At 43.3% G+C, this 249,525-nt stretch overlaps 2 protein-coding genes, 2 long non-coding RNA genes and 1 pseudogene across 8 annotated transcripts; 1 reads left to right on the top strand and 4 right to left on the bottom strand.

The window, feature by feature from the left end:
- Positions 1–132: 132 nt before the first annotated feature.
- LOC124002374 lies at positions 133–1,417 on the bottom strand. Its single transcript, XR_006833005.1, has 4 exons — positions 1,216–1,417; positions 860–1,051; positions 650–752; positions 133–534 (listed from the first exon to the last, which is right to left on the bottom strand). It is a non-coding gene; the product is annotated as an uncharacterized LOC124002374 (long non-coding RNA).
- A 26,794-nt stretch (positions 1,418–28,211) lies between these two features.
- Positions 28,212–182,206, bottom strand: LOC124004355 (membrane-associated guanylate kinase, WW and PDZ domain-containing protein 3-like). Its single transcript, XM_046313195.1, has 21 exons — positions 181,380–182,206; positions 76,326–76,442; positions 63,411–63,530; positions 57,268–57,474; positions 54,569–54,737; positions 53,027–53,106; positions 44,955–45,012; positions 43,272–43,378; positions 41,337–41,528; positions 36,095–36,712; positions 34,070–34,101; positions 33,317–33,479; positions 32,966–33,060; positions 32,644–32,836; positions 32,323–32,508; positions 31,891–32,076; positions 31,648–31,744; positions 31,339–31,447; positions 30,934–31,071; positions 30,639–30,777; positions 28,212–30,028 (listed from the first exon to the last, which is right to left on the bottom strand). The coding sequence occupies exons 1-21, from the start codon at positions 181,684–181,686 to the stop codon at positions 29,001–29,003; spliced, it is 4,341 nt and encodes a 1,446-aa protein (XP_046169151.1). The 5' UTR covers positions 181,687–182,206; the 3' UTR covers positions 28,212–29,000.
- A 5,238-nt stretch (positions 182,207–187,444) lies between these two features.
- Positions 187,445–191,603, bottom strand: LOC124004180 (annotated as a pseudogene).
- A 5,152-nt stretch (positions 191,604–196,755) lies between these two features.
- On the bottom strand, positions 196,756–204,124 carry LOC124002954. Of its 4 annotated transcripts, none has more exons than XR_006833173.1 (5): positions 201,671–204,123; positions 200,806–200,995; positions 200,223–200,445; positions 199,925–200,067; positions 196,756–197,558 (listed from the first exon to the last, which is right to left on the bottom strand). It is a non-coding gene; the product is annotated as an uncharacterized LOC124002954 (long non-coding RNA). The 4 variants fall into 4 exon arrangements; XR_006833172.1 differs by lacking the exon at positions 200,806–200,995 and having other exon boundaries at positions 201,671–201,745; positions 203,471–204,119; XR_006833170.1 differs by having other exon boundaries at positions 200,223–200,995; positions 201,671–204,124.
- A 5,698-nt stretch (positions 204,125–209,822) lies between these two features.
- Positions 209,823–221,774, top strand: LOC124004277 (protein-arginine deiminase type-2-like). Of its 2 annotated transcripts, XM_046313061.1 has the most exons (17): positions 209,823–210,091; positions 211,505–211,673; positions 212,324–212,393; positions 212,567–212,628; positions 213,033–213,150; positions 213,501–213,653; positions 213,809–213,999; positions 214,107–214,210; positions 214,415–214,526; positions 214,766–214,873; positions 214,980–215,131; positions 215,588–215,735; positions 215,987–216,080; positions 220,393–220,472; positions 220,582–220,710; positions 220,940–221,183; positions 221,500–221,774. In XM_046313061.1, the coding sequence occupies exons 1-16, from the start codon at positions 209,997–209,999 to the stop codon at positions 221,171–221,173; spliced, it is 2,019 nt and encodes a 672-aa protein (XP_046169017.1). In that variant the 5' UTR covers positions 209,823–209,996; the 3' UTR covers positions 221,174–221,183; positions 221,500–221,774. The 2 variants fall into 2 exon arrangements, with proteins under 2 accessions (XP_046169017.1, XP_046169016.1); XM_046313060.1 differs by having other exon boundaries at positions 209,824–210,091; positions 220,940–221,774.
- Positions 221,775–249,525: the final 27,751 nt, after the last annotated feature.

The following is a 249,525-nucleotide window of genomic DNA, read 5'->3' as shown; positions in this document are numbered from 1 at the left end:
TATGACATATCTGTCTGGTGGATGATCTTTGCAAAGGAGAAATGCTCACTAACAGGGATGTAAACCAATTTGTGGGCAAAATTTAAGAGAAATACACTTGTATGTAACATTTCTGAGATCTTTTATTTCAGCTCATGAAACGTGAGACATGCGTTTATGTTGCGTTTATATTTTTGTAGTGTAATTTGGATTTTCTAAGTCCGCAAACAGTGCTTCAACCAATACAGGAGACCACTTTTGAGGTCTGGGATTATTATTATTATTAAATTGTTCAATTGTAAATTGTAGTTACAGTCAATGTTTTGGTAATTGAACGTTCACAATTTGTCTCTAAAATAATAATAGAACGCAAACCAGACTCTAAAAAGCACTAATCGTTCAGCAGTAATTGGTGTTCTTCATTCAAACAAGTTCAATGCCTAAGATGTCCATGGTGTGTCAATGGGAAATATGTAAGATTTACCTTCACATCTTGATCTTCCACTCCAACCTGTGGCATAACACTGCCTGTAACTTGATCCCTGAATTTGATAGCTAGAGGTGGAGAGAGCTTGTGTGAGAGGGGGAGAGGGGTGGTCTTGCATTGAATCCTTGTGCAAAATAATTCCCCCATACTGTGATGATACATCAGATATTGAAGCATACTCACCCTTTATCACAAATTGCTCTTGCTGATGCACCAAAAAGCGTCCCTTCCTTATCAAACTCATATGTCAAATGTGGCATCTCCTTGGGTGCACCGCAGTCCTTCTCTGAAATTAATAATCAGCGAGGTAATGGAAGCATTAAAACAGTCAACCAACAGTAAACACTCAACAATCGCACTTGACACAAGAGGGGCTAATATTTTGCCGCCTACTTTTGCAGATTAATTCCAGGGTGCTCCACTCTCCACTCGTGCAGGTGATGCTTTCAGATCCTTGCGCTTTCATGTAGCCGTTGGTACATTGAAACAATACTTCCGAGCCCTCCGGAAAATCGTTCTTTAGGAGCGCATCATTCGTTAGAACGACATTTTGATTTCTCTCCACTTGTGGTTTGGGACATTCAGCTGCGAGGATATGATACAGTAAAATAGGTCAACTCCACAAACAGGCAGAATTACGTTAGCCAGTTCAAGTTAGCAACGTATGTAGCTAGCTAAGCAAAACATGTTCAGGTAAAACTTATATCAACCTTATCTAGCCAGGTTACCATGGCTAGAAACACACTCACAATTTCCACTTGTTATAAAGATAAGGTATATCAAGCACTTGGTCCATGAATTTGAATAAAACATTTTAAAGTCGAATTTATGTGAAGACAAGTCAGTGTATCGACCGAACAATTCCTCTCTATTCTTGTTGAGTATCTATAGCTGACTAACCAGTCCCAGACCATCGACGACTTCAATAGTCTGTTGATGATCATTTCACTTTATAGCAACTGTGCTGGTCTTGACGTAACACCACGCGCAGCGTGCCCCTCCCGGGCCAGTGACGTACGGTGGTGAGTTAATCTTTGTTACTCATTTCTTTGGACACGCCACACCTCTAGATTTCAATGCCAAAGTCTAGCCCAGTTGCTGACTAATTCACTACGCAAACACCATATAAAATAATTTGTATCTGAATAATTCATTGGAGACCGAAAAAACGAAGTGAAACGCACTCTGAGACCATCAAGACCCATTCTCACCCCACCCCAGTCTCATAATAATAATAATACATTGAAAGTAATAACCTAATAATACATTATAGTAATACATAATTATAATAAATAACTAGTCATTAAATATAATATCCCGACGTGGAAATGTGGGTAATATTTGATTGATATGTTGATCAATGACATTTCAACCAACCTATTCACCCATTTTAAATTCCCAATGTGTTATCACTATATGCTTTCGACCATCTAAAAGCAAAACAAAATTCAAATAAAAAAAACGATCAGATTTTTGGTTTATTTGTCATCTAAATGTGGTATCACAACAAAGTTCAAATGGGAATAAAATGTCAGATATGTTGTATTTATTTTTACTGTGCTTCATCTAATAGCACATACTGTAGTGCAAGTGATCAGTGCTGTTTGAGATTCTGTGCCAATTATTATAACAATTGTGAAGATCTCCACAGACCTGCCACCTTGCATGCTATCCAACCTGGTCTCAGTGCAAAACATATTATATTTTGTTAAGTACATGCTAAGTAGGTATAAAAGTAGTAAGTAGTAGCAAATCTGCTAAATTGCTAAAGTTGTCCATGATGAGATACGAACACGCAACCTTACGGGTTGCTAGACGTTTGAGTGTTCAAATCTCACCACGGACACCTTTAGAATTTTAACTAATTAGCAACTTTGCAACTACTTAGTGAGTTAGCTAACCCTTCCCCTAACCCTAACCTTAACCCTAACCTAATGTCGAATATCATACTAAAGTAGTCGAACATAGCATATCATACTGTATTAAACAGTGGTGGCCATTGCTGTTTAACATGCGGGAGGATGATTTTTTATTAGCATGATTTTTTCTATTACATTATATTGGATGACTGTCTTTCATATTCCATTCACCCAGCTCAATGTAACATTGATATATTTAGGCTACTACATGATACTTTAATTTTGCCTATACCCATCATGAGGTTGCTACAACCTAGCCTATGTACGATATTTTACAACGTAGGTGCACAGCTTGAGAGAAATTTGAATAATCAAGGTGACAGACATTGACACATTCAATACCGCCTTGCATATTCTTGCCTGCATGTAGCTGATCTAGGGTGTAGTCATTCGTCCAACAGTTGCAAACTAGAGTTTCTATTGGACAAATTCAGGCATGTTTATCCCCGTTTCATTCCGTTTAAGAAACGGTTTTCAACAGAATCGGCGGAATGAATACACTCATGATCACAAACAAAAACAGTTCACATTCGTAACAGCCACATACAAACAGCATGATCCCTTTCATCATTAGATAATTTCTTCTCGCATCAATGCACTCTTCTCCTCTCACCTTTTCACTTTGCTTGTGGACTCCAGTGCAAAACACATCAGCTGTCTATGACCAGGCAACAAAAAAAAATCCAAGCCAAACCATTATATCACAACCGCTAAACGCCACACACAGCCTACATCGTTGTCACCATATTAGCTAAAGTCTAGTCTACATAGCTACTAGAACTAAAGCATTAGTAAACCCGCTACAATCATGCAGTACAGTGTACAGTTAGCAAGCAGTTTAGCAGTTACACTGGCGAGACTCGGTGGCAATAAATTAATAAAACCAAAAGTATCATGGCGCCGGGAGGGATTGCTGCTGTCTTATCAGCTCTTAACCAACCATGCTTATTTATTTTTTTGCGTTGTTCATAACTTGTTTTGTACATAATGTTACTGATACAGTCTTTTATGACCAAAAAGAGGGACATCAGAATTGCAATTACTCACCTCAAATTGGACGAAGACTTTTTCTTCAATGAGTTGGAGGGATATACTACAGACACCGACCAGGCCCAGATCCCCGTCATTCGCCGGAGAAGGACACTGAGATTTCACAGAAAAAGATCAGGATGCCTTGTGAGGATCAGGCGACGAGTGGCTAATCTACCTTTGCCTTCCGTCCTGCTAGCTAACTATTAAATCACTGGAAAATAAATATGATGAACTGAAAGCCCGAATGTCCTACCAATGAGACATTAAAAACTGTAATATCTTATGTTTCATCGAGTCGTGGCTGAACGACGACATTAAGAGCATATAGCTGGCAGGTTATACACTATCGGCAGGATAGAACAGCAGCCTTTGGTAAGACACGGGGCGGGGGCCTATGCATATAGGTAAACAACAGCTGGTGCACGATATCTAAGGAAGTCTCGAGGTTTTGCTCGCCTGAGGTAGAGTATCTCATAATAAGCTGTAGATCACACTATCTACCTAGAGAGTTTTCATCTGTATTTTTCGTAGCTGTCTACATACCACCACAGACTGATGCTGGCACTAAAACCGCACTCAAAAAGCTACCCCCCATAAGCAAACAGGAAAACACTCATCCAGAGGCAACACTCCCAGTGGCCAGGACTTTAATGCAGGGAAACTTAAATCAGTTTTACCTAATTTTTATCAGCATGTTAAATGTGCAACTGGAGAAAAAATTTTTAGGCCACCTTTACTCCACAGACAGAGACGCGCACAAAGCTCTCCCTCGCCCTCCATTTGGCAAATCTAACTATAATTCTATCCTCATGATTCCTGCTTACAAGCAAAACATTTAAGCAGGAAGCACCAGTGACTCGGTCCATAAAAAAGTGGTCAGATGAAGCAGATGCTAAACTACAGAACTGTTTTGCTAGTACAGACTGGAATATGTTCCAGGATTCTTCCAATGACATTCAGGTGTACCCCACATCAGTCACTGGCTTTATCAATAAGTGCATCGAGGACGTCGTCCCTACAGTGACTGTACGTACACACCCCAACCAGAAACCATGGATTACAGGTAACATTCGCACTGAGCTAAAGGGTAGAGCTGCCGCTTTCAAGGAGCGGGACTCTAACACGGAAGCTTATAAGAAATCCTACTATGCCCTCTGACGAACCATCAAACAGGCAAAGCGTCAATACAGGACTAAGATTGAATCATACTACACCGGCTCCGACGCTCGTCGGATGTGGCTGGGCTTGCAGACTATTATAGACTACAAAGGGAGGCACAGCCATGAGCTCCCCTGTGACATGAGCCTACCAGACGAGCTAAATAACCTCTATGCTCACTTCGAGGCAAGTAACACTGAAACATGCAATAGAGCATCAGCTGTTCCGGAAGGCTGTGTGATCACGCTCTCTGTATCCGATGTGAGTAAGACCTTTAAACAGGTCAACATTCACAAGGACGCAGGGCCAGACGGATTATCAGGATATGTACTCCGAGTATGCGCTGACCAACTGGCAAGTGTCTTCACTGATTTTCAAGCTCTCCCTGTCTGAGTCTGTAATGCCTGCGTGTTTCAAGCAGACCACCATAGTCCCCTGTGCCCAAAAATACCAAGGTAACCTGCCTAAATGACTACCGACACATAGCACTCACGTCTGTAGCCACGAAATGCTTTGAAAGGCTGGTCATGGCTCACATCAACACCATTATCCCAGAAACCCTAGACCCACTCCAATTTGCATACCGCACCAACAGATCCACAGATGATGCAATCTCTATTACACTCCACAAGGCCCTTTCACACCTGGACTAAAGGAACACCTATTTGAGAATGCTATTCATTGACTACAGCTCAGAGTTCAACACCATAGTGCCCTCAAAGCTCATTACTAAGCTAAGAACCCTGGGACTAAACACCTCCCTCTGCAACTGGATCCTGGACTCCCTTACGGGCCGCCCCCAGGTGGTAAGGGTAGGTAACAACACATCCGCCACGCTGATCCTCAACACGGGGGCCCCTTAGGGGTGCGTGCTCAGTCCCCTCCTGTACTCCCTGTTCACTCATGACTGCACGGCCAGGCACGACGCCAACACTACTGTTAAGTTTGCTGATGACACAACAGAGGTAGGCCTGATCACCGACAACGATGAGACAGCCTGTAGGGAGGAGATCAGAGACCTGACGTGTGGTGCAAGGACAACAACCTCTCCCTCAACGTGATCAAGACAAAGGAGATGATTGTGGACTACAGGAAAAGGAGGACCGAGCACGCCCCAAATCTCATCGATGGGGCTGTAGTGGAACAGGTTGAGAGCTTCAAGTTCCTTGGCGTCCACACTACAGAGGGTAGTGCGTACGGCCTAGTACATCACCTGGGCCAAGCTTCCTGCCATCCAGGACCTCTACACCAGGCGGTGTCAGAAGAAGGCCCTAAAGACTCCAGCCACCCTAGTCATAGACTGTTTTCTCTGTTACCGCATGGCAAATGGTACCGGAGCACCAGGTCTAGGCCTAAGAGTCTTCTAAACAGCTTCAACCCCGAAGCCATAAGACTCCTGAACAGCTAATCAAATGGCTACCCAGGCTATTTGAATCCCCCCCCCCCTATGCTGTTTCTACTCTCTGTTATTATCTATGCATAGTCACTTTAATGATTCTACCTACATGTACATATTACCTCAATTACCTCGACACCGGTGCCCTCGTACATTAATTAGCCCCGCTATTGTTATTTTTATCCATTACTTTTTTAAGGTATTTTCTTAAAACTGCTTTGTTGGTTAAGTAAGCATTTTACTGTAAGGTGTTGTATTCGGCGCATGTGACAAATACATTTGTTTTGAAAGCTTACCTTGACTTCCCGTGTTGGATAGCCATAGCCAGCTAGGTAACATAGCATCCCTCTCTGTTAAAACTGGGTGTTTGAGTAGGCTCTATTAGCTAGCTGCATTCGCTAGCTAAGTAAGTGAAAGTGAGAAAAAAACTAAACATCTCTCTCTCTCTCTCTCTCATTCTCTCTGCTTCTCCTTAATTTTTGAAGAGATTAATTTGTTCAAAACAGTTGAACTTTTGCCTTTCTTTTTGAGTCAACTACTCACCACATGTAATGCACTGCAGCGCTAGCTAATTGTAGCTTTACTTTCAGTACTAGATTACTTATCTGATCCTTTGATTGGGATGTCAGTTCATGCTGCAAGAGCTCTGATAGGTTGGAGGATGTCCTAATTACTTTGTAAATCTATGTAAGGGGCTGAGAACCACAAGCCTCCTAGGTTTTATATTGAAGTCAATGTACCCAGAGGAGGTCGGAAACTAGCTGTCCTCCAGCAACACTGTGGTGCTACCGTACATATTTCTGTTGAGGCTACTGTACAGTGTGTTTTAATCAATTATTTGGTGATGTGAAAATATTTAATATAATAATTTTTAATGTTTCACCATTTAGTATTTTTTCACTGAGGAGGATGGTCCTTCCCTTCCTCAGAAGGGGAATGTCGAATGTAATATATCATACTAAATGGGTCATAGCAAACTGGTGCGATCAAGATGTAGGATGCTATATGTCCTACAATTCGTATTATATTGTACAACCGCTATGTAATGTAACCTAACGTAAGTAACATATCATACTAAATGGAGTGGCACCAATTTTTGTCAAATATAATACGTTTTGCTCTGAGACCAGGGTGATTAGCATGTGAAGGTCGCAAGTCTGTGGAGACCTTCACAATTGCTTTAATAACCTACACAGAATCTCAAACAGCATTGCTCAATTGCACTTTGATATAATCTCAACTGCAATCCAGGTCATTTTGTTGTTCTATTAGATGATGCACAGGATATCACATTAAGTTTTTGTATAATTACAAAATATCTGACTTTCTATTCCCATTTGAACAGTCACAATACATTACATTTTTCTATAATGACAAAATATATGACATTGTATTCCCATTTGAACTTTGTTGTGCTTTTAAATGGTTGTTAGCGCAGCGATAACACATTTAGACGACAACTAAACCAAAAATCAGATATTGTTTTTCCATTAGAATTTGGTTGTGCATTTAGATGGCTAAAAACATATAGTGATAAAACATTGGGAATATTTAAATGGGTGAATAAAGGTAGAAATGTCATTGATCAATGTCTCAACCAAGTATTACCCACATTTCCACGTGGAAACAACGTGATGTACCCAGTGGGATATTGTAATTATTTATTAATGATTCATTATAATTATGTAAAACTATAATTTATTATTAGGTTATTACTTTCAAGGTATTATTATTATTAGGCTTTATACCAATGGGGTGAGGCGTGGGTCTTGATGGTCTCAGAGTGTTTCACTTTGTTTTTCAGTTTCCTATAAATTATTCAGATACACTAATTTTTTTATTGAACCTTTATTTAACTAGGCAAGTCAGTTAAGAAAAACTTCTTAATTATAATGACAGCCTAGGAACAGTGGGTTAACTGCCTTGTTCAGGAGCAGAATGAAATATTTTTAAGCTTGTAGATTCGATCTAGCAACCTTTCGGATACTAGTCCAATGCTCTAACCACTAGGCTACCTGCTGCCCCAATGGTGTTTGCGTAGTGAATTAGCCAGCAACTAGTCTAGACTTTGTCATTGAAATCAATAAATAGAGGTGTGGTCTGTCCAAAGGAATGAAATGAGTAACAAAAATGAATTCACCCCCATAGGTCATTGGCTTGGGGAAGGGCAGAGCATAGTTGTATATGGGGCAGAATCACTGTTAGAACCACTGTGCTGTTACATCAAGTGCAAACACAAACGTCCTAAGGGTTGCGTATTCGAATCTCATCACGTACTGGAAAACTTTAGCATTTTGAAACTTCTTACTACTTTTGATCTACTTTTCAACTAACCCTTTAACCTAACTCCTAACCTTAAACTTAACCCCTAACCTAACGTAGCATATCATACTAAAGCCGTCAAATATAGCATATCATACTAAAACAGTTGAATATAATATATTACACTAAATGGGTTAGCTAACATGCTAAGTAGCTGCATAGTAGCTAGAAGTTGTAATTAGCTTAAATGTTAAAGTTGTCTGTGATGAGATTCGAACAAGCAACGCATGGGTTGTTAGATGTTTTCCTTAACTACTGTAACCTACTGTTTTATATAACATAACAAACATAACATACAGTGGGGCAAAAAAAGTCTTTAGTCAGCCACCAATTGTGCAAGTTCTCCCACTTAAAAAGATGAGAGAGGCCTGTAATTTTCATCATAGGTACACGTCAACTATGACAGACAAAATGAGAAAAAAAATCCAAATACTTATTTTCAACCATAATTTGCAAATAAATTCATTAAAAATCCTACAATGTGATTTTCTGGATTTTTGTTTCTCATTTTGTCTGTCATAGTTGAAGTGTACCTATGATTAAAATTACAGGCCTCTCTCATCTTTTTAAGTGGGAGAACTTGCACAATTGGTGGCTGACTAAATACTTTTTTTGCCCCATTGTATTATACTAAACAGCGAAAATAATGTAACCGAACATAAAGTAACATATACTAAATGGTTTGGCACAGATTTTTGTAAAAATAATTATTTTTGCTCTGACCAGTCTTTTCTATCTTGAGCATGTTTTCTATGATTACATAAGACATTCATAGTTACAGTGACCCCAAAATGTTGCCATGGATGTGTTACCCATTTTAAGGTTGAATAAGTACTGGGACATTAGTTTCAAATCAAATCAAAGTTTATTTGTCACGTGCGCTGAATACAACAGTGAAATGCTTACTTACAGGCTCTAACCAATAGTGCAAAAAAGGTATTTGGTGAAAAATAGGTAGGTAAAGAAATAAAACAACAGTAAAAAGACAGGCTATAAAAGTAGCGAGGCAACATACAGGCACCTGTTAGTCAGTCTGATTGAGGTAGTATGTACATGTAGATATGGTTAAAGTGACCATGCATATATGATGAACATAGAGTAGCAGTGGCGTAAAAGAGGGGTTGGCGGGTGGTGGGTGGGACACAATGCAGATAGCCCGGTTAGCCAATGTGCGGGAGCACTGGTTTGTCGGCCCAATTGAGGTAGTATGTACATGAATGTATAGTTAAAGTGACTATGCATATATGATAAACAGAGAGTAGCAGCAGCGTAAAAAGAGGGGTTGAGGCGGGGGGTGGGGGGCACACAATGCAAATAGTCCGGGTAGCCATTTGATTACCGTTTCAGGAGTCTCGTAAGATAGTCTTAACTTTAGGCTATTTACTGTGTTACAAAAGTAATATTAAGTTGTGTCTGGTTGACAGTGCAACCAAATATAATGCTTGGATAGTTTCATCTGAGCCACTGGCTTAATCCTATTCTTTAACTTTCATTTTGGTTTAGTTGGAGATGTGAATCCAGCATATAATTTGTTAACTTAACAAATTAATAGGCTATTTACTGTATTGCAAAAGTGATATTGAAATATCTTCGGTTGTCAATGCAACCAAATATTACCATTTGAAGGAGATGGATCTTTTGTGCCACTGACTTAGTCTGTTTTTAATTCCAGTTTGTCTACAAATGAATAATTGATATGTTGGAGTTAAAGAACAGGACTAAATCAAATCAAACATTTAAAGTTTGATTTGATTTAGTCATTTAGTTGAGATGGAGATATGGATCCAACATATCAATTATTCATTTGTAGAAAAACTGGAATTAAAGCCAGACTAAGTCAGTGGCACTATCTAAGCAGAAGATACATCTCCTTCAAATGTTGATATTTGGTTGCACTGACAACCAAACACAATTCAAAATCCTGTTTGTCTACATTATATGTTGGATTTACGTCTCCAGCTCAACCAAAAAGTTAAAGAATAGGACTAAAACTAATCTAATCAAACTTTAAATGCACGTTAATTCTTGAAAGTCTGTTAAAGCCATTTTGGGGGGGGGGGGGGGGTTCTAAGCTGACATGTGGAATCGTTTTAAGGTCATGCCATGGACCATTTACCTATTTTATTTAGAATTTTAGCACCTCTTTAGGCGTAAAAACATAAATATTGAATTTGGCCTTTACTACAATAGCTTATAGAAAATCATTGTATAACACATTCATAAATAGCAACAACAAAAAAATGTATCATAAGGAATAAGGTTTTGATGTGTCTGTCCTATATTTTGAAGTTATAGGAAATATATATTTTTGTACACATATTAACCACTTATTTTTGTTGGCACAAAACTACCTCCATACTTCCATTCATTTGTATAGCTTACTTTTAGACGAGTCCAGTGACACTTGTGGGGGTAGTGCAAGACAGAGAACAACATCCTGTGATCTTGTGATAGTCTCCCCTTTCTACAGTGTGGTCATATTAGTTTGTAGCCCAAACGGTCCCGAAGCTACAGATGAAGGTTCACACATTGGCATTACTGACTTCAGACGAATCCTGTAGAGCTTGTAGGGGTTGTAGAGCAAAACAGAGAACACCATCGTGTTTGTGAGAGTCTCCCCTTTCTACAGAGTGGAATTCGTTCATAGGCCAAACTGTTTGGATGCTACAGATGGTTTTTTGAGAAGTCCTATTCTTTGTTTTATTTTTGGTTGAGATGGAGATGAGAATCCAACCTACAGTATTTGTCATGCAGGTGAATGAGGACCCAAAAGCGATTTGGCGAAAACAGAGTCTTTAATCCAGTAAAGCAACTTTACAATCAAAAGGCATAATACTACTCGTAATGACGAGAACAGACTGGAGACTTGATCAAGAACTGCAGGTTGCCTCGGGAAGGCACTTGAACGTAGCAGACTCAGACACCTGCTCACCACGCAGCATTTGAGGGAAACACGACACGACAGGGCAATACATAGACACAGCACGGTGAACAATAGACAAGGATCCGACCGGGCAGGAACGGAAAACAAGGGGAGAAATAGGGACTCTAATCAGGGAAAAAGATATGGAACAGGTGTGGGAAGACTAAATGATTGATTAGGGGAATAGGAACAGCTGGGAGCAGGAACGGAACGATAGAGAGAAGAGAGAGAGGAAGGGAGAGAGAAAAAGGGAACGAACCTAAAAAAGACCAGCAGGGGGAAAACGAACAGAAGGAAAAGCAAAATGACAAGACAATCTAAGACAAAACATGACAGTACCCCCCCACTCACCGAGCGCCTCCTGGCGCTCTCGAGGAGGAACACTGGCGGCAACGGAGGAAATCATAGATCACAAACGGTCCAGCACGTCCCGAGAAAGAACCCAACTCCTCTCCTCAGGACCGTAACGGAAAAACGAAAAAAAAGGGAAACTAGGGTACTACTCTAAAAAAAAAAAAAAAAATGAGACACGGGTAGAGAACTGAAAGCTTTAGAGCAAACAGGACCAAACAGGCCAGGAGAGTAACAACTAGGGACAGACTGAGACACAGCAAGGGCAGGAACAAGAACAGGAGAGATGCGATGGCAGGGAACAGACTGAGACCCAGCAAGACCAGGAGCAGAAGCAGAAAAAAAATTACCAGACTTCTTCTGCGCGCAGTCTGAACACGCAGCCACGAAACGGCGCGTGTCACGCTCCTGAGTAGGCCACCAAAACCGCTGGCGAATAGAAGCAAGCGTACCCCGAACGCCGGGATGGCCAGCTAACTTGGCAGAGTGAGCCCACTGAAGAACAGCCAGACGAGTAGAAACAGGAACGAAAAGAAGGTTACTAGGGCAAGCGCGCGGCGACGCAGTGTGCGTGAGTGCTTGCTTAACCTGTCTCTCAATTCCCCAGACAGTCAACCCGACAACACGCCCAACAGGAAGGATCCCCTCGGGATCGGTAGAAGCCACATCATAGTTACGTTCCGACGGTGACAGGCGATGAGAAAAATACGCACAAGGGTGGACCCCATCGTCAGTATCGGAGCGCTGGGACAGAATGGCTCCCACGCCCACCCCCGACGCGTCAACCTCAACAATAAACGGTTTAGTGACGTCAGGTGCAACAAGGATAGGAGCGGATGCAAAACGCTTCTTGAAGAGATCAGGACAACAATCATACGACCGGTGAGGAGGAAGGGAGTTGGTTCTGGACCGACTGAAGACCGTGCGCAGACCATGATATTCCTCCGGCACTCCTGTCAAATCACCAGGTTCCTCCTGAGAAGAGGGGACAGAACAAACAGGAGAAATAGCAGACATTAAACACTTCACATGACAAGAAACGTTCCAGGAAAGGATAGAATTACTAGACCAATCAAAAGAAGGATTTTGACACACTAGCCAGGGATGACCCAAAACAACAGGTGTAAAAGGTGAACAAAAAATCAAAAAAGAAATGGTCTCACTATGGTTACCAGATACAGTGAGGGTTAAAGGTAGTGTTTCATATAATATACTGGGGAGAGGACTACCATCCAAGGCAAACATGACCGTGGGCTCCCTAACTGTCTGAGAGGAATGTCATGTTCCCGCGCCCAGGCTTCGTCCATAAAACAGCCCTCTGCCCCAGAGTCTATTAATGCACTGCAGGAAGCTGCCGATCCGGTCCAGCGTAGATGGACCGGTAAGGTAGTACATGTACTTGACGGAGAGGACCGTCTAGTAGCGCTTATCAGTCGCCCTCCGCTTACTGATGAGCTCTGGCCTTTAACTGGACATGAAATGACAAAATGACCAGCGGAACCGCAATAGAGACAGAGGCGGTTGGTGATTCTCCGTTCCCTCTCCTTAGTCGAGATGCGAATACCCCCAGCTGCATGGGCTCAACACCTGAGTCAGTGGGGAAAGACGGTAGTGTCGGAGAGAGGGGAGACACAGTTAACGCGAGCTCTCTTCTATGAGCTCGGTGACGAAGATCTACCCGTCGTTCAATGCGAATAGCGAGTTCAATCAAAGAATCCACGCTGGATGGAACCTCCCGAGAGAGAATCTCATCCTTAACCTTAGCGTGGAGTCCCTCCAGAAAACGAGCGAGCAACGCCTGCTCGTTCCAGTTACTGGAGGCAGCAAGAGTGCGAAACTCTATAGAGTAATCCGTTATGGATCGATTACCTTGACATAGGGAAGACAGGGACCAGGAAGCTTCTTTCCCAAAAACTGAGCGATCAAAACCCTTATCATCTCCTCTTTAAAGTTCAGATAATTGTTAGTACACTCAGCGCTTGCCTCCCAGATAGCTGTGCCCCACTGCCGAGCCCGACCAGTAAGGAGTGATATGACGTAGGCAATCCGAGCTCTCTCTCTTGAGTATGTGTTGGGTTGGAGAGAGAACACTATATCACACTGGGTGAGAAAGGAGCGGCACTCAGTGGGCTGCCCAGAATAACCTGGTGGGTTATTAACCCTAGGTTCCGGAGGCTCGGAAGAACCGGAAGTAGCTGGTGACACGAGACGAAGACTCTGATACTGTCCTGAGAGGTCGGAGACCTGAGCGGCCAGGGTCTCAACGGCATGCCGAGCAGCAGACAATTCCTGCTCGTGTCTGTCGAGCATCGCTCCCTGGAACTCGAGAGTAGCGTAGAGAGAATCCATAGTCGCTGGGTCCATTCTTGGTCGGATCCTTCTGTTATGCAGGTGAATGAGGACCCAAAAGCGACTTGGCGAAAACAGAATCTTTAATCCAGTAAAGTAAAATACAATCAAAAAACACAATTTCCACTCGTAATGACGAGAACAGACTGGAGACTCGATCTTGAACAGCAGGTTGCCTCGGGAAGGCACTTGAACTTAGCAGACTCAGACACCTGCTCACCACGCAGCATCTGAGGGAAACACGACACGACAGGGCGATACACAAACACAGCACGGTGAACAATAGACAAGGATCCGACCGGGCAGGAACGGAAAACAAGGGGAGAAATAGGGACTCTAATCAGGGAAAAAGATATGGAACAGGTGTGGGAAGACTAAATGATTGATTAGGGGAATAAGAACAGCTGGGAGCAGGAACGGAACGATAGAGAGAAGAGAGAGAGGAAGGGAGAGAGAAAAAGGGGAACGAACCTAAAAAGACCAGCAGGGGGAAAACGAACAGAAGGAAAAGCAAAATGACAAGACAATCTAAGACAAAACATGACAGTATTGATATTAACTGAAGATTACATTTGAAATCAACCAAAGCATGAAATCCTAGGCCTATTGTCTATTTTTAGTTGAACCCTGTGTTGAATTGAAACAATAGCTGTTGATGACTTTGCAAATGCTATATAGGACTAAATAGTATAATTGATGATATATGACTTATGAAATACATTTCATTTTCTCTTTTAAACTGACCCAATTGAATGACTTTGATAGCAACAGTGAATCTATTTAGTCATTAAGAGATCTCTCAATAGTCATTCTAATGATACCATATTGGTAGTACTTAGTGACAAATATCAAAGATAAGCAGGGCTTGGTTAAAACCCTGAATGGGACACCACATTGATAGCTGTACATAGATCAACTCTCCAGTAGGCCGGGTGCTGCCCTCCAATATGCTGGGTGCTGCCCAGTCTATTGTTTCTTTTTTGTCTGATAGTGGACATAATATTGAAGATCTGAAGTTGTTTCAAAAGTACAAATTCAGCATATTTTATACAAGGTTTGTCTATGTTGAAAATTGGTTACCATGATGACACAATCCTGTTGATGAAATTTCACCCTCAAAACAACAGTTTACGTTCCTTTGCTAGAAACTGCATAGGATAGAGGTCAGGGTTTTGAGCAGATTTGGTTAAAATATAAAATATCCACAGCACCCTTCTTCCCGTGGCTATAGGAACAAGTATACAAACTTCCATTCTGAGTGACAACAATTCATTTAAAATAATCCATCAAATAACAGTGATGTTATATTTTTCATTTCATGCATTGGAATAGTTGAGCTTTTTCATCCCAACAGTTTGAGAAATATAAGTGGATCCTCCCCTAAACTGGTGGAGATGTCTCCAAAACATCACCATTGCCATGGTAAGTAAATAGTCTTTAGAAGAAGACTCCATGATGGGGAACTCTGTGTGTTTAAAAACAGAAACAGATTTATTACGTAAGAGCCACTTAAGGGTGTTGCCTGTATTACTCTAAAAGAAAAAAGAGGGGGAATTCTATAGCTGAATCATTTCGTTTTTTCTGTGTCCATGTTTAATTTCCTTTCCATCCACTTAGTCTCACTGTTCTGCCACTGTACATTCTCCACTCTGAATTCAGAAAACTGAAAGAGAAGTAGTTGGCTAACACAAAACTGCTGCATTAAGTTCATATTTATCCATCTCTAACTAGATGACAATGGCGAGAACTTATACAGGTCAGGCACGTTCTGCATATTGATATTGTGGTCGAAAGGAATGTAAAAATGTAAGTGACACCTTGTAGTTATGTAGGCAAAGTAGTTTGAATACATCAAAACTTGTGGGAGGCTTGTTGATGAGAAACCGGTCTACACGGGTTACTCTTATGAGACATACTAGCCTCCGAATACAAACACATACACTGAGGTCTTGTAAAATCTTTAAACAGGAATAGTATCCATACTATCTTAACCACCATCAACTATTTTGGCTATGAGTCACTCTCTGAGGTTGTGGCTTCCATTGTCATGGAAACATTCCATCATTTACAGTAACATGAGGATCGGCCCTCCCTACCTCAAAGACTCTTGGGTAAATTTAAGGGTGTTAACTCCAAATTCATTAAAACCTCAGTAGCTTGGTGACAACTGTCCTCTGTCCTACATTTAGATTCAACCTATCTCAAAAATAGTTGATAAACTACATGCTGTGTATCATATGAGGTATTTGTGATGGCTCGAAAACAGCTGAATCTGAGCGATGTGTATACAGTATGTTGATAGCTCTCACATGAGGGAAGCTCTGGAATGAAAAGAGTTCACTATTTTAAGTGAAGTTAGTCACTCCCTTAGAATTTAACATGATAAACCTTCCCCACATGATACATTTAAAGTTGAAATATGATGGAACTGCTACAAAATTTCTGCAGTTAACAATATGTTTTAGCATATGAAATATTTCTCCACATGCTAACATGTTATTGGACAGAACTTGTTCATCGTACCAGTCTCTCTACTGTCTCATAAAGTCTCTTCCCTTCCCAGATACTTTAACCTAGCTGACAGTCCCTTGTTCACCTTTTCATGACCCATATATCCCAATCTCTTTATAAGGCTTCCTCATTGTGTTGTCAGTTTTTAAATAATCACATTCTGTGCCCATATAGAGCGCTGACACACTGCTCCACCACTGTTATCTGGCCCTGGATGTGAGGACAGGGCATGTTGCTACTCATTGATACTGTGATGGTGAAATTATTAACTCCCATCCGCCCAAAACTGTTTGAGTAATCTAGGCCTAGTTGGATTACCCACACTCAGGCATGCTGAGGATTACTGTTAGTAACTGCAATGCCATTATAAGGAAGTTCAATTTTGGAACCATCAGTTATGTTTCAACTTTCTTGCTAACATTAATGCTTATTGACCTCCTATTTACATAAATGGACTGGAATAGGATATGACCGTGAGTAGCACAGCGTTTGAATGCAATTCAATAGTTCACTTGTTAAGATGCAGTGACATCTGGTGGAAGGAAATGAAAGTGATACATGTGAAACACTAGGTTACCTGTGTCAGTACTTTAAAATAAATGATCACTTATGACAAAGTTGTCAGTAATACATTAGTTCAACAGCTGTATATTGAATAGCTGTATAGTGGTCCTTCTGTAGCTCAGTTGGTAGAGCATGGCGCTTGTAACGCCAGGGTAGTGGGTTCGATTCCCGGGATCACCCATACGTAGAATGTATGCACACATGACTGTAAGGCGCTTTGGATAAAAGCGTCTGCTAAATGGCATATATTATTATTATTATAATATTCCCTTCAAGATTAATTCTAAGCTGTCTCTCAACAATTGTTTTTGAAATGTTTTTTAGGTCTTGTAATAAATCAATAAAAATTGTGGTTGTACTTTTTTTCTGGTAGCTTCCGTAATCAACCCACTTATCTATAGAAAATGACACATGTGTTTGGTACATAACAAAAAAGGCTTATGCTTTCAGGCATATTTTAGCATGTGTAACGAGTCAGCGAGTATGTCGTCAATGTATACTATCCTTCCACTGTGACATTAAGTTCCCTCTGCTAGAGAACTGATAACCAAACTACTTTGCATTGAAGTCACTCCCCGTTTCCACAATGTGCAGACTCAGCTCTCTCATCACAAGACTGAAGTTGAACTAATTAATTATTGAGATGATCTGCCTCTGAGTTCATCTGTTGTGAGACTGTGCTCTTGGGCAGAGCCTTATTTTTCTCATTCCCGGAGGCAGTGGATCTTAATTGTCTAAACATTGAGACAGTGCAGACAGAAATATATAAACTCAGCAAAAAAAGAAACGTCCCTTTGTCAGGACCCTGTCTTTCAAAGATAATTCGTAAAAATCCAAATAAATTCACAGATCTTCATTGTAAAGGGTTTAAACACTGTTTCCCATGCTTGTTCAATGAACCATAAACAATTAATGAACATGCACCTGTGGAACGGTGATTAAGACACTAACAGCTTACAGACGGTAGACAATTTAGGTCACAGTTATGATAACTTAGGACACTAAGAGGCCTTTCTTCTGACTCTGAAAAACACCAAAAGAAAGATGCCCAGAGTCCCTGTTCATCTGCATTAACATGCCTTATGCATGCTGCAAGGAGGCATGACGACTGCAGATGTGGCTAGGGCAATACATTGCAATGTCCGTACTGTGAGACGCCCAAGACAGGGCTACAGGGAGACAGGATGGACAGCTGATTATCCTCGCAGTGGCAGACCATGTGTAACATCACCTGCATAGGATCGGTACATCCCAACATCACTCCTGCAGGACAGGTACAGGATGGCAACAACAACTGCCCTAGTTACACCAGGAAGGCACAATCCCTCCATCAGCGCTTAGACTGTCCGCAATAGGCTGAGAGAGGCTGGACTGAAGGCTTGTAGGCCTCCTGTAAGGCAGGTCCTCACCAGACATCACTGGCAACAATGTTGCCTATGAGCACAAACCCACCGTCGCTGGACCACACAGGACTGGCAAAAAGTGATTTTCACTGACGAGACGCGGTTTTGTCTCACCAGGGGTGATGGTCGGATTCACGTTTATCGTCGAAGGAATGAGTGTTACACCGAGGCCTGTACTCTGGAGCGGGATCGATTTGGAGGTGGAGGGTCCGTCATGGTCTGGGGTGGTGTGTCACAACATCATCAGACTGAGCTTGTTGTCATTGCAGGCAATCGCAATGCTGTGCGTTACAGGGAAGACATCCTCCTCCCTCATGTGGTACCCAGCCGGGATCCGGGCTATTCTCCCCAAAAATGTCCGGGAACTTGCAGGTGCCTTGGTGGAAGAGTGGGGTAACATCTCACAGCAAGAACGTGATCTTCCTGTCTGGGTTGGTGCCCCCCCTTGGGTGGTGCCGTGACGGAGATCTTTGTGGGCTATACTCAGCCCTCTCTCAGGATGGTAAGCTAGTGGTTGAAGATATCCCTTTAGTGGTGTGGGGGCTGTGCTTTGGCAAAGTGGGTGGGGGAATATCCTGCCTTTTTGGCCCTGTCCGGGGGTATCGTCGGATGGGGCCACAGTGTCTCCCGACCCCTCCTATCTCAGCCTCCAGTATTTATACTGCAGTAGTTTATGTGTCGGGGGGCTAGGGTCAGTCTGTTATATCTGGAGTATTTCGCCTGTCTTATCCAGTGTCCTGTGTGAATTTAATTATGCTCTCTCTTTAATTATTTCTCTTTCTTTCTTTCTTTTTTCTTTCTTTCTCTCTCGGAGGACCTGAGCCCTAGGACCATGCCTCAGGGCTACCTGGCCTGATGACTCCTTGCTGTCCCCAGTCCACCTGGCTGTGCTGCTGCTCGAGGGAGATTATCAGTGGTCTTGTATGTCTTCCATTTCCTAATAATTGCTCCCACAGTTGATTTCTTAAAACCAAGCTGCTTACCTATTGCAGATTCAGTCTTCCCAGCCTGGTGCAGGTCTACAATTTTGTTTCTGGTGTCCTTTGACAGCTCTTTGGTCTTGGCCATAGTGGAGTTTGGAGTGTGACTGTTTGAGGTTGTGGACAGGTGTCTTTTATACTGATAACAAGTTCAAACAGGTGCCATTAATACAGGTAACGAGTGGAGGACATAGGAGCCTCTTAAAGAAGAAGTTACAGGTCTGTGAGAGCCAGAAATCTTGCTTGTTTGTAGGTGACCAAATACTTATTTTCCACCATAATTTGCAAATAAATTAATTAAAAATCATACAATGTGATTTTCTGGATTTTTTTTTCTCATTTTGTCTGTCATAGTTGAAGTGTACCAATGAAAATTACAGGCCTCTCTCATCTTTTTAAGTGGGAGAACTTGCACTATTGGTGGCTGACTAAATACTTTTTTGCCCCACTGTTAGGAAGTCAGTCAATTTTAATGAATTGATTAGGCCATTATCTAGGGATTCCACATGACTGGGCAGGAGTGCAGCCAATCAGAATGAGTTTTTCCCCACAAAAGGGCTTTATTAGAGACAGAAATACTCCTCAGTTTCATCAGCTTTCTGGGTGACTGGCCTCAGATGATCCTGCAGGTGAAGAAGCCTGATGTGGAGGTCGTGGGCTGGTGTGGTTACACGTTGTCTGCAGTTGTGAGGCCAGTTGGACGAACTGCCAAATTCTCTAAAATGACTTATGGTAGAGAAATTAACATTAAATTCTCTGGCAACAGCTCTGGTGGCCATTCCTGCAGTCAGCATGCCAATTGCACGCTTTGTGTTGTGTGACAAAACTGCACATTTTGGACTTTTATTGTCCCCAGCACAAGGTGTAATGATCATTCTGTTTAATCAGCTTTTTGATATGCCATATGTCAGGTTGGATTTTCTTGTCAAAGTTGAAATGTTCACTAACAGGGATGTAAACAAATTTGTGAACAATATTTGAGAAAAATAAGCTTTATGTGCATATGGAAATTTTATTTTATTTCAGCTCATGAAACATGGGACCAACACTTTACATTTTGCATTTATATTTCTGTTCAGTTTAAATCAGGCCAAAAAATATCCTGGACCCACTGTCAAAACATCATTCCGGCATCTCTGGCCAGTAGCCTATAGAGCATTTTCTATAATTGCGGGTTTGATTATATATAGTCCTGCGGTTGCGGATGGGTTATTAGCAATTGCGGTGAGTGCGGCTGAACAAACAGCTGACCGCAAATATGGGTAGTGCAGTTTTTAGGGAATAGTGTGGCTTTTGGGACATATCTATAAAGTAGGTCATCATGGAGGATAGTCCTCTCATCATACCCTTCACACAGACTATCAGTCATCCTTCATTCCAGCCATAATCAGACTGTTAATTAGACAGGTAGTATGGAGAGGGGGGGTGGAGAGAGAATAAAAGGAGGAGAGAGGAGAAGGAGAGCGAGGGAAAGAGTGGTTCAGTACCAGCCCAGCGACCCCTGGTGTGGGAGTTTTAGAGAGACCGGGGGGTGGATACAGTTTGTGGTACTTTTGGGAACCTGTTTGTGGTTGTTTTGAGTAGTATTGTGTATCTGTTTGAGGTGGTTTTGAGTACTTTTTGGTTGTTTTGAGTTGTTTGGGGTGATTAGTATGAACAGATACACCATCACCAGACACCATTTCCATAAACTTACAGTACACGTCATGATTGTAGAGCCAATAAGCAACGAGCTTTGGAATATTTACTATGGATGGACCAGTCCATATACAATACATGTTTTCAGTAAAACTTTATTTTTTTCAGTGCATGAACAGAACACCATGTCAAACTCATTTCCTTTTAATCTACTTTAAATAAAAAAATAATGGAGCTTTCTATATATCTCTATTTTCTTCCCGAAAGAGCACTCAGTGAGTTTTTATAAAGGTGCTGTACAATATACAAACATTTACAACTACTGTACCCACATAATGTAGAGACCACAAGGATTTGTTTTTTCTAATGAAGCAATGAAAGGCCACATTATGATACAGAGACTAGATATGAGACTGGTTATAAATTAATTTGCGGGGCCATACAACGGTGCAGAATACGTAAGTACTGTAATACGTTCATTATTTATTTCCAGTCTGTAACATGTAATTGCTTGCTACTAGCAGCTTCAAGAACCACTGGAGGTTGAGTGTGCTCATTCATGCGATCAACAATCTATTGCGCAGAAAATGCCACTGGATGGCTCTTAATGAATACAGTATGTCCACTCAGAGGCCTAGACCATTCTATCATCACACACTGGACCAAATTCAGAGCAATGTTGATATCGGGTCAAATCTGGCTTTAAATTGTAACTTCATCACCAGTCAACATTTGCTACTTTATTGCATTCCCTGAGCTCAGTTATAAACATGTCTGGATCCTAACTTAATTTCAACTTTTGACACATCTTATGTCCACTCCATTGTCCGTCAAGGTATGACCCCATACAAAAACAATACACACAATCAGTTTTCGATATATAACATTTCTGTCTGAATGTAGCCTTACTTAGCCTACTCTGGTGTTTAACACAATCACATACCAAAACTCATTGCAGAAAAACTACATTTTGAAATTATGATATTGGCCATCAACAGTAAAACTACTTCAAGGGACATGGTTCCATAGTCGCAGGAAGTAAATAAATCACAATGAAAAAAAAGAAGAAAAAAAAGAATGTGTACTCAGGCTTTACTACTCCTGTATGAGCGGAGAAAAATACTCCTCAGCTGAGCGGGGACAAAAAGAGCAAACAGTTTCCCGCTGCCATGCATGGTTCTGGTAATTTTATCAATAAGCAATCATTTTGGCATTTAATAACAGAGAAGTTGCTTATCAAAATCATTGTTAATAGTGCTGTAATGCATTGGCAATAATGTTAGGCATCACAAATGGTTATTTTCAAAGGAATCAAGCTCATCAAAAAAATATATATATTGTAATGCTACAAGTAGTTTATGTATAATATTACAACATTCACATATTTTTCCACAATATAACATTTAGAGCAATGGCAACTTCTGAAACATATGGCAGTCTGCATGTAGTACTGCACTGTATAAACAGTGCATTCGGAAAGTATTCAGACCCCTTTACCTTTTCCACATTTTGTTACGTTACAGCCGTATTCTGAAATACATAATTATTTTTTTCCCTCATCAATCTGCACATAATACCCCATAATGACAAAGCAAAAACAGGTTTATAGAAATTGTAGCAAATGTATAAAATCTAAAATACAGAAGAATTACATCTACATAAGTATTCATACCCTTTGCTCAGTACTTGGTTCAAGCACCTTTGGCAGCGATTACAGCCTCGAGTCTTCTTAGGTAGGACCCTACAAGCTTGGCACACCTGTATTTTGGGAGCTCCTCCCATTCTTCAGTGTAGATCCTCTCAAGCTCTGTCAGGTTGGATGAGGAGAGTCACTGCACAGCTATTTTCAGGTCCCTCAAGAGATGTTCGATCTGGTTCATGTCCTGGTTTATTCAGAGACTTGTCCCGAAGCCACTCCTGCATTGTCTTGGCTGTCTTCTTCGGGTCGTTGTCGTGTTGGAAGGTGAAACTTCGCCTCAGTCTGAGATCCTGAGCTCTCTGGAACTGGTTTTCATCAAGATTCTCTCTGTACTTTGCTCTGTTCATCTTTCCCTCGATCCTGATTAGTTTCCCAGATCTTACCACTGAACAACATCCCCACAGCATGATGCTGTCACCACCATGCTTCACCGTAAGGATGGTGCCAGGTTTACACCAGATGTGAAGCTTGGCATTCAGGCCAAAGATATCAATTTTAGTTTCATCAGGCGAGAGTATCTTGTTTCTCATGGTCTGAGAGTCTTTAGGTGCCTGAGGAGTGCCTTCCCTCTGGCCACTCTACCATAAAGGCCTGATTGGTAGAGTACTGCAAAGATGGTTGTCCTTCTGGAAGGTTCTCCCATCTCCGCAGAGGAACTCTGGAGCTCTGTCAGAGTGACAGTCGGATTCTTGGTCACCTCCCTGACCAAGGCCCTTCTCCCCAGATTGCTCAGTTTGGCCAGAGTGGCCAGCTCTAGGAAGAGTTTTGTTGGTTCCAAAATTCTTCCATTTAAAAATGATGGAGGACACTGTGTTCTTGGGGTCCTTCAATGCTGCAGAAATGTTTTGGTACTCTTCCCCAGATCTGTGCCTTGACACAATGCTATCTGGGAGCTCTTGAGGACAATTCCTTCGACCTCATGGCTTGGTTTTTGCTCTGACATGCACTGTCAACTGTGGGACCTTATATAGACAGGTGTGTGCCTTTCCAAATCCAGTCCAATCAATTGTATTCACCACAGCTCGACTCCAATCAAGTTGTAGAAACATCTCAAGGATGATCAATGGAAACAGGATGCACCTGAGCTCAATTTCGAGGCTCACAGCAAAGGGTCTGAATACCCATGTAAATAAGGTATTTCTGTTTATTTTTTATGAATATGCAAAAATAAAAACTGTTTTTGCTTTGCCATTATGGGGTATGGTGTGTAGATTGATGAGAAAAATACATAATTTAATACATTTTAGAATAAGGCTGTAATGTAACAAAATGTGGAAAAAGTCAAGAGGTTTAAATATCTTCCGAATGCACTGTATGCCATGAACGATGAAGACCCATGGCAGTTGCTACCACTAAAATGCATTAGAATGATGGCGCAAGATGATTCTGGGAACCTTTGAACTCTTATCAAAACACGGAATGGCTCAGTATGACTACATACAGTATACATACAATATATACAGTAATACATATATATATATATATATATATACACACTACCGTTCAAAAGTTTGGGGTCTCTTAGAAATGTCCTTGTTTTTGAAAGAAAAACTAATTTTTGACCATTAAAATAACATCAAATTGATCAGAAATACAGTGTAGACATTGTTAATGTTGTAAATGACTATTGCAGCTGAAAATGGCTGGTTTTCTTTATGGAATATCTACATAGGTGTACAGAGGCCCATTATCAGCAACCATCACTCCTGTGTTCCAATGGCATGTTGCGTTAGCTAATCCAAGTTTATCATTTTAAAAGGCTAATTGATCATTAGAAAAACATTTAGCAATTATGTTAGCACAGCTGATTGTTTTAATTAAAGAAGCAATAAAACTGGCCTTCTTTAGAGTAGTTGAGTATCTGGAGCATCAGCATTTGTGTGTTCGATTACAGGCTCAAAATGGCCAGAAACAAAGAACTTTCTTCTGAAACTCATCAGTCTATTCTTGTTCTGAGAAATGAAGGCTATTCTATGCGAGAAATTGCAAAGAAACTGAAGATCTCGTACAATGCTGGGTACTACTCAAATCAAATCAAAGTTTATTTGTCATGTACGCCGAATACAACAGGTAGACTTTACAGTGAAATTCTTACTTACAGGCTCTAACCAATAGTGCAAAAAAGGTATTAGGTGAACAATATGTAAGTAAAGAAATAAAAACAACAGTAAAAAAAGACAGTGAAAAACAGTAGGGAGGCTATAAACAGCAGCGAGGCTATATAAAGTAGTGAGGCTATAAAAGTAGCAAGGCTACATACAGACACCGGTTAGTCAGGCTGATTGAGGTAGTATGTACATGTAGATATGGTTAAAGTGACTATGCATATATGATGAACAGAGAGTAGCAGTAGCGTAAAGAGAGGTTGGCGGGTGGTGGGACACAATGCAGATAGCCCGGTTAGCCAATGGTTGGTTTGGCCAATTGAGGTAGTATGTACATATGTACATGAATGTATAGTGGCTGTGCATATATGATAAACAGAGAGTAGCAGCAGCGTAAAAGAGGGGTTGGGGCGGGGGCACACAATGCAAATAGTCCGGGTAGCCTTTTGATTACCTGTTCAGGAGTCTTATGACTTGGGGGTAAAACTGTTGAGAAGCCTTTTTGTCCTAGACTTGGTACTCCAGTACCGCTTGCCATGCGGTAGTGGAGAGAACAGTCTATGACTGGGGTCGCTGGGGACTTTGACAACTTTTAGGGCCTTCCTCTGACATCGCCTGGTGTAGAGGTCCTGGATGGCAGGCAGCTTAGCCCCAGTGATGTACTGAGCCGTACGCACTACCCTCTGTAGTGCCTTGCGGTCGGAGGCTGAGCAATTGCCGTACGAGGCAGTGATGCAACCAGTCAGGATGCTCTCGATGTTGCAGCTGTAGAACCTTTTGAGAATCTCAGGACCCATGCCAAATCTTTTTAGTTTCCTGAGGGGGAATAGGCTATGTCGTGCCAGCTTCACGGCTGTCTTGGTGTGTTTGTACCATTCTAGTTTGTTGGTGATGTGGACACCAAGGAACTTGAAGCTCTCAACCTGCTCCACTACAGACCAGTCGATGAGAATGGGGGCGTACTCGGTCCTCCTTTTCCTGTAGTCCATAATCATCTCCTGAGTCTTGGTTACGTTGAGGGAGAGGTTGTTATTCTGGCACCACCCGGCCAGGTCACTGACCTCCTCCCTAGAGGCTGTCTCGTCGTTGTCGGTGATCAGGCGGTTGTCGTTGTTGGTGTCCCTTCATAGAACAGCGCAAACTGGCCCTAACCAGAATAGAAAGGAGTGGGAGGCCCCAGTGCACAACTGAACAAGAAGACAAGTACATTAGAGTGTCTAGTTTGAGAAACCAATGCATCACAAGTCCTCAACTGGCAGCTTCATTAAATAGTACCCGCAAAACACCAGTTTCAATGTCAACAGTGAAGAGGTGACTCCGGGATGCTGGCCTTCTAGGCAGAGTTGCAAAGAAAAAGCCATATCTCAGACTGGGCAAATAAAATTAAAATAAAAGATTAAGAGGGGCAAAAGAACACAGACGCTGGACAGAGGAACTCTCGAGTTTCAGAAGCAAGTTCTTTGTCTCTGGCCATTATGAGCCTGTAATCGAACCCACAAATGCTGATGCTCCAGATACTCAACTAGTCTGAAGAAGGACAGTTTTATTGCTTCTTTAGTCAGAACAACAGTTTTCAGCTGTGCTAACATAATTGCAAAATGGTTTTCTAATGATCAATTAGCCTTTTAAAATGATGAACTTGGATTAGCTAACATAACAGGCCATTGGAACACTGGAGTGATGGTTGCTGATAATGGGTCTCTGTACGCCTATGTAGATATTCCTTAAAAAATCTGCCGTTTCCAGCTACAAAAGTAATTTACAACATTAACCATGTCTACACTGTATTTCTGATCAATTTGATGTTATTTTATTGGACAAAAACATTCTAAGTGACCTCAAATTTTTTAACGGTAGTGTATATATATATATATATATACACAGTACCAGTCAAAGGTTGACACACCTAGTAATTCAAGGGTTTGTCTTTATTTTGTACTGTTTTCTACATTGTAGAATATTAGTGAAGACATCAAAACTATTAAATTACACATATGATAAACAAATGAAAATATATTTTATATTCTTCAAAGTAGCCACCCTTTGCCTTGATGACAGCTTTGCACACTCTTTACATTCTCTCAACCAGCTTCACCTGGAATGCTTTTCCAACAGTCTTGAAGGAGTTCCCACATATTCTGAGCAATAGTTGGTTGCTTTTCCTTCCCTCTGCGGTCCAAATCATCCCAAACCATCTCAATTGGGTTGAGGTCAGGTGATTGTGGAGGCCAGGTCATCTGATGCAGCACTCCATCACTCTCCTTCTTGGTCAAATAGCCCTTACACAGGCCGGAGGTGTGTTTGGTCATTGTCCTCTTGAAAAACAAATCATAGTCCCACTAAGTGCATACCAGATGGGATGGTGCATTGCTTCAGAATGCTGACATAGCCGTGCTGGTTAAGTGTACCTTGAATTCTAAATAATTCACAGACAGTGTCACCAGCAAAGCACCCCCACACCATCACACCTCCTCCTCCTCCATGCTTCATGGTGTGAACAACACATGCGCAGATAATCTGTTCAACTACTCTCCGTCTCACAAAGACACGTGGTTGGAACCAAAAATCTCTAATTTGGACTCATCAGACCAAAATAAAGATTTCCACCGGTCTAATGTCCATTACTTGTGTTTCTTTGCCCAAGCAAGTCTTTTCTTCTTATTGGTGTCCTTTAGTAGTGGTTTCTTTTCAGTAATTCAACCATGAAGGCCTGATTCACGCAGTCTCCTCTGAACAGCTGATGTTGAGATGTGTCTCTTACTTGAACTCTGTGAAGCATTTATTTGGGCTGCAATCTGAGGTGCAGTCAACTCCAATGAACTTATCCTCTGCAGCAGAGGTAACTCTGGGTCTTCCTTTCCTGTGGCTGTCCTCACGAGAGCCAGTTTCATCATTGCGCTTAATTATTTTTGTGACTGCACTTTAAGAAACTTTCAAAGTTCTTGAAATGTTCCAGATTGACTGATCTTCATGTCTTCAAGCAATGATGGACTGTCGTTTCTCTTTGCTTATTTGAGCTGTTCTTGCCATAATATAGACTAGGTCTTTTCCCAAATAGTGCTATCTTCTGTATACCACCCCTACCTTGTCACAACAAAACTGATAGGCTCAAACGCATTAAGAAAGAAAGAAATTCCACAAATTATATTTTTTTAAGGCACACCTGTTAATTGAAATGCATTCCAGGTGACTATCTCATGAAGCTGGTTGAGAGAATGTCAAGAGTGTGCAAAGCTGTCATCAAGGCAAAGGGTGGCTACTTTGAAGAATCTCAAATATAAAATATATTTTCAATTAACACTTTTTTGGTTACTACATGATTCCATATGTGTTATTTCATAGTTTTGATATCTTAACTATTATTCTACAATGTATAAAATAGCAAAAGTAGAGAAATACCCTTGAATGAGTAAGTGTGTCCAAACTTTTGACTGGTACTGTATATCTATATTAATCTATAATTTCAATAAATTACACATAGGTTATCATACACATGGTAAACAATATCTCAAACCACAAGTTTCTGGTCTTTTGTAATGATACATTTTGTATTCACGAATCATGTCTATTGTCTTAGAACAGTCTAGAATCCTTCGTAAAGCTAATGCTTTCTGGATAGTCTGAAATCTCTACATGGTTATAAGGTCAGAACTTCGGCATCAGTATTTTCACATCAGGTGAAAGGATCATACTCAGTGGAGTGGTAAAGGCGTGCAATAAAATAAACGCACGGACTGCATGCAGTTGAGCAAATCCCTTGGGAAAAGAGTGCCATGTGAAAAGGCCAATCCCAAGGTGCTTGCTGTAGATACCCAACATGAAAATAAAACCTTTACTGACAGCTTAACTTTGTGTGTGTTAAATACCTTTCTGCTTGGTCGCATATGGGATAATAATTGCATTATAATGGGTGAAGTATGGTTAGTTTTCATTCCACAAGAATAGGCCCTAAACATTCAAAACATGCGTATGGCCCAGATCAGAGATGTCTGAAGCAGCACACGAGGCAGGAAGAGAGTCCTCTTCACGGACACAGATGGACATGACACATGGCCGATAAGGTTGCCTGCCATTCCTCGTCCATCCCTCTCATTGGAGAAAGAAACAGACCAACAATATACAGCATGTTGTGGTACAGCTCAAGTCTGTGTATTATGTGTCCACACAGTGTTGTCCATACTGTATCAGTAAGGGGGATTACGCAGCACCACAGCCTGGGAGAGGATTCTGTCTGAGCTGGGGACTTTCCAGGGGCCCGGGCTAATCTGACCCTTTTGGTTCAGAGTATCCTGCTGAATGGCATTTGGAGAGGCCTGTGTGTCTTTTATACTCTTTTCCTCTGTTGTAGAGGCCTCATAATATTTTCTAGTCTTTCCCTCTTTTAAGGAAGCCCCTATGTATTTTTTGCTTGTCTGCTCTTTGCGTTTTTCCTTTTCTCCATCTTGAGGTTTACTCTTCTCTAGAGTAACTTTCAGAATATCTCTCCATGCCCCTGTCTCCATAGGGGTTGGCATGTGATGTCCTGCCTCTGTCCCCACTTTCTTTTCAATACTGACCTGGCCATGGGCAGCCTTGGTCTTTCGCGTTATCCCTTCTCTCTCCTGTGTGCTTTTCCTGCCCTTTGAATCTCCCCTTTTGCTGTTTTTGTTTTCATCAAAGGGCTCCTTGCTGGAAAGCTCCTTTGATGTGCTCTGCTGTACCTGCAACTGGATCGAGGCTTCCTGTCTTTTTCGAGAAGACTTCTTGGGGCTGGGTGACCAACTTCCTTTCTGGCAGTGGGACTTCCTGTTTTTGCTTGGCTCTGCTTCCTGTTCCTTCCTTTCAGACTTTTTGGGACTCTGTGAGTGCTCTTTGGCTTTAGGGAATGTTTCACCTGTTTTCTTTGGGCTGCTGGGCTCCTTGGAGTCTTTAGACCTGGTATGACCTGGTTTGACCTTATAGAGGTTGATCTGCTCAGGGGTGATGGGAGAGAGCCTGTCAGCCTGCCTGTCTGCCCACTCTCCATTCCACTCCACTGAGCCAGTGCCCCTGCTGCACTGGGGGTGGAGCGTTCGGTGGGACAGGGGGTTCCAGTCAGGGGTCTCACTGGTGAAAGAGGAGGAACCTGAGGTGAAGGTGCAGGTGGAGAATGGAGAAGCGAGAGGGGATGTCTCTGAGACAAGCGCCTCTCTAGGAAAGCTTGTGGATGAAGTGACAGTTGGATCCAATTTACCTAGAAGTAAAATAAGTGATTACACAGATGTAAAATATTTATAGAGTGGCTCACAGATCCTTATGAAAATAATAAGTAACGTACAAGAGCAAAATTCAGATGAACTAGTTTAGACAGATGAAAGGAGGAATCAAGAAAGATATTATAGGAATTACCAAGGTAAAAGAGGACAGGCCAGTAAAAACAGTGAAGTGGTTAGTGGTGGTGCTCGTTTGAGTAATAGCACACAGTAGAGGGGACGCAATCACCTGCAACAGGGGGAGGAGAGGAAGTTCCAAGAGTAAGCAGTTGTATATAGACAGCAGAGGACTCCATTCATGAAACATCCCCAACACAGTTAGGCACTCAGTTTGGGTGACATTTCACATTAAGGGTACAGTACTTTAATTAACATAAATTAATGAAGTAGCCAACAGAGATAGCTAAATCATTAATTAATGTGTTTATAAGACATTGCTGCGTCAGTTCATGTTAATTAGCGCACCCTTGTTAAATGCTAGTAACATGTTATAACTCGCAACAACAAACAGGGATATTCAAACACCCTGCATCTCATACCACAAAAGAGGTAAATATTATCTTCTAGATCTAGACTTCTGTGTGTACTTACTGTTGTCTTGTACCAGACCCTGCCCTGGCCTTAACAGGAGCAGCACTTTGCTGCCTCCAGCCTGGATCAGCTCAATGGCGCGGGTATGGGTGATCCCCTGGGTCGGTTCTCCATTGATCTCCACTACCTGATCCCCCACCTGCTCATACAGGCACAATCTAGATGATCAACTCCTCACTGGCAACAAAATATGTAATTAGTCTTTTATAAGACATGACAGAATCTTGATATCATGAATAGTCTAGTAACAGTCATTTGTGTGGATGTTTCCTAAGGCACCGGGGGTCAGACTTACATGGATCCTGCTGTCCAGCAGGGCAGGCCCCTCCTCAGCCAGTCTCAGGATGTACAGGCCCATGTTGTACTCTGTCCCTCCCCTCAGACTGAAGCCAAAACCCCGGGACCCCCGGTCCAGCTCCACCGTGATACAGCCCTGCGTGGCGCATGCGTACACACACACATATGTACACACACACGCAAGCATGCAAAATCACACACTCACATGCACGTAAGCACATGCACTCACACACACGCACGTATATGAACACACACACAAGCACACACACAAGCACGTACACACACGTTATAACTTAAGTTATAACTTAATGCAGTTTTTTTTTTGTCATATATTATTTGATTGATGTAAAATCTCTAAAACACCAGATAAAAACAATGACGGTAATAATGGTATGAGCCTTGCCTGTCTGGGGCCTGTAACACACATTGTTCCCTGTTCGCTCAGAGGCAGAGTTTTGTAGTCGGCCCAGGTGACTCCCTCCCTCTTCTCCTCCTCCAGATCTAGGTTATAACTAGAACAGACAACAGCATTCAGTAACACTATGTTATATCTTCAATAATGTACAGCAGTGTCTCCGCTGGGGGCACAGAGAACAAAGCCATTTGAATCATTAAGATGTTGTGTCAGACATAAGTCTCTGGGTTGTTCTGCTAAATGCTGAAGCGGGGGTTTAATCCGTGTCTTGGTGTAGTAGTGAGATCAGGACCTTACCGCTCGTCATGCGTAGCTGACCTCTGACCCATAGCTCTGTGATGAGGGGCGGGGCTCTGCTTGGCTGAGCTGGCACCAGAGGGAGGGCCCTTGTATTCTGGAACAGACAAATACAAGTCACAACATTATGATAACACAAACACAAAACAACCATCCCACACAGAGATCATTGGTATATGACTGGGAATACTAGGGAAACCAACATAGTCCCATCCCTTGGATGACACTTCTGGTGAAGCTTACCGTCCTCAGGAACCACAGTAAGGGTGACAGCATTGCCAGCATCCTTGATGAGCTGAACGATGTCATTGTGAGACAGCCCCACGATGGACCGCCCGTTGACCGCCGAGATGCGGTCGCCTACATTCAACAGGCCACAGCGGTCAGTGGGGCTGCCTTCGATGATGCGTCCAATCTTATGAGGGATCACTGCAAACAGAGAGATATCTAATAATAACACACCCATCCCACCTGATGGATTCAGTCAGAAATATACAATAGGTATTTAAGGGACTATATTACTCAATAGTAAAGAAGTAATAATCTTTTCACAGGAAGAACCTTCAAACTCTGTTCCCGGATAATTTGGGTGATGATGCTATAGGGGAGAGTGGTGTGTGTGTGGTTGTGTCTGGGATAAGCAGTGCTAATGTTGGACATCGGGTCCATTCTCACCCCCTAGCGGGGGCTTGCTCTTGGAGGTGAGGATGACGAAGCCGAAGCCCTCGCTGTCCTTGCGGTGGAGGGTGATGTCGAAGGACTCGTGGTCCAGCACACTGGGCATCTGGATACGAGGGAGTCTGGGGGAGCCGTTCACCAACACTGGAGCCATGTGGAGCCCTACCTCCTCCTCAGTCATATCTGATTGAAAAATGCATGGAGAGTATAGACTGAAATGCCGTATCAAATACATAGATGGCGTGTGTGTATTGTATGCAAGTGTGTGTGTGTTAGAGATCAAGGTGTAGAGGTTCCAGGCAGTCAGTGAGTGCTCACCTCTGTAGATGACTTTCCGACGCACGGTCAGCATGACCTGACCATTGCGGGCAGCGTTAGTCATCAGGTCCAGAACCTGCTTGTGGGAACGGCCCTTGACCATGATTCCATCGATGCCTATGAGCTCATCACCAGCCCTCAGGCGTCCATCCTTCTCAGCTGCACCAAGGTGCACGATGGCACCAATATACACCTGTCAGAGAGTTACACTTTGAGTCAGAAACACTGTCCATAGAAGACACAGTAGGCAATAGGCTTTCCTAGGTGTTGAAAATTAACAAAGATAATCTAACAGGGAGGAAGTTCATACTTCGGTACTCACTGGCTGCTCTGGACCTTCTCCTCCCAGAACACGGAAGCCAAAGCCAGTCTCCTGGTCCCTCTTGATGAACACATCCAGGTCTTTGGTGTGAGGCTCTGTGGACAGGGGTTACTGTGGTTAGATAGGGTATCATAGAGGTGAGCACCACCCAATCATCTGGTCAGCAGGGTGAACTCACAGGCTTATCTTGCAGCTCACATTGATACTGTATTCACAAATGTAGGATGACCCTTAACAGATGGTCACAAATGGAACACTGGCATCCATTACAGAGCTATGGATGGAAAAACTGAGCATAGGAGTACTAGGCCTCCTCAGTCTGTATGTGTTGCTATAGTATGGTGCACTCACGCTTGCTCTCCAGCAGGGCCTTGGACTTGAGGTACATCTCTGTGGCGTCTCGTTTGGGGGAGTTGTTGTGCAGGGTTGAAGTGTTGGAGTGGAAAGGGAGGGCCTGGGGGGCAGAGTCTGTGACACAGTCCAGAGTCTCTGTGCTAGATGTCATTTCCTGCCTCTGATGGGGCCACAGGGCCACAGACAGCGCAATTAGAGCACATTAAAGACCACACAGTCTATGTACATCTCAATACCCAGACACATAGCACAGGATGTAATGGTGATTGAATACTAAAGGAACGAAAGGTCATTCCACCGCAGGCTCCCGCATTGCTTTCACATTACCACCTCAAGCTCAATAGTAAACCAAAGAATTTGAAATTTTGAATGTAATTTACCATTCACAGGCTAAAAAAGAGTTCCCTATGGCGCTGACAGGTCTATTCTGTTGAAAAGGCCAGCTTCATCTAAAGCTGTCATACTAATTAATATACAATATTATCTAAATAGGCTATGTGCTTCATTACCATTGAAATCCCCAGACAAAAAAAAATGAATGCTGAATAGAAGTAATTAAGACCATTTTCAAAGCAAACATAATCAATATTCAAATGTATAGTTATCATTTAATGTGATGCATTGGGGCTTGCTGGTTATTAACTGCTTTCCACTCAAGGACAAAATACTTGAATAAGAAAATGGGGGATAAGCGTCTGGGCACACAATAGTAAAACACAGAGTATTATAAAAGAGTTTTCTTTTACTCACAGGTTTCAGGCTCTTCACAGGAGATGTCTGACCTGTGAAAAACACAAGGAAGAGTCATGGGAAGGTTTCCAAAAAAAAGTACTAATGAGACATCAACCAGTAGATGGCACTGTCTACCTAACAGAGAACGAGAGCAGTGAAGGAATAACAGTTTCAATCGTCTAGACTCAGGAGGTTTAAAACAGTGTTGTAGCCTAATCCATCAAGAAGTATGACATCACTGTGTTATTAAAGATAAATAGGAGATATGTACATTTGAGAGAGGGGACCTACATGAGTGAGGACTCGCATAGTGAGCGAGACAGAGAGAGACAGAGAGTCATGCATAAAATCCAATGAACAATAATGTTAACTGTACAGTACACACACATGTTCCATCTCTCACGCTCAGATTGTTCCCACTTTTAATATAGCTCCAGTATTAAATTGATTCACGAGCATGCACCTCTCTGGAAGCCTAAAGGGGATGCCTGTTCAGTCTGAAAAGTGTGATAGGGTTTATGGACCCTGATGTAACCAGGAGATCTAGCTCAATTCTTTTGTTCCGATGTGAAGAATCTAACCCAAGGACTGTCATCAAGAACATATAAGATGATAAGATGAATTCAGTATCTTCACTCGCTCTTTCAATTCAATTCAATTCAAAGGGCTTTATTTGCATGGGAAACATATTTTTACATTGCCAAAGCAAGTGAAATAGATAATAAACAAAAGTCAAATAAATAATAAAAATTAACAGTAAACTTTACACACAAAAGTTCCAAAAGAATAAAGACATTTCAAATGTCTTATGTCTATATAGAGTGTTGTACTGATGTGCAAATAGTTAAAAGTACAAAAGGAAAAATAAGTAAACATAAATATAGGTTGCATTTACAATGGTGTTTGTTCTTCACTGGTTGCCCTTTTCTTGTGGCAACAAGTCACACATGTTGCTGCTGTGATTGCACACTGTGGTATTTGACCCAATTGATATGTGAGTTTATTAAAAGTATGTGTCTCTAATATGGTCATACATTGGCAGGAGTTTAGGATATGCAGCTCAGTTTCCACCTTGTTTTGTGGGCAAGCCTGTCTTCTCTTGAGAGCCAGGTCTGCCTTTGGAGGCCTTTCTCAATAGCAAGGCTATGCTAACTGAGTCTGTACGTAGTCAAAGATTTCCTTAATTTTTGGTCAGTCACTGTGGTCAGGTATTGCTAGTTAGCAATTGCGCTAAATCTAGTTAGCAACTTCCTTCAAACTGCATGCAGAGACATAAATATGTATCCACAAGTTCATCTGACTATGGGGAAGCAGAAAAAATACTTTATTGTCAAAATCCCGAAGTGTCCATTTAAAGGGCCAAGGATATAGAAGCATGCAGAAATTCTCCGTGCCTCCGATGATGATCAAAGCAAATCCGAGCTCATCGACTTGTGTACCATTTCCCCAGGGCGACTGGAGATGGATGTGTGAGACGTTTGAAGGGTGCTTTCCCCTCCCTCTCTCCCCAGGAGCAGAGCAGACAGAGACCCGTGCTTATGCAACTTCCCTTCCCAGGCCTGCAACAGACTGCAGTATGAATGCCTGACAGAGAGCCTTAGTAGAAGCTGTGAAGCAGCCTGAAGAGATACAGTATATATCCTGTACAAGGAGATGTGGTAGAGATCTGTGCATACAGAGGTGTTTATGGGAATATGTGAAAGGTATATTTGACAGGAGAGTTGGGTTGCATATGGTGACTCATTACTACGTGATAGTTTATGCCAAAAAGGCAACACTCCCTCATGTGTTCACCTATTGCAGACATAGTGACATCACCAAGATACCATACCATAGTGTGTGTACATGAGTGGTAGTTGATCTGATCTCTCACCTCCTAGTATCAGCACATTGACCTGACTCACCAAGGACACTGAAGGTCACATTGAGAAATCACTGTATCACACTAATGCTGCGGCAACAGTGATGTCGCAGCAGTAGGAACAGGCATAGTGTTGGTGTTATGTAACCACAAGGCAGTGTTAATAAGACACTGTGACTCACCTCCTCTGAGCACCAGCACGTTGACCTCGCTCCCCACCTGTAGGTCTTTGAGGATGTCCACCACCTGGGCGTGGCTCAGAGTCTGAACATTCTGACGGTTGATCTCCTTGATCACGTCCCCTTTAAGCAGGCCGCGGCACCACTGGGCGTCTAGGATCATCTTCACCTTCTGGCCAAGGGGACAGTCTGCGATGGCAAAGCCAAACCCTCCCGGGCCCTTCACCAGGGGCACGCTCACCAGCTCGGGCTGCAGCAGGCCTGTTCCCCCCTGCTCAGAGAGCCTCCCGTTGGGCAGCGCGGCCACCATGGGCCGTCCACTGGCGTCGGTGGTGACGTAGTGGAGCTCCTGGGAGGAGCCGTGCAGCACGTCGCCCTTCACCAGCAGGGGCTGGCCATTGATGAGGGGCACGGCAGTCACCACCTCGCCCCCCTGCAGGGGCGGAGGAGGTGGGGGAGGGGGGTTCTCTGTGTCCTCAGCCACGTCTGGGGGCAGCGGGTAGCCGCGGCACAGCACCATATCAACATACTGACTTACTGGGATGGACTGGAACATCTGCACCACCTCAGGGTGGGTCTTCCCCAGCACACATTTCCCGTTGATCTCCACGATCACATCGCCTGGCGGGGAAAACCACAGAGGGAGAGAAAGGAGAGGAGAGAAAGGAAGAAGAGAGAAGGGTTGGAGAGAGAAGAAACAAGCCAAAGCAAACAGTGAGAATATACAGACATATCCATGGGCAATGTAATGATTGTTATGGCAATATAATAGCTTGATAGCTGGATGAGTGTCCTGTTTGTAACGGACTGAATTGACCATTCGCTAAGTCCAGCCCAGAATTGTGGGCAACCAATCGCAGAGCTCCAATGGATAGCAACTGTCGCCGAGTCCGAAACCTCCCACAGGCTCACGTTTAAATTGCATGATAGCCAGTGAGGGCTATAGCAAAAACTGAGTTTTATTCAAACTATAAATGTTTAAATGGCTAAATAATTTAACAGTGCACCAGGAGTACTTGCTATTGTGATTCCTGAAATGCAGAACCTGTTGGAGTATTTTTCTAATCCAAAATTATACTTTTGTTACATTGTTTGTTAGCTCAGCAGTTTAGCTAGCTTTCAGTCTCCTTAAATAAAATAGTCCTTTAGCAAACCCTCTTATCCAGAGTGAGTTACAGGAGCAATTAGGGTTAAGTTCTTTGCTCAAGGGTATATCAACCAATTTTTCACCGAGTCGGCTCGGAGTCGAACCAGGGACCTTTCGGTTACTGGCCCAACTACTAGAATACCTGCCGCCCATTGACCACCAAACGTTGCCAACACTAGCTAGCTAGCCACATAATATAGCTTGTATTCTCAAAATGTATGTTAGCTAGCTAAGTTAGCAATGATGTGAATACTCCCATCTGCTGTCAACATCAGGATACAATTTGAGAGTACTACAGTCAACTCCATCAGTGATTATAGCTTTGACTGCAAGCTGAGAGTGAATTCAGAGCCATTTTGTGGTAGCTACACTAGCTACAAACATAATTTTACCAGGTTTCTGTGTAGCAATTGTAATGACAGTCCACCACAACATACCCAAGAGTTTCCTGATTAGCAAGTGGAAGTATGTGTTTAATTTCCTTGTGTATTAGAAACACAGTTTGAGATCATTGTGATAGTTGCCACCCCATCTTTTCTTCACGTTCATTCATCCTCCCATCTCTCCCAATCAGGGGTTTGGCTCAATTCAGAATTGAATTGAGAATGCCTCAAATTTCTATTAAGTTCTTGAATTTGAATTGAAGTAGTTAATAGGATACAGAAATCCAATTTTAATTTGAATTAAAGGAAATGTAATATATAAACATATGATATATTGAATTCAGTGAAACTCAAATGCCTCTTCTATTCTATATTAGGTGTAGTCTATACAAATATGAAATCAAATTGTATTAGTCACATACATATATCGCGGGTTAGAGAAATGCTTATGTCCCTATCTCCAACATTACAGTAATGCCTAACAATACCTAACAATACACGCAAATACCAAAAATCTAAAGAAAGGAATCAAGAAATATAGAAATATTAGAACGAGCAATGTCAGAGTCTGTGATATAAATATATATGTATATGATGGTGTGTATAGACATTATGGACAGTATATAACTAGAAAAGGTGTGTTCAGCATTAGTTATAGAGGATGAGCCTTGACAAGAATACAGTATATGCAAATGAAGTGGGTAAAACATTATGCAAACATTATTAAAGTGATTAGTGTTCAATGACAATGTACATAGGGCAGCAGTTTCTAAGATTCAGGTTTGACCGGGTTGTAGCCGGCTAGTAACAGTGACTAAAGCCTTCTTCAGCCTCCTGAGGTTGAAGAGGCGCTATTGCTATTGTGCCTTCTTCACCACACTCTCTGTGTGGATGGACCATTTCAGGTTGTCAGTGATGTGCACGCAGAGGAACTTGAAGCTTTTCAGCCTTTTCACTGCCGCCTGTTGATGTGGATCAAGCCATGCTCCCTCTGCTATATCCTGAAGGCCACGATCAGCTCCTTCATTATGTTGACGTTGAGGGAGAGGTTATTTTCCTGGCACCACTCCACCAGGGCCCTCACCTCCTCCCTTGTACATTAAGCATATTGTACTGTAAAGATCTTGTACATAAAACATCAAACATATTGTTATATCAAATATTGTTTACATTTTTTTATTACATTAATGATTAAGGGAAACCTGTATGCTATTATATCTCATTTATCACTTACATTTTGTTTAAAATGGGGGAAGTACTACATTTCCCAGAGTGCAGTTCGTTTAACCCTCAAGTTGACCCTGAGGCCTTCAAAACGAAGCCAAACAAATTAAATGATTGATGGGACTGGAGCAGAAGGTGGATTTCTGAGGAGGAATGAAGGTGGAAAAAGAGTAAGAAGAGGTTGAAGAGAATGATTAAAGCAGAGGTTGAAGTTAAGTTTGAGGAAGATGGCAATAAAAATGGAGATGGGCTGTCGAAGAAGATTGGTGTCAAGTGCAAACAAAGTGAGCCGAGCGCCAGACCGAGTTCTGGAGGTGAATTGGAAGTGAATGAGGGCTAGCTAAGTGAGGTGGAAGGCGTGCTGAAGAGCTCGGAACCTGAGCCTGGCATTGATGGACGTGATAAAGAAGAATATGGTCCAGTAGGAGTGACATTTTTGGAGAAAGTGGATTCTTGCCTTTTGGCAGATCCATTTGTGGTTTCAGGGTGGGTGGGAAAGGAGTTGGCTGCAGTTGAATCAGTCAAAGTAACCTGTAGTGGACTTCTGATATTTGTTTGCGCTCCATGTCACACCACTTGGATTGAGATCTGTTTCTTGTTTTGTGCTTAGGAATTTGGCACCATTGAAAGGAGTGATTGAAGTTGAAGATTCCTGGTGTTTGTGACGCCCCCGCCATTTGGTGCGACGCAGCAAGTCGTGAGCGTGGTGAAGCAGACTCACTGTCAGTCCTTCTGAATTTTTACCTTTTAGTCTGAGTTTTTACCTGACAAAGTAATATTTGGATATATCAGTTATCCTATTAGAGATTTTGTACTGAATCCACTTTGCTGTTTCAGTTGCAATGTTTATGGTCATGTTGCAGCAGTGTATAGGAGGGAGATTCCAAGATGTGGGAAGTGTGCAGGAGGGCATGGGGCAGAGGACTGTGTAGTTTCGATGGATACAATTATGTGTGTCAACTGTAGGTGTGCCCATGTTGCTGGGAATCGGAGGTGTCCGGTACAAGAGCGGCAGTTTGAGGTGGCCAGAGTAAGAATAGTGCAGAAGGTGTCGTATGCTGAGGCAGTGAAGAAAGTAGAGATGGATGGATGAAGGGTGAGGGGATCTGGAGAGGATCCCTGTGAGTAGTAGATCTGTGCTAGCATAGAGGGATAGGCCAATGACTGATATATGCTTCAGTAAGGTTGGATTCTTAGCATTCATAGCAATGGTTATCAACTGAGAACGTAAATCACAGTTGTGGTGGCAGCTGCAAAGTACTATTTGGGTACACAAGATTATCTTCAGAAGAGTTACAGGGTGTGTTGAGTGGTGATGTCCCGTCCTCTTAGGTCGCTGGCAGGAGCAGATAGGGTCAAAGTAGTGGAATGGGGTAGTGGGTTTTTAATTATTATTTAGTGGTATATATTTTGGTATCACAAATGTAACGTGATTGACTAAACACTACCGCACAATAGGTTGCGGCATGCACAAACAAAATGTACGAATGCCATGGTACCAAAGAAGAAGAAGAACTGATTGGTGGAAATAAAAATGGCTATTCTAAGCACTAAGGTTAAGATAGTATATTAACATTGTTTCCAGAGAAAATTGATATATTCTTTGGTATCTGGAAGTGTGACCTGTCAGATTCAATGAAATTCTCATATTTTATGACTGAGTGGAATTTCTTTGAATTGCACTGAATTAAATTCTACTTCCTGCCACTCAAACTAAAATTCTACATCATGTGGAGTGTGGTCAATTCAAATTTTAACTCATGAGTTGAATGGGAGTCAATTCCATAATTATGAATTGAGCGCAACCTTGCTCCCCATCCCTTTCATATTCTGTCCTCCTTACCTTCTTCCTCCCTGCCTATTCCCTCTCTCCTCTGCTCCCTCTCTCCATTGTTCTAACAGACTTCAAGTTGTGGTGCTTCTAGCCAGGCAAATCATTATTGCATGTAGGTGAGAGCTGTATCCTTTTACATCTCACCCTGACAGCTGGCTCAGAGAACAGCAACTGCCAGCCCCTCTCAGCTCACACAAGAAAAGCTGCTGAGGATGCAGAGCCCCAGACAGCATCAAAGCTAAAGGAAGATCAGAGTGTGCAACAAAGATACTGGTCTACACACAAAATGCACCATAACCTGTCTCTCTGACATAGCCGCGGAAAGTCGTTAGGGGTTGTGGGGGGAATGTTTGCACAGTGCACTACTTTTGGGAAAAAATGTCAATTAAAAAGATGTATTAATAATAAAAACAAATATATATTTCATGGGGTGCTACAGCACCCTCAGCAGCAATACTTCCAGCGGAAATGCTCTCTGCCTAAAATGATCACCTTGAACAGAATTTCTGCTCTCCCTTTCGCTGTATCTCTTGGGGAAGTGTTAGTGTAAGTACAGCCCCTCTATAGGGACCAACCAGGTTTTTATTAAGTAGCTGCCTTTTGAGCTGGTAAAAGTGTGTGGCTCCGCACAGGGCAGTGCAGCAGTGTACTTCTCACCGGAGGAAATCTTGTTGTCATGGGCAGCAGGGCTGTCGCTGAGGACGTTCTTCACCTGCAGGAACTCGTCATGGCGGTCGCCCCCTATGATGGTAAAGCCAAAGCCCTGGGAGCTTTTCCTCAGAGCAGTGTGGAACATCTCCCCCTGCAGCTGGGACGGGTCTGGGGTGAAGCCTGACGCACCCCCCTCACCTGCAACGTAAGTATGTCACAGTGGGAAAGTTAGAGGAAGTTGCATAACTAAATAAGGCGTTAAAACATCAACATAGTAACAAAGTAACAACCTTAAAACCAATGTAGTCGCAATAGTCACATTTGCTTTGACTAAAACACTGCCCTGTATGATAACTAAAACAGTAACAGACAAAATATTATAGCGTTAGTAGCTACATTATTTGTCTGATGTTCATTGTGGGATTCATTAACATGCTGTGGATTCAAACAGTGACATAACACCTCTGGAATTGTTCAGTAGGCATGAGGTCCTTTCTCATTTTCTCCCTATAGAGCCAGTGAGTCAGAAAAATAAGTTTGGAACAACATGAGGTCATTGGCAGCATACATACGACAGTGGACACACAGTCCAGTATATAACAGGCTGTCAGAGGTGCATTAAATGGGCCAGCTGAGCGTTTCCCTCGCTGGCTTTACTGTCCTATCAGCACTTTATAATAGAAGCATACCATCTTTTCTCTCTGCTTGACTGTCTCTACCTCTGTCCAGGCTAAGGTGGATTTGAGACACATTCCAGTCCTATATGATGTAGCAAATCAGCCCTGTGCTGACTTTATGGTAATGTATGGCCCATAGAGACGTTGAGTGGAATAAAATACAGTGTGGATGGACTCTAGCTGTTGTGTTCAATGGATCAAGAGAATCTAATTTACATATTCACAGTCAAATTGCTTCTCGGGAAGGGTGTTTAGAGTGTTTATCCGACTGGATAAAAAAATATATAATTACGTCCGCCCCGCTTCTAAAACCAAAGTTGCGCCCCTGGGTCAATCCAAGATGAGGTATAATGAAATGGTCTCCACTCAGCTCCCTTGGATGGTAGACACTGCAGATGAGCCTCTGTGTTGCATTAGATGCTCTGGGAATCTGTGGGCTTGGAGTATTGTAACGGGGGAACTCTAGCCTGAGGTGCAACTGCTGTTGTTTTGGGTACATCATAGCAACCGTCTGATAATAGTCTGGTGCAATCACAGGGTAGATTACTATCTCAGTCCCTCCCCACCTGGCTAGCAAGTAAGCTAGTTGAGAGATGGCCCTAAAGATGTGCTGTTCCAACAGCTGTCACGATTTCTAAGAGCCGCTCCCCTTCCCTCCCTCCTCTCAACCAACCCATATGTGTAAGCCTCGGCAGCAAAACATGACTGTCAATCTGTACTCCCCGCACTGTAATGTATTATACATCCACTGCAATGAAAGCATATTTAATTCATATGGTTTATTATAGCAGAAAAGTGGCTTGTCAGGGTGGAGCAGTGGTTAAGGGCGCTGTACTGCAGCGCCAGCTGTGCCACCAGAGACTCTGGGTTCGCGTCCAGGCTCTGTCGTAACCGGCCGCGATGGGGAGGTCCGTGGGGCGACGCACAATTTGCCTAGCGTCGTCCGCGTTAGGGAGGGTATGGCCGGCAGGGAAATCCTTGTCTCATTGCGCACCAGCGACTCCTGTGGCGGGTCAGGTGCAGTGCGCTAACCAAGGTTGCCAGGTGCACAGTGTTTCCTCAGACACATGGGTGCGGCTGGCTTCCGCTCTAACCACTAGGCTACCCTGCCGACCCATTAATGAGGTGTAGGAGGTCGAGGTCAACACACAATCATGGCATTGTTGAGTGTGTTTTCAATCTGTCTGTATTAACAACCTTCTGAAAGCTATCCAGAGCTGAAGAAAGATGGAGGTAAAGAAAAAGTTCAGTGAGCAGTGTCTACCTGGAGGTGGTGGTGCCCCCTGCTGGATAGAGACAGTAGTCTCCTGGCTCAGCTTCCTTTTAGCCTCCAGGACTGGGTTCTCAAACTGGGTTCTCTGGTTGATGTGACTGAAACAGAAACAATCCATTGAATGATTTACATTTTTGACACCAATTTTCTTACACAGACACATACAAGTTACCATGAACCATCTGTGTGTAATTCTGTGAACCATCTTTGTGTGATTAATTCTGAATGAATTATTCTGAATGGTTAAAGCATGTCTTATAGAAGGGACTACACGTTCATTCTCAATCGATTAACAATAGGGATTCTCTTTAGTGAGATAATAACTGTCCCTCTAACATAACAAAGCTACATTGTTTTACACGTAGTTAATTATGAACTGGAACACTGGCAGCAATAAGTCCCGATCCATTTGTCTTTGACTCTCCTTGTAAAAACAAACATTTTGAGTTCTTCTCTCTCCCCCACGGCCTCTACTAAGGAGGGACTTTTCTACAATACCAGTAATAAAAGAAAGAGTTTCCTTTTCAACAAAACAGACTCCTTTACCTCTCCTAACACCTCCTCCCCCTCCCTCCTTGATAACTCTCACAACCCTCCTCCTCTCCCTACTGCTGCTATAATGGCTTGGTTTCAGAGATGTCCTGCTGGAGCAGCCAGTACTCACACATCTTCTGTAAACACACACACAACACACACACACGCACGCACGCACGCACGCACGCACGCACGCACGCACGCACACACACACACACACGCACGCACGCACGCACACACACACACACACACACACACACACACACACACACACACACACACACACACACACACACACACACACACACACACACACACACACACACACACACACACACACACACACACACACACACACACACACACTGCTGTGTTTTCACCTGGGTAAATGTCATGTTACCAACAGAGCTTTAGTTTAGCACCCACTGAAAAACCAATACAAGCCTTGATCATGGAATAGTATTGTTCTCAAAATGTCTAGTAACACTTTGTATCCCTGCTGTCTATATACACTGAGTGCACAAAACATTAAGAACACCTTCCTAATATCGAGTTGCACCACCCCCTTTTGCTCTCCGAACAGCCTCAATTCGTCTGGGCATGGACTCTACGAGGTGTCGAAAGCGTTCCACAGGGATGCTGGCCCGTGTTGACTCCAATGCTTCCCATAGTTGTATCAAGTTGGCTGGATGTTCTTTGGACGGTGGACCTTTCTTGATACAAACAGGAAACTGTTGAGCATGAAAAACCCAGCAGCGTTGTAGTTTCTTGACACAAACCAGTATGCCTTGCATCTACTACCATACCCCATTCAAAGGCACTTAAATATTTTTTCTTGCCCATTCACCTTCTGAATGGCACACACGCAATCCATGTATCAGATGTCTCAAGGCTTAAAGTCTCCTTCCCTTCATCTACACTGATTAAAGTGGATTTAACAAGTGACATCAATAAGGGACCATAGCGTTCAGCTGGATTCACATGCTCAGTCTATGTCATGGAAAGAGCACGTGTTCTTAATTTTTTGTACACTTAGTGTATAGTGTACCTATGGTTAGTTTTTGATCTATGGTATTGCTGGGGAATACAGGTTTGTGGTATAGTATCTCTCAGATGTACAGGCAGGCTGAACAGACTTACTCTACATAATATGTTCCATACTGTGGGTCCTCTATCTCCTCCCAGCCATACGGGAGCTCTGTGGATACAGGAAGAGACGCATTGTGTTCAAGTACTATCACACAAAACATGCAAATGTATAGCACTGGATAACAGGATAACAGGGCATAGTGATGAGAAGAGCCCAGCAGACACCAGACACAATGATTTGGTTAACACTTTGCAGTTTTTGCAGACAGGCAGCCTGGCTCTTCACGCAAGAGAGAGTTTTGGAGCTGCTTTTCAGAGGCAGCACACTAACTAGCATTCTGCCTGCCTTTAAAAATCCATTAGAAACAGTGGACCAGAGCCCTGTGTATCCCCCATATCCCCCACTCTCTCCCTGCACTTAGCCCATGTCACAGCCACACACCCTGGGAATGGACCGGCAAACGAGTGGGCACTCCTGGTACTCCTGGCACCCCTGGCATTCAAGTTAATCAGTCAAGCTGATTAACTCATTGTTGAATAAAAACTCAACATATACACTGCCTTCAGAAAGTATTCATACCCCTTGACTTATTCCACATTTTGTTGCGTTACATCCTGAATTCAAAATGGATCAAATATTTTTTTTCTCACCCATCTACACACAATACCCCACAATGACAAAGTGAAAATATGTTTTTAGAAATGTTTGCACATTTATTGATAATGACATACAGAAATATCATATTTACATAAGTATTCACACTATTGAGTCAATACTTTGTAGAAGCACCACTGGCAGCGATTACAGCTGTGAGTTTTAATGCATAAATCTCTTAAGAGCTTTCCACACCTGGATTGTGCAACATTTGCCCATTATTCTTTTAAAAATTCTTCAAGCTCTGTCAAATTGGTTGTTCATCATTGCTAGACAACCATTTTTTCAGGTATTGGCATAGATTCTCAAATAGATTTAAGTCAAAACTTTAACTCGGCCACTGAGGAACATTCACTGTCTTCTTGGTAAGCAACCCAAGTGTAGATTTGGCCTCGTGTTTTAGGTTATTGTCCTGCTAAAAAGTTAATTAATCTTTCACTCTCTGGTGGAAAGCAGACTGAACCAGGTATTCTCTAAGATTTTGCCTGTACTTAGCTCCATTCCATTTCTTTTTTTGTCCTGAAAAACTCCCCACTCCTTAACGATTACAAGCATACCCATAACATGATGCATCCACCACTATGCTTGAAAATGTGGAGAGTGGTATTTAGTAATGTGTTGTATTGGATTTGCCCAACACATAACATTTTGTATTCAGGACAAAAAGTGAATTGAACTGAGTTAGGAAGGACGCCTGTATCTTTGTAGTGATTGGGTGTATTGATACACCATCCAAAGTGTAATTAATAACTTCACCATGCTCAAAGGGATATTCAATGTCTGCTTCTTTTTATTCATACCCATCTACCAATATGTGCCCTTCTTTGCGAGGCATTGAATGTACTCCTGTGCTTCTACACCTGCATTGCTTGCTGTTTGGGTTTTTAGGCTGGGTTTCTGTACAGCACTTTGAGATATCAGCTGATGTACAAAGGGCTATATAAATACATTTGATTTGATTGGAAAACCTCCCTGGTCATTGTGGTTGAATCTGTGTTTGAAGTTCACTGCCGGACTGAGGGACCTTACAGATAATTGTCTGTGTGGGGTACAGAGATGAGGTAGTCATTCAAAAATCATGTTAACCACTATTATTGCACACAGAATGAGTCCATGCAACTTATTATGTGACTTGTTAAGAAAATGTTTACTCCTAAACCTATTTAGGCTTGCCATAACAAAGGGGTGGAATATTTATTGACTCAATACATTTCAGCTTTTCATTTATGAATTAATTTGTTAACATTTCTAAAAACATAATTCCACTTTGACAGTATGGGTTATTGTGACACAAAATATAAATTTAATCAATGTATATCTACCACAACATAATGTGGAAAAAGTCAAGGGGTGTGAATACTTTCTGAAGGCACTGTACATGTAGGCAGCCCACATGATCCTGAGCTGGGGGCATTTATTAAGGAAAGTATCATCATGTCAGAAGATGTTATACAATCCTGTCTGTATGGGAACGTAAAACTCATAGGCTTCTATCTCCTGTTTCTGTAGTGAGGCAGCTTGATGTATAAGTACACCCCCTGGACAGGAAGCATGCCCTACCCCTAATCTATCTCCTTAATGCTGAGTGCCAGGTCTTTGGTATGACTCAGCCAGGTATCAAACTCCCACCCTTCCAATCTCGGGGGCTGATGAGCATAGCCATGTTTAAAGCTCCATGTGTGTTCTGCAAGAACTTGATGTATGTATGGTCCATTTATACCCTACAGAGACAGAAGTTTCAGAGCGTAGCGCGGTGTCGCAATGTTGTTTTTCGTCACAAAAGGGGTGGCTCCTTGTAGTGCGCTCCGACATTCAATGTGCTCCCGTGCCACGTGCTTTTGTAAAGCATTGTTCACATTACGCATAAGCACTCCGTTACGGTGTGCCAGATGTCATGAATTTCAATGGTGACATCCACAACGGAGTGAAAACGCAAGCGTTAAATGCTCCTTTGTGAGACGGACACCACATACTTTTGACTTTTTTCAAACTTTGAGGTCGACTTCAGTCCAGCCAGAGTCTGTTGAAGAACAGGAAGTTTCCAAAACAGTGAAGTAGATGAGAATATGTGGTTTTCGGTGAAGGTTTTATGTGATAGTTAGCTACTTTTACCCATTCATATAAGTGAGTAGTATACAGTATATTTTAATAGTAATGTTAAATCATACACAATGGCTTTTAGGTGGAGGTCGCTAGCTACGATGGTATCTTAAACCTAGCCTAGCTTTTAGGGCTCTAGCTAGCTGCTCTAAACTGCAAGCTAGCTTTACCCGCAATAAAGTTAGAGAATGAAGTTGAGGTTACTCAACAAAACATTTTATATATGCCTATATATACAATATATGTATCCTGTCTTGAATGAAAAGGTCATATTTTGCAATTTCCCCAAATATATGAGTTCTCTAGCGAGAGACAGGCTCTCCAGCTTGCGTTACAAACATTGGACTGGTCCATTCAGGACCAGTGAAAGACTGTGAAGATGACGTACAGCGTAATGAAATATGACGGCATATGAAGGCATAACGCGCCATATCATTCCTAAGAAGCTCGCTTGGTAATGAAGCTTGCTTGGTTCCTTGATCTGATCTATAGGCTCTACATCAAAATAGCCTATTTTGCATTCATAAGTAAATATAATTTCAGCAACTGTTCAAACAATAAACCAAACAACATTGTAGCTTTACTAGAATCCCCCCAAAGGTATTTTGTTTCGAAAAAAACCCCAATTTATTCCAGGCTATTGGTGAAAACAACAGCGAAAGATGTGCGACCAAAACATGATGAGGTTCTATTTTTAGCTGAATGGAGAACATAGTTAGTGTGGGGGTGCTGACTAATGGCGAATAAACTATAAACGATCAAAATAAAGAAAGTAGCACTCTCCATGTATAATCTGCCAGCAATTTAATGGGTATTTACCAATGACTGTGCCTTCCTCAGGGTAATGTCATAAATGTCATAAACACTTGAACCAGGTTATGTATGACATTAATGCAATTAGTGTAACCAATGACAGTGGTGAGGGGTGTGTCATAATGATTATGTTAATAAAAATGAATTAGTGAAACTGTTAACAAAATAGTATATGGCATATTAAATATATTATGCTATTGTTATCATATAAAACATAATGGAATATTGTACATCATAGGCTACCCATCACTAGTACCCTGGGGCGGCAGGGTAGCCTAGTGGTTAGAGCTTTGGACTAGTAACCTGACAAGGTACAAATCTGTCGTTCTGCCCGTGAACAGGCAGTTAACCCACTGTTCCTAGGCCGTCATTGAAAATAAGAATTTGTTCTTAACTGACTTGCCTGGTTAAATAAAGGTTTAAAAATATATATATGTACAGTGGGGCAAAAAAGTATTTAGTCAGCCACCAATTGTGCAAGTTCTCCCACTGAAAAAGATGAGAGAGGACTGTAACTTTCATCATAGGTACACTTCAACTATGACAGACAAAATGAGAAAAAAAATCCAGAAAATCACATTGTAGGATTTTTAATGAATTTATTTGCAAATTATGGTGGAAAATAAGTATTTGGTCACCTACAAACAAGCAAGATTTCTGGCTCTCACAGACCTTCTTTAAGAGGCTCCTCTGTCCTCCACTCGTTACCTGTATTAATGGCACCTGTTTGAACTTGTTATCAGTATAAAAGACACCTGTCCACAACCTCAAACAGTCACACTCCAAACTCCACTATGGCCAAGACCAAAGAGCTGTCAAAGGACACCAGAAACAAAATTGTGGACCTGCACCAGGGCTGGGAAGACTGAATCTGCAATAGGTAAGCAGCTTGGTTTGAAGAAATCAACTGTGGGAGCAATTATTAGGAAATGGAAGACATACAAGACCACTGATAATCTCCCTCGATCTGGGGCTCCACGCAAGATCTCACCCTGTGGGGTCAAGATGATCACAAGCAAAAATCCCAGAACCACACGGGGGGACCTAGTGAATGACCTGCAGAGAGCTGGGACCAAAGTAACAAAGCCTACCATCAGTAACACACTACGCCGCCAGGGACTCAAATCCTGCAGTGCCAGACGTGTCCCCCTGCTTAAGCCAGTACATGTCCAGGCCCGTCTGAAGTTTGCTAAAGAGCATTTGGATGATCCAGAAGAATATTGGGAGAATGTCATATGGTCAGATGAAACCAAAATATAACTTTTTGGTAAAAACTCAACTCGTCGTGTTTGGAGGACAAAGAATGCTGAGTTGCATCCAAAGAACACCATACCTACTGTGAAGCATGGGGTGGAAACATCATGCTTTGGGGCTGTTTTTCTGCAAAGGTACCAGGACGACCGATCCGTGTAAAGGACAGAATGAATGGGGCCATGTATCGTGAGATTTTGAGTGAAAACCTCCTTCCATCAGCAAGGGCATTGAAGATGAAACGTGGCTGGGTCTTTCAGCGTGACAATGATCCCAAACACACCGCCCGGGCAACAAAGGAGTGGCTTCGTAAGAAGCATTTCAAGGTCCTGGAGTGGCCTAGCCAGTCTCCAGATCTCAACCCCATAGAAAATCTTTGGAGGGAGTTGAAAGTCCATGTTGCCCAGCAACAGCCCCAAAACATCACTGCTCTAGAGGAGATCTGCATGGAGGAATGGGCCAAAATACCAGCAACAGTGTGTGAAAACCTTTTGAAGACTTACAGAAAACGTTTGACCTCTGTCATTGCCAACAAAGGGTATATAACAAAGTATTGAGATAAACTTTTGTTATTGACCAAATACTTATTTTCCACCATAATTTGCAAATAAATTCATTAAGAATCCTACAATGTGATTTTCTGGATTTTTTTTCTCATTTTGTCTGTCATAGTTGAAGTGTACTTATGATGAAAATGACAGGCCTACCTCATTTTTTTAAGTGGGAGAACTTGCACAATTGGTGGCTGACTAAATACTTTTTTGCCCCACTGTATATTAGCGTCAACATACATTATTGTTTTATTCAATTTCACAATTTGTTACATGTAATATTGGTTCAACCTTAATATATAATGAACATCCTGAACGGGGGGAACATATTAGGTGTACGCTAACAAGCTGTAAAAATAATTTGTACACTTATAAGACTTGTTCATAAAGGAAAATGTGTTCATAAGAAGGGCCTGAGATCAAAGTCAATATTCAGACCATTAGGGGTCAATGTTTTTAGATAGGATATCCAGTAAGCCTCTCTTTGTAGTAGTGGGATCTCAATGTTACCTCCTCTCCTTGGTAGAGCAACATGCTCAATGCCTGTGTATTTTAGAGGGGAGATGGGATGGTTCGCTTCAACAAAGTGAGCTGCTACTGGATAGTCAATGTTCTAATAAATCAAATCAAATTTGATTTGTCACATACACATGGTTAGCAGATGTTAATGTGAGTGTAGCGAAATGCTTGTGCTTCTAGTTCCGACAATGCAGTAATAACCAACGAGTAATCTAACCTAACAATTCCACAACTACTACCTTATACACACAAAGGGATAAAGAATATGTACATAAAGATATATGAATGAGTGATGGTACAGAACGGCATAGGCAAGATGCACTAGATGGTATTGACTACAGTATATACATATGAGATGAGTAATGTAGGATATGTAAACATGTAAAAGTGGCATAGTTTAAAGTGGCTAGTGATACATGTGTTACATAAAGATGGCAAGATGCAGTATACATATGAGATATAGAGTATTTAAACATTATATACATATGAGATGTATTACATAAAGATAATGTAGATGGTATTTTAAACATATGAGATGAGTAATTATATTAAAAGTGGCATTGTTTAAAGTGGCTAGTGATACATGTATTACATAAAGATGGCAAGATGCAGTAGGTGGTATAGAGTACAGTATATACATATGAGATGAGTATTGTAGGGTATGTAAACATTATATTAAGTGGCATTGTTTAAAGTGGCTAGTGATACATTTTTTACATCAATTTCCATTATTAAAGTGGCTGGAGTTGAGTCAGTATGTTGGCAGCAGCCACTCAATGTTAGTGGTTGTTGTTTAACAGTCTGATGGCCTTGAGATAGAAGCTGTTTTTCAATCTCTCGGTCCCTGCTTTGATGCACCTGTACTGACCTCGCCTTCTGGATGAAAGCAGGGTAAACAGGCAGTGGCTCGGGTGGTTGTTGTCCTTGATGATCTTTATGGCCTTCCTGTGACATCAGGTGGTGTAGGTGTCCTGGAGGGCAGGTAGTTTGCCCCCGGTGATGCGTTGTGCAGACCACACTACCCTCTGGAGATCCTTACGGTGGTGGGCGGAGCAGTTGCCGTACCAGGCGGTGATACAGCCCGACAGGATGCTCTCGATTGTGCATCTGTAAAAGTTTGTGAGTGCTTTTGGTGACAAGCCAAATTTCTTCAGCCTCCTGAGGTTGAAGAGGCGCTGCTGCGCCTTCTTCACAACGCTGTCTGTGTGGATGGACCAATTCAGTTTGTCCGTGATGTGTACGCCGAGGAACTTAAAACTTACTACCCTCTCGCCTACTGTCCAGGCAATGTGGATAGGGGGGTGCTCCCTCTGCTGTTTCCGGAAGTCCACGATCATCTCCTTTGTTTTGTTGACGTTGAGTGTGTATGACCTGATTGAGCTGCGGTGTTAATAGAATCCCCTCAAAAGTTATTTTGTTTCGAAGTGATAGCGTTATTCTAGGATATTTTGAAACATAAGAACAGATAGCCGTGTGCATTAAAATTATGTTTAGCCCATAGACATTAAAAGCGCTGATGTCATCCAAGTGTTTCCATAAAAACAAAAATTCATGACACATGAAGCCGAAAGAACTTGAATTTGAAGCACACCATATTGTTGAATGGGGCTGAATGGCAACAAAATATTGTTAAAGTGGCCGTAACTAGCAAAGGATCATAGTCGATTTTGTCGTTTTCCTCCTGCCTGAGGGAGTCAACCTTAATGTCTATGGCATGAGCCTCATTGTAGCCTGCCGGACTGTGATTTGTCTGTGTCAGCACGTGGTCCTATGTGACGACAAATGTAGTAGTCAGAATGGATCACTATTTCATTAAATATAATGATTTGTAGAAAACTTTAAAATAATTCATTGTGGGGATCGAACTTGATCATAATAAACCAAATTTAGAGCCCAAAACAGCCTTTGGGGCTGTTAGCGATCGTCATTTACATAGGCTTTATAGGTCAGACCAGGGCTTTTGGCACCGCTAAGTCGCTAATCAGTAACCGACCAGCAGAGCTTGTGACTTCATGCTCCAGACTGGACCTTGGGGGCCTGGTTTAGCCAACTTGCTTGCAAAGGAAGACAACAAGACAACAGGAGAGACTCTTCTTTAGCTTTCATCACAAATGAGAAGACAAGAAAACCTCTGTTGCCCCATTGTGAATGTTGCTTGGGAGTCTGGACTGGCAAGGTATCATGTTACCAAAAGATCTATGCACATGAAGCTTGTAGAGGCCCAGAAGCCTTACCTCCATCCTCACACTTCTCTGGGGGCTTGGCCTTCTTGGCCAGGCGGGGGTCCAGCCAGGTGGTGGTCTTGCTGTTGTGACTGTTAAGGACAGATAAGAGAAACATTCAAAAACCTGAGCCAGCTACTGACACTGGTATTTTCATGAGAGTAAAGGTAGACAGTCATGTACCCACCTACTCTATATTCTGTTATACTTTCTTTGAAAGCTACACAAGTCAATAACTGATTGACACATTTATACATCCTGCTATGCATTCAAATGAAGGAAAACTGAAAGAGTATTCATTATGATTTTGTGGCTGGAAGTAGATGCCGGCGACGTTCAGGCCCTACCTTACCAAGGCCCGATTGCTTCTGCCAAATTCAAGGCCCGGCCCGGCCCTGTCCGAAACCCGAAATCAGAAATAACTTCCATCTTTAGTAAATTCATTAGCTGTTCTTCTCAGCCTATCACTTGGCGCTCTGAGTATCCATAGCAACAGCTCTACTTGGGCTGCTCATTGAATGTTTTAAAACTTTTATTTAACTAGGTAAGTCAGTTAAGAACAAATTCTTATTTTCAATGACGGCCTAGGAACAGTGGGTTAACAGATTTGTACTTTGTCAGCTAGGGGATTTGAACTTGCAACCTTTCGGTTACTAGTCCAACGCTCTAACCACTAGGCCCTAATGACAAGACATGAGAGAGCTGTTAACTCTCCAAAACTCAAGGAACATTATTATTTTCTGTGAAATAATCTCTCCTGTCTTATATTTGACGAGGTTGAAGCACTTCTGACACCATGTTCTTAGATCTTAGTCAGATATGACTGTACTGCTCAGCAGAGCATGACCAAACGGCTCAGCTTCAAAATGTTAGTGTTCAATTTAGTGATACCCGAGCCCTACCTGTAGCGAGTTATTGATGAAAAAAAACTGCCTTACCCGGCCCTAACAAGTCGGGCTCGGGTCGGGTAACAGAGATCTACCTGGAAGCCAAATCTGTTTACAAAGAACTCAAGGGCTTCTGAGAGAGCTTTATTTACTAAATTGTTCCTAAATCACAGTATTGATTTGTCAGGAAGTTGTCTTGAAGAGAAACCATCAAATTCCTTAGCTTTGTCCTTAACCACCTTTGGAAGAATCATGTAGGCTAGGGCTGTAAGTCAATATAAGTAGATTTTAAAGAGTCCCACACCAGTCCAGGCATTGGCTTGTTTGCCTAACTAACCTAAATCCTCTGTCTGTTCGGCATGGCTTATGTAACACCTGTGCTATATGCTTCACTAATCTAATCAACAATGTAATGATACTTTGCATGATGCTGATCAGATATAGTCATCCATGCATAACCTGTAATGTACATAACATTCCACATTCAGTCTAGAGCAGAAATGCATGTTCTGCATTTGAAACATATTAAGCTCATATTAATGAGCTTTGAACTCAGGAGTTATCTATGCGAGTACAGTGTCGTAGCACTGTGTAACCAACCAGGACTAAAATGCTGTCTCTTTGTCCTGTTCCTGAGTAGATATACAGGAGCTGGTGCAGTACTCACTCTATGAAGTAGACCATGCCCGTCTCGGTGTAGGCCATCTCCCAGTTGAGAGGCAGGGGTTCCAGGCTGTCATCGCCGGGCAGAGAGCTCCACATACGGAAGTCCATGGCACTGCTGGACTGGGTGTAGCTGGGCACCGCCTTCCTCCACGATGCCCCTTCTTTGTGCTCTGTAGCCCGAGAGAGAGAGAGAGAGAGAGAGAGAGAGAGAGAGAGAGAGAGAGAAGGTTAGTCTGCATGGACACCTCCAGCCTCCCAGCATGCAGTGGAAGGGGGGAGGGTTTGATGTTGCTACAGGATTTGCATGCAAGAGATGGTGTGTTCTGTTCACCAATACTCTTTTTTTCATTTGCATGTGCATGTACGTGTGAGCGTATTTATGCATATGTGGTACCCTCCCCCTGGATTTAAATTATACAAGTAGCTGAGGTGGATTCATAGTAAACAAATAGGCAATTTGAAGCAATTTTGGCACAATAATACTGTCTCACTGCTATTTATGGTTATTTCTATGTTAAAAAATGTATTTATTAATTTAATGAGAACTGCAATAAAAGCACACCAATCAACTTTGCACCCAACTGGTCCTTGCAAACTTCGGGCCATAAAAAGCTGCTAATGGAGGGACTGTTTGTGTAATGCTAACCTCTGCACAAGCTTATTCTAGTTTATTCCCCAGAACTGATGCAGCCGATAAGCGTGTCAAATTTGTGTATGTGATTCTGTATTTCAGTAAATACTACACTACCGCATCCATGACTTGCTGATATTTACAACATATCCCCTATCTACTTGAAGAATGGGGAGGAACTGGCAAACTTCTCCAAATGAGTCTGCCTCCCCATGCTAATCTGACACACACACACACACACACACACACACACACACACACACACACACACACACACACACACACACACACACACACACACACACACACACACACACACACACACACACACACACACACACACACACACACACACACACACACACACAGGATGCTTTGACTTGCCTCATGTAAACATGCACAATGGGCAGCCTTGGGGCTGCTCCTTGTGGAGAGTTCATAGGGCTGAGAGCCTGACAGCTCACACCATACTGACTGCACTAGACCAGGTCTCTCCAACCCTGTTCCTGGAGAGCTACCCTCCTGTAGGTTTTCAATCCAACCCTAGTTGTAACTCACCTGATTCAGCTTCTCAACCAGTAAATTATTAGAATCAGGTGCACTAGATTAGGGTTGGAGTGAAACCCTATAGGACGGTAGCTCTTCAGGAACAGGGTTTGAGAGCCCTGCACTAGACACATACAGGAAGTCAGCCAGGGGTCAGGGTTTGTCTTTCACAGAGAGACCAGGGAAGTTTGGGCATTACGCTTAATTTTTCCATGAACCTTCTGATCCGTTCATAACTGTTTCCATCTATGGTTGGTTTAGAATGAAAAGTGCCTAACACCCCCACATTGCTGCAGTACAGCAGACAGGTGATTTATTTGACTTAGAAAGACTTGTTCCTGTCCATCTTGCATGCCTGATAATAAAACAGCAGCAGGCATACTGTATCCCATTTCTCTTAGAGTCAGGCTATCCTTGAGCACATACTTTAATTTCTTATTTAAAAAACGTTGTTATTGTTTTTATTTTTTAAACTGCATTATTGGTTAGGGCTTGTAAGTAAGCATTTCACTGTACCTGTTGTATTCAGCACATGTGACAAATAAAATTTGATTTGATTTTGACTGCTCCTTTGAGAGAGAGGTCCTGATTGATAACACACACAGAGTCTCTGGTCAATGGGTAAGAAGTCTGCTGCCTTCAAGGTAACCTGCACTCCAGTAGAAAGTGTTACTGATACTGAATGTGCTTGAGGCATAACCTTGAGATGGAGACTGCGGGAAGTGGCTGGCTATACAGACAGAGCATGACAGATAGCACAGACTGGGAGTAATGGGGAAGATGATCAGAGCTCCATAGGTCAATATATATAGAGCAGAAATGTATAGAGCAGAAATATATTATAGAGAAAAAAAATGATATTGTCCATAGCAGGGGCTAGAACAGGTTCAGGCAAAAGAACGAAAAACTGGAAAATAACAAAAGAATTCTCAGAACGGAAACAGATCTGTAGTGTTCCGGAACAGAATCGTTATTTTAAAATCTTGAGAATCGTTTAATACTGTTATTTTTTTTCCCAAAAATATTCAGAATATCTAGTATATATTTCTGCAATTCAGTGTAGTTCTGATGGTAATAATAGCCTAAACACATTCCAATTCATGTCAGGTAATAATGTTCAGCGCTTCATGCCAAGCCCCCTACATGTCCATCCCTCTTTCTCACTCTCTTCCCATCTCGCGCCTGCACTTGTATGACCAATCAAACATGTAAACAACTAGCTTACCCATTCCGTAGCAAGTTTATCTACTGTAAATGTAAAAACTATTATTTTTTTGTAGGTTCAGAACTCTATGCTGGTCGGAAACACAGGAATGGAACAAAGAAAATAGGGGTTCTGTTCGTAGCAGAACAATTGGAAAATCATTTGTGTTCCACCCCTGGTCCATAGTCATCATAATGTAGAGCTAAAAGTAGAACATGAGAGACAGATACTGGGAGAAATATGTGAGGTACAACAGAGAACTATCCTGAGGAAAGAGAAAAAGGGCAGGAGAGGGGTTTTGAGTATGAGATGTACTGACCTGGGAGGCCGTTGGCCAGAGGTGGCCTCTCATCATCGTCTTCTTCCTCAGGGACCACGCTGTCCTTCCTGTCCATCTTGCTGACTGACGTGGTGCGTTTTCGCTGGACCTCGTTGTCATAGTCCTCATCAAACAGCACCTGATCCACCAGGTCAGGCTGTACCAGGGTGGGCTCCGCTGGGGGCTTTGGGGTCCCATAGTAGTTACCTAGAGAGAGAGACAGAGAATGAGAGAGAGATATATGAGTGTCTGACACGTTCCCTATTCTTAACCATACCTGTAGCTGGCATGGTAAGATGGTAAGATATTGCCATTTATTGCCATTTATTGTGCATTTAGGCTATCTGAAAAATAACTGGTTAAGTAAGGGGACCACAATCTTGAAATCACGGTACTGTAGCTTTCATGAGGCTTACACAAGTGTATGTTGGCAATTCCACCACTTTCAAACACATTTTCATTATCTCCAGCACAATACCAGTGAAAATGTACATCTACATTTTACATCTACATTTGTGAAAATTGAGCTTTTCTACATTTTACATTTTTTTAACTGCCTAAAAATATTCTGTGAAGATAACAGAGCATCATTTGCTAATTTAGGTCACGGATGGATCAATCTCTGACTAGCTGCTGAACACTCTGGGTATCTAAATTTATGCAGAGAAAATATAATTATTCAACATTCATTAAGATAGTTGAACACCGCCATTCTTTTAGCTTTCATGAGGCTTACACAAGTGTATGAGATCCTTAAGAGCCTTTAAGAATACCACTGTTTGGATAGTTACCACTTTGATACATTATGTAAATAATACTATTATTATTAGTATTATTATTATATTAAAATATATCATGTGCAAAAATATTCAAAGAACATTTTCATTTGCAGCATACAAACTTAAAGGGCAATTCCACCACTTTTCAACCTAATTTGTATTATCTCTAGCACAATACATATTTCTACATATGAAGAAACACAGTACCAGTACCAGTCAAAACTTTAGACACACCTACTCATTCAAAGGTTTGTCTTTAATTTTGCTATTTTCTACATTGTAGAATAATAGTGAAGACATCAAAACTATGAAATAACACATATGGAATAATGTAGTAACCAACTAGTGTTAAACAAATCAAAATATATGTTATATTTGAAATTCTTCAAAGTAGCCATCCTTTGCCTTGATGACAGCTTAGCACACTCTTGGCATTTTCTCAACCAGCTTCATGAGATAGTCACCTGGAATCCATTTAAATTAACAGGTGTGCCTTGCTAAAAGTTCATTTGTGGAATTTCTTTCCTTCTTATTGTGTTTGAGCCAATCAGCTGTGTTGTGACAAGGTAGGGTTGATATACAGAAAATAGCCCTATTTGGTAAAATACCAAGTCTATGTTATGGCAAGAATAAGCAAAGAGAAATGACAGTCCATCATTATTTTAAGAAATGAAGGTCAGTAAATATAGAACATTTCAAGAACTTTGAAAGTTTGTTCAAGTGCAGTCACAAAAACCATCAAGCGCTATGATGAAACTGGCTCTCATGTGGACCGCCACAGGAAAGGAAGACCCAGAGTTACCTCTGCTGCAGAGGATAGGTCCATTAGAGTTACCAGCCTTCGACATTGCAGCCCAAATAAATGCTTCACAGAGTTCAAGTAACAGACACATCTCAACATCAACTGTTCAGAGGAGACTGTGTAAAATCAGGCCTTCATGGTGAATTGCTGTGAAGAAACCACTACTAAAGGACACCAATAAGAAGAAGAGACTTGTTTGGGCAAAGAAACATTAGCAATGGACATTAGATCTGTGTAAATTTGTCCTTTGGTCTAGAGTCCAAATTGGAGATTTTTGGTTCCAAACGCTGTGCCTTTGTGAGACGCAGAGTAGATGAACGGATGATCTCCACATGTGTGTTTCCCACTGTGATTTATTTAGAATTCATGGCACACTTAACCAGCATGGCTACCACAGCATTCTGCAGCGATATGCCATCCTATCTGGTTTGCGCTTAGTGGGACTATCATTTGCTTTTCAAGAGGACAATGACCCAACACACCTCCAGGCTGTGTGAGTGCTATTTGACCAAGAAGGAGAGAGATTGAGTGTTGAATCAGATGACCTGGCCTCCACAATCACCCGACCTCAACCCAATTGAGATGGTTTGGGATGAGTTTGGACCGCAGAGGGAAGGAAAAGCAGCCAACAAGTGCTCAGCATATGTGGGAACTCCTTCAAGACTGTTGGAAAAGCATTCCTCATTTAGCTGGTTGAGAGAATGCCAAGAGTGTGCAAAGCTGTCATAAAGGCATAAACTATGAAATAACACATATGGAATCATGGAGTAAAAGTGTTAAACAAATTAAAATATATTAGTAGCTACTTTGAAGTATCTCAAATCTAAAATATATTTTAATTTGTTTAACACTTTTACTCCATGATTCCATATGTGTTATTTCATAGTTGATGCTTTCACTATTATTCTAAAATGTAGAAAATAGTCAAAATAAAGAAAAACCCTTGAATGAGTAGGTGTGTCCAAACTTTTGACTGGTACTGTATGTGAAAAAGGCGCTTTTCCACGTTTTGTAGAAAAGTATATAAAGTAAAATATTTATGCCTCAAAAATGAAAAAAAATGTGTGATTTTCAAACACTTTGAGATTCACAGTGACATGGAGATCAAGAAAATACCCTTCTTCTGTCTTGAAACTCATTGCAGGTTTTGAAAATCACCGTTTTTCTTACTTTTAATCCTACCCTGTGATGTCACAGAGAAACACTTTATTCTTATCTTTTTAACCACAGATCATAGAAATACGCTGTTTTCACATATGTCGACATTGGTATGGTGCTGGAGATAATGAATGAGGTTGAAAAGTGGCGGAGTTGTCCTTTAATATGATGAACAGGAATAACATTTACTCTCACGGGTGGCCAGAAAATAACTATATGTACACTACGCCCCTGAAAATAAGCCACGCCTCCTGAAAATAACCTAATTACATAAAAAATTACCCAGCTGCTGGGTCAAACCAGCATGAAAGTGAATGGGCACATTTGAGTGGTAAGGGTAAAACTAGACCAAAGTCTGGGTAATCCCAAATTTGGGTAATCCCAACAACCCAACTGGCTGGGTCAAAATAACCCAGTGTGTGTTCTGTCCAATATTTACCCAGTGTTGGGTTACCAAATAACCACATTTTTAACCCAGCATTTTTTGGGTGTAGTGTTCACATTTCATCTAAATGTTGTAGCTATATAAAATTATTAAATAGACAATATATTTGGGAAATATCCCATCTTTGCTCTTTTCTTCATTAGAATCCTGATGATTTCAAGTTGTATTGGATTTGTTTTGATCTGTTAAGGCATTAAATACATGTTGTTTAGTGTATTTAGAAATGTTTTGTATGTTTAGTTTAGTCTGTGAGAAGCAAGTTCTTTTAATGTTATATGTGATTTGGTTCATGTAGATACAACATTTCAATGTTGTTTACACACAATGTTGCCAAAAACCTGATTTAATATCCATATTCATAATGAGTTTGCAGCATTTTTTTTAGCAATCAGTAGAATGTTCACCACAAGTTTCTCAGAATTGCTTACCAGAAGTTTGCAAGTCTCCGCAAATTTGCAGCAACAGTTTGCCACAAAACTAATTTGCATGTGAAAATATGATCTTGTTGTAAATTTGCATCAAATTGGGCCAAAGATTTGCCACAAATGTTTGTCAGAAACCTGTCTCCCCACTCCCCACTAGGGATTTTTTCAGCAACCAATTGCACTGATCATTGAATATAGCAATGAACTATCTATGAGAATTTTTTCTCCTGATGAAGAAAAACCTTGTGACACTGCCTATAAATATTTTGTGAAGATAATGGAGCTTAGTCTGCTCATTTAGCTCATGGGATGATCAATCTCTGACTAGCTGTTGAACACTGTGTATACAAATGAATGCACAAATGTAAATATTCAACATTCGTTAAGATCTTTTTTAGATCTTTTTTATGTGCACACTGATTTGAGAAGCCGACAATATTTTATGTGTATTTGGAGTGTGAAAGCGCCCAGTCAGGGGAGATTTCTGTTAGAATTTGTTATTTTAAACTACGGGGAGGCCTCATAAACTGACAAGCATAGGGGTGGCTTGTTTGACATCACTTAAACATGGGAAATGCCAAGAGGTTGATGAGTCACCTTACTGTATAATTTCATGTGTACACTCATACTGTATGTACTCACAGTTCTCATAGGAATCAGAATCATGAACACAGTGGGATTCCCTGGCCCAAGAACATTTGACAAGAATTTGAATTAGACAGACTCTCCCATTTCCTGGTAACAGTTATGTCAGCAGCCCCAAACCATGTGCTTTGTTAATTTCTGGGCAGCTGTCCCTGTGCTGTGCTGCCTGACCCGACCTGAACCACACAGAAGAGCAGCGCCAGAGTGAGGGCTGAGCCCAGACGGACTCCCTCTCAGAGCCTGGCACAGATGGCTGTGTCTGCTTGGCATGAAACCTGGGACCCTGTGGGCCACCCTGGCACGAACTGCATCCCAGCAGCACCGCCTGGGAGAAGGAAGAGGCCTCAGCTCACTGGGCGGGGCAGGTCTGGCATTGCACTGGGTGAGTCTGTGTGACAAAGCCCCTCCTTAACTATGGGGGATATACAGTGCCTTGCAAAAGTATTCATCCCCCTTGGCGTTTTCTATTTTGTGGCATTACAATCTGTAATTTAAATGGATTTTTATGGATTTCATGTAACGGACACAAGTGAAATTCAAAAAATGTATTGTTTAAAAAAATTCTAAAAATATAAAACGTAAAAGTGGTGTGCGCATATGTATTCACGCCCTTTGCTATGAAGCCCCTAAATAAGATCTGGTGCAACCAATCACCTTCAGAAGTCACATAATTATTTAAAGAAAGTCCACCTGTGTGCAATCTAAGTGTCACATGATCTGTCACATGATCTCAGTATATATACACCACTTCTGAAAGGCTCCAGAGTCTGCAACACCACTAGGCAAGGGGCACCACCAAGCAAGCAGCACCATGAAGATCAAGGAGCTCGCCAAACAGGTCGGGGACAAAGTTGTGGAGAAGTACAGATCAGGGTTGGGTTAAAAAAATATATCAGAAACTTTGAACATCCCACAGAGCACCATTAAATCCATTATTAAAACATGGAAAGAATATGGCACCACAACAAACCTGCCAAGAGAGGGTCGCCCACCAAAACTCACAGACCAGGCAAGGAGGGCATTAATCTGAGAGGCAGCAAAGATACCAAAGATAACCCAGAAGGAGCTGCAAACCTCCACAGTGGATTGCCCCCCCCCCATCTATTGTCAGAGCTCATACTGTTAGGTGACCTAAATTGGGACATGCTTAAGAAGTAAAACTGTAAAACTGATTCAACTCATTCAACTGTGAGTGACTATATACAATAGCAGGAAAACCCATAAACAGACATTCTTGTGTCAACACTGAAAATAAAATATATATGTATTTTACTATGTATGAACTGTCATCTGCTGCTATAACAACATTTGCTATGTTTACATACAGGAGTTCACACAACAGCCAAGTTCAGCGTGTCATCACCAAGGCACAAACTAAACAGGTTTTCCTTTATAAAGAGGGCACCTCTTTTGTCAGAGAGGATACCGCAAGGATGGGAGGCCATATAAAGACATCTGGTAGCTGCTAGTAGTTTTTGGAAGCATGCGACCTCATAGGTAGAGAGGGCCATAAATACATGAATAAACCATAGATAGCTTCTCCTCTGCCTCTGCACTAGTGGAGTCAGCTGGCCAGACACAGTTCAGCAGGTTAAAACATCTACAGAGGATCTACTGAGGTTGGAGATCAGGTGGGGCAGCCTATCAGCACATTGCCGCTCTATAGAGTAAAGGAGTTCTTAATGGAAAGAGCAGCTCAAGGGCTCTTGAGTATCCTCGCCTCCTTGTGATCGAAGGTTTCAGTTCAAACAAGCCTCTTAATAATGTTTGCCTGATAAATCTATTTAGTCTTGGCCAATGCAATTCACTCTTGGCAGCTGTAATTAATTCAACAACGGACTATTAAGTTTATTAATCAATTATTGAACGCTTCTTTAGTGAATCCTCACCATCGTAGGTTCCGCACTCCAGAAGAAGGCCGCTCCCCTCCAGGATACGGAAGTCTCCCACGCTGATGAAGTTGTAGTCCACACCCGGTACCTCCCTTTCTCTGGGCAGCCGTGTGGTGCCTGTTAATCACACAAACAAATACAAACATGAGCATATGAGAATGCAATAACAATTGAATATAGAATGAGCCCATGAACACTGATGCAAAGGGTAGGAAACATATGGAGGGAGGGCCTATTTCGTGCTCACTGGTATCACAGATAGATCAAAGAAAAGGACATGGGGATTGTGTGATATTAGCATTAGGGGGTTCACAGCATTCTCTCATTAACAGGATGTCTGTATCCGTCTTCTTATGCCAGCTTTAGTCCCTGAAAATGCCCCCCATAAGGCAATTACTGAGGGCACCGCTACATGCCAAGCCTCTATCTCACCTGCAGCATCATTTAGATGTCACACCAATATTGCTGCTACTGTAACTATTCCATTGTCAACTTGTTGAGGGAAACATGAAGTTGAACTGTGCTTTGCTTTGAGGGTGCTGAGTATCTACTTGGGAGCAGAGTCTTTGAGCACACTTTTAACTTTATACCCCCAACACAGTCAATATAGTAATTCCATATGAATTGAATCACTTTCTCCTCCACCCATTTTAATTTGAATGAAATATTCCATACATGTTTGCTAATGGTAGAAGTGATGATACAGTTACTATTTGGACCTGAATGTCAAAACATTCAGGAGATGGAGGTGTTCAAAGTTGACCCATTTTGCATACTCCACCCTACCATCAGATATCCATGTCTTCATCACTGAAAAAACTGTTGAGTTTTATATAATTTGAACGTTTACAAAGTTTACAAAACAGGGTTGTCAATCTATTAAATGATTAATAATATATAATATATATATATATACACTGCTCAAAAAAATGAAGAGAACACTAAAATAACACATCCTAGATCTGAATGAATTAAATATTCTTATTAAATACTTTTTTCTTTACATAGTTGAATGTGCTGACAACAAAATCACATATAAATGATCAAAGGAAATCAAATGTATCAACCCATGGAGGTCTGGATTTGGAGTCACACTCAAAATTAAAGTGGAAAACCACACTACAGGGTGATCCAACTTTGATGTAATGTCCTTAAAACAAGTCAAAATGAGGCTCAGTAGTGTGTGTGGCCTCCACGTGCCTGTATGACCTCCCTACAATGCCTGGGCATGCTCCTGATGAGGTGACGGATGGTCTCCTTAGGGATCTTCTCCCAGACCTGGACTAAAGCATCCGCCAACTCCTGGACAGTCTGTGGTGCAACGTGGCGTTGGTGGATGGAGCGAGACATGATGTCCCAGATGTGCTCAATTGGATTCAGGTCTGGGGAAGGGGTGGGCCAGTCCATAGCATCAATCTCTTCCTCTTACAAGAACTGCTGACACACTCCAGCCACATGGGGTCTAGCATTGTCTTGCATAAGGAGGAACCCAGGGCCAACCGCACCAGCATATGGTCTCACAAGGGGTCTGAGGATCTCATCTCGGTACCTAATGGCAGTCAGGCTACCTCTGGCGAGCACATGGAGGGCTGTGCGGCCCCCCAAAGAAATGCCACACCATGACTGACCCACCGCCAAACCGGTCATGCTGGAGGATGTTGCAGGCAGCAGAACGTTCTCCACGGCGTCTCCAGACTCTGTCACGTCTGTCACATGTGCTCAGTGTGAACCTGCCCTCGACCAGCACAAAAACATCCTGTGGCGGACTGCAATAGCATCGAATAGTCCCCGCGATATGCAACTGTTCAGAAAGGAAGTTAGGAACCAATATACGCAGTCAGTCAGGAAAGCTAAGGCCAGCTTCTTCAGGCAGAAATTTGCTTCCTGTAGCTCCAACTCCAAAAAGTTCTGGGACACTGTGAAGTCGATGGAGAACAAGAGCACCTCCTCCCAGCTTCCCACTGCACTGAGGCTAGGTATCACGGTCACCACCAATAAATCCATGATTATCGAAAACTTCAACAAGCATTTCTCAACGGCTGGCCATCCCTTCCGCCTGGCTACTCCAACCTCGGCCAACAGCTCCGCCCCCCCCACAGCTACTCGCCCAAGCCTCTCCAGGTTCTCCTTTACCCAAATCCAGATAGCAGATGTTCTGAAAGAGCTGCAAAACCTGGACCCGTACAAATCAGCTGGGCTTGACAATCTGGACCCTCTATTTCTGAAACTATCCGCCGCCATTGTCGCAACCCCTATTACCAGCCTGTTCAACCACACTTTCATATCGTCTGAGATCCCCAAGGATTGGAAAGCTGCCGCAGTCATCCCCCACTTCAAAGGGGGAGACACCCTGGACCCAAACTGTTACAGACCTATATCCATCCTGCCCTGCCTATCTAAGGTCTTCGAAAGTCAAGTCAACAAACAGGTCACTGACCATCTCGAATCCCACCGTACCTTCTCCGCTGTGCAATCTGGTTTCCGAGCCGGTCACGGGTGCACCTCAGCCACGCTCAAGGTACTAAACGATATCATAACCGCCATCGATAAAAGATAGTACTGTGCAGCCGTCTTCATCGACCTTGCCAAGGCTTTCGACTCTGTCAATCACCATATTCTTATCGGCAGACTCAATAGCCTCGGTTTTTCTGATGACTGCCGTGCCTGGTTCACCAACTACTTTGCAGACAGATTTCAGTGTGTCGAATCGGAGGGCATGCTGTCCGGTCCTCTGGCAGTCTCTATGGGGGTGCCACAGGGTTCAATTCTCGGGCCGACTCTTTTCTTTGTATATATCAATGATGTTGCTCTTGCTGCGGGTGATTCCCTGATCCACCTCTACGCAGACGACACCATTCTATATGCTTCCGGCCCGTCCTTGGACACTGTGCTATCTAACCTCCAAATGAGCTTCAATGCCATACAACACTCCTTCCGTGGCCTCCAACTGCTCTTAAACGCTAGTAAAACCAAATGCATGCTTTTCAACCGCTCGATGCCTGCACCCGCACGCCTGACTAGCATCACCACCCTGGATGGTTCCGACCTTGAATATGTGGACATCTATAAGTACCTAGGTGTCTGGCTAGACTGTAAACCCTCCTTCCAGACTCATATCAAACATCTCCAATCGAAAATCAAATCTAGAGTCGGCTTTCTATTCCGCAACAAAGCCTCCTTCACTCACGCCACCAAACTTACCCTAGTAAAACTGACTATCCTACCGATCCTCGACTTCGGCGATGTCATCTACAAAATAGCTTCCAACACTCTACTCAGCAAACTGGATGCAGTTTATCACAGTGCCATCCGTTTTGTCACTAAAGCACCTTATACCACCCACCACTGCGACCTGTATGCTCTAGTCGGCTGGCCCTCGCTACATATTCGTCGCCAGACCCACTGGCTCTAGGTCATCTACAAGTCCATGCTTGGTAAAGCTCCACCTTATCTCAGTTCACTGTTCACGATGGCAACACCCACACGTAGCACGCGCTCCAGTAGGTCGTTCCAGTTCTCTGCTGCCTGTGACTGGAACAAATCGCAAAAATCGCTGAAGTTGGGGACTTTTATCTCCCTCACCAACTTCAAACATCTGCTATCTGAGCAGCTAACCGATCGCTGCAGCTGTACATAGTCTATGGTAAATAGCCCACCCATTTTTACCTACCTCATCCCCATACTGTTTTTATTTATTTACTATTCTGCTCTTTTGCACACCAATATCTCTACCTGTACACGACCATCTGATCATTTATCACTCCAGTGTTAATCTGCAAAGTTGTAATTATTCGCCTACCTCCTCATGCCTTTTGCACACAATGTATATAGACTCTTTTTTTCTCTACTGTGTTATTGACTTGTTAATTGTTTACTCCATGTGTAACTACTGTGTTCACACTGCTGTGCTTTATCTTGGCCAGGTCACAGTTGCAAATGAGAACTTGTTAATAATAATAATAATAATAATATATGCCATTTAGCAGACGCTTTTATCCAAAGCGACTTACAGTCATGTGTGCATACATTCTACGTATGGGTGGTCCCGGGGATCGAACCCACTACCCTGGTGTTACAAGCGCCATGCTCTACCAACTGAGCTACAGAAGGACCAACTAGCCTACCTGGTTAAATAAAGGTGAAATAAAACAATAAAACATGTAAAAAATCTGTGAAGAGCACAGGGCGCCAGTGGCGAATTTGTCAATCTTGGTGTTCTCTGGCAAATGCCAAACGTCCTGCATGGTGTTGGGCTGTAGTAAGCACAACCCCCACCTGTGGACGTCGGGCCCTCATACCACCCTCATGGAGTCTGTTTCTGACCGTTTGAGCAGACATATGCACATTTGTGGCCAGCTGGGGGTAATTTTGCAGGGCTCTGGCAGTGCTCCTCCTGATCCTCCTTGTACAAAGGTGGAAGTAGCGGTCCTGCTGCTGGGTTGTTGCCCACCTACGGCCTCCTCCATGTCTCCTGATGTACTGGTCTGTCTCCTGTTAGCACCACCATGCTCTGGACACTACGTTGACAGACACAGCAAACCTTCTTGCCACAGCTCGCATTAATGTGCCATCCTGGATGAGCTGCACTACCTGAGCCACTTGTGTGGGTTGTAGACTCCGTCTACCACTAGAGTGAAAGCACCGCCAGCATTCAAAAGTGACCAAAACATCAGCCAGGAAGCATAGGAACTGAGAAGTGGTCTGTGGTCACCACCTGCAGAACCACTCCTTTATTGGGGGTGTCTTGCTAATTGTTGTCTATTCCATTTGCACAACAACATGTGAAATGTATTGTCAGTGTTACTTCCTAAGTGGACAGTTTGATTTCACAGAAGTGTAATTGACTTGGAGTTACATTGTGTTGTTTAAGTGTTCCCTTTATTTTTTTGAGCAGTGTATATACACAGTACCAGTCAAAAATTTGGACACCCCTACTCATTCACAGGTTTTTCTTTATTTTTACTATTTTCTACCCTGTACAATAATAGTGAACACATCACAACTATGAAATAACACATATGGAATCATCTAATAACCAAAAAAGTTTTAAACAAACCAAAATAGATTTTAGACTCTTCAAAGTAGCCATCCTTTGTCTTGATGACAGCTTTGCGCACTCTTGGCAATCTCCCAACCAGCCAAATGAGCAATGCTTTTCCAACAGTCTTGAAGGAGTTCCCACATATGCTGAGCACTTGTTGGCTGCTTTTCCTTCACTCTGCGGTCCAACTCATCCTAAACCATCTCAATTGGGTTGAGGTCAGGTGAGTGTGGAGGCCAGGTCATCTGATGCAGCACTCCATCACTCTCCTTCTTGGTCATTTTACATTACATTTAAGTCATTTAGCAGACGCTCTTATCCAGAGCGACTTACAAATTGGTGCATTCACCTTATGACATCCAGTGGGACAGTCACTTTACAATAGTGCATCTAAATCTTAAAGGGGGGGGGGTGAGAGGGATTACTTATCCTATCCTAGGTATTCCTTAAAGAGGTGGGTCAAATAGCTCTTACACAGCCTGGAGGTGTCCTTTTGTCCTGTTGAAAAACAAATGACAGACCCACTAAGCGCAAACACAATGGGATGGCGTATCGCTGCAGAATGTTGTGTTAGCCATGCTGGTTAAGTGTGCCTTGAATTCTAAATAAATCACTGACAGTGTCACCAGCAAAGCCCCCCCCCCACACCATCACATGTCCTCCACCATGCTTCATGGTGGGAAGCACACATGCGGAGGTCATCCATTCACCTACTCTGCGTCTCACAAAGGCATGAAGTTGGGACCAAAAATCTCAAATTTGGACTCATCAGACCAAAGGACACGTTTCCACCGGTTTAATGTCCATTGCTCGTGTTTCTTTGCCCAAATAAGACAATGGTGTACCAGCTATTGCAGTGGTCTGATGGGATAGGTTCATTCTATGAATTATATTTCTATGATTGAAATGACACCCACCCTGTATTCAAGAGTATGCTGTGTCTCAACTGATGACGGGCAGGGTATGCAGATTGGGTCATGGGTCAGGTTATAGGTTAGGTAAGGTTTAAATGATGAAGTCAATCTCAATGTGATTTGGATTTTAAAGGATTAGCGCCTAGACTGGTGCAAAAAATATTTTTGACCAATCACACATGAAGCAATTACACAACAGCGCCTCTTCAACCACAGGCGACTGAAGAAATTCAGCATGGGCCCTCAGATCCTCAAAAATGTCTACAGCTGCACTATCGAGAGCATCTTGACTGGCTGCATCACCGCCTGGTATGGCAACTGCACCGCCCTCAACTGCAAGGCTTGTACAGAGGGTGGTGCAGATGGTCCAACACATCACTGGGACATAGCTCCCTGCTCTCCAGTACATCTACACCAGGCGGTGTTTGAGGAAGGCCCGGAAGACCAGCAAGGACTCCAGTCACCTGAGCCACGGACTGTTCACTCTGTTACCATCTGGCAAGCGGTATCTGAGGAATGGGTCTCAGACCAACGGTAGAACACAATCAAATGTACGTTGTGGAGAACGTGGACAGAATCTTGAAATCCAGACATTAGAATGGAATTTCAGCAATGTTAACAAAATTAAAACTTATTAGAAAGTGCATTCATTTGGCCAAGATTATTATAAGACATGAACAAACTGCATCAGTGATCCATATTTTCCTTCAATTTCTGAAGAGGCAAAGGCATAGGAATGCCCCTGTCTGTGTGTGAGTGCTTGTCTGCCTTTTTGTGTACTCGTTAGTGACGTTGCTAATGTAATGACAACAGACTTCTAGTAGAGGGAAAGGTCCCCAAAAACCTTATCAATGAAATGCTAACTACAAAGTAGCTATGCCTACCTGGCAGAATGATATCATGATTATTTTCATCAGTACAGTGGCCATTTGTTTTGCAAACACTGCAATCACATGAGCGCTACAGAATCATCGCTAACCAAACAACAGTCTCTGGCTAGTGTGAAGTTGAATTAAGGGCCACTACACTTAGACCTCAAAAGTGGTCTCCTGATGTGGTTTAAGCATTGTTGAGCACTTAGAACATCCAAATGGTCTGTTTTTCTATTTAAAAAGTGTGATTTTCAGACCGAAAACCATGAACAACAAAACACAGAAAACCGAATTTGGGAAAGAAATAAACGGAATCAGGCAAAAAAGCATAACTGATTTTATATGGCCCTACAACATGCTCCGAGACAGCTTCTACAACCAGGACATCACTGCTGAACAGCTAACCCTATCTGTCTCCCTGCACCTTAGTGACTACTTGCACCTAAGATACTATTTGCACTCTCTACACATCCAACCCTTACACACAAGCACACACACCAGAACCACCCACAAACACACAAACACACAAACACAAATACACACATACACACAGCAGAGGAGCTATTGTAATGGCCAGAGTGGAATAAATGGAATGGTATCAAACATATAGAAACCATGTTTGACTCTGATCCATTTATTCAATTACAATGAGCAGGACTTCCTATAGCTCCTCCCACCAGCCTCCACTGAAACACACACACACACACACACACACACACACACACACACACACACACACACACACACACACACACACACACACACACACACACACACATATATATCTACAGTCAACAATGCTGTTCTATTATACCTACAGTATCAGATTTCTATTCTGTTAGTGATAGTGATTCACAAGCTCAACCTATTTGAAATATCGGCAACACCTGGCATCGTTTGCCGGCCAGATTCAAAAACTTGAAAACCGCATTAGAAGAAAGAAAAGCTTGAAAACCCATTTAGATTTTTTCCTAGAGGGACCATAATTCATGATGGTTTTTATTTTAGTTAGTTTTGCAGTCAAATAAAATAGTTTCTGTATAGTTTTAGTTTTCTAAAACTGTTTTGTTAATTATTTTATATCAGTTTATAAAATAGTTTTCATGATTAGTTTTCATTTTCATTTATTATAATAATCTTGATTCACATGGTCACGTTCATCTGAAGCAAGCACTTCTCCCTCAGCAGTGTAACTCTTGGCAATGTGTGTGTGTGTGTGTGCTCCTGTGTGTGTGTGTTTTGTACAGTATGTGTGTGTGAGCGATATAATGAGAATGCATGAACATGTGTCTACCTTGGTCCCAAATTGGCACTCCATCAAGTCGTTCATAATCTCTCCCTTTCATATACTGCGGTCCTACTTTTTTAAGACCTGGCTAGCATCGATGCCACAGACACAGACAAAGAAAGAGTCACGCCTCAGCAGGGACCTCAGAGGTGGTTTCACTCAGAAAAAGAGGACCAGAAATATAACATGGCATTTTTTTGCATTATTTCATCTTGGCACTTGAAAAATCCACTGGGATTCGTGTGTCAAATACAGAGGGGGAAAAGTATTGCAAAAATGAGGAGCCTCAGTGCTTTTGTGGCCATAGCATTTACTTTGAAGAAGAGAAAATGGGTTAAAGATACATTTTTTATAAGTGTGCAGGAATTTAAAACAGCTTATTCAAGAACTGTCCCACTGGGCACACACTGGTTGACTGAACGTTGTTTCCACGTCATTTCAATTAAATTACATTGAACCAACGTGGAATAGATGTTGAATTGGCGTCTGTATCCAGTAGGGTATTACGTGAAAACACAAATTCAGGAAAATCATGTAATTCAAGGCCATGGCATGTCTCTTATAAAGATCTCAGAATAAAACATACTTTTGCATGGCACTGAACTATATTCATGCCAAAAACTAAACTCAATGGTATTATGTCACCAAGAGCACAATCAGCAGAGCCAGTTGCCTTTCGACAGACTAACTGATGCCACACACGGGCGGTGCAGTACTGCACTCCCCTCTCACCAAGTCTACATAATCCAGCAGAAAAAGAGAGTGCAGTTGAAAGAGGGGCTCAGCAGGCTGTGTCTCCTCAGGGAAGGGAAGTCGTACTGGGACTGAGTGCGACCAAGGGCCCTTTTCCCTCTCGGAGACTGCCTCCCATCTTTGTCCCCTTATGAGCTCTTAAGAGCTTCCTGCTGCGCCTTTGTTATATTGGAGGATGTGGAGGCAGTCTGAGGCAGTCTGAGGTCCAATGAAGGAGACTCAGGGATTACCATGGCATGCAGTAAGGTCCTGTGAGCACTCTTTCTCTCTTTCTTTCTCCCACTCTCCCTCTATCTCTCGCTCCCCTCCTGATTGTCCCGTCTTTCATTGCCCTCACAGAGCCCATAATATTGCTGTGCCATGGTCACGCCAAGGGGAGTGGGTAATGTTTGGGTTTTATAACAGAGCATCATCTTTATTATCATCCCAAAGTGATAGAAAGCTAGCTCTCAAATGCACAAGGACAGAGTAGCCTTCCAGGACTATATACTACATAGATGCAAAGGACAGATAGATAGATGTTTCTGACCAACAGCACTTAGAGCTGTGGAACTAGGTCATTGGCACAGTGACATGGGAGCACACCACATTTACTACCATCCCATAAACCAACACAAAATGTATGATGGTTTGTGTGGTAGCAGTGTAGTCTTGATGCTGGAAGTATAGACATGAATGAAATGCATGTTTGATTGAGGCTTGTTGATCTCGGACTTCTATTAATCTCAGCATATTGAATTAAAAAAGATTCAGAGTAAAAGAGAGAAAGAGAGAGGGGTAGAGAGGGAGTGAAAGAAAGAGATATGGAAAGTAAGAATGTCAGAAACAGAGAGACAGAAAAGGGTTAAAACACAGAGAGTGATAGAGAGTCAGTCAGTCTTTCTGTCTCAGTCACTCACTCATTAAGACAGTAATTCACAGAGGGAATTATGGATTCACAGTCATGCGGTGAGGCCAGAGTAGCTGATGGATGGTGGATTGCAGCTCTTAACTGTAGGACTGGGAGAAATATAAAAAAGATACTGTAAACATGTTAAGGAAGACAAGTAGATCCCTGAAATAGACATTTAATTTTGCAATTAACGATTGTCGCCATCCGCTAATGTAGCCATGAGATGAGTTCTAAGGAGCTACTGTATGTCCATCCCCTGAGAGATCTGGCAGGTTAGCCTCTGGAGAAAACACACCAACAGAGACACAGTGAATTCTATTACAGCACAACATAAAACATTCAGCACTGATAGAATGATGCACTTACTAACTCAACCTTTAAAGTGAGAAAGAACAGTTTTCACTCTGCCAGGTAAAGTAAGAAAGACAAAGTAAGTATTCAAACTAGGAGCACAGACTGGAGAAACTGTCAGGCACAAACAGGTGTACAGTGCCTTGCAAAAGTATTAATTTCCCTTGGCGTTTTTTTCTATTTTGTTGCCTTACAACCTGTAATTTAAATGGATTTTTATTTGGATAACATGTAATGGACATACACAAAATAGTCCAAATTTGGTGAAGTGAAATGAAAAAAATGTACTTATTTAAAAAAAGAAAAGGACCAGGAACTTTGAACATCCCACAGAGCACCATTAAATTCATTATTAAGAATATGGCACCACAACAAACCTGCCAAGAGAGGGTCCTTCTGTAGCTCAGTTGGTAGAGCATGGCGCTTGTAACGCCAAGGTAGTGGGTTCGATCCCCGGGACCACCCATACGTAGAATGTATGCACACATGACTGTAAGTCGCTTTGGATAAAAGCGTCTGCTAAATGGCATATATATTATTATATATTATATATTATTATATTATATATTAGAGGGCCGCCCACCAAATATCACGGACCAGGCAAGGAGGGCATTAATCAGAGACGCAACAAAGAGACCAAAGATAACCCTGAAGGAGCTGAAAACCTCCACAGCGGAGATTGGAATATCTGTCCATAGGACCACTTTAAGCTGTACACTCCACAGAGCTGGGCTTTACAGAAGAATGGCCAGAAAAAAGCAAAAAAAAAATTATGGCATGTGAGACTCTCCAAGCATATGGAAGAAGGTACTCTGGTCAGATAAGACATAGCCTTTTGGCCATCAAAGAAACCGCTATGTCTGGCATAAGTCCAACACCTCGCATCACCCCATGAACACCATCCCCACAGTGAAGTATTGTGGTGGCAGCATCGTGCTGTGGGGATGTTTTTCATCGGCAAGGATTGGGACTGGTCAGAATTGAAGGAATGATGTATGATGCTAAATATAGGGAATTTCTTGAGGGAAACCTGGTTCAATCTTCCAGAGATTTGAGACTGGGACGGAGGTTCACCTTTCAGCAAGACAATGACCCTATGCATACTGCTAAAGCAACACTTGAGTGATTTAAGGGGAAACATTTAAATGTCTTGAAATGGCCTTGTCAAAGCTGAGACCTCAATCCAATTGAGAATAAATTAAATTAAAGATTGCTGTACACCAGCGGAACCCTTCCAACTTGAAGGAGCTGAAACTGTTTTGCCTTGAAGAATGGGGAAAAATCCCAGTGGCTAGATGTGCCAAGCTTATAGAGACATATCCCAAGAGCTGTTCAGCTGTAATTGCTACAAAAGGTGGCTCTACAAAGTATTGACTTTGGAGGGGGGTGAATAGTTATGCACGCTCAAGTTTTCTGTTTAAAAAAAAATCTTATTTCTTGTTTGTTTCACAATAAAACATATTTTGCATCTTCAAAGTGGTAGGCATGTTGTGTAAATCAAATGATACAAACCCAACAAAAATATATTTTAATTCCAGGTTGTAAGGCAACAAAATAAGAAAAATGCCAAGGGGGGTGAATACTTTTGCAAGCCACTGTACTTACATTGACTGTCCAAGAGAAGGCAGAAATCTTCAACTCACATACTGTATGACCGAAAGTGGTTGAGAGAAGGGATTGATTGATAGTGGGAAAAATATTCCTCCTTTGCAAAAATGTAAATATACATGAGAGGTAAGTGGCTTACTTCTCATAAAAAATGTCCCACTTCTGCCTACAATTCCCGACTCTACAAGAGAGAGTATCTTCCAGCCCTGTGGGGGAGAGCAGGGAGCCTATCGCTGTGTTTGTGACAGTGCCATGCAGAACTGTCTGTCATAGCCGGAGGAACAGTGGGACTGTGTGTGACTAAAACCTGAAGTATGCTCAAACATGTTGCTGTTCTTATTAGAGATGGTCCTTCTTTGGGAAAAATGAAATGGTAAATATTATGCTTGAAATGTTGTCACAATGTATGTTAATAATGACATAATTACTACATAATTTGGAGATAAGGTCTCTGTTCTCCATGAATGTTCATCCCGTCTTCTATCAGAACCGCATTCCTTTCCTACTCTTAGCACACATCTATTATAACCATTGAGGAGAGGATAGCACCTCTATATCTATTCTTAACTGAAGGCTCTAACGGTCATTCAGACTAAAGTTAATGCAAATTGAAAGTAATTCTCATTGAAAGTAATTCAGATTGAACGTAATTCAGATTGAAGGTAATTCAGATTGAAGGTCATTCAGATTGAAAGTAATTAGGATTGAACGTAATTTGCAGATTGATTGTTTCAATAACACACATCTTGCACCACTCAGAGTAAACGCTTTCGTATAAAAGACCACAATCAAAGTCGCAATTTGGAGCATCTTCTGGGTTTATGAGGATTTCTTAGTTTTTGCTGTCATGGTGAGCTTTAGGTGTGTGTGTGAGACCTGGCTCGGTGAAGTGTGTTGTGTGAGGTGTGGTGTGAGGGGTGGTGTTAGGGGTGGTGTTAGGCATCCGTGTGAGGGGTGGTGTTAGGCGTCCGTGTGAGGGGTGTTGTTAAGGGTGGTGTTAGGGGCCGTGTGAGGGTTGGTGTTAGGGGTGGTGTTAGGGGGTATTGTGAGGGGTGCCTCTTAAATGTCACCCTATCCCCTCTAGTGCATTACATTTGACCATGGTCTGCATAGGGTTCTGGTCAAAAGTAGTGCACTAGGAGATAGGGTACCATTTCACATGCAGCCTAGGAGCAGAGGTTGAGGAGACTTACAGGGGATGGTGCGCAGGTAGAGGTTGTCTCGGATGACCTGCTGCAGCTTGTGATCCAACGAGCCCTTCTGGAACTGCAGGCTTAGGTAGTGGCGCAGGTCTGTGTTCAGAACCTTCCCTGAGCAGACAGAGACACACAGTGTTATTACAGGGCCAGTGTACTAGAGTTACAGTGTCTAGAGGTTAGAGGTCAAACAATATGCCTTCCCTTTCCATCCGTCACTCCTGTGAAGACACCTCATCTACACAATAAAACTGACAACAAAAAGGTTTTATATAATATGCATACAATGATAGACACTCACCGCAACAATGACAACCAAGCATAGGCCAAAAGCTTATATTCCAAAGGAACTGTGAAGTCTCAATGCAAAAATTTGAGTAAGAGGTTCTAACGGAAAACTCTCAGGAGCATCTCCTAACCAACCCCCCAATGACTTTGTAAAAACAGAGGAAGTTCACAAAGTTTGAGAGGAGACAGGAACTTGAGAGTCATCCTGTGAAAGCAGGTGAAAGTTTGCTGAGAGTCGGAAAAGATGAAGAGGAGAAAGAAAAGAAAGAGTGGAGAGAGAAGGAAGAGACCAGATCTTCAGGGTCTTGGATGTGAGCCTAGTCCCCTGGCTGACAGTGGGGGGAAAAGTGGCTTTGAAATGGCTCGACTGGCGCTGAGCTTCAGTAATCATCATGTTCCCTCTCTCTCCTCTCTACTCTCTGCCGGGCGGACAAAACTCTGCTTAACACAACTCTGTACGCATGGCTATGAATACTAATACATCCTTTCAGAAAGGAACAGCCCCCTACAGTAGATATAGCTGGTGATACAATGGGGATGCAGCGTAGGGTGTAATATACTGAACAAAAATAAAACATGTATTTTTACATGCGCCGAATACAACAAGTAGATCTTACAGTGAAATGCTTACTTATACTGGCTTGCAAAAGTATTCACCTTGTCATGACGCTAGTCCTTTCAGTGATTTGGCTAGCAGAGATGTGAACAAACCCCCCCAACCCCCACCCAGGGGGGGGGCAGTTTTACGACCTTACAACCACGTCGTAAATACCACAGAGACTCTCCCTGACCATGCAATTGAGAGAGAGTTTCACAGTAAGACAAAGGGATTCCCCCGTCCAATTCTACTAAGTCCCAGAATTTGAGAATTGAACAATACTCCTATTTTTGAGAATGTGTAAACTGTCGGTGGAGAAGCCAACTACGACCCGGTCCGTTTTGTTTGTGACCTTATGAAAGATAATACAGCCACATTATCCTAACTCTGTTCATACAGGTCCCTCAGTTATGAGGTTTGCATCTAATTATTGTATAAAATGAACGAGTAAAGATGAAACTATTTGCGAAATGATGTAATGTGATGTTAACTTTTAAATAAGAAAATGGGCTTCCCTGTAAAGTTGAACTAAGTCAGTAGCCACACCCAAGCGAATAGGCATTGGTTGGAAATTACGAACCAACCCATTTTCTACATTTATATAAGAGCCCCCGTGACCCAATTCACGTTGAACTAAGCAAACCCCAGCGTGAGTTGCGGTGGCGAAAAGTTGAATATCCACTCTCCATAACAAAAAGTCAAACAAGTTCTGAATACCGTGAGGATTTGTCCTCACGTTTAAAAGGGCTAATTCTAATGTCAACCATACAGGCCAGGAAACGTGGAAGCTTGCTCTACACGTGAAATGGTATGAACTCTGAACTATTGATCACTCAAGAAGAAGTGAGTCCTAGATGATAGCCTTACAGACTGCAGCTGGAAAGGTAGCAAATCTAGTACGAGAACAAGTACGAGGCCATTCCAAGACATTTAAATGTTTCCCCTTAAACCACTCAAGTGTTGCTTCAGCAGTATGCTTAGGGTCATTGTTCTGCTGGAAGGTGAACCTCTGTCCCAGTCTCAAATCTCTGGAAGACTGAAACAGGTTTCCCTCAAGAATTTCCCTGTATTTAGCGCCATCATGCCTTCAATTCTGACCAGTTTCCCAGTCCTTGCCGATGAAAAACATTCCCACAGCATGATGCTGCCATGGGTGTTCTCGGGGCGATGAGAGTTGTTGGGTTTACGCCAGACATAACATTTTCCTTGATGTCCAAAAAGCTAATTTTAGTCTCACCTGACCAGTACCTTGTTCCATATGTTTGGAGAGTCTCCCATATGCCTTTTGGCGAAGCACCAATGTTTTTTCTTATTTTTTTCTTTAAGCAATGGCTTTTTTTCTGGCCACTCTTCATAAAGCCCAGCTCTGTGGAGTGTACAGCTTAAAGTTGTCCTATGGACAGATATTCCAATCTCCGCTGTGGAGGTTTTCAGCTCCTTCTGGGTTATCTTCAGTCTCTTTGTTGCCTCCTCTGATTAATGCCTTCCTTGCCTGGTCCGTGTGTTTTGGTGGGCGGCCTTCTCTTAGCAGGTTCGTTGTGGTGCCATATTCTTTCCATTTTTTAATCATGGATTTAATGGTGCTCTGTGGGATGTTCAATGTTTCTGATATTTTTTTATTATCCAACCCTGGTCTGTACTTCTCCACAACTTCTGCTTGGTCTTCATGGTGCCGCTTGTTTGGTGGTGCCCCTTGCTTAGTGGTGTTGCAGACTCTGTGGCCTTTCAGAACAGGTGTACTGTGATGAGAGTATATATACTGAGATCATGTGAGAGATCATGGGACACTTAGATTGCACACAGGTGGACTTTATTTAACTAATTATGCGACTTCTGGACGTAATTGGTTGCACCAGATCTTATTTAGGGGTTTCATAGCAAAGGGGGTGAACACATATGCACGCACCACCTTTCCCTTTATTTATTTTTTTAATTTTTGGAAATAAGTCATTTTTTTCATTTCACTTCACCAATTTAGACTATTTTGTACATGTCCATTACATGAAATCCAGATATAAATCCATTTAAATTACAGGTTGTAATGCAACAAAATACAAAAATGCCAAGGGGGATGAATATTTTTGCAAGGCACTGTACAAGCCCTTAAACAACAATGCAGTTAAGACAAACAAGTGTTATGAAAGTATTTACTAAATAAACCGAAGTAAAAAAAAGAAAATAATAATAATACAAAAAATTGAATTAACAAATAATTAAAGAGCAACAATAAAATAACAGTAACAAGGCTATATACAGGGGTTACCGGTATAGAGTCAATGTGTGGGGGCACAGGTTAGTCGAGGTAATTGAGGTAATATTTACATGTTATATTGTTTAAGTGTCTATGCATTGCTAATAAACAGAGAGCAGCAGCAGCGTAAAAATGGGACGGGAGTCAATACAAATAGCCCGGGTAGCCATTTGATTAGCTGTTCAGAAGATGTATGGCTTAGGGGTAGAAGCAGTTTTAGAAGCCTCTTGGCACTACGGTTGCAGTGCGGTAACAGGGAGAACAGTCTTTAACTAGGGTGGCTGGAGTCTTTGGCCATTTTTAGGGCCTTCCTCTGACTCTGCCTGGTATAGAAGTCCTGGATGGCAGGAAGCTTGGCCCCAGTGATGTACTGGGCCGTACGCACTACCCTCTGTAGTGCCTTGCGGTTGGAGGCCGTGTAGTTGCCATACCAGGCAGTGATGCAACCAGTCTGGATACTCTCGATGGTGCAGCTGTAGAACATTTTGAGGATCTGAGGACCATGCCATATCTTTTCAGTCTCCTGAGGGGGAATAGGCATTGCCGTACCCTATTCACGACTGTATTGGTGTGTTTGGGCCATGATAGTTTGTTGGTGATGTGGACACCAAGGAACTTCAAGCTCTCAACCTGATCCACTACAGCCCCGTCGATGAGAATGGGGGCGGGGTTGGTCCTCCTTTTCCTGTTGTCCACAATCATCTCCACGTTGAGGGAGACGTTGTTGTCCTGGCACTACACGGCCAGGTCTCTGACCTCCTCCCTATAGGCTGTCTCATCGTTGTTGGTGATCAGGCCTACCAGTGTTGTGTCATCGGCAAACTTGATGATGGTGTTGGAGTTGTGCCTGGCCAAATAGTCAAGAGTGAACAAGGACATAATGACTACCGACCCGATGCACTCACGTCTGTAGCCATGAAGTGCTTTGAAAGGCTGGTCATGGCTCACATCAACACCATTATCCCAGAAACCTTAGACCAACTTCAATTTGCATACAGGGACTATGCTGGTCTGCTTGAAACATTTTGTTATTATAGACTCGGTCAGGTAGAGGTTGAAAATGTCAGTGAAGACACTTGCCAGTTGGTCAGCGCATGCTCGGAGTACACATCCTGGTAATCCATCTGGCCCTGTGTCCTTGTGAATGTTGACCTGTTTATATGTTTATATTCTGAATGTGTTACAATGCTATTTTATTGAAAGGCTCCTGGTGCTGGCACGCAAGCACACATGCACTCACATGTACACACACACATGCACACACACACAACCATGTCACCAACCCCGTGGCTGTACAGTGCCGTCTTTGTGTCAGAAGGTGTTGTTGAGGTTGTCACATCAGAGATGAGTCTCATTCCTCCTCTTTACAGATAACATTGTATCAGCTTTCCTCTCTTCAGGTGGAGACTCAATGGCCTCCACTGTACCCAGTCAGCCCTGTATGCTGTATGCTGTATGTATTTCTAGAGACTGCAGTCAGCCAGAGAGAGAGAGAGAACTTCACCTCACATTCTTTGCTCTATCAGCTCTCTCTCAGTGTACTCTTCTTTACACCCCCCCCCCCCTTTAGACCCCCCCCCCCCCCCCCCGTGCCTCTCTGTACTGCCACAGTACCTATCCATTTCCTCCATCTATCTACAGTGACTCTTTCCATTACCGTACACGCTATTGGAAGCAACAATTGGAACCAGAATCCTTTCCAGGTATTTTAATCAGGGCATGATTCATAAAGATAGATTCCTTTGATTAAGAGCTTTTCAGTCAGTCTCTATTTTTGTACCTATTTATTACACTACCTTTTCATCCTCAAATTCGTTAGAGATGAATGAGTCACTCACAAGTGGAAGGTCACCCACAGGAATTATTCAATATCTCTTTGGAGTTTTCTTTAGCATCAGCAAACAAGTAATCCTCTGTAGAGCCTGTAGCATCTCAGGGCAGATACCAGCAGAGAGGCGGAGCAGACAGAGCCGAGTCAGACGCCCCTGGTGAGGTGCTTGACTCAGAGCCTCCACACTTACACTAACACTTTGCTACTGAGGGAAGAACATGCTCGCAAGCACACACACAGAACACACACACGGCAGCATCTGACTGGCATCATGCAGAGAAGAGCGGGGCTGAGGAATGTAGAGCTGGCACTGGGTAAAGGAGAGACAGATATCACAGTCACCTAATTGGTCTGTTTCCAAAAGACACAGCTATGCAGCTTATGGTGACTTGTTGTTTTGTTCCACAACTCTCGTATGTGCATGTGGAATTCTTCAGGGAGGTCATTTATTCTGATATCTGAATGCCACAAAATGAAGATTCCCCTAAACCAACAGGTTTAGTACCAGACCGCAACATACCAAGGTATCTTCTCTATTTGGCCGAAAGTCTTTTCCTAGATAAGTCCCAAATTTGTGTAATACAGAGGACATGCACATCCATTCCCTTCCTCCATATGGCTGAGTTGTTTGCTGGCCCCAAGGCGTTTACTAGCATAGCAGTGGGTGTATGCTCTATGAGTGCATGCTCTATGATTGTATGCTCTATGAGTGTATGCTCTATGGGTGTATGCTCTATGGGTGTATGCTCTATGAGTGTATGCTCTATGGGTGTATGCTCTATGGGTGTATGCTCTATGGGTGTATGCTCTATGAGTGTATGCTCTATGGGTGTATGCTCTATGAGTGTATGCTCTATGGGTGTATGCTCTATGAGTGTATGCTCTATGAGTGTATGCTCTATGAGTGTATGCTCTATGGGTGTATGCTCTATGGGTGTATGCTCTATGAGTGTATGCTCTATGAGTGTATGCTCTATGGGTGTATGCTCTATGGGTGTATGCTCTATGAGTGTATGCTCTATGAGTGTATGCTCTATGGGTGTATGCTCTATGAGTGTATGCTCTATGAGTGTATGCTCTATGAGTGTATGCTCTATGGGTGTATGCTCTAGCTCTATGCCACAACACAGTGAGGCCCAATCACAACACTACATCCTGTGACTAATGGCAGGATGTTGGTGTCCTGTTCATCATGGCTTCATATTCTCTCTCTCTGTAGGTGCAATGCGGGTCAAGCTGCAACTCAGACAGTAAACGGTGTCTGGATTGAGCCTGTGTAGGAGTAGGAAAGGCTATAGTCTCACTACAGCCCTGTAAATTAATTCTCTACACTTATATAACCAGCACTTTGTGTAGGCTTCAGCAGCTGCAACTGTCTAATTGAGTACAAGGCCCTAGAATAGAGCCTCAACCTATAGCAGTATTTGTAGAGCTTGCTGTAGCAGGCTCACATGGTCACAGCTGCACCCATATTAAAGTTAACCAACCATAAGCTACCTCCATACCTCCCCCTGCAGAGCCAAAGAGCAACAGAGAGGAGGGATGACCTTCCTCCTCTCAGGTTCATGATTAGCAGCAGTCAGCAGAACAGTGACTGTAATGAGGATCCCAGCATCTGTGAGGGGGCGAGAGGGAGGAGAGGGTTACCCTCAGGACACTGACTCATGGTGTCGCTCTTTCTCACTCTTTATCACATTTCCCCCCTCTAACTTCTGTTCTAGTTTGCTCTCCTTCTTCCTCTCAGTCATTCTGCATCTCTTCATTGTCCATCTCTCTGTCTCCCTGCTGTAGGCGGTCCCTTCTTGTTATATAATTTGTGGGTCCGTGGAGTCTGATACAGCTGGAGAGTAAAACACACACACCTATCCCATCTCAGTGAGGAGCCTCATTTAGCATCTAGCTCAGATCAACAGAGCAATCAGTATGACTACACTCACATGTGAATGGAGCACATTTATCCACCCAATCCACTACAGTGTAACATACTGGCCCATTTCTCTCTCACACACACACCCAGACAAACATGCACGTACGTACGCACATACTCATATTACCGCAGCACTCTGCTGGAGAGAGACAGATGTGAATTTCATAGTTCTATCCAAAAACAAGTGTGACTCAAGTAGACTGTGTCGTTCAATATGGTTCAGAAAAGGCCTTCGTCCTAATCCCAGGCCTGTTGTCAACTCATGTCTCCGTAAAAGTGAAGTCATGTTTCTGTGAAGCAAGAACACGGCCAGATGTACTCCATAATTGAAAAGGAAAAAAAAGAGAAAAGAAATGAGGGAAAGCAAACCGGCATAGAGAACACGGTGAGGAACATGGGAGAGAGAAGCACAGTGATGCACAAACCCTGCCACTTTCCCTGACTTCAGGTGACACATCGTCAGACAGAGTGGCAGAGTCGCTTCCCCTCCAAGCATACCCCTTTCCAACCACAACACATACCACAGCAGAGAGAACATAACGTAACACTCACATCAGGAAGTAATCAATCTAGCAGGCGGCCGCAGGAAGAGAATATGATTGAATCAGAATGCATTTACAGGGCTGTTTATTTGTTGCTATTACACTGAGTGTCTAAATCAAAACACGAAAAGGCCTTAATTTGCAATCACTTCAACTGCATCTCATTAGCTTTGGCACATATAGACTAAAACAGCAAAAGATAATAATGAGAATAATGTGGTTGAGTCAATCAATCAGTATCATCTCCTGCTGGCTGGCTGGCTGGGTTCAGCATTAGTCCTGTCATCCGCTAGTGAATGATGAGGGAAATGTGGGATTATATCACAGTCATCATCCTCAATGGCCTCAGATATGAGCCTGACTACAACGGGCTTATTAACCGCGTGCCATTGTGACGGGGGAACTAAAGGCCAATCGGAGAAGATGGATCCTGGTCTGAGGCATGACTGACTGACTGAAGAAACTCCAATTATCATCGTAGCCATTGCTGTTACGATCATATCTGCTCCAGTCACTGTTTTGTGGCAGGCAGCCCTTGAGTGATGCACAGGCTCCCTTTCGTCCATGAACTCTCCACTCACTCACTCACTCACTCACTCACTCACTCACTCACTCACTCACTCACTCACTCACTCACTCACTCACTCACTCACTCACTCACTCACTCACTCACTCACTCACTCACTCACTCACTCACATTGTGAGAACACATCCCTTCCAAGGCTACTGATCTATGTCAAGGTTTCGACTGAAGGAGCTAATTTCTAAATTAATTTATATGCGTGCTTCTCGACATTTAGATGAGACTGAAACAAGAGTAAAGGATCTGTGCAGCAAAATAAGTGTCTGCTTGACCACAGGCCACTGCTCCTCTGTCTGTTTGACCACAGGCCACTGCTCCTCTGTCTGTTTGACCACAGGCCACTGCTCCTCTGTCTGTTTGACCACAGGCCACTGCTCCTCTGTCTGTTTGACCACAGGCCACTGCTCCTCTGTCTGTTTGACCACAGGCCACTGCTACTCTGTCTGTTTGACCACAGGCCACTGCTACTCTGTCTGTTTGACCACAGGCCACTGCTACTCTGTCTGTTTGACCACAGGCCACTGCTACTCTGTCTGTTTGACCACAGGCCACTGCTACTCTGTCTGTTTGACCACAGGCCACTGCTACTCTGTCTGTTTGACCACAGGCCACTGCTCCTCTGTCTGTTTGACCACAGGCCACTGCTACTCTGTCTGTTTGACCACAGGCCACTGCTCCTCTGTCTGTTTGACCACAGGCCACTGCTCCTCTGTCTGTTTGACCACAGGCCACTGCTCCTCTGTCTGTTTGACCACAGGCCACTGCTCCTCTGTCTGTTTGACCACAGGCCACTGCTCCTCTGTCTGTTTGACCACAGGCCACTGCTCCTCTGTCTGTTTGACCACAGGCCACTGCTCCTCTGTCTGTTTGACCACAGGCCACTGCTCCTCTGTCTGTTTGACCACAGGCCACTGATCCTCTGTCTGTTTGACCACAGGCCACTGCTCCTCTGTCTGTTTGACCACAGGCCACTGCTCCTCTGTCTGTTTGACCACAGGCCACTGCTCCTCTGCCTGTTTGACCACAGGCCACTGCTACTCTGTCTGTTTGACCACAGGCCACTGCTACTCTGTCTGTTTGACCACAGGCCACTGCTACTCTGTCTGTTTGACCACAGGCCACTGCTACTCTGTCTGTTTGACCACAGGCCACTGCTACTCTGTCTGTTTGACCACAGGCCACTGCTCCTCTGTCTGTTTGACCACAGGCCACTGCTACTCTGTCTGTTTGACCACAGGCCACTGCTCCTCTGTCGTTTGTCAGCGTCTTGTTGCGGGAGAAGGGCATTGTTTGTGAGCCTCTTGAAGTGATAGGTTATCGTCCCCCAATGCTGTGCATTTCATTGTTGAATGAGCAAAAAGCATCTCGAGGGCTAGCGGCCATCTTCAGGAGAGTGAGGGATTGTTGTGAGAGCTCGACCCCACTGCCCCACCTCTCAGTCTCCTCACAACATAATGTTGTGTTGCTTGGTGCAGAGATCCTTTGTTTGGCTGTAGCGCTAACTTGAGATGAAGTTCAATCTGAATGAGACCATGAAGAGTCAGATGAGACCATTCCAAAATGTCTACTCTTTGGCTGTGGACACTCCTAATGTTCATCTCATCTTAATGCCTATCCAAATCCTATTATCCAAGATTGATCAAAAATCTGTTTTGAAACGATACTGGTAAATGGTAAACGATACTGGTAAATGAAACAAGTAAATGGTTTAGGACTATACAAGACTTGAATATATACCTTCACATTCATTAGGTGTTAAACCTGGCCTCTCCTGCTGTTACTGTAGGAGAGGAAGGAGAAAGGATGGTGTTGTGTGCCAGGTTAATAAGACAGCAGATAAATAGCACAGGGATGTTTGCAGCAGCCTAGCTCTCACCTGCCCATCCCCATCATAAGGCCTTATTGGGGGAACTAAGCTGGTTAGCTAAACCCATAGGGAAACATTTGGACTGGAAACAGAGAATGCACATCTCTAATTGGCTGGGTGCTGGGCCATCCACTACTGCTGCAGACACCTTAGACACCACGGCAGGAGCGGGATAACGAGCTCTGTAAACCACAGTCAGGCCTAGAAAAGCACTTGTAAAAAGAGTCAAAATATAACTGTATAGGAGCTGTACTTGATTCACTAACCATAGTACAGCAAATTAGTGCAGAAGGATGTGGTGGTTGCAGAGATATGATTGCAACATGGCTGCTCTGCTGGTTGTGTGGCTTGCGGGCAGGCAGAGGAAGGCCGTGGTACACAGCTGGAGATAGCCCTTTAAGAGAGAAATGCTCCACTAAGCCACTTCTCTCCAACACCACCTAGCTGAGAGATGTACCATAGACCTGCAGAGAGAGTCCCTAGGCAGAGCCCTAATCCTGTGGCGCTGTAAAGTGTAAGGTGGTTATCATGGCCACACTCAGAGGCACTCAACTGATACTCAACACATGACAGAAAAGGGATTTCATGTTTCCAATGAGGAGCTGAGGAAAATCAATCATGTGCTCCGACGGCCGGGGACGAGGGCCTGCCTGCCACCCAGCTCACTGCTGAGGGAGCTCTGCCAAGTGTGCTGACACTTACAAGCCTGGAAGTGGATGGGAAAGCACTGAAGGCTTGTCTCTACAGTATATGTCTGTTTCTTAGTGGAGCTCTTGGCCCTACTGGACCCTGTCAATTGTAATAGACAAAACACAGAGATAGAAAAGGTGCTGACTGTCTCCTGGGGTCATCTCTGTATGACTCATATGAAAACCTGGCTCAAAGGTTCAACTGGAAGGCCAGGTTTTTGCCATGACCTTTGTAAAGGTGGTGAGTAAAGAGAGGTGAGTAAAGAGAGGTGAGTATAGAGTGGTAAGTAAAGAGTGGCGAGTAACGAGTGGTGAGTAAAGAGAGGTGAGTAAAGAGAGGTGAGTAAAGAGTGGATGTGTTGTTTGATAAATGGGAGAGAATACTGAGAGGAAGAGAGATGTACCCAGAGACACCAGAGATGGAAACTTTCCTCCCGAGGACTACAAATGTTTCCACATGGGCCACTGCACACACAGATACGCACGCACACATGCACAAACATGCCTGTGTACACACACATGCATGCATACACTCCCAAATACACACACACCAGGCAAATTTCGGCAAATGAGGTTTCAGGGTTGGTTCCACCACAAGCTCCACTTTGACCACCAGAAGGATTACCACAGCTTATAGGGAAGCCTTGCGCTTAGAGTGTTGGGCCAGTAACCGAAAGGTTGCTAGTTTGAATCCCTGAGCCGATAAGGTAAAAAGTCTGCCAATGTGCCCCTGAGCAAGGCACTTAACTCTAATGTCTCAAGGGTCGCCGTTGATATTGGCAGACCCTGGCCGTGACCCCACTATATGAAGGTGTCTCAGGGATAGATGAGATATGCAAAAAAACACATTTCCAATTCACATGTGTAATAATACACACTTGTACATGTGTGAAATAGGACAAATATAAGTTCCCAACAAATTATTACAAACAAACATACACACAGTCTGCAGCTGTGATTTGCCATGTAGAAATAATATGTTTTCAAAACCTAATCTGCTGTAAACATTAAGAAGAATTCAATTTCTGTCTCCCATTTTCACGTGGCCAAATTCATAGGGCCTGCTAATTCTCTGAGTGGAAATCGATGATGGATGCATAGTCGATAGAGACATATTCAGGTGCGGGCCATTGAAGGGAGATGGAACAAGCTCTTTCTGCAGACACATTATGCAACAGACATCTCCTCTGGTATTCTTAGAGCAGTTGACTTGAAAATGCATTTCAGTAGGAATGTCTGCTGAGCAAGTGCATGATGTAACGTGATGAATCCCTGGAGACATGAGGGATGAGATGGAAAGTTGGACATTTATGAAAATGCACGCTTCTCTCTCAGGCTCTTCTGCATGGGCTGATGAAGAGGACATGCCTATCTCTCCTCACTCCCCTCACTACAAGGGCCTCCAACCTTCTACTACCATACACAGACAGGGGGATGAAACAAGGAGTGTTGGCAGCCATTATCCTAATACTCATGAGGGGGGATGACACTACGAGTGCTGCTGAGGAGTAATTGCTCCGCCATAGTAATTATCAGGCATAAACACAACTGGCTGCTTGGCCCTTCAGAAGAACCACCAGCTGTACTTATTTCAATTGATTTCCTTCTATGAAACTACTGAACAAGACTTTAGGTTTTCACTAATGTAATGAAAGGATATTATACAGCCTCTGCAGGATTTAATACAGCCTCTGCAGCCGTATGCTCTGCCATGGCACAGATGAGCTGGCTTCAGATCAGAGAGAGAGAGAAGAGGAGGAGGAGCAGGAGAAAGGAGGGTGAGAGAGTATGAGAGAGAGAGAAAGGGAGAGGGAGGGAGAGAAAGAACGAGAGAGAAGGGGGAAGAGCAGGGGAATGATGATGAGGAGGGACAGTGTTTATCTTGATCATCTCAAGGTTAAGTTAAGTATCCTATCTGTAAAGCTTCATTGGGCATGTCCTCCCTTTATGGGCCATAACACCCATAAACCCCCCACATCCCATAGCACCCCCACCTCACAGTGCTAATCAGACTGTAACAGGACAGCCTATCATATCCATAGATGAATACTAATAAGTACAGAACATAGCAGTCAGTCAGTGTGCAGAACCTAAAATACATGCAGCATACATCAGAGACCACAGCAATCTAATGGTCAATCAATATATAAGACAATATGTGACGAAAAGTATTTGATCAACTGACAGCTTTTTTCTATTACAGCTGCAAATCAGTTTGACATCACTATAGACAACACTGCCACTCACTCTTAGCTTGGTCTTCCCCTGGTGTGCAAAGGGATCATACATACAATACATCACACCCAATGAACATAATCAATTAAAACCTGTTATTAGCCTGCTAGGAACAGTTATTTAAGAATCAAGTATGAGTGAACTTTCCTCCAGACCATGCAGCTCCACAACATAATCCTTTGCAGCTCCACAACAATTCACACAGGATTAGCACCCGAGGGAGCCTGGCTGTGAAGAGTGAAGAGGGACGGGTGCAGAGAAAGGGAGTTGAGAGGGAATGCAGTGGAAGAGAGGTAGTGGTGGGTGGGGAAGTGGTCTGAGGGACCCTATGGGGGATGAGAGAGGGAAGTAAGGCCCTAAACAACACATAGCGGGCTATGGAATAGGAGAAGAGACAAGAAGAGATGTGTAATGTTTACAAAATGTACAGCTGTATGTGTAGATAACATATTCACATTGGTGATGTCACAAATCCCGCCGAAGGTGGTTCCTCTTCCTGTTCGGGCGGCGGTCGTCTTCGCCGGTCTACTAGCTGCCACCGATCCCCTTTTCTGTTTCAGTTAGTTTTGTCTGATTTGTTACACCTGTTTCTTGTTTGGGTTTTGATTTGGGCTATTTAAACCAGGTATGCCCGCCTGCTTATGTGCGGGCTTGTTTTTCTGTTCATGAGGTGTGTATTCTCATGGACTATTTTCTCAGGACTGTTTGGTCCTGCTCTTGGGCTGGTTTAAGTGATGTGCCTTAGTGTTTGGCGTTACCGTTACTTGTTGTTCTGGATTAAAAGATCACGATTTAACTACTTCTGCTCTCTGCACCTGACTCCTCCACCCACTACTGCTAGAAGCTGTGACAGGTGACTTGCAGGCATGAATAAATGATTCAAATATTTGGCAGATGTTATCGCGGGTGTAGTGAAATGCTTATGTTCCTAGCTCCAACAGTGCAGTAATACCTAAAAATACACACAAATCTCCAAAAGAAAAAGAAAGGAACTAAGAAATATAGAAATATTTGAACGAGCAATGAGTCCGGAATATAAATATATATGCAGTGCATTCAGACAGTATTCAGACCTCTTTATACACATTTGGTTACGTTACAGCCTTATTCGAAAATGCATTAAATCGTTTTTTCCCCTCTAGTCTCCCAGTCCCTTCCGCTGAAAAACATCCCCACTGCATGATGCTGCTGCCACCATGCTTCATTGTAGGGATGGTGCCAGGTTTCCTTCTCCCCAGATTGCTGTTTGTCCTGGCGGCCAGCTTTAGGAAGAGTCTTGGTGGTTCCAAACTTGTTCCATTTAAGAATGATGGAGGCCATTGTGTTATTGGGGACCTTCAATGATGCAGAAATGTTTTGGTACCCTTCAACAGATCGGTTCTTCAACACAATTCGGTCTTTCTGAGCTTTACGGACAATTCCTTTGACCTCATGGCTTGGCTTTTGTTCTGGCATGCACTGTCAACTGTGGGACCTTATATAGACAGATGTGTGCCTTTCCAAATCATGCCCAATTAATTTAATATACCACAGGTGGACTTCAATCGATTTGTAGAAACATCAAAAACATGATCAATGGAAATAGGATGCACCTGAGCTCAATTTCGAGTCTCATAGCAATGGGTATGAATACTTATGTAAATAAGGTATTTCAGTTTTGTAAAACCTGTTTGCACTGTGTCATTATGGGGTATTGTGTGTAGATTGATGAGGAAAACAATTAATTTAACATAACAAAATGTGGAAAAGGTAAAAGGGTCTGAATACTTTCCGAATGCACTGTATGTGTATGAGGGTGTGTATAGACATTATGGACAGTATATAAATAGAAAAGGTGTGTATAGAAGTAGTTATATAGGATGAACCATGACTAGAATACAGTATTTACATATAATGTGGGTAAAAATAATGTGTAAACATTATTAAAGTGACCACTGTTCAATGACTATGTACATAGGGCAGGAGTCTCTAAGGTACAGGGTTGTGTACCGGGTGGTAGACGGCTAGTAACAGTGACTAAAGTTCAGGGCAGGGTACTGGGCAGAGGCCGGCTAGTGGTGACTATTTAACAGTCTGATGGCCTGGAAATTTAATCAGTTTTTCAGTCTCTCGGTCCCAGCTTTGATGTATCTGTACTTGCTCCGCCTTCTAGATGGTAGAGGGGTGAACAGGTCATGGCTCGGGTGGCTGAGGTCCTTCCAGTTCCTTTGTTTTGTTGACGTTGAGGGAAAGGTTATTTTCTTGGCACCACTCCATCAGGGCCCTCACCACAACTTTGTAGGCTCTCTCGTCGTTGCTAGCAATCAGGTCTACCACTGTTGTGTCATCTGATGATAGAGTTGGAGACGTGCGTGGCCACACAGTCATCGGTGAACAGAGAGTACAGGAGGAGGCTGAGCATGCACCCTCTGGGGCCCCAGTGTTGAGGATCAGCGTAGCAGAGGTGTTGTTGCATACCTTTACCACTTGGGATTGGCCGGTCAGGAAGTCCAGTTGCACAGGGCGGGGTTGAGACCCAGGGCCTCAAGTTTATTAATGAGCTTGTAGGGTACTATGGTGTTGAATGCTAAGCTGTAGTCAATGAGCAGCATTCCTACATAGGTATTCCTCTTGTCCAGATGGGATAGGGCAGTGTGCAGTGTAATGGCGATTACGTCATCTGTGTATCTGTTGGGGTGGTATGCAAATTATAGTGGGCCTAGGGCAGTGGAGGCTGCTGAGGGGAGGGCAGCTTATAGTAATGGCTGGAACGGAGTGAATGGAATGGTATCAAACACATGGAAACCATTTGTTTGATGTATTTAATACCATTCCACCTATTCCGCTCCAGTTATTATCATGAGCCCGTCCTACCCAATTAGGGTGCCAACAACCTCTTATGTCAGGTAAGCTGGAAGTGATGATCCTTAACTAGCTTCTCAAAGCACTTAATGATGACAGAAGTGAGTACAACGGGGCAATAGTCATTTAGTTCAATTACTTTCACATTCTTGGGTACACAAACAATAGCAAGTGGGGACAACAGACTGGGAAAGGGAGAGATTGAATATGTCCGTAAAACACTCAAGCCAGCTGGTCTGCACATGCTCTGAGGATATACAAATTCTCTGATGCTCATGCTCTGATTCACGCATGAGTCATTCTGTATATCTGGACTACAGATATGAACATGGGTAGTGTTGCCTACAGTATGCGATTGCAGTAGAGTTTTTCTACATAGAGAATTAGAAAGTGTGATAACTGCTTACTCTATTTACAGTATGCAAGCATTCCTTAATTACAGTCAATTATATCTGTCGCTTGCGGCTCAGCTCTAGAAGGCATATAACTCAACTTCCTATTTAAAGCAGCCAAGCAGAGGTGTGATACTGCCAATGGGGGTGTGCTGGGTTGGCTGCGCCGGGTTCTGGAGCCTTTGATTAAAGCCCTTCATCCCTAGCCTAATGTCCTGCCTGCCTTCCCCTGAATTATTCACTGGCTTTGTGGAGTGGGCTGGGGTGTGTGTACTGCATGCTACAAGCCTGCTAAGTGTGTTAGCCAAAAAACATAATGCAATAAAGCTCAGCCATGCATAATGGATGGGATCCCAGGACCACCACCCGCCATGGGAATCCAGAATGAGAGATGAGGGATCAGGAGAGCTCAACGGCAATGTCACCAAAACATTGGTCTCCTATGTCGCCCTCGTTCTCCGTCCATCCATCTTTCCCTTCCCCCTAAAACACAGTTTAAAATGCTCCATCATTGGACAGTGATTCGTCAAAGTCAGCATAGTTTTTCTTCTTTGCCTTCCTCACAACCACTATCTGAAAGTGCACAAGGCCAAAGCACTTCTGTGGGGGTCAGAGGTGAAGGGTGTGTGTTTGTGTTTCTTCACCATATAGCATGAGGAGGCTACAATAATGAGCCCTACTCTCATCTCAGGGGGGGGCAGCATCCTCAGCTGTTCCTCACATAAAGGAAATGAGCCTTCTGACACACAGATAAAAAAATCTCCTCACAGCGTAACCTAACAGTGGCTCCCTCTCCCACAATCACTAATTCACACTCTCTGTATCTCAGACATCACTGGTATTAATGTACTCTAGCTGAGGAACGCTCAACACCATTCCCTTATATCGAGGTGGAGTTGAATATTGATAATTGGTTGTACAATTTTCTATTAACAACAGTGAGTCACCATCAGTCGTAAAAATGTGTACAAATTTAAATTCTGAAAACACTTATGTGTACCTATGTTTGTCCTGTACAACTGTGGCCCTTCTGCGGGGTGCTGAAATTCAAATTCAAATTTTGATAAAAACTTGTATTGAATACAACCACTGACTTTTTACTTAAGTCCGAGATCTGTATGTAAGGACGAGATGCTCATGTCTCTGCCCTAACAAAATAGGAGTCGTTGTCCCAAGGTCGGAAAGGCAGGCGACAAGCTTAGGTCCAAAATAAGCCCATAGAAAACCATTGGGTTATTTTTGACAGATTTTGGAGAGAGTGAAACCTCTCGCTTCGCCTCTTCCTCTCTGTTTGTGTTGCTCAAAGTTTCTATTAAAAGTATGAATTTCCGCACCACGCACGTGGAAGGACCGCAGTTGTACAGGGCAAACAAACAGTGCCTTGCAAAAGTATTCAGACCCCTTTATTATGCTACAAAGTGGGATTAGCATGTATTTAATTGTCACTTTTTATCAACAGTCTACTGAAAATACTCTGTCAAAGTGGAAGAAAAGTGGAAGAAAAAATCCTTTAAAAAATGAATACAAATTTGACAATGAAAACATTATCATGGCATAAGTATTCAGCCCCTTTGTTTAGGCAAACCTAAATCACATGATAAGTTACATGGACTCACTCTGTGGGAAAATATAGGAGTTTACAGGATCTTTAAATGACTAACCCTTTCTCTGTTTTTTTATAAATACAATATCTGTAAGGTTCCTCAGTCAGTTATTGAATTTCAAGCACAGATTCAACTACAAACACCGGGGAGCTTTTCAAAAGCCTCATAAAGAAGGGGAGTGATTGGTAACAATATCAAATCCGACATTGAATATATCCTTAAGCATGGTCAAGTCAATAATTATGCTGTGGATTATGCATTAAACCACCTAGACACATTAAAGATAGTCATCCTTCTGAACTGAGCTGCAGCATAGTAAGGAAACTGATAAGGGATGTTACCATGAGGCCATTGGTGATTTTAAAACAGTTACAGAGTTCAATGGCTGTGATGGGAGAAAACTGAGGATGGATGAAGAACATTGTTGTGACTCCACAATAATGACCTAAATGACAGAGTGAATAAAAATAATAAAAATATGACAAAACATGCATCTTGTATGTAACAAGGCACTAAAGTAATATTGCAAAAAGAAACACAGCCAAGGAATACACTATTTGGCCTAAATGCAAAGCCTTATTTTGGGGTCAAATCCAACACTACGCTTCACCGACTAACTGCCTCCTTATTTTCAAGCACGGTGGTGGCTGCATCATGGTATGGGTAAGCTTGACATCGGAAAATACTGGGGAGTTTTTCGGGATAAAAAAAAATGGGATGGAGCTAAGCACAGGCAAAATCTTAGAGGAAAACCTACCTCAGTCTGCTTTACACCAGACACTGGGAGAGGAATTAACCTTTCAGCAGGACAATAGCCTACAACAAAAGGCCAAATCTACACTGGAGTTGCTTACCAAGAAGACAGTGAATGTTCCTGAATTGCCTTGAAAATCTATGGAAAGACTTGACAGAGCTTGAATAACTCTGAAAATAATAATGGACCAATATTACACAACCCAGGTGTATAAAGGTCTTAGGGACTTACCCAAGGTGTTTCGAACATGTATGGACTCAGGGAGATGAATACTTATGCAATGACTATATATTAGTTATTTCATTTCTATATTTAACAATTTTTTTTCAATCTTCCACTTTGACATTACAGAGCATTTTGTATACTGACACATTTTTCAATTAAATCTATTTTAATCCCACTTTGTAATACTTTTGCAAGGCAATGTAGGTACAGGTAAGCGTTTTCAGGATTACCATTTTTATGAGTTTCAACTGATGGTGGTGACTCAATGTTGTTGCTAGCAAATCGCGTGACCAGTTATCAATACTCAACTCCACCTCGATATAAGAGAACGGAGATGAGCGTTCCTCAACTAGCATTATTGTAGGTTAGAGGACTACTAAACATAGACACATTTAAGGGAATTGGACAGAAACATGGGATTGGTAGGAGAACATTACATCTCCCAATCAATGTGGGGCTACTGGAACAGCTCCATCAGCATTTCATTTAGTCTGGCAGCTGCCAGAGAGATGGCAGTGTTGCTGTGAATGCAGGGCCTGGGGTGTCTATGTAGGAGCTGACCACCCAGACTGGGGAATATGTTTTATATGCTGTGCCAGGGAGAGCTGTTAGTGAAATGACCAACAAAATCAAGGCCACTGTTGAGGACCCTGAATACATCCCTAGTAAGTCACAAAGAATTGTGAAATGCTGGTATGTGTATGACAGTATCCAGACACGGACTGGAATAGAAGTATGCACAGGTACACTATGTAAATATTGAATAAACTAATGTAAAGCCTAGCAGAATGTTACTGAGCATGCATAAGCCCTTTTTATTCCTTCTCAGATCTTCTTTTACATTACCATTTATGAACAAACACATATAAAAACATGTTACAAATCATTCTAATTTAGAGATTATAGATAATAATAATATATGCCATTTAGCAGACACTTTTATCCAAAGCGACTTAGAGTCATGTGTGCATACATTCTACGTATGGGTGGTCCCGGGGATCGAACCCACTACCCTGGCGTTACAAGCGCCATGCTCTACCAACTGAGCTACAGAATACCATAGAACAACTCACAATGACAAAATCCTTAATAATAATAATAATACCTGGGAATTATTTAGTGCTTTTTAAGGACAAAACAAAACGTTAGACTAAACAAAAACAGGAATAAAGAGAGGCAAGGTGGTGAAGGGTTTTGTAGGTCAGAAGGAGAATCTTGTAATCAATGTCTTGGGAGACAGGGACCCAGTGGAGACCACAGAGGACAGGGGTGATGTGCTGCCAGGACAGTGTTGGCGAGGAGTTGGGTTTTTAACCATTTGGAGCTTATGGAGAGCGCTTGAGTTGATGCCGGAGAGTAGTGAGTTGCAGTAGTCAAGACAGGAGGAGATGAATGCATGTTTGAGGGTTTCAGCGGCAGGGCGGGAGAGGGAGGATCTGACTTTGGCAATGTTGCAGAGCTGGAAGAATGAGGATTTGACAGTCTGTCTTATGTGGTGGTTAAAGGAGAGGGTGTAGACCAGGATGATGCCACGTATGTGTGTATTACTGCAAACTACAACTACAGATGTGTTAGAGTCATCATGGCTAAAACTCTGTCGGGCTTGGAAGCTTCTTAACTTACTGAATTATGTTCCCCTGCAACCCAGACATCTTCCAGTCTGACAATGCCCTGCTAAGGAGAGTAGCTGTTGGCATAATATAGTACATTAGCCTTTCACTATACTGTAACTGGCTGGATGCAGAAACTACTTCCCTGGGAATATCCCATCCTCTACACTCAACTGCATTCAAATGTCTCATCTATTCATTTAAAGAGAGCTAACTAAAGAGGGTCCCAGGCTTTTAAATGGCTGCCTCACTAATAATTTCAGCATAATAACATCATTTATCTGGTCCCAGATAAAAACATAAGGCAATTATTCAACACAAAGGAAGTAAAGCTTTAAATAAATATCCCAAACCCCTCCTGTGTATTTGTCAGAAGTATAAATAAAAGGGAAAATTGGCAGCCGACGCATGTACCCCAGCAGGGTTTGAGACAAAACAACGCTGTCGAAACAAGAGGAAGCGAGTACACATTGAGCAACAGTTTATGATAAAAAGAAAAGTAAGAAATCAACTGTCAACATGCGTGTTGAGAAGAATACAAGCGGAGGATCAATGGTAGATGAACGGGCATCCGCGTTAAGCCTGCTGTGATGATACTGGCAGACAGATGGGGTGCTATGAACGTCTGCTGCTAACGCTTGTGGACACCACTGTGACGCCAGTCTGGAGCCGAGGGGCATCCCAGTCACACAGCAACATGGCGGAGTGTGTGAGCGTTTGTGTGTACATTATGTGTGTGTGGATATGTGTGTGTATGTGTGTCTGCATGGGGGAGTCATGGCCTGTCACATCCTGTCTGAACAAAGACCCAGCACCCTGAGGAAAACAGCCCCGGGGAAACAACCAGGTCATGGATTAGCAAACATTTATCCACCCTGCTGCCCATTCACCAAGCTGATTGGAATAAAACCTGGAACAGAGCATTTCATTGGTACTCTATAGTTATCTGTTTTTTCCACATTTAAAGAAGTTGACATTCAGACTGGCGTCATTTCAGAAGTGAATTCAAATGAAAGGGTATTGGGTAGAAGATTTTTTGAAATTATAAGATCATTTCACCATCCCCGTTTCTGGCTGGGGGACAGGTGAAGCGGTCAAACCAATTGGCCTGTGATAATTAAGGTACGATACACTCTTGACCCTCCAGCCTGGAGAAAAACAAAGGCCCAGTGAGGTTGTCATCCTGGCATTGTTTACTGTGCTCATTAAAAGGCTCTGTCTGGTCAACAAGACAATGATTGGTAGAACAGACAGGCAGGGTGAGTAAGCGAGAGAGATAGAGAGAGAGAGACATGAGAAAGGGAGAGATAATGCATATCAATACATGTGATACATCCCATGTACACTGTAAACGAGGTAACAATCCTTTGCATGAACAACTTACATTTTTACAAATATGAATGGTTAATTACGGAAAGTAAGATCTGCAAGATTTGTAATATATTTTTAATAGCTATACATAATACAAATCGAGGATGGAAATGCTTTTGGCGGTTGATCTGCCTCTGTTCTGTGGGTGGCAATGTGTGCTCTTATAGAAGGATGGGTCCCAGCATTTTGGGGATCCGGGGGGGCGGGGGTGGTCTGCCAGTCACTGGGAAAGTAAAAGTAACCATTTAGGCCATACCGTTTACACCTTCTGTAGAGACCCATCCACTTAGCAAAATATTGATATATAAAATTAATATTGATATCTGTGGTCGTAACATGATTTTGTGTCATACCACACAGACTCACTATACACATATGCTTTGTTTGTAAATCATGTCTGAGTGTTGGAGTGTGCCCCTGGCTATCCGTAAAAAATAAATAACTATAAATATTCTATATATATACAGTACATACACACTGCTCAAAAAAATAAAGGGAACACTTAAACAACACAATGTAACTCCAAGTCAATCACACTTCTGTGAAATCAAACTGTCCACTTAGGAAGCAACACTGATTGACAATAAATTGCACATGCTGTTGTGCAAATGAAATAGACAACAGGTGGAAATTATAGGCAATTAGCAAGACACCCCCAATAAAGGAGTGGTTCTGCAGGTGGTGACCACAGACCACTTCTCAGTTCCTATGCTTCCTGGCTGATGTTTTGGTCACTTTTGAATGCTGGCGGTGCTTTCACTCTAGTGGTAGCATGAGACGGAGTCTACAACACACACAAGTGGCTCAGGTAGTGCAGCTCATCCAAGATGGCACATCAATGCCAGCTGTGGCAAGAAGGTTTGCTGTGTCTGTCAGCGTAGTGTCCAGAGCATGGAGGCGCTAACAGGAGACAGACCAGTACATCAGGAGACGTGGAGGAAGCCGTAGGAGGGCAACAACCCAGCAGCAGGACCACTACCTCCGCCTTTGTGCAAGGAGGAGCAGGAGGAGCACGGCCAGAGCCCTGCAAAATGACCCCCAGCAGGCCACAAATGTGCATGTGTCTGCTCAAACGTTCAGAAACAGACTCCATGAGGGTGGTATGAGGGCCCGACGTCCACAGGTGGGGGTTGTGCTCACAGCCCAACACTGTGCAGGGCGTTTGGCATTTGCCAGAGAACACCAAGATTGGCAAATTCGCCACTGGTGCCCTGTGCTCTTCACAGATGAAAGCAGGTTCACACAGAGCACATGTGACAGATGTGACAGAGTCTGGAGACGCCGTGGAGAACGTTCTACTGCCTGCAACATCCTCCAGCATGACTGGTTTGGCGGTGGGTCAGTCATGGTGTGGGGTGGCATTTCTTTGGGGGGCCGCACAGCCCTCCATGTGCTCGCCAGAGGTAGCCTGACTGCCATTAGGTACTGAGATGAGATCCTCAAACCCCTTGTGAGACCATATGCTGGTGCGGTTGGCCCTGGGTTCCTCCTAAAGCAAGACAATGCTCGACCTCATGTGGCTGGAGTGTGTCAGCAGTTCCTGCAAGAGGAAGGCATTGATGCTATGGACTGGCCCGCTCGTTCCCTAGACCTGAATCCAATTGAGCACATCTGGGACATCATGTCTCGCTCCATCCACCAACGCCACGTTGCACCACAGACTGTCCAGGAGTTGGCGGATGCTTTAGTCCAGGTCTGGGAGGAGATACCTCATGAGACCATCCGCCACCTCCTCAGGAGCATGCCCAGGCATTGTAGGGAGGTCATACAGGCACGTGGAGGCCACACACACTACTGAGCCTCATTTTGACTTGTTTTTAAGGACATTACATCAAAGTTGGATCAGCCTGTAGTGTGGTTTTCCACTTTAATTTTGAGTGTGACTCCAAATTTGATTTCCATTGATAATTTTTGGGTAATTTTGTTGTCAGCACATTCAGCTATGTAAAGAAAAAAAGTATTTAATAAGAATATTTCATTCATTCAGATCTAGGATGTGTTATGTTAGTGTTCCCTTTATTTTTTTGAGCAGTGTATATACACACAGTACTGTTCAAAGGTTTTAGGCAGGTGTCACCTGAGTAGTTTGCCCCGGTGATGCGTTGTACAGACCGCACCCCCCTCTGGAGAGCCCTGCGGTTGTGGGCGGTGCAGTTGCCATACCAGGTGTTGATACAGCCCAACAGGATTCTCTCAATTGTGCACCTGTAAAAGTTAGTGAGGGTTTTCGGTGACAAGAAACATTTTTCTAGCCTCCTGAGGTTGGAGAGGCACTTTTGCGCCTATTTCACCACATTGTCTGTGTGTGTGTGGACCATTTCAGTTTGTCTGTGATATGTACAGTACACCGAGGAACTTAAAACTTTTCACCTTCTGCACTGCTGTCCCTTCGATGTTGATAGGGGGGGGGGTGCTCCCTTTGCTGTTTCCTGGAGTCCACGATCATCTCTTTTGTTTTGCTGACGTTGAGTGAGAGGTTATTTTCCTGACACCACATTCCGAGGGCCCTCACCTCCTCCCTGTAGGCTGTCACATCGTTGTTGGTAATCAAGCCTAACACTATAGTGTCGTCAGCAAACTTGATGATTGAGTTGGAGGCAGGCATGGCCACGCAGTCGTGGGTGAACAGGGAGAACACGGGCTGAGAACGCACCCTTGTGGGGATCAGTTTTGAGGATCAGCAGAGTGGAGATGTTGTTTCCCATCTTCACCACCTGGGGGCGACCTGTCAGGAAGTCCAGGACCCAGTTGCACAGGGCGGGGTCGAGACCCGTGGTCTCAAGCTTAATGATGAGTTTGAAGGGTACTATGATGTTGAATGCTGAGCTGTAGTCAACGAACAGCATTCTACATAGGTACTCTTCTTGTCCAGATGGGATAGGGCATCAGTAAGGGATCATAGCGTTCACCTGGATTCACCTGGTTAGTCTATGTCATGGAAATAGCATGTGTTCCTAACGTTTTGCACGCAGTGTATGTATGTATCTTCTCTGGATTAGTATTCCTTACAGTTCCAAGACAGCATCCATCATCCCTACTCTGAGACAAACAATGAGATCAAACCCACAACGCAAAATGAGCACCACCTTCCACAAGGATGCTAGCCCATGTTGTTAAACCCAATGTTTCCTCCAGTTGTGTCAAGTTGGCTGGATGTCCTTTGGGTGGTGGACCCAAATGAGCATCACCTCCACTGATTAATCCGTTTCATGTAGATTAGTATAATTTACTACAATAAATACTTCCCCCACCTATAGGAAATAAATCCTATGTTAGGAAGATATAGGATTGTAATTTCTCTGTGGTTACCTTCCCGTCTGGGGGTTTACACATCATTGCACCACTCCAAATGTTTGGACAGCAGTATCAGTGTGGGGCTAAGAGGGGAGCGGGAGAAGGTGTGACTTTTGACGCCCCCACAGGACCACCCACTCCAGACTCACGTGGCTCCGGCATAGCTCACAGGAGATGCCACTGAGAGGCAAGAGAGAGCAGCAGGGCATTCACACACAGGCACACACACAGACTCCTCTGGCATCTGCCAAAACGCCTGGCGTTTTAGGGAGTGAAGCTGTAGAGAGGGAATGCCAGCACTCATCAGCTGCTGTCAGACACGTATCAGGCTCCACCCCCTTCCCGCCCCTTCTGTCACCCACCGCCTTCCGCCAATAATACCCCTATGGTGTGTCTGCTAGAGGTCGACGATTATGATTTTTCAACGCAGATACCGATACCGATTATTGGATAAAAATCTATTTAGCCTCAAATAAATAATGAAACATGTTCAATTTGGTTTAGATAATGCAAAACCAAAGTGTTGGAGAAGTAGCAGTGCAATATATGCCATGTAAAAAAGCTAACGTTTGAGTTCCTTGCTCAGAACATGAGAACTATGAAAGTTGGTGGTTCCTTTTAACATGAGTCTTCAATATTCCAAGGTAAGAGGTTTTAGGTTGTAGTTAATATAGTATTTATTGGACTATTTCTCTCTATACCATTTGTATTTCATATACCTTTGACTATTGGATGTTCTTATAGGCACTATAGTATTGCCAGTGTAACAGTATAGCTTCCGTCCCTCTCCTTGCCCCTACCTGGGCTCAAACCAGGAACACATCAACAACAGCCACACCCCGAAGCAGCGTTACCCATCGCTCCACAAAAGCCGCGGCCCTTGCAGAGCAAGGGGATTAACTACTCCAAGTCTCAGAGCGAGTGACTTTTGAAACGCTATTAGCGCACACCCAGCTAACTAGCTAGCCATTTCACATCGGTTACACCAGCCATTAGGCTGATAGGCTTGAAGTCATAAACATCGCAATGCTTGAAGCATTGCGAAGAGCTGCTGGCAAAACACATGAAAGTGCTGTTTGAATGAATGCTTACGAGCCTGCTGCTGCCTACCATCGCTCAGTCAGACTACTCTGTCAAATCAAATACTTAAACATAATAACACACAGAAATACGAGCCTTTGGTCATTAATATGGTCGAATCCGGAAACTATCATTTCGAAAAACAAGAAGTTTATTATTTCAGTGAAATACGGAACCGTTCGGTATTTTATCTAACGGGTGGCATCGCTAAGTCTAAATATTCTTGTTACATTGCACAACCTTTAATGTTGTGTCATAATTACGTAAAATTCGGCCAAATAAGTTCGCAATGAGCCAGGCTGCCCAAAATGTTGCATGTACCCTGACTCTGCGTGCAATGAACGCAAGAGAAATGACAATTTCACCTGGTTAATATTGCCTGCTAACCTGGATTTCTTTTAGCTAAATATGCAGGTTTAAAAATATATACTTCTGTGTATTGATTTTAAGAAAGGCATTGGTGTTTATGGTTAGGTACAGTCGTCCAACGATTGTGCTTTTTTCGCAAATGTGCTTTTGTTAAATCATCCCCCAGCGTTGCATCAATTACATGCAACGCAACACGCTAGATAAACGAGTAATATCATCAACCATGTGTAGTTATAACTAGTGATTATGATTGATTGTTTTTTATAAGATAAGTTTAATGCTAGCTAGCAACTTACCTTGGCTTCTACTGCATTCGCAGGCTCCTCGTGGAATGCAATGAGAGGCAGGTGGTTAGAGCGTTGGACTAGTTAACTGTAAGGTTGCAAGATTGTATCCCCTGAACTGACAAGGTGAAAATCTGTCATTCTACCCCTGAAAAAGGCAGTTAACCCAACGTTCCTAGGCCATCATTGAAAATAAGAATGTTCTTAACTGACTTGCCTAGTTAAATAAAAAAATAAAAAATAAATAAATAAAATCGGCAAAATCGGTGCCCAAAAATACAGATTTATAACAATCGGAAAAACTTGAAATTGGCCCTAATTAATCAGCCATTCCGATTAATCAGTCAACCTCTAGTGTCTGCTACTGCACCTCTCATGGTAACGCATGCAGATGGGGACAGATGTGTTGTTTTACAGGGACTGGTGGAGCTTCACCAAGCAATATACTGCTGGAGCATCTGGACTTGATATGACACCCTAAGAAGCATCACAGTAATTATCACAACATCCACCATGTCTAAACACCATACAGCTAACCCAAACACAGAGGACTGTACTGCAGCACTGCACTGCACTTAACCACAGCTGTTTACTCCACCTCCCCCCTTCCTCCTCCTCCTACTCTCCCCTCCCTGTCACTTCCTCCCTTTCTCCTCCTTCCTCTCTCCTCCCCCCTGTCTCCCCCTCATGTTGATCCCAGCCAGAAAAACATGGAAAAATTTTGATATTTTTCCTCTCCGGCCAAACAGAACCCACCGTACCACCAACACCACCATCCCTCCATCTCTATAGCCCTTTACTTCCCTCCATTACACTAATAAGGCTAATCACCCCTCAGGCTTGTGCAGCCCTGGGCTGGGAGAACATGTCAGAAAGGGAAGATCAATGGACCACATCAAAGGCTGGAGCTGCTCACAAACCGCCCCTTGCAAGGCTCTGAAGATAAGGCTGCTCTCTTCATTTTTCATGAGCTTATCCGGAAGCGCTGTTCTGTTCCTTGCCTGTGGATGGAGTAGAGCCTGCCTGTTTTATTGAGCAGGGGGCTGCAGCCCAGTCGTACAGCATGTGAGTATACACGCACATGAACACAAGTAAAATTTGCTTGGTTGCTACACACCCACATGCAGACGCATTCAGTGCACACAGACACACACGCACATACACACAAACACTCAGGAAGTAAAATAAGCAAAGGCTGAATAATATTATGACAGGGGAAACTAAATAATGTAAGGTGAGGGTCTGTTTCTCAGAGTGCATGTGAATTCTGCCCTAGAACATTGGGTGCCAGTATACTCATTTATACTTGTCTAATCTTCGGAACACTGAATAGATGTTATACTTGGAGTCGGTATTCATGTCATAAAATAAGGAATTCCCCTTTACCACGCCCACAAATTGGGGAAAACAAACATTCTTTCCCATTTAACCCCATTGTAAAGGGGCCAACTTCGTAGTCAATTTTTTGTTATACAGAAACAACAAAACATGTCGAAAAGCTGCTGTGTTGTTCAAAAATCCAGACCTACGGTTCGCAATTGTCCCATGTAGGGAAATACAGCCTGCGAGAAGAACCCTGTGGCTTCAGGCTACTCGATGTGGAGAGTGAGAAATTGTGGGGACAGGTAAGACATTTAACTCATTTAGTATAGTCCGTTTGTAACTTCACTCACTACTTGTAGCTTTATAGTCAGTTTGTTTGTGTTGTTGGTCTTGGCTGGCTTAATATTTCTGGTTGGTAGCTAGCTAGCACTCACATGGCTAACGATACTGCCGTCATGAAAAGGGGGATGAGGGAAGCTCTACAATATTACGTTTTTTTAAGCAGTGAGAACGCTCGGGAGCACGCAATGTTGAAAATGAATCTTTTGACATGTTGTACTTTGAAAAAAAATTAGTTGTGTAATTGACTAAAACAACCATACAACAAAATAATTACATTTGAAAAAGTCAAATTTTTGCTGTGAGACAATTGGGTGACCAAGGTAACCAACAGGTTGCTTTCCCCACAGGCGTGCGGTGCCGCAACATTGTATTTAATACCGACTGGAACTATGATATATTCTGAGAAGTGACCCCTTTTCACATATGACACCTTTGGTCAAATTTGGCCAATGTGGAAGATCTACATCTTGTATTAGCTGAGAAAGGTCAAGCTGCGGACCTCAACAACGAAAAGAAACATCTCATTAGAAGGAGTCATGGAGCTACTGTAGGGTGTGTTTCACCACCAGACTGCAAAACATGTCTCTTCTGCCTTAAGTCTCAGTCTAAATATATCACCATGCTGTGAATGGAACATACCACCACCACTGGTAGGAGGGGGACACTTTAACTAATGGGATACCCAGAGGAATGAGTGGCGTTTGATATACACATCGCACCTTATTCGCAAGCAAGTGGTTTTCTGATGATAGAGGAAACAAATATTTACTTTAACCAGCAAATTACATTTTGTGACATTTTTCATATGTCTGAGGGAAATGCCATGAACTGCATGCCGTCATTGAAAATTAAGACTTTGTTCTTAACTGACTTGCCTAGTTAAATAAAGGTAAAAATAAAACTGCCCTAGTTCCATAACTATAAAATGTACACTCTCTCGCTCTGATGCTTTCATACAAAACAACCCTGTATCTCTCTGATCTCTATCATCTTGTTATGTGAATATAGAGCCTGTCAAGCAGAGCTTCCTTACCATATAGCCAAACTCCCTTGTGGATCCTCCAAACCCGTGTGTTGAAATGTAAATGAATCCGGACCATCGCTCTGGATAGAGGCCTGACTGATTTACTGAGCACACATCATACACAGGCCAAAAACACCCAGATTTTACTTTCACCAGCACACACACATTGTTCACTCTAAAAGCTGTCTCACCAAGCCATTCATGCATTGTGATTTTTGTAGTTGTCAAAAAACACATTTCCTGTTGTGAGGATGAAATCTAAGCTCATTTTATGTGATGTAAGTTGAATGTGAAGCCATTAATTCACGCACTGGATGCATGGCCTACTTACAGTGCCTTGCAAAAGTATTCATCCCCCTTGGCGTTTCTCCTATTTTGTTGCATTGCAACCTGTAATTTAAATGGATTTTTATTTGGATTTCATGTAATGGACAACACAAAATAGTCCATATTGGTGAAGTGAAATTTAAAATCCCCAAAAATAAAAAAAAATGTAAAACAGAAAAGTGGTATGTGCATACGTATTCAGCTCCTTTTCCTATGAAGCCCCTAAATAAGATCTGGTGCAACCAATTACCTCCAGAAGTCACATAATTAGTTAAATAAAGTCCACATGTGTGCAATCTAAGTGTCACATGATCTCAGTATATATATACACCTGTTCTGAAAGGCCCCAGAGTCTGCAACACCAATAAGCAAGGGGCACCACCAAGCAAGTGGCACCATGAAGACCAAGGAGCACCATGAAGACCAAGGAGCTCTCCAAATAGGTCAGTGACAAAGTTGTGGAGAAGCACAGATCAGGGTTGAGTTAAAAATATATAAAAAACTTTGAGCATCCCACAGAGCACCATTAAATCCACTACGCTGGGCCAATTGTGCGCCGCCTCATGGGTCTCCCGGTCGAGGCCGGATGCGACGCAGCCTGGGATTGAACCTAGGTCTGTAGTGACGCCTTAAACCACTGCGTCACTCGGGAGGCCCAGCACCAACCAAGTTACAAATGACTCCCGAGTGCACTTTGAAAACCTGCTAAAAATTCTGCAACATGCCATGATAAATGTTATCCCGTATAGCATCTCCTTCAATAAATAACAAATGAAATTGGTACTTAAATGCTCAGGTTATTTCTCTAAATCAAAAGATCTATTTCTAAGTGTTAATCGGAGCAGAGTCAGGTTGAGAGCCATGTTGGTGTGTATGTTATAGAATGTGACTGTTTACATACACCTGAAACCTGGAACTAGCCTTAGCAGAGAGAAGGGGTGTGAGTGAGCATGTTCACATGCACAAGTCTGTGTGTATGAGACTGAAATATGCACCTCGTTCCTCTCCATGATTGCAGCCCCTACCACTTCGCTCTCCTCTACTCTCTCATTTCCCTCTTCTCTACCTCTCTACTTGTCAATGCCGCGCTCTCTCTCTCTACCTCATTTTAGCTCTCTTTCACTACCTCATTTGATCTCTCTTTCTCTACCTCTCTACCTCTGTTTTTCTCTCTCTCACTTCCTCACTCTATGAACTGTGACACTACTCATCCAGAAGCTCTATCCCTCACTGCCAGCCCCATGTCGGCTGCCTCCCGCTTGCCATTTCTTAACTGTGGACTTCATTACCTGTTCATTACCTGTCATTTACCCAAATGACTACCATGCTGAGGGAATAACAGGTGTAAAATGACAGGCAATTATTGATCATTGGGAATGTGAATGTCAGCATCGCAGCGGCAAAATTAAAAATTAAAAAGCTTCCATAACTTAAACATGGTGTTCTTATGCATTTACTGTGCATAGCACTGGGGGGGAGGGGGAATACAAGGTGAAGGTCAGCAAACATCTGCTTTGGCGGCAATTTCCTTAGAATACTCCTCCTTCCAACACTCTGATAATGTTATCCAATGACCGTAGGCTGAGCATAAATAGACATGGATTGTACTGTTGTTGTGACAGATGAGCAGTGTTGGTCAGATCTCCCGTGTAGAGAGCCTCGGGTGATAGTGACAATGCCGTAGCTCTCACCCCTGTGCCCACTCTGTGGTAGTGGTCCAGTGGCGGGTTAGACCCGGCTGTCTTCGGGGTGACTAGTGCATTTCTCTGGTCTGATTCATCATTTCTGATGGATATGTTCCATTTCTAAATGCAAAGCTATTGCTCTTTGCCACGTCTATGTATTCCAAATTGCATCAACTAGAAATGTGTATGTATACATTGGTTGATGTGGGTTTGGTGTTTGTGTGAATGTGTGTGCGTGTACTGTACGATGAGTGTGTCAACCACACTGCTTAGATTGTCTTTCTCCACCCCTCTATCCATGCCCATGGCAGTCACAGGCCCCTTCTCTACCTGTCCCTGGGGACAGTACCTCCAACAGAACCATGTCCCTGCCATGCTTTCTGCTGTTACAGTCACAGAGCCATATGACAGCTCTGCCTGCCACCTCACCACCTCACCAACTCCTGGTGACTTTGGTCGACTCCATCTCTTTGTGTCGATGCCTCACCCCTCCAGGTTGTCTACCAGGACTAATCCTGGCCATCTGGAGACTTAAGTAGATGGATTCACAAGCCTTTGGCTCAGGCTATAGACACGAAATCACGTCAGTATTGTCACAGGAGCCACTGCGATTCCAGTTTTGCTAAGCTCCTCAGAGTACTTTTTTATTGAGATGTTAGCTGGAAACCTGGATCCCTTTCAGGCAACGTAAGGGTGCATTGAGAGAACAAGCTTTGTTTCAGATCTGAATCAGTTTGCTTCATTTGAGGAAAAGCGTGAACAGCGTAGGCTAGTGCTGCACAAACAAAGGATGTGCCAGTTGTCTGTTAACTTATGAAACATAAATGAATGACGACTGTAGTTGTTGCACCCCCCCGATGTTTCCACTCAAAGAGAATTCTGAGTAGTTAAAAACTTTAAGTAGGTCAGGTTTGTGAGGAGAATATGAGTCTGAGTTGAACTTGAAGCCATGTTGTGAGCAGCAGAGGCATATTGATTGTCAACTTCCTTCTATGTCACTTCACATTGAATGCCAGTGGTAAGCATGGAAAGGTCAGACAGTATGTGTGTGAATGATTTAACAAACTTGAGGGGCAGCAAGAGCCAGACAAGATGAGAGCTACCTTTCTTCAAGAACACAGGTTCAGAGTTCTCGAAGCAGAAAAGGCCCTTCAGGCTTAGTCTGTGCACTCCCAGAGAAACCCTGGGGACTTAGATGTTATTGGTTGAGGTGCAGGGAAGCCCCTACACAGCCTTAAAGTGTTATTTCCCGTATTAACCTGGTTAATTCCATCATGACAGATTGCCGCAATGAAAATGGTATCTAACATTTATAAGGGAGTAGCGAGCCCTATACCAACCTCTGCTGCCTATAAGCGGCTGTACTGTGCTTTGGTAGAACTGCATTCCGACTGGGCAAACATTGATTGAATCAAAGTTGTTTCCACGCCATTGCCATGAAATTACATTGAATCAATGTGGAGTAGATGTTGAATTGACGTCTGTGCCCAGTGGGTTGGCTGTGGTTGATGGAGGAGGTCTTTTAATAAGTACACCTGACTACATTTGACCTTTGACCATCAAGACCACAGTAGGGCATCCACAGTGACATCATGTACTGCCTTGAGCTGCTCCGTGCTGGATATCCAATCAGCGCTGTTCATCTGTTACAACCAGAGACATGGATTACTCTGGTTTCAACCACGGTCCATGTCTATTCATGGCATATTAATGATGTCTGATCAGTTACATCATAGGCTTCTTCTGAGAGACAGAGGGGTGAGTAAAGGGGAGAGGGGGAGGGTTGATGACTGGGTTCCTGAAGAGAAGACCCAGGCTTGTTCCCTCACGCTCACTGCTTTTCGTTCAAAGTGCAGCTCAAGGCCTCCACTCCCTGTCTGTCCGCAACACAGAGCAGAGCAGGATGTTAAAGCTCTTAAAACACTGACGTTTGCTACTCGCTCCACTGATGAGAAAGATTTCCTGCACTGTCCCTGGAAGGAGAGGGGGAGGAAAAAGGAGCGAGGAAGAAGTGGATAGAGCTCGCGTGAGGCCTTTGAGGGAGAGAGGCAGATAGTTGCGTGTGAGAGAGAGGGAGAGTGAGCGAGAGTGAGGGAGAGAGGCCCAGAGTGACAGAGTGAGCGAGCAAGAGACAGAAAGAGAGAGAGGCAAAGCGAGAACCGTGCTGATCCGACCCCAGCTCCACTGCAACAGATAGATCTCTATTTTAAAACGACGCTGCAGGACGTCTAGTTAGGAAGCAGGCAGCAGCAACATCTCAGTGGCCCTGCTGAATATTCATACTGACTGATTAATTCCGTAGGAGTTGTCTGTCTGACATGTTCCAACGGCTATCCAACCCTATCCTGTGAATAGGCTGAGCAGCTGTATGGATCTGTTGCTGGGCTTACTGCATAAGGGAGAGAAGTGATCATGCTAAACCAATTTCCACATTCATAACAACAAAAAGGGTATTTCCATATAATACATATTTTTTAAATGTAACCTTTACTTAACTATGCAAGTCATGTAAGGACAAAGTCTTATTTACAATCACGGCCTACCCCGGCCGAACCCGGACGACGCTGGACCAATTGTGTGCCGCTGTATGGCACTCCCAATCACAATACAGCTTGTATCCGAATTCCTTGCACTGAGATGCAGTGCCTTAGACCACAGCTCTACTTAAAAGCCAGACCAGTGATTATTGCAAAACAAGCAGGTTAAACTATTGTGATACAATAGTACAATTATTAGTGGGTCTTATGGTTGTGGAAGGCTTATATTTAGCCTAAGTATATTTTCACAATTTCTGAATTCATTAGATTACTGCTGACTGTTTGAAATAGAGTGCATTTTACCTTTAATTGAACAACAAAGCTTATTGAGAGAAAACATTAAATCATTGAGATACTGTACATTCATGGGTTGCCCTGCTGTCACTCTGTAGACGTAGTTCTCATTGTTATCAACGTTCTACAGATGCCGCAGCATATTGATGTCCAACTGATGGTTGATGCTCAGTCTTTCTGAACGGGAGCTAATAACTGTTTTGTCAAAATTACACTAGTGGCCTGGAAATACGATGACGTTTCTAAAGTAGACAAATCATTTGTAGAAAACAACATTGGCATAAATATGATGTCATCAAGTTTACTTTAGACAGATGACAATGTTGCCAAGAGCTAGCAAAGTTTGTCAGAAATAGCTAGCAATGCTAATGTTTGCTAGCTAAAATGTCAGTGCTCTTAGCTAGCTAACTAAAGTTATACTGCATCTAAAGTCAATCTGGTGACATCACAATGATGACAAAAGCTTGTCCTACTAATTATTTGCCTAATTTTGAAATGTCAGTGTTTCCAAGCCACAGTAACGCACTTTCCTCATCAGCACCTATTGAGACTGCATTGAGTAGAATGCTCTGCTGGGCATCAGTCCTAAAACGAATGTTCAAAACAACATTTTGATGAATTGTGCATCCATGAATATTATGAATCGCCCATAAGTTTAAAAAATAAATAATAATAAAAATAAATAAAATATTTTTAGGCCATATCGCCCAGGCCCAGCAGAGATCCAATAACTTTCTCTCTGTTGCTGCATTTGTTTGTCTGTGTTTGCATGTTCCCATGCTTCTTGGATTGATTCCAAATAAGCTTGTGTTTGAACACAGTGTGAGCATCTTGGAGCGGAGTCTGATGCAGTTACCCTATGAGCCAGGGGCCGTCATTCCATACCAGTGTCATGTGGCACATTAACATCCTGCTGGTCCTAGCAGCCTGCCAGGCAGACCCTCAAAGTGGAACCTTGGAATGCCAGCCAGTTGACTGATGTGCTGTTGTTTCAGCCATGCTATCTCTGGCACTCCTCACACACTGCTCTATTGTCACTCTGCTCGGCTCCTACAGATAGCAATCTCACCTCACAAACCAGAGAGAGATAGGGTATGCTAAGCAGTGGGACTTTATATAAGCCTCCCCGGGGTGGGGGGAAGGGGGGGCATTTTTCCATCCAAAAAAGTAAACTATTGTTATGCTTTGTCACATGGGATCGGCAGAGAAACAGAGTGATACTGAAGGAGTAGAAGAGGGAGAAGAGAGAGCAAGAGAGAGAGAAAGGAGAGATGTCACTAAGGACACAGAGTGAGTGACAAAACCTTATTGAATTTGTTTGTCTTGCTCAACGGTTGAGATGAATCTCATTTCTTGTGGCTGACAGCTAGAGACAAGCACATCAAAGAAGGGCCTCACACAGACAAATGTATTTTCCTTTAATAATGAATACAAGGAAGGTTGCCCTAAGGAAACCAAACAGTGATAACATGTCTCTCCCAGGGAACAGGGCAAACGGAGGCTCTACACAAAGATACCCCATTATCCTGGAAGCATGCACTAAAAATAGGCCTCCCACTGACAAACCAGTAGTGGAGTAGGATGAGGAAGTGGAATGGAGGACAGGGAAATCAACCAGGGATCTTCAAAGAAATTCATGGTGCACAATGCACATCACTACCAGGAAATTCTAATGTTGCATAGGCAAAATCGAATGGTGATAGGTTGATCCAACTGGTCATACACCTTATCATAATTCTTTGTCTGATGTAGACTGTAAGGATGTAACGATTCACCGATCCGCATCGGTCCCCAATTCAAATGTTTAAGATGCGAGTGCATCGCCGTGGACCCCAAACCGATCCAAATGCAGTAGCAGTGCGTGGGTAAAATCAATGGGGAAGTCAAGCCAGGAGTAATATATATATTTTTATGTTGAGATAATTGCGTTGTTTGCTCTATAACCCGTTAGAAATGCATGTATACGTCATCTTGATAGCCGATATAAGGCCGATAAGCCACTTGCCGCAAATTGGCAGAATACATTCAACCACACATTTGTGTATCATCACAGTTAAAACCGGAGAGCAACATCTGTCCTGTTAAAGTCCACAAAGAAAATATTGCATGTAAAAAACAGTTACATGATCTACACAGCATGATCAAATGCAAGTCAAAGTTAGTCAAATTCCCCATGGTTTGCTCAATTGTAATAATGTCATAACAAAAAAAATTCTGAAACAGCAAGATTAAAATAGTCTATTGGGCAACACAACTGTAACGCACTTCAACTTTGATATGTTGTAGGCTAACTATCGGGAGAAGACACTGGAATACTGTTGTTAACAAGTGGGTAACACCCAAGATGTGCATTAAAACAGCACACTCTAACTATTGATTCAGGACCACGGAAAGTTACCGGAGATCGTGACCTAACGCTATCAGCACCGCCAGCTGGACAGCGCCTCTCATGCGGAGGCAGCATTTCAATGAGCACAATCACACTAACTCTTCACAATAATATATGCAACAATAAACATGTTGATAATATATACCCACAGCCCAAAAGATATTACCATTTTGCGGCGAAGATGGAAGCAAATATGAAATAAACCAAACAAAAAAATTGAATAACATGGTACGCACATTGTAAACATTTCGGTGTTGATCATCTTACGACGAAGATGAGAACACAAACCACTGCATTTTTATTTTCGTCACTATGGAGAGTTGTATCCCGTTGAGTCATGCAACAGCACCTCTTCAACCTCAGAAGGCTGAAGAAATTCAACTTGGTCCCTAAAATAAAGTGGAGACAGTACAGGTACATCAGTACAGTTGCATCAAAGCGGGGACTGAGAGACTGAACATCTGCTTCTAGTTCCAGGTCATCAAATGGTTAAATAGTCACCACTATCCAGCCTCCGCCCAGTACCCTGCCCTGAAATTTAGTCACTGTTACTAGCTGGCAACTAACCGGGACTCAACCCTGCACCTTAGAGCCTGCTGCCCTATGTACTGTGGCGTACAGCATGTCACCCACTGGGGGAGACTCGTCAAGGCCTGGTGACAGATGGTGTATACATCACGAGGCGATGGCTCCATCTGCTGGATGTGCCAGATCTCGACAGGTTCTCCAGCCAGGACTAATTGGGGCTGATTGGGTGTTGGTGAGTAATCAAGGGCTGATTGCTCACCAGCTGTGCAAGGCCCATAAAGCTGCCAGAAGGGCAGCACACAAGGGAGAGTGGGGGAAGAAAGGATTCCCGTATAGTTGAGGACGGTTACAGAGGTAAGAGGAGCCAGTGCAGTTTTGAACCCCACATGATACAGCACGACCCGGAGCCGAGAAGACGGTATCCTGGAGAGGGTCTCATGGGGGAGACCTATCCTTTTCGATGTATTATTTAAATAAACACCTTTGAAACCGAGCTAATCCTACTCTGTCCGTGTCTGATCTGTATAAACGTCTTGACCAAACCCCCTGGTCTGCCACAAGTGGTGGAGAATGTGGGCACTAACGTGGTCAGATCAGGGTTGACGTTTACACAGCCTCAGCAAGGAGGTGTTGATAGCTCAGTTCATCCGGGCCCAAGAAGCACACCAGGAACGAATGCTGGAGGTACAAGAACTACAAAACGTCCGTCTCGTTGAGGAAATCAGGAAGCTGCAAGGTGGAGCGTCTCCTGAATCACATCCCAACCAGTTTTTAATCAAGCTAACGGAAGATGATTACATCGAAACATACCTCTGTACGTTTGAACAGACAGCGCTACGTGAAGGATGGCCAAGGCCGAAGTGGGCAAGTCTGCTGGCCCCGTTCCTCTCTGCGAATGCCCAAAAGGCATATTGGGATCTGAATGACGAACAGGCGGCTAACTACGACGGACTTAAATGGAAGATACTCAGACACTACGGGTACAGCCTGGCCCATCGGGCTCAACAGTTCCACGACTGGAGGTTCGTACCCACGCATCCCCCCGAGCCCAGATGAGTGACCTACTGAGCATCACCAGGGAGTGGCTCCTAACGGACGTATCCACCCTCTCCATCCTATACAAAGTGGTCCTGGATCGCTTCCTACGGGCACTACCCCACGACATGAAGAGGGCAGCAAGTCTATGCGTGCCCCAGACCTTGGAGGGCCTCCTAGAAGCAATGGAGAACACTGAACACTCAGGCCCTGCTGAGTGGGAGCCGTGCCGAGTCAGCGACCCGTGCGAGGAATCGGAAGGACAGCTCCACTGCTGTGGACCCTGAACCGACATTCGACAGGGCCAAAGGACAGCAAACCCCTGGAGAGATGGCTGGTGTAGGGCCAACCCGCCACCGATGATCCCAGGTAGATGGAGACCAAAGGAGGTGTTTTGAGTGTGGAGCCCAGGGAAATGTTGCCTGGAATTGCCCGACTCGAGGGGAGTTGATGCCATCTGCAAGCCCCGGCGGCGAGGTGGGTCACGCAGGGAACTACATCACCTCCTGTTGGCACACCACGGATCAACTGCACCCATGGTTCCTGTGAAGGTTGACGGACACGACACGGAAGCTCTATTCGACTCCAGAAGTATGGTTACCCTCGTAACCACGAGTCTACTGAACCAGGAGATCAAACGTGGTAGGGAAATGTCCGTTTCCTGTGTTCACGGTGACACAAATCGGTATCCAACTGTATATGCCAACATCGTGACGCCACAAGGGAGCTGCCAGATCATGGTGGGTGCAGTACCAGAGTTGCCGGTACCTCTCCTAGTGGGACGAGATTGTCCGCTGTTCGCGGCCCTGTGGGGGCAAGAGCTGAGGAAGAAGGTACGAGCCGGCCAAAGACGACAGCGAAGACGACCCATTGCTTGTGCGGCCTGGAAGCAAACGGTGAACCAAACTGTTTCTATGGGTCTGGAGTTGGAGGGGGTGCCGGAACCCAACCCCCATGGGGAACCATGGGAGGAAGAGCCCAGCTTCCCCCTCCTCGATTTTGAGGGGCCAGTCAAGACACCCGCGGGGGGCCAACTGAGGGGACAATTCGGGACGGCCCAGTGGGAGGATCCTAACTTGAATGCCGCCGCAGCCCAAGTGATAGCGGTGGATGGACAGCTACTGCTGGGGGTGAGTGACTGACGATACCCCCATTTCCAGATCAAGAATAACCTTTTGTATCAGGTGTCGCGCCAACAGGGGGAACTTTGAGAGGTGTTGCTGTTGCCCCGCCGGTACGTGGGAACCGTTCTTCAGCTGGCGCACACCCACCTGTTGGGGGCGCACCTGGGAATGGACAAGACCCGGGAACGGATCGCTGCCCGGCTCCACTGGCCCGGGATGAGGAGGGCCGTGGACGAATACTGTTGCAGCTGCCCGGAGTGTCAAATGACTGCCCCAAAGGCACACTTCCGAAACCCAAGGGTCCCCCTACCAATCATCGGGTGCCCTTTGAGAGAGTCGCCATGGACATAGTGGGACCCCTGATAAAAAAAAGCATGAAGACACAGGTACCTCCTGGTAATAGTAGACTATGCCACCCGGTGTCCCAAGGCAATTCCCCTACGGGCAGCAGTATCCAAGGGAATCACCCGGGAGCTGTTCCACCTTTTAGCTGGGTTGGCATCCCAAACGAGATCCTGACAGACCAAGGAACTGAGTTTATGTCCTGCCTAATGAAAGATTTGTGTGCCCTCCTGCAGATCAAGCAGATCCGGACCTCCGTATTTCACCCGCAGACGGATGGGCTCGTCGAGCGGTTCAATAAAATGCTCAAGCAAATGCTGTGGAAGGTCATTGAGCAGGGCGAGAAGAACTGGGACCAGCTACTACCCCACCTAATTTTCTCAATACGAGAAGTACCCCAGTCCTCCACAGGGTTTTCCCCTTTCAAACTCCTCTATGGGAGGAAGCCACGCGGCCTATCAGACCTCGCCAAGGAGGTGTGGGAATCCCAACCGACCCCATTACGCAGCGTGTTAGAGCACGTGGAGACGATGAGGGAGCGGATGACAGCCATATGGCCAGTCGTGAGGGAACATATGAAGAAGGCCCAAAGCGTCCCAGCCCAGATCTACAATCGGGGATACCAGCCCCGAGAATTCCAGGTGGGAGACAGGGTGTTGGTCTTAATACCCACAGCCAAAAATAAGTTCCTGGCAACATGGCACAGACCCTACGAGGTGATCGAGAAGCTGGGACCTGTCAATTACTGCATACGGCAACCGGGAAGACGGAAACCTTAACAGATTTACCACGTGAACCTATTGAAGAAGTGGCACGAGAGGACAGCCTTGGCCGTGTTATGGTCAGGACTCAGGACGCCAACGGTACCAGTGGTGGTCCCGAGTAATGAGGACCTGGACCCGGCCCAGAAGGAAGAGCTCAGGGAGCTTGTCGATCAGAACACGGTGGTGTTCTCTGAGAAGCCGGGCAGCACGACCGTTATTGAACACCACATCCGTACCCGGCCCAGGGCAATGGTATGAAAGAAGCCATATCGGATTCTGGAGGCCCGAAGGAAGGCCGTGAAACAGGAAGTGGAGGCTATGCTGAGGATGGGGGTCATTGAAGAGTCTCTCAGTTCATGGTGCAGCCCCATAATGTTGGTGCCCAAACCAGACTGTGCCTCTGCTTCTGTAAACATTTCCAGGGTGTGAACGACATATGCTTATTCGACCCCTAACCCATGCTGAGGGTGGACGAGCTCATCGACCGATTAGGAAAGGCCCGGTACATCAGCACCCTTGACCTGTCCAAAGGATATTGGCAGGTACTGTTGGCAGCCTCCTCCCGAGAGAAGACTGCGTTCTCGATCACCTGACGGTTTGTATCAGTACCGGGAGCTCCCATTCGTTCTCCATGGAGCCCCGCTCACCTTCCAGCGACTGATGAACAGAGTGCTTCAACTCCGCCAACAGTACGCAGCGGCATATTTGGATGATATCATCATCCACAGCCAAGGTTGGGAAGAGCACCCGCCTCCAGGAGGTGCTGGAAGCGCTCCGACAAGCCGGGTTGACCGCGAACCCCAAGAAATGCAAACTAGGTTTCGAGGAGGTGGAGTACCTGGGGTATTTGATCGGACGTGGGGAATGACAAACCCCAGGAGAGGAAGGTTCATGCGGTATGTGACTGGCCCGTTTGACGCACCAAGACACAGGTCAAGTCCTTCCTGGGACTGGCCGGATACTTTAGCTGGTTTATCCCCAACTTTGCGGCTATAGCTTACCCCCTCACCGATCTAACCAGGGCCCGCCTCCCGAAAACAGTGAGATGGACGGACAAGACAGAAGCGGCGTTCAGCCGTCTGAAGGAAACATTGTGCTCTAATCCAATTCTCGTAACGCCCGGTTTCCAGGTGCCGATGGTGGTCCAAATGGATGCATGTGATACGGGACTAGGGGCTGTTCTGTCCCAGATACACGATGGGGAGGAGTACCCCCTCATGTACATCAGCCAAAAGCTGATACCTAGAGAACAGAAGTACTCTATTGTTGAGAAAGAGTGTCTAGCGGTGAAGTGGGCGCTAGACACTCTCAAGTCTTACCTATTAGGTACCCACTTCACCCTGGTCACAGATCATGCTCCCCTGGTCTGGATGGCCAGGGGAAAAGACACAAATGATAGGGTCACCAGGTGGTTCTTGTCCCTTTAACGCTTCTCTTTTGCTGTTGTGCACAGGTCAGGGGCGAAGCATGGAAACGAGGATACCCTATTGAGAAGGGAGACATATGTCGCACTGATAACAGTCCCCTCCCGACAGAGCTAAGGGGGTGTGGCAAACAGCAGGTCAGCCACCAGGGAGAGACTCGTCGAGGCCTGGTGACAGACGGTGTATACATCACGAGGCGATGGCTCCATCTGCTGGACGTGCCAGATCTTGATGGATTCTCCAGCCAGGATTAATTGGGGCTGATTGGGAGTTGCTGAGTAATCAAGGGCTGATTGCTCACCAGCTGTGCAAGGCCCAGAAAGCTGCCAGAAGGGCAGCACACAAGGGAGAGTGGAGGAAGAAAGGATTCCCGTATAGTTAGGGACAGTTACAGAGGTAAGAGGAGTGAGTGCAGTTTTGATCCCGACAGGATACAGCAAGACCCGAAGCCCAAGAGACGGTATCCTGGAGAGGGTCTCATGGGGAGACCTATCCTTTTCTTTTTGATGTGTTAGTTAAATTAACACCCTTGAAACCGAGCTAATCCTACTGTCCGTGTCTGATCTGTGTAAACGTCTTGATCAAACCCCCTGGTCTGCCACAGTACATACATAGTCATTGAACACTGGTTTCTTTAATAATGTTTACATACTTTTTTACCCACTGTATACTGTATTCTAGTCAAGGCTCATCCTACATAACTACTGCTGTACACACCTTTTCTATTCAAATATTTTTTATTTGAGTGTATTGTTTTGTATTGTTACATATTACTGCATTGTCGGAGCTAGGAACATAAGCATTTCGCTACACCCGCGGTAACATCGTCAAAATATATGTACGTGTTCAATACAATTTTATTTGACCCCTGTATCATATCAGAGCCCATGTATCTAGATAAGTATCGAATAGTCTTGAAAGGAAAAGACGCACATACTTCTTTCTACTTGCACTCTACAATACATACCAATGTAGACGTTACAGTAACGTGATTGCAGTAGAAAGAGGCTGTCTACATTATCTATACAAAAGGTCTGCATAGATGGAGGCTGTCCGCTTCATCTGAGCAAAAAGCCTGTGTACCTCTGGCTATTGTGTCCATACAGACCTTAGAGGCGCTGTGGACATTGCAATATCATAGGTGGTGAGGTATGAAAGCTCCAGGCAGCATGAGAATGTTGCATCTGTGTCTGCAAGCAAGCAGCAGTGTACTTTCTAGTTTAGATTTTTTTCTAAAGGCCTTAAGCCAAACCTAACCGAACAACACCTGTTGCGCCACCCAAGCTACAGTACCTCTGAGGCCACATCAGAGGATCACCAAAGATCTGTGGTACATTTTCATTCTGCTACTCTCCTCCTGTGGTGGTAAAAATCACAGCTGCATGCATTGTTGTTAAGTTGCTAATTATGGTGGACTGTCTGTTCTGAAAGGCCTTTTTCCATTTGGGCTTTTCTCCAGGATCAGCTCATATTGCACTAATAATGATGACAACTGTGAAATATTCTTCAGCCAAAACTGAAACACTGCTTAATCTCTGCCAAACATGTCATTTGTCTGTTGCTTCATGGAACAACACACCCACTGAGTCACAATAACTCCATGCATGGGCCCAGATATTAACCACCCTTTATTGCAAACAATTCAAGCTGTGGTCTAAAGCAGAGGCCCTCAGGCTGCTGGTCTCATGGGAGGTGAACACACTCTGAGAGGTTTGTTTTTATGAAGCTTACGCAGGCTCTTACAGAGAAGCTCTTTGTCCCATGGTCAAATACTGTAAAAACCTAATACTACTATTACACCGGGTAGACTTCTCTCACAAGTAGAGGCTTACAGTTTTCAGAATAAGAAGTGTGTGTGTGTGTGTGTGTTCGTGGGCAGTTGTAAACAAAGACACTGTGTAAACATTGATATGGTGGGTTGCTTCCCCTAAATTCAGTAAATACCTATGAAAAAGTACATGGGGAAGTTGGCTCTGAGGAACACTTTGTCAAAAGGCTGGAAAAACACTTGAAAAAACTACAGATGACACGGTTTGCTAAATGCCAACCATTGGCTCAAACAGTGTTTATTTGGGTTTAATAATGTTTGAAGACAAGTGGCAGAAGCTCGAAAATATTTAGGGCTAACAACTGGCTGCCTCAATAAGCACAGTTAGTTTGCTGCTCCATGGCAGGGAAAGCAGATTGTCACGCCTTGGTCATTGTATTTTGTGTTTTTGTTATATGTTTGGGTAGGCCAGGGTGTGACATGGGTTTATATGTTGTATTCGTATTGGGGTTTGTATTATTTGGGATCACGGCTGATTAGGGGTGTGGTATAGGCTCGGCTGCCTGAGGCGATTCTCAATTAGAGTCAGGTGCTTACCATTGTCTCCAATTGGGAACCGTATTTAGGCAGCCTCAGTTTCGCTTTGTATTTTGTGGGTGTTTGTTCCTCTCTCTGTGTTGTAGTCACCAGATAGGCTGTAATTAGTTTCACGTTCCGTTCTGTTGTTTTTGTATTTAGTTCAGTTATTTCATGTACCGCGATACTTTCATTAAAGTCATGAGTAACCTACACGCTGCATTTCGGTCTGATTCTCTTCATTCAACAGACGAACGCCGTTACACAGATTGTTGATTTATGTAGAGTCCTCAACAACAAGCAGCAGCAGAAACCCTGCGGACCTTGGGTCTGCCAAGGAAAGCATGAATTTAATTCATTCCCATCTCAGAAGGTGTGCATATGCTGGGAGTACTGTAATGAAACCCTAATGCCATCAGCAAATTGGTCTGACATGCTGCCGGTGTGCTCATATGGCCCTTAGGGAGGGAGCCAGCCAGGCAACCAAGCAGCTTAATTGCAGAGTTAAAGTATGATGCATGCTCAGAGATATGGTCAAACAGAGAAGTCCCATGCTGGGTAATTAAGCGCTTATAGCTGGTGTGTGGCTCTGGAAACACTGAAGCAGACAGGACTTTGGCCTTCACACCTGACTAGGGTAAAGGGCCGACGAAGGGCTCCACTTCCTTTCCTTCCCAAAGGTCCATCAAATATTTCATTTCATCCTCTCTTGAAATTCTGTAGCTCAGTTGGTAGAGCATGGCGCTTGTAACGCCAGGGTAGTGGGTTCGATTCCCGGGACCACCCATACGTATAATGTATGCACACATGACTGTAAGTTGCTTTGGATAAAAGCGTCTGCTAAATGGCATTTATTATTATTATTATTAAATTCAATACGTGTCACGGTTTTCTTGTGTCGAAGGAGAGGCAGACCAAAACGCAGCGTGGTTATTATTCATGGTTCTTTAATAAAGAAACTATACATGAATATACTAACAAAACCAAGAAATGTGAAAAACCTTTTGTTTTTTTTATCATGATTTTAAAAAAATAATGTTTTATTCATTTTGTAATTTTCTTTGTTGGGGGGGTTACATGTACAGGTACAATATATAATATATACAGTACATTTTGTGGGCTGCCATGCAAAAAGAAAACAAAATAAGTAAAAAGTATTGAATCATTTTAATTTGAAATTATGTTGCCTACATCACCAACCCCAATAATGGTGCCATTCCTTAATTAAAGCAATTTTCAGATAGGAAATCATAGAGTGGATGTAATAAACTTATGTAAGTCTTTACAATGGCCTGCTGATGGCAATTGCCAGATTACTCTGCTGCCCATGCTGAATCCCAACCAAGAGAGACTGCTGACGCCAATACTCCAGTCACTTCTGTGTTCTCTCCAGGAAAGGCAATACAATAAGAATAGGGCAAAACAAGTTAAAGCTTCCTTTAAATGACTTGCATGATATTACATAACACTCCAAATGATGTTTTTGTATTTCATATTCAGCAAATTAATACTTGAAAATACTAGCATAAAAGAAGGGAACATTTGCATTTATGGATATTTATGCAATGCTTCATATGGAACACAGATTACTAACTTCTGTCTAACTGTTGGAGAAAAACAGAACACTGGGTGATTTGTCTTACCTTTCTCCCCTAGGCTGTTCTATGCCAATTGCCACTGGCAGCATTCAATTCTGCACTGGGTTCATTTGATCCATCTCATATTCATGAGTGTTGGCCAAGTGTTTCAATATTGTTGCTATGACTGCCTTCATCACAGCCTCCGTGCCTACCTCCACAGTGATTAACGTAGCACCACAACAGTTTACCCCCCAAAAAGATTCAATTTCAGAATCTGGCAATAACAGGGTAATTGGTGTGATGGAGAGAGACGAGATAACAGAATAAAAGAAAATAAGGAGAAGCGGGGAACTGGCAGAGAGCTGGGAGAGATATTTGCCCAAGGTCATGAAGTCTCTTTCTCTGTTCCTCTCGGTCTCTCTCCCTCTTTCTCAAACAGAAAAGTATTACCCCAGAGAGATGAAACACTGAGCCTCTATCATCGGCTTTGTTTCCCATTTGCATTTTGAGTAGCCTGGGTTTCCATGGGGATGTCGTTGGGGTTGTGAATGGGGATAGGAGGATGAGAAGTGGGTTAATAAAAGGAGTAGGGGGGTCTTTGATCTGACACCTGAGGCTGTCCGCCTTCATCTCTGATGAGGTTAGATGAGTCACATTTTCGACAGGCGGATTGAAGGTTAATGAAGCGTCTCAGTGTTGGTGTGCCTGGCATGCTGACAGTAGAGGTGTCACACAGCTTTAGGTCCACAATCATAATAATCATACTGATCCTGTGAGGTGGCACTTGTCTCTTAGCACCTTCCCTCTCCCTTCCCCTCACTGTAAAAAAATATAGTTGTTTCAACAAAACATTATTAAATAAATGGTTCCACAGCATTTTCAGTTAAGTGTTACCTGAAAAAGAAATAGGAGTATTTATGTTTTTAATGAAGTGGGGAAAAAATAATTCTGATTGGCTGGGCCTGGCTCTCCAGTGGGTGGGCCTATGCCCTCCAAGGCCCACCCATGGCTGCACCTGCCCAGTCACGTGAAATCCATAGTTTAGGGCCTAATGCGTTTATTTCAATTGACTGATTTCCTAATATGAACTGTAACTCAGTAAAATTGTTGCATGTTGCAATACAATGTTTCAATTTACATATTTGACACACATTGACATACATCATTATATTGTGCAAGTTCATTTATACAGTAATTCATATTCAACATGTCCTCAACTGGGATTTGAACTCACAATCTCTTGGTTCACAGCATTCCAATTTACCTGCTACTCCACCATGTAAATCAAAGTAAATCTCAGTTCTGTTAAAAAATGCACTCAAGAAAAACAGAGTAACATTAAAACAGAGTAATATGCCCCACCAACAATAGACAACTATACAGAAAGACCTAAAATTGCTTAAAGAAGTAAATCCAATCAATGATGAGAGAATAGTCAGATTCATTTTTAATTGAAACAGACATGGTGGTGTCGCAGGAAGATCGGAGTGCAATAGACCAAAATGTTGTGAGTTCAAATCTCAGGTGAGGACAATAATTACTGTACAAATGAACTTTAAGATGCACAATGTTATCAAGTGTGTGAAATATTTAAGTTCAAAACATTGTGTGTGTAACCAGTTGCACAGCCTTTTTTTGTTCATCTTTTATTGTTGAATTAACATACAGTATGAGATAAGTTCAGCAAACACATTTTAAATTGATTTCATTTTGCCAAAGTTATCAAGTTTGGGCCAATTCAGGTACTGACTCCACTGATACTCAGGTGTTGAGTTATTTTTGTATTTTTTTTGTGCTGTTCTCACATTTTTTTTGTACCAGAATGTATCCGCCATCGTTTCCTATGACCAACAAGAGCTGCTGGACATCAGAACAGCGATCACTAACCTCGATTTGGATGAAGGTTTGTACTTCAGCTAGTCTCAGACGCAGGACATACTGCTCACCCTGGACCGGGCCCTAATCCCAGAGACATGGAAAATAAAGACGGCGGCGTAAGAGAGGCCGACATGTGGACACCCTGACGAAACCCTGGCGAACATTACAATCACTGGAGCACAAACTGGACGAGCTCCGGTCGAGACCATCCTATCAAAGGGACCTGAAAAACTTATGTCCTATGTTTCATGGAGTCGTGGCTGAACAAGGAAGTTAACATATATACACTACCGTTCAGGTAGGTTTGGGGCCACTTAGACATTTCCTTGTTTCTGAAAGAAAAGCAATTATTTTCTATCAAAATAACATCAAATTTATCAGAAATATAGTGTAGACAGTGTTAATGTTGTAAATGACTATGGTAGCTTGACACAGCTGATTTTTAATGGAATATCTACATAGGCATACAGAGGACAATGGCACGTTGTGTGGAGTAAAGGTGATCTAGAGTTCTTTCGCCTCTAGTTGCACCCATGACATGCTGGTAGAAATGAGGTACAACGGATTCAGGAGCGCCGCCTCTGTATAACATTTTTATGTTTCATGTAAGTTAGGTATTCTAACTTAACTTAACTTAATATTAGAGATTGCGCACCAGCTATTGTTAACAAAGCGACACACACCTCCTCCCTTGAGCTTAACTGATGCTGCTGTTCTGTCTTGCCGATGTATAGAAAAATCACCTAGATGTACACTACCATTCAAAAGCTTGGGGACACTTAGAAATGTCCTTGCTTCTGAAAAGCATCCGCACAGCATGATGCTGCCACCACCATGCTTCACCGTAGGGATGGTGCCAGGTTTCCTCCAGACCGGATGCTTGACATTCAGGCCAAAGAGTTCAATCTTGGTTTCATCAGACCAGAGAATCTTGTTAGATGGTTGTCCTTCTGGAAGATTCTCCCATCTCCACAGAGGAACTTTGGAGCTCCTTCAGAGTGACCATCGGGTTCTAGGGCACATCCCTGACCAAGGCCCTTCTCCCCCGATTGCTCAGTTTGGCCAGGTGACCAGCTCTAGGAAGAGTCTTGAAGGTTCCAAACTTCTTCAATTTAAGAATGATGGAGGCCACTGTGTTTTAGGGACCTTCAATGCTGCAGAAATGTTTTGGTACCCTTCCCCCAGTGCCCCGACACAATCCTGTCGTGGAGCTTTACGGACATTTCCTTCGACATCATGGCTTAGTTTTTGCTCTGACATGCACTATCAACTGTGGGACCTTATATACACAGGTGTGCTTTGAAAGGCTGGTTATGGCTCAAATCAACACCATTATCCCAGACACCATGGACCCCCTCAAATTCACATACCGCCCCAACAGGTCCACAGGTGACGCAAGCTCTATTGCACTTCACACTGCGTTTTCCCAACTCCACTAGAGGAACACCTATGTGTGAATATTGTTCATTGACTACAGGTCAGCATTCAACACCATAGTGCCCTCCAAGCTCATCACTAGGCTAGTGCGTACAGCCCAGTACAACACTGGGGCCGAGCTCCCTGTCATCCAGGCCCTCTATACCTAAAAATTGACAAAGACTCCCACCACCCAAGTCATAGACCATTCTCTGCTACTGCACGGCAAGCATTACCGATGCACCAAGTCTGGAACCAACAGGACACTGAACAGCTTCAACCCCTAAGCCATAAGTCTTCTAAATAGTTAGTCCAGTACCTATTTGGTTAATTATTTAACTGTCTGCATTGATCCTTTTTGCACAAACTGTTTTGTCTCATCACATAAGCTGCTGCTACTGGTTATTATGTGTCACTTTATTCCTAGTTATATGTACATACAGTATCTAACTCATTTACCTCGTACCACTGCACATCGACTCGCCTGTGTATGTAACCAAGTTATCATTACACATTGTGTATTTATTACTACTTTTACAATTATGCGTTTTACTTTTCTAGTATTTCTCAATTTTCTGGGAATGGCCCATAAGTAAGCATTTCACTGTTAGTCTGGACCTGTTGTTGAAGCATGTGACAAATAAAATGGTATTTTATTTCATTTCATTTAAAGAAGCAGGAGTGAGAGGCATTAGATTAGGAGCCAAAGCCATCTCACTGAGGAAGTGGTGTTGACACATACCTTAATAGCCTCAGCACTGCTTTGTGAGACCTGTTGGCTGGGTAGATGATGAGAGATGATGAATGTTTTTTTTTATGACACTGCAATAACTTAAGGTGTCAGCGTTCTGCAAGGGAGCTTTAGTGAAATCGGATGGGAATTAAGCACTGTATCTTACGATGATTGGGGGAGACAGATCTCGAAGGTGGCAATTGAACAGTATGCTCTCTGGAAAACACATTCATTAATATTTGAAATGAGAACCAAGGACATGGGTTGGAGGGGATGATCCAACACATGAAGTGTAAACTACTATGTGACAGTGTCACGCCCTGACCTTAGAGAGCCATTTTATTTGGGTGTGATCTGGGTGGGCATTCTGTTTTCTAGTTCTTTGTTTTTGGCCGAGTGTGGTTCCCAATCAAAGGCAGCTGTCTATCGTTGTCTCTGATTGGGAATCATACTTAGGCAGCCTTTTTCCCACCTAATGTTGTGGGTAATTATTTATTTTCTGTGTGTGTTTGTGTGCGCCACGGTTGCGTCATGTTCGGTTTCTGTTTACCTGTATTTTTGTGAAGGTTTCACGTTTTTAAAGATGTGAATTACATGCACGCTGCGCCTTGGCTCATCTATGACAAGGAGTTTGAAGACAGTGAACGTGACAGACAGAAAATTAAGATGGTTGGTGATCTTAGATCTCAGACCCCTAATACAGCACTAATAAAACTAGTATTACCTATCACTGTCTGAAATCCTACAAAATGGGTTTGGCCTTCAGAAACATTATCATAAAATCTTTATCTAATGTAAGAGAAATACATTTTCTTTTCCACCACACAAAGAAATAATGAAATCCCTATTAAAAGTTCCAGCCAAAACATATTACAGTAAATAGACCTCTATGGGCTTTTAAGAATACTTTAAAAACACATCTGTGTAGCTCGAAGAGTAACCGTTGGATGGCCTTCTCTTGTCTCAACTCATTTCCAAGAATCTGCATTGTTTATCAGCCACACTCTGGTCTCTCACAGAACAAAGTTGTTCCCAATGGCAAAGCTTGCAGCTTGCATGAATGAAGGGCAATGACTTTAGTTATTTTGCAATACATTTCAATGTTGGGTTAAAATACAGTACAGTACAGACAATGAAAACTGACCAACTCACTCCCCAGTATGCATTACATTTCCCTAGACATTGTGTCCTCCAGGCCAATAGGATCCTTTGGATGACTTTACCCTGAACAGCTACAGATGTTGAATCTTAATATGACCCATTTTGTCACAGGAAGAGAATAATCCTGCAGCAGGAGGATTTGAATAAATATTTTAAATGTATAAATTGCCGCCAGGGGGCAGCTGGAAGCGGTGTTTGTAGGCTATACAATGCAATACCGTACCTAAGGGGCCATGGTTTGGGGAAGGCTCTACAAACCAACAGACTTTATACCATCAAGTACTGTATTCTCACGGCTAGATAGAGCATTGTGAACTGTCGAGTGCAGTGGTCTGAGCAGCATGCTTTCGCTCCTAGCATCACGAGTTCAAGCCCAGTGCTGGGCAATCATTTTGAAACTAATGTCGGTGTAGCATATTGAATGTTATTATTTTATTCATTTCCTATTCATGTTATCCAAAAGTGTCTGGTATGGTCAATTCTTAACCCTGGACTGTCCATATTTGAAATGTGTAACTACATCAAATCAATCGGGGGATTTAGTTATTTGTAATATAATAATAATAAATGCCATTTAGCAGACGCTTTTATCCAAAGCGACTTACAGTCATGTGTGCATACATTCTACGTATGGGTGGTCCCGGGAATCGAACCCACTACCCTGGCGTTACAAGCGCCATGCTCTACCAACTGAGCTACAGAAGGACCACATTTGTGCCAGAAGAGTGAGTGCCGGAATCAAATCCACGCCAACACGGTAGGCCTATATATGCATGCTGAAGGTAGCAGCCTTAACTGCCAGACCACCCCAGACCTTAGGATAGAAGTGTCTAGTGTATGTCATAGCCTAGTGGAGACTAATATGTACATTATCTTGTGTTATTAAGCTATATAAAATTATGATTGTGGATGTGCATGCCTGCATTTCAGATACATTTTTGCACATATGAATGTTGCAGTAATATGACCTAGGCCTAGCGTTTGAACGAGCGAGAGAGAACATAATTTTGATAGCAAGCCCTGATCCCAATGACTCGACTGCCCCCGCACGGAGAAATGCTCATTTTCAGCCACTCACGAGGCTCATTTGAAATTTCTGATGCAAAAGAGTGATCAACATCTATATCACAACAGGGACTAAGTGAGTCCCTCGGTCTCCCGGTATCCAGCCATCGTGCTTTGCCTGTGTGTAATGAGATTATGGCCAGCTCCTGGCAAATCTACTCTGGAACAGATGAGACCAATTAGTCTGTTGTCTGCCCCAAAGAGAGACTGAGGCTGCCACTCTAAAGTGATTACTTGAGTGCAGTCTACTACACACCCTATAACAAAAGTCTTCAAATAAAGAGAGTGCCTGTTTGTGTCAAATTGATGGGAAAGCTTCTTATCATGGCCAAGGTTAAATAATTAAAAAAATATATAAAGAAATCTGCAAGTAATATATCAGAGGACAACAATGTATTCTCTGACAAAGGGCCCAACCTCTGTGAATCTTTGACACCTCCAGTCTATTTCTCTCTCTTTCGATCCAGTGACAGTGATCTTGTCAGCGGACAAGCACACCCATGGCTGTCTCCCTGAGGCCAGTGCTACAGTAGGCAAGAGGTACAGCACAGGACCCGGTCCGTCAGTCTATGAGCTAATTAGCCTCTGCACTTTTGTCTTCTTCACTTTAACCTTTGCAGGCACCAGCAATCAATTCTGTAATTGTAAAAGTTTTAGGGCCCCGATCCCAGGTAAGTGCTTCTTTCGAAAGTCTATTAAAATGCCTGTGTTCCAAAGCCCCTTGGTCTAGCCCCTCTCTGAAAGGGGTTGTTAAAGATTTGGGGTGTTGAGACAGACACACAGAGATGGGCTTTGGGATATAATAAAAACTCAATGTGAACCATAAAACCAAATCATTTGGAGTCCATGAGTGTTCTCACTACACCCTCTAAACCCATTACAGAATCATGATCCATATCTCCAGTTGTACTAAACATTTGTATTGCTCTGGCAGGCCTCTGGAAGACACATGAAACATAAAGGGGCTGTTGCTCTTCAAATAACTAGACGTTCAGTGTACTGGGTATCATGGTGAGAATCAATAGTAGAGTGAACAAGTGTAGAGTTTGTAGGGGATTACTTATTCCCCTAATTGATCAATCAATCTATTCAATCCCCAGGAGAGCTGCGGTCCACGGCTTCACAGTCGTTCTGCAGCAAACTCCAGCAGGGGCGGGTAACAAGCAGAGCTTGTGTTCCAAATCCCCATGCCTCCAAGAAGATATGCTTCCCTGGTGTGTACAGTTGAAGTCGGAAGTTTGCATACACTTTGGTTGGAGTCATTAAAACTAGTTTTTCAACCACTCCACAAGTTTCTTGTTAACAAACTATAGTTTTGGCAAGTCGGTTAGGACATCTACTTTGTGCATGACACAAGCAATTTTTCCAACAATAGTTTAATGGCAGATGATTTCACTTATAATTCACTGTATCACAATTCCAGGGGGTTAGAAGTTTACATACACTAAGTTGACTGTGCCTTTAAACAGCTTGGAAAATTCCATAAAATTATGTCATGGCTTTAGAAGCTTCTGATAGGCTAATTGACATAATTTGAGTCAATTGGAGGTGTACCTGTGGATGTATTTCAAAGCCTACCTTCAAACTCAGTGCCTCTTTGCTTGACATCATGGGAAAATCAAAAGAAATCAGCCAAGACCTCAGAAAAGAAATTGTAGACCTCATTCTTTCTTGGGAGCAATTTCCAAACGCCTGAATGTACCACGTTCACCTGTACAAACTATAGTATGCAAGCAAAAACACCATGGGACCAAGCAACTGTCATACTGCTCAGGAAGGAGACACATCCTGTCTCCTAGAGATGAACGTACTTTGGTGGAAAAAGTGCAAATCAATCCCAGAACAGCAAAGGACCTTGTGAAGATGGTGGAGGAAACAGGTGCAAAATATCTATATCCACAGGAAAGCAAGTCCTATATCGACATAACCTGAAAGGCCACTCAGCATGGAAGAAGCCACTGCTCCAAAACCGCCATAAAAAAGCCAGACTATGGTTTGCAACTGCACATGGGGACAAAGATGGCACTTTTTGGAGAAATGTCCTCTGGTCTGATGAAACAAAAATAGAACTGTTTGGCCATAACGACCATCGTTATTTTTGGAGGAAAAATTGGGGGCTTGCAAGCAGAATAACACCATCCCAACCATGAAGCACGGGGTGGCAGCATCATGTTGTGGGGCTGCTTTGCTGCACCATGAGGAAGGAACATTCTGTGGATATATTGAAGCAACATCTCAAGACGTCAAAAAGTTCAAACTTGGTCGCAAATGGGTCTTCCAAATGGACAATAACCCCAAGCATACTTCCAAAGTTGTGGCAAAATGGCTTAACGACAACAAAGTCAAGGTATTGGATAGCCATCAAAGCCCTGAATACAACCAATTAGAAAATTTGTGGGCAGAACTGAAAAAGCGTGTGCGAGCAAAGAGGCCTAAAAACTTGACTTAGTTACACCTGCTGTCAGGAGGAATGGGCCAAAATTCACCCAACTTATTGTGGGAAGGTTGTGGAAGGCTACCAGAAACATTTGACCCAAGTTAAACAATTTAAAGGCAATGCTACCAAATACTAATTGAGTGTATGTAAACTTCTGATCCACTGGGAATGTGATGGAACAAATAAAACCTGAAATAAATCATTCTTTCTACAATTATTCTGACATTTCACATTCTTAGGGATAGGCGTCCCACTAGTGGGACACCAGCCGACAACATCCGGTGAAATTGGAGGCGCGCAATTCAAATAAATAATCGTAATAAACATTCCTGAACATACAAGGGTCTAATCATTTAAGAGCTTAAATTCTACAACATGAATGGTCGCTTTGTTAGATAAAATCTTTTTTTATATGCCAAAAAGTCAGTTTAGTTGGCACCATCGATTTCAGTAAACCGCTCGTTCATCATGCAGACAGAGTCCAAAAACCTACCTCTAAACTTCGTCCAAACAAGCCAAACCCAAGTTTCTATTTTATCCTCTGTTTTATATGGAAAGTAGTATGTTCAAATATGAAAGGAAAATTAAAAATAAGCACGCCCTCTCCCTCACGCGTCGAAAGACAAATTGTTCAGATAGTCTCCTAACCAAAACTCCAAATACTTTTTTGTTTTTCAAAAAACAAGCCTGAAACCTTGAATAAAGACTTAACATCTATTGGAAGCCATAGGAATTGCAATCTGGCAGACAGATTTATATAGAAACAATAGGTATTCATCCATAATAAGAGCCTGGGACTTCAAAAAAACACAAATCTGTTTGGATTGTCTTCAGATTTTGGCCTGCCATATCAATTCTGTTATAGTCTCTGACATTATTGTAACAGTTTTGGAAAATTAAAAGTGTTTTCTATCCAATGGTCCCAATTATATGCATATCCTGGCTTCTGGGCCTGAGTAAGAGGCAGTTTACTTTGGGCACGTCAGTCAGGTGGGAATTCAGGAAACTAGACCCTATCCCTACCACGAAATCCCTAGTTTGAAACTGTTTACTGGGCCAGCCCCCTAGCAATTCGAGTTCCAGCAAATTAGCTTTACCCCTCGCAATTTGAGTTACAGCTAGCAAGATGTACACACATCAGAGAAAGAACAATGATGTGGTGCACATATCTGCACATACTGTATGTGACGTAGTATGCAATTTCCGGGGACCACTATAGGCTCTTGAGCACTACTTTCAGAACTACTTGCTAAAAAGTATACCAAACGGAATCTCTTTAAAGGAATAAAACACTTTAAAGTCCACAAATGCACCTTTAGCTTCACAAAAAGGACATTACCAGATAATACCAACATTATTGGTTTCCTTACAGTATGTTTGGTAGCCAGATAGTGTTTGTTTTTACCACCACTGATCAATAATTCTTAATGGTCTCATTAATCCTCATTAGGGACAAGTTGACTTCATTTAGACTACCATCCATTTATAAAGAGGGATGACTTACTATTAGGATAAATTGGCTTCCAGGTCCCCCCATGGACTGAACCAGCACCATGTTGTCATCGATAGAGAAGTAAACAGATTGATTTTGCGTTCAAGCACTTCAGGAGAGAAAGCCCTCATGAGAGTGCAACACAAATCACGTTATTCTCCACACACTCAAAGACTGCTACCGAGCCAAGCTCACTATGCAAATGGACAACATCACTTACACTCTCTACAATGGCTGCTTTCAGCAGTAGCAGTGTGTGTGTGTGTGTGTGTGCAGACAGCATAGGCTACACAGAGATTCCAAAATACATAAGAGATGCATCTCTTTTTACTATCATAAAACCCATACAAACCAATTCGTTACAAAGTCGTGCAACAATCACAGCCATGCCCCAGATCTATTCAGGGAGGTATATGGGAACACAGATTTGAGTGGAGCAATGTAATGGCATGGGAAAAGGGACCAGAGAAAAGCAGACAACTTCAAAGTAGCAGTGTGAGCCGGTAGCTCAACGAGAACTGATCTTACGCGATGTGAAATCTACAGTAGGATCTCAACATTCAGAAGCAGCTCGATATAAGCTCTTTAACATAAGGTTACATATCATATTTCTCTATAAAAATTTTCTGAGATTTATATAGAGACTATTTCAGCTGACATTGGTTGGAAAAAAGGTGTTTGTGGTTTGAGCGTGTACGTTTGTGCCATTTGGCCTACATTTACTATGTTTGAGTGCTGATGCATCTGTCCATCATATGGTGTTACAACACCCATGACAATTCCCCTTAAACTGTGGCCTACGTGACAGAGCCATCATCTCTACTATTGCCCATGACCTAGCCCTTCCCTGGAGTCCATGTGAACGTCTGCACCAGAATGGCTGTCCCATTACCCCTGTCCTCCCACAGGTCTGGTTACAGGAGTGTACATGTCCTGGCCCATGACACACCTCCAATCTGGAAAGACAGGCTTATAACAGAAACTAGACACATTTAGAGCCTCCCTCCCACTAAAGCAACACAGACGGGCGAGCATAGCCAGTTCTCCTCAGCCCTTTGAATCTGTCCAGCTCTTCAGTAAATAATGGCCTATTTATCTAGCCATCGCTTTATCCTCTAGCTCTCTGGACCCTGCCATCAGCCGGCCCTCCCCCTCCCAATGCACACAAATGCACGAAATGTACACGTAAAACACAATGTTCTATTCAATTCCATCAGTGTGCTCACAACAGAAGAGGGAAGAAGGAGTTCTCTTTTTTACAGGCAACACTTGAATGATCAACCTTATGACTCAAGGGTTTGTGGTTAAGACACAGACATACCTTGGCACATTCCCCCAGGGCCTAAACAGGAGGAGGAAATAAATGTGTGTGGCACAGGGAAGAAAACAGACTGGAGAAAGAGAGTGAGAGAAAGGAGGAAAGGAGAGAAAGGGAGAAGGAAAAATGGAGATAGGGGGCAGTTGGCCCGGAATTGCTTCACTGCCTCTGCGGCCTGCCACCTCGCATCACGGAGCAGGGGCTGACAGACGAATGCAGGAGTGGCCCAATAATAGAAACCGTTTGGCCAGGAATAAACTCCTGGATTGGAAAGGAGCATATACACATCTAGGAAGAGCACTGTGGATGGGAGAAACAGGACAGTCCTTCACATTCCTAAGAGCCCATACACTATACAATGGCACAAGGTTTACATGATCTCTCCTCCTCCTTCCTCTCATCTCCCCTCGCTGTCGTGCCACAATGGGTCCATGGACGCTCACAGAGCAGCGCTAACACCATGTGACCTGTTCTCATATGCTCGCTATTCCCTTTCTTTACGCTATCCCTCTGCCGTCATTCACCTCTGAAATGTTGCCAGAAGATAGTAGTTTTGACCAAATTCTATGTGCCATTGTCTCAAAGTTAATATGCGGCTAGCTGGCCACTTGCACACACAACGTTCTGCCATGAGGAAGAGAATCTGAACAGAGAGTGTGGTGTGTGTTGGGTTTTTTCAGGCTGAGCTAATGTACACTACCGTTTAAAAGTTTGGGGTCACTTAGAAATATCCTTGTTTTTGAAAGAAAATACAATTTTTTCTTTGCAGAGTTGCAAAGAAAAATACATCTCAGACTTGCCAATAAAAATAAAAGATTAAGATTAAAAGAACACAGACACTGAACAGAAGAACTCTGCCTAGAAGGCCAGCATCCCGGAGTCACCTCTTCACTGTTGACGTTGAGACTAGTGTTTTGCGAATACTATTTAATGAAGCTGCCAGTTTAGGACTTGTGTGGCATCTGTTCCCAAACTAGACTAATGTACCTGTCCTCTTGCTCAGTTGTGCACCAGGGCCTCCCACTCTTCTTTCTATTCTGGTTAGAGCCAGTTTGCGCTGTTCTGTGAAGGGAGTAGTACACAGCATTGTACCAGATCTTTAGTTTGATTTGCAATTTCTTGCATGGAATAGCCTTCATTTCTCAGAACAAGAATAGACTGACGAGTTTCAGAAGAAAGTTATTTGTTTCTGGCCATTTTGAGCCTGTAATCAAACACACAAATGCTGATGCTCAAGTTCTCAACTAGTCTAAAGAAAGACAGTTTTAGTGCTTCTTTAAATCAGGACAACAGTTTTCAGCTGTGCTAACATAATTGCAGAAGAGTTTTCTCATGATCAATTCGCCTTTTAAAATGATTAACTTGGATTAGCTAACACAACTTGCCATTGGTTTCTGATAATGGGCATCTGTTCGCTTATGTAGATATTCCCTTAAATCTGTCATGTTTTGTCATTGGTTATCATGTCTTGTCTCTGTGCTTCCCTTCTATTCGTTTCCCTCTGCTGGTCTTATTAGGTTCTTTCCCTCTTTCTATCCCTCTCTCCCCCTCCCTCTCTCCCTCTCTCGCTCTCTCTCTCTATCGTTCCGTTCCTGCTCCCAGCTGTTCCTCATGCTCCTAACTACCTCATTTACTCTTTTCACACCTGTCCCCTATTTTGCCCTCTGATTAGAGTCCCTATTTCTCCCTCTGTTTTCCGCTTCTGTCCTTGTCGGATCCTCGTTTGATGTTCGCTGTTCTTGTCCTCGTTCCGTCCTGTCATGTTTTTTGCCTTCTTCAGATGCTGCGTGTGAGCAGGTGTCTTGATCAGCTACGGCCTGCGCCTTCCCGAAGCGACCTGCAGTCTGTGGTCGCATCTTCAGTTTGTTCCCCTCTACTGTCTAGAGGGTTTCTGCATTCCTGGTTTGACTTGGAATAAACTCTGTTTCTGTAAAGTCGTTTTTGGGTCCTCATTCACCTGCATAACAAAATCAGCCGTTTCCAGCTACAATAGTCATTTACAACATTAACAATGTCTACACTGGGCCTCCCGGGTGGCGCGGTGGTCTAAGGCACTGCATCGCAGTGGAGGCCCATGGGGCTGCACACAATTGGCCCTGCATCATCCGGGTTAGGGAGGGTTTGGCCAGCAGGGATATCCTTGTCTCATCGCACACTAGTGATTCCTGTGTCGGGCAGGGCACAGCGCACGCTGCCCACGTCACCAGGTGTACGGTGTTTCCTCTGACACATTGGTGCGGCTTCCGGGTTGGATGTGCATTGTGTCAAGAAGCAGTGCGGCTAGGTTGAGTTGTTTTTCGGAGGACGCATGGCTCTCGACCTTCGCATCTCCCGAGTCTGTACGGGAGTTGCATTGATGAGACAAGACTGTAACGACTACCAATTGGATTGATGAGACAAGACTGTAACGACTACCAATTGGATTGATGAGACAAGACTGTAACGACTACCAATTGGATTGATGAGACAAGACTGTAACGACTACCAATTGGATTGATGAGACAAGACTGTAACGACTACCAATTGGATTGATGAGACAAGACTGTAACGACTACCAATTGGATTGATGAGACAAGACTGTAACGACTACCAATTGGATTGATGAGACAAGACAATTGGATTGTAACGACTACCAATTGGATTGATGAGACAAGACTGTAACGACTACCAATTGGATTGATGAGACAAGACTGTAACGACTACCAATTGGATTGATGAGACAAGACTGTAACGACTACCAATTGGATTGATGAGACAAGACTGTAACGACTACCAATTGGATACCACCAAATTGGGGAGAAAAATAGGGTAAAATAAAAAAAATGATACACTATTTCTGATCAATTTGATGGCATTTTAAATGGACAAAACATTAGCTGTTCTTTCAAAAAGAAGGACATTTCTAAGTGACCCCAAACTTTTGAACGGTAGTGTACATTCAACTCAGGTAGAGTACAATAAGGCTACTGGGATGTCTCCATTGTCTCAATAAAACTAATAGTCAGAGTAAAATGAGTGATACGAGAAAAAAAATCTAATCCAGCTTTATCACTCCTCCAATGCCTTTTCAGTTCAGACAAAGACATCCATGACACACTGAAATTCAGTCCAGGAATATGACAAAAACATAAGCATTACAGAAAAGAATAGACCTCTCTACTCATAACAAGCACCGACAGTATGTTTTGGGGAACATTTTATGTTCATAATTGTCAGTAGAGTGCCACATTACAACTGGGAGAATATTATGGGAAAGCAGCTGTGGATGGATTTGGTATAGAAAGGGCATAAGAGTTCAGATGATGCTAGAATGTTTTCTATCAGTCTGGGTGGATGTGAATACCAATGGGTTTAATCATAAGCTTAGGAAACAGGATCATCAACTCAAGCGGTGCACTGTGCATGCCCATCGCCTGCTGCCTAGCAGGGAGGGGGTGTTTAAACTCAGGTGACAAACACACTGAGCAAAACATTTGTTCTGTTTCATACCTGTCTGGTGTTCAACCACGCTCTGGAATGCAATCATAACTATTAGGGCTGGGAATTGCCATGGACCTCACATTATCACGATACGCAAGGTGCCGATACGATATGCATTCCGAATCTATGCACAGCGATTCAATACTGTTATTTTATTGGAATTCGTTGCTCATCAGACGTCTGCTGCAGTGGGATAAGAGAGAGCCATGAGAAAATGATTTCTGATTAGTCATGGAAATCAAAGTGCTGAAAACAATTTATTTTCTTTTTTTTCCTTTTTTTTTGGTCTCCCTATCTAAAAAGAAGATGGAGAACAAGTTATGGGAAAATATGAGTTTTGGTGCAGGTACAGTCAACTAGCCCAAAAATAATATAGCGATATTGTCAAAACGATACATTGTCAAAAATAATAACTATGGATTTTCCCCCCATCGCTAATAACAATGCCTTGTAAAAAATGACAACACCCCTGTCCCGCTAATTCAAGAAAGTGTTCTCATGTGATCTCATTCTCATGTGATCTCATTCTCATGTGTTCTCATTCTCATGTGTTCTCATTCTCATGTGTTCTCATTCTCATGTGATCTCATTCTCATGTGATCTCATTCTCATGTGATCTCATTCTCATGTGATCTCATTCTCATGTGTTCTCATTCTCATGTGTTCTCATTCTCATGTGATCTCATTCTCATGTGATCTCATTCTCATGTGTTCTCATTCTCATGTGTTCTCATGTGATCTCATTCTCATGTGATCTCATTCTCATGTGTTCTCATTCTCATGTGATCTCATTCTCATGTGATCTCATTCTCATGTGTTCTCATTCTCATGTGTTCTCATTCTCATGTGTTCTCATTCTCATGTGTTCTCATTCTCATGTGTTCTCATTCTCATGTGATCTCATTCTCATGTGTTCTCATTCTCATGTGTTCTCATTCTCATGTGTTCTCATTCTCATGTGATCTCATTCTCATGTGATCTCATTCTCATGTGTTCTCATTCTCATGTGTTCTCATTCTCATGTGTTCTCATTCTCATGTGTTCTCATTCTCATGTGTTCTCATTCTCATGTGATCTCATTCTCATGTGATCTCATTCTCATGTGATCTCATTCTCATGTGATCTCATTCTCATGTGTCATTCTCATGTCTCATTCTCATGTGTTCTCATTCTCATGTGATCTCATTCTCATGTGATCTCATTCTCATGTGATCTCATTCTCATGTGTTCTCATTCTCATGTGATCTCATCTCATTCATGTGATCTCATTCTCATGAGATCTAAATGGTGATATGGTTCTCATTCAAGGTGATCTCATTACAGATATCTCAACTGATGTGAATGTACTGGAATCAGCTGTTCTACATGTGATCAAATAACTCATGTGAGCTCACTATGATCTCAAAAATAAAGTGGTGATCTATAAAGTGAACTGATCTTTAAGAGGGACATTTTTACTTGGATTAAATGTCATGGAATTGTGAAAAACTGAGTTTAAATTCCATTTGGCTGAATGTATGGAAACTGTCTACATCGACAAATAACCATGAGCTACACTATAAAAAATAAAGTGGTGATCTATAAAGTAACTGACCTAAGACGGGGAATTTTCACTTGGATTAAATGTCAGGAATTGTGAAAAACTGAGTTTAAATTTATTTGGCTAAGGTGTATGTAAACTAACACACACACACACACACACACACACACACACACACACACACACACACACACACACACACACACACACACACACACACACACACACACACACACACACACACACACATTTTAGAACACCTACTCATTCAAGGACAGGTCAAGGTCAGGCAGAGGTCAGTAATCCAGGGCAGAGTCTCAGAGGTACAGAGCCTCAGGCAGGGTCAGGGGCAGGCAGAGGTCAGTAATCCAGGGCAGTGGCAAAAGGTACAGAACTGCAGTCATGGTAGGCAGAATGATCAAAACCGGGAAAACTATAAAACAGGAGCTCAAGGAAACAGGAGTAAGAAAAACACACTGGTAAGCTTGACAATATGACCTGGAAACAGACAAGCAGAGAACACAGGTATAAATGCACAGGGGATAATGGGGAAGATAGACGACACCTGGAGGGGGGTGGAAACAATCACAAAGACAGGTGAAACAGATTAGGGTGTGACACCTTCATGTCTTAAAGTAATGATGGACTGTCATTTATCTTTGCTTATTTGAGCTGTTCTTATCATAATATGGACTTGGTCTTTTACCAAATAGGGCTATATTCTGTATACCCCCCTACCTTGTTACAAAGAAACTGATTGGCTCAAATGCATTAAGAAGGAAAGAAATTCCACAAATTAACTTTTAAGAAGGCACACCTGTTAATTGAAATGGATTCCAGGTGACTACGTCATGAGAGGTTGGGAGAATGCCAAGAGTGTGCAAAGCTGTTATCAAGGCAAAGGTTGGCTATTTGAAGAATCTCAAATATAAAATATATTATATATGTAGTAACCAAATATATATATATATGGTTACTACATGATTCCATATGTGTTGTTTCATAGTTTTGATGTCTTCACTATTATTCTACAATGTAAAAAATAGTAAAAATAAAGAAAAACCCTTGAATGAGTTTGTGTTTGAAAACTTTTGACCAGTAATGTAAATTATTATTATTAATACTTTTTTTAAACAAAAAGTATCGATATAATATCGTCCAAAATAATGTATCGATTTTTTTGCCCCGTCGCTAGTGGCTTTACTCTGATGTCTAGGAGTTAAGTAGCCATATCAGTTAGAAAAAGCCAAAGCTGCATTCCCATATTCCATCATCTATCTAACCTCTGCAGTGCCACACATCCCAGCAGCAGCCTGTGTAATCTACTAATTTCTCATGCAGGTCACACTGCAGCGCCCAGTCAGCCTGCCTGTCTATCTGGCTCAGCCCCCGCTCCACTCTCAGGTAGCTAGAGCATGCATGGCTAAGAGTAAGATAGCTTTTCGTCTCTCTGGAACAGTAAGTGCTGTCTGTGTGGGCAGGGGAGGAGGTGACATAGCCGACTCCACTGTGAAGTGTGAGTGAGATAAAACCCTGCTCTAATACTTTATCAATCAGACACAGAGTAAGCCCAGAGCTGTTAACACTGGAGAGGCAGGCATTACAGGCAGATAGATCCACATGGTGCTCAGAGAGACACAGAAATAGTCATGGTGCTCAGAGCAAAAGACTGACTGCCCAGTCAGTGAGATACTCGCTCTCCATAACTCCACTCCCTTACATACATTTGAAGTTGGAAGTTTACATACACCTTAGCCAAACACATTTAAACTCAGTTTTACAATTCCTGACATTTAATCCTAGTAAAAAAAATCCCTGTTTTAGGTCAGTTAGGATCACCACATTGTTTTAAGAAGTTTTAGATATGACAGTAATTCTGCCCATAGATTATGCATGTACAGTTGAACTATGAAGTTTACATACACTTAGGTTGGAGTCATTAAAACTCATTTTTCAACCACTCTGCAAATTTATTGTTAACAAACTATAGTTTTGACACAAGTCATTTTTCCAACAATAGTTTACAGACAGATTTTTTCACTTATAATTCACTGTATCACAATTCCAGTGAGTCAGAAGCTTACATATACTAGTTGACTGTGCCTTTAAACAGCTTGAAAAATTCAAAAAAAATGATGTCATGGCTTTCGAAGCTTCTGATAGGCTAATTGACATCATTTGAGTCAATTGGAGGTGTGCCTGTGGATGTATTTCAAGGCCTACCTTCAAACTCAGTGCCTCTTTGCTTGACATCATGGGAAAATCAAAAGAAATCAACCAAGTCCTCAGAAAAGAAATTGTAGACCTCCAAGTCTGGTTCATTCTTGGGAGCAATTTCTAAATGCCTGAAGGTAGCAAAATAGTACGCAAGTATAAACACCATGGGACCATGCAGCAGTCATACAGCTCAGGAAGGAGACACATTCTGTCTCCTAGAGATGAACGCACTTTGGTGCGTTCATCAGGAGGAATGGGCCAACATTCACCCAACTTATTGTGGGAAGCTTGTGGAAGGCTACCAGAAACATTTGACCCAAGTTAAACAATTTAAAGGCAATGCTACCAAATACTAATTGAGTATGTACACTTCTGACCCACACATGAAAGAAATAAAAGCTCAAATCACTCTACTATTCTGACATTTCACATTCATAAAATAAAGTGGTGATCCTAACTGACCTAAGATGGGACATTTTTACTAGGATTAAATGTCAGAAAAACTGAGTGTAAATGTATTTGGCTAAGGTGTATGTAAACATCTGACTTGAACTGTATGAACTACACATTGACACATCCAGCCCAAAGTGGGAGGTCGATAAAAATATGACTAGTTTTCAAAGTTCCAGAGCATGTCTTTGTGTTACCAGTTAGCAGTCTCATTTTGATCACTGGGACCTTGGTTACATCTTACATCTGATCTGTGGCAAATAGATTTCCAAGGAATGATTTCCAACTCAAAGTGAAATAATTAAGCTGACATTCCCTCCCCAATGCAATTAACAATGAATGCAGTACAATCTGTGACCAGTTTGATTCCATGGGTATGTTTCTTATTACTTGTCCATGATGCATAGCAGTTTCTAATGCAGCGAGGCAGCAGCATGTCACACTCAGGGATATGTTTAGGTCAGTGAGACATATCTGGTTCAATGATCTGGTGGTGTATGCTCGGCATGCTTGTGTACAAATTAGCCTGCTGTCAGATATGTGAGCTGCTCTGAATTGCATTAGCGTGTGTATTCATTAACTTGTCAATTCGAGTGTGTGTCGGAGAAAATTGTGTGTGCCTATATTTAGTTGTTTGTTAAATAATGTATTCTTATGATTTGCTTGTAATGTGTACTGTAGATCTTTATTTTCTATTTTATGTAACCCTTATTTTGCCATGTAAATTGAATGATAACACATTGTAATTTACAGCAGCGGCCTGGGGAATAGTTACGGGGGGGATGATCGACATCTAGCGGTTCCCTACACACCACTCAACAAGTGGGCATGGTAAAGTTAACAGCTTCAGAGGGAAGGGATGTACTTTTATGGGTGAACATTATACTTCAAGTAACAATTTTAGGGAGGATAATGTTCAACCACCTGGGTCCTTACTAATCTAATACGGAAGCTAAAGTAGTACAGGCAGTATGAGCACTGTTTGGAAATATTGCAAAAATGTTTGTTAATCTTGTTTTCTACAGAGACCGTCGGTACTGTAACGGGCCAAAATGCAGCAGAATCTGACTGTTAAGTCCAGGCTCAGACTCCATATGTGTTCCACTTTGCTTTTCAATTTCCACATGAGAACCATGGATATTGTAAACCAGTAATTATAAGCTCATTAGTGATTAGCATAATATATTGTTGCTTGGTAGGGTGTGCATGTCCAATTCATTTTCAGTTATTTTGAATATCATGTGAAAATGTGTTGACCGTGCACTGACAATGAACTTGTTACTTGTCCAATGCGGATTATTTTTGCCTATTTGCTTGATCATAAAATAAAAACTATTACATTGAATACAGGGTTAACTGAATGACAACAGAGACAGAATACAATCTGGAATTTTATTGAATAGTTTGGGGTAGGCCTTGTCTCCGAGCCAGATGCCAGATGCCAGATGCCGCCCCCCCCCCATGCTGATCATGGATCATTATAACCACTACAATGTAAATACCTGATATACTGATGGGTGAAATAGGAAGCGATGTGAATTATGTGTTTACTAGATTAATAAAAGTGAGTCATTCAGACCAGCCTTCTTGATTGAACTTTCGTAAACTACATTTACATTTTTTTAAATGACCTCATTTGTAACCATGTAGCAGGAGTGATGGACGACAGGTAACTGAGCGCTGTAAGAGATACAGGAAGTGGAAGGTACTACTCTACTACGTCTGGCTCAGTCTGCTGTAATGTCTGTGTCTAGAGTCATTGGCCCGCCCTCTAACTGTCCTGAGACCCTCTGTCCAGCCCCAGAGCCTCAGTAGTTACAGCTAAACACCTGTCACATCTGCTCTCTGACCTTTGTCATTGGCGGCAGGGGGGCTTTTGATAGGTCACGTCCTGTCAAGTTAACATCAGCGCAGGAGCACACGCAGGAAAGAACCAACCCTCGGTTCCCTGGCCGACAGTGAGGAAGAGGAATCACCAGTCTGGAGAGTTAAGCACAGGAGATTAGAGCTGGATTTAAGGACTGGGCCTGATTACTGTTGGGGGTTTAGGAAGTGTGTTGTGAAAATAAACACCCTGCTTGTTGTGCAGCTTAAAGGACATAAGGATATTTAAGGGTATAATCGTGTAAGCTCTCAATAGCCTGATACCACCCCAGAGTGGCTAGTAAGTTACTGCCGTAATGCCAGGAGGAGATTTGCAGGCCAGTGTACCGCTTTCATTGGAAGCGATTGCTCTGCCAATGCTTCACACGTGGGGAAAGCTAAATGGTTGTGTGTGTGGTGTTAAATATCCTAACTCTCCAGAGAAGAGCATCAGAATGTTTGCAGCAAAGAATCCAGAGCTCAAAGCCAAGTAAGAAGGGAAAAAGCAGCAGGAGAAATGGGCCAACCACATTATTGTCCAAGAACAGGGTGTGTGTAAACCACTGAAGAGCAGAGAAACATTACTAATTTTCCTGTGTGAGGACAGATATTGTTCTGTTTGTAGTCTGTTCTGCTGCTCTATGGCTGCAGCCATTGTTTGCAGGCGTAATTGGAAGTGTATAAACTGTAAGCGCTTTGATATGTTTGTAGGGAATGCATTCTCTCATAGCGTCCTTGGTAACATATCTAACCAGCCTCTCTTGTGCTGGTACCATGTGGCTGCCATACAGCTTCGACCTGTGCAACCTACAGTGGAATCTATACATGTGCATGATATGAGACAAGCTCAGTAGCAGAGGAGAATATCTTTTAATGCAGGGAATTGCAAGGGACTTCACAATACAATATTATCACAATACTTAGGTGCCAATACGATAATTATTGCGATTCTCACTATTCTGCGATTTCATGTTCCAAACATATTGCACACTAAACACTGAGTGTACAAAACATTATGAACTCCTGCTTTTTCCATGACATAGGTTTAAGCTTTGAACCTTTATTACTTGTTAAATCCACTTCAATCCGTATAGATGAACGGGAGGACACAGGTTAAAGAAGGATTTTTAAGCCTTGAGACAATTGAGACATCGATTGCCATTCAGAGTGAATGGGCAAGACAAACTATTTAAGTACCTCTGAACGGGGTATGATAGGTGTTAGGCGCACCGGTTTGTGTCTGCAACACTGTCTGGTTTTTCACCCTCAACACTTTCCGTGTGTACAAAGAATGGTCCACCACCCAAAGGACATCCAGCTAATTTGACACAACTGTTGGAAGCACTGGGGTCAACATGCGCCAGTGTCCCTATGGAACGCTTCGACACCTTGTAGAGGCCATGCCCCGACGAATTAAGACTGTTCTGAGGGCAAAACGGGGGGTCTGAATGGCAATATGTCCTTCACATGGTCTGAATGGCAATATGTCCGTCACATGGTCTGAATGGCAATATGTCCTTCACATGGTCTGAATGGCAATATGTCCTTCACATGGTCTGAATGGCAATATGTCCTTCACATGGTCTGAATGGCAATATGTCCTTCACATGGTCTGAATGGAAATATGTCCTTCACATGGTCTGAATGGCAATATGTCCTTCACATGGTCTGAATGGAAATATGTCCTTCACATGGTCTGAATGGAAATATGTCCTTCACATGGTCTGAATGGAAATATGTCCTTCACATGGTCTGAATGGCAATATGTCCTTCACATGGTCTGAATGGCAATATGTCCTTCACATGGTCTGAATGGAAATATGTCCTTCACATGGTCTGAATGGAAATATGTCCTTCACATGGTCTGAATGGAAATATGTCCTTCACATGGTCTGAATGGAAATATGTCCTTCACATGGTCTGAATGGAAATATGTCCTTCATATGGTCTGAATGGAAATATGTCCTTCACATGGTCTGAATGGAAATATGTCCTTCACATGGTCTGAATGGAAATATGTCCTTCACATGGTCTGAATGGAAATATGTCCTTCATATGGTCTGAATGGCAATATGTTCTTCAAGTCAGAGATTTTGCTGATGGTATTTTGTCACTCACATAAGAGAGACAGATCATGACCAAACATACCAACAAATACCATCAGCAAAACGTAAATAATATTTATAGGGCGCTATATCTATGATGGGTTTATTTGCTGGTTAACAGTGATCGAGAGTAATAACTGAATGGCATCCATCTCTACCAGCTATTAGTAGTTTATGTGCAGCCAAGATCCATGCAATGAGCAAGTCCTCCGCTTTCTCTCTGTTTGCCGTACTGGTGTGTGTCACTTGTGTGTTTGCCGTTTCACTGGCTGTGCTTGTTTCGGGGGGAAAACCCACTGTAGCTCATAGAAAAGACTAAGTAAATCCCTGTCAAGAATAGAGAGACGGAAACCCTGCTAGCCTGTAAATGGAGGTCGCTAACAAACATTTTCAACACTGCAGGAGCTGTTTATTTTGCTCTATTACAATGTGGACCGTCCAGACTTCCAATGTAACAATTGTTTGCTTGCAAAGAACTACGGGGTGAAGTGGGTACTCTTCGCAAACAAGTAGCTAATGTACACAAGCTACTGGGGACTCAAGGTTCACCTAAATTTCCCTTTCTCTTCTACTCCAGTAGCTGGACACCGCTCTGGCCTGGTGGGAGTGTCATCGCCGTGTCGTGCGCTGCAGGGTTCCCTCCCCGAAGGAGTCTCCCCCTATCCCTGGAGAATGGAGTTAGTAGGATGACCCTGGGATGTTCCTATTCTTGACCCTACCAACCAGTCATGGAGGCACTCGCAGTGGAAGTCAAAAGCAGTGGCCTTTCGCAAAAGCGGCCTCTCTGGTGGTGGGAAGCCTGGACTGGATACAGATTTCAAACAGCTTCTCCACACTGGATCCAGACGTTCAGGCGCCTTCGTCCTCTGTTCTGTTTCCCTGTCTGGTGGCTTCTACGTGAATGAGGCTTTGTTGGCTATGGGAGGTTCGAACCGGGTGCCAAGAGTTGCGGACGTGCGAGAATCTGCCTCTCACAAGTCCTCAACGGGTCTCCCGAATCATGAGAGCCTGCCACACACACACACTATATGATACATTTATTAAACATAAGAATGAGTGAGTTTGTCACAACGTGATTCATGGGAAGTGACAAAGACCCTCTTATAGGACCAGGACACAAAATAATATAATAATTAATCATTTCTCTTCATTTAACCGTCTTACATATAAAACCTTATTTCTTCATTGAAAATTGTGAAAACCTCACTACAGGTTAATGAGAAGGGTGTGCTTGAAAGGATAAACATAACTCTGCAATGTTTGCTTGTATTGGAGAGTCTCAGTCTTAAATCATTTTCCACACACAGTCTGTGCCTGTATTTAGTTTTTATGCTAGTGAAGACCGAGAATCCACTCTCACATAGGTACGTGGGTGCAAAGGGAATCGGTATCTTAACAGCGCGATTTGCCAAGACAGGATACTCTGAGTGCAGACCAATCCAGAAATCTGGCAGTGGCTTCTGATTCAATTTAATTCACAGAACCGCTTGCTGCAATTTTGATGAGGCTCTCTTGTTCAGATATCGGTAAGTGGACTGGAGGCAGGGCATGAAAGGGATAACAAATCCAGTTGTTTGTGTCATCAGTTTCGGGAAAGTACCTTCATAATTGTGCACCCAACTCACTCAGGTGTTTTGCTATATCACATTTGACATTATCTGCAAGCTTGTTCATTTGCTCACCAAAAAATCATATAATTACGGAAAGGCCTGTGCGTTGTCCTTGTTAATGCAGACAGACAAGAGCTCCAACTTCTTAATCATAGCCTCAAATTTGTCCCGCACATTGAATATAGTTGCGGAGAGTCCCTGTAATCCTAGATTCAGATCATTCAGGTTAGGGGGAAAAACATCACCCAGATAGGCAAGTCGTGTGAGAAACGTATCATCATGCAAAAGGTCAGACAAGTGAAAATTATGGTCAGTAAAGAAAACTTTAAGCTTGTCTCTCAGTTAAAACAAATGCGTCAATACTTTTCCACTTGACAACAGCGCACTTCTGTATATTGTAAAAGTGTTAAATGGTCGCTGCCCATATCATTGCATAGTGCAGAAAATACAAAAGAATTCAGGGGCCTTTTCACTGTAGTGTCCAAAACATCTTTCTAGCTGACAGGCATCCCTTGGCAGCAAGAGCCTCTCAGTGGATGCTGCAGTGTACCCAAGTTGCGTTGGGAGCAACTGCTTGCACGAGCGTTAACACTCCACTATGTCTCCCTGTCATGGTTTTTGCGTCATCAGTACAGATACAGTTGAAGTCGGAAGTTTACATACACCTTAGCCAAATACATTTAAACTCAGTTTTTCACAATTCCTGACATTTAATCCGAGTAAAAATGCCCTGTCTTAGGTCAGTTAGGATCACCACTTTATTTTAAGAATGTGAAATGTCAGAGTAATAGTAGAGTGATTTAATTCAGCTTTTATTTCTTTCATCACATTCCCAGTGGGTCAGAAGTTAAGCCATTTTGCCACAACTTTGGAAGTATGCTTGGGGTCAATGTCCATTTGGAAGACCCATTTGTGACCAAGCTTTAACTTCCTGACTGATGTCTACATGTTGCTTTAATATATCCACATAATGTTCCTGCCTCATGATGCCATCTATTTTGAGAGTGCATCAGTCCCTCCTGCAGCAAAGCAACCCCACAACATGATGCTGCCACCCCTGTGCTTCACGTTTGGGATGCTGTTCTTCGGCTTGCAAGTCTCCACCTTTTTCTTCCAAACATAACAATGTTCATTATGGCCAAACTATTTTTGTTTCATCAGACCAGAGGACATTTCTCCAAAAAGTACGATCTTTGTCCCCATATGTAGTTGCAAACATGTAGTCTGGCTTTTTTAAGGCTGTTTTGGAGCAGTGGCTTCTTCCTTGCTGAGCGGCCTTTCAGGTTATGTTGATATAGGACTCGTTTTACTGTGGGTATAGATACTTTTGTACCCGTTTCCTCCAGCATCTTCACAACGTCCTTTGCTGTTGTTCTGGGATTGATTTGCATATTTTGTGCCAAAGTACGTTCATCTCTAGGAGTCAGAACGCGTCTTCTTGAGCGGTATGATGGCTGCGTGGTCCTATGGTGTCTATACTTGTGTACTATTGTTTGTACACATGAAGGTGGTACCTTCAGGCATTTGGAAATTGCCAACATGAGCAGCAGCTACGTTTGGCTACATACTGACCGTTGGTGGAATTCCCGCGAGAGAGTAACAGATAATGTGATTGGAAGTTGATTCTTTGACAAGGCTACCTGTATTTAACATTGTTGTTATTTCACTGAACACTACATCCTTTAATTAGATTTTTGGCAGTGAAACGAGGCTACCAAGGCGAGAAACTCACCCAATTATATAGCCCCGTTGGAAAAATATAAATGGACTGTTTGAAAATGTGAGGGAAAAATATACACTGGTCAAAAAAATAAAGGGAACACTAAAACAACACATCCTAGATCTGAATGAAAAATATTCTTATTAAATACTTTTTTTTACATAGTTGAATGTGCTGACAACAAAATCACACAAAAATTATAAATGGAAATCAAATTTATCAACCCATGGAGGTCTGGATTTGGAGTCACACTCAAAATTAAAGTCGAAAACCACACTACAGGCTGATCCAACTTTGATGTAATGTCCTTAAAACAAGTCAAAATGAGGCTCAGTAGTGTGTGTGGCCTCCACGTGCCTGTATGACCTCCCTACAACGCCTGGGCATGCTCCTGATGAGGTGGCGGATGGTCTCCTGAGGGATCTCCTCCCAGACCTGGACTAAAGCATCCGCCAACTCCTGGACAGTCTGTGGTACAATGTGGCGTTGGTGGATTGAGCAAGACATAATGTCCCAGACGTGCTCAATTGGATTCAGGTCTGGGGAACGGGCGGGCCAGTCCATAGCATCAATGCCTTCCTCTTGCAGGAACTGCTGACACACTCCAGTCACATGAGGTCTAGCATTACCTTGCATTAGGAGGAACCCAGGGCCAACCGCACCAGCATATGGTCTCACAAGGCGTCTGAGGATCTCATCTCGGTACTTAATGGCAGTCAGGCTACCTCTGGTGAGCACATGGAGGGCTGTGCGGCCCCCCAAAGAAATGCCACCCCACACCATGACTGACCCACCACCAAACCGGTCATGCTGGAGGATGTTGCAGGCAGCAGAACGTTCTCCATGGCGTCTCCAGACTGTCATGTCTGTCACATGTGCTCAGTGTGAACCTGCTTTCATCTGTGAAGAGCACAGGGCGCCAGTGGCGAATTTGCCAATCTTGGTGTTCTCTGGCAAATGCCAAACGTCCTGCACGGTGTTGCACAACCCCCACCTATGGACGTCGGGCCCTCATACCACCCCCATGGAGTCTGTTTCTGACCGTTTGAGCAGACACATGCACATTTGTGGCTTGCTGGAGGTCATTTTGCAGGGCTCTGGCAGTGCTCCTCCTTGCACAAAGGTGGAGGTAGCGGTCCTGCTGCTGGGTTGTTGCCCTCCTACGGCCTCCTCCACGTCTCCTGATGTACTGGCCTGTCTCCTGGTAGCGCCTCCACACTATGCTGACAGACACAGCAAATCTTCTTGCCACAGCTCGCATTGATGTGCCATCCTGGATGAGCTGCACTACCTGAGCCACTTGTGTGGGTTGTAGACTCCGTCTCGTGCTACCACTAGAGTGAAAGCACCGCCAGCATTCAAAAGTGACCAAAACATCAGCCAGGAAGCATAGGAACTGAGAAGTGGTCTGTGGTCACCACCTGCAGAACCACTCCTTTATTGGGGGTGTCTTGCTAATTGCCTATAATTTCCACCTGTTGTCTGTTCCATTTGCACAACAGCATGTGACATTTATTGTCAATCAGTGTTGCTTCCTAAGTGGACAGTTTGATTTCACAGAAGTGTGATTGACTTGGAGTTACATTGTGTTGTTTAAGTGTTCCCTTTATTTTTTTGAGCAGTGTATATATTTTTAAATGCGAATCACATTTTTATTGGGCGTGCCCCAGATGGCATTGCGCGTACCCCAGTTTGGGAATACCTGCTCTACAGGAATGACAGAGTCCGTCCAAATAATCTTAGCTCCTGGACCCTGTCTGCACATTTCAAGGCTGCATTGAGACAATGAGTTATCGGTTTCACTTCTCCTTGTTCTTATCTCCACCCACCTCCAGGTGTCACCCTTCTTCCCAATTATCCCCTGTGTATTTATACCCGTGTTCTGTCTGTCTGTTGCCAGTTCGTCTTTTTCGTTCAAGCTAACCAGTGTTTTTCCTGTCAGCTCCTATCATTTCCCAGCCTCTCTTTCCTCGTCCTTCTGATTTTTTGACCTTTGCATGTCCTGACCCTGTACCCGCCTGCCTGATCTCTCTGCCTGACACTGAGCCTGCCTGCCGTCCTGAACCTTGGCTCCACCTCTGGATTACTGAACTCTGCCTGTCTCTGACCCGGAGTCTGCCTGCCATCCTGTACCTTTGCCTCACCCTGGATCTTCGACCCCTGCCTGCCTTGACGTGTCTTTGCCTGCCCTTTGCTACAATAAACTTTGTTACTTTGACAGTCTGCATCTGAGTCTTACGTTGATTCCTGATGGTACGAACATGGCCCTTACTGACCCAACAGACTTGGACCAGCTCTGCTACGCCATCTCCTCCCAAGGCGCCACCATTGGTGGCACGAGGAGTTGCTTCACGATATGATGGAGGGGTGCCAGGCCACAGCTAAATGTCACGACCAAGCATTGGACATTTTGCGGGACCAAGTCCGTGGGTTGCCTATTAGGCAGCCAACCACAATGGTAACCTCCCAGCCCCTCTGTAACCCGGCTGGCAGTAGTGCCGTCACCCTGGTTTCCCGGGGAGATTCCAAAACCTGCCGGGTCTTTCTCTCCCAACGCTCCCTCGTTTTCGAGCTGCAGCCTTCCTTGTTCCCCTCGGAGCGCTCGAAGATGGCGTATATTATTACGCTGATGTCCTGGAGGGTACTCGCCTGGGCCACAGCGGTGTGGGAGCAACAATCAACCGTGAGTGAGTACACTGGTGTGTCTGAGAGATAATTGTTCTTCTCCCCTTACTCACCACCCTGCTGTAGGGCGACCAGTCCAAGTCTCTCCAGGTACTCATTGACTCGGGGGCTGATATGAGTCTCATGGATGTTACCCTGGTGTCCGAGCTGGGTATCTCCACTCAACCCCTCTCCTTTCCCATGGCTGTTAGAGTGCTGGACGGGCGCTCTATATGCCGTCACGTACCAGACTACCCCCGTCAGCCTACGGGTGTCGGGGAACCACGGAGACGCTATCCAATTCCTGCTGGTTGAGTCTCCACAGGCGCCCGTGCTATTGGGATTCTCTTGACTCCAGCGACACAATCCCTCCTTTGACTGGGCTACTGGTGCCATCATGGGCTGGAGCCCATCCTGCCACACTCATTGCCTGACTGTCTTTGCCTGCCCCTGTTGCTACAATAAACTTTGTTACTTCGACAGTCTGTATCTGGGTCTTCCCTTGATTCCTGATAATCAGTGACCCAAGCACTGCTCAGATAGAGACACTATGGTAGGGATTGAGTTGTCATAGTACTGCTGCAAATGTACTTAGTCCCAGGGGAGTTGGCAAAATGTAAGTAACCTAATTTATGTTCTTTTAACTCCCCTGAATGCCTCTGTCAATCCTACAGCTATTGTATGCAGTAATCATGCACCTATGAACCCGAGTTATACTGTTAGCACTGAGGGAGTTTTCTCTGGTAGGAAGTCCAGTAGGAACATCAGCTCAAACATAAATATCACTGTCATGTTTACCTCTAAGCCTCCCAGTAAAGCAATAAAAACAATCAAGTATCCCAGAAAAGTGTTAACAATAGCCCACATTAACATATGTAGCCTAAGAACCTAGGTTCATGAAATCGATAATTTGCTAGTAACAGAACATTCACATACGATCTCAGAAAATCACTTAGATAATACCTTTAATGATACAGTGGTAGCAATACATGGTTTCAATATCTTCAGAAGAGACAGGAATGTCAATGGAGCTTAGAGAGGATCATGTCAAATGCCGTTGAAGTAAAATGGCTACAGGTTCACATGCATCACCTAAAGCCCATTCTTGTGGGAGATGCTATAGACCACAGAGTGCTAACAGTCAGTATCTGGATAGTATGTGTGAAATGCTTGATAATGTATGTGATATCAACAGAGGTATATTTTTGGGGTGATCTAAATATTGACTGGTTTTCATCAAGCTGCCCTCTCAAGAAAAAAGGTTAAAACTGTAACCAGTGCCTGCAACCTGGTTCAGATTATCAGTTAACCTACCAGTTTATTTACAAACTGCACAGGAATGAAATAATCCTCATGTATGGATCACATCTTTATTAATGCTGCAGAAAACTGTTCTAAAGCATTATCCAAATCCAGCAAATGTAGTGATCATAATATTGTAGCCATATCTAGGAAAACCAAAGTTCCAAAGGCTGGGCCTAATATAGTGTATAAGAGGTCAAACAAGAAGTTTTGCAGTGATTTCTATGTTGAAGATCTAAATAATATTTGCTTGTCTGTGGTGTGTAATGAGGAGCAACCAGACGCTGCACTTCAGATGTATGAAATTGCTTTTTCCAGTTCCTTATAAGCATGCACCCTGAAAGAAAATCTCAACTGAAATCCCTGTGAATTGATGAGGAATTAAAAAATTGTATGGATGAGAGATGAGGCAAAAGGAATGAGTCTGGCCAATTGGCAAACAAGTCGTTATGGTCTAATGTTGTTATGGTCTAATGTTGTTATGGTCTAATGGTCTAATGTTGTTATGATCTAATGTTGTTATGGTCTAATGTTGTTATGGTCTAATGTTGTTATGTTGTTATGGTCTAATGTTGTTATGGTCTAATGTTGTTATGGTCTAATGGTCTAATGATCTAATGTTGTTATGATCTAATGTTGTTATGATCTAATGTTGTTATGATCTAATGGTCTAATGTTGTTATGGTCTAATGTTGTTATGGTATAATGTTGTTATGGTCTAATGTTGTTATGGTCTAATGGTCTAATGTTGTTATGGTCTAATGTTGTTATGGTCTAATGTTGTTATGGTCTAATGTTGTTATGGTCTAATGCTGTTATGGTCTAATGGTCTAATGTTGTTATGGTCTAATGTTGTTATGGTCTAATGGTCTAATGTTGTTATGGTCTAATGGTCTAATGTTGTTATGGTCTAATGGTCTAATGTTGTTATCGTAGAATGTATGCACACATGACTGTAAGTCGCTTTGGATAAAAGCGTCTGCTAAATGGCATATATTATTATTATTATTATTAAGTCAGCAAATAAGTCTGGCCAATTGGCAAACATACTGTAAATTGAGAAATCATGTGACTAAACTTAACAAAAATAAAAAATAAACTGTACTGTGAAAGAAAGATAAGTTATATGAAAAATATATAGTAAAAAGCTTTGGAGCACCTTAAATTTAAATGTGGTCAAAAAGGGGAAGTTTGTTACATCATTCATTGAATCAGATGGCTCATTCATCACAAAACCCACTGATTTTTCCAACTACTTTAACCTGTTACTCCTACCCCCTACTTTTTCGAACATTCTGTTAAAAATCGCGCAACATTTCAGCGCGCTGCTGCTCATGCCAGGAATATAGTATATGCATATGATTAGTATGTGTGGATAGAAAACACTCAGACGTTTATAAAACTGGTTAAATCACGGCTGTGACTATAACAGAACGTGCGTTTCATCAAAAAGCGCAGAAAAATCTGATCACTGAAAATGGAAATATATATCCATCCGCCACTTCAACCCATTGATAAAGGCGAACCACAATAAATGGGGCTGAGGTTGCAATTACCTACAGCTTCCACACGATGTCAACAGTCTTGTCATTTGCCTAGGCTTTGTTTCTTGGTCAAACGAAGAAGAGACAAGCCATTTGTTCAAGCCTCCGACCGGATATTTTGGTTGAGATTTACCCGGACATTATTTCCAGACGGACAGCTAAAGAATATACTTCGCCTCGTGATCAATTTGATCGCTTATTAACGTTTACTAATACCTAAAGTTGCATTACAAAAGTATTTTGAAGTGTTTTGTGAAAGTTTATCGTCGACTTTTTTAATTAAAAAAATGACGTTACGTTATAAGACGCAATTTTTTTCCGTTTATCACACAGTCTTCATAGATAGATATCTAGGCTATATATGGACCGATTTAATCGAAGAAAAATACCCAATAGTGATTATGGGACATCTAGGAGTGCCAACAAAGAAGATGGTCAAAGGTAATGAATGTTTTATATTTTATTTGTGCGGTTTGTGTAGCGACGACTATGCTAATTATTTTGTTTACGTCCCCTGCGGGTCTTTTGGGGTGTTACATGCTATCAGATAATAGCTTCTCATGCTTTCGCCGAAAAGCATTTTAAAAATCTGACTTGTTGCCTGGATTCACAACGAGTGTAGCTTTAATTCAATACCCTGCATGTGTATTTTAATGAACGTTTGAGTTTTAACTAATACTATTAGCATTTAGCGTAGCGCATTTGCATTTCCAGATGTCTAGATGGGACGCCTGCGTGTCAGGTAGGAGCAAGAGGTTAATGATTTTTTCATTTGCACGAAAATGTAAGCATGACATGCCAACAACAAATTCTGAACCTACACATCCATGCATAACTAACAAAATGATGAAAGACAAGCATTGTAATTTTGAATTCCATAAAGTGAACGTGGAAGGGGTGAAAACAGTATTGTTGTCTATCAACAATGACAAGCTATCTGGGTCTGACAACTTGGGTGGAAAATTACTGAGGATGATAGCAGACGATATTGCAATCTCTTCCGTCTAAGCCAACAGGAAAGTGTGTGCCCTCAGGCCTGGAGGGAAGCAAAAGTTAACCCAAACAGCCGACCAATCAGCCTGTTACCAACCCTTAGTAAACTTTTGGGAAAAATGGTGTTTGACTAGGTACAATGCTATTTCACAGTAAACAGATTTTCAGCACGCTTATAGAGAAGGGCATTCAACATGGTGTGGCTGTTGAACAAGTTGAGAAGACTACAATCTAAGGTAACACCAAGTAATTTAAACTGTCATGGTCAAAACATACAAAGATTAAATAGTTGTAAAGATGGTTTGTCCGTAATAAAGAGATGCTCGTCACGTCTGCTCCCGCTCTTCCCCCTTGGCGCTCGAGGGCGCCAGGCTGCCCTGCATCACGCACTCCTGCCATCATCAATTATGCACACCTGCCTTCCTTCGTCACGCGCATCAGCGATATTGGATTCACCTGGACTCACTCATCACCTGTTTATTACCTCCCCTATATTTGTCAGTTCCCCTGCTCTGTTACCTGCTGATGCATTAATTGTTTTAGCCTGTATTACTTGTTTGCTGACGCTGTTCCTGTCTCGTTCCATGTCCGTTCTTTATTAAAATGTTTGACACCCCGTACCTGCTTCATCTCTCTCTCCAGCGTCAATTCATGTGACAGAATGCAACAGCCAACATACGAAGCATCGGGGAGTACTGGAGTTCCTGTGTGTGGTGACATCGGCTCTGGGTCGCTGCTGATGGAACCGGCGGTGCCTAGCCAGCTCGTTGAGCTTCCACGCCCTAGCTGGCTCGAAAAGTTTCCTTGCCCCGGTTGGCTAAGATGGCACCCATCCCAAGTCGGGCCTCAGCCAGGTCATCAGTTCTTGTTTGTCTAGCCGGTCCAGGAGTTTTTTGTTTTGTTTGTGACGTAGGTGTGGATTCCGCCGCCGATGGAACTGGGGGTGCCTAATCCGGCTCGTCGGGCTTCCATGCCCTGGCTGGCTTGAGAAGTTTCCTTACCTCAGTTGGCTTGGCAGGTTTCCATCCCAAGTCACGCTCCACTGGATCATCCGGCTCCCCTGCTGCAGCGCGATCGACAGGCGTCTTGCCTCAGCCGGATCGTTGGGCTGCCATGCATCAGCCGGCCGGCCAGGCTCCCAAGCTCCTGCCGGTTCGTTGGGCTTTGTTGGGGGGGGGGGTACTGTCACGTCTGCTCCCACTCTTCCCCCCCTGGCGCTCGAGGGCGCCAGGCTGCCCTACTTCACGCACTCCTGCCATCATCAATTACGCACACCTGCCTTCCCTCGTCACACGCATCAGCGATATAGGATTCACCTGGAAACACTCATCACCTGTTTATTACCTCCCCTATATTTGTCAGTTCTCCTGCTCTGTTACCTGCTGATGCATTGTTTTTTGTCTGTATTACTCGTTTGCTGACGCTGTTCCTGTCTCGTTCCATGTCCGTTCCTTATTAAATGTTTGACTCCCCGTACCTGCTTCGTCTCTCCAGAGTCATTCCATGTGATAGCTCTGATTTTTTTGACACCACACAAAGCAAGTCCTGCACGCTCTAGTTTACCTTATCTTGTCCAGTCATATGGTAAAGTGCTGCAAAGAAAGACCTCGTTAAACTGCAGCTGGACCAGAACAGAGTGGCACGTCTTGCTCTTCAATGCAACCAGAGGGCTACTGTTAATACTATGCATGTAAGTCTCGTTTGGCTAAAGAGTTGAAGAAAGACTGACTGCATCACTTCTTGTTTTTATAGGAAACGTGTTGGAAATTCCAAATTGTTTGCACAGTCAACACACACACACACACACAGCACTGATTCATACCCTTATTCCAACATACATGCCACCAGGGGTCTTTTCACAGTCCCCAGGTCCAGAAAAAAATAAAGGAAACGTCCAGTATTATACAGAGCCATGAGTGCATGGAACACCCATTCATCTCATATGAACAGCAAACCTGGTTCAAAAAACAAATACAGCAACATCTCGCGGCACAACGCCTCTCCCCCAAGTGGCCTACTTGTTGTGTGTATGTACTAATATGCATGTGTAACTGATAGATGCACACACACGCACATTACATGTTAATGTTTTCAAATGCATGAAAATTGTAACTTATTTAGTCTATAATGTGTTTCTCGTTATGTGTCGGATCCCAGTAAGACTAGCTGTCGCCATTGCTGGACCCCTTGGCAGCAGCTAATGGGGATACATAAATACAATACAATAACCGAAAGGTCGCTGGTTAAAACCCCAGAGCCGACAAGGTGAAAACGGCAGAGGCACTTAACCCGAATTGCTCCTGTGAATCGCTCTGGATAGGAATGTCTGCTAAATGACTCAAATGGAAATGGAAAAGTATTCAACCATGAATACCACTATAACGACGAGATATATACATTAGTACTATGCTGTTTCTGCTTCAGGTCCAGACGGTTTTCATCAAACACCATTCTCCCTTGTCAGCAACATAAAAGCATGATGTGGAATCAGACTATTTGCATGCCACAGAGGTGTGATGGCAGGGCCAGTGACAGTGTGCAAATGCTGCTCTCCTAAAGTCCCATAATCCCTGGGCCTATCCAGGCCTGTCACTGCGGCTGTCACACATAGCCAGGGTCCTATCACGGCCCATAGTTATTTTATTCATCACTACCCCCATGCCATCATGCCTCTCACTCCTGCCTTCCAGCAGCATGGGCATGAGGTCACTACCACAGTGAGATTGAGATTGTTCCTCTCTACCTGAGCAACAAGGATTTAAATCTAGGCATTCTAGGCATACAATGCAACACCATTGATTGATTCTCACTTCATGACTCACATCGGTGGGATGGTTCAGGTCGACATGTCCAACCAATAAGACTGTATTCACAATGGACTGATAATTGAAGGAATAATGACAGCTGCATCATATAAGCAGCCTTGTAACTATAATAAGCAGTTATTTCAGGTTTATTCATTGTTCAGATTTTATGCAAACAGCACAGTAAAATGCACTTCCATTATCCTCTCATAACCAGTACTGCAGGCATTGTTTGAGTGGCATCATTCATTTCCAACATAACATGAACATCCTCCTCAAGTAGACAGTAAATCACATGCAGCTGTGCCGTGTCAAGCCTGGGTGTATGGTGTGTGATATGGATGTTGTCTTGACAGACCGCCATCTGCAGAACATCCCCTTCACATGATGGGAACCAAGCAGCAGAAACAGCAGTCATGCAGTTCAGCCAGGGAGAACAGAGGACAGTAACAATGCGCATGCCCCGCCCACTTGATGTTCTGTCTTTTTCAGCCATCTACTTGCTCTGTTTCAGAGGTGCATAATCAACTTGTCAATTAAATCTCGCCAGATTGATTGCTTTCATTTTACTCCTGCGACTCTTTCATACTCTTGCTTGTGCCTGTCGTTTTTTCCCGTTATCGATACAACTGGAGAAAATGTTTATAATGACCTGTCAAACACACCCCGGTAATGGCTGAAATGGTATCAATGGGATAATTGGCTTTCTGTTGAATTTATACGAATGGTGAGTTAAATTGTTGGGGATTTAGCGCACTAACATCACAAGAAAGAGAATAAATAACTTTATTTTGATCAGTGGGGAACCGTGAGGGCCTTCTAGGCCTTAAGGATTTTTTATAATACATTATTTTCTAGTTAATCTTTACACATTTCTTTGTGATCTTGTGATTTCATCTCTTCAGTTTGTGTTGGAAAGAGAAGAGATTTGACTGAAGATAATTTTTCTTTGTTGGTCTCTGGGTAGAAAAATCCTTCAGAATCTTGGCAGAAGAATTTGGGAATGACAGTGAAATTAACCAATCATATATTGACTTGCAATGGGTAGGGCCGTATAAAAGAAAAATGGTGTGTCTAGGCGTTTTTTTTAAGCGCGTGAACAAGCGTGCTCATAGTGTCTGTCACGCCTTGGTCATTGTATTTTGTGTTTTTGTTATATGTTTGGGTAGGCCAGGGTGTGACATGGGACATATGTTGTATTCGTATTGGGGTTTGTATTATTTGGGATCGCGGCTGATTAGGGGTGTGGTATAGGCTTGGCTGCCTGAGGCAATTCTCAATTAGAGTCAGGTGCTTATCATTGTCTCCAATTGGGAACCGTATTTAGGCAGCCTCAGTTTCGCTTTGTATTTTGTGGGTGTTTGTTCCTGTCTCTGTGTAGTGTTCACCAGATAGGCTGTAATAGGTTTCTCGTTCCGTTTGTTGTTTTTGTATTTATGAGTTATTTCATGTATCGTTCCGTTTTCCTTCATTAAAGTCATGAGTAACCTATACGCTGTATTTCGGTCTGACTCTCTTCTTACAACAGACGAACGCCGTTACAGAAACACCCACCACTCACAGACCGAGCAGTGTGTAAACTGGCAGGAGCTAAAGGAGGACGTTATGTACAGCAGAAGCATGGAGTATACGACGTGGGAAGAAATCGACAGGTGGGAGGCCGACCCAGAGCGAGTGCAGGAGCCCGCCTGGGATTCCCTGCAGCAATGCGAAGAGGGCTATAGACGAATGGAGTCGAAAAGGAAAACACGGCGACGCAGAGCGAATACCGAAAGTAAACCCCAAATATTTATTAGGGGAGAGCGCAGAGAGAGAGTGGCTGAGTCAGGAGTCAGACCTGAGCCTACTCTCCCTGTTAATCGTGAAGAGCAGTTGCAGTGGGAGAGGCTGCACCACTTGGAGAATTGGACATGGGAGGAGGAATTAGATGGTAAAGGACCCTGGGCGCAGCCGGGAGAATATCGCCGTCCCAAGGATGAAATAGACGCAGCTAAAGCGGAGAGGCGCTGGTATAAGGAGGCAGCACGGCGACGCGGTTGGAAACCGGAAAAACAGCCCCAAAAAATTATTGGGATGGGGCTAGAAGGGAGAATAGTTATGCCAGGTAGGAGACCTGCGCAAACTCCCTGTGCTCACCGTTGGGCTAGAGAGACCTTCCTATTGGCCGGGCTAGAGTGGGCATCGAGCCAGGTAAGCTTGGGCAGGCTCGGTGCTCAAGAGCTCCAGTGCGCCTGCACGGTCCGGTCTATCCAGAGCCACCTCTACACACCAGTCCTCCGGTAGCAGCTCCCCGCACCAGGCTTCCTGTGCGTGTCCTCGAGCCAGTACCACCAGTTCCAGCACCACGCACCAGGCCTCCAGTGCGCCTCGCCTGTTGAGCGCAGCCAGCGCTTTTCTCCTCTCCTGCGACTGTTGGAGTCTCCCGCCTGTTTAGCACAGCCAGAGCCTTTCTCCTCTCCTGCGCTGCCGGAGTCTCCAGTCTGCCCAGTGCCGCCAGTGCTCCCAGTCGGCCCAGCGCGGCCAGTGCTCCCAGTTGGCCCAGCGCGGCCAGTGCTCCCACTCTGCCCAGCGCTCCCAGTCTGCCCAGCGCCGCCAGTGCTCCCAGTCTGCCCAGCGCCGCCAGTGCTCCCAGTCTGCCCAGCGCCACCAGTCAGCCCAGCGCCGCCAGACAACCAGTCTCTTCCAGATCTCCCCGACAACCAGTCTCTTCCAGATCTGTCCGACAACCAGTCTCTTCCAGATCTGCCCGACAACCAGTCTCTTTCAGATCTGCTCGACAACCAGTCTCTTCTAGATCTGCCAGCCAGCCAGGATTTACCGGAGCCTACTACCTGCCTGAGCTTCCTCTCAGTACTGGGCTGCCCCTCTGTACCGGGCTGCCCCTCTGTCCCGGGCTGCCCCTCTGTCCCGGGCTGCCCCTCTGTCCCGGGCTGCCCCTCTGTCCCGGGCTGCCCCTCTGTCCCGGGCTGCCCCTCTGTCCCGAGATGCCCCTCTGTCCCGAGATGCCCCTCTGTCCCGAGAAGCCCCTCTGTCCCGAGAAGCCCCTCTGTCCTGAGAAGCCCCTCTGTCACGAGCTGCTCCTCAGTTATGTGGTGATCTGGGTGAGGACTATTAGGCCATGGTCGGCGGAGAAGGTGGATTATCCCAGGACGTGAAGGGGAGGCAATAGGACATTTATGGAGTGGGGTCCACGTCCCGAGCCAGAACCGCCACCATGGACAGACGCCCACCCGGACCCTCCCTATGCTCTTGAGGTGCGGGAGTCCGGGAGTCCGCACCTTAGGGGGGGGGGTTCTGTCACGCCTTGGTCATTGTATTTTGTGTTTTTGTTATATGTTTGGGTAGGCCAGGGTGTGACATGGGTTTATATGTTGTATTCGTATTGGGGTTTGTATTATTTGGATCGCGGCTGATTAGGGGTGTGGTATAGGCTTGGCTGCCTGAGGCGATTCTCAATTAGAGTCAGGTGCTTATCATTGTCTCCAATTGGGAACCGTATTTAGGCAGCCTCAGTTTCGCTTTGTATTTTGTGGGTGTTTGTTCCTGTCTCTGTGTAGTGTTCACTAGATAGGCTGTAATAGGTTTCTCGTTCCATTTGTTGTTTTTGTATTTATGAGTTATTTCATGTATCGTTCCGTTTTCCTTTATTAAAGTCATGAGTAACCTACACGCTGCATTTCGGTCTGACTCTCTTCTTACAACAGACGAACGCCGTTAGTGTCATAGCTCGTCAAATTAGAAAGCAAGTCTATTTAGCTATGCTGGTAAAATAAGCAGATCAATTGCGTGGGTCGTTTGTAGAGAAGGAATTAGAGGACTTGTTATGATCTTCTAATGATGCTAAGTAGACTAAAAGATGTAGTTTAAAATGTATTGGGCCGTAAGCTATCAGTCAAAAAGGCTACATATTTGACAACAATTTCAGCCTACCTGTGTGGATTTAGATTATAGGGATATAGGCAGGCTACGGCTAGAAAACTCGAGGATACTGTTTATGTAAAAGAACAAGACTTTGTTGTTTATAAATGACTCTGGTTCATTAGCTACAACTTCCTCATGAGCTAGCAAAGCAACTGTTTAGCACAGGTACGGTGGCTCCCATAGAACAAGGTGAGTCAAAAGGAACTCACAACAATAACTCCCAGGGGCTACATAGTAAACATAACTGTTTATTATGGATTTTCATGACAATTACATTGGCATATGTATACAATTGAGGCTCGCTACTTTCGCACGCCATTGATGGGCGTCTCTCTTGTAATTTTGGTTAAAGCCTAGACAGGTCACTACTGAGAGCAAATAATCAGTGGCGCAAGAAATAGTTTTTGAATGCTAACGCTAGTAATGTCTGATAGCTGGTGTTGCAGTAGTGTGGCAATGACGAAGGCGGCTGCAGCAGCTCTTATCAAGAGTAACTTTTAAACTTTACAAATTATCATCAGCTGGTCAATCACATTGTTTTTTGTTGCAGCTCGGTTGATGTTAGCTATCTCTTTGAAAATAATGCCTGTGAAACAGTATTGCATTGAAACTTTATTTCACTGGTTAGTGTGATGAACGTGATAAAATACATTTGCAATGGGTAGTAATAGCTGGTTTATTAATTTCATTTTGGAAATTAAATGGCTGTGCTTCTGTATTATGATTTCATGGGGCCTATTGGAGTGAATTGGTTGCTTATTGTTGAACATTATTTGATGCCGTGTGAGACTACTGACGCCTGTCTATCAGCCATGTCTATCTGTTTCACCAAAACTGTCTCTTTGCTAGGTAAAGCACGCCATATCTCAGCTCACGAGTTACCATAGCAGCACCCACCCGTAGCATGTGCTCCAGCAGGTATATTTCACTGGTCACCCCCAAAGCCAATTCCTGCTTTGGCCGCCTTTCCATCCAGTTCTCTGCTGCCAATGACTGGAACGATTTGCAAACATCACTGAAGCTGGAAACGCATATCTCCCTCACTAACTTTAAGCATCAGCTGTCAGAGCAGCTTACAGATAGGTCATTGCACCTGTACATAGCCCATCTGTAAATAGCCCACCCAACTACCTCATCCCCATATTGTTATTTTCTTTTTGTTGCTCCTTTTCACCCCAGTATCTCTACTTGCACATTCATCTTCTGGAAATCTATCACTCCAGTGTTTAATTGCTAATTTGTAATTATTTCGCCACCATGGCCTATTTATTGTCTTACCTCCCTAATCTTATTTCATTTGCACACACTGTATATAGACTTTTCTATTGTGTTTCTTTATTCCAGTGTAACTGTGTTTGTGTCGCACTGCTTTGCTTTATCTTGGCCAGGTCGCAGTTGTAAATGAGAACTTGTTCTCAACTGGCATACCTGTTTAAACATTTTTTTTAATAAAAAAATTATGCCAGCTGATTCATGATTTCGACTGGCTGAGAAAAGCCGTCTGCCTGTCTGTCTCGTTCCAACACCTTCATTACTATGGGACTGCTGGAGATCAATTTTCAATATTGAAACAATGTTGCAAATCTCTGAGAGACAGACAGCAAGGTTTAAACAAATGTTCACTGTTGAAAACCATATTCTAGTCTAAAAGAAATGGGAGATAATGTCTAGATTCTTTTAATAGTGGAGATAGTTTATAAATGGTCTGGCTGGGCTGATGAGACAGTGGATTGCACAGTCAGATGGAACAGAGTAAATAGGCATTTTAACGTAATAGCTTTAGCTCGTGGTAACTTGTGGAATAGACACCAGCTGGAATGCGGTTTTAACCAATCAGCATCCAGGATTAGACCCACCCATTGTATAATGTGCTATAATAATTCAGTCAATATCTGATGGATTATAGAAAATCAAGAAGGTTGGAGAACCTTCGTCCATTGTCCAACTGTTGCATTTCAATGACCGTTGCTAGAGGACAGCCAGGCTAATGAACGGCGCAGAGGCGGCAGGTAGCCTAGTGGTTAGAGTGTTGGGCCAGTAACTGAAAGGTTGCTAGATCGAATCCCAGAGCTGAGGAGATAAAAATCTTGTTCTGCCCCTGAACAAGGCAGTTAACCCACTGTTCCTACGGCCGTCATTATAAATAGGAATTTGTTCTTAACTGACTTGCCTAGTTAAAATTCAAATAAATAAATAAACCATGTCAAAACAAAAAATCATTATCTGTAATGAGCCTGTGGAGACCATAATGCTGCACAACGCAACTACTGTGCACAACCCCCTGGTGAGAGAGACATGCACAAACACACATCCACTGGGCCTGTCAAACAGGTCAGATCTAAATCCCCTCTTTTCTCAGCTCAGAACACACTGCCAGGGGCAGCGTCACTTATGAATATTCATATAGTCATTCTCTCAAGAAGATCACAACTTGACACGGCGTGAGATGTTTTATGGCAGAGAGAGGAGGGCTGGTGTGTCAACGTTAATACATTTATGGGTTGCTTACTGCATATCACTATGCATTACACAATTTAAAAAATGCTATAAAACCAAGCTCGTCTCATCTCTTCAACCTCCAGTCAGTACCCCTATACGAACCTGTTTATAGACAGATCACAGCCAGAGTTGGCTCCACTTTGGTGCTATTGCATGTAGCTGAACTGCTCAACATAGGTTACAAGCATATGGGGCAGATTAACATCCAATCAAATGTTATTGTTCACATACAAATGTTTAGCAGATGTTATTACAAGTGTAGTGAAATGCTTGTGCTACTAGTTCCGACAGTGTAGCAATATCTAATAACTAATTTAACTAACAATTTCACAACAAAGACCTAATACGCACACATCTAATTAAAGGAATGGAATAAGAATATATACATATACAGTAAATATATGGATGAGCAACGTCAGAGTGGCATAGGCAAGATGCAATAGATGGTATAAATTACAGTATACACATACGAGATGAGCAATGCAAGATATGGAAACATGATTAAAGTGCCATTTTTATAGTGGCTAGTGATCCATTTATTAAAGTGGCCAATGATTTTAAGTCTATGTAGGCAGCAGCCCCGCTGTGTTAGTGATGGCTGTTTAACAGTCTGATGGCCTTGAGATTGAAAAATAGCTTCTGTGTCTCGGTCCCAGCTTTGATGTACCTGTACTGACCTGGTTAAATAAAAGGTCATACTAAATATTTGTGGACCTAGACTATGATTGGACTACTCCTATCTGGAACCTGTTAAACTCCATTACGCATTACTCTAAAATAGGGACAATCATGATTTTGCTTTGCCCTGCCTATGGGTTGCTCAGTCTAAAGCAGTGGTACTCATTGCGCGGCCCTCAGGCTGAGCCCTTAATTTGTGGTTCGTGGTGATTTTCCATCATAATACATGACAATGACACAATTTAAATTCAATGTGTTTAATGCAGGTGTGAATCACTTCATTGAATATATCTATTGTTCCTTGGATGGCAGAATAGCACAGCTGTTGAACAGAAAGGCCGAAATAGAAAGCAACTGCTCAGCTACCGACACATTTGTATTTTTTTAACTAGGCAGGTCAGTTAATAACAAATTCTTATTTACAACGACGTCCGACCCCGACCAAACGACACTGGGCCAATTGTGCGCCGCCCTATGGGACTCCCAATCACAGCCTGATGCGATGCAGCCTGGATTCATACCAGGTACTGCAGTGACACCTCTTGCACTGAGATGCAGTGACCAATTTGTAAGTCGCTCTGGATAAGAGCGTCTGCTAAATTACTTAAATGTTAAATGTTAGACCACTGTATCACCCAGGAGCACATATCAGTTTGCTACTAGCTAATTTTGGAGTCTGGTCGACATGGTTCGAGTTATTGTAAAAAATAAAATCTATTGACAATGAAATTGAGGGGGACGCGCTGGAGAACAACGTGACAGCTATGAACGAACCAGGAATAATCAGGAAGATGGCAGCGGGGAAATGTAGTCGGCTAACGTAGCTAAGAGAAGGATACGGTCGATTCAAGAAGGACACAGAAAGTTCCAAGAGAAATTAACAGACAACTATTTTTTTGTACTGCATGATGGGACTAGCTCACTTCGTCTTATTTGCCAGGAAGCAGTCAATTGTTTTAATTAAACAAGCAAATTTAGAGCAGTCACACCATGCCCACTTTGAAGAATAAATATCCACCACAAAGCAACCTCAGAAACAGCAAAATAGTGCAACTCAAAAGGACAACAAATGATGGACAGATCTAGCATGGTTGAAGAGAAAACAACAGAGGCAACATATGAGATTGCTTGGATACTTGAGAGAAACATGAAGGCATTCGCAGATGCGGAGATTGCGAAATCAAAAAACAATATTTGACAAACAAGGAAGCTATTTTAAAGCAAATTAACCTCTACGGGATCGGTGTCCCCCCATGGGACGGTTGAGCTAACGTGCACTAATGTGATCAGCATGACGTTTTAAGTCATTTGAATATTTCACAGGAATTAGACATGTCTGATATGGGCAAAAAGCTTAAATTCTTGTTAATCTAACTGCACTGTCCAATTTACAGTAGCTATTAGTTGGTGAAAGAATACCATACACTGCTGCCTACTAATGGCCAAAATCTAAATTGCACCTAAGCTGGAAATATACATTATGGCATTTCTCTTGCATTTCAAAGATGGAACAAAAAATACATAAAAAATATGCTTTTTTTTTCTTTGTATTATCTTATACCAGATCCAATGTGTTCTTTTCTCCTATATTAAATTCACATTTCCACAAACTTCTAAGGTGTTTCCTTTCCAATAATATCAAGAATATGCATATCCCTGCTTCAGGTCCTGAGCTACAGGCAGTTAGATTTCGGCATGTCAATTTTAGGAAAAACATTTTTAAAAAGGGTCCGATCCTTAAGAGGTCTTAAGGGACTGCAACTCTCAGACTCGACCAAAACAAGACATCGGTGAGGACATCGGTAAGCAACTGATTACTGACATATCCGTGGTGTTAGTATTTTAGTATTGCGCTTGATGATGTAAAACTACACTGCCCAATTATATGTTTGGGTCCACTTCCCTCAAATTGTTGCTGATAACAATATTGACTGGTCAAATCTGGCATCTGTGTGCACTGACAGCGCCCCAAACATGCAAGGGAAGGGACTCATAGGCCTGATGAGAAAGAGAGATTATTCCCACATTTGCTACGTTTAATTATATCATTCATCAAGAAGCACTTGTGGCTAAACTCAAATACTGTGACTTACAGAAAGTGATGCAGCAAGTCGTGCGCGTGGTCAACATTATTATTGCGAGGGCATTGAATCACCGGCAATTCCGACAGTTGCTGGAAGAATACCAGACAGAATACTGTGACTTGATATTTCACAATGAGGTGAGATGGCTGTCTCGTGGCAGAATTTTGAAAATATTTCTCTCCTTCCTCAGATTCATGAATTTGTTGCAAGCAAAGACATCGAGGAGCCAGAGCTGGATGATCCACAGTGGATATTAAAGCTTTTAACTGACATCACCTGCCACCTGAAGCTCCAAGGGGCAAATAAAACTCTGAGCAAAATGCTGCGTGTGGTCACATTTTGCATTTCAAAATAAAATTACCACACTGTTCATACCTGACAGACAGTTTGTTCATTTGTGCATGTGTGTGTGTGTGTGTGTTGGAAGAGTTGAAGTTGGAGTCAAAATTCAAGGAGTTTTTAAAATGTTTATTTTATCCCCTTTTCTCTCCAATCTCATGGTATTAGTTTGTGAAAGAATATCAGTGTAGTTACTATCTTGTCTCATCGCTAAAACTCCTGTGCGGGCTCGGGGGAGACGAAGGTCGAAAGCCATGCGTCCTCCGAAACAACCCAACCAAGCCGCACTTTCAGATGGTTCTTAACACAGCACGCATCCAACCCGGAAGCCAGCCGCACCAATGTGTCAGAGGAAACACCATACACCTGGCGACCTAGCGTGCACTGCGCCCAGCCCGCCACAGGAGTCGCTGGTGCGCGATGAGACAAGGATATCCCTACCGGCCAAACCCTCCCTAACCCGAGCGACGCTAGGCCAATTGCGCGTCGCCCCACGGACCTCCCGGTCTCTGGTGGCACAGCCCTAGACCACTGCGCCACCCGGGAGGCCGAGTACAGGGAGTTTTTAAACTTCATTGAGAACCTTTCATGTGCCAGTGTCATCTCTGACACAAGTCATCACAGCCCTCTGTCCTGACCGTGCTGGAATAGAGAGTGAGATAGTGGAGCTGCAGGCAAATTACACAGGTGAACTAAGATCAGGTTTTACACATTTCTGGAGCCTTGTGTCAGACAGAGTATCCACTTCTGAAGCAGTGTGTGCAAAAGGAGACATTTTTTTGTCAGCACTTATTCATGTGAAGCAACATTTTTAACAATGAACATTGTAAAACAAAAACAGAGAAACAGACTGACCAATGCACACATGGATTCCCTGACAAGGATAGCAACAGAAGACTATACATTTAGAATGAATTCAGTCAAGGAGCAGAAGGGACACTTTCACTCATCAAACTACTAAGGTAACCCTTAATATGAGTTTTATACATTTGATGTAGCCTATTTGATGTGTGTATGTATATATTTGTGATGTGCTGTACATCAAATCAATTGCATGTACTCTATTGCACTCAAATGATAATTGATAATATTGGAAGAAAATGTACAACAAATTAAACATCTGTGCAGCCCTCTGAATGATTGTCTCAACCCAAAGTGGCCCCCTTACAAAAACATTGTGAGTAACACCGGTCTAAAGTATACTGTGAAAAGCCCAAAATACAGAGAATGAATCGAGCTGGAGTATCCAACACTGTCCTTTGAAGAGAGGCATGAGGACAGCAGAATGTTGTTGATTATGGGGGTAAGAGAAAAGCCCAGTGCTCCTGGATGTGAGGCTCTGGGAGCCCATGTCATCCTATAAAGGACTCTTCAGTCAGTCTGAGGCTCTGCCGCTGCCTTGGCCCTGTATGGTCTCATTGGCATTCATCAACACGCAGCCAGTAATAGAGAAAACACATCGCTCTGGACGACAACCTACCGTTCATCTGCCATTTGTTCGCTCTTCGTTCGCTTGCTGACGGTAGGTGTCTGATGCCTGGCATTTTCTCTGGTTTCTACATGTAGAATCAGTTTGCAAATTATGTCCGGCACTCTATTGAGAGGTGCTAAGTACTCATTGTGCTAACGCTAGTTGCAATGCAACTCTCCCCAATGTGTGTACTGCCTGCCTGGATACACACACACATTAACACTGCCCTGGCACTAACCCTGAGAGAGCCATCTCCCTCCCTGGCCCACTCCTATCATCAACATCATCATCGCCACACTGAGCTGTATCACTGGCAGGTTTCCCATCACAAGCTTCACACACACACACCCCTACACACCCCTACACACACACACACACACACACACACACACACACACACACACACACACACACACACACACACACACACACACACACACACACACACACACACACACACACACACACACACACACACACACACACACACACACACACACAAGAAATCTCTCCATGGCTGATGTTTATAACGGCCTATCAATTGGCCAAAGTCAAAAAACTAAGCTGGTGGCTATGTTCCTTTAAAAGAGCACAGTAATGTCCAGGCCATTACCTTGGAGCGATTTAAAGGTGGCCTGAGTTCATCTTCCAGTGGATGAACACCAATGGGGATGGGACATAATAATAAATGCTGCTGGATTAAAAGTGACACTCTGGTCTGGGTAGTTAGTCAGTAGTGGCTATAGTGACATCTCACATCTCTGGCCCATGCTTAAGGGGAGAATCAATTACAGTTGTTCCTAAAGCGGCTGGAGCTCATTGTTGAACAAAGAAAATGTCCTTCATGATGGGAGTGTTTGGGTCAGTGACTGTAGAGAAACAGTCAGAGAGGTGCCCAAACATTTTTATCCATAGAATGGTCCTTTGGAAGAATGATAGTTGACATCGCAATTTGTATCTAAAATTATAATTGAGAAATAATTAATCAAACTTGGCATATGACATTTTTGGACATACCCGGGCCTCCTATAAGACTCCATAATAGTTAATCTGTAGGTGCTACAAAGCTAAAATGTGTGTCATATTTAGCTTTCCTGTTTGCCTGTAATATGAGTAGTACTTTTATTTCAATATTATAATTGTTTACATCAATTTATGAATATTGAAAAAATATTAACATGAGTATTGAAAAAATGTCATGTTTGATTTGGCAAATGTTTCTATATATTAGTAGAACATAATATACTTTATGGATATATCAAAGTTACAGAGTGCGATCTCTGCTAGTTTTAAAGTTATGCACCATTTAATACAGAGAAATTGGCATAGTAGGCAATGTAACCAATCACAGCGCTCCTTTAACTTCTATCATTTCACATCCTGCAAATCACCAGTAGCGGGCAACCATTTTGAATCCATTTTCACATTCAGTCTGTTGGTAATGCTTACAAATTGGATCATAACTCAACAAGGTGCAGAGATCCCACTCTGGAACTGGAACTTTGATATTATTTCAGGAGTATATTATGTTCAACAACATATTGAAAAACTAGCCAAATCAAAAATGATGATCTTTCAATATTCATGTTAATATTTTTCAACAAATGTCAAATATACTGTATGTGAACAATCCTTCCTCCAATGGACCATTCTATGGATAATATTTTGTGAAGATCCCCCAAATAATGGTATTCTTTAGTCCTGTTTCGTGAGGAATCACTCAAAACCAGTGACGCAGACCCATCACTCAACCCAACTCGATAAGGACCAACCCTGGTGACTACACTTTATTATGTTATGTTTATTCTAAAATACAGGATGAATGATGGTGATATTTCAGTAAATTATTCCATTAGAACCAGATGCACTGCTGCAGGACAAAGCAGCGTGGTTATACATCACAATCCGTGACATGTAGAATCAATCAAATTGGAAAATACAGCAGCTATTAGCTATGTCATCTATGCTGACTGAGAAAGACAGAGAGAAAGAGAAGCAGAGAGCGGACCTTCCAAAAAAAATTGAGATTGAGGGAGAGGGAGAGAGTGAGCCATCGCATAGAGAGAGTCAGAGGGCAAACAGACACAGGACTCTTGGTCTGAAATCAGACAAAATGTACTCACACTATCAAACATTGTTAGTTCATGTGACAATGTGATCCAGAACAATACAAAGAGAAGGTGCTCTTACTGGGAGGGATTTCATTGCATAGGGTGATCATGCAATTTCCCATAATGTCTTCATCTAATAGAGCAGGGATTTGTGAGATTATGTTGTTGGTATATCCTATTCATCTGTGTCCCCCCCCCTCCTCCATCCTCTCTCTCATTGCTCATTAAAACAGTGACATTGTGACCTATGAATGTCATCACTGTTACATGTGATTCCCCAGGCACTGGAGGACTGTGATATCCCAGCAGCCCCAGCGCCTTACTATATATCCTTGCACATGGCTGCTGACAGGATGCTTGACAGGCCAATTATGCCATCAGCCAATCCATAACCAATTAAATCTTACATCAAATAAAGATGAACAAATTATGCCTCTATGGAGGCTGCATTGTGCCTGTAATATTGTAAAATCTTCCTTCGTTCTATTTCAGTGATTAAGAATACAACCAGTTCCATATAGGAGCAGCTCCAGTAAATCTACACACACTGTGGATCAAGCCATCAGTCACCGTCAAATCTTCACACAGAAGCTATAACTATAAGCCAATCGTTCTCAGGAGCTCCAGCCATCATCCAATCCTAACGTAGAGGCTTCAGCCGTCACCCAATCCTAACGTAGAAGCTCCAGCCATCATCCAATCCTAACGTAGAAGCTTCAGCCGTCACCCTATCCTCACAGACTATAAGCCTCCTTTTCCCCATGTTTTCTATTCCAAGGCGATGCTGGAGAGTGAGAGCAACACCAATTTGATTATGGTGGGACTAATTAGACAGCACTAGGGACCGCAATGTACTGTAATACCACCAGTACGCACCACACACACAGGGGAGAGTCTACAGAGTAGCTGCCTCTCCTAAATGAATTATTGAGCACTAGGAGTAGGGTTAGAATAGACTTCACGCTTGTTTGTTTTTGTTGTACCGTCTTACTCTTCCCCGCCACGACATACACAGACCATTGCATGCGAGACTGGGTTGTGTTGTAAACTGAGATGTTTAGATTATGTCTGATGAGAGGGGAGTGTTCTGGGAAGGACGGGGATGTAGGCTAGCTGTGTGAGGTAAGCCAATAGTGAGTGCCTAGCGGCAGCCTAAGGCTCTGGTCGCAGATGGTAAAAGAAGTAAAAACAGGAAGTGAGCAGGATGTTTAAAGAAAGGTATTTTGTGTGAATGGGTATCCTTGGTGATTGAAGTAGACTACAGAAGACTGTCATGCTTCTGGGGAAGAACATTGCCCACACATTCAGTGATCATTACTTCGCCTTCCCCTCGTTCAGATAGCAATCACAACTTTTCCTGAACAACTGGTTGCTGGTGTGCAGTTTATTCTCCAAGAATAAAGCAAATAGAGGGGGGGGGGGGCAAGTGTGTGTGTGTGTGTGTGTGTGTGTGTGTGTGTGTGTGTGTGTGTGTGTGTGTGTGTGTGTGTGTGTGTGTGTGTGTGTGTGTGTGTGTGTGTGTGTGTGTGTGTGTGTGTGTGTGTGTGTGTGTGTGTGTGTGTGTGTGTGTGTGTGTGTGTGTGTGTGTGTGTGTGAGAGAGAGAGAGTGACTGTGTGCGAGAGAAATAAAGAAAGATAAATAAAGAGATAGTAATTCATGAGGAAATTTTGATCAGGTTGGGACACTTCAGGCATGGAGAAACACTTGCACAACTTATTGTCATGCTCTAGCATTGCGACAGCAGCAGCAACCTTCTTAGTTCCTGATGTCCCTCTGTGGCACGGATGTTGGTGATTACAGTGTTAGTGGCCTGCTGGTAGTAGTCTCTGAATAACGATGTGACAAAGTGCTTCAAACATGCTATTTGTAGAAGATTAGATCCACATACTGGGACCCATTGTAATCATCATCAGCGCCTGCTGCTAGGAACACAGCTAGGGTTGCAGAGCTACGGGTAATTTACCAAAAGTTATTGTGTAATTTTGGTCATTAAAACAGGTAATCTATGGCAATCTAAGATAACTTTGGCAATTTATACTAGAATAACTTAAAACATTTATTCATATATAATTTAATGTATTTAAACACCAATGGTATTCACAAAGTTGATGGTTTATATTTAGGATAATGTTTTACAGATTTGTCATTATTTTTTTGTGTTTTAAAATGTTATTTAATGATTTTATATTTTAAATGTGATAAGGCCACACAGAGCACCAGATATTATAGACACCTGTGATAATCTGAAGTACCCAAGAAGGCCACTAATATCATTTTAGAAAAGTCCAAAAATACCTTGAAAGTTACCAAAATGCTGGTAGTTTACTGGTAAACTTCAAAAGTGTCCAGTAATATACACTCCCTTTGCAACCCTAATCACAAGACAAGCTCTATCAGATGTGTGATGCTTGATGAAGATGCATATAACTGTACTGGGCCTGCAGGACCTCAATATGCTTTTCACATCACGTTGACTGATGTACATATCTAGCCCACTAAGCTCTCTACCTCTATGTTGTCAGAGTTCTCATTGCAAGTGAGATCAATAGGATCTCAGCAGCGGTGGCATAGTTTGGGAGTGGCTAGCTCAGCTCAACACGCTCTCTCCAGCTGGGTCGTTCTACAAATAGAGTGCCTTCGATATTCTAGATAGAAATTGTGAACCAATATTTGCATTTTAAAAGCCTTTATTATTAAATGAAGTGCCCTTTAATATTGACTACATGGAGAATTCAATAAAGCTGATCTTTTAAATGAATAAAGGCTTGCTAAAGTGCCACACTTCAGTGTAACTTCTAGGAAGATTTCAACCCACTTACTGAATTAATCTCAAAGTTTCACAACCATTGCAAAACCCTAGTTATTTTGTTGCTTTGACAGTCATTTCTGAAGATCATTATTTCTTTCATGTGATTAGTGATTCATTAACATCTGTCCCTCATTTTAAGGTCAACCCTGTTACGTGAACTGAACTCTTGTTTTAAAATGGTGAAACTATTGCTTTTTTATAATTATTTTGCACCATTTTCTCAACAGGTCGAGCAAAACACATTTAACCCTGTTACCCATAGATCGAGAGGTAGTATTTTTTTTCTGAAGCTTGCATTCAATTGCCACTCCCTGTCACAAGGGGATTTAGGGATGATTTAAGATGAAATCGCCAACTCTGTTGTTACGGTCAACACTTACTATAAGTACATGTATATACAGTACAAGTCAAAAGTTTGGACAAACCTACTCATTCAAGTCTTTTTCTTGATTTTTACAATTTTCTACGTTGTAGAATAATAGTGAAGAAATCAAAACTATAAAATAACACATATGGAATCATGTAGTAACCAAAACAAAGTGTTACACCTTGAAAGCTTTGCACACTCTTGGCATTCTCTCAACAAGCTTCATGAGGTAGTCACCTGGAATGCATTTCAATTAACAGGTGTGCCTTGTTAAAAGTTCATTTGTGGAATTTCTTTCCTTCTTAATGCGTTGGAGCCGATCAACTAACCGGTGCCCCTGCACATTACTTTAAGACATGAAGGTCAGTCAATACGGAACAGTTCAAGAACTTTGAAAGTTTCTTCAAGTGCAGTTGCAAAAACCACCAAGCGCTATGGTGAAACTGAATCTCATGAGGACTGCCACAGGAAAGGAAAACCCAGAGTTACCTCTACTGCAGACGATACGTTCATTAGAGTTACCAGCCTCGGAAATTGCAGCCCAAATGAATGCTTCACAGAGTTCAAGTAACAGACACATCTCAACATCAACTTTTCAGAGGAGACTGCGTGAATCAGGCCTTCATTGTCAAATTGCTGCAAAGAAACCACTTCTAAAGGACACCAATAATAAGAAGAGACTTGCTTGGGCCAAGAAACTTGAGCAATGGACATTAGACCGGTGGAAATCTGTCCTTTGGTCTGATGAGTCCAAATTTGAGATTTTTGGATCTAACCACTGTGGCTTTGTGAGACGCAGAGTAGGTGAACAGATGACCTCCCCATTTGTGGTTCCCACCATGAAGCATGGATGTGGTGTGATGGTGCTTTGTGGGTGACACTGTCAGTGATTTATTTAGAATTCAAGGCACACTTGACCAGCATGCCTACCACAGCATTCTGCAGTGATACACCATCCCACCTGGTTTGCGCTTAGTTGGACTATCATTTGTTTTTCAACAGGATAATGACCAAACACACCTCCAGGCTGTGTAAGGGCTATTTGACCAAGAAGGAGAGCGATGGAGTGTTGCATCAGATATCATGGCCTCCACAATCACCCAACCTCAAGCCAATTGAGATGGTTTGGGATGAGTTGGACAGCAGAGTGTAGGAAAAGGGGCCAACTAGTGCTCAGAATATGTGGGAACTCTTTCAAGATGGTTGGAAAAGCATTCCAGGTGAAGCTGGTTGAGAGAATGCCAAGAGTGTGCAAAGTTGTAATCAAAGCAAAGGGTGGCTACTTTGAAGAATCTAAAATATATTTTGATTTGTTTAACACTTTTTTGGTTACTACATGATTTCATATGTGTTATTCCATAGTTTTGATGTCTTCACTATTATTATACAAAGTAGAAAATAGTACAAATAAAGAAAGACCCTTGAATTACTAGGTGTGTTCAAACTTTTGACTGGCACTGTATTTATTTTTTAATTCTTGAGATGGGAAAATGTGTTTTTATTGTGAAGTTGAACATGTGCTCTTTATGACAGAATGCTAAGGCACCAAGTTGGTGGAACGACCCAGCTAAAGCAGAAGCCAGATGTGTGCCTGACCAGAGGGCCTCTCAGCTTGTGTGTCCTCTCCATTTTTCTAGGCAAACGACCAACACAAATCTCATTCCAATGACAGGTCCTGCTTTATCAAGACTCTAGAGCCACTTTCCAGATAGATATGGAGTTATCCATTAACGTGATTAACCCACGCCCAACCTCTCCATCGGATACCATTACAAGGTGGAGAACAGGATCCACTCACATTGCTGTAATCAGCAGGTCATGTGAAATATGGTGGTGTGTGTGAGAGACAGGGCTGTGAGAGCCAGGCTGCTCCACTGCCTTCAGTCCACTCATTAGAGGGACCCACTGTAGACAAATACAGCATGCATACCATTACAGAGATGTGGTTGGTCATCTCATTTGGGCACATAAAGGCTTTGAAATTGAATGAATGTGTTCATCAGGGCATGACACCTATAGGTGTGATTAGGGACTGAAAGACAATTTATTTTTCTGCAGTGATTATATGTAGGTGATATGCAGCAACACTGAACAGAGGAGGTAAAGCAGTGTAGTACACTCACCATCTCTCAACATTTCCATCATGAATTCTAATCCCTAGGTGGAACCTGCAGAAACATACATTTATTAAAGCAAAAGTTTCATGATACATGCATATTTCTGTAGCTTTTAATAAAAGCATTCCCCAGTTTAATCACATTCTCTATTGAATAAAATGCACACGTGCCACAGGTTCTTGCCTTTGGCTCTATGTGCCACCATCATCAAATTTGCAGATGACAACAGTGGTAGGCCTGATCACCAACAACGATGAGACAGCATATAGGGAGGTGGTCAGAGACCTGGTAGTGTGGTGCCAGGACAACAACCTCTCCCTCAATGTGACTAAGGAGATGATTGTGAACAAAACCTATTCTCCCTCAGGAGATTGAAAAAAATTGGCATGAGTCCTCAGATCCTCAAAAAGTTATACAGCTGCACCATCGAGAGCATGCTGACTGGTTGCATCTCTGCCTGGTACAGCAACTGCTTGGCCTCCGACTGGAAGGCACTACAGAGGGTAGTGCGTACGGCCCAGTACATCACTGGGGCCAAGCTTCCTGCCATCCAGAACCTCTATGCCAGGCGGTGTCAGAGGAAGGCCCTAGAAATTGTCAGAGATTCCAGCCACCAAATTCATAGACTGTTCGCTCTACTACCGCACGGCAAGCGGTACTGGAGCGCCAAGTCTAGGTCCAAGAGGCTTCTAAACAGCTTCTCCCCCAAGCCATAAGACTATTGAACATCTAATCAAATGGTTATCCAGACTATTTGCATTTCCCTCCCCCCTTTTTAACACTGCTGCTACTCTATTATTATCTATGCATAGTCACTTTAATAACGCTACCTACATGTATATATTACCTCAACCAACCGGTGCCCCTGCACATCGACTCTGTACCGGTACCCCCTGTATATAGCCTCGCGATTGTGAATTTTACTGTTGCTCTTTAATTATTTGTTACTTTATTTTCTTATTTTTCTTTAGGTATTTTTATTAAAACTGCATTGTTGGTTAAGGGCTTGTACGTAAGCATTTCACTCTAAGGTCTACACCTGTTGTATTCGGCGCATGTAACAAATACAATTTGATTTGATCCACCAACGCTTTCCAGCACAGCTATGCCTTAAGATTTAAAACTTATCAAACAGCCTAATTCCCACAAAGTGATTAATACTGCAGTTATACTACACTCCCAACTCCTCCTCCTAGCTCTTCCTTTCAGCTGCCAGCAGATACAGGAAGTCCACCAGCTCCATGGTCCAGGGGAAAGAGAGCAGAGGACCTGGCAACAGCAGCAGTAGAACATCTGGTGGACCAAGCTCTGTCAGCTTCATCCCCTCACACTCTGCTCTCCCCTCTCCCGCCAGCCATTAGCACTATATCACAGCTTATCTTCCTGGCCCATCGCCACTACGTACCGCACCGCCCCTCTCAGCATGGAGACAGAAACACCTGCTGCCTCAATTATGCAAAAGGTGTGAATTAAACATGAGCTTACCGCACAGGAAACACTGTGTGCACACACGTGTGTTCATCCACGTCCGCAAAGACACACACAGAAACGATTACAGCATAGAATCAAATACTGATCATACAAAAAGCTGTTCGTTACAGGCGTTTCTATGTGAGATTTGACCATTGTAGCAGCAAACATTGCTAAGGAGGAGTCTCTGCAAGACAGTATAAGCCCTCACTGTCACCTGTCATATAGACATTCACAGAATAATAAAGTTAGCTCAGGCCTTTGTTGCTGCTGGTGATGATGATGAAAGTAGAAGGTGATGAGGAATATTGCCATCACTACCAACTTAAGAACAAAAACAGCATAGTGTGGGAGTTGAACCTCGAGCCAAAGGCTGAGCTGATTCCTTCTCTCTACCATGCCCTTTATTTATCAACCTTGATAAGTGGGGCATAGTGTGTGGTGTGAGGAGCTCTGGGGGCATGCATTGGAGGACACACACAAACTCTCACTCTCCCACACACAGCTGATGTTCAGTGCTACTGGCCTGGAGGCCAAAAAATCAGACGCTGCTGATGCAACCTTTTGCACAGTCTCAGTTGTTGTTTAAGTATTTCAATTCAAACACACAGCACCCCTTCCCCTATACCAGATAAACAGCCAGCCAACCATTCAGTCTGGCTGACATCGGAAGCCCGTAGAGTTCATACAGACTGCAGAAACCCGGGATTTATTAGGCCCATAAGATAGGAATTGATTAAACCGGCATATAGCCCTTAAACCTGGAATCCATAGCTGCTATATCCATTTTTGGACTTCCCAATTAATGATATACCCTACCCCATCGAAGTGGTACACTACGAAGCAAGCTAGATCTACTCCGGCTTTAATAAAGTTAGCCAGCTTCAGTTAGCTTCACATTCCATGTCAGGCTTCATCCGTACTACAACGGTGGATACCACTTGTTGGCCTGCCGCAGACTCTTGGAGGCTTGTAACTGTGAATGCATGTCGCACATGGCTAGTTGAACACCTAACTCTTCAGAGACAATGCTGAAACATCAGTTTGAGTAAATGATAGAGGTAGTTACGTATAGTGGTAAGGATATAATTTATGATAAACAGAGTAGCAGCCACGTAAATGATGGTACCAGTAATCCATGGGCGATTCAGTGCCACATTTTCATTTGTGCCAAAATCAAATAAGTTATCTTGCAAATTCAGCAGGCTATGGTGTGAAATAGGCTTTTATAAGTGTAGTCTTTATTTTATTACTTATCATTAATGCAGTCTTTGGTGTGCTTATCTATGCACAATCACATTTTTCCAACTCCTATTGCTTCGTCTGTGGAACAGCTTGATATGTTCTAGCCATAGACATACACTATTTATGCAAAAGTATGTGGCCACCCCTTCAAATTAGTGGATATTTCAGCCACACCCATAGCTGACGGGTGTTTAAACATCAAGCACACAGCCATGCAATCAAAGACAAACATTGGCAGTAGAATGGCCTGACTAAAGAGGCCAGTGACTTTCAACGTGGCACATCATAGGATGTCACCTTTCCAACAAGTCAGTTTGTCAAATTCCTGCCCAGCTAGAGCTGCAAGTGCTGCAATTATGAAGTGGAAACGTCTAGGAGCAACAACGGCTAAGCCGCGAAGTGGTAGTCAACACAAGCTCACATAATGGTGTTGTGCCAACTGTAAAGTGCCAACTGTAAAGCTTGGTGGAAGAGGAATAATGGTCTGGGGCTGTGTTTCATGGTTCAGACTATGGGCTTTGGGATGAATAGGAAAGCCGACTGCGAGCCAGGCCTAATCACCCAACACCAGTGCCAGACTTCAGAAATGCTCATGGCTGAATGTAAGTAAGTCCCGGCAGCAATGCTCCAACATTAGTGGAAAGCGTTCCTAGAAGAGTGGAGGCTGTTATAGCAGGAAAGTGGGACCAATTTCATATGAATGTCCATGATTGTGGAATGAGACGTTCGATGAGCAGGTGGCAACATACTTTTGGTCATGTATAATCCATAGAAGGGTTTTGGAACCTCTAACCCTGGCAATTTGACTGTTAAATCTACAATATGTAACTTTTTCGGTGACCTGACCAAATTCACATAGGAAATGTGAGTTATAGATCTGTCACTCTCATTGAAAGCAAGTCTAAGAAGTGGTAGACGTGTTCTATGTGCACCATTTCTATGCTTCACATTTTTAAGTTTATTTTTTGTCTTCTACTTTTGTTTTCATACAACAGCTTCAAACAGCTGAACATGTTTTTGAAAATGTGGTTATGGAAAATATATTCCACAGTGGTTTAGATGGTAAAATGACTGCCTGTTTTGTCACAAACTGAAATTAGGCAAAGTATTAGAATTTTTGCAACCAGGAAATGGAGGAGCGATTTCTGCAGTGCACCTTTAAACAACTCATGCGTACGATAGCAATGGCTGCCAGGCTTGAACTGAATGGGAACTGCCATCTATTGATTATAGGTCTATGGTTGGCTGCAGCTGTCAGCCAGCCTTTAGCAAATTTCTAAATACAAAATCAGGCAAAAAATGTACAGTTTGGAGAGTAAATCCTGTCTTTAACTAAATGTATAATGTATTATAAAAAAATATACTACACACAAAAAACATTGGATTCATAAAATAATTCAACAGTCGTATTCCTCAGTCGTATTCCTGCAGCAGGTTAGTTCTGAAGGATTCGTTGTCATAGAAATTTACCTGGCTAAAAGGTGAGCCACTTTTGTGGTACAGGTTGTCTCGAGTTGAACACAGAGTTGACCAAAGTTACCTAGCTAAGTCCTCTCAAACCTGATTCATAGTATAGGGCTCTGAGCCCAAAATAAAAGCTTGTTTACATCAATGACTGTAAGCAAATATAAACAAACCTGTATAGCCTCAAAACACAGTTAAAACTATAATGTTGATATCATGGATTTTCAGTCCTTGCATCCATAGCTCTGTCTATGAATTTGACAGTAGTTACATTTACTGTTGTTTTATTTCTTTACCTACCTATTGTTCACCTAATACCTTTGTTGCACTATTGGTTAGAGCCTGTAAGTAAGCATTTCACTGTAAGGTCTACACCTGTTGTATTCAGCGCACGTGACAAATAAACTTTGATTTGATTTGATTCTCCAGGCATATCCCTCAACTTTTTACCAACACACAGGCCGGGTGGCCACTTTGTTATTGCTTCAATAAAAGGAGTCTTGCTACAGGTAGGGGATCATGTCTGTACAGTGGGGTTAAATTACTTGCCATGCCACTCACATCACAACCAGCAATGTGAGAGGCATTGGCATTTATCAATATCAGAAAGCAGACTTGACCAACGCTCAAAGCCCCAGTAAGGGATGGACACTGCCTCCTCTGTATGACAGTGTAATCACTCCAAGAAATATGTAGGAATAATAAAAGGGCACGACATTTCACATTGAATTATAGCTAGAACAACCGGTATAATTACCGGACACCGCAAGTATGCCATTTTGTTATCCGAGACAAAAAAAATAAAGTGATATAATAAATGGTAAATACCACCATAAAATATGTACTTACTTATAAAAAAATTATTACACACAATTATTCAACTGGTAATGTTAGTTGGTTGACTACTCTGGCATGGAGCATATGTAGGCGAATGTAGTGAAGCCACTTTTGTATATCAAATACTTTAAGTAAAAAAGAGGACGCACCTGGTTTGACGGTCTTCAAACGAATGGGCTCCCGAAAGTGGCGAATGACAGCATGCGTGTCGCGGTTTGTAAGTCCACTGACGGGTGTTCCGTTGATCTCCAACAAAACGTCACCGAAATAGGGCATTGTACCGACGTGGCACAACATCACATCCAACTTCATCTGGCCCAGGTAAGGGAACTCTCCGTGTTCAGCACCCCCCAGCACCTCCACCACATTGCCGAATTCTCCGAGGCTTCCCCATGACACAGCACACTCCTGCACCTTGCTGGACCAATGTTTCTTCTTTTTCAGCGTTCTGGACATATTGTATATTTTTGATGTGGTTCGTCACTGATCTGAACGGGTATCTTTGGATTTGCTTTGTTTCACAAGCACTAATGCAGGAGAAAATATTTCACTATTCGGGCTACATGAGCTGGCTATTCCACTGAAAACACGTCCGTAATATTGCAAAACTCCCAATGGTCTTTGTGCGTAAAACAGTAAATACGACAGCAATACAGTGCCTGCATAAATGCATCAATGTGTTTCAGCCTCCCCATCACCTTATCACAGGTTGGTTCTTGTTATTCTCCTAAACCTTTGGATGGAAGTTGTCAAAACAAGGTATCCACTCACCTCACCATAGACTGCGTGAGAGACAAATCTTCTCGGAGATTTGGGACATCGGAAGCCGTATATTTAGTGCGTCAACGAGAGTGCCTTTATACCTGTGACGGAAAACTGCTGGTGTCGTTATCACAGCATTCACTTAATGGTAATTTATTCTCGTTCTAGGTCGTAGTTCGCATCCCACACATTTTGATGATGACAAGCGCGACTGCATCCCTGGCCACAGGTTAAACACACCTGGCACAGTGGCAGCGCCAAGCAAAATGCGCGAATCCCGGAACGCCCATTTATGCAGATGTCATTGCGCTCCGCTCAAATCAACACCCTTTTACACGGGCTCCATCCCTCGGTGTATAGTAGCAGAATGAACACTAAAAATTATTGCATACACATTATAGTGGGTCACTTTAGCAGTCTTGTATAATAGTAGGCTAGATAACGCAACGGTAAAGTGGTGTATAACTGTATAAATGTTTTGCCAACACATAAGATGGCATATGTCAGCAAAACAATCAGACAAAAAACTGCACAAATACATCAGTGTTATAAACTAATAACTTAGTTTGTATAAACTACGTATAACCCCTTTATACATCCTTAAATTTTAGCAAAAAAAAAATACATTTTGCATTCTTGCTCTCAATACAGACCAGGCCTACACTTATTGCATGGCATAATTATTTGGGTGGAGGTTGAATCCTGTAATGGATAATAGGGAACTAAATACGGGCTACACAGTTGCTGTTAAAATTAATACAATTTTGGACACAAATTGCTTATAATCCTAGTGTGTATTATTCCCTGCCTCCACAGTGCCACCCTCTGACTATTATATATATATCACTTCAACCCAGCAGAAGTGGAAAGGTAAGGCACATTCATTCAATAAAAAATATTGTTATAAAGTAAATAGTTTAATCAGACCATATTGCCATTACTCTCTTCACTGTGATACATATATTTATTTGCTAAACTGACAGGGACAGTCTGATTCAACAACAATGGGCCTACATCAACCTCAATAAATTGCTGGCATCATATGATAGTTAACTCACTTTGTAGTGGCAGAGAAGTCAAGAAATGTAAAAGAAATCCAGACACATGCAGATATTTATTAACTTACTTTCTGCAGTGCAGCCTATACGGTGTGTCACGTTCCAAAATACTTGCTTCAGCATACCAGCATTTGTCCTTCTGTAGCTCAGTTGGTAGAGCATGGCGCTTGTAACGCCAGGGTAGTGGGTTTGATCCCCGGGACCACCCATACGTAGAATGTATGCACACATGACTGTAAGTCGCTTTGGATAAAAGCGTCTGCTAAATGGCATATATTATTATATATTATCTGGATGAAACATACCAAACACACATCTCACAATTGTTAGTGAGATGATGCCACCCTGGACATAGTCTTTAATAATTAGTTGACTGGTGAGCAGCACTGTCATGATGATGCCTTTGGTGAGGTCTAGGAATTGACTCACTTACACCCAGTTCTGTTCTACCCACCCTGAAAAGCACAACGACTCAATGATTAGTCAAACTCTGATGCTTCTCTACATAGTCTGTTAAACAGCAGCAATATATGCACCTAATAGTGTTGGTGTGGGACTTAAGACCAAGATCCGTGAAAATATGATTACCTTAAGGTTGGCATGGACTCATCGCAGATGGCTTGACTATTGACCTTTTTTTTCTTACTTCTTCAAAGCCTATTTCCACATAGTACATTTTAAACCACATATGGCCAGAATGATCACATTTGTGATTGGTTTAATGATAGCTACATATCAAGAAACAAAAATGTTTGTTTTTTTACAGAATATACAACTATACAAAAACTTTGATAACAAAGAAAACAAGCAGCATTTTAAATATTGCCAGAGCATTACTGATGAACTTTGGTATAAAGAGAAGAAAAAAACAAGACAGTCAGCAATACAAGGCAAAGATAAAGATGGGTTGGTAAAAAAAAAGAAAGTTTGCTTTAAACACAAATGCATGTCACGTGGACATAGTTGAGCTCCCATTAGAAGAAAAAAAAACAGTCAGTATACAAATCCATATATACACACACTGAACAAAAATAACCACAACATGTAATGTGTTATGTTTCATGGGCTGAAATAGAAGATCCCAGAAATTTCCCAAATGCACAAAAAGCATATTTCTCTCATTCTGTGCACAAATTTGTTTACATCCCGGTTAGTGAGCATTTATTATTTGCCAAGATAAATCATCAACTTGACAGGTGTGGCAGGTCAAGAAGCTGATTAAATAGCATGCTTACACAGGTGCACCTTGTGCTGGGTACAATAAAAGGCCACTAAAATGTTCAGTTGTGTCACAACACAATGCCACAGATATCTCAATTTGAGGGAGTGTGCAATTGGCATGTTGACTACAGGAATGTCCAACAGAGCAGTTGCCAGATAATTTCTAAAGCATAAGATGTCACTTTAGAGAATTTAGCAGTATTTTCAACCAGCCACACAACCGCAGACCATGTGTAACCATGCCAGCCCAGGACCTCCACATCTGGCTGATTGGCTGGGCCTGGCTCCAGTGGGTGGGCTTATGCTCTCACAGGCCCACCCATAGCTGCACCCCTGCCCAGTCATGTGAAATTCTTCAATTAGGGCCTAGTTAACTTATTTAAATTGACTGATTTCCTTCTATGAACTGTTACCTAGTAAAATCATTGAAATTGTTGCATGTTGCTTTTATATTTTTGTTCAATATAAAATCCAACATTCAGTAGAGCAAACCCACGATGGACTCAGATTAGAGAACTGTTTCTACCGGATACATGGAGTGCGCAAAATAATAATACAAATAAAATAAAAAGTGATTAAGCTATCAGCAACAATTACTACCTTGAATTGAAATGCTTTAATTATCCAGCAGAAAATGTAATCTGTGTATTAGCTCTATTCATGCCAATATTGAATCCAGTGGCATGGGGTTGGAATGATTTATTTTGGTATACAAGGGATGACCTGGTTTATAGAACTTCAAAACCATGGACTTTTGAAAAGCCACAACAAAAATCAATTGTGTACAAGAATCATGTGCAAATTTGTTAAGTCGCGTACCACAGACACAAATATCAGTTTGAGACCAACTGCAACATTGACAAAAGGAGTCCTTTTTGATCAAACTCAAAATATGAAAATGTACCAGATGCATTATCAAGCAAAGTCACACGGAATGTCTTATCAAAAAGTTACGATTTTAGCATGAATGCATTGTGTAACTAAGAAACAATCCTACATGGAAATGTATAACTGTCAATATGGTAGAGGCAGGAATAAAAGCATAGTAGTTGACATACACGTAAAAGGGAAAGTGCACACGAGAGAGAAGAAATGCCATCATGTTTGGCTGAATCGGAAGTGCAATAATTGTGAGATTTAAAAAAATGTGAAAAAGAATGACTAAAGGACAGATTCAACCAAACCTGTCAGGGCAATCTTCATGTAGTATCTTTGTTTGTTTGTATAGCCTTCACACATCTACATCTTATTCTGAAGTATCCATGTTCCATTGCCAAAACTATTATTTTATGTGAGCAAAGGAAACAGGTGTGATTTAAATGAAAGACAACCCTTAAACATCTTGGTTTTAGCTAGATTACATTTGTACCAACATTTTGGGCCAAATCCTCACTTGCTTTCCACAATGTTAAGGAAATCTACCATCTCAAGTTAGGAATCACCCTGGAGTGACTACAAAAATTCTGACATACACACAAAAAACAAATCTAACTTACTGCAGGGTAGGACCAAAATAATTCCAACTACCTTCTTAGAGTTTGAGGGAAGTAGTTGTGAATAGACATAAATGTTTAAATCCATACAATACATTCTTCACAGTACCAAGGTTAAATCTGGCCAGTATTGATGAAATTGGGGGTAAAGGCATACACACTGCATAATAAAACACACCACATATGAGGTAAGTGCCTGTAAAATAAGCTTTTGAGAGGAAATGATCAGTGCATATAAGTGATTAGAAACCATAGGGTTACCCGATGGAGGGTTACTGAGAATGCCTGTTGAAAACCATCTGAAAGATGGCCATTAAAGAGGCCACCTGAACCATGATTATCAAAATAATGTGCAATACCCAATATTTTCTTTGCTTCGATAGTGTGTTTTCATACAAAAAAAAAACATGAGTAACTATCGGTACGACTGCCTCTTTGACCCAAGGCAAAACAATCTTAGCTTAAGAGACATAGATAATAGGTGAAAATTACATCTCACACACATCTAGTGTCATTGTCTCTGGGTTTGCATAATAGTAGACGATTACAGTCAATACGGATGGCTAGAGGGGGGGATTCATTCAGTGATCCTATAGGTATGTACCACTCACTGCTGAACAAGAAACAACTGGGATCTCTTAGACCCCTCTAGTCCTGGACGAGAGGAAGCTATGTCCTAGACTTGTAACTTAAATCACTAAGGCTGCTCCAACAAGACTGTACCAAAAAATGTGGCATCTGCAAGCAGAAAGCACAATAACTGGGGCATCCATCAACACTGCTGCCATTCCACCTTCCAGACAGTACGTCATGAGAGCACGTTCAAATGTGTGACATCTTAAAACTCAAAAAGGCAGCATCCAACATGGCTCTTTGACACAAACATTCATAGCTTCCTCTAGAATGAGAGGGAGGAAGGGGGGGTGGAGGGAATCAGGGGGCATCATTCCCCTGTTCAGTTCTCAAGCCCTAGATATGGTCCTTTTTCAAAATCATAGTAGCAAAGTATCTGCGTGACTGAAATAATCTAAATATACAAGAAAGTATTTTTGGCAGAGTGGTTTGGCAGAGCTCTGTGGGGGCTTGGATGTGCTCCTGAGACGTAGTCATATAAGAGGCACTTCTGTGGTACTGTGTGCTCTGAGGAAGAGAGAGCTCCACCTCCACACTCCTCCCCTCCCCTCCCTCAGCAACTGAAGATGCATAGGGAGTTGTGTGCACAGTCACTGGGTGCTGTGACAGACCTGGTCGTGGCACTGTAGACAAGTCCTCCCCTTTGCCTCAAAACAACCTGGGGGGGAACATCTGCAGAGACTAAACAGACATCAAATAAAAACAAATTAATTGTATTTGTCTCATGTGCCAAATACAACAGGCCTTACAGTGAAATGCTTACATTACTCAACAGAAAGGATATGCATCCATAAAGAGGAGCTCATAGACTTGAACATGTCGGTGTCTGAAAGTCTGCGAGCTCACGGTTTAGAATTCATGGGTCAGTTCGTTGTCAGTTCACAGTATGTCTGAGGTCACTGTTAGATATCAGGTTTGTGAGATCACTTTCCAAACATATCTCTGTGAGCTCACTGTTGACATGCATGCCACTAAGGTCTTTCAGACAGTCTGTAGCTGATCTCTCACCGGTGCTATAGTGTTGTTCCGGGGGCCAGAGGGCTTTGCTCAGCCTCTTCTTGAGGAAGACTGAGGAGTTGTGGCTGGTGAGGAAGACTGAGGAGTCCTCTCCAGGGCTGTGTCCTCATGCTGGCCTCTCTGCTCCCCATAGGGTTCCTTGGGAAGGTGGGCCATGATGCCAGAGAGACCCTTGTCCAGGGGGTCATCCTTGGCCAGGTAGGCGTAGTACTCCCGGGTCCGAGAGTACATGTTAGCGTTGTCGTAGCAGTCCGAGCAATGACCAGCAGCCCTGCACCACCTGTTGAGGACAATCTATTTCATCAAACTCTTGCTCTATAACAAACCCAACTATCTGATGGAGACATAGACCTTTCAGCAAAGCCTTTCAACAAACTGATGAAAAAGCCATTTAAGAGGATACATACAAGAGATGAATAAGTTGTTTGTTGGTTCTCATAACTAAACCGACCTGTCGACACCACAACCAGTCCCTCACGGGGCGGCCCAGGATGGAAGATGCTTTGTCCCATGAACAGAGTGCCCACGCGGCAGTGCAGCATCCCGTTGGCCTCGGTGTACACCTCGCTGCCTGTGTCACTGTAGCACACACAAAGAGGATGGTGACTCACTCCACCTTCTTTTCACTGGTCAGGTGCAATGGTTGACCCGCCATTTAAAATTCTGAATAAGTTCAAGTTAGTTGGGAACAGATCTATGAACTGATATATAAATACCAATAATTGACATCAATCCATTCGTTTCAATATAAGCTATTACATAAAATACTTGCTAAAAAGAAGAATGCTCAATATATGAGTCATTGAACAGTCAGCCTTGTGCAGACTTTGCCATGAGGAAACAGAGTCAATACATAATCTTTTCTGTCAATCGGTGGTTCGCTTTTGGAGTCAGGTCCAGGAATGGTTGTAACGTCATAATGTCAGAGTTCAGATGGACCTGCAAACTGTATTGTTAGGGGATCTGAAAAACCACGATCAGTCAATGGGAAATATTGTCATACTCTTGGGTAAAGTACTGATTTTTAGGGCAATATTGGTAGAAAGAGGAAATTAGGAATACATGCATATTTAACTAAATGAAGTAATGTCCGTTAGTTTACTCCAATCAGGGTAGGGATGGTAGGGTTGGGCGAAAAAAAAAAGTGTTTTTTTTTTTTTTTTTATCACCGCAAAAATAAAAGGGGGATTAGAAATGATGCAAACAATTACATTGATAACCCAAAATCCATCTGCAATATTAAGCTGATCTACCCCCTAAAAAATATATCAGAATAACAATTGGACTGAGTACAAAAACAGATAATAACATTGTAATGTCCACAGATGAAAGGGCCACAGATGAAGGAGATGGATGGTGAATCTGGGAAGTAAGTATAGTTAAAGTTCCCTTCTGTTCCCTTGTGGACGTAGCCTGTTCCCTTGTGGACGTAGCCTGTTCCCTTGTGGACGTAGCCTGTTCCCTTGTGGACGTAGCCTGTTCCCTTGTAGCCTGTTCCCTTGTAGCCTGTTCCCTTGTAGCCTGTTCCCTTGTAGCCTGTTCCCCTGTAGCCTGTTCCCCTGAGTTGGTGATGCTGTAGTCCTCGCTCTTCCTTCGCATGTGGTAGATGACGATGGCCCAGACCAGCGAGGTGCCCACCACGCAGCAGACCACCACGATCACCACGATGCCCACCGTGTTCCAGCTATCCTGGTCGTAGCCGCCCGCAGTGTCGCAGTTGGGAGACACGCTGAGGTAGATGTGGCCGCGCTCCGTGCCCAGCGTATTGGACATGATGCACGTGTACTTCCCTGTGTCCGACGATGATGAGGAGCTGGTTGGTGTCGGCAAAGAAGTGTCGCTCGGTGAGGACCAGGGGCGCGTCATCCTTGGTCCAGTTGAGGCGGGGTGCTGGGCTTCCGCCTGCGATGCACTGCAGTCTCCCCACGAGCTTACCGTCCTGTCGTCCAGGGGACGCATGAAGGACAGAGTTTCTGGGAGGAGAGAGATTTACATTTAACATACAGTAGTTCACATTCAACGATCATTTATCAAATTCTAAACAGATGTGATTCATAAAGAAACACTAAGGTCAGTAAACTATGCGGGGCAGGTAAGAATGAAGCTCACCTAGCACAGTGAGTGTAGCGTTGGCAGACATGCTCCCTGCAGCGTTCTGGGCTGTGCAGCTGTACACTCCCATATCCTCTGTCTTTACATTGGCAATGAAGAAGATGTCATCGTCTGGCATGACGTGCATCCTTCTCTCCCGGGCAGCAGGGAAGTCTGTGCCCATCTTTCTGCCAGGCGATCTGGGGTGATGGGTGACCCTCGGCAGCACACTCCAGCCTGCCCATGGTGCCCGTGTGGATGGTCAGGTCCATCGGAGTCTTCAGAAAGGACGGCAGCTCTGAGGGAGATGGGAAATTAAAATAAAGAAGTTAAGAAATGGTTGAAGACAGCTTTCAATAGATGTCTATCAAAACAACCACGCAAGCTCGAACTTTAACAGTTAAATGCCAAGGAACAAGTCAGATATTAGTCAGTAAAAACTCTTCAGGAGAGAAAACCAAAAGTCTCTTCACTATTGACTGTGAGCTTGGCCCTGTTAGAGTACTTAGAGCCAAAGTGGTTTGAGACAACACACTGGTAGCATCCCTCGTCTGTGAAGTTGAGGAGATACAGCACGGTGGTGTAGAACAGCTTTCCTCCTGGTAGCGGGCGCAATTCTGCACCTCTGCATCGTACAGCACCTCCCCGTCCTTCCTTCAGGCCGTGGCCATGGGGGAGTCACTGCTGCTGGATGCCAGGCAGCTCAGAGTCACATTGGTCCCACGCAGGGCGGTGATGGTCTCAGGGTGGTCAGTGATCCGGGGCTTTGGGAAGTCATCTGTGGGAAATAGTGGACAGAGGGGGCCATGATATTAAATAAATAAGTTATGGGATAATTGTTCCAGTACGTGAGATCTGGTCCAGACTAGATAAACCATGGTAGCTAGGTGACTGACCACAGACCAGCTCCTCCTGGCTGACAGACAGGACGTTACGGCCCAGCAGGCTGGCAGGGTGAGCACACGTAGCGGAGACAGACTGCAGGAAGCGGTTGTCAGTCAACCATGGGCTCAGCCGCTGCAGTTGGCAGTCACACAGCAGGCTGCTAGTGTTCAGAAAACTGAGGACAGGACACAGTCATAATATCGCATTATTCCATCATTCTTGAATTTGTGAATGTATTCTACACAGAAAATATTGTAAAAAATGCCACAAGGACTCCCAAGACACCACCTCAGAAATTAGTACTTCTTACTCACAACACTTTTAAGTTCATGTGAGACATCGAATCAAGGTGGATGGACACGATCCCATTCTTGCTCAGGTCCCTGTTGGTGAAAATAAATATGAATGAAGTGCTGCGTTAGCACCATGACACTATCAAAGTAGCATCTTATGATAAAAGCACAATAAAACAGATGCACTGGGGTAATCAGAAACATCTATCTCGGTCTTGAAGTGTTAGCTGCTGAATCGTCTTAATGGAGACCAACCATCCCTCAGAGTGGCTTGGCTATGGAGGTACTTACAAGTGCTCTAGTTCCTCCAGACTCTCAAAGGCTTCCTTTGTGATAGATTTAATATTGTTCTGCTGTAGAATCATGGGGAATAAACAGATTAAATATGCCAACAAATATTCTGCCAATATCAGTATCCATAGCAACAAAAGTATTATATTATGCAGAACACCCTTACAATGTGTTCAGCTTCTTCGTTCCAACAAACACACCAATGGAATCCTCAATGGCCCAAGAGATCTCATTGTTCCGTATGTCTCTGAAACGCAAACAGAAATGTAAGAATTTTTTCCCCCCAGAATAAGAAGCACAAAGATCACCCTGATCTGCATTGCTTGGTGACAACAATACAAGACAGATAGAAGTTATTTTCTGCTCCGTGTGTCCAAACCAATTTGATTCATTTGGCAAATGTGAAGTGGCATACTTTCCAGAGTGTCATAGCTCAGTGCTATCAGGGATACACGCTGCACCGGCAGAATAGAACAGCACACTCTGTTATGGGAGTGTGACGAGGGGGGGCAGTCTGTGCATATTCGTAAACAACAGCTGGTGCACAAAATCTAAGGAAGTCTCTAGATTTTGCTCGCCTGAAGTAGAGTATATTGTGATAAATTGCAGGCCACACTACTTACCTAGAGTTCTCAGCTATACTTTTCGTGGCTGTTCATTTACCACCACAGACAGATGCTGGCACTAAGACCGCACTCAGTCAGCTGTATAAAGAAATAAGCAAACAGGAAATGACTCACCCAGAGGAGGCGCTCCTAGTGGCAGGAGACTTTAATGCAGGGAAACTTAAATCAGTTCTACCAAATCTCTATCAACATGTTAAATATGTAACCAGAGGGGGGAAAATAAATCTAGATCACCTTTACTCCACACACAGAGACGCGTACAAAGCTCTCCCTCGCCCTCCATTTGGTAAATCCGACCACAAATCTATCCTCCTGATTCCTGCTTACAAGCAAAAATTAAAGCAGGAAGCACCAGTGACTCGGTCTATAAAAAAAATGTCAGATGAAGCAGATGCTAAACTACAGGACTGCTTTGCTATCAGACTGGAACATATTCCGGGATTCTTCCGATGACATTGAGGAATACACCACATCAGTCACTGGCTTTATCAATAAGTGCATTGAGGACGTTGTCCCCACAGTGACTGTACGTTCATACCCCTACCAGAAGCCATGGATTACAGGCAACATTCGCACTGAGCTAAAGGGTAGAGCTGTCGCTTTCAAGGTGCGGGACTCGAACCGGGGAGCTTACAAGAAATCCCGCTATGCCCTGCGACCAACCATAAAACAGGCAAAGCATCAATACAGGACTAAGACTGAATCATACTACACCGGCTCCGACGCTCGTCGGATGTGGCAGGGCTTGCAAACTATTACAGACTACAAAGGGAAGCACAGCCGCAAGCTGCCCAGTGACCCGAGCGTACCAGACGAGCTAAATCACTTCTATGCTCGCTTCGAGGCCAGCAACACTGAAGCATGCATGAGAGCATCAGCTGTTCCGGGCAACTGTGTGATCACACTCACGTCAGCTACGGAGAGCAAAACCTTTAAACAGGTCAACATACACAAGGCTGCAGGGCCAGACGGATTACCAGGACGTGTGCTCCGGGCATGTGCTGACCAACTGGCAGGTGTCTTCACTGACATTTTCAACATGTCCCTGATTGAGTCTAATACCAACATGCTTCAAGCAGACCACCATAGTCCCTGTGCCCAAGAACAGAAAGGCAACCTGCCTAAATGACTACAGACCTGTAGCACTCATGTCCGTAGCCATGAAGTGCTTTGAAAGGATGGTAATGGCTCACATCAACACCATTATCCCAGAAATCCTAGACCCACTCCAATTTGCATACCGCCCAAACAGATCCACAGATGATGCAATCTCTATTGCACTCCACACTGCCCTTTCCCACCTGGACAAAGGGAACACCTATGTGAGAATGCTGTTCATTGACTACAGCTCAGCGTTCAACACCATAGTACCCTCAAAGCTCATCACCAAGCTAAGGAACCTGGGACTAAACACCTCCCTCTGCAACTGGATCCTGGACTTCCTGACAGGCCGCCCCCAGGTGGTGAGGGTAGGTAGCAACACATCTGCCATGCTGATCCTCAACACTGGAGCTCACCAGGGGTGCGTGCTCAGTCCCTTCCTGTACTCCCTATTCACCCACTGCTGCATGGCCAGGCACGACACCAACACATTCATTACGTTTGCTGAAGACACAACAGTGGTAGGCATGATCATCGATGAGACAGCCTATAGGGAGGAGGTCAGAGACCTGGCCGGGTGGTGCCAGAATAACAACCTATCCCTCAACGTAACCAAGACTAAGGAGATGATTGTGGCCTACAGAAAAAGGAGCACAGAGGACGTCCCAATTCTCATCGATGGAGCTTCAAATTCCTTGGTATCAACATTAACAACAAACTAGATTGGTCCAAACACACCAAGACAGTCGTGAAGAGGGCACAACAAAGCCTATTCCCCCTCAGGAAACTAAAAAGATTTGGCATGGGTCCTGAGATCCTCAAAAGGTTCTACAGCTGCAACATCGAGAGCATCCTGACCAGTTGCATCACTGCCTGGTACGGCAATTGCTTGGCTTCCGACCGCAAGGCACTTCAGAGGGTAGTGCATACGGCCCAGTACATCACTGGGGCTAAGCTGCCTGCCATCCAGGACCTCTACACCAGGCAGTGTCAGAGGAATGCCCTAAAAATTGTGAGACCCTAGCCACTCCAGTCATAGACTGTTCTCTCTACTACTGCATGGCAAGCGGTACCGGAGTGCCAAGTCTAGGACAAAAAGGCTTCAACAGTTTTTATCCCAAAGCCATAAGACTCCTGAACAGGTAACCAAATGGTTACCCGGACTATTTGCATTGTGTGCCCCCCAACCCCTCTTTTAAGCTGCTGCTACGCTCTGTTTATCTTATATGCATAGTCACTTTAACTATACATTCATGTACATACTACCTAAATTGGCCCGACCAACCAGTGCTCCCGCACATTGGCTTACCGGGCTATCTGCATTGTGTCCCACCACCCGCCAACCCCTCTTTTTATGCTTCTGCTACTCTCTGTTCATCATATGCACAGTCACTTTAACAATACCTACATGTACATACTACCTCAATAAGCCTGACTAACCGGTGTCTGTATATAGCCTTGCTACTCTTTTTTTTAATGTCTTTTTACTGTTGTTTTATTTCTTTACTCACACACACACACTCACACAATTGGTTAGAGCCTGTAAGTAAGCATTTCACTGTAAGGTCTACACCTGTTGTATTCGGCGTACTTGACAAATAAAGTTTGATTTGATTTGCTTCTGCAGTTCTGATGAGGGGATTAATTGGCTGTGTTTAGCATTGAACGGTTCATGGGTCCTTCTAAACCCACAGAGGGCTTGTGTTCACAGGACGGGTCATGGGCGCTTTTGTTTCTCTTTGCTCATGCCTGGGTGGATCTTAAAGGGCCTTCTCTCTAATTCCCCCTGCTACGGACAGCCCAGGGATGTGTGCTGACCCAGAGCCCTGACCTCTCTCTTTATGCAGCTCAATGCCTTCTTGGAACTCAGCATGTCAATGAATGTGTTAGTGCCCCCTCCTCCACTTCCCAGAGGGATTTTGGATGAAAAGGTAGTACTTGGTTAATTGAGCCTTTCTGGTATTCTTCACGCCTCAGAGGTCTTAAAAGCTAAATTATGTGAATGAGGGTTTCTATACTACATGTTCTCGTCGTCATGTCTTTACATAAATATTCTACTTACTATACTGCAGTTTAGTGGTCTACCATACAACAATGTAACAGAGTACCAGTACACTAGGGTACTACTAATTCAACAAAACGAAAACACGACCAATCTGATATATTAAAAAACAAAAAAGGTTTTAATAGTGGTGTGAGGTCCTTACAGTGAGCGCAGATTGGCCAGACTGCTCAAAACTCCCTCTCCCAGGTGGCTGATGGCATTCTAAGAATGAGCTGAACCATGTGTTAACATAAACATAAATGATCTGTACTCCTAGGTTCAGGTTCTCCAGAAGGCCCAGTCCAATGAACGCGGTCTCCTCCAACCGGGTGAGGTGGTTGAAGGACAGATCGCTAAGGAGGACATCCCCAAGAGACAAGCTTGGACAATGGTCTTCGGCAATCATACTGTACTAAAACATATTGGCCCCTTAAGAATGAGCTGAAATCCATGTGTTAACATAAACATAAATGATCTGCAATACACCAACCCCAAGTCCCAAATAGATACTGGTCTTTCAGCTTCATTAAGGGGTAACAATAAACCCTAACGCACCCCCGTCTCCAACAGTGGGAGAAAAGTGGGGTTGGGTTAGAAAGAACTCCCAGGCGTCTGGTCAGATGATGCCGATGGTGTTCTGGTTGACCCGCAGAACATGCAGCATGTGTAGGCCATACAGCCAGCCTTTGTTGACCTCCGTCAAAATGTTGTGCTCCAGCTCTCTTAGAAAACATACAATTATGTTTTCAGCTCACTGGTCACCATAGCAACACCCACCTGTAGCACCCGCTCCAGCAGGTATATTTCACTGGTCATCCCCAAAAACAAAACTTACTTTGGCCGCCTTTCCTTCCAGTTCTCTGCTGCCAATGACTGGAACAAATAGCAAAAATCACTGAAGCCTTATATCTCCCTCTCTAACTTTAAGCATCAGCTGTCAGAGCAGCTTATTGCAGCGATCACTGTACCTTGTACGCAGCCAATCTGTAAATAGCACACCAAACTACCTCATCCCCATATTGTTACTTATCCTCTTGCTCTTTTGCACCCCAGTATCTCTACTTGCACATCATCATCTGCACAGTTATCACTCCAGTATTAATGCTAAATTGTAATTATTTTACCTCCATGGCCAATTTATTGCCTTACGTCCTTACATTTGCACACACTTTACATAGATTTTTATATTGTGTTATTGACTGTACTTTTGTTTATGTGTAACTCTGTGTTGATGTTTTTGTCGCACTGCTTTACTTAATCTTGGCCAGGTCGCAGTTGGACTTGTCGCAACTGGCCTACCTGGTTAAATAAAGGTGAAATTTAAAAAATGCCCATTGCGCAATTCAAGGATATGAATAAACACCTCAGTGCTTGAGGTGTCACTACAGACACCCTGGTTCAATTCCAGGCTGTATCACAACTGGCTGTGATTGAGAGTCCCATAGGGTGGCTTTTTTATTATTATTCCAAAATAATATAAATATCTGTTTAGAAGCTTAACTTGTACAAGTTACATTTACTTCACATTTTATTGAATTACATGTTTTATTTTGTGTAGGCCTATATTATTGGCTGTTTGGTTTGAAAGGATTTTCTGGCGGCACACAATTTATTTTTCCTACAGCTTTGGTCAGGTGGAGGCCATAAACGTCTAAAGTTTGTTTAAAATTCCCATTCGATTATTCTAACTTGCAATTGTTGGTTCTCTCCCTCATTATTACCATATTATGTTTATATTTAGGCTCATCAAACATTTTACTGGGCTCCTAGATTCATTTGAAAGTAGATCATGAAATATATGCTTAGACCAACAAGTAATATTCAAATAAAATAGAGATTGGGAGAAAAAAAGGGAAATTAAGCTCATACAACAAGCCAGACAAAGGCGTGTCTGCGGTAAAAGGCCCATGATCATCCGACATTGGCAAGGTGAGCGAGATAAATGTTCTGACATTTTGCACACTCTCCACCCCATCTACAATATACATACATTGTAGGCCTACTCTTGCATTATGTTAAATAGTAGGCTAAGTCTACCTACATATTTATTGAAAAAGGATATGACAAATAGGAATAGGTAGGTCATTTGGCTGCGAACTGCACTGTTGTGCTCTGCCCGACTACGGTGGTACCAGTAATGTTCAAATATGTAAAAAAAAAAAGTTATAATATATAAAAACTAACGTCCGTCACATCATGTTGTCGTCGACAATGTCTGTCAAACATAGTCGAATTCCGATTGTATCGTAATATCACCCAACCCTTAGAGATCACTATCTCATCGGTGTCGTTTCTAATTCGAGCAAATGAAGCATAGTGGGCAGAACAAGCAAGGAGGTGGGCATAACCAAGTACAATCTAGCGAGAAAGTATTGGCGTTTGTAACACTCCTAAACAATGCAAATGTTTTTTACTTTGGCAAAGGGTCAAGTCTACTAAACATAGTGCACTCTGTTCGTATCATTGGAGTTTTGGGAAAGAAAACTGAATTGGGAGCAAACGTTTCAAAATGAGAAAATTTGCAGAATGTCAGCCAAGTATTATCTAGCTCCATATTCATATTCACTGGACTTCCTCTTATCACCATATTTGATGAACAGATGCTTCAGATTTATACATCCTTTGAGACATCTGGCTCCTCCTATCTGTGCAAATACTGTACTGATCTTTCTTATAAAAGACGAAAAGGTAGAAGAACTCGCAGCTCCTCCATGTTGTTGAGCCCAAAGAAAGCACCGTCCATCAGCTTTGTGATGCCATTCCGCTGCATCTTCAGTGATTTCACCACCTTGATCTTGTTACGCTTTAAATCCCTAAGAAAAAAATCAGAATCAGGCAGTTTAGAATAAGTTGTTTCAACTACTATAAAAACAGTACTACATACTGAATCTGTGAAATCTAAAAACGCACAATCACGAAGTGCAAATTGTTTAAAGAAAATACATTTAACTAAAGATAGTCCCTCATACAAAAGTATCAAACACATTCAAAAGCTTAACATATGTAGACTAAATCATGTAAGAAACCTACCATCTAGCGAGGGTCTGGTAATTAGGTTTGCACACTGCTCATCATTGCTATGGAAATACACTGCTCAAAAAAATAAAGGGTACACTAAAATAACACATCCTAGATATTTACATTTAAGTCGTTTAGCAGACGCTCTTATCCAGAGCGACTTACAAATTGGTGCATTCACCTTATGACATCCAGTGGAACAGTCACTTTACAATAGTGCATCTAAATCTTAAGGGGGGTGAGAGGGATTACTTATCCTATCCTAGGTATTCCTTAAAGAGGTGGGGTTTCAGGTGTCTCCGGAAGGTGGTGATTGACTCCGCTGTCCTGGCGTCGTGAGGGAGTTTGTTCCACCATTGGGGGGCCAGAGCAGCGAACAGTTTTGACTGGGCTGAGCGGGAGCTGTACTTCCTCAGTGGTAGGGAGGCGAGCAGGCCAGAGGTGGATGAACGCAGTGCCCTTGTTTGGGTGTAGGGCCTGATCAGAGCCTGGAGGTACTGAGGTGCCGTTCCCCTCACAGCTCCGTAGGCAAGCACCATGGTCTTGTAGCGGATGCGAGCTTCAACTGGAAGCCAGTGGAGAGAACGGAGGAGCGGGGTGACGTGAGAGAACTTGGGAAGGTTGAACACCAGACGGGCTGCGGCGTTCTGGATGAGTTGAAGGGGTTTAATGGCACAGGCAGGGAGCCCAGCCAACAGCGAGTTGCAGTAATCCAGACGGGAGATGACAAGTGCCTGGATTAGGACCTGCGCCGCTTCCTGTGTGAGGCAGGGTCGTACTGGAAAACCACACTACAGGCTGATACAACTGATGTAATGTCCTTAAAACAAGTCAAAATGAGGCTCAGTAGTGTGTGTGGCCTCCACGTGCCTGTATGACCTCCCTACAATGCCTGGGCATGCTCCTGATGGTCTCCTGAGGGATCTCCTCTCAGACCTGGAATAAAGCATCCGCCAACTCCTGGGCAGTCTGTGGTGCAACGTGGCATTGGTGGATGGAGCGAGACATGATGCCCCAGATGTGCTCAATTGGATTCAGGTCTCGGGAACGGGCGGGCCAGTCCATAGCATCAATGCCTTCCTCTTGCAAGAACTGCTGACACACTTCAGCCACATGAGGTCTAGCATAGTCTTGCATTAGGAGGAACACAGGGCCAACCGCACCAGCATATGGTCTCACAAGGGGTCTGAGGGTCTCATCTCAGTACCTAATGGCAGTCAGGCTAGCGGCCTCCCAAAGAAATGCCACCCCACACCATGACTGACCCACCGCCAAACCAGTCATTCTGGAGGATGTTGCAGGCAGCAGAACGTTCTCCACGGAGTCTCCAGACTCTGTCACATCTGTCACGTGTGCTAAGTGTGAACCTGCTTTCATCTGAAGAGCACAGGGCGGCAGTGGCGAATTTACCAATCTTGGTGTTCTCTGGCAAATGCCAAACGTCCTGCACGGTGTTGGGCTGTAAGCACAACCCCCACCTGTGGACGTCGGGCCCTCATACCACCCTCATGGAGTCTGTTTCTGACCGTTTAAGCAGACACATGCACATTTGTGGCCTGCTGGAGGTCATTTTGCAGGGCTCTGGTAGTGCTCCTCTTGCTCCTCCTTGCACAAAGGCGGAGGTAGCGGTCCTGCTGCTGGGTTGTTGCCCTCTTACGGCCTCCTCCACGTCTCCTGATGTATTGGCCTGGCCTGTCTCCTGGTAGAGCCTCCATGCTCTGGACACTACGCTGACAGACACAGCAAACCTTCTTGCCACAGCTCTCATTGATGTGCCATCCTGGATGAGCTGCACTACTTGAGCCACTTGTGTGGGTTGTAGACTCCGGCTCAGGCTACCACTAGAGTGAAAGCACCGCCAGCATTCAAAAGTGACCAAAACATCAGCCAGGAAGCATAGGAACTGAGAAGTGGTCTGTGGTCACTACCTGCAGAACCACTCCTTTATTGGCAGTGTCTTGCTAATTGGCTATAATTTCCAACTGTTGTCTATTCCATTTGCACAACAACATGTGAAATGTATTGTCAATCAGTGTTGCTTCCTAAGTGGATAGTTTGATTTCACAGAAGTGTGATTGACTTGGAGTTACATTGTGTTGTTTAAGTGTTCCCTTTATTTTTTTGAACAGTGTAGTTTGACTGAAGCAGAACATTGACTTACAGGAACTGCAGCTGGGGAAGCCTGAACACTTTGTATGGTAGCAGTGTTATTCTGTTCCTGTTAAGCTTCAGAACCAGCAGGGAGCTGGATATGTTGTCAAAGCATCCACGTTCAAGGACACTGATCTTGTTATTGCTTCAATTCTTGGGAGATAGAGATGCAGAAACATTCAATCAGGAAGGGCGCTCAGTTTACTTTTACATTACACCTGCATGTATACATTCCAAACATTTTAAGGTCTTTATTTTGGATGAAAAAGTCACATTAATAAGACAATAACAAGTAAAGTAGAACATACCCTTTTGGTTGTAGCTGAAACAACCATCTCCTCCCTCCTTAGAAGTTGTCTACTATAGTTGTGAGTCCTGCCTGTGGCATTGTTTTCCAAGTATTTCAGCTGCATGGTTGGGAAGGCTCCAGCCTTGATCTCTGAGATGGAGTTAGATGACAGGTCAAGTGTCTCCAAGGAGATGTATGGATGCAGCTGATGCATCCACAGCTCCAAGATCCGGTTGTGGACTCTGTGCACAATGAGCAGTAATGTACATAATAATCAACATTGATCTACATAAATACACCATCAATGTGTATTTATGGCAAAACCATGGCATAAAGAATGCAGGGTAAGACAGAAGTCCCCCGGCCGGTGATTCCTTTCTTCCGAAACTTCCCTATTGCATAGTGATGGGAAGTTCAGCTCTTTTTACTGACTTATCAACTCATTCAGTCAAAATAACAAACCTTTCAACTAATTTAATTCATTTGAGTCAGTCATGCCCATAGCCCCTCGAAATCAGTCAACTTAAATGAATGCATTAGGCCCTAATCTACAGATTTCACATGACTGGGCAGGGGCGCAGCCATTGGTGGGCCTGGCTCACCAATCAGAACGAGCTTCTCCCCGTAAAGGCGCTTTATTACAGACAGAAATGCTCCTCAGTTTCATCAGCTGCCCGGGTGGCCGGTCTCAGACAATCCCGTAGGTGAAGAAGCTGGATGTGAAGGTCCTGGGCTGGCGTGGTAACACGTGGCCTGCGGTTGTGAGGCCGGTTGGACGTAGTGCCAGATTCTCTAAAACAATGTTGGAGGTGGCTTATGGTAAAGCATTTAACATTCAATTATCTGGCAACAGCTCTAGTGGAGATTCCTGCAGTTAGCATGCCAATTGCACACTCCCTCAAAATTTGAGACATCTGTGGCATTGTGTTGTTTGACAAAACTGCACATTTTGTCCCCCCTGCACAAGGTGTACCTGTGTAATGATCATGCTGTCTTATCAGCTTCTTGATATGCCACACCTGTCAGGTGGGTGGATTATCATGGCAAAGGAGAAATGCTCACCAACAGGGATGTAAACAAATGTGTGCACCAAATATTGGAGAAATAAGCTTTTGTGCGTATGAAATATAAGACCCCAGAAATGTTTCAGTTTATGAAAAATGGGAACAACAATTTACATGTTTCGTTTATATTTTTGTTCAGTATATCTTCCTTCGAGCATATGGCAGACAGTTGGTGGTCGAAACAAATCTCTGGAGCCGCTGAGACGGAGAAGCGTGTATTAATCCACTTGCAGGGTCAAACAAACTACTTCAATGAAGGAGTTGCTCAAAAAAAACAATCATGACTCAGTAAAAAGAGTAGTTTCTGAACTGCACATTACTACTATGGCAAGCATACTACGACAGGACACTTAGGAATCACATCACACAACTTACAGAGTAGGAGAAAATTGTTTTGACTTACAATGAGAGTGTTGTGATGTTTGGGGTAACTTCTCCAAGGTATGGAACAGTTGTCGGATCATTATGATTCATAGTGCTGAAAAATATTCCATTAGTTATTACAGAGAATTCCATGGACACCTTTCAGTGGACCTTGCTGCTGCTTTGGCATCTTTCCAAGAAAAACTCAAATGATCTTCGTAGGCTAGGTTGTAGCAACCTCATGATGAGTGTAGTGAAATTGAGTGTCATGAAGTAGCCTAATTCTATTGATGTTACACTGAGCTGGGAAAATGGAATATGATAGGCACTTACCGCCACTGATCTGGATGAATCATTCAATACCGCCTATGCACACACTTGCCTGCATCTAGTTGATCTAGGGTGTAATTATTAGTCCAAACAGTTAGTTTCTATTGGACAAATTCAGGTATGTTTATCCCCGTTTCATTCTGTTTGCTTCAGTTTAAGAAACATTTTAAGAGAATCTGCGTAATTAATACCTGAATACCCTGATCACACAAACACAGTTCACTTCCATAGCAGCCACATACAAACAGCATGATCACTTTGCTAGTTGTATAATTCATTCGACATCTACGTGCTCTCCTCCTCTCACCATTTCCTTTCACTTGTGGACTTCAGTGCACAACACAGCTGTCTGTGACCTGGCGAAAAAAAAACTTTCCAAGCCAAAACGTTATACCCTAACGGCTAAACGCAGTCTACATCATATTAGCTAACGTCATAACCAACATAACTACTAGAACTAATGTGTTAGTAAACCCGCTACAATCATGCAGTACAGTTTACAGCAGCAAGCAGTTTATACCTGCGGGCCCGGTGCCAATACATTTATAAAACTAAAAGTTTACCTTGACTTGGAAGAGTTCCAGTGCTGGATAGCTTTGGCCAGCTAGCTAACATAGCACCCCTCTCTGTTTGGGTAGGCTAAACGAGCTAGCTGCTTTCGCTAACTAAGTAAGTGAAAGTTAATTAAATACAAAATATAGCTAGTGCTCTCTCCCTCTTGCTTCTTCATTTTTAAAATAAATAAATTTGTTCCAAACTGTTCAACTATGGTCTCTCTGAGTCAACTTACGCACCACATTTTATGCAGTGCAGTGCTAGCTAACTTTAGCTTATGCTTTCAGTACTAGACTCAAAATATGATCATTTGAGAGGACAACATGTCAGTTCATGCTACAAGAGCTCTGATAGGTTCGAACCGGACGTCATCATAGTTACTGTATAAACCTTTGGGTGAGAGTATGAACCATGAGTCTCACGTTTTGTATTGAAGTTAATGTACCCAGAGGATGGAAACTAGCGGTCCTCCGCATACACCATGGTGCTATCCCAGAGATTGCAGTTGAGGCTACTGTAGCGCGTCATTGCAAAACAGTGTGTTTTAAATCAATTATATGGTGACATTCATATATTTTGTATCGTTTTCTGTTTCAGTTTTAATTTTTCTGAAATTCACTTAGGATGGTCCTCCCCCTACTCCTCAGAGGAGCCTCCACTGATCCACATATATATCAATTCAATTCAAGGGCTTTATTGGCATGGGAAACATGTGTTAACATTGCCAAAGCAAGTGAGGTAGACAACATACAAAGTGAATATATAAAGTGAAAAACAACAAAAATTAACAGTAAACATTACACATACAACAGTTTCATCTAGCTAAAGAACTTGACATATAACGTTAGACCTCGCTAGCAAACTAACAAGGCCATGTAGCTTGAGGAGCCACTGCAGCTTGTAAACAAAGGTGCTAGCTTGTTACCGATAAGCTAGCTAATATTGGGCTACTTACAGAGTTATCCCATGAGGTGGATCCAGGGGGGGCGCTGACAACCTTTTCCTATTGCAATCCAGGATTTGGATTTCGTCTGACCCCCTTGGACAAGAGCATGGAGCAGGGCAGGAATCCAGTGCCCAGCAGGCACTCAAACTCAACAACAAGAGAGCCGGGGTGTTGGGCCAGCCATTTTATAAGTCTAACTATCAATACGTGGCTAGTTAGCTTCTGACAATTATAAAATGTCTAACCTACAACACCAACCGATTCATATAACTTCATATTAATAAAATAGAACCCCTCTTTCACACGAGTCGCATAACATTGCGAAAAAATATATTCCAACTTGCCCATGGCAGCCCAGAACGGATTTTTCCTCCTTTCCCTTAGAATTTCCTTCCGCTTCCAATCTCGTCACAAATCCCAAGATAAGTGGCTAGCAGCTAGCGTTCTTAAAGTAAACCTGCATGTCGATGTTTCAACGGACCAAGTTCATTAGACTTCATATCAAACAGATGTGGATCGTACAAAGTGTTCTGACTAAACATATGAATTATCTAGCTACCAAAGTATGATTATTCCGAAATATGTTTCGAAGGAACAACAATAGCGATAACATATGGTGAATCCTGCCTCGTTAGAGCATGTTTACAGCTGTCCTATTGGTCAGAATGCATGCTTAATGATTTTATCTTAACTGATTCGATTTTCAATAATAAATAGCTAGATACTGGTTGAGAGAACGTCAAAAGCTCTCATTTTATTTTTTAAAAAGAGCTTGTCATGCATACATTTATTTTTGATGTTTTACAAAAGTAGAAGTTGTAGACCAGTCTGGGCTGGGCTATATTATCCCGATAATAAATCAAAATCAATCGGCCTGGCCCCGGGCCACATTCAGTTGCAAAACGTTCTCGAACGTTGCAGATAGCAAACCATGAATAGAGTATGAGTGATTCCTTATTTGCAATGTGGTTTTAGAGCATGTAGTATTATTCTGTATGTACATTCGATACACCAAATGTAGTGTATGTTACCTTTTGTATGGTACGTATTTCACATTTTAGTCATTTGGCAGATGCTTTTATCCAGAGCGAGTGTATACATGTGTCAATTTCTTATATTTTAGGATTTACAATTCGTACAATATGTTACGAATTGCAATACGGACAATATGTTAAGAATTTGTTGTGGCTAACGTTAGCTAGCTCTAGGGGTTAGGGTTAGCTAACATGCTAAGTAGTTGCAAAGTTGCTAATTAGCATGAGGTTTGAACATGCTACCTTTGGGTTACTAGACAGGTATTATAGACCCTACCTACATACCTTTCATGTTTGCCTTAATAAGTAACCTATCTTATGTAACCATACCAAACTAATTTGATAGTCCTGGATTTACGTTTGCTATGTTATGTTTAGTCTATGAAACCAGTCTGTTATTCTACATGTCAAAGAGGGATGTTTGTGTATGGGACATCACGCTGCTTTGCTTAGCAAGTTACACTTCCTCCCGATTCGGCCCATACCTGGCATGAACTCGGGACATCTTAACATTGGACAAACAGCTTCCTGTTTGATGCTTGCTCTGTCCCCTTCTATGTCAAGTGATGTGACTTTCATCATGTGGTTTCTCTGCGAAAGCTTAGAAACAATAGTTTAAATTGTATTTTGTCAGACTAAGAAATAAACATGCAAGGATTAAACTGTCCCAATTTATGATGTCCCACTCTTTTCAAATTCACTGTTTTGGTTTCCTTGCCCTGTAAGCAGTCTATGGTCTAGGTATGACAGCAATCCATGCTTTGGTTTTGTTTACCAAGCCATTGTTTCAAATGCTACCATTTTATCACTCGTGGCACAAATCCAATGCAAGCCAATGGTACCTATATTAGCATTTCCACGCTTCATGTCCAAATCAACTATGATGAATGAGAAAGTTTCAGACGCACAAATATTATACCCCCAAGACATGCTAACCTCTCACCATTACAATAACAGAGGAAGCTATGATACTTATGCCTCTGTGACTTTCTCACTCATCATTATTCACGATTCTTTCAGTATTGGTTGTAATCATAGTTGCATCCACATTCATGTAGAAATGAATGTAGAAGTGATCATAGTGATTCCAGAATATAATTAAAACAGGTTAATATGCCCCACCAACATTAGACAAACTGTAATATCGTATGTTTCACGGAGTAGTGGCTGAATGACGACATGGATAACATACATACAGCTGGCGGGGTTTTCAGTCCATCGGCAAGATAGAACAGCTGCCTCCAGTGAGACAAGGGGTGGCGGTCTGTGTCTATTTATAAATAACAGCTGGGGCACGAAATCTAATATTAAGGACATTTTGAGGTTTTGCTGAAGGTAGAGTATCTCATGATAAGCTGAAGACGACACTATTTACGAAGAGAGTTTTCATCAATATTTTTTATAGCTGTCTATTTACCACCACAAACTGATGCTAGCACTAAGACCGCACTCAACGAGATGTTTAGGGCCATAAGCAAACAGGAAAATGCTAATTCAGAGGTGGCGCTCCTAGTGGCCGGGGATATTAATGCAGGGAAATTTAAATCAGTTTTACCTCATTTCTAACAGCATATTAAAAAAACTATAGACCACCTTTACTCTACACACAGACGCGTACAAAGCTCTGCCTCGCTCTCCATTTGGCAAATCTGACCATAACTTTATCCTCCTGATTCCTGCTTAAACAGGGAGTACCAGTGACTCGCTCAATGAGGAAGTGGTCAGAGGACACAGATGCTAAGCTACAGGACTGTTTTGCTAGCGCAGACTAGAATATGTTCCGGGATTCTTCTGATGGAGTTGAGGAAAACACCACATCAGTCACTGGCTACATCAATAAGTGCATCGATGACATCGTTCCCACAGTGAGAATGCTGTTCATTGACTACAGCTCAGCGTTCAACACCATAGTGCCCTCAAAGCTCATCACTAAGGATCCTGGGACTAAACACCTCCCTCTGCAACTGGATCCTGGACTTTCTGACGGGCCGCTCCCAGGTGGTAAGGGTAGGTAACAACACATCTGCCATGCTGATCCTCAACACAGAGGCCCCTCAGGGATTGTGCTCAGTCCTTTCCTGTACTCCCTGTTCACCCATGACTGCATGGCCAAGCAAGACTCCAACAGTATCATCAAGTTTGACGACGGCACAACATCACTGACAACCTCTCCCTCAACGTGATCAAGACAAAGGAGATGATTGTGGACTACAGAAAAAAGAGGACCGAGCACACTCCCATTCGCATCGACGGGGCTCTAATGGAGCAGGTTGAGAGCTTAACTTCATTAGTGTCCAAGTCACCAACAAAATATCATGGTCCAAACACACCAAGACAGTCATGAAGGGGGCATGACATAACCTATTCCGCCTCAGCAGACTGAAAATATTTGGAAAAGACCTACAGCTGCACCATCGAGAATATCCTGACTTTGTTGCATCACTGCCTGGTATGGCAACTTCTCGGCCTCCGACCATAAGGTACTACAGAGAGTAGTGTGTACGGCCTAGTAGATCACTGGGGCCAAGCTTCCTGCCATCCAGGACCTCTATACCAGGCAATGTCGGAGGAAGGCCCATAAAATTGCCAAGGACTCCAGCCACCCTAACCATAGACTGTTCTCTCTGCTACCGCACAGCAAGCGGTACTGGAGCACCAAGTCTAGGTTAAAAAAGGCTTCTTAACAGCTTCTACCCCCAAGACATAAGACTCTTGAACAGTTAATCAAATGGCTACCCAGACTATTTCCGTTGTCCCCACCCAATCCCCCATTTTTACGCTGCTGCTACTCTCTGTTTATTATCCATGCATAGTCACTTTCCACTACCTACATGTACATATTACCTCAATTACCTCGATTAGCCGGTGCCCCTGTACATTGACTCTGTACCGTAACCCCCTGTATATAGCCTCGCTACTGTTATTTTATTTTTGCTCCTTAATTATTTGTTATATGTATATATGTATTTTCTTAACTACATTGTTGGTTAAGGGCTTGTAAGTAAGCATGTCACTGTTCTATTCCGCGCATATGACAAATTAGATTTGATTTATACAGGAAGCCCTTAAATTGCTGAATTAAGTAAATCAGTGATTAATGATGAGAGTATATGATCAATGAATCTCAAATCAATGATGAGAGTATAGTCAGATTAACTGATACCTGAGGACGGGCTCGTGGTAATGGCTGAAGCGTACTCAGTGGAATGGTATCAAATACATCAAACACATGGTTTGAACCGTTTGAACATGCATGTAACATTGGTGTGGGTTAACCTCACCTGGATCGGTGTCCCTTCAACGGGAGAGTTGTTTCTGAATATGCTATAACGTTTTAAACAACAACCAATTTTCAGGTACATATACATGTCTTATATGGGCAGTTTTTACCCCCTTCAATCAATACACAATATCCCATCATGACAAAGCAAAAACTGTTTCAACATTTTTGCTAATTTATTAAACATAAAAAAGAGGGACTCTGGAGCTCTGTCAGTGACCATCGGGTTCTTGGTCACCTCCCTGACCAATGCCCTTCTCCCATGATTGCGCACTTTGGCTGGGAAGCCAGCTCTAGGATGAGTCTTGGTGGTTCCAAACTTCTTCCATTTAAGAATGGTGGAGGTCACTGTGTTCTTGGGGACCTTCCATGCTGCAGACATTTTTTGTTACCATTTTCCAGATCTGTGCCTGGACACAATCCTGACTTGGCGTTCTTGAGGACAATTCCTTCGACCTCATGGCTTGTTTTTTGCTCTGACATGCACTGTCAACTGTGTGACTTTATATAGACAGGTGTGTGCCTCTCCAATGTCCAATCAATTGAATTCACCACAGGTGGACTACAGTCAAATTGTAGAAACAGCTTAAGGATGATGAATGGAAACAGGATGAACCTAAGCTCAATTTTGAGTCTCATAGCAATTGGTCTCAATACTTATGCAAATAAGCTATTTCTGTTTTTAGTTTTTAATGAATTTGCAAACATTTCTAAAAACCTGTTTTTGCTGTGTCATATCTCATTCCATCATTCTGCTCCTCTACAATGTACTGTATCACCATAGATGTTTCACAGGAACAAGTTTCTATGACCAGGCACCCTAATCTCCTTCAGCACCTTAATAAGAGAAAAGCAACCGACATACCAGTACCGTATCAACAGACATTTCATCTCGACATTGAGAAACTTTGAGGGCTCTTTATGTTGTTGGCACGTGTTGAAAGTGAACCTAATCATGTGAGTGTATCTATGCTAGTCAACTGGACCAATAGATGTCTTCAGGTGGTCGTAGGCTGTTGTTATAGACTACACCATAGCCAACACGGTAGCGTGAAAATACTATATTTTTACAAAGAAAAATACATTTTTATGGCAATACATTGTTTCACCTGTTATGTACTGCTAGATAAACTATTTGGGGATTATCTCTCAGTAGCCTACCCAGCTAGTACATTTGGTTTCTTGTAAATTGTGAGAACATACATTTTTGTTCATAAGATTCCTGACGGTTAAAACTGAATGTTTTTTAAGCGTTCAAAGAAGAATTATTAACATTCTGAGAACGGAAATTATAGGTTATTTGAAGGTAAATAAATAAAGTTACGAGAACATGTTTCAATAAGGCTGCTAACTTAATTTGTGTTAACTGTTTTGAACTACAAGCACAGATGGAAATCCATAGCTCCAGGATGGAGCTAGCATGCTATGTTTTTTTAATTAGTCAAACAAAGCTGTTAATTTTTGTCTATTCAAAGAAATCAAGCACTCATTAATACCAGCTGTAGCTAATTAGTGGGCGTGGCCAAAACACCTGAACACACTTAAAAAGATAGAGGGAAAAAATATTTTTGTTGATGCTGAGAACTGATTGTGTAATGTTTTCTGGGTTTTTTTTCATGGAAAGTTTTCTTAATATTCTGAGAACATGACTTTAAATATAACCATGAGGAAACCTGTAGAAAACATTATGCTGAAGTACTGAAATTCCCACAGAACGTTGTTTCTTAACATTATCTGCCAAATTTGATATTACTTTAAAAAGAACCATGAGATAACTGGTAGGACATGTTATGGGAAGGTTGACCATGACCATAGGAAAACCACGCCTCGCCATGCTCTAAGAATTATATGGTTCTCATGATGTTATAGGCTAGCTGGGTAATTTGTCCCCAGTTTGGAGGAACACAATACTGAATAACCCTATTGCTTTATTTCATTTGTTAAGGCGGATACAATGTTGCACCTCTGTCATGTCGTGTTGCGGACAGGGGCTGGCTGAATACATACAGTTACAGTATCTGCGCGAGACCATTTGTAACCAATCATCAGATGACGCGAGACATTCACCTGCGTTATAATCAGCTGGTCACTAGAGCCAGCCCAGCAGCATGTAGTTACTTCCTGCCAATACTGTATATCAGGGTGACGAAATTGCGGTACAATTCTATTTTATCATAGCTAACAGCAAACAAATAATTTTGCCGCTGCCGCAGGGAAAGTCATGATCATCCACCCTCGGACACTGAGAATTGAGTATGGAAAAACGACCAAAGTCATGTGCGTGGTTGGCACGGAACTTACTGTAAACATAAACAGGTAACGTTAGGCTAGTTCTCCAAGACATCAAGTATGGGTCGTCATTTATTGATTAATTTATTAGAAATATAATTAAATATTTACTAATGTCATGCATTGGTAAGGACGGTTGATTAACATTAATCTCAGTTATTGTTTGTAAAATCGTATCCCTCGTGTTATTATTCAGTTATTATTGAAATGAAAATGGAACACTAGACAATTGGTCTAATGTAAAGCGGTGTGGTGCTGTTAACACTAAAAATATAGCCTAGTAATTTAAATCACATGTCAAGTATTCAAGTAGTATTTTTCTCTCACACATTTTAATCATTGAATATATTAATTTAATTGCTTTATAATCTTCTTCCACTTGTAAGTCCTGCGGTGATAATATATTTTTAAATGATTGATTACATCCACTGGCTATTTTGTTGTCATTTTACTACTTGGATATTCCAACTGCAAAAGGAGTTGGAGGATCATGCCCCGATATTGGGCTGAAAGGACTGTTTGTGGTTGGCATTTGTATTCAGCGGAGGAGTCAGAACTCTTGTTCTTAGCGGAGGGAGTCTGCAACAGTCACTTCTTTCTGCTAGTCAACAGACTCTCGTTTGTTGTCCTTACAAGCTGTCAATTCATATGATTCCAGTGCAACAGAATTCGATGGATTATAATCAGTTCCTATGATTTCCAAGTTAATATGGTAGATGATTTCCAAGTTAGATAGAAAAGAGTTGTAAGCCCAACACAAATCGCCAACCTGAAGAATTAAACATATTGTGGTACTATCATGACTATGGCTGCAGTTAGTTTATCAGACTCTCCACATGGTATGATTACACAGCAGATACAGATGGTTTCACAACATCGGTGTATGTAACAAATTAAATAATTATTGTTAAGAAACACTTCTCTTTGTGCTATTGTTTAGAGAAACCTAGGCTCTGTTCAGGCAAATACTATCCCTCCTCCAAAAACCTAATGTTCCTTTGGTGTGGACCACCTCCAGGGCTTAGCCTGGACTCCAGGTGTTAGGTTTTACAGCTAAGCTTAATGTTTATAAACAAGTGTCATACTGAGTATAACAACTTGGGATGTTGGTTGATACTTTGACATCTAAGTACAATCTTTTTTGCCAGTATTCTTGTGTAGGTTGATAGTCCAGTATTTCTCCCTCTTTAGTACGTTACTCATTGTAGAGGCATGTTGAAGACATCATACCTCTCTGATTACTTTAGCAATGTAACTTTAGAACTAGCACTGCCACCTGTTGCTTCTGGAAATAGGGGATAATGAACGGCACTCACGGATAATGCTCTACTGCAGTATAGGTATGTCCTCTTGTGTTTACTCTGTTATTGCTATAGATTTGTATCAGAAAAGTATCAGGGTGTGATGTGTAACTGTCACATGTATTTATTGTTCCCCAAGGAGTGCCCCTCCTAGCTCCAAGTACTTCTCTGTGCAATGTAGTCCCAGAGTGCAGTACAGGATCACCCCACCCCCACTGGAGAGTGGGACCCTCCCCACCTCTCTCAATGGTAATACAATGCTTCGTATCACCATGGACACTGCCAGCGAAGTGGGAAATGATAGCAAGGTAAATAAAGTAGGCCACTCCCACAGCCATGATAGCTACACTCTTAGAAAAAAAGTGCTATCTAGAACCTAAAAGGGGTCTTTGGTTGTCCCCAAAGGGGAACCCTTTGAATAACCATTTTTGGCTCCATGTAGAACCCTATTGGGTTCCATTTAGAACCCTTTCCCAGAGGGTTCTGCATGGAACCCAAAATAGTTCTACCTGGGGACCCTGGAACCCTGAGACTTCAGTATGTTAAATCTTATTAATATAATCCTGAGTTGAATATTCCCTATCGGGACTGAACACCCTACAGTGAATTATGTTAATAAGAAAAACAAATCAAGTATTTGCTGCTCCTACGCCTCTTACGAGTGGCGTGCAAACCACACTGAAATAATGCAAATGTCGCACTCTCAACCTGATACCAGAGAGATGTCAAACAGTGGAAAGTGATGTGGTTAATCACAGTGCCAGTTCTATTGATAAGGAATTGAAGGAGACTTGGTCAGTTCCAGAATGGGCCAGTTGTTTAGATTCTCCTCTGAAATTATGTACTGTACATATCTGGACATGAATATATCATAGAAGACCCTATCAAAACACAACCACTGCTTAATCACCAGTGTTCTAGATGTTTAACTTTGTAAACGTTGTCCTTTGTTGTGCAGCTATCGGTCATGTATTATGGAGAGAAGACGGAGGTGTTAGGGAAAGCTGTCGTTCACCTCACCGCTGTTGGTATGTTGTATTATGCTTAGGACAGGAGAGCACACCCATATAAACTACCCCCCCCCCCACCCCACCTTCAAAGCATACCTTTGTGAATGTCATTTTTACATTTTGATATTTCACTTGAGACCCCAAAGCAGCTCATGAGCTTCAGTGACACCCAGGGCCTCTCTGTCTTGTAGAGATTTCTCTGGATGTAGATGCTGATCGAGATGGCCAGGTGGAGAGGAACAACCCCAACAAGGTGGGTTATGTCTGCTGGGTCCGTCCAGGCAGGTCTCTTTCAGCTCAGAGGTCACTATCTTTGTTTCTTAACACAGCAGGGTACATAAGGAGACGTTCTAACATGAATAGGCATGTCAGAAGACTAGTGTTCATACTGTTTTCCAAAACACAAAGGAAGATTGCCAAGGCACTTCTAGGAAATTATCTGTCAACTCACACAGGGCACAGCCTTCCACTGATATTAATAGGTATATCAAAATACTGTTCATACTATATTCCTGGAAGTGGGAAATTCTTTTGAATGTTGTGCTTTTCCACTCAGCTGTAAGTCTAATCTTACCTCATGCTAACACATTGGGAAAAGCTAATTCGGCAGGGCAGTGTTAGTTCTTGTCGCTGAATAACGAGTGTTCATCTCTACAGGGATCCTGGATGTGGGGGCCTAATGGCCATGGTGCCATCCTACTGGTCAACTGTGACTCAGAACACACCTATGGGAAGAGGCGGGACAGTGAGCGTGCTGAGGTCAGCAGGGTCTCAGGTATATAACAACAGCCAAGTCATCCTGGCCCACTGAGCTGACCGGCTGACAGTGCTGCAGGCATTGCAATAAATCAACATTTTAAAGGCTGCAGATCTGTGTTTTGTGTATAGTCAGCAGAGAGAAGCAGTAGGGATGTGTGTATTTGTGTTAGCTAAACACAAAATGCCTGAGCTAGGGGTATGTCTGGTGTGGTTTGATGGTTCCTTCACGACCACTATCCTTCTAGGATAAGTAGTTGTATTACACACTGTCATACCTATGTTGTCATTGAGATGAGGTCACATTGATTACGACATTGATGGGTTGACACTTGATGTACAATAATGTCAGTATTTGTGAAATGTCAGATCTGAAAGACATGTCCCCAATGGTGCTGCGAACCAGTGGCCCTGCCAAGCTCCCAGAGGGCTACAAGCTGACCATGCACATCTCCCAGGGGGATGCAGAGAGTGTCAGGGTCTTCAGAACCAGGTCCACAGCAGGCATGCACCAAACACTGAGTGAGTCAAGGACATTTTGTCCAGTCAGATCTTTTATGTGTTCTTGTGGCTGTCCATGCATGTATAATGTGTATACAATAGGGTGTTAATGCTGCATATGCATATAAATGGAGATACATTTGATCCTCATTATAAAACATGATTTACTGCTGCAGAAAACCTGTTCTACAAGAGCTTTGTGAAGGACTACCCACTGGTGCTGGGTATTGAGGATTTGTCCAAGGAGGTCCCGTACCTCGGGGGAAACGCTGAGATGAATTTCTACGTTGAGGGCCTGAGATTCCCTGACAAAGACTTTGAGGGCCTCATCAGCATCAGCCTCAGCCTGCTGGAGCCCAGCTCTCAGGTACATTGTAACTATTTCACTGTTCCTAGTTTAAAACTTCAAAGGGTATATACTGTACCTCTGTCATGGAATCTATCATTCATGTTTTTGTTCCGTTATTTTGCCAGGGCTTCCCTGAGACGCCCATCTTTACAGACAGGGTGGTGTTCCGTGTGGCTCCCTGGATCATGACACCAAACACACTCAACCCTCTGGAGGTCTTCGTCTGCAGGTGAGCGATGATGAAGAAGAAAATGATGATGATCAAATCACATTTTATTTGTCACATACGCATGGTTAGCAGATGTTAATGCGAGTGTAGCGAAATGCTTGTGCTTCTTGTTCCGACAGTCCTGGCATTGATCTTGATGGAAATAATGATCGCGCTGTCTGTAAACTTATTCCGACAACTGTTTCTGTGCATTTGGTTACCCAGCACATCTGATAACTACCAGTTCCTAAAGGGAATGAGGAGGCTGGTGGAGAACAGTGGGTATAAGCTGAAGGTTTGTCATGAGTACATGAACAGAGGAGACCGCTGGATGCAGGTAAGCAGTGAGATTCAGCTCCTAGTCTATCATGCACTTTTGTGCATTTGAACTTTTTTCAATTCCTACCTTTTTTGAACACCATTTATTTCACATCCTTTTACATCAATGTAAATCATTGTCAGTCTTGTCTCTCGGTTTCAGCTAAAAGAAATCAGAACATAGACCAGTGTCTTTGTTTCTAACTGCATGAAAAATATAGAAATATAATAGACATGTAAAGAAGTTCTCTCTCTCAGGATGAGATAGAGTTTGGCTACATTGACTCTCCTCACCAACGTTTCCCTGTTGTGCTGGACTCCCCCCGAGACGGAGAACTACAGGATTTCCCTTATGATGTGCTACTGGTAAGAAAAGTCATTCACCACACCTGCAGTTAAAATGTTCTTATTTCCATACTGTGAGGGATGTGGTGGAACTCTTTCTCAACCTCTCTCTGCCTGGTGCCCTCAGGGCCCAGACTTTGGCTATGTGACGAGGACAGCATATGATGAGGAAGTGAGCAGCCTGGACTCGTTTGGTAACCTGGAAGTTAGCCCTCCAGTTATTGTAAATGGAAAAATCTACCCTCTGGGCAGGATCATAATTGGAGTGGCTTTCCCCACGTGAGTGTACCTTAGCCAGGGGTTAGTTGCTTCAACGTAAGAGAATCTGGTTCTTAGATCCCAATATTTGCCGTTATTCTAAAGTTTATTTATTAATTAAATAACCGTGATGCTACTTCCTTCTATAAATCTCTTGCTAATGATTAATTCATATTTGGAACAAAGAGATGGCCTCCAAGTGGCGCAGCGGTCTCAGGCAATGCATCTCAGTGCTAGAGGTGTCACTACAGACACCCTGGTTCGAATCCAGGCTGTATTGTAACCGGCAGTGATTGGGAGTCCCATAGGGTGGTGCACAATTGGACCAGTGTCATCCGGGTTTGGCTGGTGTAGGCCGTCATTGTAAATAAGATTTTGTTCTTAACTGACTTGCCTAGTTAAATAAAGGATAATTAAAAAAAAAGTTAAATAAAAAATGGCTGTGAGCAGTGGTGATAAGGCTGTTTAACTTTTCAGGGCAACCAAGGGCCGCAACATGACCAAAGTAGTGCAAGACTTCCTTTGGGCACAGAAAGTCCAGGAGCCCATTGCACTGTTCTCTGATTGGCTTCTGGTTGGGCATGTGGATGAATTCATGACTTTTGTCCCAGCTCCTGACAAAAAGGTAAAACAATATTGTCAAGGAAAGTATAGTTGCCCGCTCCATTAGAACATGTGAGTAAATACACTGTGTTCTTTAATATAGAGTAGAAATGACGGCGAGCAAAGAATTGTTAATGCTGTCCATTTTCACAAAGTATTTAGACATGACGCAGGCTGTGGCTGCCATGTGGTTTATGTGATAATGTAAAGCTGTCAGGAAGTCAAATGAAGCGCACAGCCAATGTTGTCTTTGTCCTCTGTTTCTCTGTGTAGGGATTCCGGCTGCTGCTCGCCAGCCCCGACGCAGGCTACAAACTATTCAGAGGCTTACAGAATGACGGGCATGGACAAGCCAAAATGTTTGACGGTAGGCCTTCAGTTAGGCGACTAATTTCACTGTCTCAGTGTGTATCACTGGATTTTTTTTTTCATTTTGTCTGTCATAGTTGAAGTGTACCTATGATGAAAATTACAGGCCTCTCTCCTATTTTTAAGTGGGAGAACTTGCACAATTGGTGGCTGACGAAATACTTTTTTGCCCCTCTGTATATACATTTGGAAGCTACGCTCACAGGAATATGAATCATTTGCACATGAACGACCGCTCATTCGGAAAAGAAATGCAATACATTTAAACTCAGTTTTTCACAATTCCGGACATTTAATCCTCGTAAAAAGTCAGCTAGGATTCAGTTAGGATCCCCACTTTATTTTAAGAATGTGAAATGTCAGAATAATAGTAGAGAATTATTTATTTCAGCTTTTATTTATTTCATCACATTCCCAGTGGGTCAGAAGTTTACATACACTCAATTAGTATTTGTTAGCATTGCCTTTAAATTGCCTTTAAATTTTGGTTAGATTTCCACAAGCTTCCCACAATAAGTTGGGTGAATTTCCCATTCCTGGTGTAACTGAGCTGGTGTAACTGAGTCAGGTTTGTAGGCCAACTCACTCGCACACCTTTTTTCAGTTCTGCCAACAAATTTTATATGGGATTGAGGTCAGGGCTTTGTGATGGCCACCCCAATACCTTGACTTTGTCCTTAATCCATTTTGCCACAACTTTGGAAGTATGCTTGGGGTCATTGTCCATTTGGAAGACCCAATTGCAACCAAGCTTTAATTTCCTGACTGGTGTCTTGATGTTTCAATATATCCACATAATTTTCCAGCCTCATGATGCCATCTATTTTATGAAGTGCACCAGTCCCTCGTGCAGCAAAGCACCGCCGCAACATGATGCTGCTTACCCCTGCGCTTCACGGTTGAGATGGTGTTCTTCGACTTGCAAGCCTCCCCCTTTTTCCTCCAAACATAATGATGGTCATTATGGCCAAACAGTTCTACTTTTGTTTCATCAGACCAAAGGATATTTCTACAAAAAGTATGATCTTTGTCCCCATGTGCAGTTGCAAACCATAGTCTGGCTTTTTTATTGGGGTTTTGGAGCGGTGGCTTCTTCCTTGCTGAGTGGCCTTTCAGGTTATGTCGATATATGACTTGTTTTACTGTGGATATAGATACTTTTGTACCTGTTTCCTCCAGCATCTTCACAAGGTCCTTTGCTGTTGTTCTGGGATTGATTTGCACTTTTCACACCAAAGTGCGTTCATCTCGTGTCTCCTTCCTGAGCGGTATGACTGATGCGTGGTCCCATGGTGTTTATACTTGCATACTATTGTTTGTACAGATGAACGTGGTACCTTCAGTCATTTGGAAAATGCTCCCAAGGATGAACCAGACTTGTGGAAGTCTACATATTTTTTTTTCTGAGGTCTTGGCTGTTTTCTTTTGATTTTCCCATGATGTCAAGCAAAGCGACACTGAGTTGGGAGGTAGGCCTTGAAATACATCCACAGGTACACCTCCAATTGACTCCAAATATGTCAATTAGCCTATCAGAAGCTTCTAAATCCATGACATAATTTTCTGGAATTTTCCAAACTGTTTAAAGGCACAGTCAACTTAGTGATTCGTAAACTTCTGACCCACTGGAATTGTGAAACAGTGAAATAATCTGTCTCTAAACAATTGTTTGAAAAATTACTTGTCATGCACAAAGTAGATGTCCTACCCGAATTGCCAAAACTATAGTTTGTTAACCTGTTACGTCTGGGGCGGAGGTTCCGCCAGTGGAACATTTCGACAACATCCTGTGAAATTGCAGATGCCGAAATTAAAATTTTAAATTTTAAAAATATTTTACTTTCATACAATCACAAGTTCAATACACCAATTTAAAGCTTATCTTCTTGTTATTCCAGCCACCGTGTCAGATTTAAAAAATTCTTTACGGCAAAAGCAAACCATGTGATTATCTGAGGACAGCACCCCATCAAACAAACACATGACAATCATATTTCAACCCGCCAGGCGCGACACAAAACTCAGAAATAACTATATAATTCATGCCTTACCTTTGAAGATCTTCTTCTGTTGGCACTTCAATATGTCCCATAAACATCACAAATGGTGCTTTTGCTCGATTAATTGCATTGTTACATCCCCAAAATGTCCATTTATTTGACGTGTTTGATTCAGAAAAACACCAGTTCCAACTAGCCCAACATGACTACAAAATATCTAATAAGTTACCTGCAAACTGTGTCCAAACATTTCAAACAACTTTCCTAATCCAACTTTAGGTATTTTAAAATGTAAATAATCGATAAAATTTAAGACGGGATAAACTACGTATAAAATGAAAGTGGAGCGAGCTTCAGGTCACACGCCCCAAGTAAAACAGTCCACTTGGCTATACACCCAGAAAGGAAATGGCTATTTCTTCATGTCTCAAAGGAAAAACATCAACACATTTCTAGAGATGTTGACATCTAGTGGAAGCCATATGAACTGCAACCAGATTCACATTGAAAACAAATTGAAAACACTGTCACCTCAAAAAAATATTTCCTGGATGGTTTGTCCTCGGGGTTTCGCCTACCAAATAAGTTATGTTATACTCACAGACATCATTTTATCAGCTTTAGAAACTTCAGTGTTTTCTATCGAAATCTACCAATTATATGCATATCCTAGCTTCTGGGCCTGAGTAGCAGGCAGTTTACTTTGGGCACGCTTTTCATCCGGACGTGATAATACCGCCCCCTAGCCTGAAGAGGTTTAACAAGAAATTTGGAGTGGTTGAAAAACGAGTTTTAATGACTCCAACCTAAGTTTATGTAAACCTCCGACTTCAACTGTATATATTTATGTGTAGATGTCTTTCTCTGTTGTCTCTGTTGAAACCACTTGATCTGTCTATGGGAAGTGGTTTGATTGAAGTCTCTGGTTGTTCACCAGGGGTCACAATGTCCTTCTTAGTTGTAGGCTTCTTCTGTTCTGGAGTATTCATTAGAGTAGATACTACAGGTGTACCACACGGTGTTCAGAGGGATCTGTCTTCCCTCATCTTTGGTCAAATGTTCTAGACTACTTTAATCACATCACAAAATGGACATTAATTTTCCATATTCCACCTTACATCATTCCCAACATTCTTTATTAGAAATATTGTTTCATTATCCACTTTTGGATGTTGGAGTTTTGGTGGCAAAGTCTCAATGTGTAACAAATTATTTTCACCATTCATACTGTAGGGCAAGAGAGAGAAAGTGTACGACCTGCTGTTAAGTCATAAAACCGGCCCAACTCCCACCTCAGGTGGGAGAGAGTGGGGTCTGGCAATGGGGGAGAGAGAGTGGGATCTGTCAGCTATGTGCAGAGCTGATCTGGCACCTTTGATCCTCACCAAGGAGAGAGCGTCATGAAGACTGGGTACATTGACTTCAATACAAAACCTTGGAAGCTCATGTTTCTCACCCCCTTCCATAGACTTACACAGTAATTCTGAGAACTTCTTCCAACCTATCAGAGCTCTTGCAGCATGAACTGACATGTTGTCCACTGACTCAAAGGATCATAGAATCAATCTAGTACTGAATGCATAAGCTACAGCTAGCTAGCACTGCAGTGCATAAAATGTGGTGAGTAGTTGACTCGGTTATGATATGAAGGTTTGGCTTGGAAAGGTTTTTTCGCCTGATCACAGATAGCTGATGTGTTCTGCACTGAAGTCTACAAGTGAAGGGAAATTGTGAGAGGAGGAGCACGCGTAGATGCGAGAAGTAATTATACAAAGATCAAAGGAATCATGCTGTATGTATGTGGCTGCTAGGAAAGTGAACTGTGTTTGTGTGTGATCAGGGGTATATTCATTCAGCTGATTCTGCAAAATGTTATTTAATTGATATGAAACGTGGACAAACATACTTCAATTTGTCTAATATAAACTCTCGCTTGCATCTGTTAGACTAATGATTACACCCTAGATTAGCTAGATACAGGCAAGAGTGTGCAACATGATATTGAATGTGTCAATGTTCGTTACTTTGATAACACAAATTTCTTTTGACCTGTGCACCTACTTTCATAGGCTAGGTTGAAGCATCCTCGATGGGTATAGAGAAAATTTTAGTATCATGTAGTAGCATAAACCTATAGATGTAACATTTGGCTGGGTGACTGGAATATGAATGGCTGTCATCCAATATGCTGTAATAGAAATAAGGCCACCCCCTAAAAAAAAATTGTCCTCCCTCATCTTAAACGTCACCGACCACCCCTGAACTGTGTGGGTTAATAATCAACACCGACTTCCTTCCCGATCCTAACAGGTCTTGGAGCAGAAGAAGAGATTACAGTAGATGAGATTTTGAGTGATGACAAACTTGGGGCAGAAAACAACTATGTCCAGGTGAGGGAAACTAAACACCAGATTAACTAGTTACTCAGAGAGGCTAGCAGAGCATTGCAGTGCTTGGTGAAATAACCATGTAGATGTTGTGACTGCTGCCGTCCCACAGAGCTGTATAGACTGGAACAGGGATGTCCTTAAGAGGGAGCTGGGTTTAGACGACGATGATATCATTGATCTGCCCATCCTTTTCCATGTGATGGAGGAGAACAGGGCAGTGGCCTATTACCCAGACATGGTGAGCAGACGCAAGTTCTACACTAGAACACCTCCAAACCAAAAGTACATCCTATTTTATTTGTTATACATTTTACATTACATAATGGCAAAACTCAAAAATGCTGCCAAATCATTTTAGACATTTTGTGATGATTTTCTACATGTGATTAGGAAGTATGCTCAAATCATCTACTACCCAAGTAGCGCAAGAAGCAAATCCTAATTGAGGCATATGTCTCTACCTCCAGGTGAACATGATTGTGTTGGGGAAGAACCTGGGCATCCCTAAACCATTTGGGCCCAAGGTGGATGGCCGCTGTGCCCTGGAGGCAGAGATGACCTCCCTCATGGAGGGCCTGGGACTCCGCTGCACATACATTGATGACTTTGCCTCCTACCACAAACTGCTGGGAGAGGTTCACTGTGGCTCTAACGTTCGCAGGGAACCCTTCTCTTTCAAGTGGTGGAACCTGGAGATGTGAGGGATTTGGGGTAAGGAATGGTTGTAGTTAGAAAGAGGGAATAAGGCTTGACGTAAACAGCAGCAACATTCGCCAGCAGCAGTCATCTTCAAACAACAACAGTAGTCCTTGTACTGTATTACCCCTTTGTCTTTATTAAACATGTATTTGCCTTTTTTTACAAAAGGGTGAAAAACTATATTTATAAACAAGACTTTCAGACTTTAACAAGGGCTTAAGGAGATTATCATCGAGAACAGAAATGCAATCATCTGAATTAAGCACATTGTAGGCTGAATCTGTTGTTTGGATTGTCTGCGTGCTCAATCCAAGTGTTGTATTTACAGGTACTAAAACCAGTACAGATTAACAGGACCACAGAGAAATGTGTAATTTGGAGCCTTGAAGACTTGTGAGAATTTTAATACATTTATTTTAAGCTTTGAGATGAAAAAATATATTTTGAATTTCAGTGCCTGGAATGCACACTATGACTCCAAAGGCTCTCTTAACCTGATGTAACTTCCAATCACATTTCAATTAATAGTATTTTGTTGAATCATAATCTTTAGAGTGGTGTTTGATAATAATACATGATTAAATAAATGTCAGACTAACTGTATTTTGATGTAGTGTTCCTTACTTACACAGAGATCCTTCAGATTCAACAAAGATTTCAAAATAATTGCAAAAGAAGGTTTATGCACAACTGACAAAGTGCAACTAAATTCCATATTGGTTCTTGTTAATTTAATTGAAATAAAACGTAATGGAAACTATATGCCTTCATATCAGGTCTTTTCATTATATAAATCTGAGATGAGGGAAAATGTCTCTCATCAGGAAATGTAAAACATTACAACAAGATACAAAGGTTCCATTCATTGAGAGCAGATGTCTACAAATGAATACATATATCTGTTTAGTTTTACATTCAAACCAGTTGGTGATAGATTCCAGTAGGCGATATCCACCATGGGATAGATTCCATATATGAAGGGGGATACCCTCCTACAAAGCAGCTTACTTAACAATCATTTAAAAAGGCAACTTGTCACAGTGTAATTATTTTTTTAACCAAGTCAGATTTTCAAATGATCAGCAATTAATTGAAAATGTAGTGCCGGTTTCCACATTACACTTGTATCGCCATATTTCTCTATCGAAACTGATTTAAAGAAATAATGACTGTGCTTTTCTAGAGAAGTTGGACTCTATGGACTCTAATCTATTTCCAGCACAGTACTGTACAGTTGACATGGTTTTGCGAGCAGATTTACACCATTCACCATTAAATCAAACTAGAGGTTTTAAAAAATAAACTGAAGACAGTAGTCACTGGACAATAGCTTGGCTTTGGAGGCTGTGTGCTTTGGTTAGGTCACCTTGGAGGAATGTCTGACTGTGTGGTACTATCTACAGTATGGGACAGTGATGAAGACTGATGAGTAATTTAGTTTGGACACCAGACCTTATCGGTAATTCAATATCAGTAATTCAATAATGTTTTTGTCCCTCAGCTTATATAATATTTGGACTGTTAAATTAATACTATATATAGCCATTGATTCTTGAAGAATTTAACTTATAAATGCCTCATGAACTTAGTTGTCGTACCCCCTCCAACCCCAAAACATATTTTTGTTTGACTCATTTGCTTGTTAACAAGGTAACTGTAAACAAACACTATAAAGTCTCAACATGGTTAAAAGTATAATTTTCCTATAATGGATGTGTCACGCCCTGACCTGAGTATTCTTTGTTTTCTTTATATATTTTGGTTAGGTCAGGGTGTGACATGGATGATGTATGTGTTTTTGTACTGTCTAGGGGTTTTGTAGGTTTATGGGGTTGTTTACCATCTAGGTGTTCATGTATGTCTATGGTTGCCTAGATTGGTTCTCAATTAGATGCAGCTGTTTATCGTTGTCTCTGATTGGGAACCATATTTAGGCAGCCATCTTCTTTGGGTATTTCGTGGGTCATTGTCTATGTGATGTTGCATGTTTGCACGCAGTGTTTATAGCGGTCACGGTCGTTTTGATATTCTGTTTTGTTTGTTTAGTGTACTTCGTGTTATTTTCGTCTTACATTAAAAGAATGGATTCATATCACGCTGCGCTTTGGTCTCCTCACTACGACGTTCGTGACAGAATAACCCACCAACAAAGGACCAAGCAGCGTGGTAAAAGGCAGCAGCGATCACAGGACTCATTAACTTGGGAGGAAATTCTGGATGGCGGAGGACCCTTGGCACAACCAGAGGAATATCGCCACCCCTAGGCAGAGCTGGAGGTAGCGAAAGCAGAGAGGCGCCGGAATGAGGAGGCAGCGCGGCTGGAAGCCCGAAAGGCAGCCCATAAATGTCTTGGGGGGGGGCACTTGGAGCAGTCGGCGAAGTTGAGGGTTGAGTCTGAGATTGTCGAGGAGTTATTGGACAGATTGGAGGAGAGTGAACGGAGGGGAGATTATGAGACATTCGAGGAGTTGTTGATGAAATTGGAGGAGAATGAAGAGAGAGAGCTGTTAGTTTGGCGTAGTATGCACGGCATTCGCCCTGAGGAGCGTGTTAGCAGTCCGATGCCACCTGTGTCAGTTCCTCGTGCTCAGCCTGAAACTTGTGTTAAAGTTCTGGAAGATTTGATGCCGGCTATACACACACAAGGTCTCCAGTACACCTTCACAACCCGGTGTGTCTTGCTTCTCGCACTCATCCTGAGGTGCGTGTTCTTAGCCCAGTACCACCAGTGCCGGCACCACGCACCAGGTCTATAGTGTGCCTCGGCAGTCCAGTACGCCCTGTTCCTCCTCCCCGCACTCGCCCTGAGGTGCGTGTTCTCGGCGCAGTACCACCAGTGCTGGCACCACGTACCAGGTCTATAGTGTGCCTCGGCAGTCCAGTACGCCCTGTTCCTCCTCCCCGCACTCACCCTGAGGTGTGTGTCCCCAGCCTGGTACAACCAGAGTCGGCACCACGCACCAGACCTATAGTGCACCTCGGCAGTTCAGTACACCCTGTTCCTTCTCTCCGCACTCGCCCTGAGGTGTGTGTCCCCAGCCCGGTACAACCAGAGTCGGCACCACGCACCAGGCCTATAGTGCGCCTCGGCAGTCCAGTACGTGCGTGCGTGTCTCCAGCCCGGTACCAGCAGTGCCGGAACCACGCACCAGGCCACCAGTGCGCCTCCAGGGTCCAGTACGCCCTGTTCCTCCTCCCCGCACTCGCCCTGAGATGAGTGTCCTTGGCCCAATACCACCAGTGCCGGCACCACGCACCAGACCTACAGTGCGCCTCGCCAGTCCAGAGCGTCCGGCGACAGTACCCAGTCCAGAGCATCCAGCGACAGTACCCAGTCCAGAGCGTCCGGCGACAGTACCCAGTCCAGAGTGTCCTGCTACAGTACCCAGTCCAGAGCGTCCGGCAACAGTACCCAGTCCAGAGCGTCCGGCAACAGTACCCAGTCCAGAGCGTCCGGCAACAGTCTACCGACCGGAACCTCCTACGACGGGCCGCAGTCCGGAACCTACCAACGACGCGTTGCAGTCCGGAACCTACCACGACGGATCGCAGTACGGAACCTACCAGTCCGGATCCGCCAGAGTCTCCCTCGCGTCCGGATCCGCCAGAGTCTCCCTCGCGTCCGGATCCGCCAGAGTCTCCCTCGCGTCCGGATCCGCCAGAGTCTCCCTCGCGTCCGGATCCGCCAGAGTCTCCCTCGCGTCCGGATCCGCCAGAGTCTCCCTCGCGTCCGGATCCGCCAGAGTCTCCCTCGCGTCCGGATCCGCCAGAGTCTCCCTCGCGTCCGGATCCGCCAGAGTCTCCCTCGCGTCCGGATCCGCCAGAGTCTCCCTCGCGTCCGGATCCGCCAGAGTCTCCCTCGCGTCCGGATCCGCCAGAGTCTCCCTCGCGTCCGGATCCGCCAGAGTCTCCCTCGCGTCCGGATCCGCCAGAGTCTCCCTCGCGTCCGGATCCGCCAGAGTCTCCCTCGCGTCCGGATCCGCCAGAGTCTCCCTCGCGTCCGGATCCGCCAGAGTCTCCCTCGCGTCCGGATCCGCCAGAGTCTCCCTCCAGTCAGCCAACCAGGAGCCGCCAGAGCCGCCTGTCACGCTGGCGATGCTGGAATCTCCCTCCTGTCCAGAGCTGCCAGAGCCACTACTCAGTCCAGAGGCGCCTCTCCGTCCAGTGGCGCCCTCTACGATGATCTTCAGTCTGGGGGCCCGCTGCGAGAGTAGACTGAGGTAGAGCGGGGTCCACGTCCCTCACCCAAGCCACCACTGTGAAAAAGGCCCACCCGGACCCTCCCCTTTTGATTAGGTTTTTGCGGCCGGAGTCCGCACCTTTGTGGGGCGGTACTGTCACGCCCTGACCTGAGTATTCTTTGTTTTCTTTATATATTTTGGTTAGGTCAGGGTGTGACATGGGTGATGTATGTGTTTTGTACTGTCTAGGGGTTTTGTAGGTTTATGGGTTTGTTTACCATCTAGGTGTTCATGTATGTCTATGGTTACCTAGATTGATTCTCAATTAGAGGCAGCTGTTTATTGTTGTCTCTGATTCGGAACCATATTTAGGCAGCCATCTTCTTTGGGTATTTCGTGGGTTATTGTCTATGTGATGTTGCATGTTTGCACTGTGTTTATAGCGGTCATGTTCGTTTTGATAGTCTTGTTTGTTTAGTGTACTTTGTGTTATTTTTGTCTTACATTAAAAGAATGGATTCACATCACGCTGCGCTTTGGTCTCCTCACTACGATGTTCGTGACAGGATGGTCAGTCCTTGCATCCATAGCTCTGTCTAGGAATTTTAGAGTGGTTACTTTTCGCCAACCCCATCACTCAACTGATTATCGATACAGTGACGGGGTAAAGACTTTGTTATTGTTTGAAATGCAGATTACCCCTTTAAATGGCCTGAAATACGTTGACTATAATTATGGGGTCAGTAAAATATTTTCCATTCAACATAAACTGTGAACTGCAATTGTACAGTTTGTCAGGGGAAATTTGGCCCGCTACCAAAATCTGGGGCTCTCCATCACCGCAACCAACATGAGGGAAACAGTTAAACGGGTTAACCCTCGCAAGGCTGCTTGCCCAGACGGCATCTCTAGTCATGTCCTCAGAGCATGCGCAGACCAGCTGGCTAGTGTGTTTACAAACATTCAATCAATCCCTATCCCAGTCTGCTGTTCTCACATGCTTCAAGAGGGCCACCAGAATAGCCAGATAGCTGTCTAAGAGCAGGTTTAACCTCTCTACTGTTAGAAAGCCGGATCAACTCAGAATACCTAAGAGTGAATTAAACTATTTTGAAAAAGCAATTAAGGGAATACACTGGAATGATCTCTTGTCCTATACAGACGTGGAAGCTGATAGTCAGGTTTTTTCTATCCACAATCCAGACTACAATAAATTGCTTCCTAAAGAAAATCCTAAAGAAAATGGCATATATATTATATTATATTATTTTATATTATTATTATATTGTTATTATATTATTATTATTATTATATTAAAATCAAATCCAAACCTGGCCAAAAGAGCACTCTTCCTTGGCTAAATGGAGAAATCTGGAAATTGATGAAAGAACAAGATTATGCTCTAAAAACAGTCCTAAAATCTTAATTAGAGCATGACAGACGTAGGTTTACCATGTTGAGAAATAAGGTGATAAAAGAAATTAGACAGGCCAAGGCAAACTTTTTTATTTACATAATTGGTGAAGCAAAGGGAAATTCTAAATTGATATGGGAGAATCTAAAAAAGTTAACAGGGAAAGACCATAGTAACACATAGCAACAGCCTTCAATTCCTACTTTATTGACTCTGTCAGGTTACTGACACAGAACCCCTCCACTGATTTCTTGGGCTCAGTGCTAGTGAATGACACTCAACCTGTCTTCATCATAAGGGAGGTTTCTGAGTCAAAGGTGAACAAGGTGATTAGCTCACTAAAGAACTCTAAAGCCAAAGATGTGTTTGGGATGGACTCTACCTTTCTTAAAAACTACAAAGAGTCACTCATTGGCCCCATTACTAAGGTCACCAACACATCTATTGGTCTCGGTGTGTTTCCAAGGGTATGGAAGTCGGCCATAATAACGGCCATCTTTAAATCAGGCGACCCTGCTGACGTGAGTAACTACAGGCCCATTAGTATACTACCTGTGGTGTCAAAGGTTGTTGAAAAGTGTGTAGCAGAACAACTGATTGCCCACCTCAACAACAGCCCCTTCACATTACACTCCATGCAGTTTGGCTTCAGAGCAAAACACTCCACAGAAACGGCCAACTGCTTTCTTCTGGAAAATGTGAAGTCCAAGATGGACAAAGGGGGTGCTGTTGGGGCTGTGTTTCTGGACCTAAGGAAGGCCTTTGATACTGTTAACCATGAGATTCTCATCACAAAATTGTCCAAGTTCAACTTTTCCCCTGATGCCTTGAGATGGATGAAATCATACCTTGAAGGCAGAACTCAGTGTGTCAGAGTGAGCAATGAGCTGTCGCCCACTCGTAGCTATGATGTGGGCGTGCCCCAAGGGTCAATACTGGGGCCCCTTCTGTTCAGCCTGTACATTAATGATCTGCCTTCTGTCTGTACTGGGTCTGAAGTTCAAATGTATGCAGATGATACAGTGATATATGTGCATGCAAAGAGCAAACAACAAGCTGCACAAGAACTCACTACTGTAATGGTCCAGGTTACAAATTGGCTCAGTGACTCTTGTTTGCATCTCAATGTGAAAAAAACTGTTTGCATGTTCTTCACAAAGAGGGCAACAGATGCTACTGAGCCAGATGTCTATGTGTCAGGGGAGAAGCTCCAGGTGGTATCCAATTTTAAGTACCTTGGCATCATACTTGATTCCAACCTATCTTTTAAAAAGCATGTGAAAAAGGTAATTCAAATAACTAAATTCAATCTAGCTAATTTCCGATTTATATAAAATTATTTGACTACAGAGGAAACAAAATCTGTACTTCAAATCTATGATACTCCCCCACTTAACATACTGCTTGACTAGTTGGGCCCAAGCTTGCTGTACAACATTAAAACCTATTCAGTCTGTCTACAAACAGGCTCTCAAAGTGCTTGATAGGAAGCCCAATAGCCATCATCATTGTCACATCCTTAGATAACATGAGCTCTTGAGTTGGGAAAATCTTGTGCAATACACCGACGCATGTCTTGTATTCAAGATCCTTAATGGCCTGGCTCCCCCTCCACTCAATATTTCTGTTAAACAGAAAACCCAGACATATGGCAGCAGATCCACAAGGTCTGCCATGAGAGGTGACTGTATAGTTCCCCTAAGGAAAAGCACCTTTAGTAAATCTGCATTCTCTGTGAGAGCTTCCCATGTCTGGAATACACTGCCATCAGACACACATAACTGCACCACATATCACACTTTCACAAAATGCTTGAAGACATGGCTAAAGGTCAATCAGATTTGTGAACATGGTCCCTAGCTGTGTGTTGCCGCTTTCCATGTTGTCTGTTGTCTGTAGCTTGAGAGGTGTGGAAACACTTTGTTGCTTTTATGAATTTTGTCTTGCTGCTTTTTGTTCTATGTTGCTCTGTCTGTATGCTACGTCTTGCTTGTCCTATGTTGCTCTGTCTGTATGCTACGTCTTGCTTGTCCTATGTTGCTCTGTCTGTATGCTACGTCTTGCTTGTCCTATGTTGCTCTGTCTGTATGCTACGTCTTGCTTGTCCTATGTTGCTCTGTCTGTATGCTATGTCTTGCTTGTCCTATGTTGCTATGTTGCTATGTCTATGGTGCTATTGTCTATATTGTAATTGTTTTACTAACCTGCCCAGGGACTGCGGTTGAAAATTAGCTGGCTGGCTAAAACCGGCACTTTTACTGAAACGTTGATTAATGTGCACTGTCCCTGTAAAAATAAAATCAACTAAACTAAACAAACCATTATTCCTGTTCCCAAGAAAGCTAAGGTAACTGAGCTAAATGACTATCGCCCCGTAGCACTCACTTCCGTCATCAGGAAGTGCTTTGAGAGACGAGTCAAAGATCATATCACCTCCACCCTACCTGACACCCTAGACCCACTCCAATTTGCTTACCACTCCAATAGGTCCACGGACGACGCAAATCACACTGCACACTGCCCTAACCCATCTGGACAAGAGGAATACCTATGTAAGATTGCTGTTCATCGATTACAGCTCAGCATTTAACACTATAGTACCCTCCAAACTCGTCATTGAGCTCGATTAAGGTCTCGACCTCACCCTGTGCAACTGGGTCCTGGACTTTCCGACGGGCCGCCCCCAGGTGGTGAGGGTAGGAAACATCATGTCCACTCCACTGATACTCAAAACTGGGGCCCCACAAGGGTGTGTTCTCAGCCCTCTCCTGTACTCTCTGTTCACCCATGACTGCGTGGCCTTGCATGCCTACTTCAATCATTAAGTTTGCAGACGACACTACAGTCATAGGCTTGATTACCAACAACGATGAGACGGCCTACGGGGAGGAGGTGAGGGCTTCAGGATCGTGGACTTCAGGAAACAGCAGAAGGAGCACCCCCCTATCCATATCGACGGGACAGTAGTGGAGAAGGTGATTGATTGAAGTAGGCGAGATCATCAAGGACAACAACCACCCGAGCCACTGTCTGTTCACCCCGCTATCATCCAGAAGGCGAGGTCAGTACAGGTCACCAAAGCTGGGACCGAGTGACTGAAAAACAGCTTCTATCTCAAGGCCATCAGACTGTTAAACATCCATCACTATTATTGAGTGGCTGCTGCCAACATACTGACTCAAATCTCTAGCCACTTTAATAATAAAAAATGGGATGCAATAAATGTGTCACTAGTCACATAAACAATGCCACTTTATATAATGTTTACATACCCTACATTACTCATCTAATACGTATATACTGTACTCTGTACCATCTACTGCATCTTGCCTATGCCGCACTGCCATCGCTCATCCATATATTTATATGTACATCTTCTTATTCATTCATTTACACTTGTGTGTATAAGGTAGTTGTGAAATTGTTAGATTATTTGTGAGATATTACTGCACGGCCGGAACTAGAATCACAAGCATTTTGCTACACTCGCATTAACATCAGCTAACCATGTGTATGTGACCAATAAAATTTGATTTGATACAAATGGTTATACAGTACCTGTGCAGTTGGGGCTGTTTTGAGCCCCAGAATATTTGCAAAATAAATTATATATATATATATATATATATATGTATTTTCTTCTGGGCTTGCCTCTTATGCATGTTATTTTGGCATTAATACGGGTCACATACCAGATTGCAAACAATGTAAAAAAATAAATATCATTCAGTTAATAAAGCTGCGTACACACATGACCTAATTTTTGTTTTCTTGAGTAAGTCAGCTCCAAAATGTATATGCAGGTGTTTCAGCCTAGCTAAGTGCTTTCTGTGGTGGTGGGTCGAGCCAGTAGAAAATAGGAGCATTGCGTTGTGATTGGGTCAGTGTTATGTCACTCATAGGGACAGTACATCAAGTTTAAGTCCTTAGTAAGGATAGACATCCAAAATGTCAGCCCTTTGGGTCCTGCCATAGTGTTATAGAAGGCTCAAGGTCATTGGCCACAGATAAAATGACGTCAAATAACGTTATATACTGTAGCTTTGATTGGACTGATCATGTCAACATCTTACTTTCAAAGTCTTATTAGCAGTCATTATCGTGAATCAAGTCGACAATCTACTGGCAAATCATTTTTAATCCTTGTCATATGAAGAGAAATAATGAAGAGAAATTATAGATAAAACGTATCGGTGCTCATCGGCCATTGGACATAAAATTGGAAATTGCAAATTCAGCAATGAGTCATTTGGAAGGAATCAGTGGCCAACTGCAAACATTGCAAGGCAACCACTAACGGTAGCCTGGGATTCAATGGAGTGGCTGTGTGTTTATTATTCCGAATTCCCACCATAAATCCAGAGAATGCCAAAATTTGATTACAATCAAATTTGCCATTCATTGACCACCGCAATGTCTTGTATGCTGCTGCATAAATTATGTAATATGCAAGGGAGATATGTATACCGTAGCTAAGAAAGTAATACTAAGCACATGTTGTGTAATAAGCTGTTAGTAGCCCATGTGCCTCACCCTAATAATTTGGTCTATTTTCACCAAAGCAGTATTGTAAGGTATTGTTCGTGGCCGGTGTGTGCTTGTTTTGTACAGCTTTGACAGTGCTACTGATAGTAGTGGTGGTGCTTGGCTTGCACGTGAACATTCAGCATATGTAACAGTATAACTTTAGACCGTCCCCTCGCCCATACCCGGGCGCGAACCAGGGACCCTCTGCACACATCAACAACAGTCACCCACGAAGCATCGTTACCCATCGCTCCACAAAAGCCGCGGCCCTTGCAGCGCAAGGGGAACCACTACTTCAAGATCTCAGAGCAAGTGACGTCACTGACTGAAACGCTATTTAGCGCGCACCACCGCTAACTAGCTAGCCATTTCACATCCGTTACACATATACAACATTATATAATAGAATTGTGTTATTTGACGTGTCAAATTAAAAGCTTATTTAACGCATCAAATAGTGTTATATGACGTGTATCTTTTTTGACACACAAAGACCCAAACGGTGTTCATTGTGCCCCACTCTAATAATTTGGTATATTTTCACCTCTTAATTCCACCTAGTGTTCTAACTTGGTTGTTCAAATGTAACCTATAACCTGTTTTAGAGAAATGTAATCATTGAAAATTGTAAGAGCTTTCATTGTTTTTTTATATGCCCCCTTTATTTATCCTACGTTTCTGACTTGTTGTACAGGGAGCAGAGGTGGGACCAAGTAAGTCTCGAGTCTTAGCACTCAAGCCCCAAGTCAAGACCGTCAAGTATCAAGTCAAGTCTCAAGTCCTAAACTTTGAGTTTTGAGTACTAAACAAGTCATAATGTGCTCTTCACTAAATGTAATACCATTTCATATTTTTAACAAGAGTAATAGTCTATTACATTTACGCAAATCATGAATGCTTTAAAAAATATCTATATCATTATTACTTTCCACATAAACATTATATTTCCATGGAAATACATGGGTAGTTGTAACGGTTTTCTTGTGCTTAAGGTGAGGAGGACCAAAATGCAGCGTGGTTACTATTCATGGTTCTTTAATAAATTAACTACACATGAACAAACTAACAAAACAAGAAACGTGAAAACCCAAAACAGCCCTATCTGATGCAAACACAGAGACAGGAACAATCACCCACAAAAACCCAACACCAAACTGTCACGCCTTGGTCATAGTGTTTCGTATTTTCATTATATTATTTGGTCAGGCCAGGGTGTGACATGGGTTTATTGTTGTATTTCGTATTGGGGTTTTGTAGTTATTGGGATTGCGGCTGAGTAGGGGTGTTGTATGGGCTTGGCTGCTTGAGGCGGTTCTCAATCAGAGTCAGGTGATTCTCGTTGTCTCTGATTGGGAACCGTATTTAGGTAGCCTGAGTTTCGCTGTGTATTTCGTGGGTGATTGTTCCTGTCTCTGTGTAGTTTCACCAGATAGGCTGTAATTAGGTTTCACGTTCCGTTTTGTTGTTTTGCATTTGTATAGTTATTTCATGTATCGCTCTTCCTTCATTAAAGACATGAGTAACCACCACACTGCATTTCGGTCCGACTCTCTTTCTACAAACGAAGAACGCCGTTACACAAACAGGCTACCTAAATATGGTTCCCAATCAGAGACAATGACTAACACCTGCCTCTGATTGAGAACCATATCAGGCCAAACATAGAAATAGACAAACTAGACATGTAACATAGAATGCTCACTCAGATCACACCCTGACCAAACAAAACATAGAAACATACAAAGCAAACTATGGTCAGGGTGTGACAGTAGTCATGAGAAAGACACCCCCCAATAGTGATCGACTATCGAGGATCGCTATGGGGCGCAATAGGCTTGTACACAATCGCCCAACCTTAACACACACACTCTCTCTGTGTGGTTACAGTAGGCTAACGTATGTCAATGGTTTTAGGAACAGCAGTAACATCAGGCATGATTTAGGCTACCAACTGCCTAGCCAGGTGTAGCTCAATCTTGGGTGCAATGATCACGTTCCCCCACTGACTGACTGTGTGGAGGCTCATTGATTTAACGTTACGATAGCCACATGATTCGACAGTAAAGTAATAAAATACACTGCTCAAAAAAATAAAGGGAACACTAAAATAACACATCCTTGATCTGAATGAATGAAATATTCTTATTAAATACTTTTTTCTTTACATAGTTGAATGTGCTGACAACAAAATCACACAAAAATTATCAATGGAAATCAAATTTATCAACTCATGGAGGCCTGGATTTGGAGTCACACTCAAAATTAAAGTGGAAAACCACACTACAGGCTGATCCAACTTTGATGTAATGTCCTTAAAACAAGTCAAAATGAGACTCAGTAGTGTGTGTAGCCTCCACGTGCCTGTATGACCTCCCTACAACGCCCGGGCATGCTCCTGATAAGGTGGCAGATGGTCTCCTGAGGGATCTCCTCCCAGACCTGGACTAAAGCATCCGCCAACTACTGGACAGTCTGTGGTGCAACGTGGCGTTGGTGGATGGAGCGAGACATTATGTCCCAGATGTGCTCAATTGGATTCAGGTCTGGGGAACAGACGGGCCAGTCCATGGCATCAATGCCTTCCTCTTGCAGGAACTGCTGACACACTCCAGCCACATGAGGTCTAGCATTGTCTTGCATTAGGAGGAACCCAGGACCAACCACACCAGAATTTGGTCTCACAAGGGGTCTGAGGATCTCATCTCGGTACCTAATGGCAGTCAGGCTACCTCTGTGCGGCCCCCCAAAGAAATGCCACCCCACACCATGACTGACCCACCGCCAAACCGGTCATGCTGGAGAATGTTGCAGGCAGCAGAACGTTCTCCACGGCGTCTCCAGACTGTCACGTCTGTCACATGTGCTCAGTGTGAACCTGCTTTCATCTGTGAAGAGCACAGGGCGTCAGTGGCGAATTTGCCAATCTTGTTGTTCTCTGGCAAATGTCAAACGTCCTGCACGGTGTTGGGCTGTAAGCACAACCCCCACCTGTGGATGTCGGGCCCTCATACCATCCTTGTGGAGTCTGTTTCTGACTGTTTGAGAAGACACATGCACATTTGTGGCCTGCTGGAGGTCATTTTGCAGGGCTCTGGCAGTGCTCCTCCTGCTCCTCCTTTCACAAAGGCGGAGGTAGCGGTCCTGCTGCTGGGTTAGGGTTAGGGTTAGGGTTAGTTGCCCTCCTACGGCCTCCTCCACGTCTCCTGATGTACTGGCCTGTCTTCTGGTAGCGCCTCCATGTTATGAACACTACGCTGTCAGACACAGCCAACCTTCTTACCACAGCTCACATTGATGTGCCAAGAACGGCCCATGTTCTGAATTCTGTCGCTGTACATTTCAAAAGTGCTGAACAAATAGTTTTATTGACTACGTCCATCGTCGCTCGCTCATTAATGTCTTAATCGAAATGACAGATTTCCCCTTATATGCTTGTCGTCCCCTTATGCCATAGTTTGTACATCTCAACTGTCAGTAGAAACCACAGTTGTTTAAGCAAGTCAGCCATATCAGCTATGTTTTTTAAAGGCAGTAAATGAGGCTGAATGAACTGTTTCGCTAACAGACAAGGCTCCGCTGATAGCCAGGTGTAGCTGTGGTAAGGTGCAGGGACTGCTGTTGGGACTCTGCTGTTGGGACAGCTTTATGTAGGCCCGAACAGTTTGTGGCCACCGTTTGTCACCGTAATAGTGCATTAATGTATCGTTTAGTATTGTGTCGTGTATTGGCTTTGCTGGCATGCATCCCACTTTTTTTATTTTGCCCCACCAAGATCTACATGCTAAAATCGCCACTGCTGTATGTAAGCAGAATGAAATCTGTCTTCCAATGTACACAGCTAGTACAGTGAACGAGCAGAGATGTTACAGAGGATCTGATTATTAAATTAGTAAAACCGATCTCACCGATGATGACTTATCCTGTGACCGCTCTGTCTTGTCTCGGCTCTCCGCCTCTTTGAGCTCTAGCCCTTTGCACCCCTCAGGCTCCTGGGGCCGTGCAGGTGCTGTCAGGGGGGTAGACAATGGGCCATCGTAACAAACAAACTCAACTTTTGGTACCTTAAGACATTGTGTCAAGCCCTGATCTGTTTCACCTGTTCCTGTTCCTGTTCCTGTGATTGTCTCCACCCCCTCCAGGTGTCACTGATTTTCCCCAGGTTGTGTTTCCTGTCTCTCTGTGCCAGTTCGTCTTGTAAGTCAACCAGCGTTTTTCCTGTTCTCCTGCTTTTTGCTATTCTCCTTTTTCTAGTCCTCCCGGTTTTGACCCTGGCCTGTTTCTGGACTCTGTACCCGTCTGCCTGACCATTCTGCCTGCCTTGACCACGAGCCTGTCTGCCATTCTGTACCTCCTGGACTCTGATCTGGTTTTGACCTTTTGCTGTCCACGACCATTCCCTTGCCTACTCCTTTTGGATTAATAAACATTGTAAGACTCCAACCATCTGCCTCCTCTGTCTGCATCTGGGTCTCCCCTTGTGTCATGATAGTACGAACTGGCCATGACAGACCCAGCAGACTTGGACCAGCTCCGCCACACTGTCTCCCTGCAGGGAGCCACCAATGGGAGACATGAGGAGTTGTTACAGGGTCTTTTGGAAGGGCTCAGTTCCTTGATGGAACGCCATGACCATGGGTTAACTTCTTCGGGCTAGGGGGCAGTATTCAGAGGTTTGGATGAATGAGGTGCCCAAAGTATACTGCCTGTTATTCAGGCCCACCAGCTAGGCTATTGAATAGAATACACTCTAAAGTTTCCAAAACTGTTAAAATAATGAGTATAACAGAACTGATATAGCTGACAAAGACCCGAGGAGAATCCATCAATTTTTTTTTGGGGGGGGTGACACCATTTAAAATGCCTGTCTATGGGGAAATCAATGGAGTACCTCCCAGATTGCAGTTCCTCGGGCTTCCAGTAGATGTCAACAGTCTTTAGAAAGAGTTTCAGGATTGTTTTTTGAAAAATGAGCTAGAATTTGTAGTTTTTCTAAGTGGCTCCCATTTTGGCTGTAGTTTTGTGGCGCGGGTGGATGAGGGGGTGCACTTCGGTAATGAACATACTATTCTCTGTCTTAAATTTGATCATTTATTTACATATTAGGGTACCTGAGGATTGATTAGAAACTCTGTTTGACTTGTTTGGACAAAGTTTATTGGTAACCTTTGGGGTTCATTCGTATGCATTTTGAGCGAGGAAAACCGGTGGATTACTGAGTCAAGCGTGCCAAATAAACTGACTTTTTGGGGATATAAAGAAGGACTTTATAAAACAAAATTACCATTTGTGATGTAGCTGGGACCCTTTGGATTGCAAACAGAGGAAATGTATCTTGAAATGGATCTTGAAATGTAAGTAATTTATTTTATTGCTATTTCTGACTTTCGTGACGCCTCTGCTTGCTTGAAAATGTTTGTTATGCTTTTGTATGCGGGGCGTTGTCCTCAGATAATCACATGGTATGCTTTCACCGTAACTACACCACCTTGGGGTCGGTTCTATTCTCTGTCCGGACCAGAGACAAAAACTATGGAGGAGTACATAGAGGAGTCTCTGGCCACTGGGGCCGTCCGTCCGTCTGCATCTCCTGCCGGCGCAGGGTTTTTCTTTGTGGAAAAGAAGGACAAGACCCTGCGTCCATGCATTAACTACCGGGAACATAATGACATTACTTTAAAAAATAGTTATCCCCTACCTCTCCTCTCCTCGGCGTTTGAACTCCTCCATGGAGCCACCATGTTGGACCTTCGGAATGCCTACCACCTGGTTCGGATTTGCGAGGGGGATGAGTGGAAGACAGCCTTCAACACAGCCAGTGGACATTATGAGTACCAGGTCATGCCATTTGGCCTCACAAACGACCCCGCTGGTTTCCAGGCTTAGGTCAATGATTCTTAGAGAAAGGCTAAACCAGTTAGTGTTCGTGTACCTTGACAATATCCGGTTCTTTTCCCAATCTGCACAAGAACATGTTATTCATGTCAGACAGGTCCTTCAGTGCCTCTTGGAGAACAAACTTTTCATGAAAGCCCAGAAGTATGAGTTCCACCATTCTACAATCACCTTTCTGGGATCTGAGGGCAATGTTCAGATGGATCCTCGAAAGCTGAAAGCAGTGGTGGATTGGCCTCAACCAACGTCCAGGGTACAGTTGCAATGGTTTCTTGGTTTTGCAAACTTATACCGCCTTTTCATTCGGGACTACAACACCCTGGCGGTCCCCTTCTCGGCACTCACCTCGCCCAAGGTACTGTTCAAATGGTCTCCAGCTGTCGACAAAGCCTTTGTGGACCTGAAGCATCGGTTCACAACAGCTCCCATCCTCATCCATCCGGACCCCTCGCGTCAATTTGTGGTGGAAGTTTATGCTTCGGATGTTGGAGTGGGAGCCATCCTGTCCCAGCGATCTGCCCAGAACCAAAAGCTTCGTCCCTGTGCCTTCCTGTCCCATCGTCTCAATCCTGCAGTGAGGAACTATGATGTAGGCAATCAAGAACTCCTGGCAGTTAAGATGGCGTTGGAAGAGTGGAGACACTGGCTGGAAGGAGCAGAACAGCCATTCTTAGTTGGGACCGACCATAAAAACTTGGAATATCTCTGTACAGCCAAGCGCCTCAACTCCAGGCAAGCCCGGTGGGTCCTCTTGTTTACCAGATTCAACTTCACCATTTCCTACCGCCCAGGATAAAAAAAATGTGAAACCTGACGCTCTCTCCCGCCTATACAGTTCCTTTGCCATACCCTCGACCTCCAAAACCATTCACCCTACCTCATGCCTTGCTGCCACTGTGGATTGGGGTATTGCGAACCTGGTTTGCGAGGTGCAATGCTCCCAGCCTGGACCTGAAGGGGGCCCAGCTAAACGTCTGTTTGTCCCTAACCCATTCTGGTCCTGATTCCTGGAATGGGCTCATTCCTCCAGGCTGACCTGTCATCCAGGGTCCCGTCGTACACTAGCCTTCCTCCGACAATGTTTCTGGTGGCCCACAATGGTTCCTGACATCTCTGCCTTCATCGCCGCATGCACAGTGTGTTCTCAGAACAAGACTCTACGGCAAGCTCCTTCTGGCCTCCTTCAGCCAGTCCCTCATCGTCCCTGGTCTCACAAATCTCTGGTCTTTGTCACTGGGCTCCCTCTGTCTGATGGCAACACTGTCATTCTGAAGGTAGTCGATTGGTTCTCCAAGGCCACCCATTTCATCCCTCTCCCCAAACTAGCTTCTGCCAAGGAGACGGCCCAGCTTATGAGGCAGCATGTCTTCCGGATCGATGTGCTCCCGGTAGACATGGTCTCCAATCGGGGTCCTCAGTTCTCGTCTCAGTTCTGGAAGGCATTCTGCACCCTTATGGGGTCGTCTGAGAGCCTGTCATCTGGATTCCATCCCCAAACCAATGGTCAGTCGGAGCGAACCAACCAAGATCTGGAAACCACCTTGAGATGCCTGGTCTCAACCAACCCCACTACCTGGAGCCGTCAACTGGTCTGGGTGGAGTATGCTTGGAACACCCTTCCCTGTTCTGCCACGGGACTCTCCTCTTTCGAGTGCTCCATGGGGTATCAGCCTCCACTCTTCCCTGAACAAGAGCAGGAGGTCAGCGTACCCTCAGCCCAGATTTTTGTCCGCCGCTGTCGACGTACCTGGAAAAGACCCAGGGCGACTATTCTCAAGACCAACTCCAGGTATCGCCGACAAGCGGACCGTTGCAGGACCTCAGCTCCCCATTATCGCATTGGGCAGAGGGTATGGCTTTCCACTCGGGACCTGTCCCTGCGGTTAGAGTCCCATAAACTGTCTCCCAGGTTCATTGGTCCTTTTTCCATCTCCAGAGTTCTGAGTTCCACTGCTGTCAGTCTTGGGATACTCCGTACCTTCCGTATCCGCCCAACTTTCCATTTGTCCAGAATTAAGCCTGTGTCTCACTGTCCTTTGTCTTCTGTTTCCAGGCCCATCCCACCCCCCCCCCCCCCGGGTAATCGATAGCCAGGCAGCATATACAGTGAGATGCCTCCTGAAGGTTCGACCACGGGGCAGGGGTTTCCAGTACCCAGTTGACTGGGAGGTTTTTGGCCCGGAGGAGAGGTGCTGGGTTCCTGCTAAAGACATCTTGGACACGGCCCTCATCGCCGATTTCCACCGCCAACACCCCGGTCAACCAGGTATGTGCCCAGATACGACGCCAGGTGGCGTCCCGGGGTGGGGTACTGTCACACTCTGATCTGTTTCACCTGTTCCTGTGATTGTCTCCACCCCTTCCAGGTGTCACTGGAATTTCGCTATACTACCTCAATTGGGCCGACCAACCAGTGCTCCCGCACATTGGCTAACCGGGCTATCTGCATTGTGTCCCACCCACCACCCCCCAGTGTATTTATCCCTGTGTTTCTTGTCTCTCTGTGACTGTTTGTCTTGTATGTTTTTTCCAAGTTAACCAGCATTTTTATTGAAACAACTCACATGGAGAGCTGATCTGGCGGGTGGCACTAGTACTGCTCACACTATCCTCTACCTAGGAGACGTACGCAAATGAGTCCCTCTTGTGTGGTGTTCCAGAAAAGGACAGGCTCTCCTGTAACAAACAAAAACACAACAGAAATGGTCAGGATTTGTAGCTTTTTTTTCATGTGATGGTGTGTTGTATGCTAGTGATTGAGGGTCAAAAAAGAGGGGTACCAGTCCTGTGTCGTACTCCTTGATGCCCTTGTTATTGTGTTCCTCCACCACGCCGGCGAAGCTTCTGCCATTGGACAAGGAGCGGGACAGGTCCTGGGCCTCAGGGATAGACGGGGCCCTGCAACACATGGCCAAGCTACACACCTGGGTCACTCTGAAGAGGGCACGACAAAGCCTATACCCCTCAGGAAACTAAAAAGATAAGCATGGGTCCTGAGATCCTCAGAAAATTCTACAGCTGCAACATCGAGAGCATAATGACTGGTTGCATCACTGCCTGGTACGGCAATTGCTCAGCCTCTGACCTCAAGACACTACAGAGGGCAGTGCGTACGGCCCAGTACATCACTAAGCTAAGCTGCCTGCCATCCAGGACCTCTACACCAGGTGGTGTCAGAGAAAGGCCCTAAAAGTTGTCAATGACCCCAGCCACCCCAGTCATAGACTGTTCTCTCTACTACCGCATGGCAAGCGGTGCCGGAGTGCCAAGTCTAGGACAAAAAGGCTTCTCAACAGTTTTTACCCCCAAGCCATAAGGCTCCTGAACAGGTAATCAAATGGCTACTCGGACTATTTGCATTGTGTGCCCCCCAACCCTTCTTTTTACGCTGCTGCTACTCTCTGTTTATCATATATGCATAGTCACTTTAACTATACATTCATGTACATACTACCTCAATTGGGCCGACCAACCAGTGCTCCCGCACATTGGCTAACCGGGCTATCTGCATTGTGTCCCACCCACCACCCGCCAACCCCTCCTTTACACTATTGCTACTCTGTTCATCATATATACAAATCACTTTATCTACATGTACATACTACCTCAAGCAGCCTGACTAACCTGTGTCTGTATGTAGCTTCGCTCATTTTATAGCCTCGCTACTGTATATAGCCTGTCTTAAAACACACTGTTTTGCAATGGAGATTTACAGTAGCCTCAACAGCACTCTGTAAGGTAGCACTATGGTGTAGCCGGAGGACTGATAGCTTCCGTCCTCCTCGGTACACTGTCTTCGATACAAAACCTAGGAGGCTCTTCATTCTCAGCCCCTTCCATAGACTTACACAGTAATTATGACAACTTCCAGAGCACGTCCTCCAACCTATCAGAGCTCTTGCAGCATGATCTGACATGTTGTCCAACCAATCAAAGGAACAGACAATCAGACAATCAGATCAATCTAGTACTGAAAGCAAAATCTAAAGCTAGCTACCACTGCAGTGCATAAAATGTGGTGAAAAATGTGGTGAAATGTGGTGAGATCTGGAAGAGACTGGTTGTCTGGCAGATCTGGAAGAGACTGGTTGTCTGGCAGATCTGGAAGAGACTCAAAAAAACAGAAAGACAATAGTTGAGCAGTTTTGAACAAATTAATTTAGTCAAAAATGAAGAAGAAGCAAGAGAAGGAGAGAGAGAGATTTAGCTTTTTTCCAATTTCAGTTTTACTTACTTAGCTAGCAAATGCAGCTGGTGTAACGGCGTTCGTCTGTTGAAAGAAGAGAGTCGGACCGAAATGCAGCGTGTAGGTTACTCATGACTTTAATGAAAGAATCGCGGTACATGAAATAACTGAAACTAAATACAAAAACAACAGAACGGAACGTGAAACTAATACAGCCTATCTGGTGACTACAACACAGAGACAGGAACAAACACCCACGAAATACAAAGTGAAACTCAGGCTGCCTAAATACGGTTCCCAATAAGAGACAACGATAAGCACCTGACTCTAATTGAGAATAGCCTCAGGCAGCCAAGCCTATACCACACCCCTAATCAGCTGCGATCCCAAATAATACAAACCCCAATACGAAACACAACATATAAACCCATGTCACACCCTGGCCTAACCAAACATATAACAAAAACACAAAATACAATGACCAAGGCGTGACAGAACCCCACCCCCCTAAGGTGCGGACTCCCGGACGCACCTCAAGAGCATAGGGAGGGTCCGGGTGGGCGTCTGTCCATGGTGGCGGTTCTAGCTCGGGACGTGGACCCCACTCTGTTAATGTCCTAGTTCCTCCCCTTCGCGTCCTGGGATAATCCACCCTCGCCGCCGACCATGGCCTAATAGTCCTCACCCAGAAACCCACAGAACTGAGGAGCAGCTCGTGACAGAGGGGCAGCTCGGGACAGAGGGGCAGCTCGGGACAGAGGCAGCCCGGGACTGAGGGGGAGCCCAGTACTGAGAGGAAGCCCAGTGCTGAGAGGAAGCCCAGTACTGAGAGGAAGCTCAGGCAGGTAGTAGGCTCCGGTAAATCCTGGCTGACTGGCGGAACTGGAAGATTCAGGTTGACAAGCAGATCTGGAAGAGACTGGTTGTCTGGCAGATCTGGAAGAGACTGGTTGTCTAGCAGATCTGGAAGAGACTGGTTGTCTGGCAGATCTGGAAGAGACTGGTTGTCTGGCAGATCTGGAAGAGACTGGTTGTCTGGCAGATCTGGAAGAGACTGGTTGTCTGGCGGCGCTGGGCAGACTGGGAGCACTGGGCAGACTGGGAGCACTGGCGGCGCTGGGCAGACTGGGAGCACCGGCGGCGCTGGGCAGACTGGGAGCACTGGCGGCGCTGGGCAGACTGGGAGCACTGGCGGCGCTGGGCAGACGGGAGACTCCGGCAACGCAGGAGAGGAGAAAGGCTCTGGCTGCGCTAAACAGGCGTGAGACTCCGACAGCGCAGGAGAGGAGAACAGCGCTGGCTGCGCTGAACAGGTGAGGCGCACTGGAGGCCTGGTGCGTGGTGCTGGAACTGGTGGTACTGGATCGAGGACACACACAGGAAGCCTGGTGCGGGGAGCTGCTACCGGAGGACTGGTGTGTAGAGGTGGCTCTGGATAGACCGGACCATGCAGGCGCACTGGAGCTCTTGAGCACTGAGCCTGCCCAACCTTACCTGGCTCGATGCCCACTCTAGCCCGGCCAATAGGAAGGGCTGGTATGTGCCGGACCTGGCTCTGCACTCACAGTGGAAACACCGTGCGCTCCATAGCATAACACGGTGCCTGCCCGGTCTCTCTAGCCCAACGGTGAGCACAGGGAGTTTGCGCAGGTCTCCTACCTGGCACAACCATTCTCCCTTCTATCCCCCCCCCCAATAATTTTTTTGGGCTGCTTTTCCGGCTTCCAACCGCGTCGCCGTGCTGCCTCCTACATTTACATTTACATTTAAGTCATTTAGCAGACGCTCTTATCCAGAGCGACTTACCAGCGCCTCTCCGCTTTAGCCGCATCTATTTCTTCCTTGGGATGGCGATATTCTCCAGGCTGAGCCCAGGGTCCTTTACCGTCTAATTCCATCTCCCAAGACCAGAAGTCCTTATATTGCTGCTCCTCACAATTAACAGGGAGAGTAGGCTCAGGTCTGACTCCTGACTCAGCCACTCTCTCTCTGCACTCTCCCCCAATAAATATTTGGGGGTTACTTTCGGTTTTCGCTCTGCGTCGCCGTGTTTTCCTTTTAGACTCCATTCGTCTATAGCCCTCTTCGCACTGCTGAAGCGAATCCCAGGCGGGCGCCTGCACTCTCTCCGGGTCGGCCGCCCAGCTGTCGATTTCTTCCCACGTCGTATAATCCATGCCTCTACCGTCCATAACGTCCTCCTTTAGCTCCTGCCAGTTTACACACTGCTCGGTCCGTGAGCGGTGGGTGTTTCTGTAACTGCGTTCGTCTGTTGAAAGAAGAAAGTCGGACCGAAATGCAGCGTGTAGGTTACTCATGACTTTAATGAAAGAATCGCGGTACATGAAATAACTGAAACTAAATACAAAAACAACAGAACGGAACGTGAAACTAATACAGCCTATCTGGTGACTACAACACAGAGACAGGAACAAACACCCACGAAATACAAAGCGAAACTCAGGCTGCCTAAATACGGTTCCCAATCAGAGACAACGATAAGCACCTGACTCTAATTGAGAATCGCCTCAGGCAGCCAAGCCTATACCACACCCCTAATCAGCCGCGATCCTAAATAATACAAACCCCAATACGAAACACAACATATAAACCCATGTCACACCCTGGCCTACCCAAACATATAACAAAAACACAAAATACAATGACCAAGGCGTGACAGCTGGCTAGTTTAGTTACTCAAACAACAGGCTCAAACAAATGGATGCTATGCTAGCTAGCTGGCTATCATTATCCAACACAACACTGGAACTCTTCCAAGTCAAGGTAGGCTTTTGGTTTGATTAATGTATTGCCACCGGGGCCCGCTGGTGTAACTGCTTAATGACTATACACTGTAACGTTACTGCATGATTGTAGCAGGTTTACTAACGCATTTGTTCTATTTGCTATGTTGACTACGACGTTACTTTGGCTAATATGGGGACAATGATGTAGACTGTGTAGCTGTAATGACATGGTTTGGCTTGGAAAGTTTGTTTTCGCATGGTCACATACAGCTGATGTGTTGTTCATTGAAGTCCACAAACAAAGGGAAAAACTGAGACGAGGAGAGTGCATAGAGCGGAGGAGGAATACACTGTGGCAGCTATGTAAGTAAACTTTTCTATGTGTGATCAGGGGTGTATTTTAAGTCTTTACTGAAGACTCATCTCTTCAGTGGGTCATATGATTGAGTAAGGAACCTCCCTTGCTGTCTCTGCCTAGCCGGTTCCCCTCTTTCCATTGGGATTCTCTGCCTCTAACCCTATTACAGGGGCTGAGTCACTGGCTTACTAGGTTTCTTTCATATCGTCCCTAGGACTGGTGCGTCACTTGAGTGGGTTGAGTCACTGATGTGATCTTCCTGTCTGGGTTGGCGCCCCCCCTTGGGTTGTGCCGTGGTGGAGATCTTTGTGGGCTATACTCGGCCTTGTCTCAGGATTGTAAGTTGGTGGTTGAGGATATCCCTCTAGTGGTGTGGGGGCAGTGCTTTGGCAAAGTGGGTGGGGTTATATCCTTCCTGTTTGGCCCTGTCCGGGGGTGTCATCGGATGGGGCCACAGTGTCTCCTGACCCCTCCTGTCTCAGCCTCCAGTATTTATGTTGCAGTAGTTTATGTGTCAGGGAGCTAGGGTCAGTTTGTTATATCTGGAGTACTTCTCCTGTCCTATCCGGTGTCCTGTGTGAATTTTAAGTATGCTCTCTCTAATTTTCTCTTTCTCTCTTTCTTTCTCTCTCTCGGAGGACCTGAGCCCTCGGACCATGCCTCAGGACTACCTGACATGATGACTCCTTGCTGTCCCCAGTCCACCTGGCCGTGCTGCAGCTCCAGTTTCAACTGTTCTGCCTGTGATTATTATTATTTGACCATGCTGGTCATTTATGAACATTTGAACATCTTGGCCATGTTCTGTTATAATCTCCACCCAGCACAGCCAAAAGAGGACTGGCCACCCCACATAGCCTGGTTCCTCTCTAGGTTTCTTCCTAGGTTTTGGCCTTTCTAGGGAGTTTTTCCTAGCCACCGTGCTTCTACACCTGCATTGCTTGCTGTTTGGGGTTTTAGGCTGGGTTTCTGTACAGCACTTTGAGATATCAGCTGATGTACAAAGGGCTATATAAATACATTTGATTTGATTTGATTTGATTCATTCCACCGATTCTGTTGAAAAACGTTTCTTAAACGGAACCAAATGAAACAGGGATAAAAATACCTGAATTTGTCCAATATGAACTCTTGTTTGCAACTGTTGGACTAATGATTACACCCTAGATAAGCTAGATGCAGGCAAGAGTGTGCAAGGTGGTATTGAATGTGTCAATGTCTGTCCATGTGTCACCACATTCACAAGCTAGGTTGCAGCAACCTCATGATGGATATAGGGGAAATTAGAGTCGGTGACAACTTAGGCGTCTTAGCTAATAACCAACTTTAGCTAAACACAACAATGTGTTTTCCAATTACTTTATCATGTTAGCTAGCCATACTCTAACCCTAACCTTAACATATCCCTAACCCTTAACCTATCCCTAACCTTAAACTACCCCTAACCCTAACCTTATCCTACTAGCTAACATTAGTCACTAATGTTAATGCAACAGTGACACTTCTGTAAAACGCAATGAGGTGACAGTTGACCGCCATGCAGAGTGACTTGTGGTATTGGACCATACTTCTGGTATGTTTCATTTCTCCATCTCTTTCTATGCTTTCTCTCTGACACCCCATTTTCCTCTTTCTTCTCCATGTATTCCTCCTCTCACCTCCTCTCCTGCACCTCCTGGATGTTCTCAATCCCGATAGCGCTGCTCCGTCTGGCACTGAAGGACCCAGGGTTCTTCCTGTTGGGGCTCTTCCCAGGAATGATCAGAGACTGGGGAGGAGTGGCAAGGTTAGTCAGCCACAATAGTATATTCCTCTAGCATGACTTATATAGTAAAAGACAGAGGCTACTGTAGGGCTATAATACATTCAGTGAAAACGTGAACTCCATTCAAATAGGCATTTGTTGAATGGCATTTGTTGAATGTCATTGAGATTCTGCAGCACAATGACTCAAATGCCTTCCGTATTTGATACTTGCTATCTACAACAGATGAGAAACATTATGGGGGAACTAAAATGAAGCGACAGTGGCTTGTTGGTGAAAGACTATTTGAGCATGTTGTATGAGTGAAAGATAGGATTTGAGATACAAAGGAAGGTAATAAACCAGTAATTATTCTCACAGACGTGTCTATTTTTGTGACGGACACTCTTCATAAAATCTTTTAAAATAAATTATAGCTTTCTTTACAACCCAGTGGTTTTACACCGCACTTGACAGGTAGAAAATGATTGCATTATAAATGGCTATAAAAATATTGGTTTCAGCAAAAAGCAACGGTAATTGAATCTTGCAAAGAAACTTAGAACCACAAAGTAAGCAAAGGAAATAGCTGAAGAAATAGCACATTTGAAGGGAGATTTGATACATGAACTTCTTCTGCTGTTCCTATCCCTAGGCACTGCTGCGACACCTACTGGGATTTTCCATGGGACAAGTAATGACTGAACCACACAGGGGAGGGGGAAGCAGAGAAATAGAAAGGGATAAAGAGAAAGAGGATGAGAGTAAAAGATACAATAATACACCATTTAAACAGCAAGGTACAAATTAGAATGTGAGCTCACAGTACACCATACAGAAGACAGGAGACATATTGAGCACATATTTAAAGGCCATTCACATTGAAAGCTGGACTAAAGTTAGAGACCACAGAGTGCGGAAGGAAATTGAATAAGATGTAGCATATGGGCAGAATAGCCCGTGTAGCTTGGTCTCACTCTTCTTTCCTTGTAATGACAATGAACAAACACAAGGAGGAGTTTGTCAAATCACAAAGTGGACCTGTTTAAATAGGTAGATGAAAAGTAGAGAGATGGAGAGGAGGGACTTGCACAATCTGAAGAGTTAGCATGTGAGAATGTAGGAAAAGGTCATTAGTAAACCAACAGTGAACCCACAGCTGTTTCTTTGGATTGCATGCCAGAGTACTTGCAACCTGTAAAATGACACAAAGTGGAAAAAGATGCATGCATACACTTCTTATCTCGACAACTGCCTGCCATGTACAGCTCCATGCCAGACTGGCTTCCTGCAGCGCCCATTTAACACACATGACAGCACGGTAACAAGGGAGCGCAAGGTAACACTCATGACAGCAAGGTAACAGGGGAGTCATGACATGAAAATAAACATTACTGTAAAATAAACAGTGGTTCATTTGAAAATGGCATGGAAAAACTCATTGAAAATTGTTAACTATCTCTCACTGTCACAAGGAGGAAGAGAGGTATAATGTATCCAAATGACAACAGTCCATATGCCATCACTAAATTACACAACACTGACTAGCCTCTATAAATATTAATGAGGCAGGTAATAGGCAGGAACAAGCAGGACAGTTAGTTCCAGACAGTTACTGATTGATATCTAATAAGGAATATGCAGGTTGCCTTGGGCCGAGTCTCTATGTATTGAAATAGGAGGTGTGGACAGGTTTATAGACTGTGAGGAGTCCAACTATCCCTCGCCTAACAGTAACTTGTATGTGACGTTGTCTGAGCAGGCATTCTCCACCTGCACCACCACATAGGCATGCAGGAAGTTGGAGGCTATCATGTCTGGCACAAAGGGTGTGTTTTCCTCCTGAAACAAGATGGCCATGATGTTGTTGCCTATGTGCCTCTTCAGCTGCAAACGCAAGAACACAAACAACATTGTCACCATTACGGACATAAACTTTAACACTACATTTAGGTCAGCCAAGAATACCTATATACACTGAACAAAAATATAAACGCAACATGTAAAGTGTTGGTCCCATGTTTCATGAGCTGAAATAAAAGATCTCAGAAACGTTCCATATGCACAAAAAGCTTATTTCTCTCTAAACTTGAGCATACATTTATTTTTCGGCCTATATCAAGATAATCCATCCACCTGACAGGTGTGGGATATCAAGAAGCTGATTAAACAGCATGATCATTACACAGGTGCATCATGTGCTGTGGACAATAAAAGGCCACTCTAAAATGTGCAGTTTTGTCACATAACAGAATGCCTCAGAAGTTTTGAGGGAGCGTGCAATTGGCTTGCTGACTGCAGGAATGTCCACCAGATTTGTTGCCAGAGAATTTAATGTTTGTTTTGTCTACCATAAGTTGTCTCCAACATTGTTTTAGAGGATTTGTCAGTATGTCCAAACGGCCTCACAACCACGGACCACGTTTATGGCGTTGTGTGGGTGAGTGGTTTGCTGATGTCAATGTTGTGAACACAGTGCCCCATAGTGGCAGTGGGGTTATTGTTTGGGCAGGCATAAGCTACACATACACATCGAGGTGTACGAAAGTGTGTTCCAGTTCCCTTCAATATCCAGGAACTTCGCACAGCCATTGCAGAAGAGAGGGGCACAATTCCACAGGCCACGATCAACAGCCTGGTCAACTCTATGTGAAGGAAATGTGTTTACGCTGCATGATGCATATGGTGATCACACCAGATACTGACTGATTTTCTGATCAACGCTCCTACATGTTTGTTTTTGTTTTTCTACCAACAGATGCGTATCTGTATTCCCAGTCATGCAAAATCGATAGATTAGGGTCTAATGAATTTATTTAAATGTACAGATTTTCTTATGAACTGTAACTCAGTAAAGTCTTTGAAAATGTAGCATGTTGCATTTCTATTTTTGTTCAGTAGAGATGTATTAATTAGGCCAACACTCCACTAAATGCATAGTTTACTACAGAAACTATTTGTGATTACTAATTGTAAATATGAAACATCTCTCGACAAGCACTTTTCATAAAACAGTGGCAGTCATGTGATGCATATTGATAGGCATAGGGCGGCCTATAACCCATTCAGTGATTGGAGACTGAAAAAGGCAGGACCTTTTTCCCTGTACTGTGATTATAGACCTCTGCAGCTTAGCTTCCTGCTCCCTAACATGTGTTGACTCACTGATCAGTCACCAGTTTCCATGTTATTCTGCACACCATTGTCAACATGGGGAATTATTCTACACAGCAGGACCACATGACACCTGTCGATGAATGACATTTACTGCAGGGCAAAGTACTGTCATAAAATAGCACAGATCA

The sequence above is a fragment of the Oncorhynchus gorbuscha genome, linkage group LG18, assembly GCF_021184085.1.
Source record: "Oncorhynchus gorbuscha isolate QuinsamMale2020 ecotype Even-year linkage group LG18, OgorEven_v1.0, whole genome shotgun sequence".
In the NCBI taxonomy this organism is placed as follows: domain Eukaryota; kingdom Metazoa; phylum Chordata; class Actinopteri; order Salmoniformes; family Salmonidae; genus Oncorhynchus; species Oncorhynchus gorbuscha.
Note: the sequence above shows the minus strand (reverse complement) of the source record. Positions and strands in the feature narration are given on the sequence as shown.

Excerpts from the sequence above, each read along its gene's own strand:
- LOC124004355 (XM_046313195.1), bottom strand. The coding sequence starts at position 181,686 with ATGTCCAGAACGCTGAAAAAGAAGAAACATTGGTCCAGCAAGGTGCAG. Across the intron at positions 45,013-53,026 it reads AGAGAAGTGTGAGGATGGAG|AGCTCCCGTATGGCTGGGAG; the intron begins GTAAGGCTTCTG and ends CTGTATCCACAG. Across the intron at positions 33,480-34,069 it reads CTGTGAAGAGCCTGAAACCT|AGGCAGGAAATGACATCTAG; the intron begins GTGAGTAAAAGA and ends TGGCCCCATCAG.
- LOC124004277 (XM_046313061.1), top strand. The coding sequence starts at position 209,997 with ATGATCATCCACCCTCGGACACTGAGAATTGAGTATGGAAAAACGACC. Across the intron at positions 215,736-215,986 it reads TCCCAGCTCCTGACAAAAAG|GGATTCCGGCTGCTGCTCGC; the intron begins GTAAAACAATAT and ends TTCTCTGTGTAG. Across the intron at positions 216,081-220,392 it reads ACAAGCCAAAATGTTTGACG|GTCTTGGAGCAGAAGAAGAG; the intron begins GTAGGCCTTCAG and ends CGATCCTAACAG.